The 288,358-nt window shown below is 37.3% G+C and overlaps 1 protein-coding gene across 3 annotated transcripts; it reads left to right on the top strand.

Annotated features, from left to right (window-relative positions):
* Positions 1-9,927: 9,927 nt before the first annotated feature.
* Gabrb2 (gamma-aminobutyric acid type A receptor subunit beta2) lies at positions 9,928-229,299 on the top strand. 3 transcript variants are annotated; one of them, XM_028864279.2, is made up of 11 exons: positions 9,928-10,266; positions 11,408-11,633; positions 11,764-11,855; positions 12,801-12,868; positions 88,911-89,131; positions 128,717-128,799; positions 189,917-190,054; positions 191,784-191,936; positions 195,808-196,052; positions 200,497-200,610; positions 224,391-229,299. In XM_028864279.2, exons 2-11 carry the CDS (start codon positions 11,557-11,559, stop codon positions 224,736-224,738), a joined length of 1,539 nt encoding a protein of 512 aa, XP_028720112.1. In that variant the 5' UTR covers positions 9,928-10,266; positions 11,408-11,556; the 3' UTR covers positions 224,739-229,299. The 3 variants fall into 3 exon arrangements, with proteins under 3 accessions (XP_028720112.1, XP_028720114.1, XP_028720113.1); XM_028864280.1 differs by lacking the exon at positions 9,928-10,266 and adding an exon at positions 10,547-10,719 and having other exon boundaries at positions 224,391-224,738; XM_028864281.2 differs by lacking the exon at positions 200,497-200,610 and having other exon boundaries at positions 9,931-10,266; positions 224,391-224,738.
* Positions 229,300-288,358: the final 59,059 nt, after the last annotated feature.

The following is a 288,358-nucleotide window of genomic DNA, read 5'->3' on the forward strand; positions in this document are numbered from 1 at the left end:
ATTAATAACTGCAACCATGTCTTGGCCATCCTTCAGGGTCCATTTCCAAATAGTTAAATGTCATTTTAATCTTTCACATTTGCTCCCAACAAATTCTGATTTCTTTTCTTATATCCAACTAAGATTACAATCCTTTTGATTAATGGTTTTCCTATTAAATTAATATCATTCATGGTGTCTATCTCTTTCTTGCTGCTACAATTAAGCTCCTTAAGGGAAGAAGCATGAATTCCTGTCCTTTTTCTCTGAAGAAAATTCACAGGTACATTGAAGCTCAGCATATTCATTAAGTTGCTGAACTAGACTTTTGGGCTCAGGTACGGAAAGATGTCATTGTTTTCAGAGAATGTTCAGGTTCACCTCGTATCTCACGTCTATTGATTACCTACACTGCTGATATTTTATAATCACGGATTCTACAGAGTTAGAAGAAATTCACTTCCGTTTAACTATAGGAATTTCTCTTATAGAGGCTCAGTTGTTAAACATTGCTGCTTTTTCAGAGGACTGGGTTCAGTTCCCAGCACTGATATCGTGGCTAACAACCACTTCTAACTACAGTTCCAGGGAACCTGCCATCTTACTCTGGCCTCTGTGGGAACAAAACACGCACATGGTATACATACACCTACACATATTCCTCATACACACTAATAAGAGCAAAAAGAAAGTTTTTTTTTTTTTAAATAAAAGATGGGAACTTTTGTTATAGAAATGACAGCAAGTTCTTGCCCAAATTTATGCAACAATTCATTTGTTTACATACAACCTACATTGCTTTTTGTCAAATCCGGTTATCATACACTCTGCTCCTTTATTAACTTTCCTAAATGTACTGATATTTAAGTTTTTTGTTTTTAAAGGAAAGCAGAATCTCTACATTTGAAGAATAAGAGTGGTAAGACCATTGCTTTATATTGGGACACCTAAAACCCTCAGTTAAAATGGGCAGACAAGTCTTAGAAAAATGTTGATGATATCTGAGCATCAAATGGAGACTTCTTTGGTGACATAATCAGAACCTAAAGGTAAAACAATTTTCTCAGTCTGTAGTATGATGCAATTTGAAGATATGACCATGTAAATATCCAAAACCATCTGGAAAACCAGCCACAGCCCACATTCTGAACAATCCATGTGCTGAAATGTGTCAGATCCCCAAAGTACTCATTTCTCACAGTGAATGCATACTAGCTCCAACAGTTAATCACATAGCTGAATTCTCATAAGAATAATTATATTTAAAGATATATACATTAATAGAAATTGGTTGTTGAGGGGGATTTCTGTTTAATATTAACTTGGTCTTTAAGAAAAAGCAATGGTGTTGTTCCACACTTTCACACAGCATAACTCGGAGAAAGGTTTCCTCTTGCTCCTCTAACTCTTTATCTGAACTAAGCCTGCATTAATCTTCTCAGGAACTAAGAATAAAGCACGGATTTGTGCCGTTTCTGTGATGCTGCTAAGGCAAATGGAAGAGAGCAGTGGCTAACACAACTCACTCATGATGTCCAGGTTTGAGTAAGCATTCACTTTCAAACCCTTCACCTATGACTTATTCCTTTTTGCTCTAAGGTTTTGCTTAATCTCAACACTTTGACACCTGTCAAATATTGTGAATTAGAGACAGTTTTGGAACCTGCCTCAGAGTGTGGAGGGAAAATTAAACAGAATACAGATCTACTAGAAAGTAAAGTGTCAGGAAAGAGTGGTTAGCATCAGCAGTGACTGTGTCCTGGGGGCTAATGATAAACATGAAAGACTAGTTTGTTGAGTTTTCAAGATATGGTCTCATTAGTACTCACTATGTAGACCAGGCTGGCCTCAGACCCTCAAGAGATCTACTGGACTCTGCCTTCCAAGTGCTGATTAAGGACATGTGCCACAATGCATGACATGAGGGAATATTTTTATTGTTAGAGAAAAGTCCATTGTTCCATGTGGTATATTTCATATAAATGATTAGACAACAAAAATGTTTGTTATAGAATTCATGCATTGGAAATTTTATTTAGGATCTGGGATGATGGTGCAGGAGGTAAAATGAATACTGCCAAACCTAATGACCTGAGTTTGGATTTCAACCACCCAAGTAAGATGTGGGGTTGCATTTCCATAATAACCAGAGGGCAATGAGTGTAAGACTCCAAATGTTCACCAAACAGCCAGGGCATCTGAATTGCTAATCTCTGGGTGAAGTCAAAAGTCCTGACTCAAAGAAATAATAATTATAATTATACAATTTTATAATTATAAAGTGGACAGTAAGTAGAAAAGATAACAAAATCGACCTTCACTCTCTACAGGCACTCATATGTGTGTGCACTTTGTACACCCATGTGCACACATCCCTGTATACTTAGTATCCCAACTTTTGGAATTGAAAAGCTGTTAATCTTCTCAGCTCTGTTGACCATGAACAGCTGGTGATCATTGTTAGACAAGACCCTGGCTGTGAATAAAGACAACAGTCACAAAACGGAATTGAAAAAAAAAATAATAATCAAGGTCTTGCATGCACCCTGACTTTTTAAATTGTACTTAATATTACTTTACTCTAGATATTTAGATTTAGCTTTTCATCACTTGTAACCCCAACAGCACTGAGTAGCAACCTACATATGCTTGGAAAATTATATGATTAACAAATTGTTGGTGGTCCTTATAGAAAAAGCAAGCAGAGTGAGCAAGAACTTGGAATGTACTCCTGATGAATCATAACTGCAGTTAAAACTGTTATGAACACCTGATACATGATAAGACAATTCACTGATCTTGGTGACTAACAAAATGAGAGGAAAACCACAATATGTTTAGCCAAGGAGCTACTTTGGTAAGGCACTTGATACATGAGTGGATATAAAAACACAGTCAGCTGTAGACATACGAAAGTATGAAGAGATGAAGTCTGTCTGAAGATAGAAATCCTTCCAGCTTTTTGTTTTCCAGGGCTGGGTTTCAAACCAATTGTCTTGTATGTGTTCATTAAGCACTTAATACTAAGCTACTTTCCCAACACTTCCATGGAGTTTGAAAGCCATTGTAAGCATAAAATCTTTAACATCTAATTTTTGTAGGTCCCTTGACATATGATAAAGTATATTGAACATATATTTTCAATATTAATTAAAACTGTATAATTGAAGACATAGTATTAGATGTTAAAAGATTTAACTAAGCAGTCACTAGTTCCAGCACAACGTGGATTGTTTTGGGACAGGTTTTCACTATGTAGCCCTGGCTAGCCTGAAACTATTATGTAGACAAGGCTGGATTCCAACTCAGAGACCCTGTCTCTGTCTCCCAAGTGTTGGAATTAAAGATGTGCCCCACAATACCCAGCATCATGGATTTCTTTTTATTTGCTTTGGTTTGTTTTGCTTGAATGAGATTGTTTGAGACAGCATCTTGCTATTTAGTCCAGAGTGGTTTGGAACTTGCAATCTCCTGTATCAATCTCCTGATTGCTTGACTGTAAATATGTACCACTGAGCTTAGGTCTGACAGTGTGCTATTAGCTTTTAATTTCTGAAAAATATACAAATTTTTTAGAATTCTAACATTTTCGTAGACTCTCCAAAGGCTTATAAACTCCAGGGTCATTAGCTATCATGGCCAAGTGGATACATGTGGTGAAAAAGGAACACTAGAAAAGCCAGAAGACAGTGACCAATGTTCCAGAAAAATCCACATTATACACCAGATCATCCATTTTTGGACATACCTTATTGATTAGAGACCTAAAATAGAATGTGAGAAATTACTCCATAGTTCTTCCATGATGCCACATGTCTGCCTATCCATCAGTTTGCATGTATATATTGATAAGGAGTTTCTGTTTATTCCCCCCATTCAGGTTTTGAAAAACAGTTGCAAAAACAAAAACAAAAACAAAAAAAAGCTTCCTTTCCTTTCCATCCATCTCTAGCACTGGGGATGTAGTGTTTTATTACTGCTGAGACTTATGTGAATATAATTAGCATCCCTGCGGTGTCAGACTCTAGGTAATTTCCTCATTGAACAATTTGCCTCCATTTGAAGCATCGCTAATTTCATTTCCAACTTTGAGGTGCACTTTGCTTTCTGTATTCTTGAAGATCGATTAATCCGAAGTGGCTCTGAAAGATGTCCTACTTCAAATGATGTTCAATAACTCAAGCCTCCACAGTGCCTAGGGGTCATTTGATTCACAAAATGCAGAGCACCTTTGTTTGAGCTGAGATTTTGTTTCAGTTATATCAACTTAGTCAATGAGAGAAGCTGAGAGCTTCAGAATACAAGAATTTTATTTATCAGGAAGGGCCTTAGCCCTTGAATATTGTCTCACAAACTGTGACCTTAAAGATACTAGTATTTTGTTTTCTCATAGTGTGATAAAGGGGAATTGCCTCATATAGGCATATTGTTAGCAATGAATATATTACCTTACATAAAGCATTTGAAATGTTTGATACAATGACCTATTTTATTATTTTTTACTAATATGTTTCTAGTTAAACATTTTAAGTGATTTATAGCTTACTGTGTCCAAATATTTTGCCACAACCAAAGTTCAGTGTTAATGTCATCTGTTGAAGGAGATAGAGAACACAGTAAACATGGAATTCACACTTATTTTTCTTTAGAGAAAAAACACTGTTTTCAGACATAAGCTTAATATAGAATACATGGCATTTCAGGAGAATTTTTTTTTCAGGTCCTGAGAAGGCAAGGTTAGTCAGAAAAATAAATCAGAGGTGATTATATAACCAACACAAAGGTGAACCATATCTTATAAACTCATTTAGTCACACCTATTAGCACAAAAAAATAAATACAAATGCATTTATGTGTGGGACATATGGGGTGATGTTTCAATGTGTGTATCGTGTCTTTGTGTACATGTGTGCATGAGTAAACACATTATTGTATTTTATTTAATTCAGGCATGTACATGTGCTAGGGCATACATGAGGAAGTCAGAGACATCTGAGGCTTTGGTGTTGACCTTTCACCCAGTTTGAGGGCCGACCTCTGGGTTGTTTTGCTGCCGCATATGCCAGGCTCTCTAGCCCATTGGCTTCTCCCATCTCCACCTCAAATTTCCTCAGAGAAGCACAGGGAGAACAGATACATATGACTGGATCCAGTTCTATGTGGGAACTGGGAGTTTGAACTCAGATCTTCATACTTCCACAGTGTCATCTTTCCAGACCTGAAAAGACTTTTGTGTGAGTGTGTGTATTATTATTATTATTACTACTACTACTACTACTACTATTATTATTATTATCAGTTCTTATTCTCACATCACAGTTGTCCAGGCAGCCATATACCTTTCAACACTTTACAAATAGATCCAAGTTTGTGCTGTAGCATGCCCTGAACTAATATAATATATGTGTGTGTTTTATAAATGCATATGTATACATATTACACACTATACTTTAAGTCTACATATTATTCGGGGCTGTCTCATTACTCTTGAACATTGTTTATTTTCCGGACACTATTTAAAAAGACTGATCAATATTCAAAGCTGAGAGTCATTATTCATTTAAAAAAAACATAAATTCAAATGTTTCAATGGTTCAGCGAAACAAGTAACTCACTACTGTGAGTCTTTCCTCCCAAATAATCAGGATGCTTCCCCAGTAACATGCCAAAAAGAGTGACTTCTAGAACATCCAGATTTCCTGCTCTGGTCATTCTTCATGGATTAGGCTCATGTGTCAATGATCTTTTGCAAACATGTTGTCTTCTGTGTCTTGGAAGGGTATTAGTTGGTTCTAGAATAGAATACCAACAAAACAAAAGGGAAAAAATACATTTAAAAATGCCTTATTCTGGTTCAGGAAGATGAAAGTGAAATTGATAAAATATGGTTATGATTACACTTCCTAAAATTAAAAAAAAAAGAGGATAAAAGGAAAGTCCACAGTGTCAAGAGGTGGATGGTGCTCTGGACTCAGCCTAGTCCTCAACCCCTCAATTCTAAGCATTAGGATGCAGAGAGCCAACTATCGGGGGTATTTCTGCTTGCAACGTGTACTGAACATGGCCAAACTGAGTGTATCATAACCAGTATTTCTTGCCTTTCACTACTACCAAGTAGCTCATACTGGGCATATAGGAGTCACCCCAAAATCTTTCTTAACCCCCCATTCTCCAGATCCCACCTGTAAGTTTGCTTCCAGGATGGTAGTGACATCTATTTGTTTTTATCACCACTATTGTAATTCAGAGCAACATCATCTCTCATCTGCATTCTCCCCTAGCTTCAGACAGATTCCCTTACAGCCATACCTGTCATTCTTCAGTGTGATTAAGATTCATCAGCCACACTTCTGCTTCCAAACATCCTCATTGTCCCTTCAGTGGCTACTCTCGCTCTCATCCTCTAGTCCTACTGTTCTTTCTTCTTCTCTGTATCAGGATAACTCATCTTTGTTATTATTAATTAAATTTGCTCTTCGATTATTTCATTCTTATATCCTACATTCTATTTACTCCTACTCCCCCTTCTTAACTTTCTTCCACTTCTATCATAGTCCTCCCCTTTTCAGGTCCCCTCCCCTCATTCATACCATATGTCTTTCTGTTTCATTTTGTGACCCACTGATTTTTAGCTAGGATCATCTATGTGGCTACAGGTTTGGTCTTATCCACTAAGCCTGGTAGGTTCACTGTTTGGTACTCACTGAAGGTGATGACTTTACCTGCTCCAGAATCTCTCAGTTGTCAATAGTTCAGCAGAGTAGTGTAGAGTCCCATAAGCCTCTATTAGGTTCAGGATTATCTAATGACATGTCCAGTCTTGTTCCAGCTCAGTGCAGCTGAGGCTGCTGTGAGAGCATGATTACAATGGCTGTGTCACAACCTGAAGATAGCGTTTTTTTGCTAGCTCCCTATCCTCTGGCTTTTATATCGCTTTAGTTACCTCTTCTTTACATGTTAAAAGTTGCAGTATAAGCCAGGCGGTGGTGGTGCACGTCTTTAATTCCAGCACTCGGGAGGCAGAGGCAGGCAGATCTCTGTGAGTTCGAGGCCAGCCTGGTCTTCAAAGCGAGTTCCAGGAAAGGCACAAAGCTACACAGAGAAACCCTGTATCGAAAAACAAACAAACAAACAAAAAAGTTGTAGTATAAATGTCCTGTTAAGAGCTGAACACTCCTCCTTCATTTAGTCTAGCAATCTTGAGCAGCCCTGACTCTGAATTCATTATCATTCATTGCAACGAGAAAGCTTCTTTAATTTAGGGAAAGAGTGGTGCATTCGTCTATGGGTCTAGACACAAACATTTAAACTTCTATATCAATATAGACTAACAATGGTGATGAGGACCCCCAAGGTCAATTATACCCCCAAGAAATAGGGCTTTAACCAAGTTTAGAGTACCAGGCATGCATTCCCTCCTGTGGAGTGGGCCTCAAATCCGATTCAAAGGCTTTTGGTTACTCTGTAACAATTGTGCACCCATTGCACCCGTGAGCACCTCTTGCCTGATAACTGGGCACTGTAGTGCACAGGATTCACAGCTGTTGAATTGCCTTATCCCCCATAGCATACATAGACTGCATAGCACTTTCAGGTGCTGTGGAAGCTAACTAACACTTTCAGTTTCATTTCAGCCCAAGGTTAGCTTACCTTTCCAATTTCATGCAATGAATCACTGACTCAGTTACAAGCTTTACCTACACCCTCAGACTGAGTAATCTCCCCAAATAATGTAGACTATTTCCCTTGTCACATATTCAATCTGCCATTAGCTCTATGATAGCCGTTTGCCCTACTAGAATATAAACTCCAAGAGGGTGAGAACCATATCTGTTTTCAAAACTTCATTGTCAATGCTTGTCAAATAACATGTGTCTATGATAGTGAATGAATACTATGCAAAAGAATAGTGACAGGGAGTTGATGCTTTGTTGTCACTTCCTGTTTATATGGCAGATACTCAAAGATGACTATGAAACCAATTATGAGTGCTGACATTTTGCCCAGTGATTTTACATTTTGGATGCTGGATCACACTATCCATGACTCAATCAACCTTCAGATTGCATGTGATTTTCTTTTCCTGTTTCATATTTTCCTAAGTAGGTATACCAGCAAATCTTTCAGAGTCTTGGGACTATAGTAAGATCTGTTCTAGGTATGCCCATCTTATACCTTATAACAATAAATGTATTATTATTATTCCCTGTAGTTATTGATAAGAGATATAAATGACAGCTACCACAAAGAGGACAAACAAGATTCCTTTCATCTTTTGACATTTTATTTTCTCATCTTTTACAATACTCTTTTGATTTTCTTCAAATGGCTGCTCCTTTATTCTCTTCAGGCAAATTGATAATAATTGCATCCAATTTCTGTTCTTTCCATCTTTAAAGATGAGTGCCACTCAACAGTGTTTGCTTTCTTGTCTATTCATTAAAGTTTGCTAATATGTGTTAATCACATGACAAATGCTACTCAAACAATTGCATCATTCATCAGTAATCCAGTGGAGAAACTAGTGTTAATATTTATTTAGATTAATGAAGGAGACCACAGTTTAGAGACATTAATGTCTTGCAAAGTTGTTTCTAACTGTTTGGGAAGATCTATCCATAACAGATCTTCAATATATGCTTGTCTAGTCACTCACTGGGTCACTGCTATTATTTTGGGTGGATGTGAGGGTAGCTTGGGATTTATTTTGTTTTTTTTTGAACTTCTTTCTTTCAACTCAAACCGAAGAGAACCTTCCTGAAGGTGATAGATGGACAAAAAGAGTAACTAACAGTAGGAAGGCTGGGTTTTGAGATTTGTTTTTAAGAAAGAAGGAAGCTTTCTAGGACTTCATCATTAGGTTACATTGTCTGCTAACTACTTTGCGAATCTTTTGGTTACTGAAACATATTTCTCTATCTTCATTAAATTTAGCTTGAGTAATAAGTTTTCCTGTAAGAGCAAAGATAAGGAAGAGAAATCAGCAATCCTTCTCTGGCCCCAACCCGTGTGTGTGTGTGTGTGTGTGTGTGTGTGTGTGTGTGTGTGTGTGTGTGTGTGTGTGTTTTCTTTGTATGGGCTCCTGTATGTCTCCCAGCCTAGCAGTTCGCCATGCAGTACATCTGTACTGTGTTTATGGCGCTCTTCCTTACCTGTCTGTAACCTAGAAACTTCCTGGGACTATGAAAGCAAACAGCTCTTTCCCTCTGGTTTTGTCCTCCATCCTAGGGAAGCTATCAGATTCCTGCTGACAACCATCCCTCCTCCAGGGTTCCCTTGGAGTCACCTCTCTGAACTGCACCAGGATGACTCTCATTGTCCCGGGGCGGTGGGGGGTGGGGGAGGCATGTAGTATGTGGGTCAGGAGGGAGGCTGGACCTGGCCACAGTAGGGCTTCAGCTGGGAATCTGCAATGCAATACCAGCTGTGGAGCCTATGAGACGTGGGTTCCTGCTCTCAGCGGAGACCTGCTGGACCACCAGCCGGGTGTGATCTGTGTGCTTTTCTCTCTGACGGGCGCCGCGGGCGCTTGGAGGTCCCCCGCGTGGCAGCAAGGAGCTAACAGAGCGTGAGGTCCTGGATTTAAGAGTTGAGGCTGTCTAGTCTAAGGGTTAGAAACACTGCGATAAAAGCGCAATTTGCTTTCACCCTTCACCTGAATGACCTTGGACATGTTCTTCAGATTCTATGTGCCAATTTCTAAACCCGTAAAATGGGGACATTAAGGTGTCAACTTTGAGCTAATATTGCAGTAAGCATGGCTTTCTGTGCATAGTAGGCGCTCTGGGTAAATGATAACAAAGCTCAGTAATAGATACAGGGGTCCAGGACCCAGGGTTGAGCTCCGCCTTTGCACCTATTCATTACCAGGGAGTGTTTCGGGTAGTTGGGAGTACCTGCCCTGTTCCCTCCCCCTCTCCAAAATAAGCCAGGGAACATGATTCCGGGGCACCCCAGTCTCGATGTTCTCTGCAACCTCTTCCACCACCCTACCCCTCCTCCCCGCTCCCGCGCCCTGAGCAGAGGAAATGATTTTTTCCGTGAACTGAGTCTCAGTCTGGTGTCGGTGGTGATGTGCCTGGGGCAGAAGGAAAGGGGGCTAAGAAAGGGAAGAAGGGAAGTGGTGGCGTGGGGAGAGGTGACTTGGTGGCTCAGGCGGTCTCGTGCCTGCTTTCTGTGAAGCACTGGGCTTGGACGCAGAGGTGCAGTTTCAGCTGGCCGGAACGGAGCGGCAGGGGTGCAGCTCTGTTGGGCCACAGTAGTGGGCGGCGAGCTCGGGCGGGTGAGGTAAGGAGTGGCGGGTGGCTGGGACCACGATCTTGTGTGTGTGTGTGTGTGTGTGTGTGTGTGTGTGTGTGTGTGTGTGTGTGTGTGTGCCTTGCGTGTGCGTCCGCGAGGCGTGGGGGACTGGAGGAGCGCATCCCACCCCTCCACCCGCCCTCGCACTTGGTGCCTCTTGGCCCCGCACCTGCGCTGGAGCGCCAGTCACCCTCTGTCCCTCACACCCCCACCTCCCTTGCCCCTCAGTCAAACCTCACCCTGCCCACTCAGAGTGCAGAGTCAGACCCAAAGCCGGTGAAGCCTTTGCCTGACTGCTCCCCTCGCCCCCTCCCCCCTCCTGCTATAAATAGCCAGGCTAGCGGGTCAGGAACATCACAACGTCAGAAACCAGGACCCCGAGGTTTTCTTCTTAGGGAACAGGGGGCAAAGGGTGAGCAGGAGGAGAGAGAGAAATCGCTCGTGAGTAGTGAAGAAAAAGCTTGTCCCTTGACTCCCAGGAAAGACTAGCGTCTTTGAATTCCTGTATCCTTCCTCTTGCTTCTCACCCTCTTTCTGATTCTTTCATATTCTCAATCCACTCCCACCCCCCCCCCCCCGCTCAAAATCCAACATTTGCTCAGCACTCCTCCCATTGGTTTCTCGTCTCCTCCTCGGACTCTGGTTCCCGCTGCTCCCCTCCCCACTCTTAGTGCTCCCACCCCACCCCCACCACCTCCACTTGTCCCAGGCAGGGGACTGGTATTAAGGAAATAAAGTTCAACTCCTCGTCCCTTTCAACCTGCTCAGACCAGGAGTGGGACTTCAGGCACCCATCTCCCCAGCTCCTTACACCCCATACCTCCTAATCTTTGTTTTTCATATTTAAGGACACACACACACACACACACACACACACACACACACACACACGCAAATACACATCTCCAAATCCCACCACCCGTAAGGTACAAAACTACCTTCTGCAACAAAAGAAACTTACCAGACGCTCTGGTTGCTTTTGTCTTAAAGAAAAAAAAAACAACAACAACAAAGATTCTACTTTGGATGCACTTCTGGGGTGACAGTTTAATATTATTCAAACATGTACATATTACATACATATATGCTTTTCTTCCCTTTTCCCCTTTAATTTTTTTTTTTTAACAAGGAAATCTCGGTCCCCGGCAGCCGCCGCTGCCCCTTTGATGTTTTGGTACGCCGTGCGCATGCGCTCCACATTAGAATTACTGCACTGGGCAGACTAAGTTGGATCTCCTCTCTTCAGTGAATCCCTCAATCCCATCAAAAACTAAAGGGATGTGCAGAGTCCGGAAAAGGGGCTACTTTGGGATTTGGTCGTTTCCCTTAATCATCGCAGCTGTCTGTGCTCAGAGGTAAGTGGCTTTTTCCTTTCTCACTTGTCAGGGCTCTGTCTGCATACCTCTCTGTGAGCACGGCTGTTGAAGATGCCGTGTGTGCTGGCTTCTTTATTCATTCCTGTTTATTGTCATTTTTTTTCTTTAGTGTCAATGACCCTAGTAATATGTCGCTGGTTAAAGAGACGGTGGACAGACTGTTGAAAGGCTATGACATTCGTCTGAGACCAGATTTTGGAGGTAATGGGATTGCCTTGCAAATAAGAAACAGCCCAGCTCCAGCTGAAGCTGTCTTTGGGGCTTTGTGTGCGCTCTCTTCCCTCTCCTTAGTTGTGGGTGCATGTGGTGTATGGAATGTTCCCCTATTTTACCATGCTGAGAAACGACCTAAACTTCAGCCAGTTTGTCACTGTCCAGCACTTGAGAGGTCTTTTAAAAATGACCCCCTTAGCGTGTAATCAGACTTGGTAACTGCTTTCCATCTCCTTCACCATGATAAATCTTTGTTGCCAGTCTGAGCTTTCCTGAGATACAAGCCCTTTAAGTTTACTTAACGGTGTGTCCAGGGCTGTCTTGTAATATGAGTATTTTTGAGGACAGGATGTGCGGGTAGTTGGCTGAGAGATGGCCTGAACTCCCTGTGCCCACCTACTTTGGAAGAGTTCTGGCCATGGTTTAAAGTGGCTCATGTCTGGGTACTCTCCAGTCCTCTAATGGCATAAGAGAGAATGGGGTCTGGGGCATGGAGAATAGAGATAGCAGAGGGAGAGGATATCTTGCTCTGCAGCCCCAGATAAGCTAGTGTGAAAATTTAATTTTGCTTCAGACTCTTAATGGGACTCAGAGAGTTAAAACCTACACACAGAAGTGTGTGGGTAAAAATGAGAAGGAGGGGTTTTCAATGCACACATTCCTAGGGCTACAACATTCTTCTGCTGCTGTGAGTTGTATGAATTCCCATGCTGAGGCATCGACATGTGTAGACACAGCTGGAATGACGGTCCCATCAACACGTGTACATATTCCTAGAAGAGTGTTCCCTCATTCTTTGTGCCAAGGAGTAGGAAAGTGACGAACATGAGGATTAACTTTAGAGAGGGGGTTTCGGTAGGGTTCCTAGTGACAACTCTTGTCTTGAATGACTAAGTTCTGAGAAGTCATGTGACTGTCCATCTTGGTTTGCAGGTCCCCCTGTGGCTGTAGGAATGAACATTGATATTGCCAGCATTGATATGGTCTCTGAAGTCAATATGGTGAGTATTAATGTTCATAGCTATGCCTCTGCAATCCTTCATTTGGGGATGGGGCAGTGTAGTCACTGGGGGTGTGGTATGCTTGAATATATGTATAGTATGGGGACAAGAGCATGGTATTATTTTGCCCTGGAATTCATGGTATATGTTCTTATAGAACAACTCATTCTGGTTCTTAGCACTTTTTTTTTTCCAATTTGGATCCAACACTGTGTCTCAATACAGAGTGAGTACTGTAGTGGGTAGCGACCTACCTATCACTTAATTTGTGAGTTATGCCATTAAATAAATATCCTTTTAATTACGTGGAGTGGCCAAAATAATTTCACCAATAGAGTACAATACAGCACACATTCACTTGTAAAAGGCAGCAGTATGCTGGAGGCCCGCTGCAGACTCTATGGTTCTGACAGCTTCTTGGAAGCCTCAGTTTGTCAAGGGACAATTCTGGGTTTGGAGATAAGTCATGGGAAAAGGGAGATTTGAATGTGACAGAAAATGTATCAGGGACTCTGTCTTATAAACTAAACTGTAACAAAGAGACTAAGTAATTGATCTTGGGACATTGATGCCCACTTGTTGCTTTGGGAAAAAGCCTCTTTATACTTAATGACATTCAGCATCCCCACCCCCCATTGCTCTCCATCTCCTTTAACCCCTTCTTGCTATCCCAATGAGATAAAATAAAAGCTGGCCACTATATTTCCAAAAGGTAAGCTTAATAGCAAGTGCACTCTCTTATTGAATCAGCAGTGTTATTCATCATGTGTACCATGCTCCTACAATTTACAGAGAGCCACACTCAGTACCTCTTTGGATAAAGAACAAGCACTAAGAAAGAGGAGTGTGGGAAGAACCTGTGTTCTCCAACAGGGAAGCACTTTTGGGGGGGTTTGCTTCATGCAGGAGCGCCCCCTGCTGTCCATGTTGGAGCACTACGGACATGCATGACAAGGACAAGTGTCCCAGATTCCCCCACTTAAGTCAGGGGCATTTCTCCAGTGAATCTCTCTCTCTCTCTCTCTCTCTCTCTCTCTCTCTCTCTCTCTCTCTCTCTCTCTCTCTCTCTCTCTCTCTCTCTCTCAGAAAGTCTGTCTATATATGCTGAACCTTAATGTAATATTCCAGTATTCCTTTCTGATCTGATAGCACACAGCACAGTTCAGATTGTTCTATGACGCCCTCCTATCCTCCTGTCTGCAAAGTGGACGAATAATTAAAGAAGGAGATGAAATGTGTAATCTTTTATACAAACACTTCTATGCCAGCCATTGGGACATGAAATTTAGGACATACTAATTAACTCAAGAGGTTTGAAATATTAACCTAGGTCTCATCTCAACTTGACAGAAGTTCCTACACTCCCAGAATTCAAAGAGGCAACTCATATAGCAATCACAAATGCTGGGCAGAAATGATCTAAAGGTGTCATAAGATTCTGACCATTTTACAGAAACTCAAGGAGGTTAATCAATTAATTCAGCAGTGGTTTAATAAGAAAAATCACATTGTAATAGTTGTTTTATTGTATGGTACATGAACACAGAAAAAATACAATATTGGATGACTAGGAAACACACAGGTGATTTCCTTTGCATGCATAGAGAATGTCTTTCTTAAGAAATTTATTTTCTCAGATATGCAAATATTGACTTTTGTGGGATTTGAGAAGTATATCAAAATAAAAATATAAAATGTCCTAATCTGGGTACCTCCATGATCCTAGGTACTTGACTCTAGATTGAACTGCTAACTGCTAACTTGAAAGTTATATAGAAATCAAGTAAGGTTTTGTGTTTTCTAAGTGTGATTGCATCAGGCTAATATCTCATCTATCTTCTTTTTGATTTATGCCCCTCTTCTATAATAAAATACTATTTTACCAACTCCGTTAAAACATCACAAAAGGATATTTTGTAGAAATATAAGAAAAGGCATCTATGAGATGAGGCAATGCTCACTAAATGACACCAGGTTATGACAATAGGTTAGATAAGAACTTAGGTGCACTATGACCTTACATGGGGTATAATGGTAAACTTTTTTTTCTTCATGAATTTCATTGATATTTTCCCCCTGCATGCACCATTTTGGAGAGGTATCAGAAGTGGACACAATGCCAAGACCTGCTAGTCAAAATATAGATCCAGCTGAGGCAGGGTGTCATCACTTTGAGCTATTTACTGTTGCAGAGAAGTCATGGGATGTCGAAAGTGCAAAAATAAATGTCAGCTTGTAAATGGGACAACATTGTAGCATTAATGATTTGAAGCAAGTGTGAAAAATTCCAAGCCAGATTCCTTTCTTAGCTTAATGCTGACACTCATGGATTTGTCCAGCCACACTTTGAGCTGTTGAAAAAGCTTATATTTACTTCAAGCTATCAGTCTTGTTGACCTAAAACTAAAAATATTTTTGTAACATATGTTGCTATTACCTTGTTTCTAAATATGGTTATTCTCTAGGAAGCAACAGATGAGTTAGACCCCCATTGGTAGCTCAATATAAGATGTTAATGCATATTGTATAAAGGCCTATAAGGGTTAGGATGTTTTAGTTATATTTAGTATCTAAAGAATGGTTGGTTATTTATTTAAGTGCAATCTCAACGTTGATTAACACACACATTTCTTCCTCAATATGGCTTGTGAACCAGTACCTGGTAGCTGTAACTTTTAGTATGGTGCATCTGCCTTTGAAGAATGAGAGTCCCTAGACCATTCACTCATTTGAACTGAAAGAATAAAAGTCTGTGTTGAAGTGATTTTTTTGTTTTGTTTTTGTTTTGTTTTTGTCTTGTTTTACAGATGACAATGGTATCTTGATCAAAGGTGTTAGATGCCGGCTCCATTTCTTAGTCACCCTGAGTTTATTCACAGTCAAAAAGGTCTTAATTTCCTTAAGTGTCAAAGGAGAGCTCTGTTCTACCATCCCAGATAACTACCAGAATTAGGAAAGTGGCATTGGCTGCACTTAACTTAATGATGAGTGAAAACCAGGCAAGCACTCAAGGTCCCCGATACCCACTCCTCCTGCTGGCCTGGGTTCCTGTGCAATGGTCTGCGCCTCATTAGGTTGCTGTTTCTTCATGGTTGAAATAAGAAGGACACGTTTAATTGATTTCCATCTCCAGGTTACATGTGTCTCTAGTTACACTTGTTTGTTATGGTAACTGTTGAATACATTCAGGTTTCAGAAAAACTTTAGAGAAATGTAGAAAAAACATTAAGGAAGTCGAAAATTTCTAAACAGTGTGTAATTTTGAGTTCCTAGGAGGGTGGTGACTGTGTGGCAGGCTCTTGACTTGGGTGACCATTACCCAGTGGAAGATCTTTGGAAAACATGATCTCAGTCAGAATGCTGTTAAGCAGGAAGCTTGGCTCTGGAATGAAATATTTTTAGATGTCTTGGTTAAATTGGCAGGAATCTTTTTGTTAAGATTCTTTGATGAAAAGTGCATTTTACGATTCAAATTTGGCTCTGAGAATTATGGACCAAAATAGCTTTTTTCTTCATTTGAGGCAGATTCTTCATTTTGAAATGGCACATTTGCCAACCAACTGAAGCAATATTTCACTTTTCAGGAAAGAGTTCTAGTAAACACATTCACAAAATTACCTTTTTATGGAATGGCAAATGAAGAGAAGTAATGCTTTAAAAATATACAGATGTTTCTTGTATCGCCAGCTGCACAGCTTAAAATTTCATTCAAGAAATAGTAATTTAGCAGTTACTATAAGCAAGATATGTGTAAGGCCTGATGGACAGAGCAACAAAGAAGATCACCACTCTCCTGACCTCATATAACTTTATATTTGAGGGTGCATTACTCGTCCATTCTGCCTCAGGTTCCTACATTTGCTTCCCTGAGGCTTATCTTTTCTTTCAGACCTTTGTGGAACAGCCAAGCAGGTGCCTAGTGTTCTTTGTCCACCATCAGTCTGTTGTCACTTCTTAATTTCAATGCTCGTTTAGTATTTGGCATGTCAAGTTGGCTTATTGGCTCTGTAGTTCACCTGTCCACTTCTATCTTGTTGATGAATTACATCGAAACAAATAATATTGTCTCGGCCAGCATGGGACATTTCCAGCATTGAATGAAGAATCCATTTTCAAAGCAGAAATTTGTTATCATTGACTACCACCCATAATGTATATATGTGGGGAAATAAAGCATAGAATCCCAGTGCTTGATTTGATGACATGCACCATTTAAAACAACAATGTCGAGTGAACCCCAATGTCAAGTGGTAAGTGTTTTGAAGGAGGACAGAGCATTGTAGAAATATAGAATAATGATGAGCTACATAGAGGTCCAAATGGAGGTTAGAGATCTGTGGATAGTTGCTCCAAGCAGAAAGTAAAGCTAGCATAGGAGAGAACATGGCAAAGGAGAAAGATATGGTGTCAGGGGTTTTCTGGGAGCTTTAAAAGGCTGGTGTGATTCTGGGGACCATGGTGAAGCGTTGGTGATGTAGTCATAGGCAGTGATCAGATTATGCAGAGAATGTGCATGCATGTGTGTGTGTGTGTGTGTGTGTGTGTGTGTGTCTGTCTGTCTGTCTGTCTGTCTGTCTGTCTCATGCAAGAGCTTGTTATTTTTTCCAAAGAGAGTGAGAGCCCATGGAAAAATCTTAACAGAATAGCATAGTCTGACTCAAACCTCTAGAAGATGGGTGTAAAGTGAAGGAAGCGAGTAGAAGTGGAGAAAGGTCTAAAGAAGATATGAAAACTAACTACAAAGGCTAGGAATCCTTGGTGAGTAATATGACTCTGTAATGGAGGAGATATAAAACCCATTCACTTACAGATAAGAAATGATAGGGTTTAGATGGATCCCAAGATTTTGTCTGTCGTTTATTCCTATGGAGAACGTAAAGGCAGTGGAGGCTAGAAGAATGAAGTGTGGGTGTATTCAGTTTGAGCAATGCTGAGTTTTCTGTGTGCATGTAGCATTCAAGTAGGGATAACTGGTAGGTGACTGAGAAATGGAAGCATACAGCAGAGAAAGAAGAATGGTTGCCCATGGACTGGAACACTATGGGAGGTAACTGGGACTTATGACTATGAAGGGAAAAAGCAGGGAAAGATAGGTAAAAATGGAGGTCTGTGAGCACTGCAGTTTCCATGGCAGAAAACTGAAAGAGCTCAGAAAAGAGACTGATCAACAGCTAAGATGCAGCCAAGAAGTGACTGGTGCAAGAACCATCAGTGAATGACCTGGAGGCTGATGCTCATGAGAGTTTGAATGAAAAACAAGCGGACAACTGGGTCAGGTGTTACCAAGATCAGTTTAGAGAAGTTGTGAGAATTGTCTCTCAGTCATGGTGACAGGAACATATTAACAAAGCACATCGAGAAGCATTTCAGTGATTGGAGGCCAACTGCACTTTTGAGGAGAGGAAAATGGCTAAAAAGAAAAAAAAAAAGAGCCATATGTATGTTAGAAAGAAATACCTTTCAGGAGGCAGTAGGTAGAAGAGCCAAAGCGTGCTTGACTGAAGACTTTCATGCTCTCTGTGTCACAGGAGACATTTTCCTAATGAGAAGAGGAGGCAGGACGACTATTGTGGAATAGGTAATGGGGGTCGCTAGGCTAACTGAAAAGGGGATGAAGCATGAATGGATACTCAGTGGCCGCAGTTTGGATTAACTGTAAACAAATTATGTGCAGAAGCTCTTCTCAATGTTGGCACATTACCCCCTTCCTCCTCCTCCTTTTCCTGCTCTTCTCCCCCATTTTGTCTCTACCTCCATTCCCACTTTCTTCCTTCCTCCCCACTTTCCTCTTCTTCATATTTGTTCTTCTTTTCCTCATCAACTTCCTTCCCTTCTTTCCCCTCAGGGTTTTCTTTTTCTATTCCCATTCCTCTTCCTGCTGTTCACCTTTGTTTGCATCCTTCTTCTCTCCATCTTTTTTCCTCTTCCTCCCTGCTGTCTTCCTCCTACTCCACCACCTGTGCAATGTTCAGCAATCACCATAGTCATCACCGTCTCATTAATATGATAAAATAATTATATCCACTGTTTACCGAGTTCTTATGCGGTCATTGTGTTATTTCTCATTATCTCATTATCCAACCTCCCAGAAAAACAGATCATTACAATCAACTTATTTAGGAAAAGAGAAACCAGAATTGCAGAGATGAGGAGTGACTTTTTCAAGGTCACACAGGCAGCAAATAATCACGCTCACATCTCTCAATATTAGCATCTCATTTCGATTGTCTTTTAATATGGAAAAGTCGAATTCTTTGGTCATTTTCGTTCCACCAGGACACTGTTTGGTTTTAATTCTTCTGAGGTGTGTGTGTGTGTGTGTGTGTGTGTGTGTGTGTGTGTGTGTGTGTGTGTATGTGTGTGTGTACGAAAACAGTGGATAGGTTAAATGAACCAGTCATTTATGAGATGTTACTGTTACTCCTTTCCCTGTGTTTGTAACACCTCAGTCTAACAAGTCATTCCTCTACTCAGGTTCCTTATTCAGTGTGTATTGAATATGGTCAAGTGACTAAAGGAAGATTTATCTAAGATCTCAAGCAGTTGAGGAAGCTGATTGTATAGGGTTAACTTCTTTCATTGTTAATAAATGTCAGTCATTGACATGTCTAATTGTATTTTAGTGCTTCAGTGATGTGAGTCTGGTGACCATAAAGGTTACTAATTTATGATAAATAATTGTCATCAGTGTTGCTGACTTGATTTTCAAAAGCTTTAAACTGTTTTAATGATTTCAAGCTGTGGGTAGGCACTGCATGAAAAGACAATACTCTTTCATTTTCTTTGTTCATTTTTAAGACCCCTGTTTCTTTCTGTTTTGTACTCTTCCATCTTTCCCACGTGACCTGAATGCAATTCCATCACAATTTCTCTTGCTGGGTATTTAGCAAGGCTTTGCTTGAATGGGAGGTGAATTAAAGATCTGACTATGGGCTTACACTGTAAAAAAGGCAGATGGAGGGATCTTTCTTCAATGTCATAATTTAGAAAGGCATCCTATATTTTATTTTTCTCCTAATCCATTACACAGTTACAGAATCCCTACAAGAATATAAATCAGAGGAAACACTTTTTGGAAGGATGGGTTCTTGTTTTTTATTCATTCAGAGCGTCTGAACTTTGGCACTCCTGGTATGGGGGATCAGCTAGCTCTCTTCTGGAGGGTTGTCCTGTGTACCATAACGTGTTCAGCAGCACCTTTTGCTTCTACTTATTAGATGCAAGTGGCAACTACTAAATTAGGAAAACCAAAAAATGGAGAATCTGTTGTGTTAAGAATAGCATGCTTTTGTCTTCAAGCAAAGAAGGAAAAGCATTCTTACTGAATGATGTTTTTTCTGTATTTAATGGCCATTCTCATTTATGTTCAGAAGTCTATTGTGGGTAAACTATTTAAAAACACCCAAAAAAATCTGCATCCTTGTTAGTTCTTTCAAATTGCTTTCATTTGTGTTCATTACATTTTAATTCTTGTTCTTATTCATATTTTGCAGAGTGCTCTTAGTTATTTTATGGTATTATAGAGTGCATTTTAATTTAATAGGACAGAAACATTTTTACAATTATGGTGATGAGAATACATAACATCATTATCACCAAGGCAAACTAGTGTTTGTATGCATTCTTTCTATAATTTTGTAGATGTGCAAACATATGAATATATTTATTGATCACTGACCTGTTATTCATTGACTGCTATTAGAAAAACAATCTGTTGTATCTATTTAATAGAGGTATACAATTATGGCAATTGATTCACTAAAAAATAAAAGAGCACATAATGTAATTTTATGCTTCATTAATAATGATAAACAAAATATGCAGAATGGAGAACTGTACTAATGCATCAGTATTAGCTTGACTCATATCTACACAGCTATGGCATTCTGTGTTTTTCTAAAATTACTGTGTTTTTGGATGTATACATGCACTGAAACTGATCATTAAAGAAGAAAGCAATGTTTATGAGATTTAAAAGATATAAAACCAAACTTCATATGTTTCTAGTCATGCATCTTATTTGCCAAACATATACTATATTATATTACTCTATCATATTGTATATTACTCAAGGAGATAAATGGGTTGTCACAATCTATATGGAGAAGTCTGGAGAGGTGTTTTGCCTGTTGGCTTTTGCTGGCAATTTTGTTAACATGCTCTAGGCATTTCTATTGCCAACTCTCATTTCCTTGCTCTGTAAGTTGGCACCTAGTGTCCATTTTCCTGCCAAGAGGTCTTCGCTAAAAAGTAATTCTCAGGCAATTGAAGGTGATATAAATTTCCTTCTAACACAACAGCAACAATTAAATTAATGAAGTTTTAAAGGTGGATTAATGTATATCTTAGGAAAGGGATATGTGAGTAAGCTGGGGAGGAAGACCAGAGCTTGGGAAGCCAGCCTTTGCAAGTACTTCTGATGCTCAGCACAGGCCTGACGATCTCAAGATGTGCAACCACCAAGGGCTGAAGTTTTTGACTGTTATTGGACAGCTTTTTGGAAAATTTTCATCAAGTGCTGACTAAACATGTCCCTTGTTGGTAAGGTTTTATCATAGTTATTGAGGTAGATTTTACATTAGAGTTAAGCCTCTCTTTGCAAAATAAAATTCGTCTTTATTGCAGAAGCTGAAAATGAGAGGAAGATAGAGACCATCTCAGATGATGAGACAGGAATGTGAACATGCAATGCACAATGAAATGCTGAGGATTAATTCATACTGTGACCCTCTAGTTTTTCTGTGTTAGCAGTCATGTCTTCTGAGTCTGTGCCCAAAACCTTATTTAGTAAGTGTGAGGCAGAACTTCACTTGTTTGAGAGCTCTCAGGAATCACAGAAGTAAACATTGTTAGAGTATGTCGTTCTTTTAGAAACACTAGTTTACAGTGAAATTAGAAGTGAATTTGGTATTTTCACCATCAAAGGCAATGAGAAACAATTGACGAGTCTCTAACTATGATGAAAGCTTTTGCAACAACAAAGTGTGCTGTTCTTGTCAGAAGACCTGATTTCAATCACCAGTGCACATATCAGGTAGCTCCCAATTGCCTGTAACTCCAAGTCCAGAGGATCCAATGTCTCTGGCTTCCTCTGGAACTTGCATTCACATTTGCATACCTACACATAGACACACATACCATGTGCATGCACATAATTAAAAATAAAATATTTTTGAAATGTAAGGTCTGGATGGTTAAGCACCTTAAAGATGAGTAATTTTTCAGCACCCAATTTGTTCAAATTTATTAATCAAAAATATTTAAAAATATTTATCTGTAGGTTTTTACATGGCAGTGATGTGACTCAGCATTGCATCGCTATGGTAGAACCCTGAATGAAGCACGAGACTTTTATCTTGGCTCATGGTTTTAGAGGAGATAGTCCATAGTCATTGGGCCTTGGTGCCTGGAGACTGTAGTGGCCCAGTAGCCCATAGAAAAAAGAGGCTTATTCACCCCATGGCAGCTGAGCAGATCACACTGCTGGTGACCAACCTTCCCCCCTCTAGACACCACTTCTTAAAGGCTCCACTCCCAGTTACTACTTTACCCTGGAGACCGAGGCTTCAACATGTAAACCTTTGTAGACATTTCAAATCCAAACCGTAACAAGACATTTTAATTAAATAAACAATTAATCAAATAAATAAATAAAACTCAGTATTCCCGCCATTATTTTCTTTTAAAATTTAGGTGGAACTATTTCTACTTTTATATAAATCCTATTATTTTAGTCTCCTATTAAGTATTTCAGATACACAAATCTGGCTCATAAATGTCTTCCTCATAATTATTAATATAGAAATACTCATGGTATTTCTATATCTGTTATAAATATATTTGTGAATAGCTTACATAACTTATTTTATATTGTTATCTGAGAGCATCATAAAATCACTGTAACATTATATATTGATATGCACAGTTTATATATTGACATACAACAAATTTTATCACTTTAAATCTGCTAATTAATAGATTTTGTTATTTTTGGTCCATCACTTCATTTTGACAGGAAGAATTTACTATTGATAATTATTAGAGCTTTTAATCTTTTATAATAAATACAAATTAAAAACTTCATTCCACAATGCCAGTTTCATGTTCATGTATTTTCTGTGAAAACTATTGCTAATATTTATTTTATAAAGGTGTTACAGTTTCATAAGGGGCTCATGGTTGTTTGTATGTAGATGAGCAATGACATTTGTATAAAAACATGTTATATATATACATATATATAAACATGTGCATACATAAATATACATATTTATGAATGCTAAGGTGCCTAAATACATTGTGTAAGTCCATAATTTAGTAACAAAAATTATATTTCATAATTTTGACTACATTTATGCCCATCATTTTACACGGCTCCTTTTTTCCTGGGATTTCTCTCAGTGCTTAATACTATATAGAAAATCATTTATTTTATTTTAGATAAATTACACAAACACAATTAATCTAATAACTGAAAGAATTAGCTGCTCATTTTTATAGATGCACAGACTAAATTTTGAGTAATTAACCTGTCCATAGTCACATGATAATAAAGGCCACCATCACTGCGGTTTAAAACCTTGGGCTGTTTGACTCTAACAATATATATATATATATATGCCAGTGTATTTATGCACTAATATATTATGAAACATACTCAAATGTTATATTTAAACAGGATTTTATTTTTTAAAGACCTGTAATATTTTGACTCTATTCTCATTTCAATACTGGTTTAGAATTTTTCAATTTCCATGAAGATAGGAATCTTGTTAATAATCATGTAAAATTCAGCTCACTTAGCCGGGCGGCGGTGGCGCACCTTTAATCCCAGCACTTGGGAGGCAGAGGCAGGCAGATCTCTGTGAGTTCGAGGCCAGCCTGGGCTACCAAGTGAGTTCCAGGAAAGGCGCAAAGCTGCACAGGGAAACCCTGTCTCGAAAAACAAAAACAAAAACAATCAAACAAACAAAAATCAGCTCACTCTTTTTTTCTGTATTTTCTTTTGTTAACAGCAACATGAGGTAGTGGAACTTCAAAAGAGAAAATTAAGTATTTAATGTTTTCTTTGACTATATCCACATTTTTCCTACCTTGAAGCGTCTAACATCTGAAAGAGAAAAAAATAGTATTTTTGAATGTTGTTTACTCTTCTTACAAAGCAGGGCTTGTTTATTTAAAACAAAGCTTTGCCTATTCCTGTTGTTTTGAGACTGTGGTAAATTAGATTGACAATGAACTGTACATTTGAGCACCTAGACATTCAGTCAATTACAAAAATGCTTTTTAAACATTGAGCTTTCTTTGTGAGCATGCTGAGTTCTCAAGAGTTGTACTTCAAATCTTTTATTTTCTTCTCTTTGTTTGGACTTCAAATCTTTTATTTTCTCCTCTTTTGTTCATTTGCTAAGGGAGGAGATGGCCAAAGTTCTGGTCTTGTGCTTTCTAGCTAGGCATGGTCTATGACTGCAATGTGTCTCAGGAAAACTCTTTTCACCATTAATCTTGAATGAAATGAACTATGGGTTCATTAAAGAAGCAACACAAGCAAACTTTCCTGCATGGCAAAGAGCTTTAAGTATGACTGAACAGCTGTGTATGAGTAGCTCATCCCCATTTCTGTACTCATTCTTCAGTTCTCGTTTGCTTGCTGATTTTATGCTCTTGTATTTTAAAGATGATACACAGAGAAGAGAGTAGGATAGATTGAGGGAATAATGAACACAGCAGGCTTGAGTCTGAAGCATGTCTTCACTACCTAGGATAAAGAAGGCTGTGGTTTACACTATCACTGACTCTTTCTTGGTATAAATGTATGAAGTATTCAATATGCACTACATAAGGATGTGTCCATAACCCAGAATTGGCTTTTGATTTTTCTCTTTCTCCCCACTCCCCTCCCTTTTTTCTAACTTTACCTAAGCACTTGCATATGTGAACCACACCCTCTACCAATGACTCCACGCCCAGAGTTTGCCCTTTTGAATTTAGGTAATATAGAATCAAATGTATTAAAGTATATGTAGATTTTCTTTGTTCTTTGAAGCTGTAATGCTTCATAAAAAACAGTTGAATTTGAAAGAAAATTAGAAACTTGGTAAATGCACTGTAATTTTGACCTGTAACTGGGAAATTATTATGACTAATTTTACAACTCATTTTATTGATTAATATCTATGATACAGTATAATTTTAAATTCATTTCTTATTTCAAAAAACTACGAAATAGGTTCTACAGTCACATTCTGTGGATGTGGATTGAGGATTTAGAAGATGAAACTAGGGCCTAATTACAACCAGGACAATACAGCTCTATGTGTGATGCTTCAGAAAGTGTTGGGAGCAGAGTTGAAGCCTGCCCCTGCCCCACCCTGAAAGTTTTTCTCACGTTAATAGAAAAAGAATTTGCTAAGAACTGAGTGGATGTGCCCTTGCCATAGTCTCCAAAGGTGATGATTATTGGTCTACACTTCAGCTTGGTAGGCAATCTTTGGGTAGTCCACAAAAATGACATGAGTAGAAGATTTAAAAAAAAGTTTGTTACACTGTGAAAGCATATAGGCTCAGTCAGTTAGCTATGAATTCTGCTAGTAATTATCACTTTCAGCCCCAGTAGGATTTGTGAGTAAATTGGAGATTATAATTTATATTTTTCTTAGCTGTTGTACATTAGCTTTCATTCCTGAGAAGTGAATTCAGTTCTTGCTCAAAACAAAAATGTGCTCAGAAGAAAGTATTTGCTAATCCTGGGAATTAAGAGCAAAATTAGATTTTGATTAAATTTTAGGAGAGACTCTTAGAGCCAAGAAAAATCATCCCTCCACATCACACTTGCCATTTTTATGGGATGACACCTCTCTTAGAATGCTCTGGTGATTAGCATTTCAGTTTCTGCAAAATAATAGCTACATGTGTGTCAACTCAACTCAAAAGACTTCAGTTTGAGCAGATGCATTACTAAGTTCTGGAAAGTATCTATTGTAGAAAAACACACATATGATATCTTTATCTTTAATATACTTTATCTAAATTCCACATGGATTGATAAGAAGAAAGTCAGAAAAAATGCCATGTATATTCATAATTCTCTTTACATACACATATATTTTACATAATTGCCAAGTTATATATTGTGTATATTTATTTAGAAAGCAGAATCCTTCAATTGAAGTATGCTATCAAATATTAACAGATTAATTCTACACTTATGAAATAGAATTTATACCAAAAGGAAGACACCAGAAGCCCCAACTTTATCCTTTATTTGTAGCTGATAAAATTTATATCATGGGACAGCTTTCCTGAGTTCTAGAGAGTAGTTTTTTTTTTTAATTTGCTAATGGAGGAATTGAAATGTGTATGATACCTTTCAGTTACATTTTATTTGTAAATTCTTGCTACATTTTATTTGTAAATCAAGTTCATTTCTCTGCCACACAATTTTCTCCATATTTTAGGACTTTTAAAAATCTGGATGCTTTTCTTTTCTTATTGCCATTAAAATATTTTTTTTCTGAAAAGCCATTTCATGCACTAGGATAAGTCCTGGTCCCTAAGAAGGTTTAGTTCAGTCCCATGCATATCCTCCCCTGAATCCTGACAGGTTAGCCTTCACACACAGAGGAGGGGCTTGGTCCTGCCTCACCTCAGTATGCTAGACTTTGTTGACTCCCCAAGGGAGGCCTTACCCTCTCTGAGGAGTGGATAGTGAGAAGTCAGGGGGAGGGAGAAGGGGAGGGAGGTGGAACTGGGATTGGTATGTAAAATAAAAAAAAAAAAACTTTTTTTAAAAATAAATAAATTAAAATATATTTTTCTGGCCAGAAAAAATGACATTTGCATATGATTGCAATTAGCAAAATTAATATAAAAATTTCAGACTTTGTAGAAATACATTTATACTGTTAATAGTAAATATATTGATCATAAGAAATAAAATAGGATAGTATTATTATGCTTTCAGGTATATTTATGGCTGTCAGCATTTTGTTAATATCTTTGGATGCTCTATATAGTCATTTTAATGATTGCATATAATTTTAATATATACATATACTATATTTATGAAATCAATCCTCCATGGATGAACCTCATTATTTGGAGTAATTTTTGCTTTGCTACCATGAAATAAACAATATAAAGTACTTATATATCTTTATATCAGGTATACTTGTAAAATTATTTTTTCTGCTTTTAGATCTGTAATCTTCACTCTGTAATTGATTCATTAATATTTACCTGTACTTTGTGCTCGTAGTAATTTTATGTTCAAAATAATGAATCATCCTCATTATGTTTATATTTATTTTAAACTTTCTTATACTACTCATTCTATATATATATATAAAACATATATGTATCACTATTTTATTTGAAATATTAAATTGTCCTGAAATTTCTTATAGATCAGATTAGGAAATTTGTTTCTCATGGGTCCCCCATATTGAAAAACATGACTTTTCCTCCCTACTGCCCCAGTTTACCTATATTCTTTAATGTGATTCATAAAAATCTATAGTTTTCTTTATGTGAATCTTGCAGATTTCTAAACTTATATTTCAGTACTTTAGATTTTTATGAACAGTCTCGATGGGAAATTTTACATTCAATTTTTCATTCTTAGCCAAACGAACAAATGTCAAACAGACATCTTAGGAAAAATCACTATTTAGTTTTACCATTCTTGCTACCATTTCTAGCTCAGTCTATGGTGAAATGCCCCTGATGCCACTAATGTAGTTGCACCCCCTCCCACCACACACATGTATGAAATTGTATGTGTCTTTTAAGGGAAGTCTATTATTAATCAACTTAGAGATATAAAAATATGACTGCTTACTTTTAATTTCAGTTTTCTAATCTGTCCCAAACAACCAGCATGCATTGCCACTGAGGACATTGTCTTAATGCCCCTTGATTGTCCTTTAACTTTATATACTAAAATATACTTTTGAATTAATTGTCCCATCGCTACCCCTCATGTTGTAAACTTACTAAAAATAAGAACTTCTATGAATATAGAAATCATGATTATCACTATCCATGTGCTGTGTCTACATATATTAGCAATGACTTGGAGTACAGTTGATTTATTTACAAATTATAAGGAGGTGATATCTTATGCTAAAACAGTTCTTATCAGAAAAATAAAATAGTGCATCTGACACTCTGTACACAAATATTACCTCATATAGTTCTTCCATAGTAAATGGCTTGGCAAGATTCAACATTAAATCAGAATTGGCTTGTGTCCTGTGAGCTGGTACCTTAAAAAAAAAAAAAAAAAAAAAAAAAAAAAAAAAAAAAAAACAAGGACCATAAAAACTCTCCCATCACAGTAGTCTAAGGCAATCATTGTCTGGCCACGTTTATTACCATGACTTGATAGTCTGATTTATTGATCTGTTTTGATGGCCATGATAACCCATTTAGCTCATGATTTCTAGAAAACGCCATGAAATATGTTACTGAAGAAAACACAGTACACATTTAGATTCTTAGATGGTGGGGTAACTTTTGTTTTAGTTAAGTCATATGCCTTTGAGAAAGGCACAAGAGATTAGAAGCTATAGAAAGGCATCACTGTTTCGTTTGTTTGTTTTGTTTTGTGTGTGTTTTCCTTTTAAATACACAAAATGCTTAGTTTCTTTTTAATAGAAATTTTACTAATTCTCTGTGAATTTCATAACATACCTTTTGATCTTATTTGTCCCCATTACTCCTCTCTGATCTATTCCAACTTCCTACATACCCCAACTTTGTGTCTTGTTTTTAAAAATAGCCTTTCAAGTAAAATTATGCTTCCATTATATTGCTGGTTTTGGGGCCATCCACTGGAGCATAGCCAACCTACCTCAACTATATCTTTAAAGAAAAATAATTCTTCTAGGTGAAGTCTGCAACTCTCAATAGCTCATCTTTCAGCAGTGGGGGCTCATGACCTCTTCCACTCTTCATGCGGGAGTGTTGACTGCCTTGATCCTTTGCAGGTTCTTACCCAGGCAACCACAGCTAATATTCAATAGCAGCTGTCTTGTTTTGGTCCAATTCTTTCCAGTCTTTGATTCTTAAAAATCTCCCTTCAACTTCTACAATAGTCTCTGAGCCTTGAGGTGAGGTGAAATATAGATGTCTTTTGTGTGGCTGAGCACTCCACTGACACTATTCTCTGCACCTTGACAGAAGTGCATTTCTGCACTAACCACTGTCCAATGCACAAAGAAACTCCTCTGATTATGGATAAGAGCCACAATAATCTATAGGTATAGAGAAACTAATTTAGACGGCAGTTTGGTACTTTTGATACTATGTTCATTTAGCAAGATATAATAATAATAATAATAATAATAATAATAATAATAATAATAATAATAATAATAAATAGGTTTGCCCTTGTACCAGTGAGTTCCCCAATTAGGAGTTCACAGCCATGTTTACAATAATATGCCTGTATTTCCTCTGTGGAGTGGGCTTTAAACCGGGTTCAGAAATTGGTTGGTAGCCTTCCTAACATTCCTGCCACTATTACACTCATAATCATATCTTGCCATGCAGGTTATTGTTCAAGTTCCTAAGGTTCACAGCTTGGTAAAACTTTTGAATGTGTGCATATACATTCATCCACTACACAAAAAAGAGATGAAAAAGCATTAAATGTATCTTGGAGTACATATGTTTTGCACTATTAATGGAGATGTTTAAGTATTTCTGTTAAAGCTTGCCTTTGTTTATACAGTTGGCTGAATACGTTTATTACTCCATTTCTAGAATTTGTTACACCTGAGATTTTGTGTTTATTCATTATTTCATCATAATAGTTAAGCCTAATTTTTTTTTGTACAATCCATCACTCATGTTCAGCTCTGTGCTTTGATTTAGTTTGCAATTTTGTCTACAATTTCAGTACATAAAGTTGAGAAGTTTGCCTACAGGTGGCAGGTTAGATACCATAACTATCAGTTGTTAATCAATTATTAAAGAATTCTGCATCATCTATCATCTCTAAAATACAGCCAAGGCAGTCTTTATTTTGTATTCCAATTTGCTTTGTACTTAATCATGAAGTTGTATGAGCTAATAGTGTATGGATGCTTTTAACACTGTTAATATTTTGATTACTACAGTAATTAAAATCAGGAAAATCTTAACTCATTGTCCATATACATTTTATCTTACTAAACAAATATCATCACAGTCTTTTAGCCATGCTTCAGAAGTCAGTACCATTTTGTTTCCTTGACTATTCTAACCATATGCAGGTTGAGCTCAAAAGAAATCTGACTCATGGTTACATAAGAAATGAATTAAATTAATGTTAGAATAACCTGTAATCTCTTTCATTAGTGCTTCTTGTGCTCAGGAAGTTATGGCACAACCAAATTATAGTTTTATTTAGAAGTTATTATCACTTGCATTCAACCAGCAATTTTTACTCTAGAATGTTTCAGTTCAATTTGGGAATTTGCTTTAGAAACCTTTGTGCTGTATTAACTCTGCATTCCTTTACTGATGTAAGACTCTGCATGTCAGTAAGGATGACAGTGGTGTATCAGGAGCCTTCAAGGGATGCTTCTTATATTTGGCCAGCAGATCCAACTCAGTGTTTTAGCCAGCAGCATTCCTTTCTGAAGCGTGTACGCTGAAATTATCACTAAGATTAAGAAAGAAACTAAAAACCAGAGCTAAACAGAAGCACCAAATTGTACATAAAATGTGGTTTAATAGGGCTTAACAGTGAATAAATATGCCTTAATATGTCAGATGTAAGAAAAATTAACTATTTTATCACAAAGGCTACAAGCCTTTGAAGTTTCTTTCTTTCTGTTTGTTATTGTTTTTTTTTTTTTAAATTTTGTTTTGAGATAGGGTCTCACTGTGTATCTCTAGCTGTTCTGGAACTCATTATGTAGACCAAGCTGGCCTCAAACTCACAGAGATCCACCTGCCTCTTCCTCCTGAGTGCTGGGATTAAAGGCATGCACCAACTACCAAGTTCCACTCCTTTAAAGTTTCTCTTTAAAATATTGAGTATTTTTGATATTGGTCAATTTCTTTTAAAGAATGGAATGCAACACAATCTATATTTTACTGCAGGACCAGAATAAAATACATTTTGTAGTTACTTCTACAACTATTAGATGTGCATTTTGTTTCTTAAAACTAATAGAGGCAAGTGAAATTTTGCAGTGTGGATGCTTTTTCTTGGATGTTTTTATAAACATGGTTAACAATGCATTGCCCATAAATAGTTTGGCTGTCGGATCTTGTCTCTTCATGCACTAGCTTTGCAACACTGTTTAAATTAATCGACTTATTAGACTATCAGTTTCCCCACCAGTTGTATGAGAACATGAATGATGTGAACTTCAAAAGATTATTCACCAAAGTAAATAATTTAATATACATACTTGACGTATTAAAATTTCTGTGCATTATAATATATCTACAAATAGTATCCACTAAAATATGGCACACAGCCAGGCTTGGTGGCATATGCCTTCAGAATTCCAGCCCTTGGAAGGCAGTGGCAGATGGTTCTCTGTGAATTCAAGACCACTCTGTCTACATAGTGAGTTCCAGGCCGGTCACAGGTACATATTGATACCCTGACTCAAACAAAACAAAGCAAAGCAAAAAACCCAAAATATGATATACGTTAAATTTGCATGGTTTCATAGGAATTTCAAAACACACCTAACCTCAGCTTTCATGTATGGGCAGCAAAAGAAGACAATCATACCCTGAGAAGCGCATTGACATTAAAGATCAGAGGAGCCATTCCATAGAGAGGTACTAGAGTTAGATCCAGCAAACCTACATTCTAAATTTATCCTACCTTCTCACTAGTGTGTGACCTTGAGTCAATCTTTTATTTTTCTTTCCCTGAGCCCTGGTTCTATTTCTGTGGATGCATTAAAGGATTAATATGCTATACCAGTTGAGAATTTTTTTTTTCAAAAAATGGATTAAAAATGCTAGATGGTTTTAAATTCTTAATTTAGCAATCATACAAGGGCAGAGCTAGGAAGACAAGAGCTTTTGTTATTCGTGATGAAAAGGGAGATAAGAAAAGGTGTTATGCTGTCCATTAGAAACTCAGCTCGTTCCTCCTGGATATTTTGTGATTGTTTTGTAGCAGGGCTTTGTTGATTCCACAAAGCCTCAGCTGGCTAATCCTCCCAAGGTGTTCCATCTGCAGGAGTCTGCAGGAGATTTGTTAGGTGCTAATATTTCCATATGCTAATATCTGTTCATATGTCTGAAAGAAATTCACTGAATAGCTAGCTGAAATTTGAAAGAGGACATGGACTCTTCTCTCAGCTCTTTGTAAGGCGCTTTTGTTCCCAAATCATATGTATCTAATCTTAAATGTGTGATAACACCTAAGGGGCTTTTAAATACACATCGGGCTAACAAGAGCTTCATCTTCAAAAGACATAGTTCCACAGTTCATGTACAGAAAATGACACCTTCTCTCCCCCTGAAAAAAGAGCAGGACTTGCCCAGGGACATGAAGGCACTCTGACATAGTGTTATGGCTTCTGACTTAGATGTTAGAGGAAAAATAAAAGAATTGAGTCCTCGGTGTACAGTGTAGCTGGGAAGGGAACACCATCCTCTCAGATTCACATGGAAATTGTTGCCAAGGTCATTTTCACAGCATGAAAAATAGTACAGTACAATCTAAAATTTCTTTAGACAGGGCCCTTTCTGACAAACATGTATGCTCTGACACTACCAAGTTTCTCAGATAACAATCTTAATAACATGATTTAAGTGTGGTCTTTCACCTACTGTCAGGATGTCCACTGCTTGAATGTTATTGTATTTCACCTTTCCTGTTTGATTATCTGCACATACAACAGGAATATTAACGCTACCATTTTTTACCACATTTGATCACTTTGAAGGTGACTTCTCATTATCTGTCTCGCCCACCATCTTTGAGAAGTGAACCCAAGTGTTTCTCCACCCTGATCCATTCCTTCTTCCCTCATCTTAAGAAGTAAATTTTATAGATATTAAGTGTCTTGTTATTGCATAAATCCTATAGTTACTGTTGCACAAAACTGTTCTCCAAGCCATACCATAGGAGTTCAGCTGGGCCTGCTCATGTGTGGTTATTATCACTGGGTAGATTGACTGTTGACATTCCTTCATGGAAGAAGGTACAGGGAGGGTCACAAACCCTTAACAGAGTATCTAACCATCTCTTCCAACAAGTTGTATGCACATAACATTCAGTGCTTGGGGAAGAGGTAGAATGTATAGATGGAAAAAGACTAGAGAAGGAAAGTTCATCAATTGGCCATGGTTAAGACTTTCCAGTGAGGCTTTTTAGGCAAAGAGCACTCACATTCCTGTAAGTAACACCTCACTTGTGTTCTGTAAATATTAATTCCTGCAATAAATTATGGCAAGATCAGACCTCAGTTTGTTGTTGTGACCTTTGGAAGTAGATTTGTTTACAGCTTGCTCAGGGAAGTCATTTTAGCAATAGTTACAAATTAGTTAAATTTGAACTACAGCTCTGGTTTTCCAAGCTCACGCCTGGTGCTAGACCTATTGATTCAAGAAGCAGATTATAAGAAGTATAGCTAACTTTGTTTATTAAGTATTAAGAAAGAGCGATTGATGAAGTTTTTGAGAGTGTTGATTAGTTAGTTGTGGTTAGTTTCAATTCATTATTTTAAAGAGCTGCTAAACCTGGTTACTCCTAAAGGGGTAAATTGATGAATATCATTTCACTTTATTGCCTTCGGTAACTTGGAGAACCCTGTAAAACCAATGCCCCTCCATCTTCTTTATCCATGTGAGATTTGTCTAGGTTCAAAGCACTGCCACATGTAATCAGGTATCATAAGTCTTAGATGTTCTTAGTCACAGCCAACAAAGTAGACCTCCTCAGACAAGCCTAAAAATCACTAAATATGATTTGTTATACCTGTTTTCTAAAGCAATGTATCACAGCAGCAATTGACTTCTTAGCAAGCTTTATTGATTATTGAGGTATAATGTGGCAAACTGTGATGAGAAGCTTAGCTGTGCTTCTTTCCCATTCAGGTCATGGAAACAAATATGCTTTACCCAGATTGTTGGAGTATACACATACACATATGCACACTCACACACTAACACACACACATGCACACACATGTACACATACCAATACACACACCTATCACATACACACATATGCACACATAGATGCACACACATTCACACACCAGCACACACATGCACACACCAACATACATACTTGCACAAACACATGTACACACATATACACACCAACACATACATATCACACACATGCACTTATGACCACACATACATGCACACACATACACACTTGTACAGACACACACCAACACACACATGCACAGAAACATGTACACGCAAACACACACGCACACAGCTGTTTGTGGTTAGGCAGGGTTCATACTGTCGTAGGATACATGAATGCTTGTAAACCACTTTTCACTTTAAGAATTGATGGTCTGAGCCCTGGTGGCAGTATTTATATACTGTCAAGGATTTGTGCATTTAAAAAGTTATATATCTCTTGGGTAGTGGTGGCACATGCTTTTAATCCCAGCACTTGGGAGGCAGAGGCAGGCGGTTCTCTGTGAGTTTGAGGCCAGACTGGTCTACAGAGTGAGATCCAGGATGGCACCAAAATTACATAGAGAAACCCTGTCTTGAAAAATATCCCACAAAAAGTTATATAATATCTGAATCTTAGTTTCCTCAATTGTGAAATGAGGAAATTGCTTGAAGATTAAATATTATATATGCAAAGCTCATATGTAGTGATATGTCGATCTACAGAAAACATTGAAAATCAGGCTAGGCACATACATGAATATTACTAGTCTGTGTGAAATGTGACTGTATTGTGTCAACATCACTCCTTAATGAAGGTTCAGAGGAAGAACATGATATGACCATCAAGTGTATCCAGCTGTCTTAAGAGTTGGATACACTCAAATAAGTAATAGGATCTTTTTCATTTTGTGACTAGCTTCATGAAGAGTTGTTAGTTAGTATGACATGGCAAAAAAAAAAATAGCAAAGAGAAAGACCTTTTCCAGTTTTTTAGGTGCTAATCCCTTTATGCCATAAAGACAGAGTTGAGAATCACATAGATAAATACTGAAGGTTATAGGTCACATAAGACAAGTCTGTTGAAATCCAACTCACACAGGCATGTTTCTCGAACTACCGTCAGAGGCAGGTGCAAAAATACTTTTGCATTCATGTAACTCATTCTCCTGGATAATTGGATGATGTACTTATTTCTACTTTAAGGCAAGGCCAATGTTTCCCACTTACCTTAAATGTCTTTGTGTTGCATTTGACAATAAATTATCCTAAAGGTAAATAGACATGGTTCATTCTATGTTCCATTTTAATGTAATATCAGCATTAGTTGAAAGAAGGAAACCCAACATGGGGGTGAACACTGCAAAAATAATACATTTGTGGTATTAGTGGTTAGATCCCATGAAAAATAAAATGTATTTTCTACTTCATATTGCCCTGGCTTTCCTTATTGCAGGATATTTTAGACTTAGTTGCTATATCATGAGACTCATGGACTAATAGCAAACTACAGAATAGCTTCATAAATTTTATCTTGCCTCACCTTTGATGTCCAGACCATTTGCGTCATCTTGAATGGGGATATTATTATTTTACTATATCACATTCCCATAAAATATCTCCCAGGTTTTTCAGGGTTTAGTTTTGTTCCTTTAATTTTTCCTTTCCTTTAAATTTTCTGAATCATTTGTTTGCAACCTTTGTGTCATATTTAAGGTTGATGAAACTTACATACAGCAAGATTCTTTAAAAGTAATGAACCTTTGAAAAATGAAAATTTTTTTCTTTGTAGTATCTTTGTTGCTTCCTAAAAACTTAAACACATCGCTGACTTCCCTCAGCAGATGGCATGGCCCTCTTAATGGGGAAGAATGCTCGAAAGATAATGTACCTAGAACTGAGCACCATAAAATCTCTATAAACTTATGGGTCTGTTTTTAGAAAGCACCTTCTTGTTCTGACAAGGGTGATGCATTGCCTGCTGTTGCTAAACAAAGCCAATTTGAATCACAAGATAAAGGACTGAACTTAACAAACAGGTGCTTGTTGAGTTCTGAGTCGCTATGTGTGTGTGGATTGATTTCTATTCTCTTCCCACACTGTTATCCCTTCAGCTGTGGCTCATGATACCCAGAAGGGTACCTCTGATCTGGCTATTTGTCTCTTTGCTGGTTCGTGCCAGCACACAGCGCTTTCCAGAGTGGAGCCATCCAAGCTTATCATTTCTCCACAGCTGCTGAGATGCTCTCTGGAGCATCTTCATTATTGCTTCATGAACTCTGCCCTGAAGCTTCTTTCTAGCCTTTGTTAACCTTATAAAACTCAGTGGACACTGCTATGGTGTTGATGTATAAGAAACAGCCGCCATTGCCTTCCACAGGAGTTTGTTTTGAGTTAATGAGTTTCACTTTGAACTAAAATCTAATGTTTCAGTGAAGGGTTGTAAAGTGTTACAGGCACGTATTTAGCTGCAGGTGTGATGACGGGTTTCTGATTCCATTCACGGATGGCCACAAGTAATACATCTTTTCCTGCATTAGCAAAGGATGTATGTGCTTTATGGTGTCTTCTCGATGTAACCACAGGCTTTATGATCCTTTTCAGGACTCTTTGTGAGTCAAACACCGCCTAGCTTAGTGGGTAGATAGAGTGAGAGGAACTCTCGGAAGGATTAGTGCATGCATGATACACTGTGCACAGATGCGCAGAAGCTGTCAGTAAAAGGCAACAGTGTGGCCAGACGGCATTGCCTCTTCTGAGCGGTTGATGACACACTCATGGATGGTGACATAGTCTTATATTTCCATTTAAACAGTGACATAATCCTTCTACTATGTCAGGGAAACTTGGAAGATTTTTAATCTGTCATTGGACATATTTGAGCTCAGTCTTGAAAACACTCCTTTCACATTAGTTATGGCAGCTTATTTAATATTGTATAGCTTATTATAAATAACTGTGAGGAAAATTTAACCAAATTATTTTCCTCAAAAAAAACAAGTCAATATTCTCTTGTGACAAAAATAGAATTTTCAGTTTTATTTTTGTCATCTGTGAGTTGTTTCTATTAAACTTCCTTTCTGTTTGTTTGTTTGTTTGGGGTGTGTGTGTGTGTGTGTGCTTCTGGATTTGGACAGCATGAGTTTGTTAGACACGGGCCCTTTAAAGTGAGTCAGTTTGCCAGTGTTTGAGCATCAAGAGTACAGAGCATGATACCCAGAGTGGACACTAATTGCCACATGCCCATCTATTTGCCACTGGCACTTTAAGGGTGCCTTAAGTGAATCATCCCTCAGTTTCCTTCCAGATCATAATGAGAATCATCTGCACAGGTGTGCACACCTGCATAACCTCAGTTAAATACAGCCAGATTCATTGATAAAAACAGTTGATACCCACATACTTACAAGCCAAGGTGAAGTTTATTTTCCTGTGTTGGGCTCAACATCCTTTGCTGCAATGGAATTATTTGTAGAGAAAATCTCCAACCTGAGCTCAGGACAACTCAAGCGCATCTTATCCAAGAAAGCCTTCCACGATGGCAATGGTGACAGTAATGCTTCTTCAAGGGGTGTATCTGAGGTGTTTCCTGAGGGCCACCAGCACAACCACCAAAAAGGAAGAAGAGATAGAAGTGGGAAGTGTAGTCCTCCAAACAAAAATATAATTAAGAATACATGATGTGATGCTATCTATCTTACAGCTTTAGAGGATGAGTCCATGATCATCATGGCAAGGAGCACGGTAGGAATCAGGTGGGCGTGGCACCAGAGCAGCAGCTAAGAGCTTATAACTCTTCCACAAGTCAGAAGGGGAGAAATGAGAGACTAGGTGAGGCAAGGACTTTTGAAACCCCAAAGCATATACTTCCCACCCACAAGGCCACACTCCCTAATCCTTCCTAAACAGTCCAGCAACTAGGGATCGAGCATTTAAATATGAGCTTTTGGGGGCCATTCTCATTCAAACCACCATACTTAACCTAAGAGCCAAGGTTCATTCATGTAGCTACCCCCAGCTGGTGAGCAAGTATGATACTAAAACCTAATGTCTGAGTTTGTTGTGACCACGAAATGAAAGAATCAAATGGAGCCTTTAGGACAGTTAGAGGAGTTGCTTTGAACAGTAGCTAACATATTGATGGTCATCATATATGGTCCAAGTACTTGACCTTCCTTAACAATGTAGAAGTCCTTAGCTAGGCATACAGCTCTGTGCATCAGAATACCTGTGGCTCAAGCACCCATGTAGAAAGCTGAGCACAGTTACATGTGTGCCTAATAATCCCAGCTTTGGGAGGGAGAAAGAACAGGATCTCAGGAGCTCACAGTCCAGTCTAGTTTAAACAGCTAGTGTCAAGGTCAGTGACAAGCTCCGTCTCAAGTATAAAATGCAAAAAGTGACAAATCAGCCCACCCAGTGTCCTCTTCTGACCTCCACATGTACAGGTAGGCATGTGCATTAGAATGCATGTGTGTATGGGGAGAGAGAGAGAGAGAGAGAGAGAGAGAGAGAGAGAGAGAGAGAGAGAGAAGAGAGAAGAAAGAAAGAAAGAAAGAAAGAAAGAAAGAGAGAAAGAGACAGAGAAAGGAAGGAAGGAAGAAAGAAAGAAAGAAAGGAAGAAAGGAAGAAAGAAAGAAAGAAAGAAAGAAAGAAAGAAAGAAAGAAAGAAAGAAAGAAAGAAAGAAAGAAAGTAAGTCTTCGTTGTGTCCTACTACATGTAAATTTACTGGGATATTTGAAGAACAGGGTGAGAGATGAAGTGGGAATATCCACGCTAACTCCACCAATTAATGTAAAAAAATCAAGACTTACAGGCTTGAAAGTAGCATTTCAAAAGCCTAGTCATTTCTACAGCAGCTGCCTTGTGGCAATGCCCCATGAAGCAGCAAAAGAAAAGCTGCTATGGAAGCTGGCTGACTTCAGCTCACCAGGTCAAAGGTACCCTTTCCTCATCCTCCTTTGTACCACTGTATGCTGGGCCAGTTTTGGTTCTACGTATATTCTCTGTTATCTGTTAGTTTGTTTTTGTGTTTTCAGAGAGGGTCTCTCTACAAAGCCCTGGAATCACACTGCAGACCAAGATGACATAGAACTTACCGAGATCCACCTGCCCCTGCCTCTAGGGTGCTAGGATTAAGGGTGTATGCTACCACACCCAGCAGTCTTTTTAATGTATGTTGCTGAGTCTATGGATTGAAACAAGTATGTTTTCTTACCCATTTGGTATCTTGTGTGTCTATTTGACAATTGCATTCTTGTTTTCTTTTCTTTCTTTCTTTCTTTCTTTCTTTCTTTCTTTCTTTCTTTCCTTTTCTTTTCTTTCTTTCTTTAAGTTTTTTAGAATAATTAATTGGTCAATTTATTAATTTTACATCCTTGGCCACACCTTCCTCTCCTCCCACTCTCTCCATCCCTATCCTCCCTCTACCCCCCCACCCCATACAATCCTCTTCCATTTCTGTTCAGGAAAGGGTAGACTTCCAATGAATGCCAACAAAACAAGGCATATCAAGTTGCTGTAAGATTAAGCACCTCTCTATATATTGAGACTGGGCTAAGCATTCCAATATGAGGCATAGTGTCCTGAAAGACAGCACAAGAGTCAGAGCCAGTCCCTGTTTCCACTGTTAGGAGTCCCACAAGAGGACCAAGCTATACAACTGTAACATATATGCAGAGTGGCTAGGTCAGTCCCATGCAGGCTCCCTAGTTGATGATTGAGTCTCAGTGAGCCCCTATGAGCCCACATTAGCTGACTCTGTGGTTTTTCTTGTGGTGTCCTTGACTTCTCTGGCTCCTACAGCCTCCCTCCCTCTCTTCTGCAGGATTCCCTGAGCTCCACCTAATGTTTGGCTGTGGGTTTGCATGTGTTTCTATCAGTTGCTGGATGAAGTCTCTCTGATGACTATTGGGCAGGGCACCAATTTATGAATATAACAGAATATCATTAGGCAACATTACACCGACTTTTTTTTTTCTCCAATCATATTTGGGTCTATTCTAGGTCTCCGGGTCATTCAGCCTGTAGGTCCTCATGCTGCAGCCAGTGTCCAAGGAGGGCTTACTCTCCTGCCATGGCTTTTAGTCTAGACCAGTCATTGATTGGCCAACCCTCAATCCTTAGGCCACCCTTACCTCAGCATATCCCACAGGCAGGACAGACTCTAGGTCAGGGGTCATGTGGCTATGTTGGTGTCATAATCTCTCCACTTGAAGCCTTGCCTGGTCACAGGAGATGGCCAGTTCAGGCTACATATCCATTACTGCTAGGAATCTTAGCTGGGGTCATCCTTGTAGATTCCTGGAAAATTCCCCTGCACCAGGTTTTTACCTCACCCTGAAATGCCCCCTGTTTCTAGTAGTCTCTTTCAGTACTCTCCCCCCCTCACACACGATCAATCATCTTCCCATCCCCACCCGCTAACTTGCCACTCATGAAATCTCTTCTATTTCCCCTTCCCACTGAGATCTGAGCACTACCCCCTTGAACCTTCCTCATTACCTAGAATCTCTGAGTCTGTGGATTGTAGCATAGTTATCCTTTATCTTACAGATATTATCCACTTATGAGTAAGTACATACTGTGTTTGTCTTTCTGGATCTGTATTACCTCACTCAGGATGATTTTTTTTTTTCTAGTTCTATCCATTTGCCTGCAAATTTCCTGATGTCATTGTTTTTAACAACTGAGTAATACTCCATTGTGTAAATGTACCACATTTTCCTTATCCATTCTTTGGTTGAGGGGCATCTAAGTTGTTTCCAGGTTCTGGCTATTACAAATACAGCTGCTATGAACATAGTTGAGCAAGTGTTTTATGGTATGATTGAACATCCTTTTGGTATATGCCCAAAAGTGGTATAGATGGGTCTTGTGGTAGATTGATTGCCAGTTTTCTGAGAAAACACCACATTGATTTCTTTTTTTCCCCATATATTTATTTTCTATTCATTTTATATATCAACCTCAGATTTCCCAGTACTCCCTCCTCCCACCCCTGTGCCTTCTCCCCAAACCCATCCCCATTCCCACCTCCTCTAAGGCAGGATCTCCCATGGGGAGTCAGCAGAGTTCCCAGAAAATCCACAAGGATGACTCTGCCACATTGATTTCTAAAGTACAAGTTTGCAATCCCACCAGCAATGGAGGAGTGTTCCACTTGCTCCATATCCACTCCAACATGAGCTATCACTTGTATTTTTGATCTTAGCCATACTAACAGGTGTAAGATGGCATTTCAGAGATGTTTTGATTTGCATTTCAAGGATGTTGAACATTTCTTTAAGCGTTTCTCTCCATTTGCGATTCTGTTCAGAATTCTGTTTAGATCTGTACCCCATTTTTTAATTGGAATATTATTATTATTATTTTGATGTCTAGTTTTTGACTTCTGTATATATTTTGGAGATCAGTCAGATATTGAGTTGGTGAAGATTTTTCCCCATTCTGTAGGCTGCCATTTTGTCCTATTGATGGCGTCCTTTGCCTTATAGAAGCTTTTCTGTTTCATGAGGTCCCATTTATTAATTGTCGATCTTAGTGTCTGTGCTACTGGTGTTCTATTCAGGAAGTAGTCTCCTGTGCCAATGCACTCAAGGCTATTTCCCACTTGCTCTTTTATCAAATTCAGTGTATCTGGATTTATGTTGAGGTCTTTGATCCACTTGGACTTGAGTTTTGTGCAGGATAATGGATGTAATGGATTTGTTTTATTCTTCTACATATAGACATCCAGTTATACCAACACCATTTACTGAAGATGCTTTCTTTTTTGTATTGCATAATTTTGGCTTCTTTATAGAAAATCAGGTATTCATATGTGTGTGGATTTACATCTGGGTCTTCAATTCGATCTCATTGATTCACCTGCCTGTTTTTATGCCTATACCATGCAATGTTTAGTACTATAGCTCTGCAGTAGAGCTTGAAATCAGGGTGATGATACTTCTGGCAGTTCTTTTATTGTATGCGATTGTTTTAGCTCTCTTGGTTTGTTCTTTCAAGATCTGTAAAGAGTTGTGTTGGGGCCAGGTGGTGGTGGCACATGCCTTTAATTCCAGCATTCAGGAGGCAGAGGCAGGCGGATCTCTGTGAGTTCAAGGCCATCCTGGTCTACAAAGTGAGTTTCTGGAAAGGCACAAAGCTACACAGAGAAACCCAGTCTCAAAAAAATAGTTGTGTTGGAATTTTAATGGAAATTGTGCTGAATCTTTTTCTTACTTTCCATATGGTAATAATTACTATGCAGTTCTGCCTGAACTGAACTCTCTTTGTGAACTAGGATGGCCTTGAACTCATAGAGATTTGACTGCCTCTGCCTCAGGAATACTGGGATTAAAGATGTACACTCTCATACTTAGCCCATCCTTATTATATAGGAAACAATCTTAAAGAATTTCAGCCATTGTAAGAATTCTTAAATTACTTTTTACTTAACCTAAAAAGGAGATATACTTTTTATTGGTATTTCCACACTGGCTCCTAACCTTTAACTCTAAGTAGCTTAGTTAATACATTTACATAGTAATTAAAAATCTGTGATGTTTAAAGAATCTTAAATCCATGGTAGAATTAATAGGATATGTGAAGCATATCAGAATGTAAACATTGTTTTTTTTTTCTCATGTCAACTAATGAATGTACTTAGGAAAAAATAAAACCAGAAGATATTCAGTAAACTTGAGTTTCTCAAAGTCATCCTTGTGTACAATAATACACTCATTCATTTTTTCAAATTAAAAAAATTACCTGTTTTGAAGTTTGTCTCCGGGTAAAAGAAGACTATTCTCCCTCACCTCCCAAATAGGCACATGTTGCTGACAACAAAAGAGCCTATTTTACTTTTGAATTTTAAAAGTGTTTTGCTTTTTTTTTTTTTAAATCTTATATTTAGTCAAAGTATTTAGAAAAACCAGAAAATTTTCACATGGAAATTATCAGGATAATGTTTAAATAAAAATGATTCTGCCACTAAAAGGAGAGATTGCCTTTAGAGGCTGAGCTTATTTTTCACAATATGGTCCCTTCCCTTCCTCTCTCTACATCATGTTTCTGATGAACTCCGTAGCAGTTTAAATTAACTGTACTATGTGAGTTGTCTGGCTCCATTGACAAATACTGATAAATGATACTGTTACTACTCCTTAATGAGTGCTTGCTCTGACACGGTCTTGAGATGCCATACATTTTCTCGTTGAAAAGTCATGAACAATTCTGATAGAAAACTCAAGATTAGAAGACAAATGCTGTCCTCTGAGTTAACACACATCATCAACATAGGAAGTTTGGCTCAAATGATAAGTTTTAAAATGACTGGAATTCAGAGTCATACAGAGACATTAAACATGGTTGAGATATCTGGGTAAACTGAGAGGACTACAGAGTGTAAAAGGCGGTTGGGTCTTCCAGGACTGTGTTTAGTGATCAGTACATTTCCCATAACTGTGTGTGTATGTGTGTGTGCATTTTTTTGTGACTGGAAAGCATATGTATTCTTGTTCAACAGATACACATGAGCCATTTGCTCTAGAAAAGACACTATGTTAGGAGATATAAACATGAACAAGTAAGACCAGATTCTTTTTCTCCTGATGTTTATCCTAGTGTGGGTCAATGACAATGATCAAGTCAACAGGCAAATAAGAATCTGACACAGTATTCTGTGAAGAAAACAGGGGAATGCATTAGAGTACAACTCAGAGACGGGGAAATACTTTCAAAACAGGGTTAGCGTTTCAAAGGTTGCATGTAACCTGGGCTGTAAAAGGTAGGAGTGGAGAATAGGGATGCCCTTTGGAAGAGGTGAGAAAAGAGTGTCAGCACACTGGTCAGAAACCAGCAAACACATTTGTAACCCTTGAGGCAAAAGTGTCAGCTGTTGAACACATCACTGAGCTCCCTGGAGCTGTAATTATGAAATCCTGGAATGAAATTGCACTTAGCTGAGATTTCTGGCAGGAGAAGAATACAACTCCACAGAAAACATCTGTTTCCTCACCTTAAATGAAATGTAGCCCCAAAATGCCTAACTCTGAAATGAATTTGGTTTGGGGAAAGCAACAAAATAATGCAAAAACCAATCTTTGCAACATTATAGGTCATATTCAGTCTTGTGGTACTTTTCTGTGGTGTGTGATTTCTGTACAATTCCTACTGATAGTCAGTTTTGAGTTTTAAAGATACTTGGGTGTAGAAGACCAGAGATGCAAGATAATGAATTGATAGAAATCAATGTTTACTCAAGTAAAACATATTAAGTTTGTTTTGAGATTCTAATATAATTACACAACTTTACCTTTCCTATCCTCCCTCCAAACCTTTGCATATATTCCTCTTTACTCTCTCAAACCCATGACCTCCTTTTCATTATTGTTGTTACATGAAGACACACACACACACACACACACACACACACACACACACACACAAAACACACTAAATATAACCCAATCAGTCTGCATAATGTTACTCATATGTATGTTTCAGGGTCAGCCAGTTAGTATTAGATAACTAATCGGTTTACTATTTGCTGGAGAAGATCATTTCGCTCTCTCTCAGCATTCCTTAGTTGCCTGTAGTTCTTTGTGTTGGGTTGAGGCCTTGCGGGGTTTCACTTACCCACTTTGGCATGTCTCTTGGTGTCATCCTATTCAGTTCACGATAAAAACCTTTTTTAAAACTTTAAAATTAAATTATCTTGTGTTGTCGATATCAACCATATATATGGATTGAATTGTGTCCTTCAAAATTCATAAGCTGAAGTTCTGATTCATACTACCTCAGTTGTGACCTTAATTAGAAAGAACTAATCTAGTTAAAGGGAGGGAAAGCCCATGATTGTGGTGATATTTTGTCCCCCAATATATTGTGCAACCTAATAAACTTATCTGGGATCAGAGAACAGAACTAGACAAACATAGAGGTCGGAAAATGGTGGCACACATGCCTTTAATCCTAGCATTCTGGAGGCAGAAATCCATCCTGATCTCTGTGAGTTCAGAGCCACACTGGAAACACCCAGGCATGGTGACACACTTTAGTCCCAGCAGAAAGGTAAACAAAGCATGAGGACCAGGAATTAGAGCTCTGATAAGCTTTTAGAATTTAGCAGCAGTTCAACTAAGAACCATTTGGATGAGGATTCAGAGGTTTCAGTCTGAGGAAACAAGATCAGCTGAGGCATTGGCAAGGTGAGGTTGGCTGTGGCTTGTTCTGTTTCTCTGATCTTTCAGCATTCACCCCAATACTTGTCTCTAGGTTTGTTTGTATCAATAAAACCTTTCAAGATTCGTGCTACACGTGATATCATACATCTTGAGTATAACTCCTAGAAGGAAGTGATGTGAAGAGAGAATTGAGAAATACTTAGAAGACAGAGTCAGAAGGGAATGCATTTAATAAATGTGTATGTAAATAAATGATGCAATTTGTACTACGAATGCAGTCATTGGGATGAATGTGTGTTAAGTACAGAGCTGATTCTAAAAGGAGAGCAATTCACTCACTGAGGATGTCAGGTAGGAATTTCTGAGACTGTGATGAGTGAGCTATTTTACCTCATGTAAAAAAGCTGTGCCAGCACTTTTGGGGTGCAGAATACATGTATCTGATGTGTCAGGTGTTAAAACTTAAGGTGATATTCATGGATATATATGTCAATTGAAATTGCAGTATGATGTACATAGAAAAAGTCATTGTAGCAATGTAACTGTCATGTGCTTTTGTGATGTAGGATTCTAAGTTGATTAAAATCAGCGCTTACTCAAGTTAATAGTATTTATTTATATTAAACCTCTATGAGTATATATATTTATTTATTTACTTATTGATTGATGCTGAGCTTAAAACACAGGGCTTGTTTATGATAGGTATGCAGTATGCTACTGAGCTAGAACCCTGGCTCTCATAGATAAAACAGGCTTTGAAGATGGTATTTTAATAATTAGTTTTTCAGGTACTTTAATCAGAGTAAATTTTATATGTAGCATAACATTTATTAGTTTGAAGGTAATTCAGGGTGAGCAAAATAAGGAAGATCTAGTGTTCCATTTATGCAGTGTTGCTTCATTTCCTTATATAGCTATCTGTAATGAAATTAAGTATTACTAGTTTAAAATTGAGAAGCAGAGCATCTTCAAAGAGAGGATAGCTTAGAGGAAATTAAGTTGTTCTAGCAAATTAACTCCACTTTACTCACACAGCATTGGAGGTACAGATTGTCATGGCATATTTTTCTAATATTAGCATTGCGCTTTGTGGTTCTGAAGTCATGGATGAAGATGACCATCTATGTGACATGTGTAACTAATTAATAATACACAGAGAGAGCACTTCAGCCTACACGTCTACGAAATGGTGTCAGGGCAAAATGCATGGTACATAGACCTTTGTCTAGCCAGCTGCAGGCTGCTTAATTGTATCTCCTTTGTGGCAACAATGGTATTTGCCTAATGTCTCTTCAGAAATTGCAGGACTTCATTTTCCTTGCTGTATATATAATTTGAAATGATTTCCAACAGTCTTTTGCAATTTCCCCCGAGTTGTTAAACTGAATATTTGATAGGAGGGCTTTGTGTGGAAGGACAGAAACTAAGTGATACTTTGGTGTCCTAAGGTGGTAAGGTAGTCAGACGTTGTATGCTGTGGGTCAGAGAAACTGGTCTCTAATTACAGTCCCTACCTCTCAAGCCTCATTGTAAAATGGGGTAATATTGCAATACCTGTTAATTTGTCTTCATATAATTACCATTTAGTTCTCCACCTGGACTGCAAGTTTGTATCAGCATGAAATCTGACATCTAATCTCCTATGTCTCATGTGCCTAAATGACTCCTTGGACATCCTAAGTTCTTAATAAATACTGTGCATAAATTATTTAATACACACATATATGATTCCATATGGTTTCAATGAAGTATAAATAGGCCTACCCCTAAAAAACCTTTACATCACACTAGCTACAGAATATGTACTTAATGATACAGAATATTTAAATTTTATTCCAAAACTGTTAGTTGAAATGATATTCACCTTAAGACACTTAAATATTCATTAGACTAAAATATTCATTCAATGTTTTGCTTCCATATGTTTTCATTTCATTTGGATAAATATCTTAAATGGATATTACTGGATTAAAAAATGGGCCTTATTATATATACTACCAAAGAACTCACTAAAATGGTCATATTGTTTTACCACTCTTCCAGAGTGTGTGGATATTTCTATTTCTCTCCATTTTTGCTGACATTTACTAACCTAGCCATCTTTTAGAGTTGGAGCACTATCTAAATGTTGATTAAATTTATTATCTGTGGTGACTAATGCCATCAAGCATTTCTAATGTTTAACTCAAAACTGGTAATACAAGAAATGTCTCACCTTTATTGTTCAGTGTTTTTTAGTTTTGTATTTTGAAAGCAAGCTGGGGACACAAGTCTCATGGGGAGTACAACCATTGTCATGTAGTTTAATCAAATAATAAAAATAATAGATGTGATTAAAAACTATCACTAGGGAATTTTTTTCCCAAATGAATGAAGATGTACTATATAAGGATGTTCATTGAAGTTATAAATATTTAGAAGATAAAATGAAAAAAATATTAAAAAGCACACAATCCAATAAGAGTACTGATAACCCCTTTAATTGAGTGCAATCCTCTGTAGATCAAAAATATCATTTGATGACATAGAAGATAGCTGAACTTTAAAACATAACAAAATCATATGTACAATATGGTCATAAATTATTCATATTTGTTTAATGGAAGGGTATATGACAGCTTTTTTTTTTTTTTGAGACAGGGTTTCTCTGTGTAGCTTTGTGCCTTTCCTGGAACTCACTTTGTAGACCAGGCTGGCCTCAAACTCACAGAGATTAAAGGCGTGTGCCACCACCGCCCGGCCCATATGACAGCTTTTGACAGCAATGATTGATCATTAATTCATAGAATATGGTTGAGTAATTTCTCTTTCATTCCCATTATCTATAGCTACTATAGGTAGTTTCTAAAGAAAATCAATAAATGCCTTTGAATTTTGAGAAAAATATTATTATAAACAAAATAAATTGAAAAATTAGTAAGTAATGAGATGCTACAATGCAACCTAAAACTGTTTGACTCTAACTGAGAAGACTCATTACTTTAATCTTCTTAATGTTCCTTTAGAGAAAGCATTGTGGTAACTATAGATAGGAAAAAGGACTCAGAGACAACACATAAGCTTCTCAAAGTTCAGTCACACAAATAAGAAAGAGTAGAATCAATGATCATGCTTACATTTCTACAGTTTGACTGCTGTGTTTACTTTCTCTTTCTAATAAACGAATCTTTTGTTTCCAAACAGGCCAGTGATCTGTTTTGATCCATAATTTGAGTTTTGCATTTGGTTGAAGCATTTGTCATGACTTTCATGATGTCTAGCAAGGGATGGAAATACAAAGCCCACTTGACTATAGACAATGTCATGGAAAAGTAGCACAACTGGATTAAGAAAGTATGCCAATTTATCTGCTTCAGCCTTGTACTTTCTCCAGCAGATTATATAAGGCACAAAGAAATGGCACTACAAAAATCCTTTACTCATGTATTGGAAACCCTTGACATCATACATATTGTTTTTGACTAGCATTCTTCCTTTTAGAGTTGACTTTGATTTAGTTTATAGTATGGCTCAAAACTTCACAGATATTTTCAAAGAAATCTCTCGTTTATGACTGTAATTTTATTCAGAGTCTTGAAAAACTGTTTAGCCCTTGGAGTACAGGATCCATTATTTTAAAATGTTGACATTTAATTTCTTGAGGGCCCCTTGCTAAAGGGAATATTCATCATCTTAGAGGAAAACCATCTTCAGATTTTTCTAAAAAGAAAGAAATCATAACAAATCCTTTTAAGCAAGTGAAACACAAAGCTCTTTTCAAATGGCATTAAAATGTTCATTTTTTCCAATTGTTTTACTGTGTTAATGTTTTTATTTCTTTCTGTGCTGTTATTATTACATTATTATACATGGAGACACCATGACCAAGGCACTTAAAACAGAAAACATGTGATTGTGTTCTTGCTTTACCGTTTTAGGGGGTTAGTCCATGATCATCTTAGTGGGAAGCATGGTTGTAGCAGGCAAGCACAGCACTGGAGCAGTAACTGAGAGTTCATATCCTGGGCCTCAGGCAGGAGTCAGAGAAAGAGTAATACTGGGCCTGGTGTGGGTTTTGAAACCTCAAAGCTCACCCCCCCCCATGACACACCTTCTCCAACAAGGCCACACCTCCTAATGCTTCCCAAACAGTCCAACAACGGTGAACCAAAACCTTCACCAATATGAGCCTATGGGGTCCATTTTCATTCAAACCACCACTAATAGAAATTGGTCTTCTTTCTGTATTTATACAAACTCTTAGGATTTTAATTCATATAGACATAAAGAACAATCAGTTTTCATAAGGTTATGATGCTGGTTTTAAAAAAGCTAACTTAATTTTCAAACAAACCATTTCCAATTTTAAATCTAAATGTACTAGAAAACTAAAACCAATAAAAAAGGAATTTTAGGTAGGATTTGTTTTTGTTTCACTTCCCATACACATACAAACTTTTTATTATTTAAAAATTTTATATGTACATATCTTGTCTTGCTCATATTAATTCTTCACTTTCTCCTGCCTACTCCACAGTCCTTGCTCATATTTTTCTTCCAACTTCAAGTCTTCTCTTTCATTTTTATAACCCACTGAGTCCAATTAGTGCTGCCCATATGTACATGGGTGTGGGGCCATTCACTGGAGAATGAAAAACCTACCTATGGCTGTGGCCTAAAGAAAAGTGACCTTCCCTCCCTGAGTGGCTATCAGTTGCCAATAGCATCTGAGTTGGGGGTGGAACAATAGGAGCCTCCACCTCTCTCTATGCTGGGATGTTTAATTGGATCGATTCTATGCAAGTAACCTCAGCTTATGAGAGATCCCCTGTGCAGCTGCTCTGTCCTGTCCAGAGGCTTTTAGAAGAGGCATTGTGATAAATGCCCATGGCATGTTTCCCTGCTGGCTTTTGATTTCTTTAAATAGTTCTTTTTAAGAAGTGAAGATAGCAAACAGAATTCAAAGCCTGAACATTGTGTACTGCCTAGAGAATTATCAAGTAGGTCATATAGATTAGGTTCACTAGAAAAACATCCACATTTACATTTACTTCTTATAGAAAGCTCAACTCATTCTTCATTGCTCATGCAATATTGCAGATGCCTTCATTCCTCTTGTGTGCACATACATACCAGCATACACACCAACAGGCATATCTCTGACATTAGATATGCAAGTCACCAAGGGAAACAAGAGTGCTATGGGAAAAGTTGAACAGATAGTCATAATTTTGCTTTTTCTGTAATATAATCTAGAGGCATTAGAAAATTTCACATCATCAAATATAGTGGTAGAGCAGCATGTAACAATTTATTAGTTTATATAATATGTTAATTATGTGTTCTTTTTGTCACCACAGTAGCACATGGAGTGCTTAGCTCCTATAAGCACTTGAGTGTCAGCTCTCATTCAGTATATCCTCTCCTATAAGGATAAGAGAATATTTAGTGTCCTCAGAGAAGGATTGATGCACCAAATGGAGTTTTATAAACCAATAATTTTCAATATTAGCAAGTGTCTTAAAGGCAAAATATATTACTATTTCAGGAGATACCTAACTTTTTTTTTCTGTTGAGGTGGTCAACTACCCCTGAAGTGTGCAAAAATGAAGTTTTCTATATCCAAACAATAACTGATTCAGATGATACTAAAAGACCTCCATTATTCTAAATTGATGTGAAAATACAACGCAATTTTTATTACATGCCCATGTTTGTAAAAGGTAACCTGGAACTTAAAAGGGTAACTCTTTTATGCAAAAGAGTAATATTAAAGCTAAGTATACAATTGAAATTTCAAAGAAAAGGGAGCAATTAGAATCAATGGGGGAAATTATTAACTATTTAAAGCAATGTCTGTATAGTAAAACAGATTGAAAAATTTAAAAGATTATTTTTCACATATTCTTTTGCAAAATTGGTAAATACCACTTTAAGCAAATTGTTATTATCTGTAACATAAATCAATATTTTACCAATGAAGAGAAAAAAGAAAACTTGAAAAAGGCTTTAAGGGAAAAATTAATAGAAAGTTTGAATTGAGAACCTCAACTATAGATAAAGTATCTCGTTAAACAGAAAAACAGAACTATCTAGTAGAAAGTCATGAGTCATTGACTTTATCTCATAGGAAAAGGCTTTATATCCTTAAGCATTCATCCAGCATCATTTAATTATATGTAACATCAAGTTTCTACTTATAGACAAGTTGTTAACATGCTCATATTATATACAATGAAATGGTGTCATTGTTATTAATATCATTATAATTTTCTTTACCATTTTTCCCATGAATTACAAAAATAACAATTACATTTATTTTGAGCAGTTTTGTTATCCTGGGTAAATTTTGAAATGATTCTTTCCATTTTATAATGGTGTCCCCTTTGAAGCATTTACATTTTATGTGGAAATGAGAAAGGAACTATGATCTGTGATTCTGTTAATGGCCATTTCAGAATGGGACAGATTTCTAGAGTCAGAAGGAAAAGTACTCAATAGGTAAGATGAGAATATATAATAAGGCTTGCAAATATATTAAAGAAAACGAACACTGGGAAGTAGAACTATGCTCTGTTTTGCTAACTGTACAAGAATGAACCAGGCACTCATTTAGGAACATGAACTGTATAAGACTTTGAGGACATGTCCACGTTACTAATTTTAGGCTCACATTCCTCATCTAGAAAATTGATAAATGCTTTAGCAGTATAAGGTTGGGAACTGGGCAGGCAATAGTAGAACTGGAAGCTTATCAAGCACTTAACACTTCTGGGGAGTGAAATGCTTAACAGAGTATATGTCTTCACACTTCACAAGGGTTCTCCAAGTTAGAGTAGTAATTTCTTTGGGAAGCACCCAAGTGACATGACCACTGTCACATTGCTGAACTCTCATGATATGTCTGATGTTAAACTAAAATGTTTTCAAAGATATTCCCCACCCCCAGTACAAGGGGTTGAAACTTGGCCCCATTATGATAGACAAGTGATCTACCAGGGAACCACACACCAAATTCCAAGGACAGTGTCCTTGAATATTTATCTTTATTTGGAAAACTTCTGTTAGTAGACTTCCCACAATATTGGTAATATGATTTTTAATTTTAAAAACTGCTAGTAGGCATGGAATCCATCATGATATGAGAGCATTTTATATGCAAAAGTGATAAAAGACTACAAGATAGACAGCATAGATAAATGACTTTTAGTCACTAGTTAATGGGATATATTTGAAACCTTGATAACACAGCTCCCTAAAAAAACTATTGAAAATATTGTTTTGGCATATTTTGTTATTTGTAAGTCTAGTGATCACCTTTTGTGCCTGTAGAACTAATATTGGATTACCTGATGTCTCACTAATGTTTTCTCTGTCTCTTGATCTATAACTGGAAACTCATTGGTTTGGTCTAATGCTACCTTTGATTTAACTTAGAATTTAAATCTATAAGAACAATACAAAGTCATAGAGAGGTGTAGCCTGTATTTCCCCTCTCTGTCTGTCTGTCTGTCTGTCTCTCTCTTTGTGCGTGTGTGTGTGTGTGTGTGTGTGTGTGTGTGTGTGTGTGTGTGTGTTTTGCCTGCATGTGTTTCTGTTCACCTCATATTACATGGTGCCCATGGAGGCCAGAATAGTGTGTTGAACCTCCTGGGGCTGGAATTACACACAGTTGTAAGCTCCCAGATGGGTTCTTGAATTTAAATCCAGGTCCTCTGGAGGAGCAGCCAGTGTTATTAACTACTGAGCCATCTCTCCGTTCCTGAGAGTAGATTCTTTTAATCATCAAGTGGTGATAACAAATAGACCTTTTCCCAAGCTTGTTACCCTTCATGTAAGTATTGAGTTGTAGTAAGCCTAATGTTAATTAAGCATTTGGGAGTGGCAGGTTTTATTCTCAGAGGATAGTGTCTTCACCGGATCATCTTTGTTTAAGTTGGTAAAAATGCATATATATATATATATATATATATGCTGAAATACTGTTCAAGCACATGGCCTGATGTACTTTCTCAGAATAGTCAGTAATGTGAGGTCCTGATTAGTCAGTACTTCAGATCATTACTCCCATGACTTGAATTTAAATTTAGACACTCTTATTTCCTATGTCTACAACCTCAACTAAGTTACTTGTTCTAGTTGATCTTTGATTTTCTCACCTATGAGAAAGCAAAGTTATGGCAATGTATAGCCATATTAATGAAAATTAAATTAAATTTTTTGATTTAAATTATAAATTGCCTGGAATAAATACATGCTTATGAAATATTTTATGTTCTTGTTTTCTTCATTTATATCATTTTTGTTTTGACGGTAAAATATTTTGAAAGACTTATACATAATTATGAGGATCATTCAATATTTTCACATTACTTCTTGATGGATAGTCTATGCCAAAACTGAGCCTATCCTCTCTGCAGGGAAGAAGTTGTGATTAGAAAGTCTATTACTTATAGCTTTGTCACCCAGCAGCCATTCATCCTTAACACTAATCATCTGTTTATTTGGATAAAAATGATTGTTTCATTAGAGTCCATGGCTCAGGCATCAAATGACGATCACCTTGAATGTCAGAATGTCCTGAATGTATTTAGAAGGCATCTCTGGTCTTTAATAATATGTTTATTTCTTGACATAAAATCAAAGTGTAGCCACTTAACATAATGAAACAAAATAATAACCTTTACAACACAACCATAAACAGGTTTCTGATCAATGGATAGCTAAGTGCTCTTTTACAAGCTGTAATGGCACCTATTCTTTTTATATACATGAATTATTTTGTAGAATTTATAAATACCTTGTTCTTGAATGAATTCTGTAAAGCTAGGAATGAAAACCAGATAAAAATGTTTTACTTGAAAGTGAACAAAGCTTTTATAGGTGCTATGATACTGAATGAATTAGAGAATAATTTAGAAGGAAAATTAATTTTTTCATTTGGGAGTAATAAAATGGTAATGTGAAAAACCCAGCCATTTTCCAACTGAGAGATTTCCTTAAAGTGTTCTGTGATCAAAAGCCAATAACCATAAAATAGATACAGGCGATAATCTTTTTCAAATCATAAAGTTTTCATAGGCATCCTTTTAGCCACAGAACATACTCATACAATGATTTCTTGACAAACCCACACAACTAAGGTGGCACAAGGATGATTGTAGGTGGAAAGGGATTCAGGCAACAGGGAGAGAAAGCAGTACACCCTTCCTGAAGAGAGGTTAAAGGACAAAGTTCATTGCATCTATAATCTACTTCTGGGGCACAAACTACATGTTCACATAAAGATGTGACTTACAAGGTCTCTTGAAGCTACTGGATCCTCAAAGTTCTATAGAATAAAGTGAAAGAAAAGAAAGAACTACCAGCAAAAATATAAATCAATGTATCGAGGCGTATATCCTGTGCCTTTACTGGAGCCCTCCACAATCCATCGCCATCATTGTGGCACTGGATGCAACGGTGTTAATTGCAGAGGGATAACGGTGAGCTTATTCTTTCAATTGCTCAGTTACTCACATTCATAACAACATGTGAGGAATCCATGTATTTAGTTGTGTAGGCATGCTCAGTGCTCTTCTAGTTCTTTCAACACTTCTAACCTGTGTCACATCATGGGGAATCTACACTCAGTAACTTTTCAGTAATAGTGATAGGCTTTTTTTTTTTTTTTAAATGACAAGCATTAATGTGAGAACATGAGAGTATTTGAAGACAGCAATTGGGGAATTCTCTTTAGCTATTTATAGTTTCCAGGTGTTTAGCGAACATTGATCAAGGGGCCTTTTATGTGTTATTTTGCTATATCTTCAGAGCTACTTTGTAAATTGGGCATCAAGGCTCCTATTTTACAGATAATAAATTTGAAAGCACAATGATCCCAAATTTAGGTCATTGAAATTGAGAAGCCTCAAGCCCATGCTCTAATCCAAACAGGTTCTGCTCTGCAGACCTTCCTGTGTTGGCTAGGAGTCAAGAGATACCATAAACTTTCCTCACATATAAAAACCTAAACCCAAACCTTTTTATTTAACTCCATATACTAAAAATGTGCTTGTTTATATCCTTTGAATTGAGTGCTTTTCAATCAAATACTACTCTTAATTTAACATGTATGGCATTTAAGGGGGGGCAAAAAAGTCAGTGAAAAAATGCAGTTACGCTTCCATGATTATTTATTATTATATGTTCTAGTCCAGTTTGCCGCATTTTATCATGTTAGGAAAATACATTGTGATATTTTGTCTAGGGATGCAGTGTGTGTGTATGTGCGTGTGCGTGTGCGTGTGCGTGTGTGTGTGTGTGTGTGTGTGTGTGTGTGTGTGTGTGTGCCTGTGTGTATGAGTGTGTGTGTGTGTTTACTCAATGCATTCAAGTTTCTAAATTTGATTGTCCCCTAATAGATGTTTTTACCTGCATGTAAGTCTGTGCATAGACTATTGCCTGGGACTGAAGAAGATTTTGGATCCTCTTGTGAGCCATCATATGGATACTGGGAATTGAACCTAGGTCCTCTGAAAAAATAGTTGGTGCCCTTAACCACTGAACCATTTATTCTGCCCTTGTCTCCCAATAGGAAAGCAAAGAGCAAATAATGAAAAAGGTTTATCAGGAAAATTGTAGGAGAAACATGTTCATAAAGTGCAGGACTGCTAAGGCAGGCAGTCCTAGCAGGGAAGTTACTTCCTTGGCATTTGAATAACATGACAAGAGAATACAGATCAGAAAGCCAGGAACTGACGTGATTTTTTTTTTTTTTGAGGGACAACCCAATCTTTTTGCTGAACTGAAAGAGCTAATTCCTGCTTTCTTCTTGAAAATTTTGACAAAAAATTCACTTGCACCAAAATTCAAAACAAACAGTGGCACTTGAGATGTGTTTGCTCTGTGCAATGATGTTCAAAATTATTCATATGAGGTAGTTTATCACAGTGACCTTTCTAGCATTTTGGAAGACAGTAGAGTGCCAGTGTCAAGCTGATGGTTTTCTGAAATGAATATTCATGATCCCCACATATGGAGGAGGAAACTTGGAAAGATAGGACTGAATGGGAGGGAAAGAATATCTGCCTATTTTAGGGTTGCATAATGAAAGCCACCAAGTTAATGTATAAATTCATGCATTACACAGCTGACTTCACATGTCACAAATGGGTGCTCTTCAATTGATATGCTGTCCTTCAAACTAACCTGCTGTATTCCTTGGCAAAGACATTGTGTTGTAGCCTCATGAATCAGGCTAGAGTGTATCATAGATGCTATCAAACTCTTTCAGTGATGTGTGTAAGGGATTAAAATGCAATCTATCACTATTGACAAAGTGCTTTCCAGTGTGTTTTCCAGGGATATGGATTTGCTGGGGGATATATTTGGTTCTGTAGACTGTTTAATTGTGATGGACACAACAAACTATGAGACTCTGGTGGTAGGAATGATGGCTTTTGTCTATGATGCCTCTTTCCAGATAAGGACTCTGGTTTTATTTTTATCTTTCTTATCTATGTATTCTTTAAAGTTTAGTGTGGATCTGTCTGGGACTGCCTTAAAGTGATCCAAATATTAGTTGCTTGCCATGTAAATAGACAATAGCAGAAACAAAGCATAAGCAGACTTCTTCAAAGGGGAAATGTATTGTCTCACTAACCAAAATGACAAGGCATTGATTTGGTGTCAGACATGGCTAATCTAGGCATTTGAACGCTATTGTCTGACAACAGAGCAATCAGGCTTCATCTCTTGACTCTATTTGCCTTCTCCCATTATTCCTAGGCAGTCATTTTTCAACTGTTGTGCTTCCCTTTAAAAGATAAAAGGTTCTAGTCTACCAAGGAAAGTATGTATTCCATATTCCTATACCAGAAATTGTGAAATAGAGTCATATTGCCCCACCTTGAGTGGTATGAACATCTCTGATCCTAGAGGATGAAATCATCTAGCTGTATCTATCTCACCTCAGTACTTAGCTGGGTTGTAATTTTCTCAAGAGATTCTTTGGGTTACTACCAGAAATGGAAGCAAAGTAAGCACCCACAAAAAAAAATGAACACTGGCTTCCTTTTAGATCCAAACCCCAACGCACATTGAGTATCAGACATCTGTAATTAGAATAACAGAACCTGAAGGCTTACAAAATCGAGAACTTTTGAGAACCCAAATCATGCCATGAATAGGAATTTTCACTGCTGATTGCAGATGACAAGTCACAGTTAAAACAAAGGTACACTAAAAATATTACATGCAGAGTTGAGGGTGCTGATGCACAGCTGAATCCCCAGAGCTCAGGAGAGTGAGGCAGGAAGATCATACTTTCTGTGAGAGATGGAAACAAATACAAATGGATCTTGTGCCTGAAATTCCAAACCCTTCTGGCCCCAAGTATTTTGGATTATTAATAATGAATTTGTATTGTCCATTTCATTTTGAACTTTAGGTTTATTTTTTATTTTTAAGCATGTGCATGTGCCTGTATGTGAGTTTGTGCACATGACTGCAGGTGCCTATAGAGGCCAGATGTGTCAGATTCTTTGGAGCTCGAATTACAAGTAGCTGTGAACTACCTGGCATGGATGCTGGGGACCAAGCTCAGACTTTTTGCAAGGGCAGTGTATACTCTTTATTTCAGAGTCATCTTTGTAGCCCCTCCTTCTGATCTCCATGTAGTTGGGGTAGGTTTGGCCAATGACAGTTCTGAGCTAGAATTCTGCTTAAATGACTATTTCCTTAAGTCTTACTTTCCTTTCCTTATTTTGTAACAACAATAGCAAAACAGCTAAATTATTTATCTTTGAATTTGTTATTGTGATTATATACAATACCTCAAACAAAACGAGTTCTGTACATAGCAGGGCTTCATGCTGAGTGCCAGTAAGGGATATTGTTGCTTATTACTCCAACTGTACTTTTAATGAACTGATGGTTTAGTTTAAAGCTTTCCTGTTGGTGTTTCTTCTGGTGTTGGTGTTCACTGATGATTAGTTTTTATGCCATATCCATACTCTGCCCTATATCTGCAAGGTTTTTCCTTTTCTTTTATAGCAGCTTTCTCTGTTTTGATAGCTGTAATCTTCAGAAACTTATGTCTTCAGTTGAGGGTGATTTTGCTCTGAAAACCACTGACATTAGCTATGGTGCTAAATATAGAGCCATTTAATATTTTTTATATGCAGCAATTTCTTTCCCTCAGGGTATCTTCTGTTTCCCCTCTCTATAGTTTACTTGTATCATTTTTGTATTATATTTAAAATTGCTGCATACATACTATGTATATTCAACAACTATTTAAGCATACATTCTATGCCAGTCACTAATGATACTAGCATATTTTATTGACCACTATAACTGAGATATTGATAATTTCTCACTCTTTTAGGAAAACATGCCCATATAAAAGGATATATCTTTCATAAAACTAAACTCCTCAATGGACCATGAGTGGCTTTGCAAGGGATGTAATATTATATAACTGAGGGGTGTATTTAGTCAGTGGAGTTCTCAGCAGATCTACCTGAAGTGAAATATATTCAAACAATTCTATGATCCTTTAAAAATAGATGTTCAACCAAGCAAAGGCAAGAGAACTGGACTCTTTCATTTACCCTGATATATTCCTAGACAATGTTATTAACTTCTTACTATGTGCTATTTCCTGGCAGTGGGAATATAGACTGAATATGTAAAAGCATGATCCAGTACAATTTATGATCTATTGGAGCAGAAAGCAAATAAGACATTGTGATATAATAAACACTGTTCCAGGAAAAATATACTGTTGTCACCACAGTGTGTTAGAGGATATTGAACTTAGATTGGAATACAGGCAAAGGAGAAAACACTGAAGGTGTTGAATAGGGATTACTCTATCAAGTGGCATATGCTTTATGACCAAAGAGTAAATAGGGGTCACTTGAAGGAAGAGGGTAAGAAAAGAGTGATAGAGACATGAGAAAATACTTGTGAAAAAGTCTAGGTACTAGGGAGTCTAGAAACTCAAAGGAATTAATGAAGTTTAATATTGAGGAAACATAAATTGGGGCACGGCATCCTAGTTTAATCTCAGTTGATGTAATAAAATAGACTAACAAAAAAATAACTTAGGTGAGAAAGGGTTTAGTTTAGCTTTCATTCCCATGCTATAGTTCACCTCTGCAGGGAACTTATGCCAGAGGAGCTCAAGAAAGCTAGTCACATCACAGCCACATTCGAGAGCAGGTGGAGGACGAATGAAAACCTGCCCCTTTGTTCATTTGTGCCTCCTCTGTTCTTAACACTGTCTAGGACACCCTGTCTAAGGAACGTTGCCACCTGGACGGTGATGGTTCTTCCCACATCCATTAACTTAACTAAGGCAACTCTCCACAGACAGTCCCACCATTCAGTATGATATAGAAAATTTCTCATTGAGAGTCTCTTCCCAGGTAATTCTAGGTTATGTCAAAATGACAATTAAAGCTATCACATAAACATCATTAAGATATTTTAAGCCTGTCTTGAACACTCTAGACCAGTAGTTCTCAACCTGTGGGTCATGACCCCTTTGGGGATCAAACAACCCTTTCACAGGGGGAACATATCAGATATTATGCACATCAGATATTTACATTATGATTCATAACAGGAGCAGAATTGCAACTATGAAGTAGCAACAAAATAATTTTACTGTTGAGCAGGGAGGAATCACCACAACTTGAGGAACTATATAAAAGGGTTGCAGCACTAGGAAGGTTGAGAACCACTGCTCTAGACCAATACTAGAAGAACTTTACAGAAGAAAATGAAACATGAGAAAATGTATTTTGAGAAAGTATTTTGGCAAAAGTGCAGTGAATGTTTGACAGAAACAAGGAAAGATGAGGTGTGATGAGTTCTAGCTCAGGTAAGACAAATGGTGGCTAGCACAGAGTTGGGGCTTTCATAAAATACATTTATATTGTATTATAATACATAATATACAATGAGTTACCTCAACTTCCTATTGTGAAATTTGCTAGATATTTTAAGATATTCAGTGTTATATACAGCCCACTATGTAGCTAGAGTTTTCCTGCCTGGCCCACAGTCAGGACAAATCTCTGTTAACCGCCAGTCCCACAGCCGCTCAGACCCAACCAAGTAAACACAGAGACTTATATTATTTAAACTGTTTGGCCTAATGGCTCAGGCTTCTAGCTATCTAGTTCTTACATCTTAATTTAATCCATTTCTATAAATCTATACCTTGCCACGTGGCTCGTGGCTTACCAGCATCTTCACATGCTGCTTGTCATGGCGTAGGCTGGCAGTGTCTCCCTCTGCCTCCCTGTTCTTTCTTTTCTCCTCTCTGTTAGTCCTGCCTATATTTCCTGCCTGGCCACTGGCCAATCAGTGTTTTATTTATTGACCAATCAGAGCAATTTGACATACAGACCATCCCACAGCACCAGTAGACCTATAAACCTAGTTGGATAAAAGACATTTTCATTGTTAGTTGTTTTAAGACAAACTCGTATGAAGAAAGAAATTTCTTGACCAACATTGATTCTTTTGTAAATCTTTTCTAAGCTGATCCCGTCTAGGATTCTAGCATTTTTTTCTCCTCTGTTGTGCCTCAGGTAGGGGTCCTTTCTCAGTGGAGGAGTGGTCCCTTACCACTGCATGTAGAAATATTCACAGGAAATCAAGTCTCATTTTGTTGCTGTTTTCATTCATTTTATCTTTGTGCCTTAATTGATGCAAACTGTCTCAAATCACACATCAACTCCTTTTCAAAGGGAGAGTCAACGTTGCGTAGACCAGAGGGTGGAAATCACAGGCAAACAGCAGCTTTCTTCCAGTCTTAGCCACCCAACGGTGCAATGTCGGCTTTGCCAGGTAGAGATTTCATTACTGGAAGTATCCAAGCAGAATTTGGGTTACCATCTGTCAGGGATTTGGGAGAAAGAATTCTTCCATTAAAGAGTCAGGCTGCAAAAAATACTTCTGTAACAGTTCCTTCAATTCAACATTTAACTGTATTTTCCATATACTTACAGACAAGTATATATTTCTGGGCTGTTTTATGCTGTGTGCTACAGGAGTAATGATTTCTGCCTTTCTATTAAAGTATATTTATTTTAATTACATGCTGCATTAACATTTTCCCAAAGTTTTCCTGTGTATAGGCTTTTTTTTCTAACCAGAATTCTGAATTCTGAGTTCTGGATTGCGGCATTCATTTAAGTCTTATTCATTGTGAAGGCATTTTTTGATTGTTTTGTCTTGTTTCTTCTAACACTGACCCTACATAACCATGCCTACAGGTCTTATAGAATATTTTGTTCATTGTTTTGCTCTGATTTCACCTACTTACTCTCTTAAATTTTCTTAAATTATTGAATCCTTTCCATTATCATTCAGGATGGTTGTTTGAAGGGTGATCCCATACTAGGTCCCTATTCAGCCTTGACATTAAAACAAAGGAAGTAAATAAATGAAGTGCAAAAATGAAAAATAAAATACAAAGACCTTTTCTTGGTAGACTTCACAAGCAAAGACTAATAAGAATCAATAGAATCTTGCTACATAGGTCAGGAACATCACTGTAAATTGGCAAAATGGGATCAAGCTTGCTTCAGTGTGCACCTTTGAGAAAAAAGTGTTCTTTGAAAATTCTAATTCTGCCAGAATAGAAACCACTTAACTTTGTTTAATTTGATCATGTAGTAAACCATTTTGCATCCCTAAGGAAACATAAAATTCATGTAGTGTTTCACTCACACACCTTGCATGTGATACAATTTTATTGAGAAACATGTTAATAGAACTATTGTGTGGAACACATGGTGTCCAGATTAATAAACATGTAGAAACTCAAAATAAAAGTCTTCTGAATTTTTTTTATTAGAGCACTGTCATTATTATCTTCAGCTGTCAACTTGGCACTAACCAATAGTCACCTGGGGAGGCAGAATCTTCACCAAAGAATTACCTCCACTAGGTTGTTCTGTGGCTATATCTATGAGGCATTTTTAAAACTGCAATTGACACGGGAGGGCCCAGAGACTGTAGGTGTTGCCATCCCTACACAAGTGGGACTAGGCTGTATAAAAAGTTAGTTAAGCATGAGCCAGGGAGCAAGCTAGCAAGTAGCATTCTTCCATGGTTTCTGCTCCAGGTTTTTGTTCACCTCCAGGGTCCTGCCTTGACCTCCTGCATGGCTTTCTTTAATGCTGGACTGTAACTTGTATGATGAAATAACTTTTTAATTGTTATGACAAAACACCATGAGAAAGGCAATTTATAAAACAAAGCATTTAATTGAGCTCACATTTTCAGAGGGTTAGAGGCCATGAGAGCATAACAAAAGCATGGTGACAGAACATCTGAGAGCTCACATCTTACTCCACAAGTAAGAGGCAGAGAAAGAGCACACTTGGAATGCTGCAAGTAAGTCTTTGAAACCTCAAAGCTCACCCACAGTGACTGGCACACCTTCTCCAGCAAGGCCACTCCTTCTGACTTGTCTCACAGTTTCATCAAGTGGAAACCAAGTATTCAAAAATAGGAGTCTTTGGGGTCCACTCTCATTCAAATCACCAACCTCCCCAAGTTGCTTTTGGTAAGGGCATTCATCACAACAACAGAAAGCAAATTAGAACCGACTTCATCAGTGAGTCTTATGAGTGTGTGTGTGTGTGTGTGTGTGTGTGTGTGTGTGTGTGTGTGTGTTTGGATATTCCTCACCTACAGAAAACTAAAGCATCTTTCTAAAGTGAAATCATGCCCATTCCTCTGGAGTATTTGCCCTGGCCAGCGGGGTGTCAACGGGGGCGACCCACCTGTGGGAGAGAATGAAAGGGACGGGGAAGACAAGAAGGAAGACAGCAAGACAGGGTTTTGATCAAGCTGCAAATTTTATTCTCCTCAGCAAGGCTTATATATCATGGGAGGGGGAGGGTGCAGGAAGGAGGGAAGGGGAGGTACAACTGAGGGGAGATGTGCAGATGAAGGGGGATGTGCAGATCGTGAGGCTGCAGGATGTTGTGCTAGGTGATAAGGTCCTTGGTCAGGGTCCATTGTTCTGTTGCTATGCTACCTGACCTATCTGACCGAGGGATGTTCTTTATCTTCGAGGGCATCTCGTTTAGGGCCTATAGCTTGTTCTCTGGCCTAGCTAGTACTTTTCCATGGTTCATGTTCGGTCCCTGACAAGTATTGGCTCGTTAAGATTGGGATTTGTAGATTTAACACAATACAGGAGAGGAAGCATTGCCGTATCCTCTGTAGACTTTATAATGGCCCCAAAGATCTCATTGTGTAGAGAAGGGAGGGTCTAAATAAATATATTGAAAAGTTAAAACATTCCTTCCTATCATGAGATAATCTTAAGAAAGAAAAAAGTATTTCATTACAATTATACATTTATTATTATTTATTGAATATTTATATTTATGCATGTGTATGTGTGTGTGTGCATACTTGCATATGTGTGTCCATGTGTACATGTGTAAGGAGGCAGATTTGCATACCTGCTATGATTAGCATGTGGAGGTCAGAGGACAACTTGAAGGAGTAAATTCTCTCCTTTTACCATGTGGATCCCCAAATTTCACTCCTATCCTCAGATATAGAGCATCAAGCAACTTTACCTGCTGAGTCATCTACAGGGTGCCTATTGCAACTGACTCTACTGTGGGAAAGAGACAACAACAACAACACAGAAAAGACAGTGTCACAAACAGAATTATTTTGACAGATGTTCATTTTCTAAGTTACTGAATCCAAAACACAAGGGCACATGTCATCTTGAGAGATGTGTTTCTGCTTCCAATAGACAACCTGAATTCCTGTAAGGAATTTTGATGCTGAATGTGCAAGTGTTACTGCTGGTGGGGTTACTGGTCATGAAGAACCTGACAATGAAGGATTCTGAGATCTGGAAATGAAACACCCTGAGAAGGAGGTTGTGTTCACTCAGCCTTCCAGTACCCACACAGTTTGGGGTAGAATTACATGTTTCAATTTTCCTGTTCCGTAAATTTGAAAGACTAGATCAGCGACCCCCCTACTGTAAGAATTGGTTTCTTATGAAGGTTCAAGAATTTGGGATCACTGCCTCCCTGAGCATTTGCTCTGGAGCCTGAAAATGACAGATTTATTTCAGCTCAGTCCTTGCTACCACTGTGAATTTCAGTGGCTTATTATAGACAGAGTGATCACAGACAGCTCTGGCCTCAGAACCCATCAGATCAGGTTGTGTCTAAACTTCTGATAAGACTTTTAAACCATATTTTTATTAATTTTTCTTGAATGGATTAAAGATACACATGGGTAATACCAGCTTTAGATAGAATAACTACGTTTTATTAGCATGTGTCTGGTTTGCCTGAGGATAAATAGTGTTCTACTTTGCAGAAAATATGAAACAGAGCACTGCTTCTCCAAGGAAAAGTTGTGTTATGGGTAGACGTGGGTGATATCTATATATCTATATATCTATATATCTATATCTATATCTATATCTATATCTATATCTATATCTATATCTATATCTATATCTATATGCCATGCATGCTAGTCTGAATATAAGTACTCTCCCATCCATCACTCAGTGCCCTGGACAGAATCACAAATGCATCCTACTCTTCCTCTTATTTTCTTCTTTTTTAAAATTTTGAGACAGAATCTTGAGAGGCTACAGAGCTAAGCCTTGAACTTGTGGTCTTCCTGCCTATGCCTCTTAAGTAGATGGGATTATAGGCCTGTGTTACCAGGCCCAGCTCCCTGCATTCATTGTCAGGAATCTTCTTCATTTGCATGGCCATATTTAATGTATGATTAAAATTTCCAAGTTACCTTTAAACTGTGTTTTCATGAAATGTCTGGCACACAAATTGTTGCACTTAAATTCAAGCTTGTATAATACATTTGACATAAAACTTGATACATAATATGTAACCCCATTTTTTGTTAAATTCATTTGTTTTTAAATATATACTTATGTTATTGAATGTTTATGTGATTTTTTTAAATGTCATACATACCTACTAAGAAATGAGGAATTATAAATTTACTGTTGCTTTGAAAACCCAATTGTTGACCTTGTAGTTTGGTAATGGATTTATTTTTTGTTTAATGAATTTCCTTTAAGGGGTACTACCCCTCTTCCAAAATAATCAATGCAAAAGGTACATTCCATTTTTCTACATATGTAAGAATACCTGTAGATTGTAGGAGCCAGAGGGGTCAAGGACATCACAGGAAAACCCACAGAATAAACTAATCTGGGCTCACAGAAACTCACAGACTGAACCAACAAACAGGGTGCCTGCATGGGACTGACCTAGGCTCTCTGCATGGAGCTGTGCAGTGTGGTCTTCTTATGGGACTCCTAACAGTGGAGCAGGGGCTGTCTCTGACTCTTTTACTGGCTTTTGGGACCCCATTCCTCATACTGGGTTGCCTTGACCAGCCTTAACACAAGGCAGAGTAATGAGTCATACTACAACTTGATGTGCCATGCTTTGTCGAAATCCATGGGAGCCCTGCCATTTTCTGAAAAGAAATGGAGGAGGAGTAGATGGTGGGGGCAGACAGGAGGTGGAGGGAGCACTGGGAAGAGAAGAGGTAGGGGAAACAGTGGTCGGAGTGTAAAACAAACAAACAAACAAACAAACAAATAAATAAATAAATAAATAAATAAATAAATAAAAAAAATTTTAAAAGAATACCTTGTATGCAGTCCTGCTTTAGGCAACAATAAAACAAAATTTGACTATAAAAAATTGTTTAAATGTGCTAAAATAGGAAGATATCACACAGAAGATCAAACTGTAACCAAGTCATCAGAAACTTAGTCCTATCATGACCTATGAATGTAATCAATAAATAACAAGTGGACTTTTTAAATTTTGCTGTATTAGGATAACATAAACTTATGTAATCAACTCCCAGATTTTGATGAGTTGTCACAATAGAATTTCTCACTATTGAGCAGATCCATTAAAGTTTTCAATTCTCTCTTCAAGACTAAAAGAGGCCATTTCCTTCATTTTTGAGCTCTGTCATCACACATTAAAAAGTTTCCCAAAATAATAGATCTGTTTTCAAGGTGTCTTGGTATTTCAAACCATTTAAATTTTCCTCACCAGATTCTTTTATTGGATTCTCTTTTCTCTAATGATTTCATCACAAAATATAGAACCCTGATGACAGCCATGTCTTTAGATGATAAAAGGGCTATAGCAAGGTGACCAGGGAATGTGATCTAAGGATTTTGCTGATGTTGAGCTTGAAATAAGGTTTACGATGATGGTGATCAGACACGTAAGGGATAGGATGCTACTGGAAGTCCCAAAAATCTTGGCCTCTTTCTACATCGGTGATTATGAAGAACATCTGATTCAGACAAAGAGAGTCCTGAAACAGTGTGCTCAATGTCACTTTGGTCTTAATAAAACAAACAAACAAACAAAAACCCAACAAGAACAACAACCAAAAATGCCCTTTCCTTCCAAGCCTAATCGTAGGCATTTGCATTTCATTTTGGCCCATCAGGTATTCTCTTGGAAGCACCGACTAAGCATGTTCTCTTTGCTCCAGCCTCACAGTGCAAATTGGCTGAGTTCTCAGCTTCAACAAGCTTGTCAAAAGTATGGAACCAGAGAAATGTCCTTATTTGAAAATGTCCTTTCCCTTTAGAACTGTCAGATAGCATCAGAAGCTGCTGTTTCAGAGAGAATGAGCCTGGCTCATGCTGAGTTGAACAAAAATAAGCACCTGAAATATTGAAAAGGGTCTACATGGCACTTCTTGTCTGTCGGATTTCTTAACACTGTTTTTCTTTTCATATGAAATCTGCTGAGAATCAAAGGGAGATATAAACTAGGCAATTAGGATTGGATGGGCTCTGCTAGTCACTGTAAGTGTAAATAAGGCGAGACCTTTATTAAAAATATAAAGCATATAAAAATGCATTGTCATCAGCCATAGCAAATGCTCATGAAAACCCAGGTGGGCTAGTCACTTGTCTCTGTAATGGCTTGTGTGAAGTTATTTGGTAACCAGCAGATTAATGAACCATTAGTAAACACCACAAGAAGCATATTGTAAGTTATTTAGTTTGATATGCTTAATAAAAATATCTACCTCTGGCCAGTGGGTGGTGAGCATAAAATGGAATCTTAAGTGTTGATGGTTTAGATTTCAAAGATTGCTTTTGAGGAAAACACCACATTTGGTCCAAGTGGCAATGTAAGACACTGGACACTGGATTTACTTAAAAAAAAAATGGATCTAACAGGTTGAACTCAATCCCCAGGGGAGTCTTTGCCCTGGAGGAGATGGGAATGGGGGTTGGGCTGGGAGTAAAGGGGGGGTGAGAGGGGAGAGAACAAGGGAATCCGTGGCTGATATGTAAAATTAAATTAAATTATAAAATAAAAAAATGGAATGGTGTTATGTATGCAAATATTTAAGGTAAGTTTTCAAATTACTTTAAACATGACACACAACGAAGCTATAAATGCCATTTCTTTGCATCTTTCTCTTTCTGGAGACTATATCCTACTTAACATTTTCTTAAGTGCCTTGATCAGTCTTGTCTCTCTGCACTTGTGGGAATACAAATGATGATATTAGTATTCAGGGGGCATCTGTTTGCTTGTTTTACATCACCCTCTTGTGCAAATGGAAGGAAAAATTGATCTTGGCTTCTCTCGTAGTTTTATTACAATATCTCCTGTTAAAAGCTATAACTTAGCTTGGCATGACTGTTCACCTCTGTAGTCCAAGAACTCAGAAAGCTAAGAGAGGCAATAACTAGTTCAAGGCTTGTTTGCACTACATAGAAGAGCCACTTGCCATCAAATATAGAAATACAAACTTATAAAGAAAGTGATGGTTGGTTCATGATGTAATTATAAACAGTGCCATAAATGATAACGGTGCCTCATATGCTCTTTTTAAAAAGGCCATCAGTTCAGTCACCTTATTACATCATCATTGCAGCACTAACAGAACTTGCCATCTGATAACATGAAAGTCTGAGTCTGTGAAACAATTTCTCACTCCCTCCTGTCCTTATCTATTCTACTTCCTGACTTCATTGAGTCATTAAATGACTCATTTACATGAAATCATACAGTATTTAAGTTGACATTGGATTATTTCAGTAAGCATGATATTCTCAAGAGCTCTCTGTGGTATACCCTGTATTAGAATTTCTTCCTCTCTTCTTAATACTGAATAACATCCCATGATGTTCAGGTATATTCATGTGTATGTTTGTGTCTGTGTTCATATATCTTATTTCCTATATCATTTTATCTTTGGTGAGTTTCTCTTTTGGTTGTTGTTATAATGTCGAGAACATGACTAAACAAATGTCTCTTGAATATCCTGTGCTTAATGGGTATAATTTCATGGTGCTAGGTTTATGTGCATGGTATGAAGCATTCTAGCACTGGATTAGATTATCAGATTCCTGCTTTCAGCTATTTCCACAAAAGATAATCCTGAATTACCTGGTTCTATAATCATTCATTCATTCATTCATTGAAACAAATATATTTTTGCCATAGCATCTATATTAGTTCACATTCTCATCAATAATAATACTGGAGTTCCATCCAGTATCTATAGATATTCTGTAACTTCTATTTTTTCTATGTCTTCTTGTTTTTTGTGTTTTAAATTTTGATTTTGTGTTTGGTAGATTGTTTATAATAGCTATCATATGGGTGAAGTAACACTTCATTGAGATTTTAATTCATAGTTTCATAAATTTCAGCATCTTCTATTGAAATTTTGTATATTACTTGGTAAAGTACGCTCAAGTAGTATTCTTCATTATGTCATGTTATCATGTTTTGGTTGTTGAGTTCATTATTATATTTTCAGTGTTAACATCTTATCAAATACACGACTGACAAATATTTTTCCATTCCATAGTTCCTATTCTTAATTTACAGAAATGAGTGGATGTTCATTTTGTACTTCATAACTTTTCTAAATTATTAGTTCTCGCAGTTTTTGTCAACTAGTCTTTTATATATAAAGAGCATGTCAGAGATATTATTTCTTTCTCTTTTCTAACTTGGGTGTCTTTTGTTTTTCTTGTGTAATTGCTCTGGTTATTTTCAGTTGACATCTTTGTTTTATTCCTATTGTAGTGAAAAATTTCCCAGCCTTTCTTTTTAAATTTTAATTTAGAGTTTATTATATACCAGACACTGAACTTGCTTCTACACAGGAATTATATCATTCAATATTTGAAACAGCTTTATGAAATAGGTATTTTTATATTTGGTTTATATATTTTATATATTTGATTTATATATAATTACACTGAGTTTTAGTGAGATTTGGGGGATTATCAAATAGTTCTTAAGTAAAGAAACTTAGGTGGGGTGGGAGGGGGAAGAACAAGGGAATCCGTGGCTGATATGTAAAATTAAATTTAATAAATAAATTTTAAAAAAAGAAGAAAAAAAGAAACTTAGAAAAAAATCCTGAAATGTAACTCAGAATTAAAAAGTTAAGTTTATTTTTTTCTGCTTTTGTGTTCCTTTTTTACACTAAATTCATATAATTTGTGCCCTCCTCATCCCCCCAACTCCTCCATTTTCCCTACCCTTCCACTCCCTGTCAAATCCATAACCACTTGTATAATTATTTTTATTCACCCTCTCCGTCTCTCTCTCACACACACACACCCATACTGAGTCCATTTAGTGTTGCTCCTGTGTACATGTGTTTAGGGATGACTACTTGGAATTGGAAATTGTTTCCGTGAGCTCATTCTTGGATGGAGAAAACTAATTTGCCCTCCCATAGTCTGTATTAAATGACTGTAGATTTTCATCTAGGGTGGGGTCTTGTGAAATGTCCTCCATCCATTTTGGCATGTTGACTGGTATGGTTATTATGCAGGTCTGGCTTAGACAACCATAGTGTTGAGTACATGTGTTGATGTCATGAGTACAACTTTTTTGTCATGACTAGAAAACACTATTTAGCCATAGGTATCTTGTTCTTCTGGCTCTTACAATCTTTCTGTTCCATCCACCCCCAATATGTTCTCTGAGCTTTAGGTTAGGGCATGTGTTGTAGACACAGTAACTGCGTCTACATGATCACTTAGTCTCTGTATTTTGACCTGTGTGGATCTCTGTAGTAACCCCCATCTTCTGGAAAAAAAAATTCCTTTGGTAAAGGGTTAGAGTTGCACTAACCAAGGTAGCATACAGTTAGAAACTATTGATTTAGGAAAATGGCAGTTGTAGGTTCTCCTTTCCCATCTATGCCCTGTCCAGGCACAGGTGCTTAGCTATATTTACAGTTACAGGCATTCATTCCATCCTATTGAGTGGGCCTTCAGTCCAGTTTACTGTTGGCTATTTCCTGAGATGTAGGTGCTGCAACTGCACCATGGGGATATCTTGAAAGCTGGTCATTATTGTGCTTTGAACGACTTACAGCTGGGTAGATCTAGCAATTGCTTCTCTCCACTGGCAGCTTGCATAGCATCTTCTAGTATTCTCAGGATTAGCGCTCAGAGAGGAGGCTACCAGGTCAGTACTAGCTTGATTCTTCAAAGTCCTATGTTTGAAATATGTGGTATCTCAGAAATAATGTCCAACCTTTCAGTTCTGGTATGCAACAAAGGCCAGTGGCAATGGCCTATACTGGAAGAGAGGTTTCCCTTTGACTGGTATTGGGGTTTTTGTTAAATAATCTGTGGTTAGTTCAATTTAAACTGTACCATCTATCCATCTGCCTTTCTGTTTCTCTTTCTATCATCTATCTATCTATCTATCTATCTATCTATCTATCTATCTATCTATGTATCCATATGTGTGTGTGTGTGTGTGTGTGTGTAAAGTATGTCTGCATTTTGAATTAGCTTATAAAATATGTTTCTCTGTTTTTTTTTCAAATAATCTTTTTTATCTATTTTTCATGTTTTGTTTGGACAGGGTTTCACTATGTAATTAATCAGCTCATGCTGGCTTGGAATTCACTATGTATCCCAGACTGGCCTTAAACTCATGGACATTTTCATCCTTTGGTCTCATAAGCCCCGGGACTTTGAGCCTGTGCCACCTGCCCTGCTTCTTCTTCTACTTTCTCTAACATCTCTCTTTTCTCTATACTTTGATCTTTATCTTAACATTTGTTGTATAAATTTTCATGTGCTTGCATATCTCATAGCTGACATTTTCATTTAATTATAGTCTATATCTCACTTTGAACTGAAGTCTTGTGAAAACAGAAACTCTGGTTTAAATAAAGATCTGTTCAGCCTTTGCATAATTCTGATTTGTAATAGATATGTAATAAATTATGCTTGTCTTTATGTATTAAAATATCAACAAATACTAAGGTGTCACTTGACAAGTCTCTTATGTATGGATTTTCTCCAAGGTCTTACAGTTGGTAATGCTCCATTCTGTTCCTCTATGGACATTTTAACAGAACATATGGAAGAGTAGCAAGGGAGACATAGATAGTATTATTCCTACCATAGGAACCCACCTAATTATGCAGCAAAGAATTAAATGTGGTAAAGTATGACCAGACTAAGTTAAATGTGTTTTTTACTTCAATTAAATATTCACTCCCAATCTAGAATCTTATGCCTCAAACAAGTTAAATTTTTGCTATTGTTCTTGTGGTCTTAAAGAATGAAGTTAAATTTGTTTTATCTTTATGAAATTTACCCTGCGTTCTTCATTTTTCATTAGTCTCTGATATTTTATAAGTAGGCTACATAAATGGCTATCATTATATTAATTCACCCATCCCTTAATGATGATAACTCACTTTGATATATATCTCGGTATACAATTTTTTAAATGCATGAATTCCATAGAATATATTTCCACAAACTAAGACAGCATCATGTGACTTCTCACAGGGAAATATGAACAGACATCTGCTTATTACAGATAGGGCATCACCAGACCCAGGAAATCATTCCCCCCAAGACTGGTTTGTGAATTTACTGGAGTTAATGATGAGGGTATGGGTAACTGAAAAGTAGCTCTTGTTTGCAAACTCATGAGAGCAGCATCCTTGGAGTTTACTACCCAGTGAGCGAACAGGCACCTGTACCAGTCTAGTCCTCTTCTCCTACAATTGTTTACCTTTTAATAGAATTAGAGAAGGCCCTTGTAACATTTCAAACTTCTTTAGCCTTTTACGTTTTGTTGGAATCCTGAGACTTACCAGGAGTGTGGAGAGAGAACATTTCAGTTTGAAGGAATAGCTACACAACAGACAGGCGACTGAGTTTAAAATATTCTGCTTAATTTCTTCTTAGGATAGTTATGTTCAAAGCTTTGAAAACGTTGATTTGTCATGGCCAGACTTTTTACTGAGTTTGACAAATTTCTTAAGTGTTGGAGTATAATGTGACCTTATTTTTATTCTGAACACAAATTATAGAGCCATGAAAAACTCACTTATAATATAAGCTTTTATTTTTAAAAGTTATGCTATATGAGTGAGTTAATTATTCATTCACTGAAATCATTCATTGTGGTTAAGTAAACTTAATTGCCTGTTGGTAGCTACTATATATACCTTGTCCTTTTGAATTTGAAACCAAATTTCAAATATTTTATTCTGAAAAGCCTCAGTTCTTCTTTGAGTGATGTGAATGGGAGTGAAGTGTGTGCTAATTTTTAAGGGACATTTTTCTAATTGAATTACTTCTGAGAAAGCTAATTACTATAGGTAGAACTCTACAATGTAGATGTTGCTGTATGCTTCCCAGTGGTACTCTTCACCAAAACCAGATTGTTTCCTTCATTCTCCACAATCAAAGTGAATTGATAGAGTCACAGTTTTGTGTAAATTTGGCCTCTGTGTATTTTCTGATACTCTGTCATACATGCAAAATTGCAGTTTTCAATTCATGAAGAATACCCAGAAACTAATAGTCATCCTTTGTCCTCCTCAACATCAACTGTAAAAGTGAGGCATTTAATGTGAAAATTCACATCTTCAATTTCAATGCCAATTCTGTCTGTAAATTCATTAAGCTGTCTGGTAATAAAACAGACAACTTATTTTATGTATGCTTGATGTATTTTAGTTTGTAATTGCTGTATAGAACTTTGTATATATACATTGGTTTGTTATTTTTATTTTTAAATTATTTTTTAATTTTTGCAGAAGGTGATAGAGGATAATGAAAACAATATGGGAAAAAATTGATCAAAGTCAAATTAACAATGTCATGGGTAATCCAGACTGATGAAGTTATAAGAAGATAGAGTATATGGTCAATGAAATCCATACACAAGGCATGATTTTGAAAATCCTTCTACTATTCTTTCTCAAAGGTATCACATGGAAAACTTAGAGATGGAAATAATAAGACTAATATAATAGGCAACACTCACAGAACACTAAATCTGAGCCAGGCCTTCTGCCAAACACTTTTCATGTGTGAACTGACTAATAGAAACATTGCTTCTCCTCCCTTAATAGATTACAATGTCTCAGAGTTTGGGTGCATACCCAAATGTCACAGCAGCTAGTAAGTGGTTAATCCAATGTTTCACTTCATAGTTGCTGTGATTAGTGAAAAAATGTATGTAAAAGTGTGAACCCATAGGCAATGTTGGGTCATGTTAAGCTTGATACAGGCTATTTATGATATAGAATATTCTAAGACAATGGGGGGGAACGTAGAGTAAGTGCATGCTGATAAGGAATAAATCATACATAGAAAGTATGATTTCAGTGCTTACTTTTTAAGGGGGATCCAGTCCATTGTTGTGTCTGCCACATATTAGATTAGGAACAGAGATGGCCAGTTATATTTGTCATTTTTTAAAAGTCTATCCTTTGAACTAGAATATCAATTAGAGGGTAAAGTATAATAAAATGCAAAATGAATCAAACAAAATAATAGAAACCCTTATTAGCATGACCATGTGCATTTTGGTTTTACAAACAAGACAATAATTAGTCTCTTCTGAACTTGACTGTTCTTGATGAGTGATCTTGGTTGCAGGTCCCTTGCCTCAAATATGTGTCTTACTGTTATTCAAGGCTATTACCATGTGCTTCTTCCAAAATGCTGCAATTGAACATCTGCTGTGACAGCTTCCATTAAGGGGGAGATGAACTTTCCTCCATTGCATTCTAGTTTAGAAGGCTGATAATGTGGAAATATTACTGTGACCTATAATTGGATCACAATTTGTGGGCTCAGCTGTGGAAGACAGAGCATTGTCTAAAGGTACAGATGCGGAAACAACTTGGAGGGATTATATATGTGCTTCTCAGAGGTCTACTTACTTTAAATAGATAGATTATGTCCTTTGCAGGCCCTTATCTCAATAAGACTGTTGGTAGTAGAATTCAAACAGCTATGAAAAATGGAAAAAAAAATGCCATTATCTCTGAAGGGTCTGAAAATCAAGAATGGGAGAAAAAAACACAAGCTAACTCTCCAATACATGGGAGGAAGAAGAATGAGTACTTTGAGAATTTGGGAATCATAATTAATAAAGTGATTTAAAATGTGACTTAAGAGCTGCAGCAAAGTCATACCACGCTTACTCCATATGCATAAAATTTAGGTCCATCTTTAGTACAGGCAAAAGTATTTGTTTTTACATTTACTTTTGCTTTACTGTGACCATTGAAGAAGTCATAAATATAAGTTACCTGAATCACTTTATCAAGAAATGATTAAGCCAGGCAATAATGATGCATCCCTTTAATTCCAGGAGTCAAGAAGCAGAAGCAGGCAGATTTCTGTGAGTTCAAGGCCAGCCTTACCTAAGGAGCTAGTTCCAGGACAGCCAAGGGCTATAGAAAGAAACTCTATCATGAAAAACAAAGAAACAAACAAACAAAAAATAACAAGAAAAGAACAGTGACATAATTTCTGAAAAAATGCAGATTAATTAAAGAATTGAAAACCAATTTGCTTAGCACTAAACCAAGATACTACCATTAATATATATAAACTCATTAGTTTTGTCTCAATATAATATACATATTTACACAATTGTGTCATATTGTTGTTCACTCTTATTTATCAATATTACACAATAAATATTATTAATACTTTAACAATATCTATTCATGTTAATAATTCTGCTTTATAATTTTTATACACTATATATACATATACATATACATATATACACATACATTTAACTACATAGTTTGTACTGTGTGTTGTTTAACTTAATTTTTTATCTGTGAAGGTTCTGGACTTAAGTTTATATGTATTTTGGACTAGTAAGTGTATATTTTCTTTTATTTACTTTTGTATCTTTCAATAGGTAGAGTTGTGTGTTTTTTAAAACTTGTATTGCAAGACAGTCGGTGGTGGTGCACGCCTTTAATCCCAGCACTCAGGAGCCAGAGGCAGGTGGATCTCTGTGAGTTCAAGGCCAGCCTGGGATACAGAGTGAATTCCAAGAAAGGTTCCAAAGCTATACAGGGAAACCCTGTCTCAAAAAAAACTTTAAAAAAGAAAGAAAAAAACAAAACTTGTATTGCTGACTGTCTCAGATACTTCAAAGTCAAACATCAAAAGATACAATGTTACAAAAGCCTGGGAAGCTAATTTTTTTAAATTTTAATTTTAACTTTTTTTGGTTTTTTTGAGACAGGGTTTCTCTGTATAGTTTTGATGCCTGTCCTGGATCTTTCTCTATAAGCCCGGCTGGCCTCAAACTCACAGAGATCCAGCTTGGCTCTGACTCCTGAGTGCTGGGATTAAAGGCATGTGCCACCATTGCCAGCCAGGGAAGCTCATTTTTATAAAACATACCTTCCAATTGTGAAGATGAAAATGCAAAATTACCCAAATAAATGAACATGATTTTGTAAAAAGTCAAGTTCTGTGACTACACTCAAATTTAAAGCTGGACTAGGGTCCATTGGGGTTGGGCTTGTGAGAAGGGCTCCTGCTGAGTAGGTTTGAACTTTGAGTTGAGTTCTAACTAGACACAGAAATGTAGCTTGCCAATGATCTCTTAAGATAGTGTTTGAAAAGTATGAAAGAGCTTGAAATATTTGCACAACAGGAAAAGCCAATATGAATGTGCTTAATGATTTGAAGTAAGGGAAGAAAGGAGTCACAAAGCTTCTCCAGTCACACCCAGCCCTGCAGTCCCATAGCCACTTATAAAATAATCACTCAGAGGCTTATATTAATGATCAACTGTATGGCCTATGGCAGGCTTCTTGCTAGCTAGATCTTTCATCTTAAATTAACCCATTTCATTTATCTATGTATTGCCACATGTTCTGCCGCTTTACCTGTGTCCCATTACATGTTGCTCCTTGGATGGCAGTTTGGCATCTTCCCCCACTTTCCTTTCTCCTCTCACTATCCCTCTTGGATTTTCCCACCTGGCTCCATCCTTCCCTGCCATAGGCCAATGAAACTTTATTTACTAACCAATAGGAACAGCATATATTCATAGCATACAGAAAGACATCCCACAGCATTTCCCCTTTTCTGTCTAAAAAAAAAGGATGGCTTTAATTTTAACATAGTAAAATTATATATAACAAAGCAGTTATCAAGAAAGAATTATAGTTAAATATCTGGTCTATTTATATTTGGCAAAATTAGAAAATATTCTACTATATATCCTACTTTGTGAGTCTAAAGGTTTATATCTAATTCATCTTTTATCATGACTAAGGAAAGCTATAATTATAACTATCTAATCTTCAACTCCATCAAAGACCCCAGAAAGATCTATTACCTAAGTAAACAGGAAGTGTATTATAAGCAACTTCCAAAAATCTAGAATGGCAGAGACATCTATCTGGCTGTCTGGACAGTCATCCAAAGTTCCTCTGCTTTGGGGCATCCATCTTCAGACTATAGGTCTAGAGTTTCTCAGTCACTTCTCTCTGTGTCCTGCAGAATATCTGGCAATTTCCTCTGTGAAGCAGGAACCTGAAAGACCATCTCGAATTATTTTGGCAGAATTCAGTGGTCATTTTCCTATGGATCCTAAATATCCAGTGTATACAACATCTTGTCAAGCAGTCCAGGCAAGGGCATTTGTTTTTACCCAGTAACTAACTTTTGCCACAAAAAAGCAAACTCCATAATGAGTTTCTTCAATGCCTATCATCCTCTTTGAAGTAATTGGTACAGCCAGGAGCAGACATGTCTCACTGTCCCAAAAGTCTAAGTTCTTAAAACATTTTAATTACCATATTCTTTAGGTCTTTGAAGAATTTGAAAATTACCTACCGAATTGAAATATATCTTTGTATATGTAAAAAACATAACTAACATGACTATAGATTTGACTATCATAGAAAACTAGTTATTAATCTGTATTTCTTAATTATACATTGCAATATGATGAGTTACATAAAAATAACACTTTAAATAAGAGTAGAAATATATATATATATATAATAACAAAATTAACTTTAAATTTGTATCAATAAACCAAAATCCATAGCAATGTAAAACATTTCAAACAAGTTGTTGCACTTTAAAAGTAGATTCCATAATATACCCTTTTATCTTATCATGTCTATATCATATCCCCCTTTCTGCCATCCAAGGAGCAACATGTAATGGGATGCAAGTAAAGCCATGGAACACGTGACAATACATAGATAAATAGAAATGGGTTAATTTAAGGTGAAAGAGCTGGCTAGCAAGAAGCCTGCCATAGGCCATACAGTTGATAATTAATATAAGCCTCTGAGTGATTATTTTAAAAAAGGCAACAGAACTGTGGGACAAAGTGGAACAAGAGAAACTTTTGCTACAGGGCAGTAAGAGATGGGTCCAAAGAAGTAGGGCTGTGAAAGTAGGCATTTTATTCTAAGAATGGCAGAAAGCTTTTGGACTATATTTACCAAGGAAGACACAGTTATATGTACATTTTCTTACTATCCTATGGAGGGCAAGGATATAACAGGGAGACAGTGACAATGATCTTGTAATAATTCACATGTAATAGTTATTTTTCCATTAATGGTTAAGACTGAAGACATATCAGATGTGTTACAACATTTGGGATGAAGACCTAGAATTTAACTTCTTTTTCTACAAATATTTCTAGGTTTGGATATGTTGTTCAGTGGTTAGAAGCATATGCTGCTCTTCCAAAGGACTTGAGTTGCATCCTCCAGTAACAACTTTTTGGACAGCTCACAATTGCCTGTAACTCCAACTCCAAGAGAGATTCAACATCTCTGACTGGCACAGTCACCTGTGCTCACATGCACACACCCTCACAACAACATATACACATATACAAAATTAAAAACAAAACAACAAAGTATTAAAATATATCACTAAGAAGACAATATTGAGAAGAAGGAATAATCTCATTTTAGAGACTTCTGTGAAAGTTACTCAGTGTTCACAAGAAATTAATGCCATATATCATGCAGTTGTACTCTCATTTACCTAAAAGTTTGCTAAATATTGTCTCTGCCCACATGAATAAGCTAGAGTTTCTATCAAGAAGATGACAGCCTGTGATATTAAAAAGTGTGTCCTGTAAAAAATTAAGTTTTATAGTTGTAATGTTTAGGAATAATTTACACATCACATGTAATATATTTGGCAAAAACATGAGGTTTTTAAACAGTGAAAACTATTTTGCATTTCAGTTTTTGGAATTCAGTAGGAATACAAGATGGAAACATGAAAGTGTCTTCCAAGCTCGCCTTCAAATTAATAAACTATTCCTAGCATGAGAGTAAAAGCTACAGTGTGCATGTTGAACAACTGTGGCATTTTATACACAGGAAACATGCATTACATTTAAATTAATCCTGTAATTTCTTGATAATGGAGTTTTACTGCCTTCTCAGTACTGGAACTGTCTTAGAGTCTTAGAAGAGGCAGAAGGTCAGACTCCCAGTTTATAACCTAAGCCTTGGTGTGCCATTAACTAAAGGAAAGTAATAAACAATGATTACTAGACACACTTGTTGTTTCTACAGGTGATATTTTTTTTTAAAAAAGTTCTTTTTTTTTTTTCAAAAAATCATAAAAGCTTTAGTTCTGACAACATCTAATTTCGGAGATAAAGCTATTAACTAGAAGGACATATAAGCAAGAGTAATCACTGAAGTTCAAGATTCTAGTGGAATAACAAGTCATTTTAAAAGCTTACAAAATGTTGTTACAGTAAATAAAGTAGATTAATCCTATATTTTATCATTGATGAGAACGTATTTTAAAGTCTGCCCATTAAAGAAGCTAACAGGTGCTCTTGTATACTCAAAGGACAGATCAGAATCCACATTAAACGCATTCATTACCCTGGTGACTTCTCCCTAGATACAGAAAAAATAAATTGGGAAATGAAAATATATTGGTGATGTTTTTCCAAATGAGTAATGGTGTCATGGAAAAACAAAGGAAATTATCCATAGAATAGAAATGCTGAGTTGCTTAGAGAAAAAAGGAAGAAATGGAAAGCCACAGGTAAAAGGGCAGTAAGAGGAAAGCAGATTTGAGATAAGTAGTGACTACAGGCACAGGAGGGGAACCTACAGGCTTGACCAGGAGAAAACTTCAGCACACACCAGAGTGAGGATCTGTGTCTAGCAGTGGTCAGAGCAGGGGCACAGCCTGAGATGTCAATAGGGAGAAGGAAAAAGACCCTTATGGGGAGTCATCTCATGCAGTGATCAGACTTACATTAGTGTCTACTGCTTTGAGTACTGATTAAGGTTCTAGTGAATAAAGAGAAATGAAGTTTCGAAAGGTATTAAAACAGTGTTCTCCAACTTCCTAATCCTGGGACCCTTCAGTACGGTCCCTTATATTGTGGTGACCCCCAAACATAAAATTATTTTTCTTGCTACTTAACTGTAGCTTTGCTATTGTTATGAATCATAATGTAAATATCTGTGATTTCTGATGGTCTTAGGTGACCCCTATGAAAGGGTTATTCCACACTCCCCCTAAAGAAGTCACAGCACACAGGTTGAGAACCACTGGATTAAAAGAAAACAATATTATCAATACTAGCCTAATAATAAGGTTATTGGTTTATGGTTTCCATGTTCCCAAAATACCTTGATTTTTTTAAGTACAAATGTAAATAGTAACAGTATAGTAGAGATGCCTGGCAGATACAAGATTCATTAACTATGCAAAATTAAGATCAAAAGAATGTGCAGAATGACACATATATCACTTCTGTGATAGATATCCCATAGCTTAAGTGACATACTGTCTGAAATCGTATAAACCCAGTCCACTAGGTATACATGTCACAAACTCCAGACTGAAATCAACAAAAGAACTGACCAGAAGTCTTCAAAAGCATTATCACAAAAATAATGAGACTATGGAACTATTCCAGACTAAAGGCATGTAAAAAGTCAAGGTGGCAGCTTGGATGAATCCTGGAACAACAACAAAAATGACTTTAATGAATAAGTGGGAGTTAGGACAATGGGTCAGTGGTTTATTAATGATAAATGGTAATATATGAGTGTTAATTTCCCAATTTGATAGTTTTATGGTCATGTGAACTCAATACTCATCTTAGAGGAAGATATGTAAAACGTACTATAGCAATACTGTGAAATTTTCATTTTAAATTATAAAATTAAAACAAATGGAAAGAATAGTATTCCATTGTGTATATGTACCACATTTTATTTATCCATTCTTCAGTTGAAGGGCATCTAGGTTGTTTCCAGGTTCTAGCTATTACAAACAATGCTGATATGAACATAGCTAAGCAAGTGCCCTTGTGGTATGATTGAGCATTCCTTAGGTATATGCCCAAGAGTAGTATAGCTGGATCTTGGGGGAGATTGATTCCCAATTTTCTAAGAAAGCGCCATATTGATTTCCAAAGTGGTTGTACAAGCTTGCATTCCCACCAGCAGTGGAGGAGAGTTCCCTTAGCTCCACATCCTCTCCAGCATAAGGAGTCTTCAGTGTTTTTGATCTTAGCCATTCTGACAGGCGTAAGGTGGTATCTCAGAGTCATTTTCATTTGCATTTCCATGATAATTAGGGATGTTGAGCAATTCCTTAAATGTCTTTCAGCCATTTGAGTTTCCTCTGTTGAGAATACTATTCAGCAGAGAAAAACAATGACATCATGAGGTTTGCAGGCAAATGGATGGATCTAGAAAAAAACATCCTGAGTGAGGTAACCCAGACTCAGAAAGACAAACATGGTATGTACTTACTCATAGGAGGATACCAGATGTAAAACAAAGATGACTAGACTGCTACTCACAACTCCAGGGAGGCTACCTAGAAAACAGGACCCCAAGAAAGACACAAGGATCGCCCAATGACAGAGAAATGATGAGATCTACATGAACAACCAGGACATGAGTGGTGGTAATGAAGGGCAAGGGTCTAGGGAAAGAGAGCTTAGGGGAGCAGGAGATCCCAGCTGGATCAAGAACAGAGAGGGTGAACAAGGAATAAAAGACCATGATAATTGAAGACCACATGAGAATAGGAAGAAGCAAAGTGCTAGAGAGGCCCACAGAAATCCACAAAGATACCTCCACAATAGACTACTGGCAATGGTCGAGAGACAGCCCAAACTGACCTACTCTGGTGATAGGATGACCAAACACCCTAATTGTCGTACTAATAACCCCATCCAATGACTGAGGGAACCGGATGCAGAGATCCACAGCCAGGCCCCATGTGGAGCTCCAGGAGTCCAATTGTTGTTGAGACCTGTAGCTGGAGAGCTTTTTCTCTGGTTCCCACCAAGTCCCACCAGTCCCAGAGTCCACTTACAGATTAACATACAGATGCTTACATTATTTAAACTGCTTGGCCATTAGCTCAGGCCTATCATTATCTAGCTCTTACTCTTATATTTAGCCCATTTTTATTAATCTATACTTTGCCACGTGACTCGTGGCTTATTGGTACTTTACATCTTGCTTGTCCTGGTGGCAGCTCCAGGCAGTTCTCCTCTCTGTTAGTTCCACCTATACTTCCTGTCTGGCTACCAGCCAATCAGTGTTTATTTATATAGAGCGATATCCACAACAGAGACTAAGGTTGGATAAAGCACAGGGACAAATAGCCAAACGAATGGAAACACATGAACTATGAACCAATACCTGAGGAGCCCCCAACTGGATCAGGCCCTCTGGATAAGTGAAATAGTTGATGAGCTTGATCTGTTTGGGAGGCATCCAGGCAGTGGGACTGGGTCCTGTATTCAGTGCATGACTTGGCTGTTTGAAACCTGGGGCTTATACAGGGACACTTGGCTCAGCCTGGGAGGAGGAGACTGGACCTCCGTGGACTGAATCTACCAGGTTGAACTCAATCCTCAGGGGAGTCTTTGCCTTGGAGGAGATGGGAGTGTGGGGTGGGCTGGGGGAAGTGTGGGGGGGCATGGGAGGGGGTAGAACAAGGGAATCCATGGCTGATATGTAAAATTAAATTAAATTATAAAATTAAAAAAAATGGAAAGGAAAATTTCAAAGCTGATTATAAGTTTATTATCAAATCTATGCATATGCAGGTTTATCTACCTAAATGTCTGGTTGAAAGAGAAATATATTCAAAGAGAAAACATGATAAAGGACTGGGAGATGACTTAGTGGATAAATAATGCTGTACAAGTGTAAAGACTGGAATTTGGATCTCCAGATTCATATGAAAACTGAGTAGGCAAGAGGTGGGACAATTGTCTGGCATCCCAGATCTCAGGTAGCAGAGAGGGTATTCCTCAGAAAATTAGCCAGCTGTACTATCTGGCATTGGTGAGCTCAAGCTTGAAGAGAGTCCCTAACTCAATAAACAAAAGGAGAAAGATCTAAGAAGATACTCAATATTGAGTTTGGATCTATATATACACACACGTGTTCACCCTACCAAACACACAGACACCTGCACATATACTAACATGCATACCCATGCATACACCACACACACACACACACACACACACACACACACACACACACACATCAGCCAGGAAAAGCCACAAAGAATATGAACAGACAACCCATAAAACAATAAAGTTTAAGAAAAGAAAGTATGTATTCCCAAGTTATTTCAGGCTATGTATTTTCTAGAACACTGAGAAAAAGAAACAACAAAAGTTTGAATTTTGATATAAGAAAACAAATGACAGCAAGGTCAAAATCTAAAAACAAAAAACAAAAAAACAAAAAAAAAACCCACTTATTTAAAAAAACAAAAACTAAGACATCTTAAAAGTAAATATTCATTTTTATCATTCCATCATTTCCAAAGTGGTATTTAAGATATTTGAATGTAAAGTCAGCAAAGCATTTCTGGAATCAAATTATTCTAGTTTTAGAAATGACCTTGAAAGCTGCCATTGATTACAATGGGACTACAGAACCTATAGCCATTTGAAGTGGTCTTGTCAGCCTCTCCTGCTGTGAGTAGATGATCCCTTACATGCATGGGTGAAACTTCCTTGTTGCAAATTATTTTGTCCCCATCATATATGGAGCCTGCCCTTGTATCTCCAAACTTCCATGTATTAGATTCTCCTAGTGACTTAAGAAGATGAATGTACCAGGAAACTACCTTGGTGTGAATGGCTACACACACACAGAAACAATATTCTTTACGAAATATTTATCTCAGTTCAATTGAATTACATCACTTCCTCCTACCCTTTTCTTCCTCCAGCCCTTTCCATGCCCCTACTCTCAAACTGATAGTCTCTTTTTCTTTATTATTTTTAATATATATATATGCATATGCTCATTAGTGGGAAAAAAGCTATTTTTCCTTCACCCAGCAGTCATATTACATTTTTTAAAAAAGTGTCAAAATACATTCTTATTTGCATACAAAGTAAGGCACTCATGTAAGGACAGAATTCTCAGTTTTCAAAAATTCCTAAAATCCTGTAACTAGCACAGTGAAGGAGATGCAGAGCTTTGCTGGCATTCAAAAACCACCAGTGCTACCTTTGGAGTCAAACCACCTCTCAGCCCATCCTGAATCCCCAAGTAACATCCTTCTCTTTAAATTTTTAATGTATAGCCCAGGCGGGCCTTGAACTTGTGATCCTCCTGCCTCTGCCTCCTTCAGCAAATCCTACCGGCATGCACCACCACCACCGGCAACACCTTCTCTTCTTTTTCCCCAAAGATCTACCTTTCCCAGGATGTCATATGAATGCAATTGTATAATATGAATCCTTTTGAGTCTTAAGTACTTTCATTTCATTTTTTGCATTCATTAACCAGTGATAATATTATATTAACAAGTTTATTCTTTTTATTATTTGGTTATATTCTATTACATGAATGCCACACAGCTTTTCTTTAATTTTTAAAATTACTCTATTAGGATAGCACCCAAATGATTGAATTTTATCTTAACAATTTCATATTTATATGTACATGTGTATGTAAAAACATACATAGTCATATTTTGTGCATTAGTTTTTATTGCTGTGATAATATATCATGACTGAGATAACTCATAAGAGAATGTGCTTATTTGGGCTTATGGTTCCAGAAGGATGAGTCTGTTAGTTTAATATGGATATTCCAGTTGCATTGGACAGGTGCCGAAAAGATTATGCATTCTCCAATTGATCGCCTCAGTTCCTTTGTTGAAAATCAAGTAAACATACAGGTGTATGTGGTTATTTTTAGGCTCTTAAGTTTTACTGATCTATGTATCTATAACTATCACCACATATCTGAATCTACTTTTATTCTAAGTCTTAAGACCCATTCTGTGTCCTTCAATATTGTTCTTTCTTTTCCAAATCATTTTGACTATTCTGTTTTTTGTTTGTTTGTTTGTTTGCTTGCTTGCTTTTTTCAAGACAATGTTTCTCTGTATAATAGCCCTGGCCATCTTGGAACTCACTCTGTACTAACTGGCCTCAAAAATCACAGAGATCTGCTGCCTCTACGACCAGAGTTCTGGCACTAAAGGCTCACACCATGACACCTAGCTATTTTTGACTATTCTCATTTGTTTTGAATATGAATTTTAGCATCATGTTACTATTAACAAAAATGACCCCCATAAGGGAAAGATATGATTAATGTTGCTGTTGAGTCACATCTATGGATTTCAATGAAAATGACAGCTTAATAACATTTACCCCTGCAGTCATGAATATAGCAAGTATCTTCAGTTATTTAGGGCTATGTGCTTCCAGCTTTGTGTGTGAGCATGTGTGCATATGCATGTGTTATAGTTAAATAACAAAGAAAGACAAAAAATTAAAATAATAATATCACTCTTGTAGTAGTCTTACTTCACATTTGATTCCTTTTCTCATCCATCTACTATGTTTAGCTTTATATAATCATCAGATAACTGCTTTCATATTCTTTCGAGATTTATGTTTTGTTTGCAGTTAGTGGAACAAACAGCCTACCGTGGACTTACTTCAGTGTGCACAGTACTGAAAAAGAATTGATTTTAGTTTCGATATTCTAAATCTGTCTTTTATGCTGATGATCTGGATTGTGGTCAGGTTGTTTCTAGTTTGAATAGAGCAACTTTGAGACAGCTCCCTGTGGTTAAATTCTAAAGGATACAACATCAATACAAAAGTTGAATGGGTTTATCTGAGATAAACAAGTGTATACAGGGAGGATAGACTATAGGAACATTCTTTCCTCATGTGTACAAATTCTTCCTTTCTTGACAGTGCCATGGTGTGTAATTTTGAGATAAATGAAATAAAGCTGATACTCTAGTCTACACAATGTCCAGGTTCTGTATGGGAGTACTTCTTAGCAGGAAATGCCTTGTTAGCATGTAACATAGGATTATAACATTACCATTTATTTGGACCAAAAGAGAATGCGATTTCATTATTCAAATATGTATCAGCTGACTGACAAAATCTATCTCTTTCAAATTGTGTTTAATATAAAGAAAGTTTATTATTAAAGGCAATGTAAGTAGCTTTGACTTTTAATAAGATCAGTAATCAAAGTTTTCATTTTATTTCAAGAATTACAAATCATTAAGTGTATTTCCTCATTCCTAATATTAATTACCTATTTATTTTTTATGTCCTGGTTTTCAGGTATTTGTAACACAGACTTAGGAAAACTATTCAGGGTCCTGTTCTTGTTTGCGGCATTGTGCTTCCTGATTTTCCAATGCTGTTTCTATCAAGCTGCTGAATTCTCTTAAGGACCTTCATATTAACTCTTTAATGAACTAGAAATTTGCAGAACAGTCCAGAGTGATGCTCAGAGCAAGCCATTGAACTGAATTTCATCTACAAATGTCTGAAATGCCTTTAGAATATTAGTTATATCTGCATTATTAAAATAGAAGTCTGATGCTAAATTTAGATGCTGTTTGATGAAGTAACTTCTTGATGAGGACAAAGTGAGCAGATCCAGAGACATATTTAAACTGTTTTTTTTTTAATACACGCTTTTACTTTTCTTATAAGTGTTTGTAGCATAGAATATCATGCGAGGCACTGAATTAGAATACATAACTCCCAACCATGTTTGGAAAAACTTGGGGCATTGTGAAGATTGAATGACATTCCTTATACACAGAATTATTCAGCTCTGGGCAGAGATCCCAGAGGCACAATTTACAGCACATTCACTCTTTGTGCCCTGGTGTTGATCGAGCCTCGCAGGCAGCTGGAATGATTAAGACATGATTCTCATTTTTTTAAAGCCCTCAAGTAGGTCATTGTGAATTAATTTTAAAATAGATTTGTAATTATCTTTTTTCAAATGAGTATTTGGTCCTCCAGTTAGTTATTCAGATGAAGGGGAGGGAGCAATTCCTTTGTACCCATAGGCTTCTAATGGATCAAGCATGTCACAATATATATGTAAATGCTTTATTCATAATATATTGGCTTTTGTGGTTTACAAATTGCATTTGCATTATTTATTTAATTTTCATAATAGTCCTGAGTAGATTGGGCATATATTAAAAGCTCTATTTATACTTAATCAACTCAGGCAAAAGAAATAATAAATGTGTACCTGATAACCAGCTCTCCTTTCTCTTCCTCTACTTCCATCTCCCATTCTCTTACCTTCTTTGGCTGGTCTCCTTCTTTCATATGGTCTCATTTCCAGTTTCATGACCCTTATGCACACATGCACTGGTGTGTGTGTGTGTGTGTGTGTGTGTGTGTGTGTGTGTGTGTGTGTGTGTGTGTGTGTCTAAGATCCATGTGTGAAAGAAAACATGAAGAATTTGTCTCTCAAAGTCTGGCTTCTTTCTCTTAACAATTTACAGTTTCATAATTTTTCCTGTTAGTATGACTTTTTCCTTCATGTGGTGATATTTTGCTTGTGATCTAACAAATGAAGCTTGCCTGAAGATCAGAATGAGGTGGAGCTAAGCCACTAGTTAACTATAAAGGCCACACACCTTTAATTTCAGCACTAGGGAGGCAGAGGAATCTCTGTGAGTTCAAGGCCATCCTGGGCTACACAAGAATGACCCAGTCTAAAAGAGAAACAGAGGCAGGCATTCGTGGCAGACACCTTTGATCCCAGCACTTGGGATCTTATAACTTTAATCTCAGCTCTAAAGAGGTTGAGACAGGAAGTAATATGGCTGGGCAGAAAAAAAGATATATAAGGCGGGAGGAGACAGGAGTTCAGTTCCTTCCTTTTGTTCTGAGGGTTTCGTAGAGGTGAGAACTAGCGGTTGGCTGCTCTGCTTCTCTGATCTTTTAGCTTTCACCCTGATATCTGACTCCAGGTTTTTATTAATAAGACCAATTAGGATTTTTGCTACACCTTCAAGCCTGTAAAATCTCACTGTTTATATGCGCTACATTTTTTCATTCATTAGCTTATGGTCATCTATGCTGGTTTGAATTCTTTGCTACAGTCCACAATGCCAAATCAATATCAATGTGCAGGTACCTCTGTGGAAGGACTGAGAACCCTTTTAGTATTATCACAAGTTGTAACCTGGGTCATATGTTAATTCTTTTTTTAGATTTTTGAAAAAATGTCTATAATGATTTCTACAGTGTCTGCACTAGTTCACATTTCTTCCAAAATTAATAGGGTTCCTCTCTTCCCATATCTTCACCAGCATTTGTTGTCATTTCATAGCTGGGTATTATAAATATCTATACTCTTCTGAATGGTAAATCTTATGAAGTTGTTCTATTCCCACTCTTCCTATGTGCCCCTGCTCTCTTCTGTGAATCTCTTTACTCTGATCACTAAACATGGCAATTCCACTCCAACATCAGGACCTTTGAAGATTCTCCTGTGCCAAAAATGTTCTTCTAAGAGCTAGTAGTTTAGGCTTACCTGGTCTCTACACCATCTCAGCTCCTTAGAGAGGCTTTTCTCCACACCATCCCAGATAAATGTCTTTAAATTTGCTTTATTTGCTTTGTGGACTATAGCATTATGTGATACTCTGTTCATTTATCTGTGCTCTGTTTATAAATTCCCCGAGATCAGGCTTTGACCTACCCCTCAGCACTGACAGCCACATACCAAGAAAGAATTTAATATTTGTTGAATGAATCAATGCATGAAATCTTAGACTTGATATGCTAGTTAATTGTTTCAGAACATAAAAAAACAAGTGCCTATCTAGTCTTTTAAAATTGTTTTTATATCTCACCTAAAACAATCCATGAACTCTACTTTGTAAAGGGAAGAAAAAGCAGTTCTGTAATTATTTGTTGATATCTATCTTCCTGTAACATATAACACATTTTGTGTAGACATGTTTTCTTCACCTTATATTCATAGTACCTACTGCTATGTTAGATGCATGTCGTATAGTAGGTGCTTCCAAAAAATGAGTTAAATGGATTAATACAGTCCACAAGTCTGTTATGATACAAAGTAACTGTATTTCTTCTCTCATCCACAGGACTATACCTTGACCATGTATTTTCAGCAAGCCTGGAGAGATAAGAGGCTGTCCTACAATGTAATACCCTTGAACTTGACTTTGGACAATCGAGTGGCAGACCAGCTCTGGGTGCCTGACACCTACTTCCTGAATGATAAGAAGTCTTTTGTACATGGAGTGACTGTCAAAAACCGTATGATCCGACTGCATCCAGATGGCACAGTCCTGTATGGCCTCAGGTCTGTAGTGTGGATCTTTAAAAGTTAAATTTTCCTGGAAAAAGAAAACCCAATTGCCTGTTGTCAGAGTAAAAAATGTACCATTTTCTGTATTCCTTCTGCAGTTCTGTGGAAAAAAGAGTTAAACCTTCTATCAGTGAGATATCTGAGAGCTTAGGAAAGCATGTGTACAAAGGACTTAGATCCAGCTAAGTCTAAGTTGTTGTTACTTTTTTTTTTCTTTTTCTGAATTATCTCCCAGTATCAGATGCTGATGCTAAAGCCGCTTTCTTTAAGGACTACGGATAAACAATATCAAAATAGCTAAAGCATAGAGTTTCTTTAAAATTGGAAAACAGAAAACCCTGAATGATGAATGATTGTTTAGACACGGCAGATGTTCCTGAGCTGCTGAACTGGGTCATGGTCCTCTGGTGGCAGAGAGGAGTATCATGCCCTCTTATCCCCCAAAGAGCAATCAACTTACATATAAATACCATCTCATGTTTATTAATGTTTAATTTATGCTCTTAAATGTACCTCCAGGAAAGCATTTCAGTACCAGGCTATTTGGATGGGAATAATTTGTAAAGAAAACTAGTTTAACTTCAATTAAAACCAATAGATGGTGTTCTCAAAAAAAAAAAAAAAAAAAGAAAATATATTTTTATTCTGAAATGATTTCAATGTAAACATTTTCTTTGCATGGTAGAAGGAAACCACTCTAAATGTCAGCATTTTCAATTGCCTCTGCTCTATTATTTAGCATGAAATATTTCTATGCTGAAAATATTACAGTGTAAACACTTTTGCATGAGAGAAGGAAATGATTCTAAATGCCAGCCTTTTCAATTGCCTCTGATCTGTTATTTTGCATAAACATGTGACTATCCTATGATAATAATGATGATAGTGTCAACAGTAATACCCAACCCTTCTTAGGGGTTACACACTGAGCTAAGTGCTTTCCACATATCAAACAGTCACCACCCGGCACCCTATCTGCATCTTACTTTTCTTGATGTTCATAATCCACAACAGTTGTGGTCTGAACACACTGAGTGGAAATGATCAGAAATGAAATGTAATGTTCGAGTTATGCATTATTATGACTAACATAATGAAATCGTACTTGCAGAACTATCCAGCCCTACCTGAGAAATATGACACTGTTTTCTCCACAAATTCATGCTACAGCTAATCATTAGTGCCTTTGTAGCCATCTTGGCTGTTAGGTCAACTGTCATGGAATTGCAGGTCCTGTGTTCAAGTAACCCCCTATTTTTTCTTAATAACAGCCCTGAAGCACAGGAATAGGGGACTGGCAAGTTAGATAGATCAGAAAGAAACTATAGAGATATCATTTTTAAGAAATAGGTAAATTTTATTCAATTTAAAAGGAAAGGAAATCCGGGCGGTGGTGGTGCACGCCTTTAATCCCAGCACTTGGGAGGCAGAGGCAGGCAGATCTCTGTGAGCTCCAGGCCAACCTGGGCTACCAAGTGAGTTCCAGGAAAGGCGCAAAGCTACACAGAGAAACCCTGTCTCGAAAAACCAAAAAAAAAAAAAAAAAAAAAAAGGAAAGGAAAACTAATATGCTCAGGTTGCTAATTCTAAAAGTAGAATAAATCTTTTGTTAATGAAATTGCAAAGTAGGAAAAATAACTTCTTATTAGTTTTGTTATTGCTCCTAAGACTGGAAAAGTTACAGCCACAATAAGTGACAAGTATTAGTTAAAATAAGAATGGCATCCTAGTTTTTCCCAGTTATGGATGGAAGACATAAACATGAAATACATCCCATCTTACAGGAATGTGATGTGTGAGACATATAGACCCTGTATGATGACATCATCAAAGGGTACCGAGAGGAGTGATACCAAGCCATGTACTGCAACTAATAGGGACTTAGAAAGGTTTATTGGTAGGTCTGACTGAGACACTAAGACAGTTGCTGGAGAGGATACACCTGTGTGTTTCAAGCCTGCTGTTCTGTTTCTAGAAAAATTGGAAATATTGATTAAAGAGGATAAATGTACTCCAAAACCAGTGTTCAGTTGCCGTGAAACCTTGTTCTTTGACAGGAAAGCACTCTGCAAAACACAAAGTCATGGAAGTGCAAAGGATATATTATCAGGACATAGGAATGAAAGATCAACCTTGGTACCGTGCAGCATCATGGAGGTGAATTTCATAATCAGGCCACGTGCCCAGAGTAAAGTATCTAAGTCTTTGAAAAGCACAGGGAGATCATATGCCATGTCCTGGCAACGTAATCAAAAGGCCAGGGTGGCAGCCAGTTTTTTCTGCAGAGGGTTTTCACTATTGCTTTATATCCAAAATGAAAACTTTCCTGCAGGAAGAAAAGCTAAAGTCCTATTAATAATGAGCAGTGCATCTGGCTTTCCTGCATGTTTCCTATATAGACAATTGTGTTCAAGCTCTACTTTTACCTTTACCACAAATTTTATATCTCATATTCTTGGTCACAGCATTGGTAAACTGCAAAAGGAATACACATTTACCAGGTGGTTGATAGAATTAATCTGAACACTGTCCAGACATGGAAATACTTCACTACTGTCGATGTATGAAATAACATACATTGAAGCTGCAATTGATGAGTTTCTGAAATACTTTACGCATGAAGCTGAAAATGGTTGTGGAAGCTTCATGTAGATTGATGAGAAAAATTAAGAGAATCATTAATGGAGCCCTGCAAGCTAGTAATATGGATTTTTCAATGTACTTGGTAGAAAGTTCGGACACATACTAGATGCAATCAAGAAGTGGTAACAAATAAGAAATCAGAAGAATTTGTGTTGACTTCATAGGAAGGAAAAAAGTGATGAATGGATCAGAAAGTAATATATTTGCCTACATACAAATGTCTAGAACCCAAACCTGGATATAGTATAATATTACAGTATCTGTCTGTAATATTATATTCAGGGCTTATGTAGTGAGATGAGATATAGAGACAGGAAAATGCCTGGAAAAGTTCAGTCCAAATAGCCTGGTGTATGAAGCAGTGAACAGCAAAGAGATGTAGATGAATTTGTAATCAGTCTTCTTAAATAAAGAACACAGAGCCAAATATAGGGGTGAAAGCCTTAGAGATCAGGGAGTCATAGCAAAGAGACCCTGTCTCAAATAAGGTAGAAAGTCACAACTGATACCCAAAGATGTCCTGTGACTGCCTATCCATGCTGTGGCACAATCATCTACCCCAGCACATACAAACACATGAGCACACATATCACACACACACACACACACACACACACACACACACACACACCATGCATTTACATGCACACATTTTTATTATTTTCCATTGTTCTGCATCCAAGAATGTTTATCATTCTCTTCTGTTTATTGGCATTAGGACAGATCATTTTCCTGGGATAGTAATATTCAAATCTTTCAGGACTTGAAGTGCATTTGTTGCTCCAAGTGCTTCTAGTGTTTAGTGTTTCCTTTGAGAAGTGAACTGTTATTCTGATGGAACTATTTTTATATATGACTTAAGCTTTATCTCTTGAAGTTTTCAGGATATTTTATTCGTTCTGTATGTTTTTCTAACAATATGACATGGAATGTTTATCTTCTAGTTCCATCCATTTGATGTTCTCTATGTCTCTTATACCTGGAAGGGCATCCCTTTCCAGAGCTTAGGAAATTTTCCTCTATGATTTTATTAAAAATACTATCTATGCTTTTTGATATAGGACTCTTCCTCTTCTTTTATGTCTATAATTAATGAATTTTGTCTTTTCATAGTGTCCTACTTATCTTTTGCATTCCATTCATATGTTTTTAAAAAGATGTCATTGACTTCAATTGAATGATCCTCTGTATTATCTGCTCTAATGTTTTGCCTGCTATAAGATCCATTCACTGTTGAAGCTTTCCACCAAGGCTTTTATTGACTTACTGAAATTTTCATTTCTGAAATCATTTCAGCTTGCATTTTATTCAGTATTTCTAGGTATTTGATGAATTCTATTTTCAATACTAAACTGATTTTCTTAATTCATTCAATTGATTGTGTTCTCTTGGAATTGCCTCCAGAGATTATTTGTATCCTCTTTTAATTCATTCATGAGTTTATTTGTGTTCCCTTTGAAATTTTTGAACATATTGATTATAATTTCTTTAAATTTTTGTCTAGGATTTTGTCTAAGTCACCATCATTGGCAGCCATCACTAAGTGACTGTTACTTGTTGGAGGAGATATTTTGTCTTGGCTTTTCTAGTCACTAGTGTTTGTACTTTGGGATTTGCCAACCTGGAGTGAGTTGAGACTTTTTGTCACAGCTGAGATGAGCGAGTGTGTGGTGCTAGCCTCACCTCTGCTTCATGAGTCTTGACTGGACTCAGTAGTGCTTAAAGTTCAGTTGTGGAGAAACTTGGCATTGACCATGAGTAGGGTAGGTGAGGGTGATCGTTGCTTTCTTGATAGTGCTACGGGTTCTGACTTCATAAACCAGAATCAGTACGGTGTATCAGTGGATTGTACCAAGGGCAGCAGTTTCACATGTCCACTAACCTTAGAACATAGCTTCATATGGGAAAGTAAAGCAATGTTCAAGATCCCATGACCTCTAAATTCACAAGCTAGGGTGTTTGAAGAGTGTTATGCCTATGTAACAGACACAAATGGATCATGTCCTCTGTCTCTGTGGTGCTCAGGGAAGAAGAGCACACTCAGGGAAGGGAAGAGGCTCCCGCTCCTATGGCTTTATTAGTCTCTCCCTTGCCTGGCTTCAGTGAACTTGTTGAGCAGTTAAAATAATCCCCAGAGGCAAGAGACTGTAGTTTTCTTACCTCTTTAAGCCTGGTGCTGTGTGACACTGGAAGAACACACAAGAGGCGAGGTGCAGAAGGACTACTCACCTATTAGGACCACGTGCAGGCAGGGTGAGGATGTGTACCTCTGAGGCCGAGGGTGTTGAAAACCCTTTACATATAGGTGACCAGTGCTATCAAGGAGGCAGATACACATGCCCGAGGCAGCGGTTCCTGGAACTCCTAATGTGTCTGTACTGATTGACAATGGAATGGCAGAAATGTGCACCTAGAGGCAAAGGGTTTGGGGGCCTCCACATCTCTGAGATGGATGTAGCAGAGAATTCTGAACTTCTGAGAGTAGAATATCATTATTTTTCCATTTCCACTTCCAACACAGGCTCTTGACACAATAAACAATTTCTTGAGCACCTGCAACTTTCATAAAACTAGCACTTCTGTGCAAAGCAGGCTCATTAATTGTGATTGTTCCCTCAGTTGCAATGTTGAAATTAATTGAAAGCAGATGAAATTAATTCAAAGATTTTAAAATGCATTTTTAAGCAGTCCTAGTAAATTTTATGGAAAAATAGGACAGTTTCCACTGAAAACCAGTACGTACCTGATACTCCTTTCTTGTCTCCGGGAGGCTTATTTGCAATAGATAAGAGAAATTTAGTTAAAATGACCACTGATGGTATTAATTGCAAATGCACAGCCCCTCTTCCTACTCTTCTATCACCAATCTTGTTATTTCCCATTGCTGATAGTCTAGACAGAATTTTATTTAGCGTCAATGCAAAATAGAAGAAACATTGAAACACTGCGTACAATTAGAATATTATTGAAAGCAGCAAGGACTCATTGAAAAATTTAGCGTGTAGTATGACAGACTATGCATATTTTCTTTGTTAACATTACTTTATTCTCACTATTTTCTCCATGTTATATGAAAAAAAAAATGAAGAAACCTATAGACATTTAAATAGCGACTGTACCCCAAGATTTCACTTATCTTAATGTAGAAATATTACGCTTCCACCATAACCTTTGTGTACTGAGTTATGTGGTGATAAATAATACTTAGAAAAGCCCCGAGAGAACCTCGAAAGAATGGACGAGCAGAAAAGCTAGGTGGAAACAGCTCTCAGTAGAGCTGTCGCTAGAGACTTTTCTCTTGAATGATAAAATAAAGCTCTGAGAAACAGAAGGCAAGAGGTTTCTATGGAAGTTCACCTTGAGATCCTAAGGTCTATAGGAGTTCTAGTTAAAAGGGTGAGGTGTGTGTGTGCGCGCGTGCATGTGTGTGTGTGTGTGTGTGTGTGTGTGTGTGTGATCCTTGGGCACCAAGTCATTGCAAAAAAGTCAGTAATCAGCCGGGCGGTGGTGGCGCACGCCTTTAATCCCAGCACTCGGGAGGCAGAGGCAGGCGGATCTCTGTGAGTTCGAGGCCAGCCTGGTCTACCAAGTGAGTTCCAGGAAAGGCGCAAAGCTACACAGAGAAACCCTGTCTCGAAAAAAAAAAAAAAAAAAAAAAAAAAAAAAAAAGTCAGTAATCATAAAGTCTATCAATGTGAGTAATGAAAACTGAAAGACAATCATTCAACCTCGATGTAGAAGGCTGAGAGCTAGACAGTTTCACACTCAAGACAATGACCAGTAATTTGCTAATCAAAGACTTTGAGCTGAATGTTTGTGGCATAAACAAATGCTGCATCCTACCGCTCTTGACAGCCGAGGAAGAAGAGACTAACATATACAGTATTTGAGTGAACTGTCATAAAGTACCACCGAGTGATCCTTTCAGGTATTAAAACATAACAATGATGAAGACACTGGTATGATAGAATACCATGCCTATTGAATTGGGCAGGTGTTCATGACGTTATTCTTTGAAGCTGCCAGCATGTTTGAAAACATCCATCATGAAATTTGAAAAACAAAACAGAAGAAACAATAACAACAACAAAAACCCCAATAACAATTAAAAAATATGTTCCAGAGGCTACAGCCCTGTTGTTTTACTATCTAAAAAAAATATGAGTACAAATTGAGGGAAGAAAGGGAAGGAGTTAATGATGTAGTAATTATATTATAATATTAAAAATTTTTAAGCATAATTAAAAAATAAAATAAATTATAAAGAGAAGAATTAAGAGCCTAGGGCCTGGAGAGTCTGCAGAGGGCTTGCTATGAAAGTAACAGGACCTGAATTTTGATTTCAGCATTAAAGAAAAAAGGCAGGTGTGAGCACTTGGGATCTACAGCACAAGTGCTGTGGGGGCAAAGCTAGGAGGCTTGTTGTGGCTTGCTAGCTTCCAGCCTAATTCTAGGTGGATTCAGGACCCTTTCTAGACTGAATAAGGCAGAGACTGATAGGGTGGGATGCTCCAGAACCTCCTTTGGCTTCTGCATTAATGCACACAGGTGTGCATACATGTGCACACACAATACACAGAAACACACATAGAGATTTAAGAGGTTTGTAGTCAAGGAATGATAGTTCTGACCTCCCAGAACTTTAGGATCCATATGTTTATATGAATAGCTTTTATTGGCCATTGTTGAAGACAGGGCATCTTCTCTCAGAGGCTGTGTGGCTCAGCAGGTAAAATTCATGACAAAGCTAGGGCATAATCCAGAGAATAGTGCTGAAAACACTTCAGCTAACACCTTGCTGACTTCCTTGTAAACTTTTCCATCTGTAGGAACATATCAATTGCTTCTAAGTGTACAAAGCCAAAGCTTTCAATCTATCCATGGTGATAGACTGTGTTTGATGAGCAATCATTGAGCATAGCATGTCTCCTGCTCAGCAGTAAGCTGAGGGTGCTTTTGACCTGCGGAGTTCAGAATATGAAGATAGACATGAAGACATATGGGGCCCATGTGAGGATGAGTTCTAACAGTTTCACCCTGAATCTCTGCCTGCCTAGTTTCAAAGACACCAGATCACAGTTCAGTCTCTTCTCATTGTTTTTCAGGTTAGTAATCTTGTAAAACTATGGGAACAGAGTTGGAATATTATGCAGACATCTAAATGGACAGAGTTTGGCAATACAACTAATTTTCTTCACAAGGGGTAGTGATAATACAACTTAGGGTTTGGGTCGTTTTTTTTTTTTTAATTTTGTCACTTGCTTCTTTTGAACAATCATTAAATTCTCTGAGGATGAGTTAAAAGATGCAAATTTTGTTACAGCCTAATCATCTCTCAATTAATGGCCAATGAATGTAAAATAATCTGTAATTGAACATTATACTAGAAAATGAAATTATGTGTTTAGAGTAACGCAGTAATAGTTGAGTGCTAAGTATTCAACATTACTTAATAGATATGTGGTGCATTGGATGGATGGAAATTTTTAGAACTTGACTCAGTATTATTTACATTATTCTGTGAAGTAAGATTCTAAGTCCTTTGTCTAGAACTAAGAATGGAGAGAATAACAAGTGAAATGAAGATAATGAGGAAAGATTAGGCAAAGCATATCTAAAATGAGAAGAGAAATTTTAATGAAAAATCAAAATGAAAAAAATTATTGTCAGTGTTGATAACAAATATATGATGGAGCCAGTTATCTGCAGCTAGTCCTATGTACTGAACAGTTGGATAAAGGGGATAACTGATTATCCTGACACCCATGTGGTCATGACAACCTTTAGAAGCTGCCCTGCAGCCCCAAATACAGTACAATATCTATGAAATTCAGTTATAATCCCTGATTTAATCAAATGTTGCTTAATTCTTCTTAAATAAAGGCATTTCTTTTCATCATGTTTATCAGTCTTATCATTGCAACTCTATAGAAAGAGGGTTATAGGAATAAGTAAGGTATGAATATTATTTTCCCCTTAAAAATTGCAACATGTGGCTGAAGAATAATGAAATCATCAGAGAGTGTTTCGCTGGTGTACTCAGTTCTGACTCTGTAACAAAACTGGACATTTTGGGTGGTTTATAAGCTACACATAGTTATGCACATAATTCTAGATACTGTAAAAGCTCAAGATATCAGCACAATAGATTCTATGCTGAGAGTCTCTTCCTGGCTCACAGAAGTCACCTTCTTGTTGTGTCTTCACATGTTAAAATAAGAATTCAACTGTCAACAGACTCTTTTACAAGGTCATCAATGCTATTCATAAGAGTTCTGCACTCATGGTTTAATCAAATATTGAAAGACCTCACCCAAGACCAAGACACTAAGACATGGGTTATTAGATTACACAAGTTAAACTTCAAGAAAACCAATGTTCAGACCATAACCTTCACCTTTACCTTGGGTTGTATTTTATATCTCAGTGGTTTCATTTTGATAAGATAAAATATTTCTTGTATTTTAGATTTACTCCTTAAGGATTTCTATTGAAAGAAGTGGCCAAATATGGGGAAGAGTGTTTTCAATGTTGGACTACAACTACAGAAGTGATGAGGAGAAAAAAATTCCCTGACTACACAAAAGTTTCCTTTTGTTAAATAAAGCAAAAAATTTCAAACAAAATCAACTAAGTTCTATTCCAAAATATCATTCCCTCAGTCAGATCATTTCAGACCCCTTCATGGAAAAAGGACATGAAATTTCTATTCCTTGGTCTTTAAAGTTTGAGCATGTAGGAATCAGATTTTACCTCTAGTTGTTATGGTCACAAAGAATGTTACCTACATATAACATATTCTTACTTTCTTAAAATAGCATACATAGTATATTTCAAAGGGCTAATGAAAAATTAAACTGGAAGCCTGTCTGCATTCTGAAAATTGATAATTCATTCAATCATTTTATTTAAATATTTTCTAAATGCTTATTCTAGCTCCCCAAAGCCTGTAGTACTGCAATTTTGCTTATGTGAGGCATCTGTCCTTGTAAATCCCACCTCATTTTCATGTAGCAATGTTCAATACACACACACACACACACACACACACACACACACACACACACACACATATATATATATTTGACATCATTTCTCTTAGAAAAATAAAACCTCATCTGATGAATTAGGAAAGCAGAAACAACAGCATCTCATTCTGGCTTACAAATCCAAGTTATCAACAGGTGACATCTTTAACAACTTACATTTTCGTTAAAACTCAGCATCAGCATTGAAATTATTTAATGCCAGTTCATTAGCATTACCTATAAGCATGTTGTCATATTAAATGCATGGCAGAAAGAAATCATTTTTAAATTATGAATTTTTTCTTTTTGAATATTTAGAAACTATAGTCTTAGTTAGGATTCAAATTTCTGTGAAGAGATACCATGACCATGGCAACTCTTCTAAAGGAAAATATTTAATTGGGTGTTGTAGATGTAACCAACCATCTTATTAAATAAGAAACAATGTAAAGAAGAAAGCCAAGAGGTCAGAGCTCAGAGCTAAAACCTTTCCCTTCCTCCTGCGGTGGTCCTACCTCTCTGAAAGAGAGCTACTTCCTGTGTGTTTGTCTTCATATAGTCTTTCTGTTCTGCCTTCTCATTGGTTGTAAACCCAAACACTTGACTGCCTTGTCACTGCCTGTAAGTACAGCCCTCCAGATCTTAAAGGCGTGTGTCTCCAATGCTGGCTGTATCCTTGAACACACAGAGATCTACTTAGCTCTGTCTACCAACTGCTGGGATTAAAGGTGTGCGCCACCACCACCACCACGCTCTTGCTATGGCTCTAATAGCTCTAACAGCCGGGAAACTTTATTTATTAACATACAATTAAAATCTCATTTCAGTACAAATAAAATACCACCATAGGGTGTCTCATAATTCAGAGATTTACTCCATTATCAGCATGGCTGGACATGGTGGCATACAGGCAGACATGGTGCTAGAGAAGGAGCTGAGAGTTAATACATCTTGATCCAGAGGCAACAGGAAGTGAACTGTGACACTGAGCATGGTTCGGGAATATACGAGACCTCAAATCCTACCTCCACAGTGACACACTTCCTCCAACAAGGCTACACCTTCTAATAATGCCACTCCCAATGAGCTTATAGGAACCAATTACATGCAAACTACCGCAAAGTGTTAAGGAAATAAAATTACTCCTTGCACTCTTGTTTTTTAACCTGTATTCAATTTAGAAAAGTACATACATAGTTTTCTGAAAAATATATTATTATTATAGACACAACTTGAAGATCTGTGTCTTAACAATTCATAATAATAAACATGATTGCATGTGAATAAAGTACTTCTGACATACATTTTTCAACCATTATAGGATATGCTTAAGATGTATTCCTTACCCATTATAAGATATGGTTTGTGGTTTTGATGGAGGGTGAAAAATGAAGTTGTTTCCATAAAACATAGAGATGTTCTTTAAAATCTGTTTAGTACTTTAATGAGAAACTGGGAAGAGTGCTTGTGGTATAATTTTCAATCATATAGCTGTGCTGTTCACATTTTCAGTCTCACTTGGAAAAGAAATGGCTCAGAATATATATTGAAGCCTGTTTTTGTTGTTGTTTTCAAGACAGTTTTACATTAAGAATGGCTCTCTTGTTTTTAGTAGTAGCTGACTCATCTAACAATGGCTCCTGTGCTGGCTTGGTCTGTGTTTGTGTGTGTGTAGAGGTGGGGGTCAGCTTGACCTCACATGTCTATACACCTCCCATATGTAACATTAGATGAGAAACTTGTCTCTCCTAATTAAAGTTTCACAACCTTAAATAAAGATACAGCAGGCAACAGAAACAGTAATTCAACCACCCCCTGATGGGTAGGTAGGCTCTGTCATTGGGAAAATGGCAAAGGATGATGTTAGCCTGTAATGAGCATAGGCAAGTGGGGTTTTAGTAAAACCATCTGCTCCCTCTACTATGCAAATTTTAGTACAAGATAGTCATCACACATAGAAATGTGGTCTATTAAACATTAATATATCAATTTTAGCTTGGATTTCCTAATTGGTTTAATTAATTTTCATACAGATATTGAGTAATTGTATTTTGTCAGGCTGAACAAAAGAGATTTTATTAAGAATATCAGTCTTGGCCAGAATGGGAGAACTCACCGCATAATCTCATTCCTCAAAGCAGGAAAAAAGTCTTGCCTGTGATTCATGGGGAGAAAATGCAGGGGAGGCCATGAGGCATTTTAGAGGCAGCTTTTTAAAGAGCTGCATCTAATTTTTAAAGTAAATTTCTTCTTTATCATTTTCATATAAGATAAAAATTACTTAAATTTAAAGTAAATATATTTGGAAGTAATTTATAGCATGTAAAAGTTAATTTTCTATGGTGGTTTGAATGAGAATGGCCCCCATAGGTTCATATATTTGAATATTTGAATACTTGGTTCTCAGATGGTAGAATTGTTTGGGGGAGAATTAAGAGGTATGGCTTTATTGGAGGAACTGTTACTGGGTGTGGGCTTTAATGTTTTAAAGTCTCATGGCAGGCTCAGTCTTCTCTCTCTCTCTCTCTCTCTCTCTCTCTCTCTCTCTCTCTCTCTCTCTCTCTCAACTACTTCTCCAACACCATAGCTTCCTGCTGCCATGCTCCCCACCATGATTATATTACTGACTCTCTAAGAAATTCAAGCAACCCCCATTTAAACACTTAATTTCAGAAGTTGCCTTGATCATGGTGTCTCATCATAGCGGTAGTACCCTAAGACACCTGCCTTTTAAAGGCAGATTTTAAAAAGAGAACAACTTACCTACCATTGTATGTGTAGGCATTTGTTAGTTTGGAAAACACAGTATTATTCCAAACACCTAACTTCCAATTCAAGGATTGTTCTCTGTTCTAATGAATTAGAACCATCATTATCTCACTAACATTACCAAATAATTTAAATCCGACCCAATACCAGTAGAGTCAGAATTACAGGACTCTGAGAACTGAGAAGTAGAGATGGTGTGTGGGCACACTTTTATTGCAACATTTTGCTGCAAGTTTTAAATAGAAAAACATTTTAACTGGTAAGGCAAGTCTAGCTACCTTGCTTTTTTTTTCTAAATATTTCTGGTTCATCTTACCCTTGTGGTTAGTAAGTCTCCTTTATTCCCACCTACATGTGTCCCTAGATACCATTATGTCCACTGTCTTCAGTGGAAAGAAAGCTGACTATGGCTTTTTACAGTGTTGAATGTTGGATCTGATACAAAGCAGAGGTGTGAAGGAAACTTGCAGGAAAGAGAAATGATCAGAGCCTGGGGAATTCCAAACCGCTGTTCCCAAAAGACAGGCCCAAGGATGAATGTGATAGAATCATTGACATGGTAAAGAGGAAAAGCATTGATATCCATTACCAACACGTTAATAAGTTTGTGAAAATATCTCCGGATAACATTGTATATGTATGTGCTACAGTGGAAAAACAGCATGCTTTAAAACAAATTCAGTGGCAGAACTTGCATGTTCTTCATTTTATCCTGTGTGAACCATCTGAGTCAATAGAATACGATATACATGAAAAGTTGTTAGGTGTTTATTGTATTCTATCCCATTTTAAGCACATTATTTCCCAGTGGACATTAAAGATTGTTGCTGCTACGTTAAAAAGTCCCTCTTCTTAATTTGTAGTTCAGGAAGAATTTACCTGAATTACTTGCAAAGTTTTATTTTGAAGATGTATAGAACTATTTTTTTTTTTTGTTTGTTTGTTTGAGATTCTCACCAGTAACTTTAGCATCAACATTTACAATGGTGGGGGAGGCAATGAGTTCAGAGTCTATGATCACCTCTAACTTTTGGGCAGCTAGGCAGATTCATTTATGGACCAGACTATCGAGCAAAACCGAAGACAGCACCGGGGTAATTGTTGATTTTATGGACGGAGTTGTGGTACTTGTTTCAGCCTTATTTCTCTTTCAAAGGGGAAAAAGAAAATTTAAAATTACCCAACCTTTGTAAATTACTCCCCTCACCAAAAAAATATTAGTTAAAGATTTTAAGAAAATATTTAACTCAGTCATTTTGCTAAATGGATAAGAGAAGGTCTCTAGCCGTTCTGTTCTTTATTTTGAAGGCCACAAAGCAAGCTTTCTCATTGGAAACTTAACCAATGTAATAAGTTAATGACTCAAATCTCATTCCCCATAACATGAAATGCTCAGGCTGTTTTGCTTCAAAGAAGGAGCTCGTTATCTGTACTCTTATGGAGAGAATAAAAAGAAGCACAATGCTAAATGGCAATTAAATCCTTTCAGGGAGACACTAATCCCATGTTGGATTGTTCCCACTAGCCATAATAGAAGAAAAAAATCAGGACTTTTTATTTTAGTGACTGTAATAGGCTGACAGTTAAAGGAAACCAAGTAAGACAAAGAATAAAGATTCTTCAGATGTCAAGATGCTAAGACACATCTGGGTGTTTACACAGATCCATTGCTGTAGCTGCATTGCAATGTGAAGAGCATGGGTTTGAACTCAACTGTCTTATTTCAAGACCACTCTGAGCCATAGATGTGCTGTGCTTCATCTATTGAATGTCAGTTTCCTTATCAGTAAAATATATTTAATTACACTTACATTGAAGGATTATTGAGGCAATTAAATGAATAAATAGTTGTAAAGCATTTAGCAAATTGCCTGGCACATAGTAAATTGATTTTAAAGATAATTGTTATTATTAGCATTGCTTCAAATATTTTCCTTTGACCTATTATTTTGTGACCCATGATGGTAAGTGGGGAATGAATTATGACGAGAGTGAAATATATGATCAAATACTTACTGTGTATCTACCCCATGCCAGTATTGGGCACACATGAAGAAAAATAACCCTTCAATGCCTGTGGCTTAAAAGGGGTGGAGGTAGCTACTAGGAGAAGAAAATAAATAACTAATATGAAGAGGAGTATAGTTAGAGCCAGGCTCTAGCTTCAAAGACAATGGTGGCAAAAAATCACATAACAGATCCTCATTGGAAATGATACAACTTACTAACAGGAGTGTTGTTGGAAACAATGAATAATTTTATTTTTAGAGAGAAGGATATTAAAGCAAATTCAGTGAGTTGTTCAAAGCAGCACTATACATGTCAAAACTACAAATAGCTTCAAAGACTGTTCGACTCTAAAGTCTGAATCCTTCATACTTTAGATGGATTTAGTAGAGAAAAAGAACTTGGTGCATGGACTGGAATATGGAAAAGCAGGTAAAGGGATACTGGGGATTTTCTTGAGAAGTTCAATGTACTTGTTGAGTTTGATAGGCTGAACTTTAGGAATGTGTATGAAGTGCTCAAAAGGGAAGCTGGAACAATAGAAAAACATGTTTATTTTTGATAAAACTTTAAGTCAATCATTGAACACCTCATTCATGTATTCCTCAATTTATCCAATCAGCTCCTAAGTTAGCAGTTCTGGTGGCTCTAGGTGCTTGTTGGTGGTGTAGGTAAGTCAGTGACAGTGCCTATTTCCAGGCACTTCTCATACTGAGGAAAATCTTATGACCATTGACCATAGGTATACTTAATAACAAATACAAAATTTTCAAGTTCTGATGAATTCAGTGAAGACAAACGACCAGAGGAATCTCATGAGGAGTGACTGGAAAAGAGATGTGGCATATTGCCTTAGAACATGGCAGTTGCTTAGAGAAGCTATTACTGAGAAAAAGGAAGAGTTCTGAGGATGAGCTCTGATTAGAAACAATCGATGCACATGGCCCTGAGGGCAGGAAAAGCCTCCTGTGCAGAAGGAAAAGTGAAACTAATGTCACCCTGTTCAAAATTTCCTCATCACTCTCTTTCATGTTGTTGTGTATTATGCTCTTGAAAAATAATGGACTACCTAAATATTATATTCATTGCACATTTCCTAATATCATGAGAGCAGAGACCGCTGCATGTATCCCATTGTTAAGTCAACACCCTGGCAACTAATGCATGTGTGTCCCACAGAAACCAACTACAAATGTTAAATTAATACATGTATAATTGATTTTCTCTCTACTAATTTTCCACAGAATATTGATCTCTGTCAGTCTTAAACTGCAGTTAAATGAGGTCTGTGGTCTCTACAGAGTTATTCTCAAATTGATTTCTCCCTGTATTTTCCAGTGCAGGTAACTCATAAAAAATAATGGCTAACAATGGATTTACTTCTTGAAGTAGAAAAAGAAATATAAAATTAAGTTGAGATCATTTATAACTCAATTATTAAAGATTATTATGTTGTAATGAGGTGAAAGATAATCTTATTGTCCTATCTATTTACAATGTTAGGCATTTCTCTTTATAAATAAGAAAACTACATTAGTAGTTACAGTATTCTTCATGTCATATGTATTCCAGAAGATTACAGAGATGTTTTAAAACAAAAACAGGATATGCGGTTGCCATTAGTTCAGCTTCCTAAACTGCAATTTACATGTGAATATGAACTGATTGTCAATGGATATTTCCATTGACAGGGTGCTCGTTTATGTCACATAATATTTTTGCTTAATGAAATACTTCAAATGATAGATGAAGATATCAAAGTAGAGAGATAGACAGGTAGAAATTAGCTAACCCATACTAGCCTCCACAATAAAGTAAGTCAATGACAGAACACTTTCTAATGAAATCTTTTTTAAAAAAAAAAAAGCTTCAGAAAATTCATTAGGGCTGAGTTTAAGTGTGGTGTGTGTTGCTGCATACTGTGCATAACAGTGAAAATGTCATTAAATTTTATGACCGATTAGCCATGATGTCATATATTTGCTGAGCATAGATAATGTCTGTGCCATCTAGACTCTCCTGTCTATACTACTGTGTGTGTGTGTGTGTGTGTGTGTGTGTGTGTGTGTGTGTGTAGCAACTCAGATGTTCTCTTCTCTACCTCTGACCCTGTGACAGGGGCAATGTTGGTAGTAGGGTTCATAAAGAGAAACTACTATGTGTGGAAAATTAAAAAAAAAAAATCCCAAACAGAATTTTCCCAAATCTTAGCTATTACAATCATCAGGGCTTGTAGTTTTGTTTTCAGTTTGGACAATTAGATATATAAATGTAAAAGAGGTTCATAATGTGACAACAAGTTTCAACTAGTTCTTTCCTTTGGCTGATATTGTAAAAGCATGTTGAATGTTTCAGTGCCCTTCTAATTCCATTTACTAAGGATTGATTTGTGGGTCTTTGTTAAGTTCCAGAATGTCTATGTAGCTAATATTTACCCCTCATAAAGAGATGAGATGAACCACATGCCTGGCTCTTATTAAAAGTTAAGTAGAGTTGCCTTGGAACAGTAACTGGAAGTGAGTGAGAGAGAGAGCAAAAGAAATAGTCAACAAAGGCACAGATGCCTACTAAATTTTAGCCAGAAGAAAAACAGATTTTACTTCAAGAGACCATGTTCCAAATAATATGAATTAAGGGACATTTGTATTCAAGTTCTGGAATCATCAAAGAAGCTGAATGAGTTTGGGTCCTGGGGTTGGTTTTAGTTTCCATGTTTATTCAGAGTGTCACAGACATCTCAGACAAGGAAGATGCTGGTGCTCTGATGTGCCTTGTCTTTCTGGCGATTCTACTGTGCTAATTTGATGCCCAGGCTTCTGGGCTTCCTCCCAGGATAATGAGCTGCTTGGCTCAACTTCATCCTTTGTAATGTTTGAAAATTCTGAAAAACCAGTGTACCATCATTCAGTGACAACCTTGTTTAATTACAGAAAGCAATTTCATCCTTGCAGCCTTTCATTTTCTGTAGGCATGGTTAGAACAGAGTTTAAATATGCCAAATTCACAATGGATCATTACTGTAGTTGCTGACTGCAAATACTTGATGGAGGGATGTGATGCCATACCACAGATGATGTCAGTAGCAGACAGTGTGGTATGAAGGGGAATGATAGGAATAGTTGGCTACATACAGCATTTGTTTCAATCCAGTTCCTTAGATTAAAATATTCTTTACAAAAATCATGATATCTACATGCTTCATGAGCTTGTGATTCATCATTTGTTTTTTTCTTACTGCTTAGGATCAACTGAATCAAAAAAGAATTGGGGACACGAGATTCTTTGACTTTTCTTGACAGCACCATGTGTGCAAACAGATGGCAAAGTGATATCACAGGGCTTGAGGGTTATACCAACATCAGAAAAGAGGAATCAAATGAGCAGGGAATACAAAAGCACAGGATGGCAGAATGAGTGTCAGATGTTGAACATTCTTTGCCTTACAGCCCAGGTCATGAACACTGAATAACTATTGACCATGGGACCTAGGCTGCTCCAATATCATGATGCTGTGTGTATAATGCAGACAGATTGCTCAGCACAAGGAAGGGACACTTACCTCCATCTTTCTTTGCTGATGAGTAGAGATCCCTTGTACTGTTGGCTTCAAGTCTTCATGGTAGATAACACAGTAGGATTATCATATGGTCACTGACCAGCAGAATAGATTCAACCCAAGAGAATCATTATAAATGTGCTCCCCAAATTTACTCACAACATGGACTTTTGCTCATGATATTTTATGTGTTGATTTTTTTTCCAATCATTTTCTTTTTAAGTCATTCATTTAATTCATAGTTACTAAATATCTTTTATGTGCTAGACATTGTTTTACATTATTTACTGCTGGGAGTGGATTTTTTTTATGCTGGGAAAAAAGTGAACCATAGAAAGTTAAGTAATGTTTCCAAGTCACTCAGCTGGTAATGATAGAATGGAATACTGGACACATGTCGATTTGATACATAGAATTGTAACTACTTCAGACTGCCTCCTTTATACTAATATTTCTGTAAAACCTTTGCTTACTATAATGAACAAATAGTAATTTTCATATTTGAAGATACATTGTTTGAATGAATTTTTCTTATATATAACTTAATGTTACACAAGCTATTTATGACTTTAAATTCAAGGCATTATTTTGCATACAAGAAATGTTGCTCATGTGTTCTCTGAGTTCAGAAGGTTTCCATACCATGTTTTCTGTACCTCAAGAATATGGGATAATAAAATTGGTAACTTAATTGTTGCTATCACTGTAAAACATGTTTTTAAGACTGCGAGGCACTGGGCATCTGAAAAATTATTTGTTGATTTTTAACCCTCTGTTGTTTAAATGTACCACATTTTCATTATTCACTTTTCAGATGATGGACATGTGAGATGTTTCCATTTCCAGGCTATTGTGAATAGAGTAGGAAATGAATATAGGTTGGCAAGTATTTCTGTTGTAGGATAATAGTCTTTTGCATATATGCCCAAGAGTGATGTAGTTAAATCATGTGATAAATATATCTCCAGCTTTTTGAAGAAACGTCTATGTTGATTTTCAAGTGGTTGTGCCAGTTTGCATTCTTATCAGCAGTAAATAAACATACCTATTTCCCCACACCCAAGCCAGTATCTGCTATCATTAGTTTCTTTGATATTGGCCATTCTGACTTGGGTAACATGAAACCTCAAAGTAGTGTTAATTTGCATTTCCCTGATGACTAATGTTGAACTTTTAAAAACTGTTTATTCCCCATTTCTGTTTCATCATACATATAATTGATATACATATATCAATGATAATCAAAGAATAAAAGCCATCAATTAGCAAGGGAGATGAAGAAATAGGAGAAGACATGGGAACATTTAGAGAGAGAAGAAGAAAGAGGGGATGAGGTAATTATATTTTAATTTAAAAAAACATGAAAATAATTTTCCCTTTTAATCTTTTCTTTCTTTTCTCTTCCCATCTTTCATCCCTTCTCTACCTTATTCTTTTCCTTCTTCATCCACTTTTCTTCCTCCCTTTCCTTCTCTCTATGCTTATCTTGATTTTTTCTTCCTCTATTTGATAGTACTGTATTGTTTTCTAGTTGCCAGTATATATGTAAACATCACAGGAAGTCAGAAAAGTAAAGAACTTAAATCTTTTAACTGCTGGGAGAAAATACACACTAATAATTACATCTTCAGAAGTCTGTCATGAATGTTAGTCAGGATTTCCTTCTAGATTCTTATGTGTGTTTCTTTTCATGGAAAACTTTGCTTATTTTTGTTACTCTGTAGTTTTCTTTCTCCAGTTGATATTATATGATAAGTAAGCCTCTGTTTTTTCTTTACTGCTGCGCCATTTTTAAGAGTGCATGGTCTGCATTATTTATCAGTAGTGATATATTTTGCCAACCTTTTCGCTTGGGATACTTATGTGGGTTTTGGCATTTTATTGTTTTATTACAGTCACTTGTATCTTCTGTGCTGATTTTCCATTTTAAGTGTAATCTCTGAATTTACTAGGTTCTCAAAAAATCCATACATTTTTATAGGGCACCTGTCTAAGGTCTGGCATATTTGACAGTCTCTAACAGTGAGCCAAATTTCCTACTTCATTGTTTTTACGAAGAAAGAAAACTATCTTAGACTAAACACCAGGTATTATTCACTAACAGTGGATATAAATATTCCAAGGTGGTTGTGGGTGGGCTTGTATTTGTTAGTAAACCAACTTCTGACCTAATTGACCAACAGACATGGCTGTTGATTAACCCAGAGAAGCCATATGGAGAGAGCTCTGTACGGCTCTGAATTTATTGACTTGATTACCTGGTACCTTAGTTTCCTTTCCCATCGCTGTGATAAAACACTCTGATAGAAGAAACTTAAGGAGAAAAAGATTGATTTGGCTCATAAACCTAAGTCACAGTCCACCAGTGTGGAAAAGAGGAGGCAACAGGAAACTGAAGTAGCAAGTCATGTTATATCCAGAGTCAGGATCAGAGAGCAATGCATTAATGCACGCACAGTAGTGCTCATCTCACTTTTTCCATTCTTATGCAGTTCAGAATCCTCTTCTTGCGTTATGGTGACACCTACAGTTTACAGATCACATCTCCATATGTCCATTGGTCAACCTAGTTAAATAATTCCTCGCTGAGCCACCCTTCACAAATGATTCTAGATCTTGTCTAGTTGACCATGGAAACTAACCAACAGAGATGCTGGAGAGTTGGCTCAGCAGTTAAGATCTTGTTCCTCTTGTGGAGGACCTGGGTTTGACTCCCAGCACCCACATGGTGGCTCACAAATGTGTGTATGTGACAATTTCGGGGGATTGTCAGCCTCTTTTGAACTCTTTAGTCACCAAGCATGTACCTGGTGCACATACATACATGTAGGCAAAACACTCATACATATAACTTAATAAAAATAAATTTAGAAACATATTTAAAAGAATAAATCACTATAACTGGTTTCTATTTCTCCCTATTTGGCCTCTTTTCACATCATCTGTATGGTTTCTCAGTTGTCTTTGGATATGACTACCTCAGATACCTACTCTCTATCTGATATGAAAATAGGCAACAGCATCTACTATGTAGTTAGCCTGGGGTGCATGCAGGTGTGCCTGTGTGTGTCTGCATGTTGGGGGCAACACTGGGGGTGAGCCCACTTAAGGGAAGACTTCGAGGTAGTCAAACAAAGCAGAGGTTGGGAATAACAGAGGAGGGAGACTCCCATAGAGGAGAGAGTGTGCATGCCAAATGAAGACTAAGTAGTTAGCGGCGATGGCTGTACAGTGGCTGAGCTACAGACTAGTAGAGTGAGCTATGAGAAATGGTGCAGGTTAGAGCAAGAAGACGAGTTTGTTCTGGACAATATTTAAGTGTTTGAAATTAATCTTTAGAGCAAGGGAAACCATGACGAACTTTAATCATTGAAATACATTATCAAATTTTCATTTACCATTTCTTTATGACTCAGAAAACATTTACAACCTTGGAGTTCTTAGACTGTAAATACAAATAGTATTTATCATTGCCTTGACATTTTCTGAAGCTTTCGTTCCAAGCTGTCAGTTGATAAGTGAAAATATTTTAAGTATTTGATGGTGTAATGTTATTTTTTTCACTTCATTAGCTGAATTTAGCCCTGAGAGTCACTAGAGGGATATCCAAGTGTGCTTCCTTGCCTTATTTCATAAGAAATTTCTTAATATTTAGAACGTTTTCTATGAGGCTTTAATAAATATTTATAATGTTAGTGCAGAGGAAGGGGTGCGGGGAGGATGGCTAACACTATGGATGTTTGAAAGTCAGACACACACACACACACACACACACACACACACACACACACATGAGAGCTTAGTTGAAGGTACCCTACACAGGGGTATTGATTTTCCTAGGGGCCATAGCTTACCAAACTAAAAACTCAGCATGGGGTGTATGAGATACCTGCCCTTGAGATATTGTTCATAGTTATCCTGGAGACCCCTAAAACAATATGGAATATTATTACTCTTGGTTGTCCATCAGATCTTGGTATTTAGACCATTTATCGTGAACTGAGTGCAAGTATCTGGATGCAGGTTACCCCCAAATAGCATGTCCCAGTGTGGTTACATGAACTTCTAAGTCACAGAATAAAAGAAAGTCATAAATTAAGGCATTTTTCAAATACACTAATAAGTGCATCTGGTAGGGGGTTACCACAAAGAAAGGGTAAGTCTGCTATCAGTTTGGATGTTATTTGATGAAATTCTTCACTATTTTGCTGGTGGAAGCTAGTTATCCGGTCAATTGGTGAGTTCTAATGATTTTAACTGTTAGTTTAAAGGATGTCAAGTTAGATGCAGAAGTGAGAAAGAATTTCTGTTCAGGGGGCTAAAGATAGCTGAAGATACTTGCCTCTTTTTCTATAATATTCTAACAATCAACATCATGAAATTCTCATCAGTTAATTAGTCTTCAGAATTTTTGTGCATGCTTTTTTCCTTAGGATTTCAGTTCAGAAGGGGGTTAGTTAGCTGAGATAGTCTAGTAAACATTGTATGATAGTAACTTACTCATTTTGCCTTTATATTGACTCAGCATGTATATTAAGGAACTGTAATTTTTTTCCCATGAAATTCAGCTGTTTTAGTAAAAACTTGACAAATTTACCTATGATACTTATGTGTAAATATATACAAAGACAAGTAACTGTGTAATATACGTGCTTTTAAAATTGGTATTCACTTGGATTCATCTTCCGGAGGTTGGCAGTTAATAGATAGTTAATAAATGGTCTTGGAAATACTTGAATAATGTGAAAGAAATGCCTAATTGAAAAGTAATCAGAAATTGATAATAATGAGAAAATTATTATCAGAAATCTCATTGTTTCCTATGTTAATGGGTGGTATCTATCAAAGAATTATTACAAATTGCAAACTAATTAGTAAAAGTGACTTTGCTATATCACCCTGAGTATTATACTCTCATTTGTTAATGCATGTATTTGTGTTAGTTTTCAGTCATTTTGATAAAATATCTGAGGCAGTCAACTTAAAATGTAGTAATATTTATTGAGACTCATTGTGAACAGTCTCCATTTTGGCCCATGGAGTACATCTCTGCCGTGTAAGAGGCCTACATTCTAGAAGCCTGAGATTTCCTGAAGACATTTCTATTTTCTGAAATTGTGCAACGTGCCAATAATTCATAGACCTATTCATTTAACTAAAATGGAAAAATGTAATATAAATCATGTTAGTTTTATCCTAACTTACTTGTATGTTCTGTGAACCAAAGGAATTATTATGCCAACATATTCTAGTTTTAATTTCTTCTTAATTTTTTAAAAAACAGGTTTTCTTTCTATAATTTTATATAGGTAAATGCAATACATAGTGAACACTTTCACCACCCCCCATACCATCCCTGTCCACCTTCTCCAACCCACACAAATGTCTGTCTCCCTTATGTTCATTTCTGTTCATTTCATGTTGTGTTGTGTTTCCCTGCTTTTTACCAGTGCCATCGGAGGGAACATGGGTTTAGAGCTATCCGTTGGAGTCTGGAGAGCTCAGCAGTGTATACACAAGTAGAGAGAGTGATTACCCTTCTCCAAGAATCTATGTATAACTGGAAGTTCAGGGGTAAATGAGCCTCTCCTTCCTCCTTTTCTGATGTTGATAGGGCTGGTTTTGTGTAAGTAACTACAGTTATCATAAGTTGATGATTACAATGGTTTCACTGAGTCTAGAGAATTGCATTTTTCAGCTTTTTGCCCTATTTTCCAGCTCTTATTCATTTCCTAACCCTTCTTCCTCAGTGGAAATTGGGCCTTGTAGGGAGTATATAAATTAGCTGTTTCAAAATCATTGCTTAGTCTCCGCATCTTGGGTGGCCACGAGTCTCTGAATTCACTACTACATGCTTTGGAAACTATTATTATTTTTATTTTTTTACATTTCATTTACTCCACTGCTTACTTTAGGGATATAATAAAGTGCAATTAAAAATTTGAGGACATTAATTAGTAAAATTAAGGTTGTTTTGAAAGCTCACTGATGTCCTGTTTCTTGCTTCATGCTGCCACACACTGTCCAGGATTAACTCTTCACCTGGAAAGAGATTTAAATTGGTCTTCAGTCACCTCCAACTGACTGCCAGTTAGGGTTAATCACTTTGACTTCCAGAGTGATTATAAACTTTCAGATTATATCAAAGGCTTACTTAGCATCAGCCCTCAGAGCCAACTTAATTTATAAAAGTTATTTTTTCTGGCCAATGTAACACCTTTAAATATTATAATATAATATGTTCTTCTATTTTCTAAAAAAAATTCTTAGTTATTTCATATATATATATACATACATATACATATATACATACATACATACATATATATACATACACAGCATGTTTAGGTCATATCTATCCCACCATTATCCCACAACTCCTCCCAGGTACCACAACATTGTAGCATGAACCTTAAAAGTTCTTATTAATAAAGTCAAACCCGAGGCGAGTTATTGGGGTCCATGCTGGTAGATCAGAGAGACAGAACAAGCCACAGCTATCTCACCTCGCCGGATCCTCAGCTGGTCTTGTCTCCTCAGACTGGAGGCCTTCTGTGTCCTCATCCCAATGGCTCTCAGCTGAACTGCTGCTGGAAAGCCTGAAGCTTAACCAGCCACATGCTTAACCAGCCAAATCTTCTAGTTTCTGGCCCTCACGCCTTATATATCTTTCTGCTTTCTACCACCACTCCCTGGGATTAAAGGTTGGCTTTCTAGGATTAAAGGTGTGAGTCACCATGCTTGGCTATTTCCAATGTGGCCTTGAACTCACAGAGATCCAGAGGGATTTCTATCTCTGGAATGCTAGGATTAAAGGTGTGAGTGCCACCATTTCCTAGCCTTTGTATCTAGTGGCTGTCTGTTCTCTGACCCCAGATAAATTTATTAGAGTACACAATATTTTGGGGAACACAATACCACCACACAACATCTTCCCAAGTTCATGTTTTTATTTATTTTTTATTATTTAGAATCCACTGAGTCCAAATAGTGCTACCCATAAGCATAAGAGTGTAGAGAATCATAACCTGTAGCATGGCCAACCTACAGTGGGCTACATCACTGGAGAAAATGAATTTCCCCTCTCCCAATAGCTATCAACAAACAAGCACTCCTCAGCTAGCTACACAGGGAGCAGGGGGTGGGAGGGGACGTTTTCTTTTTTCATTCTGAAGTGTTGAGACTGGCTTGATCTTATTCAGGCCTTATACAAGTACTGCTGCTGTAAGATTGTGAGAATAATGGCCAGTTCATGTCCAGAAGACATCAAGTTGCAGCCATCTTCCTCACCTCTGACTCTTACAATCATTTCATCAACTTTTTCACATTGTGGCTTGAGCGGTGGTGGAAGATATGTGAAACAGATGTCCTTTTTAGGGCTGAGTACTGCATACACACTTATTCCCTGACATTTGGTGAGTTGTGAACCTCTGTATTAATGACTAGCCAATGCATAGGTAAGCTTCTGTGATGAGGGGTGAAAGCTGCACCAATCTACGGATAGTATTTAGAAGGCAGTTTGATACTAGGACCCTTTATCAAAATAATAAATAATAGGATCTATGACTTTACCACTAAGGAATCTTGGTCAGGCATGGGTTTCTTTCCTCCTATACCATAATATAGGTCTTAAGGCCAATTGAAAAACTATTGGTTTTCCCCATAAAGTTCATATTTTTAAATTATTTCTAGGAAGAAAAATACAAATACCAGGAACATTGTGTTCTGTGTCCTGTGTAGAAATAGTTTTCAAATGCTGTGGTCTTAGTATCATATATCACTGTTTTTTTCTGTCGACATCAGAATAGCACATCTCATGTTGCTTGGTGTTTCTCTCAAGGATGTTAAGCATTAGGTAATTATTAGTCTTCCTTATTTGTCTCAGGTAAAGTCATCTGATCTACAGAGAAAACAAATGTGAAATCAGTTGTGCCACAGTGATACAATGCATCTAATTACTTGCACATAATTAATCCAATAACAATTGTTCATTAGCAGCATTGTAGTGTTCTACTACAATTGTCATAACTAATCAGAAACTCCAAGAAGATTATTGAGATACACATGAAATACTGAATCCAGTTCTTACAGAATGACCCTAAGCTATTGTTGTCAGGAACATCTTTCTTTAGCCCTTGCTGTATTGACCATGTGTTAAAATACTTTAATAGTTTGGAGCCATATTAAACCTGCAGATAAGCAGTTGCATTGATCAGTCTCAGTAGTACTGACCAAATTAAGACCAAATTATCCAATCTATGCTGCTGCTTCAAATAATTTACACATTTGTTCCAGTTGCTAGAAATTAACATGTAGAGAGGCTGTGTACGTGAACCAGAAAATATAGATCATCCTTGTACCACCGTCCCATCATCTTAACAAATAAGCCTGTTATTTACACTTCATCTCCAGGAAAAGAAGCCTGCTCATCCACCCTGGAGAGCCATCTCATCATTTACAGCTCTGCTATCAGCAGAGTCATCTTTCTCTTTAACTTAAATCCTCAGTGCCCTTCATGGTAAAATTTATGAGCAAACTTCTCTGTTTGGTCCACAGTGGATCATAAGAACAACTAATCATTGCTCTACTGAGCCCTCCACATGAATGGTGGTTGCTATCATTCATCAGTCTTCCCTGTCTCCAGTTAGAACCACAGAGCTTCTCCTGCCCCAGCAGGAATCCACAGTGTATCAGGATGTAACGTCCAGTGACGCTTCACAAAATCATGAAATCATCTATCTTTTCTTCTCTTTTGAAAGAAAGAAAAGAAAACAGACAGAATTATAGCAAACACAGAGACAGGGTGGAGAGTGAGGAAGGATTAATCTGGACAATTGTTCTTTAGCATTGTAGTCTTCCCTTTTCCTTCAACCCTCTTCCTATCTCACAATGGGGTGAAACAGAACTGACTTTTGAAAATCTTATCCCATAACTTTTCTCTTCTGATACCATCTGTTTTTAATTCTCCCTTCTTCTGGGAATAAAATAAGGAATGTCTTTATCATAATGTTTTAAAATATCTTAGTGACTTTACCATATATTTTAATTTTTGCAACATATATATATATATGTTAATCAATACTTTTTTACTTGGGAGGGTTATTTTCTCAGATTGTAATATAATTACATCATTTTTCTCTTCCCTTTCTTCCCTTCAAATACCCCTACTTGTTCTCTTTCAAATTTATGGCCTCTTTTTTCATTAATTGTTGTTACAGATAGATAGATAGGTAGATAGATAGATAGATAGATAGATAGATAGATAGATAGATCGATGATAAATATAGACAGACAGACAGACAGACAGACAGATATTCCTAAGTACTACCTGCTCAGTATGTATAATGGTGCCTATATGTATGTTTGCAGGACTGATCATTTGTTATTGGATAACCAATGGGTGTGATCTTTTCTGGGGAAGACTTTTTATCCCATTCTCAGTATTTCCTAGTTGACTGTAGTTTTTGTAGGCTTGAGACCTCATGGGCTTCCCTGGTCTATTTTGGCATGTCTATTGTTGTCTTTGTTCAGCTCATGTTTGAACAGTCATAGTGAGGCTTTAAGGTTATAGTTTCTCACGTTACTAGGAAACAGTCTCTCAGCAAACTCCTTTATCTTCTGGTTCTTACAGTCTCACTCTGTGGCCCAGGATGGACCGTGACTAAGTACTATGTAGCACAAGCTAGCTTCAAACTCATGGTAATCATCCTGCCTCAGCCATCCATGTAGTAGGAACACAGGTGTCTGACATTTTTTTTAAAATCTCTATTTGTAAACCTTTTATGTTTCTTTGAAATCCTTCCTAACATTGAGTCCCACGTCTCTCTTTTTTTGCATGCTTCATTTTATTTTGCTTTAATTAACTGTTTACTGTAAATTAAATGTTTATTGCAAATTGAGTCATCATTTGAACACATGGCAACTTTTCCCTTCTTTTTCACTTGTTTTTTAACACCCTCATATTAGACTTTTTTTTTTTTTGAGAAACTATCAGCACTGGATTTCTTCCATTATGAAACTTAGCACATGCTGTTGTTTTTCTTGATCAGAAGCTGTAAGGGGCTTTCTTAATTCTAGTTGCTTTGATGCACGTACCTCCCCACTTCTCAGTTTAAAACCTTTCTATGTAGCTGAAACTTTTGAAGAAATTGTTTCTGCACATCAGAAGCAAGTGTCCTTACTGCTTTACGTTGTGGTTCTCACCCACAGGATGATGAAGTATTGGGGTGGCAGGACCATTTTTCACACGAGTAGAGTTTCTTCTTAGACTGTTCAAGGTCACACAGCAAGAGGCAAAATCATGATAGAAGCCAAGGAACACTCAGTTGCAAAGCTTCTAAAGTTCCATTTCTGTTGTCTGCTTCTGTGTCGGTGTATATGAGAATGTTACACTAGTGTCTCAGGCACCAATCTCTACATTACCAAGAGTGATGATGCAAGGGTGAATATTTTGTCCATGCTTCTTTGTACTCATTTCTGATCACTTTCCTTATACAAAATGTTCTTTAAAAATTACAAAAAAAAAAAAAACCTCTTGCCCTAATATGTGAAATTTGCTTAGCAAGAAGAACTTGTGTATCCCAGGTTGGCCTTGAATTTCCTACTTTGTTAAGGATGACTTTGCACTTGGGATCCTCCTGTCTCTATCTGCTAAGTGCTAGGATTACAGGAGGGCACCCAATACCTTGTGTATACAGTTCTGGGGTGCAACCTAGGGCTTTGTGTATGCTGAGAAAGCATTTTAAGAAATGAAACTACACTCTCCACTCTATCCTTACATTATTTATATACAAAGTATATATTATATCTTTATTAGCAATGATGAGAATCTCAATTTATCTATGCCTTCACAACTTCTTACCTTGGAAAGAAATGATAGTTTGTCAAGAAAATAATGGCACCACATTTTTTTTTTCATGAACAAAAAAATATAGTCTGTGTTCTAAGCATAAATAGTGCATTTAATACAAAATTTTGATGGGCTTAAAAGGTAAGAATAAAATTTGAAAGCATGAATCAAATAAAGTGAAATTTTTATTCATTTGGCAACAGATAAAAACATTTTACACATAATGGCAGAATAAGAAACGAACATGCAAGTGAGTGATAGCTCCCATAAGAATAAATCTCATAAACTGTCGAGAATCTCTATGAAAAAAATAAGAACACTTCCTAGACCAAAAAAATGCAAAGCACATGAATAAATAATTTACAATTAAAGAAATTCAAACTGATATTAAAATTAAAAAAAAAATTTCTGATAACCACAGCTTTCTGAAGACAAAATGGTTTCCTTTCAGAGAGTTTGAGTTCCAAGTACCTGGAGATTTATTAAAACAATAATTATAGAGATCAAAGAGAGGACTCAGTCATCAAAATAGCATTTGCATTGTTATCACTTAAACCCCTTATCTGCTTTAAGAACCCATAAATACATGATGGTTTTCCCATAAACATTTTAATAATGTGCAGTCTATTGAAGTGCCTACATGCATCACAGTTTTAATAACCACCATCTCGAACCCATGGGATATGTTAAGTGTTCCATGCATAAGCAAATGTCATCACTTGAAGAACAAAAGCTAGTCGGATAATTCAGTTCAGAGTCAGGAACAGTGTTGTCTGAGCCCAAACAGACAGAGAAAATTGTCTGTATAACATTTATCAAAAAGAAAAATGATGCCTATTCATTCTAGAAACAAGAAAATTGCCGAACATAAGAAAATACCAATCAACTACATCTTCACTTTTTCTTTTATTTGATTTCTTGATACAAGGTTTCATGTAGTCCAGGGAGGTCTGGAACTCACTATGTATCCGAAAATTGTTTTCACTTCTAATCTTCCTACTTCCACCTCTCCATTGTGAGAACAATAGGTGTTCACCACGAACCATTGTGTTATGCAATGATGAGGACAGAGCTCACAGATTTGTATACCCTAAGCAAGCACTCTGTTCATTGTGGTGATATTGTGTACTCCGATATATTGTGCACTTTAATAAACTTATCTGGGGTCAGAGAACAGAACAACCACTAGATAGACTTAGAGGCCAGAAAATAGTGGCACACACACCTTTAATCCTAGCATTCTGGAGGCAGAGATCCATCCGGATCTCTGTAAGTTCAAAGCCACACTGGAAACAGCCAGGCATGGTGACACACGCCTTTAATCCCAGGAAGTGATAGCAGGAAGCAGAAAGGTATATAAGGCGTGAAAACCAGTAACTAGAGTCTGGTTAAGCTTTTAGGCTTTGAGCAGTAGTTTAGCTGAGATTCATTCCAGTTGAGGACTCAGAGGCTTCCAGTCTGAGGAAACAGGATCAGCTGAGAAGTTGGTGATGTGAGGTTAGCTGTGGCCTGTTCTGTCTCTCTGATCTTTCAGAATTTACCCCAATAGCTGGCACTGAGTTTGTTTTTATTAATAAGACCTTTTAAGATTGGTGCTGCAGTCCATTAAGCAACACACCAACCCTCTTTTAGGAGGGTTTTCACTACTTCAGTACATACTGATGTAACTTTTTAGATGCATGCAACTTATACTGCCCTCATTACTTTCTAATTGCTGTCTATTCTATTCTCTTATAAGGAAAACTTTCTTGTGTTTTCTATTCTCCAGTGTTTTGCCATATCATGTGTCTAGATCCAGAATCATCTCAATAACCTTATTTAAGTACACAAGGCTTTCTGTTGGGCCAAATCACAAATTTTCTTCAGCATCTCTGTATATCAGTGTGCTTTCTCACTGACTCACTAGTGGAATTTTAGGAGCAAAGGTTAATATACTTGGTAGGTTTTTCTTGCTGTTGTCAAACAGTCCTTCAGAAACATCATACCAGTTTGTAGTCCAACCCACAGTCTACAGAGAAGAATCTATTTCTATGCAGCATCTGAAGTACTGGGTATCATTCCTTCAAGTTTTGTTCTGATTACACAAGCAATAATCATAATGGCTTAACTTGTACTTATAATACACATGTGTGGTTATGACCAGTATTAAGCAGCACCCCCAATACATCTTTATACCTATTCTATGTAAAACATGTCACTCTGAAATAGGTGGCAGAGAGCCCTGAGATGGTGTCATATGCAGATTTTGTTGGAATCAGAAATGAATCACCAGTATATTGTATATGATAGCTCATCACAGATGCAGATGCGGTGCATGGAAACTGTGTATGATGATATGTTAATAATAAGATCACTTAGAATCTTCAGCCTTATGAATTCAGCAAGCTATCTAAAGAAAGTTGGAGAGAGTGAGAGAAGGAGAAAAATTAGCCACACATGCTTTCCTTTGTACTGCCGTGCTTGCCTGGCATAGTCTATGGGTGCATGGTAGGCTGTGAGAGGCTGGTTAAGGGCCACTTCAGTCTGACTAAAGAAAACCTTGCAGTTTTCCTGGTAGAGTAGCCATGCTGGGATTGCTGCCATCTGCAGAGAATACAATTTGAAGTCTTCTTTTGTCCAAACCCTCATCTAGCTTCCCTGTATAGTTGATGATCACAAATAAATACCTCTTAGGGTCAGCTTCTAGAGAACCCAACCTTAATTAGACAATGCCCAAATCTGCTAAGGAGAAAGCAAAACTCACTGTGAATGAACACACAGAATCCCAGTAGTGGTAGACATTATTACGATAATAAGCATAGGAGATGAGCAGCGGGCAGGAAGGAGGACCATGTTAGCTGGGCAGTGGGAGAAGGCATCTTACAGGGGCTATGATGAAGAGACAGCAGAATGACAGGGAGGAGGTGTCTCATTTAAGGAGTGAAGGGAATATTCATAATCTTATCTCCAAATTCTCAAGGCGGAGAACTCCAGAAAGAAATTGTTCGAATTTTTGACAGCATAACTGTTAGCGCCTCTGATTTTAAATACATTTCTATAATGTATTCTATCAGTCAAGAATCCAACAGGAAACAGATGGCTCGCCGAAAATGGGATCTTTTGAGGAGGCAATAAAAGGGCTATTTACAAAGAGACAAAAAACACCCCTCCCTAACAACATAGGATCAGCAGGTTGCCATCAGCTCCCCAGAAGTCACTTTTCAAAGCAGTAGGGAGGACTGGATGGGCCAAGGGTCCTGCCAAAATTGAGCTTAACTTCCCCCTGATCTCAGTTTCATGTCCTGCCTTCCATTCCCTATGCCAGACAGCCAAGCCCAGAATAGGTTGGGAAGTCCAAACAGACTGATTTTCAAGAACACAAAATTTGGGGACTAAGGTTAGGGGGTGCAATCAGAGAAGCAAATGAAGGCTCCCATGTGTGGAGTCTGCATTTTAAGATATACTTGGGAGGGACCAGAAAGATGTGAAGAGACCAAGCTGAAGTTGTAGTTTGGTCTGTCACAGGCAAGTCCTCATACAACATCTGTGAGCTATTAAAAACATTAAATGAGCTAGCTGTGGTGGCCCAAAGCTTTTAGCCTTCAAATCTTGCACTCCAGAGGTAAAGACAGCCCTCTGTGACTTTTTGGACAGCCTGGTCTACATAGCAATTTCTAGACTAGCTAGGATTACATAGGAAGACACTGTCTTTAAAAAAATGAATGAATGAATGAACGAATGAATGAATGAATGAAAGAAATCTGGGGATGAAACTGATTAATTGTACTAAAATGGTAGGTTTCTGATACATTACACAGGAAAAAAAGATTAGTCGATTAGTTTAATAGATACCATGTCAAAAGTACCCAGTATAGTGAACATTATTTTAAATTGTGAATAAAGTGCAATTTTAAAAATAATTCAGAGTTCCCATCCTTATTGTATATCTCCCCAATTTCTAAAGAAATCATAGTTCCATTTGATCTCTTTCTGTGATATAAAGTCAGATTTTAGTTAGTCAATGATCTCAAATATGGGATGATTACTTTTCCTTATGCCTCTTAATTCTCTTGATGAAAATTTTAGGAAGAAAAAAGATGCCTCTGAGATAAGCATAGAATTTGCAAGAGAGACCACCAAGAACCTAGTACAGGAAAGATGGGGTAAAACAGAGACAGCAAAGAGAAGGCAAATAACAACCTACGCTGAGACATTTATATTAATGTTTGTGATGAACGGGGGTTTACGTGCTCACAAAATGAGATCTTTCTACAGACTTCTGGTTGCTTTGCAGAAGCAGGCTATTTCAAGAAATGTCTTTCATAATAGTGTCTGTGTCTGTGGCAGAGACCTGGGTAGCCTTTTAATGGTCACAGTATCTTTGCAGAGCATAAGATTCCAGAAAATGAAAGAGTCACAGAAGGCCAAACATCTGCAGAAGAGTACAAATAGCTCTAATCTGAAATGCATGATTTATCAAATGGAAACATGATTGCCAGCAATCTTACTTTTTTTGGGTGATTGCAAAGTTGAGCGTAGTAGTGCATGTGACTCTATATGAGGACTTCTAAAGAGCTTTTAAAAACAATTATGCAAGAGTCTTGGAGATTTTAATGTAAGCACAAGGCCACTCAAGAGGCTGGAAAGGCACACAAAAAAATGGGGAGGGGCTGAGGAGGCCCTTCAATCAAGGGGGAGAGAGTATTAGCTGGGACTCCTTAAGGGGAGGCTTGTATTTACTTGTCTGCGGTGGGCTAATCTACATAATTGAGTAAAACAGAATAAACATCTGTGAAATACAGCATTTGCATGTGTGGGTAAAACAAAATTACACCATCTCCAAGGTCACATCATGAATGTATGAATACAGGATCACAAAACTCAAAAGCTCATTCTGGGTCTGTGCAGAGGAACCAACACCACACTGTCAAGGTCATCTATCAAATCATTTATGTCACCATTCTTAAATACGAGGACTATAGACTCAAATGTTCCACATAAAAATTCCTGCTCTGTCACTTACAGTGTAACTCAAAAAATACTCCACTGTCTTGTGTCTGTGTATGAGAATAATAATTAGTCTTAGATGAGATGCAATGTTTCCTTAGTACTAATAGAATATATAACTTATTAGTAAGTGATCAATTAATATATGTGGTGTTTAACATTAGAATTGTACTTAAGAAATTACCCACCTCCTTTATCTATATTATTTCTACCTAACAAAATGTGAGACCCTATTGCATATGAGTTATGTAAAAGATTAATTTTGTTTTTCAATGAAAGTAGCTATAAGATACAGAATGATGTCAAGTATGGTAGTACAGTAACAAAGTAGTTTTTAAATATCTTTTAAGGAAAGAGAACCAAATGAGTTCTTTGGAACATTTGATAATTTGCGTTAATATCCTAATGCCTAAATTTAGAATTTCCTCAGGTTGAAATTTTCTTTGTTTGAAAATCTCAAAATTCACACTGATACATGTTTGGGATAACTGATCATGTTAAAGATTTTATTTTCAATTTAACTGCATGCGCGCGCGCGCGCGCGTGTGTGTGTGTGTGTGTGTGTGTGTGTGTGTGTGTGTGTAGGTTTGTGCCCATGAGTACAATGCCTACTGAGGCCAGAGGAGGGTATTGGAACCCCTGGAGCTATAGCTACAAGCAGCTGTCAGCTGCTAGATATGCCTGCTAGGAACTGAACTCAGGTCCCCTGCAAGAGCAGCATACGTTTTAACTTCTGTGCCATCTCTCCATTTCCCTATTTTAAAATTCTTCTTTTTCCTCTGCTTATTTGGCCTGCTGATGCTAGGAAGTCTTCTTTTTCCCTTGCAGTTATAATTGGTTGTGGGTTTTGAGTATATGTATTTGTTGAGCAAATAAACCCACACTGTTCATAGAATATTGTATAAAATGTAGTTCAGGATAAGACACTTGATATTTTTAACCATACAATGGTATGAATAAAAGGCAATTTTTGTTGGGGAATAAATAAGTATAACAATCTATTAAAGAAATCAAAGTCATTAAAAAAATCACTTCATTCATATTCTCACAATTTCTGTTTGAAATCCCACCCAGACTCTCACAGGCTGTACATATGTGACCATGTTTTCAGTTCCCATATCTCCTAAAGAATCTACTGGAAGGTTTAAGATGTGTCACATTGATTGTGATTCCAGGTGTTTCATCTTGCATAAGGGGCATCCATTTCTGCTTAGTAACCATCTTTAGCTATATCCATACTTTGAATGATACATGTGCATTCTGAAATTATAAAAATATCAACTAGGGCTTTGATACAAAGGTTTTATTAGGTTGGATTAGCTTGCATTTCTTGATGTATAAATGACTTTAGTGAATCCTTAGGATATGCTAGATATTTGGTTTTCTTGCTCTATGTTAATATTTTATAGTACAAGGAATTACGGGAAGATAGTTGCTGATGAATTGTGAAAATTTTATCAGAGATCTCTTGGTCCAAATAAAATACAGGCATTTCCAAGGAAAATATTCGTTCTTCAAAAGAGTTCAACTCTTTAGAAGTTGTTTACAATTGCACCATTGAAGGCTCTCTACAAGTAAGGTACATTCAGGAGGTGGACTCTTTGCTTTGATTTAAAACCAAGGCTGTTTCCATTTTGTTAAGTCTTAAAACTTAACTAGTCTGCATAATATTATTTGTATGTATATATTTCAGGACTGACCATTTGATTTTAGATAATGAAATGATGTGCTGTTTTTTGGGGGAAGACTATTTCTTTTGCTTTCAGAATTCCTTTATTGTTGGTAGGCCTTTTTCTAGGATTCAGGTGTCATGGGCTTTTCAAAGTCCAATTTAACATGTCTATTAGTGGAGTTTTTGTTTAGCTCAGAATTGGATAATTATGTTGATGAGAATTTATGGATGTAGCTTCTGTGGTTACTAGGAGATATAATCTCACAAAAAATTCCTTAATCTTCTGGATCACGTAATCTTATACTTTTGGTTGTGAGCCTAGCCTTTAACGGCTGAGCCATCTCTTCAGCTCAAGGATCATGTAATCTTTAACCAGGATATTTTTATAACAGGTTGTAAGTCTCTCTTCAAAGATATCTAGTAGTACTGTTGAGTGATTTAAGGTTTGTTAATGTTGCTGAGGATATTTATTAGGACTGAGATTATGTCTGTTGCACTTACCACAGTTGAATCTCAGCTGGATTATGAATAAAAAATAGACTTAGATGTTTGTGTCTGATGTTTTCTGAATGGGATTCATTGCACAGTAGTTCCTTCAGTAAAAAAAAATGACCTTAATTCTCAAATTTATTTAAGAATTCTTAGATGAGTTATATTTGACCCATAACAAGCATCACTTCAAAATTCTTAATTTGTGCACCAATGTTTACCTTGGAGTGTCTTTCTCTATTTTGTTTGGTCATTTATTAATATTTAAATAAGTTAGTGACATGTGTCGGGCACATGTGTTTGAGCTCCTTGAGCTTTAGGGACAGATCCAGGTTTATGATATATAAGTGTATAGAGTAGCAATGTTCCATATCTTTGTGGTGTTACTGTCATATTCATATATATAGTTCTGCCTTGCTGGTAATGGACACATGAGGTATTATACATGTCTTCATTTTGGGCAAAAATTCCTGCTTCGTGTTGGAATGAGTTGTCTTGGCATCTATTCATTGGCAGATTAATAACAAATGTTGCAGCAAACCTTATAAATTATGTTTAACTTCCTTTTATCATCCTACAGCCAACTTGATTGACAAGTCTTTCCATTTGGTAGAGGATGCCAGTGACTTGTCTGAGGCCACTAGTCCTTGATGACATGATCAAAATTTAAAATGGATAGTTTTGGTCCCAGAATTTTGACTTAACTCCAATAGAAGATACAAATATTTTGAAAACACTAAGTAGCTTTCTGAGTTATAATGTTTAAAAAATAGTAAAATAAAACAAGTAACTAATAAAAAGGAATAAATAATATGAATATTGTAAGAAAAACACCTTCTACTTCTGGTTATTGTTGTTTAGACTGTCTGGCCTCAACTCAGCACTCTTGTTCTTACACTTCTGATTCTTTTTTCCAAGCCATAACTCCTGCTTTTTTATGGCACTGGGAGTTGAACCTAGGACTTCATGCATGCTAGGTAAACGCTCTACTAACAGGCTACAGCTACAGCCATACCTCCTTCTACTTTATTTTTAAAACATGAGAAAACTCATTCCTTCTGTGACAGCCTTAGTAGCTTTGTTTTTCTTGTTGCATATAGCATAGTTCATGGGTGTTAATTGCCATGAATATGTATCAGCAGAGTTGTGAACCACAACCTACAGCGTCAATTACAGACATCACCTTAGTTACATACCTGGATTTCTGTACTTGTTTCTCTCATTTTTGAAGTTGTAGTTATGCCTCTGTAACATTTGTGTCTTTTGAATTAGATTTATCAAAGGAAGTAATAATCCCCTAGTTTCTGAGAAAAGGAATCTATTCAACCATTTTACATCACAGCATTAAGATATGGTATGCCCATCATTTCCTAAATTTCATTTCCTGTCATAATCTTTGGTTATTGGCAATTCACAGTGTATTAATCTATAAATTCACACAAAATTATAAATGAAAATAGTGGGTCAAGAAAAAAATCCATTCAAGTATCATGTAGCCAGACTAAATTAAAATTTAAATGTGAATATTAATTTTAATATAATTCCTAGAAATTAAATATAGCATAAATCTCATTGAAAGCTGAAACAGCCAAATTGATAAGATAACCTTAGTACAATTTTTGTCCTGTAATTTAAATTAATTAAATTTCATTTATTGTAAAAACCATAAGAGGAACATCTCTAACCACAGACACAATACCATTTTAAGTTAAAAAAAAAGAACTAATGTAATAAAATAATCTTCCAAATGCAAAGACCAATAATGAGCAATTCCAACTGTTTGCTTCATTGTAAATTAATGTGTTTTCTCATTCAGCCGATATTTATTGAGTGCCTTTGCAGTGAATTGAGCAGAGTCTATGCCCATAAGGAGCTTAAATTTTATTGAAAGAAAAAGACTGTTCTGAGAGAACAATTAGCAAACCAATTCCAGATTGTGGTAATTGCTTGAAGTTAGTGAACAGAAAGCTAAAATGGAGCATGAGTTAAGGCAATCATCCTGGGTAAGCTGTTCAAGCTCCCAGGACCATGGCTTTGAGTGACAGATGGGGAAAGATGTGAAGACTGGGGTGGGACATGGGACAGAGCATGTTGTAAGCATGTTGTAAGAGAACAAAGGTGATGGCTGGCAGACATTGCACGAAGACATAGTAGGGCATGATGATGGGAAGGAAGAAGAGGAACAGAATGTGTGGGGCACAGTGGGAAAAGTTTGAGCTTTGGATTCCCATGGAAGAGCCACTAAATTTTTAAAACAGAGGCATGATGAAATCTACTTTATGTTTTGTGTGTATGATGGAAGCATGGAGATAGATAGAGGTCCCGCTCCTGCATTAACTTGTAGATGAAACATTGAAGACAGACTCATAGGAGACAGTGGGGTGATAGAGAATTGGGAAAGAGTGACCAACAGGACACTAAGTAACGGAAGAAACCAACAAGAAATCTGCTCTGTGGATCATTTTTTGTCATAAACAACAACAGAACTAAAATTAAGAAACATAATTATGAATAACAAATTACATCTTCCTGGTCTACACTGTGGGTTAATTCTCAGATTAACCTGAGTGTGTCCCCTGAGTCAGGCTACGTCGATGACTGGTTTAGTGCCACGCAATATGAATTCAGTTTAGAAAGTTTAGTCAAGGCTCTTTCTTCCAGGACAGCATTCCATCCCATTTTTCCATTCCTAGCAGAGGTCAGAGCTCCTTACAATAGAGCAAACCTGGGTTGGTCAAATCCAGTATTAATTTCTATTCTTAGTTTCCCTCAGCCAATACTCTTATTTAAAGAGCCTACTACACGTTGAGCACTCGGTTAGCTTCTGTGCATAAAACTGGAGTTCATACTGGAGTCTAGGGCTTTATGTTCTTTCATGATATTGTGTTGAAACATTGTAAATCATTTAGAACTATAATCTTTGTGGCTCCTGGTAAGCCGTCAATGCAAATATCAATGTAAAACAATGACCAAGAAATTAAATGCCAAAGGAGCATATTGGTTCCTCAGAAATGTAAGATCAAAGAAGACACTCTTTCTAAGCAGCCAAGAGAATATCAGATTACTTAGGACTGAATAATCAGGTCTAGGAGAAGGCTGATGTGTATTGTATATTAATGGTGATGCTTATAAAGTACAATTTGATTTAGGAAAGCATGAAAAATGATAGATCCATTCTAAGATTGGCAGAAGATTTTCTTTTAAAGTGTTAAGGAAGGATGGAATAAAACAAATGTGAGACTCAGTGAAAAACTTTATTTTGTCACTATCGTTAGTCATCTTAGATATAGCTAGAACCATTTCACCCCCAAGGCATTCTGGAGATGTGTGAGAATTGCCTTAGAAACACATGTAGATGATTTGGGTTCAATCAGATACTTACATCACCCAATCTCTTCGGAAGCAGGCAGAAGATCTGTAAAGGAAAATAGTCTTCAAAATATGCATCACTCCCTTTTGTGGAAGCTTAGGCTAGGAATCAGTCTCTGAGAGTGCTAATTTTTGTTTGTTTTATTTTGCCTTTTCCTTTTCTGCTCTTGGCTTTAAGCACTGACAACACATATTGGCGTTTCTCTTTTAGAATCACAACTACAGCTGCCTGCATGATGGACCTGAGGCGGTATCCACTGGATGAACAAAACTGCACCTTGGAGATTGAAAGCTGTAAGTCTCTGAGGATCCAGCTCGGCTGGACTCCTGCTTGGAGGATCACCTTAGACACAGACCCTCTGTGTCTAAATCAGTGGTCTTGCCAAGTTGTTAGAGGCGTACTTGAAATTTGATCCGGGCAGACACTGACACCCTCTCCCCTCCATAATGTGGCCGCTTTCTTACATCTATCTCTAAATCCTATGGAACATATTTAGGAAAAAGTGTGATTTGTCACTAAAAAGAGAGATAGAGACACGAATACCCTGGAAGGATATCAGAAGATGGTGAGGAATTTAAAGTATGAAAAAAAAAATGCCACAAAGAGTTAAGACAAGCTTGAGAAAATATGTGGTTACAGCATGTCATAAAATATCCCGTTTTGTCCTTGAAACTCATAAATATTATCCCTTACAGTTATTAAGTGAATGTAGAATGTGGCTATGAAGACTGATTGCATTCTGAAGATTGAACTGTGGATTTTGTTTGTTTGTTTTTGCTTTGAAACCATATTTTCAGTGTTGGAAGCTTATCATCTTGCGGAAGGTCAAAGGTCATAGAATGGGCAAGACTGGTTTGTGTGCCTGTGCATGTGTGCTCCTGTGTGTGCCTGTGCTTGTGCGTCAGTGTGCGTGTGCCTCGGTGTATGCATTTGTTTATTTTATTTATGATGCTGACTTGCTTTGTAATGTGTTTGCTTTTCTGCACCATGGATTTCACGATAAGTCAGTCATCTGCCCCCCTGGGTGGGCTAAAATGTTGATTCTGTTATCTTTCTGTAATCCAGACATCACAAAGAGCTAGTTTAAGGGAAAAGAAGTTTTCATTTATCTTTCTCCACCAATGCTTTGGAACAGTTTTGTAGTTTATCCCAGTCCATAGTTCGAAGAGAAAAAATGTTTGAGAAAAATGTTAGCTATGGCAAGCAGCATGAATCCAAATCACTGCTCTGAGTAGACACAGAGCATTTATGAAACTTTGTGCATATTTTTACTCATTTATAAAAGATAGCTTCTGGGTATAATTAAATTTACACACACTTGTAAAGAAACTAATTGCATGCTTATATTCTAACTCATCATTATTTCCAAATTTGTTTTTTGCATTAAAATACTAGTTAATGAAATTGGCCTATAGGATTTCAATGATTAATTTTATGTGAATATCTTGGGGATAGCATTGCATGTTACATGTGTTTAACTTATGGTACGATATTTCTCAAAGACCAAATTCTTAGGCAATTTCAGAAGCTCAATGGGAGGATTTCTTGTAAAAAAAAAAATGCTTCTGGGTACCACTTATTTTTTTATTATGATTGTATTTTTGGAGGTAAAATTTTACTGGGCTCATAAAGAATTGTAGTTATGCACAGATGGAATACTTTTACTGATCTACTTCATTCAAGTCTTCTATACTCCTTTCAAAAAAAATTGGTTTCTTTTATCTTAAAGAAGGAATGCCAACTACAGTGATACAGGCAGCACTCAGGGGTTATATTACAACTTGAAAATGACTATTTTTAAATTAACATTATATATCATTTCAATTTCCATTCTTCATTTCTATTTCTAGTTGCCCTGTGAAATGAAGTAGCTAGTAATATTTATGTCTTTATAACCAGGGCAACAGACTCAAAGAGGTAAAAATGATATTTCTCCAGTATCATTTAGCCCCCCTAAGAGGCAGAATAACTTGGACGATGTGATCATTGATCATTAGTGTGTCTTAGTAAAAACACTGATACTGGATGGACTAGATTAAGTCATCTCTTTTCTCAGTGTCCCAGTCAACAGGTAATTGGTGCTTACAGATGCATTCAGATAGTTAATCATCACTGTAGAAAATGAAATATGTTGCTGTATTGACAATACGTGTGATATGTAGGCCTTTGTTATATTTTGCTGAATGTATTCAAGTTCTATCCCTTAAACAAGACGTTTCTATATGATTCCTGACATCTAGGTGATATCCCCCTTAGGCAATTGTTTTCTTTGGTAGCCCAGGGAATCATTAGACTCTTCTCTTTCTTCTCTTTTCCTCCCTCCATCCCTGTTTCCTTCTCTCTCTTCCTTGACTTTCTTTCTCTCCTCTCATTTCTTTTCCTAGCTCTTAACTTGCAATGGCCCCAGTAGTATTGTTAAATAATTATTATTAACATGTTAACAGTAAGTATATTGGCTCACGTTCAATAAGGATGGTGTAACCTATGTCTAGAAAGCTTGGAGTAAGGAGCATGAGAAATGAATTCACTGTTAATTCATTCAATAATTACTATCTTTATTAACCATTCATTGGACACTAATTACTTACTAGGCATTATAGTAAGCTTAGAGATATAATGGAAAGAAAAAATAATACAATGTTCTTATAAATTAAATAATATTGGCAGGATAAATTATTTAATACTTTAAGTTAAAGATTATTTAGAACAATCCTTGAAATCCATCTTGAGAAGTCTAGATGGTCAGTATGGACTACCTTGGTCAGGACTACTATAATGTCAATATCACCTCATAATAATGTCAGCCATTCTTGAACAGAGGAGGTAGTGAGTAGATAGGTCTCTGGGCTAACTGATACAGTGAAGGGGGTTATGTTAGAATATAGTTAGTTAATATAGCTTCTTCAGTGAAATAAGCAAGTATCAGTGGCTGTTCTTCAAACTATTGTTTTTCAGTCACACACTATTATTAGGTTTAGAGACAGTTAGTTGAATATGGTAACATTTCTGTGCCATGCTTGGACTAGTGACTTTCTAGGCAACAGCTCTGATCCTGATAATATCACTATTGATATTATCAAATTACTCTGAGAACATTGGACCCAATTAAGCATACAACACTCTAAGAGATAGATCTGGCAATCAGAACAACTGAAGCCAGACAAATAATACGTGAAACAGACAGCTTGAAGAGCCAGTAGAAGAAACTGGAATTGGAGCTTATAGACTCATTTACCTTGAGGAAGGAACATTGATTCTGGGAGGGAGGGATGCAATATTCAAATAATAACTGTGCCATTTCCTCTTAAGGAAGTTGCCTGTATCTGACCTAAAGGGAAAAATAGACCACTGCTAAAGATGCCAGAAAGCAATTTAGGTCAGAAGAGTGAATGAAATACTCTTAGCAATTATGACCGGTAAAAATCAAATGGGTAGCTGTATTCTGCAAAACCATTTACTGGGCATGAAGAAGTTAGTTTATTAGGAAAGCGATGAGATTAGAAGGTTTCTAAGTAGCTGTAGGTTGAGGGTGACTTGGCACCAGCAAAAGCTGAAAGAATTTAATTAAAGGATGATAAGGCAACACTGGTTTATGTAAGGCTGCAGAGCCCATCTGCATATACCTCTGGGAGCAGTACTGTTTAGGAAAAGATAAAAATTGTATCTCTGCTAAGTTTCTCTCTCTCTTTCTCTCTCGTTTCTGCTTGTCTACTGTTATTTACCTACCTTTCTTTACTCAAATTTTCCTCATTGGATTGCATTTTACAGTTCTGTCTGTGAAGAATTAGACTAAGATACTAACAAGAGCCTCTGTATATACACTATTTCCTAAATAATCTATACCCCTTTGAGTTTTTTCTTCCCCATAAGACTCAGTAGAAAACAGTGTGTTTGTGACTATTTATATCTGTACTGGACAGGGGGTAGTGGAGATGTGTTAAGTAATAAAGCTAGACAGAATTTTAAATAATCCTTGAATTATTTTCAATTAAAAATATTCCTATGCAACTCCAGTGAAGCCTAGTTATAATTATTTACCAAAGAGAAGGCCAAGAGCATTGCAAATGATCACTGAGTCACTGTATAATATTCAGTTTCTATTGCTGTTGGAATTTGATAGTTTCTAGAACTTTATCTAGGCTTGCAGAAGGCAAGGTTGTATCTTCCCACCCTTGCTATGTTTGACATTTTGTTGGACTATGATCAAGGCTAATAGTTATCAGTCCCCAAGACAAGTCCTACAGGAGTGTTTAGAATTTTATTACCTGGGGCAGTTGTTATTTCTAACTCTGATGTCTAGACTAGAATTCTTCTGCTATTCAGTTCTCCCATCATTTGAAAGCACCACCTTGAATGTGAAAGGTGTCTCTTAAGTGAGGCTATTAACCCTTTCACTCAATAATGTCTTTATCTCCAGTAACAACAACAACAACAACAACAACAACAAAACCCTTCATTTTCTTCACTGTAATTAGTCACCTCTTTACATATCCTCTTTACTCTTTCTGCAATTCCCACTGAATACATATTGGCTCTCCTGTATCTGTCTACCATGTATTTGAACCAAAATTCATCAGCTTTTGTCTTCCACATTAATAGTTACTACCAAGAAATTATTAGTAGTGAATTGTTTCCATTGGAAGCTATGCATTTAATTTCTAAATTATTTTTTTCTAAAATCTCTAGTGTTGATCACTCAGTTGCCATACTAACCTGCTTTTCTATGAAATGTCCTTTTATTTAACCAGTCATCTACTGCTGGGAATTGAACCTGGGTCCTCTGGAAGAGCAGTCTGTGCTCTTAACCGCTGAGCCATCACTCTGACACCCAAAAGTTAAATTTATATTTGGCGAAATAAAATAAAATTAGACATTCATTTCCTTTGTTACACTGTTTATGTTCCTGTGACAGGACAGATAAGATAGTCATCATCCCAGAGAAGTCTGTTGAAAGACACTAAAATATAAGATGGATTCATTTCAGTTTAACATCCCCATCATAGAAAACATAAAATTTAAAGTATTCTTTGACACTATGTTGAGTCTACACATCCTTCCAGGCTGAGAATTTTACATTGTCACTTCTTCACACTATTTTTGCATGGATGATGTTAGGTTCTGTGGGCAACACTTTTCCAATATGAAACACAGGATGAAAGAAGAAAGAATATAATTCTAAAAGGGAATTAAGTTTCTTATAGCACTATAATGTTGAGCAGATATGGAGCAAGGCAGAAAATTTGTTTGATCAGGTGGCATCACCTGTCAAATATCTTCCACTCGTAAATTCTATCCCTTGCTGTATTCACCAACACACAGATAAGAATAATAAGATCCTACATTCATTGTATGAATATCTTCTAGGTGTCTGTAACATTCATTATATTAAGATCTTCTGGAGTCTATATTTGATTTTAAAATCACAAAAATGGAAAGGAATCTGAAGCACATTAGAACTCAAATCAGGATTCTTATATTTGCAAAGGAAAACAAGATTTTATTAGTTTTAATTGGGAAAACCAAAACAAAGCATAACTCCGATATTAAATGAGTATTTTAATTTGTACTTCTTCAATTCATTCTCCTCAACACATCATTTGGCTCTTTCTACTAGGGTGTGCAAATGAAAGGTTTATGGCGATTCTAGTGTAGCAGAGTAATCGCCTGCTACCAGGTCACACCGTAGGTATGTGGTCTACTTTTGGCATCAGTCAAGACTTTCGTGCAAATGAGAGAAGCATTTTGGCTTAGAGACTGGAGATACATCTTCCAGTGATAGACTTAATTCCCTATTAGATTTTTATCCTGTAACATTGCAGGAAAAAGAACGTAAATGTTATTATATAAAACATAAGCATCATGAACTCAATGGCTTCCAACTTAGCTGTATGAACTACTTCTTATAAGGCTAAAGGATCCCAGAGTAATACTCCTCTGACCATGCAAACAGCTGTTCTGGTTAGGAAGGGGGAGAGTGGCAAGGCTACAGATTCCCAGTTGAAGCATTTTCTTAAAAACGAAATGAGCCCCCGAGTCTCTCAGGACACTGGATATTTAGTGATGCTCTGCTCAGAAATTGGCACTGAGCATCTGTACCTTTCAGAATCTGATGCCTACCCCCTTTTAAAGCTCCTGCTACTAAATTGATTCCTGCCCTGAATCTGTCCACTTCTTCTAAAAATGCAGTGTAGGCTTCAGTGCTCAAGCTTCATAGGGGAAGGGGGGGTGACAGCAAGCCCATTTGTTTAGTTTTTCCTTAGGCTGAGTAATGCTGTCAATAATGCTATCATCCTGTGGGTAGTTTCTCTTCCTGGCTAGCCTTCAGTTGATACTCCATCTGGATTAGGGGAAACTGCCACAGCTGTGGATTGCTTAGTGTTTATGTTGAAAACTTGAGAGTCCTTGAGAAGCATGGCATGAGCCTCATAATGGAGTGCCCTAAGCACACCCACAGACCTTCCCTGTAGCACTTTCAGACAGCGTGTTTTGTTTTCATTTAACAGTTGCAGCCCACTGAGCTCTGACACATCTGAAATTTGACTCACAGCATTACTTCTGGAAGGTTTCTCACTTTTCATGGGCCTTAAATAATGCTAGGTGTGTTTTTGTTTGTTTGGTTTTGGGTTTTTTTTTTTTTTTTTTTGAAATTCAAATCTCTTTCTTCATGATGGCTTGCAAGTCTACTCCCTACCCCTGTGCCAATCTCTGTGACAGTCAACCCAGTTGTTATCATTTAATTACATCATGATTGTTTTTGCCATAAGCAATAAGAATCACTATATAGCAAATAGTGCTTTTGTGCATGGTTCCATGCTGTTTCAAAACTGACTTGACCTCCAATCTCCTGAGGCAGCTATCATCTGTACATATGAGGCTATGAAACATTTAGGAAATGTATACACACACACACACACACACACACACACACACACACACACACGGCCACATAGACCAGTAAGTGAACGTATTGCTTAAGATTTAATTGCAGCAAATATAGAACTCAGTGTAGCTAGGTTTTAAGCAGGGGGATTAATTTGACTTAAAGAATTCTTGAGAGGACTAAAGAAATAGAAACTAGGTTGAGCCTTCTGATGTGACTCCCAGAATTGCAACCCAGCTTTCTGTTGCCAATGTAGCAGCTGCTCATGGGATAGTGTGGCCATCTGAGGAATACGGAGGCTACTACTCAGCCACTGGACCAGAACTACCCTACTTGTTATGTAACCTATGCTAATACCCTAGAATCTGTAAGCTGTACTTGTTAGGCCACTCCGTTCAGCCATGAACTTAAGTCTCAGCAAGCACATCTTATTCAAAGATCTCATACATGGCTCAAAACTGTAAAGAAAAGTGAAACAGAAAAAATGCAGTTTTCAGTGAGTCACCTGCCAGTCTCAAGCAGTATCTAAGCTGAGATGTTAGCCCAGTTAGTCTGTTGTTAGAGTTCATCATACCTTCAAGCATTTATATTTATTATTATGAGCTTCCTTATTAAGGTCTTTAGCACAATTAACACACTTCACTTTGTACTGTAGGCATTTTATTCAAAACAACCATACCTTCATTAAATTCCATCTACTCATTCATATGATTTTAGAAGACATTAGATATTTTCATCTTTTTATACATGAATAATCCTGTTTTATAAGGTAGAGTTTACTTCCCATAAGTGACACTTGAAAAACCAGACATTCAATATTTGCCTGCTTTACAACTAAAAGTGCAGACTGAACATCACCAGTCATATTAACTTTGAGTTGTAGGCATGAGAGCCGACACCCAGAAACACCTAGTCTATGGAGGACAGCAGTGACAGTGTGTGTGCTTCTGACTGTGATCAGTAGTACCACATGCCCATTGCATCTACAGTGAACCTCAGGTCTCAGCCCATTGGCAGTGGTGTTAATGAAGAGTTTGAACATTGGTTCTGACCTCATAGCTTACACCATTGGTCTCCTGTTGTCTGCTACTGATAATTTTCTGTTTGATAAATAGTTTTCTATTTAATTTAGCTCAAGACAATCCCTATTATTTGTAACTAAGGACCAGTGGGCTTTTAAAGGGAGGGATTCTGTCCTGTATCATCTTCTATCACCCATGGTGTTTTGTGGGTGACTGACAATCAGCAAATTTATTTATGTTATAGTTTCATTTCTATAAAGCATACTGTATCAAGAGACCTTATCAAAACAAAATGCAAAATAATAAAATTAAGAATAGTCTCATATATATATGTCTCTCTATTGGATCTATTTATCCTGCTCACATTATATTTGATAAGTGATTTGGGGTTACTTAAATAAAATTATTAGATACTTAATGTGAATGCTCCCATGGATACACACACACACATAAAATTGATAACATCTCTGAGTATATATAATTTATTGGACATTTGTTACATACTAAAAGTCTGCACTAGTTGCCTCATTTTAACCTGCCAGGCATGTGAGAATGATTAAGTAGAGGTCGTAGAGCTAATGAGGAGTAGTTTTGTGATGCAATCTCAGAAAGCTTCTTCACACATATCCTGTCCTCAGTTTCTGTACCTCTAAATCATATCTGCAATAAACGTTTCTCTAGCCCCTCAGGCTCAGTTATTAAGGAAAGAGCTTTTAATTTGTCACTATTGGCATCCTGGTATCAATATATCTTCAGATCGCTTAAACCATTGCTAGTCAGTAGTTCTCTAATTTTTTTCTAACAATTAGGAAATAAAGCCTTATTTCTTACCAAAATAAAGGCACTCCACCAAATAATTGATTTCAAATGCCCCTTGTAAAAAATCATGTTTAAAGAGAAACATTTACTATAGTTATAAATTCTGAATCTGTTTATATGTATAATAAAGTACTACTTAAGTACACATTTAATCAAATTCACTACCGAATAGTAAAACGGACAAACAGAATCAGGAAACACACGTAAGGGATGACCTGCTCTTGAATAATGATCTGTGTTTTCAATTATAATTGTATTATAATAACAAATAAACATAAGACAGTATATAAATTGCTGCTATATGCAGGAAAGCTATGATGTGAATGTATCTTTCAGTTCTGCTTAGCTTTGAACTTTAAGAAAAGGTCATGCTATACTAACTAGATATTTTTATTCTCTCCTTGTCCTCCTCCTTGTCCTCGAGACTGTCTTACTTTATATCTCAGGCTTGTCCGAATTCCACTATGTAGTCCAGGTTGACCTCAAATTCATGGTAATCTTCTGCTTCAACTTTTAGCTATGGGTATTATAGACACCCAATACTACAGTTTGTTCAATGGTTTGAATTGTGAAGACACATTAACAAACTATTCCTTTTAGTTTGGTATATAGGAACTAGCAGTTGCCACCTGGAATGTCTCCCTCTGCTATGTATTTTGACTAATTCCCTTACCTAGGCTATCTCACAGATTTCTCGTAATAGCCTCTTGGGAAGGGAGCATGTCACACCTATTTTAAAAACGAGAAGACAAAGGTTAATGAACTTAACCAGAAAAAAATGTTGGAACTGGAATTAACTTCATTCCCAAAGTGCAGCAATTTTTAAAGTGCCTTCTCCATTTTATTTAAGTATAAAAGGCAAACCAAAATTGAATATCCATACTGTATAAAATAAGAGGTTTTAATATCTGTATAATTATACAACATCTTAAAATTAAGAGTCTGGTACTTTCATCATACTGTGGGTATTTATTTACTTAGATAATAAAATCCTAAAACTGAAATTCACACTCAATTTAGGACATGTTGATACCTTATCATCTGGGGAAATGGGGGGGGTATTCAAAGACAATTTGTTTACAATGAGAGGAGAGAGAGTCAGGAAGAAGGGGAAGGGCAAGCCAAGGAAGGGATCTATGACAAACAAAAGGGACTTGAGAAGTTCATTTTATGATTTTTAAATTTTTTTATTTTATAATTAATTTAATTTTATATATCAGCCACAGATTACCCTTTTCTCCCTCCTCCCACCCCCAGCCTTCCCCCCCAATCCTCCCCTCATTCCCACCCCCTCCAAGGCAAGGTCTCCCCTGGGGATTCAGCTCAGCCTGGTAGATTCAGTTGAAGCAGGTCCAGTCCCTCCTCCCTACATCAAGGCTGAGCAAAGTGTCCCTGCATAGACCCCAGGTTCCAAATGGCCAGCTCATGCACTAAGGACAGGTCCCACTGCCTGGGGGCCTCCTAAGTAGTTCAAGCTAATCAACTTATCCAGAGAGCCTGATCCATTTCCATAGGGGCTCCTCAGCTATTGGTTCGTAGTTCATGTGTTTCCACAAGTTTGGCTATTTGTCCCTGTGCTTTTTCCAATTATAGTCTCTATATCTCTTGCTCATATAATCCCTCTTCTCTCTCACCAATTGGACTCCTGGAGTTCTACTTGGGGCTTGGCTGTGGATCTCTGCATCTGCTTCCATCAGTCACTGGATGAGAGTTCTATCATGACAGTTAAGGTGTTTGGCCATCAGATCACCAGAGTAGGTCAGCTCAGGTATCTCTTTCCTTGTTTTCCCACTCTGTTCCTGATCCAGCTGGGACCTCCTACACCCCTAACGTCTCTTTCCCTTGAACTTTGCCCTCCATTACCCCCCTTTCCCATGTCCAGGTTGCTCATGTAGATCTCGTCCATTTCTCTGTTATTAGGCGATCCCTGTGTCTTTCTTAGTGTCCTCTTTACTAGGTAGTCTCCCTGGAGTTGTGAGTTGCAGTCTGGTTATCATTTGCTTTACATCTAGTATCCACTTATGAGTGAGTACATACCATGTTTGTCTTTCTGAGTCTGGGTTACCTCACTCAGGATGATTTTTTTTCTAGTTCCATGTATTTGCCTGCAAACCTCATGATGTCATTGTTTTTCTCTGCTGAGTAGTAGAATTGCTCAACATCCTTAATCACCAGGGAAATGCAAATCAAAATGACTTGAGATACCATCTTACACCCATCAGAATGGCTAAGATCAAAAACACTGAAGACAGCTTGTGCTAGAGAGGATGTGGAGCAAGGGGAACACTCCTACATTGATGGTGGGAATGCAAACTTGTACAACCACTTTGGAAATCAATATGGTGCTTTCTTAGAAAACTGGGAATCAATCTCCCTCAAAACCCAGCTATACCACTCTTGGGCATATACCCAAGGAATGCTCAAACATACCACAAGGACATATGCTCAACTATGTTCATAGCAGCATTATTTGTAATAGCCAGAACCTGTAATAGCCAGAACAACCTAAATGCCCTTCAACTGAATAATGGATAAATAAAATGTGGTACATATACATTTTATAATTTTAATCACCTTTCTCCTCTGTAAAATCTGAGACAATGTGAATGCTTCATCAGAAATAACACAACAGAACATCTGCCCAATTCTTTGCTCCCAAGTAGGAAATGAGCGACCAGTCTGTATTCTGAGTTTTCTGCTACTCCAATAAGTCTGAGATGCAGCATCTCTCAGAAGTCTTGATTTGATGTCACTTTAGCTGCCATTGAGTGTGATGTTCTGCTATTTTACTAGTTCTTTTTTGTACTAGGAAGGGCGTTAGATTATAGCTTTCTCCATTTTGGATGACTTTTTTGTTAAGATTTGGCATTCTAACAATGATAACCTTGCTGGCCTTGATAAATGCCCTGGCTCTCTGTCTTCTAAAAAGGTTCCAGTGAGCCTGTTTCTAGTTCCTGGCTCAAATGGATGCTAAAATTCACATGTAAAATCTCCGATTCCAAAATTTGCTTTTCAGGAAGTTTTTGGTAAACTTACAATTTAATAACTATTTTTTTAAAAAAGATTAGGTTCTCCTTTTTTCTTGTACAGTTTTGATAAAGTTGTATATTTCAATAGACTTTCTTTTTTCTTAAGAATCAAATTTGCATTAAGTTTCTAATTGTATTTTCTTATCACACACTAACCAGAGTCATAGGATCTGTGACAACAGTCCCTTTTGAGTCTTTGATATTGGTGACCTGTGTTGTCTTTTTGTTCATAAGTAGCTGGCTGTTTTTCATTCTATTAAGTATTATAAAAGATTCTCTTTGGCTCTAGTCATTTTCTCTGTTTTCCATTTTTTTTCATCCATTTATGCCCTTTGGATTTTTCTTTCAATATACCATTTGTATTTTCTTTCTTCATATTTTCCTAGGCCTTTTTTAAATTGATGAAACCTTGTGCCACTGATTGAATCTTCAAATATATAACCTTAAAATTTCAATTTTTTTCATTATTTTATCATGAATTATTTGGGATTATGTTGCTTTAAGTTAGAGTTTTGATATATGCAATATTATGATAAACTAATTCAATTATGCTTTCATTAGTCAATATATTCTTATGGCTTATTTTCCTTTAAGTCTTATGGAGACATTATAATCTTTGATATTATATCATACGCATATTATGCATCATATTGTGTTTAACATTAAAAGGGAGTATTATATAATTAAGGCAATAGTCTTACTAATCATGACCATTGCATATGAAGGTACAAGGTCTAAGTCAGAGCTATTACTATGGCTACACATGCATTAACTTCTTTACAGAATGGAGGAATTAGACCAAGGAGTCAACTAGCTTTCTTCTGGTTACAATATTATCATTATTATTTTTCATTTAAATATCATTTCTCTATGAAACTGAGACAAGGAGCTCATAATACTGTTACATAGATTTTTTGTTAATATCCCAGAGAAACATTTTTATATCTGAATAAGAGAGATAAATGCTGAACCTGTCTCTATCTGATAAGCCCTGTCAGACCCAGCTTGGGTGAGGCCTGGGCTATCTGTCACACAGGGCTCCACATTTGGAAGAGTTTCCACACTCACTTTGAACACTTTTCTGCAGTAATAGAGATCAAAGGCACTGGCGTGCACATGAAAGGCAAGGGCTCAACCACTGAATTTCATTCCTAGACTGTTGTGAAGGTATTTTTTTCTTCATTCTTCTCATTGATTTATTATTTATTTATTTTTCCTTTCATTGAAAATAGATTATTTTCTATTTCGATCCTGATTATGTTTTTTCCCATTTCTTCCCTACCACTCCTCCAATGTAGATCTACTCCCATTCTGTCTATCACACTGAAGTTGGACCAGACAAAACAACAGAATGAAAAGAGTCCAGGAGTAGGACACAAGAATTAGAGACTTACTCCTTCACACACTCAGGAATCCCATACATCTCTAAACTGAAAACTAATATAGGTGCAGAGAACCTGGTACAGACCTACCCATGCAGGTCCTGTGCTTGCTGGTTCAGTCCCTGTGAGTTTATATGAGTTCTGCTCATGGTGATTCAGAGGGCCTTGTTTTCTTGCTGTGCTCTGTCCCTTCTAGATATTACACTTTTTCGGCCTCCTCTTCTGGGTGGGGTGGGGGGCTGCACTCTGAGGGGAGGGATGAATCCCATTTAGGGCTGAGTGTTCCAAGACTAAAAATTTATAAGCAAGGCACCCCACAGTTCAGTTTTGTAGCCCACAGATACCACTCCTGCCCCTGAACATTCTGCAGTCCTTACAATGTGCTACCCAGAGGATACATTTAGCCCTAGGAGTCATTGCTACAAGGTGCTACTTTAAGACATAGTATGATCCATTCCTGTCTCAGACAACTGATGGGCTGCCAAGAAGTGCTTTGTCATGATTTTATAGTTTGGATACCTTTGTTGCTTGCCTTTATACTCCAAAAGTGAAACTATCCCATCCCATATTGCTGATATCTCTCACCACATTCTGTGGATCAGAACCTGTTAGTTTTCCAACTATGGAAAAGATAAGACATTTTTACTTAGGTCTTGCATATACTGAGGAAGAGCCGTCTCTTAATTCAGCAATCCTGTTTGCTCTTTGGCATACTTCCTCATGCTAATCTTCCATTTCATTGCTGGTAATGATGTTATATTTTGTATCCTTAAAAGAATACAGAATTGGTATCTGAAGTTGAACAAAACCTGATTTGACCCCGTGAAGATAATTCACATTGAGCTTACTCTTACCTGACCTTACAGGCCAGGAGACCATCCCCATCATTAAAGAAAACAAATGGGTGGGCTGTGGTAGTGCATGCCTTCAATCTCAACACTGGAGAGGCAGAGTTTGGGAATAGCCTGATCTACAAAATGAATTCCAGGACTTGCAGGGCTGAACAGAGAAACCCTATGTCAAAAAGAAAAGAAAGAAGGAAGGAAGGAAGGAAGAGAAGAAAGAGAGAGAGGGAGGGAGGGAGAAAGGAATGAAGAAAGAAAAGAAAGAAGGAAGGAAGGAAGGAAGGAAGGAAGGAAGGAAGGAAAAGAAAGCAAATAGAAGCTGTTTGGCAGAGCATAGTTTACAAACACCCTTTGATATCATAGACTTTAAAAAACCTGGTACCAGTTAAAATGGCCCATGAGTCTAACAAAAAGGAAGATGCGTTCATTGGGCATAGTTTGCCATTTTAAAACAGATGCTCCTGCTTGACAAAGTTAGTTGAAGCAAACCTGTCAAATGCCAAAGTGTAGATTATTAAAATTTCAATGAAATGTCAGGATAGATGGGGAAACCAGTGAATTTAAGAAAATCTGTCATGAAGATGGCATTACATGTTTCTTTATGCCTGAGTTCGGGTGGCATATGGAAGTTTAAAAATATACCCTAATGATGTGTCTTTATGGTTATAAGTTTATGTAACCTAATTGCCATACCACTGTCACTGCCGGCTCATTTGTTAGGCTAATGAGATATGCGCTCCTTGAACTTAGCAGGGATAAGTTCTCTCCAACACTACTGACAATTCCTGAACCATGCATTTTCTATTATTGACTCTTATTTGAAACCTACAGAGATGCATGTGGCTGGAAATAAGTATAACAGTTTGAACCACTTTCCTAATGTGTACAAGAACCAAAGTAGATTTGCGGCAAGGCTGAAGGCTCACTGGTAAAGGAAAAGCATAAAGAGCAAGGACTGAGAGGAAAGAGTTGGAGAAGGGGGTGGAAGGCCTGACTGCTTATTAGAAATATCATTTCCAAATGTAAACACTTGGAAGTTTTTATTTTGAAATAATATTAGTTTTGCAAAATGTTACAAAGAGACTATAAGCCTTCACACCAGCTTTCCTTAGGTCAACGTGTCCTACAGCCATGTCACATAAGTAAATAACAGTGGTAAAAATCCCCTTAGCTATGACAGTCTTTGTGTTCCACGAGCTTCTCTACGAATATACTTTTTCCTATGTGAGGGTCCAACCCAGACTCTTGTACTTAGTTATAGTCACTTCTTAGTCTCAGACACCCTGAGTTCCTAACTCTGGCTCACAAGCTTAACACTTTAGAAGACTGATAACTGGTCCAGTACTTGATAGAGAGATCCCTCAGTCTTAATTGGACTGATATATTATTTTCCTAAAACTTGCCTACTCAGATGTATGATAGAGTTCTTTAAGAAGCCATATAAAATCCAGCAGAATGGATTTAAGGGCAGTAGAGTAGGAGACCTGTGCTCACATGTCTACACAGAACTGTGTAAAGCCCAGCACAAGCTCTTTGGATTATCTACTATTTTAAGTAAGGCTATAAAATTTGATCATATGCAAAATTTATTTCATGTTTTATTGAAAGGAAAACAACTAGATACTATGCTTTAAATACATTACCTATTGTCACTGCCAAATAACCTTATGGAGTAGGAATTATTATCATTCTGTTGTTGTTGAGGAAACTCTAGCTCAAGGAGAGTATAGGGAGGTTCCCAGTTTCCCAGTTCTCAGCTGTGAGCAGCATGCTTAAGCCAAAAACTTTCTGCTCCAAGGCCCATGCTAATTATTCACTGAAAAATAAAGTTAGTGCCTGTGTGCTTAGTTGATCTGTCTTTCTTTGAGAGAAACCCATGGATCATGTTTTTATAAAGGTATATTCCAGAAGTCTTTGAGCTATCATAAATATTTATATTTGTGAAAACATTTATAAAATGAATTTTTTCACTATTGTTATAAATAAATACTCCCATTCTTTAATCCTGTCTTCTCTTTTTACCTGTTTCTCCACTTTCCTGAGCTCATCTTTCTCCTCCTTCTTTTTCTTCTTCTCCACCTCTTCCCTTTCTCTTTTCTTCTTCTCTAACACACAATGATATATGTACACATTCTCTATTTTATATATCTGCAAATGCAGTAATAAACAAAAAGACCACACTTATAAATCACATCTTACTAATCACTGAAATTTCTTGAGCTTGAATACCAAAGTGATATTTGTCAGAGTTTCAAGGATTTATTTATCACACTTCTAACAGTACAGCAGGAGAAGGACTCAGCAAGTATATTTTGGAAGTTTAATTATGAACAGTTTTGACATGCTAAATAACCTAAGACCAGTTTTGCTGCACCTACTAATTTGGACCATCTGGATGATTCTAACCATTAAAATTACAATTCCTGTTAGCTTAAAACTCAGCTTGGATGTTTCAATTTCTGGAGAGGCCCTCATTGTTTGTTGTTACAAATGCACTGAATTGAGAGAATCATATCCTCTAGTTCAACTACCAAATTTACAGATAAGGAATGAATGCTTTGCAGATCATTGGTCTGGTTAATGACAGATTGGAGACTGGAGCTTCTGTATTATACATTATTTTCTCCTTCAAGTCCCGTGCTTCTAAAAAAAAAAAAAAAAAAAAAAAAAAAAAGCAGCACATTACTCACTAAAATGGAGCTTTTAATTATTCTTATTTTCTACATATATATTATATGAGTTTTGTACGTAATTTTATTTGCATGTTTCTCCAATGATGAAGTGAGGTCATTATATTTTAGAGTATAGCAATTAATCATCAACTTGTCATTAAAGGTAAATTGGAATGTTATGATGCCATACTCTAGTACAGAAGGTAAGGGTTTGATAATAAAATAAATTCTTTGCTATTTTATTAGCTACACAAACATTAATTATAAAGCCTGAAACATCTGCTTTACATGGAATTTTGAATAGCATACTAATTATTAAATTCGCAATCCCTTTATCTCCACATCTACCTTTATCTGTCTTCTAGGGGCAAAATTAATCAAGGATACTGCATATCAGAAGACAACTTTTGTGCTCATAAAATGTATTTGCATAATAAAGAGTCAGCATCCTAACCAAATTATACCTCTAAGTTTGAAAAATGTGGATCACTTAGAAGTAATAAATTAATAAAACAATATATCTTTAAATTAGGATTCAAATATATTGGTACACTCATTTCAAAAACCTTATTATGTTGACAGCTTTAGTGTATGTTTCTTTGACTATCTTTTCCACTGAATCTTTCAGAAATATTTACACAATTAGGAACAACAGGAAAGACAGTTCATTTATGGTTTTTTGTGTATGGAGAACATTTATTTGTCATTCATTAAAAGGCCTTTCCTTTGGGCACAGCTTCCCATGCATGTGTTCTATGACGAATTCTATCATAGACCAGTTGTGTTTTTATGTACTTTAATTATCTAGTCCTTTTTAGTTTTAAGTTTTTGTATTTTCTTGTATTTAATTAAAATTATATATACATATATATATAGATGGATATATATTCATGCTTCTTGTATAACTCAGTGTTTTCTAACAAGTCAAACTCCTCAACCTCCTTGACAGTCTAAATTTAACAGAGAGTAGAATGTCTGAGTATCAACCTAATTTCAGTGTTTTAGCTTCTAGATTGGTTTATAAAACAGGGACAATTGAATAACATTGAAATTATTTAAATGATTTCTGTGGCATTAAATCACTATAAGGGTTCTCTAGTCTAGTTGGTTTTGTGAGAGAATTTGTCACTGTTTTAAATGTTGACAGAGACTCAGGCTGGGCTATATGTAGGAGAGCCACCTAGGTAAAATGCAAACTTTGCATGTGTGGAAATGATGATTGAGCCTACTTCATCAAACCACAAAATTAAGGAGGTCTTCTTGTGGTCATGTTAGTGGAGTGATTTGGGCATGAAAATAGAGCAGCAGGAAAGAATCTACTTGAATTGGGAATGAAATCCTGAGGACCACTTGTATTTGAATATGTATGTGCACAAATTGCATTCCACACCTCTCATATACAAAGACACATGCAGAGCCACACATAAATTCAGAATGTATAATAGGTAACTACAAATCAAAAGTATGAAGTAGAGGACATTGCTCTAAATTTTTAAGTATTTGATTTATCTCACTTCATTCTTATGATAACCACATGATCTATCTATGGTCTGTTATATTCCTTGGGACATTACAGAAGGGGAATTAAGTACAGACAATGTCAATGGCTTACTTAGGGTAGCATAGATAGTAGGTAGAAAGGCAACTTGGACACTGGTAATTTGATTCCAGATTCAAGTTACAAGCCCTAGCACTGACTACTGCTTACTCCCTAACAACCACACTTCAAAAGACAATATATGCAACCATTCAGAGTTTTAAAGATAACTTTATAATCCTGATTAATGATCTCAGGTACCTGGTACATTTCCTATGCCTAAATTTTGCACCTTGGTATCAAAATTGGCGATGGAGGCACAGAATTTTTAAACAAGTTGTTCAAGGCCACACAGAATGTAGACTTTTGGATGATTGCTAGGGTGGGTAATTCCACTCTCTGCTTTCCCAATAACAACAGAGAACATGTTGAAATAGGACATGGGGTCTCACAGTATCTGAAAGTGTCCAACTAAAATATCAACAGAATAATAGACATACACTTTAAGTATGAGTTGCACATAGATATTCGTAAATCCTAAAACTGCCCTCTTATCATTTCTTCGTTTTTGTTAGAAAATATTATTGAAGGACAGGGCTTATGGATGCATTTTCATAACCATTTATTTGATGACTTTATACTATAATTAAATATCACCATATAAAGCACCCTTTTAAAATATCATCCAACATTAGGTATCTGTTGGTTAATATAGGTCATGACACAGAATGGATGACCATTTAGTGATTATTAACTTAAATTTTGCTTTTTGACTTTGAGAATTGTAGTTCTTAAGACAATGAATGCTAAAACCTAAGAACATTTTCTCTATCTAAAATCTTACTATCCAGAACCTTCTACCTTACTTAACAGAAACAAACCAGTAAGCAATAAATAAAATGTTTCCAAGTATCAATACTGATTCAGTTTGTTCTATTTCAGTGAAAGAAAGAAATGAAGTAGAAATTTGCTAGAAAAGTGGTTTACAGAGTGATATTAATGAGGGATTTTGTATAAGATGCTTTAGAAATGATTGCTGTGGTAGAGTGCAATTGGAAATGTGTGTAGAAGAGGTAGACATGGAGATATTCTTGGCAGATATTTGCATTTGAAGTAGAATGGAACACTCACTCCAGCCTTAATGGTGGGAACACTTATTTTAAGAAAGACCAGGGAAAACCAGTGATTTTGAACCTTCTGAAAGAAATAATGGATGCCCAACACAAATATTCCAGTGCAGCTGTGGATTTATTACTCAATAGTTCATTTCATGGATGTCAGGGATCTCCTGGGAAGAGGTAAGTAAATAAGCAATAAGTAAATGGCAACTTCGATAGGTTGGCTTAGATGGCAACAGAAGGGTCACAGCCAAGATAAAGCAGTGATCTCATACTCCCATTTTTCACCACTCCAAATACTAGACATTCATAGACACTTGTCTGCCCCCCCCACCCGCCGCAACTGGAAGTATGAGGGCATTTGCCTAAATAGCGTGGGAACATGTACTCTGTGTGAGCAAAAGGCTAACCTGTCTCAGTCACCTCATACAGGCCTGCTCACAGTAAGTACAGGACAAATAGTTGTGCATGAGTGCATGTGTCCATCTGTGTTGGTGTGTGTATATTTTAACAGTTTTTGCATACAACCTCTGAATTAATTTGAAACCTATAAAGGCTTCTCACAGACCTCATCTTATGCAATAAGATTATGGTAAGGAGATTTTAATGCCAGCTGTATATTTAGTATTAGTATACAATTTCTTGTTGTAATGATATTAACAATATTGCTGGATGTTGCTTCAACATAACCTGTACTACATGAGAGGGCTAGCGTGCTCTCCTGCAACATTCTCCAATGATGGATTTTTAACTGGTGTATTGACTTTCACAATATAAGTAGCCACTCACATATGGCTTCTGAATTACTACAAGTAAGAAACTCAATTTTTTGTTACTTAATTTTAATTTTAGCTTATTTTCCTTAATCTAATTCAACAAATGACAAGCAGCTGCTGTAATAAACAACCTAAGAACAGATAAATCATCAGTGAAACACCATGACTTGGAGCTGAATAATGAAAACAGGGCTCATGAACAGTGTCTTAATTATTTATTTAGACTAGTCTTAGCAAGAAAAATATAGGAAGACCAAAAAAAAAGCATGATGCCCTTACTATGCTGAAGCTAGAATAATGTAGAAACAGATGGCAAAATGAACATTGCAGTGCAGAAGGAGGAGAAGAAAATCGAAAAACTTTGTCCAAGACCTTTGACTCTAAGGTCAAAGATGAACAAGCTTCAGGAATCTGACTTAAAATGTTAACTTATTGTGATAATTCTTAAACAGTTTTTGTGTGTATTGGATAATTGTAGTTCCTGAATGCATAAAATCTTTGTCAATTAAATCTTTGAAAAAGGGGAGTAAAAAAGTCTTTACAGCCCTGTTCTTTCGATGTCTGCCAAGACTTCTTTGCTAACTGAGTCAAGTTGTTTGAATTTTGGCAGTCTTTTTTTTTCAGATGTCAAGAGACTAGGCCAAGGGTGTAGGAGATAGGACCGAAGGGTATTGAGATTCCACAGGGTTGCTTGATGAAAATGTAGAAACTTGGTTTCTCAATGTGAAGAATAGGTCTGTAAAAGCATCCTTTGGAATGAGTATATAGCACCACCAAGTTAGCATACAGCCAAATGTTTATGACTTCAGGTATGAGACAAAATTATGACACGCATTATTATCCAGAAATTTCCAAACCGAGAGGGATTCTTGTGTCTCAGAATATTCTCTTATTATTATTTTTTAATTTAATTTATTCATTTATTTTACATCCTGACTGAAGCCTCCCCTCCTTCCTCTCCTCTCACTCCCTCCCTTCTCCCCTTCTCCCAATCCACCCCTCCTCTGTATTCAGAAGACATCGAAAAGGTAAGGAGGGACAGGAAAAATAGAGTGGTACCTACTTAACTCAGACAGAAAGAGAATACCATGGAATGAATATAATTCTGTTTAACAGCAACATTGGTGATACAGTATTGTCTGCTTACGTGACAAAAGACCAGAACTCAGGGACAGAATTGTAAAACTGCAAACTAACATAGGCCAAAAGCAATGAAGATAAATGGATTTGTGCTTCAACTAGGATCCAGGGACCTTCAACTATGTACAACCCCACAGGCTTTTGAGTATCCAAACAGCATTGGAAGTATCTTTTAATAAACATTTCCTTATTATACAAAAATATGCTCTATTTTTTCACCTCTTCAACTTGACTCTAGAGAACAGAACATTCCTAGGAACTGCAAGGAGCTACAGCACACAGTCTGCCACTGGTCCTTCTCTACCATTGGGAGGTTTTTCTCCCGTTCTTCCATCCTCTTCATTTGTTCTATTTTTATTGCATTTTATTTATTTATCATATGCATGAGAGCATCTCTCTCTCTCTCTCTCTCTCTCTCTCTCTCTCTCTCTCTCTCTCTCTCTCTCTCTCTCTCTCCCTTTCTTGTGTGTGCTTGCCATGGTCCAAGGGTGAATGAGGGACAGAGAACACCTTGAGCGATTTGATTCTTTCCTCTCACCTTATGGGTACAGTGATCAAACTTGGGTTTAGGGGCTTGGTCAAAAGTGTCTTTACCCACTGAGTCACCTATTGTCTCCTTTCCATATTTGCCCCCACTTTCCTAAAATATTCTGGACTGTATGGGAAATGTTACATACTCTCTATTCAATAAAGTGGAAGCTAAACTGAGTGATTCAAGAGCACTTAACTAAGATGTCATGAGATGGAAATAGAAACAAGCAGAAAGCATGACATGCAACCAGATCATATAAATTCAGTCATATCAATGGATTAGAGTGAGCATTGAAAATTCTCTGTATACACAATTCTGTACTTTGTATACAAATATTACCTTAATATAACTGCATATCAGAACCATGACATAGATAATGCATAACGTTATATATCCATTTAGTAGACAAAAACTGAGTTAAGAGAGGTTAATAGTTTGATCCAAATTTCAAAACTAAAAATCACTAGAAGGCATATATTAAATGATATTTTCCCACTCTAAAACTCACTCTCCTTAGCATAGTTTCTATTTAATTTTTAGCTTAGGATCTCATTGAGAATATTGTTCTACTTGACTCTTGGCCCCAAGAGGCACAAGATACTTTTTCTTTTGCAATGACTATCTTGAATACCTACCGAATATCCATTAACCCATTTCCACACAGTCTTTCCCATCCCAAAAGGACATGACCTCATCCTAAAGTGTCAGCCAACCATGGTGAGAACACAACTTTGCACAGGACAGATGAAGTAGCCAGAGACATAATCTGTGAACTTTCAGTAGTATCTGTACTTTCAGTAGTATCACTGGGGAAAAAAAAAAAAAAAAACCTTTTCCTCATCTTAAATCACCATGGTGATAATGCTGTTGTTGTCATGCTGCTGTTGTTGTTGTTGATGAACTGGCCTTAATTGAATAATGTTATATCTGAGGATTACACACAGAGCTCTCTACATTTATTATAGTCTTAGGGGCAGCCATCCTAATACTCATCTTGCAAGTTTAGAAACTGAATCCCAGAAGGTTTAAATGGCTTCCCCTTTTCTGAAGGGAAACTGAGGAGAACTGGATCTGGGAGAGAGGCTAGGTGGTAGTGGGTGGGTCATGCATGGAGTGTTGGAAGGAGGAGAAACTGTGGTCAGGATGTAAAGTATAAGAGAAGAATAAATAAATAAATAGATAGATAGATAAATAAATAAATAAATAGAGTGATTGATTAATTAAACAAACAAACAAACACATCACCACTTTCCCCAGGTGACACAAATGCTAGTTTTTGATATTGATGCTACATGACCCCCCTAATCCCATGCTTTTTCTACTGCAAAGATTTAAATGAAAAGTACGTACATGCATGTGGAAGATTGACATTGCTTTCAATCTGGCAATTTGCATTACCTTCAGTCTTTCTAAATTGTTTCTTATGCAGAAGCTTTGTGATAGGGCTTGTGAAGTCAGGCAAACATCTGATTGTTTTAGTGCCCATGATATTTCTATGTCTTTCCTGTAACTCTACCTGCCCACCTCAACAGTCAGTAAATCCCATTTCTTTATCCTCTTGTAAAATCTTGGAAACAACTGACCTCTTGTCATATGCACCTTGGCATAGGCATTGCCTTTACACTGCACTGCCCCAACTATCATTCTGCTCCGAGAGGTTTGTGTTCACCATGAAGCCAGCAGCATTCATGCTGTCAGAAGTTACATTGCTTAAACCTGATTAAACTCAGCTCTTAAAACCTCTTTGCAATGCAGACTCAAACCTAAAATCACATGCACACCAGGCAAGTCTCTACCACTGAACTATGCCTATATCCTGAACATTACTTTCTGATTTTCCACATTATTTTTCCACAAAAGCATTGCATGTCTGGAAGAGAATTTTAAGTGAGTCAGCATTACTCCAGAAACAACATAGGAAGCTAATTCCCCTTGGCAGTCGCAAAGAAGCTCAAGTCTCAACTCTTGTGGTCATATTTGTTGCTATTTGCAAACACATTTGGGTATGGAGTTGGTGTCATTGGCTTCAAAACAGAGATTTCAACATATTAAAGAGAAAAAAAAAAGGAGAAAATGGCTTAATAAATTCCAGAATTTTGGTTAGTTATTGTGTTGACTTGGTTTACATAAAATAGTGAAGATGTTATCTGATGTTCTGGTGACGGCACACAGTTCTGATGCTAAATTAAGTTACTGAAGAATTAAAGTTTTGTGAAAGAACATTTTATCATTGTACAGTTGTGGAATAAAGCCAACCTGATTCTAACAATAACAGATTCTAGTTGAGAAGACATGTTTATTAATGAACGATCCCCTTGGACCACACACACATTCCCTGGAGCAGTAATATGTGTTTAAAATGAAAAGCTATAGACCATAATTCAACCATAATAAAACAGACTCCAGGGAAATAAAACTACCAGCAAAGCATTTAAGTATAGGTAGAAAAGTCATTTGTAAGGGAATTGTAAGATAAACTCTACAAAGCAATAAAATATTAAACACTCAAGTATATTACTATAGCTCAGTGTGCTCCTTTCTTCTCTCTCTGCATCTCCTCACTTTCCACAATTAAGATTCTCTTCTTAGTTTATCTTACTTTCTCTCTAGGCAGAATGTAGATATCTCTTTCAGGTTGTGACACAAATCACTGACAAATTCCAAGTACTACCCACTCTAGAAGTTGCAGGTAAAAGTCCAAGTGCATTCAACCCTAAGCCACATTTCAACCAAAGGAGTGGAGGTGGAACGGAGCAACCTGAGTTAAATTAGTGAGAGGGCATGGTTTGAGATGGTTAGCAGTGAAGTTTATTGTAAGACCTCATGATGCCATATCTACTCTGTGACTAACAAATACCAGTTCCTCATTCAGAATTCTTGAGCACTTGGAATAGAACCAGTGAAACAAATTTTGAGGTCCCGATATTGAAAATATCTTAATAGATAGTATCTTGTGAACACTGTTCTGTTTTTGTGGTGAGACTTTTAGAAATTTTCCTTAAATATTTGAAGTGTTTACTGGTAGAAATGTACTTCTCCATTAGGGAAATAAATTCTTACAAATCAGGAGTAGAATATTGTGGAGGTTTTTTTATTTTTTATAGGCATATGAGTTCCGTATCAGGAAAGGACTTTCAAGGCCTCTTTGACCACCGTTTTGTTTTGTTTTGACTTTTATTCATGGTACTCAAATATGCTTTGTGTTGTTTGAACAACTAACTATAATTGGATTATGGTTTAAAGAATGCCCTTTCACTGTGTAATGACTCCTCAAGTCCTCGCCCCTCTGGAATAGAAACTCTGTTTCCCTATCACCTGTATGGGTTAGTGGACAGGGCCAGGAACATGTTTTATGGAAGACTGAAGAGTGTTTCATGTGTTTCAGTGCAATGACAAACAATGTCATTTCTATGACAATATAAAGCAGAAACTAAGAGGGCATGATCTCATGAAAAGTAGTGAAAATGTGAACATATATCCCATCAAGTTGGATTGCTTCAGAAAAACCACTTTTCTGGATAACTTCAAGCTAAGTCTCTTTGACCAGATCCCCTATGACCCATTTATGTATATTCTTTTGAACTCAATGAAATTCTCAAAAAGCTCTACAGCTTGAATTAACCTATAACTGATTCCAGTTTAATTGCTCTCATTTTAGCCTTGGAATTTTAATATATGTTATTCAAAGGGACCAGTGTAGATGTAACCAATTGTCTTATTAAAATAAGAAACACAGAGCCAATGTAAAAGAGAAAGCCAAGAGGTCAGAGCTCAGAGATAAAATCTTACCTCCTGCAGTGCTCCTAACTTCCCCGCGAGAGAGCTACTTCCTGTTTGTCTGTGTTTAAATAGTCTTTCTGTTCTGCCTTCTCATTGGTTGTAAACCCAACCACATGACTGCCTCATCACTGCCTGTAAGTACCGCCCTCCAGGTCTTAAAGGCGTATGTCTCCAATACTGGCTGTATCCCTGAACACACAGAAATCTACCTCCTCTTCTAACCATCACGCTCTTGCTATGGCTCTAATAGCTCTGACCCCATGGCAACTTTATTTATTAACATAAAATTAAAATCACATTTCAGTACAAATAAAATATCACCATAGACCAGTGTAGGTTGAGCATTTTTATTAAAATTTTATTTTTATTTTGTGCATATTGGTGTTTTTTCTGTATGTTTGAATGTTTACCATATGCATGTCCAGTGCCTGTGGAGGCCAGATCACCTGGAACTGGGGTTATAGGTTATTGTGAGCCACCAGGTTTGTGCTGGGAACCAAACCAGGGGCCTCTACAAGGGCAGGAAGTACCCTTAAACAGTGAACCATCTCTCCAGGCCCCTTTTTCTTATCACTTTTTAATACTCTAAATAGATACACCTTTCAAGTCCTTTCAAGCCAGAGTAATTAGAATCTACTTATATCAAGTACATTTTTTTTAAGCAAAATAAGATTCATTTATGGAAATAGCTATAAATTAATCTAAGAAATTCTTACAACTGTTTTTCATCTACTTATCATAATAAACACACATTATGACAGCTGCTACTTCAAAACACAAATAACCACTCAGCCAAAAGATATATTTTCCTTAAAAAAAAAAAAAACTAGCTCCCTTGGTTACCTCCTTTTTTGGGATACATCATGTTCACTGGGAGTATTTGAATATAGGCATTTCAGTGATAAAGACTGGTAGGATATTAATGGCTTGTCTCCCACAAGTATTTCACCTTTCATCATACTTAAGAGTGAACATGTCTTACAACATTTGCTTGAACATCTTGTCAATCAGCAACCAGTCAGTTGATTAATCAGGCTTACTGGGGCCACACAACAATGTTGTCTTTGCTCTGATTAGCCCTTCAATTTGTGGTGGACAAAGCACAGTTTCTGAAGAGCTTAAATAATACTTAAAAATACATAAATCTAGGGTTGAGCACTCCTTAATTTCTTATTGTCTAGATGATGATCAGTTGAGTCTCTGTTTTAAATGCCATCTACAGCAAGCAGCTTCTTGGATGAGGACTGAGAAATGCGTTGACATATGGGTTTAATAATAAGTTATTGGCAGTTATCTTAATATTGTGTGTATTTAAGAGAATAATAATCTATATCACACCTCTTACTCCAGAGCCTAGGGAACTCTGAGGAAGAGGAAATTAAAAGATTATAAGAACCAGAGATGAGAGTAAAATTCAAGGACACAAAGGAACAGGTGCATATATGATCTCATGGGGATTGTGTCAGCATGGTAATCTCTAGCCAGACAAAATACCAACATGGAAGGGAAGAGTTTCTCATAAAATTTTACCATTAGCTGAGGAGCTGTTGGCATTTGATAGCTGCTAGGAGAAGAAGAGTCAGTTTTCTTTAATGGTGTGACCTCTAGGTGGTCAACGAAATGCTAGGCCAGATCCTACTCTCTAAGCAGTTGGGCATCATAATTGGATTGGATGAGCTTTAGAAGAGATGGAGAAAACTGAAGGTGGGTGAGTAGAGACATGAGAGTGTAGAGGGTGGATCTGAGAGAAATTGAGAGGATGAATACATTCAAAATGCACTGTATAAATTTCTCAGGGAATAAGTAAATTGTTGTTCTTTTTAAAAGCATAAAGTTAATAATCCCATTATCTTAAATATTTAGTGTCACAGTTTCCAGGCTTCTCATCTTGTCCTGTAAAATAGAATGTAATGAAAGAAGAAACTATCTAATAACAAAAAGAAAAATTCTGACTTGGTTTCCAACCTAAAGATACACAGACAAATTATTAGAAAGGATTATGTGAATTGATCTGCCACCATAATCTTTAGTCTGTGTAGGAAGATAATTTTTACCTTCAAATAACAAGTTCCATTTAACAAAAAGCCTTTTGCATGAAGAAAAATATGTGACAGGTTCTCTAGACTCCCACACCATAAAAGACGTAGCCCAAACAATAATTCAATAATGTATTGAGTACTTATACTGGAACATTTTCTAAATTATTTGCCAAAGTACAGTAGCCCCTGCTTCTAAGGACATTGTATAGATCACACATTCATTTCCTTTCAGTAGGCATTAACAGCCCCATTTAATTTTATTTTTTAAAAAGACTTCAAACAGCTAAATAGAAGGGAAAGCTCTTACCAGGTATAATGATTTCACTTGCATTTAGTCCTAAGGATGCCATGTTCTCCACACTAGGAAAATTAAGGAGGCTTAATTCTCAGCATTGGCAGAATACATTATATCCCTCCAAAAAAAAGTACTCAACACATATGGAAAGCTTATAACAGGGATACATAACGAACTCCTAAAAATGAGCAATGGATATTACATTTAGGAGTGATACAAAGTCCTTGTTCTTTCTTTTTGTTAAAAGAGTGAGTGTTACCCCAAAAACACAGTGACTCTTTAGTCACTCAAACTCATCAAGTGGTTTATTCTTGTTAGTAACTCTAGAAATCACTTACCAAAATATTAGACTTGCCAATCATGACTTAAATGTTGTTTAATTTTGTTTGTTTGTTTATTTGGGTGGGTGGGTAGTTTTTTTTTTTACAAGACAAAGATACTCAGTGTAGCCTTGGCTGTCCTGTAATTCACTCTGTAAACCAGGCCAGCCTTAAACTCAGAGGCCCACCTGCCTCTGCCTTCCGAGTGCTGGGATTAAAGACATGCACTACCATGCTTGGTTGTGATTTTATTTTTGAAAACACTTCATTTCAAATAAAGAAAGAAGTAGCAAAAATAAAATTTCTCTTAAGATAAAATTTCTCTTAATTTTGAATCTTATTACTCAGGCAACACATTCCAATGACCCATCTTAGCTTTTCTCAGATACATGCCTGCTTTCTAGTCCTCACTTCTCTTTCTTCACTGCCCTCCCTCTCCAGTTACCATGTTTATAAATAAAGGTTTTCCTGATATAAATATCAAGGCCACCTTTTAAACATTTGGAGATAGAATACTCTTTACTTCACTCAAATTTATCCCAACTCTCCTATATTTGTACCTGTGGTGGAGCTCACTGTGGTTATTGCAGTAATTAGAATGTATTGGAGACAAAAAAAACATAAAGCTGTTGATCCTGTTTTATGAACATTGAAGATATATATATATATATATATATATGTGTGTGTGTGTGTATATATGTGTGTATATATATAGTATATATGTATAATATTGTTCTTGACATTAGTCACACTTAAGATTGGAGATATTATAACTTTCTGAATATAATTTATATTTATATAAATTTATATTGTTATCCAATAATATTATAATAGCAAATGAAACCAAAACTTGAACAATTCTTACAATGCTTATTCACCCCCCCAAATATTCATGAATACTTTCTTTTATTCCAGTAAACTATGTTTAGGTGTAAACTATATAAACTAAATTTAGGGAAGGTTATTTTTTATCATTTTTTTTTTTGTGTGTGTGAATGTTATCCTTCACATGTACCTCCATTGGGCCTTTTTAGGCAGACATCAGATCATGCCTTACAAAGTTTGATTCTTCTACATCCTAGAAATTTATTAATACATGGTTGATTCTAGTATATTAAGTTCCAGTAACATCAAGTCTGCTATTAGCATAAATGAAGGCCAGTAGGTGTTCTGTCCATCAACTTATCCTTTATAACTAAGATAAACTGCTTCTTTCCTCCCTCCTTTTTATGTCATTTTTAGCTCTGTCTTTATAACAAATGCCCGTGTGATACCAAAAAAAAAAATGGCATTAGAATTTTAGATTTTTTTATTTTTTATTTTTTTGGTTTTTGAGACAGGGTTTCTCTGTGTGGCTTTGTGCCTTTCCTGGAACTCACTCTGCTCACTTTGTAGTCTAGGCCGAACTCACAGAGATCTGCCTGGCTCTGCCTCCTGAGTGCTGGGATTAAAGGCTAGGCTCACAACCAAAAATAGACTTAATTTTTTTAATGATTGTGGATGAGAATATAGTGCTAGTCTGGTTCTTACATAGCATGCCTGAGACCCTGGGTTCTAGCTCCACACTACAAAATAAGTAAGTGACCAATCAATGCGCACCCTTTCATTTTCATCTTTATATAATGTTTCAGAATACGTGGTTAATTTGTGTGGATTTGATGGAAGAAATAGTTAAAGAAAAGAAAATTAACAACACACATGACTCTTGCCTGGGAGATTTTTCTTCCTGACTATAGAATAAATAAAACCAGCAACAGAAGATTAGCATGAATAATGATATTTGCACATGATTAGAAAATGTTAGGTCTACTTTTCCAAATGCAAGTCAACCTAATACTTATAAATAAGGGACCTCGTTTTTGTCATCAACTGTTACTGACATCAGAGCTACCAATTTGTGAACGCTTAAGTTCCAGGCTGTTTAGCTAAATTATTTTATTTAAGCCTCATGATGTTTTTGTGTTGCTTATGTTTTCTCTGTAAGGGAAAACTGAAGTTTATAGTCAAAACTGTTCTATTTATCTGACTACAAATGATGAGTCTGATACTGGAAACCAAGTCTATTTGGCTCAAAATCTTACACACTTATGCCTGTAAGAATCTGGGGTTTTTTCCTGAATTTTTTTTATGTTTTTTTAGTGATGAGATGATGGGAATTGCCATTTGTACAAAGGCAGAATCACAATGTCACAAGCAGCCTAGGGGTCAGGAAGGACATATCAATAAGAGAAGCAGCAAATACAGAGACAGTATCCTAAGCTGCCTCTGAAGATGACACCTTCTTCTATTGTACCTCTTGCTTCCCAAAAGAGGATATGAAGTCATTGTTGTTAAGATCCTCTGGCTTCTCAAGAAAAAAAAAATGGATACCTAATTTTCATATGAAATTGTTATTTAAGAAACATTCATCTAATCTCAAATTTATCCCCTGGTCACAGGTGTGTCCTTTAATGTAAGCACTCATACTGGAGTTCTTCTAATGGGTGTGTTGAAGCCATTCTTCTGATGAATAGCCATTGAATAGTTCCTGTGGACTGTAGCTTATGTTATTATCTGAGAATTAGGGAATGACTAGCATGGCCACTTGTGCATTTAATTAGCTTCCTGAATAGTGAACAGCTTGAAAAGCAAATAGTTTGTGTCTAAACTTCCTTCCAATTTCTTACAACTCAGGCAGATATTATAAGAAATAGTAAAACAAAGAAAGGATTTTTTTCCTACCAGAAGTATTTACTCATTCAATTATCCAACAAACTTCTATGAGGTCCCTACTGCATGATAATCACTATTCTCAAAGGTGGAGCAAAGAAATAAAAAAGAGATTATTGAGCTAATTATAGTGTATATAAGAACACAGACAAATAAATCAACAAATATGTAATGTGGACAGTAATTATTTACACATGAAGATTGGAAAGGCATGGTAGGGAAAAAAGAGCAACAAAGAAAATGTTGCTAACTTACACATTTATGCATGGTAATTATGGAAGAGAAGAGAAATTTTAATATAGACCTAAATAAACTTGGCCATGTGGTTGAAAAGAATATTTCTAAGAAGAAAGGAAATTCATACAAGATCCTCCTACCCCAGCCAAAGAATTCAATTTAAAGCATTTTGCTGATAATCTAGAATTGAACTTTGTTTATAATAAAACTGAGTTTATGTAAAATTATTGGCTCATGGGTTTATCTAGAAGGAAATGGCAGTAGTTTATGTTAGTTGGATATCTTGAAAGAAGAAATCAGTCAGAGTGAGCAGGTGAAAGCAGTTTCATTTATAGAGGTGGAAGCCTCCATGAGAACTGGGCTGTCTAGAAATGAAGGTTTCCCATTTTGAACCTGTTGAGTTTCAGGTGCTTCTAGACATCCCATTATGGAGATACTTGTATACAGAAGGATGGTAAAGAAGACTGAGCTAGATATGATATATGAAAGGAGACCAAAAAAGTGAGTAGCATGTACTTGAAGGGCATGATCTAAAGAATGTGCATTGTAGTGAAAAAGTAAATGACATTTGCACATATTTAATTGAAAGATGGGTCATTGAGGAAGAAGGGCATCTAGAAAAAAGGAAGGTTAAGGCAACAAGGCCCTGGCCTGCCGGAAGTGTTGAGATAGAAATAAATAGCAAGGAAAGAATAGATTTTACTCTAGAATATGCTTTGCCTGGAGTGATAATACACAGGATTCTCTCTCTCTCTCTCTCTCTCTCTCTCTCTCTCTCTCTCTCTCTCTCTCTCTCTGTCTCTCTCTCTCTCTCTCTCTCTCTCTCTCTCTGTGTGTGTCTCTGTGTGTGTGTGTGCGTGTGTGTGTGTGTGTGTGTGTCTTGTCTTCATCACATATTTTAGAAGTGGCCTAAGTTAGATGATAGATGGATAGATAGATAGATAGATAGATAGATAGATAGATAGATATAGGTATAGATAGATGATACATGGATAGGATGATAGGTATACATAGGTGCATATAGATCTCATAAATAAGATAGAATTTTTATGGTTTAATAGATATGCCTTGGTTCATCATTTTTTTCTTTGCCCTTTACCTTCTAGATTTTTCTAAAGGTGTTCTTTCAAGAGAATTTCTTCTCAAGATCACGACTTAGAAATAAAGCATTGTAAATAAATGTGATGTTAATATTACCAAAGCTTGGTTCTTGTTAGAGGTGGTTGGAGACAAGCCTATCTTAACACTCCCTTAATGTCCAAGCCAGACCGGCTGTCAGAACTAAGTGGAGGAAGAGCCGAGGGAAAGTGTAGGAAAATAACCATAGAACTCTTAGATCTCAATGTACTGCAATACTGTTTTTTTGGAAAGAGACAAGAAACATTGCTTTTTGTACTCTGGAATCTACAACAAACTGGGGCTGACTCCAACACTTGAAGTCTCAGGACGTTGTGCTCAACAGTGGCTCTTTCACCACACTGGGTACTAAGTGCTCACTAGTGATCATATTTAGATCCCCTTCTGGTTTGATTTTGTAGCAAGTAACAGAGTTGACTGTTCCTCATTAACTTTAGCTTCATTGCCAGTCCATGGCTGGAGGATACTGGAAGTGTGCTGAGTGATGAATTAATATAGATAAATAGTAGAAGTTGTAATTCTCTGCTTAGATGATACTGAGTGCCTGATCTTGCCAAACACCTCATTGACAGGTGGGAAAAATAGAGAACAGGTATTTTTAATGAATGATAGCCAGTAAAATTATAGAGTGTAGTTTCTCTGGGTATAATGACAGATTTACAGTGTGTGGTCACAGAGTTTCTGACACATATTAGTGAATGAAAAAGATAGATTTTTCTACATTCCTCCTTCTAGGTAAACCATTCCAAGTCACATAGCTTTCTTGAGATTATTTTCATTCTATTTGACATGGTCCAGGTACTCCAAACTAGGCATAATTTAGGTTTTGTAAACACCATGATAAATAGATCAAGCTGCACTTAAGGACTGTTGGGGGAGAAAGGCCATGGAGATCGAATGACATTTTATTCACCTTATTTCTCTTTTGTAGTTAGTTATGACATCTCACCTGTGTGAAATCCTTGTTCATTTTTACTTTTCATTTTTAAGGAAGAAAGGGAAATGTGATTCTGAAAAGGACAGCTTCCAATGCCATGTGGCACAATCTAAGCCTTGTCTTTGTTTTTTATCCTTAGAAATTTCCCTTAAAATGTTTTGTCTTGATCAAAATTTTTATCACATTGAACTTTAGCTACTACTGAGATGTTCAGGAAAATTGCCTGAAAATCCTGGTCATAATCTGGTCTTTCAAAGGGGAGGAAGAGGCTGATGAGCCAACACCCAACTTTAACTTTAACAAAGGTAAAGATCTGACCAGTGGAGAGGACCTTCATGGTTATCACCCATTCCCTTGACAAGTTCACACTAAGAATTCCAAATATACATTTGTTTATATGTATACATCTGATTGTGCGTATGTCATATACATATCTGTACCTGCAGAGACCAAAAATGGGTGACAGGTAGTTGTGAGCCAGTGGACATAGGTACTGGGAACCAAACTCAGATCCTCTGCAAGAGCAGCAAGTGCTGTTAACTACTGAGTCATCTCTCCAGTCCAGCATTAAAGACTTGAAATCAGTACTAACATACTTCAGTTATAGATATGCCAAATGTAACAAAATTGTAATGAAGATTACCTATACAATTTGGCCAATCCATTTCTCAGAACAGAAAGTTCTTTATCCTAAAGATATCACCTCTTATCAAACAACAGCCATCTGATGAATTGATTTAACTCACTTCAATGGGCAGTTTCTAGTCTCTTTCTTTGTCTCTGTCTCTCCCCTCTGTGTGTGTCTATCTGCATATCTCTGTCTCTGAGATATCATTCATCCCTTATAAATTTATAGAGAATTCTAAGCCTCTCTCTCAAATTTCTTTATAATGAAGAGATGGTTGTCACTCATGTGTATGAGAAATCCACATGATACATGCACCGCTAATGCATATTCTTATCCAAGGAGTCAAAAATAGAGCTGCCATTTAAAGTATTATTTTAAAAAAAATATTTCCTTTTAAAACTCCTTAATTGATAACAAGTCAATGGTCCCACAGCAGGAGCTGCCTGCGTTCCTGCAGGAAATCTACTTAACAGGATAGATTTGGCATGATGATGTGTTCACAACTGTACAGGAGAAATGAGGAACTTACTAGAATTTATAAATCAAGTTTTTCTAATAATAGGACCTAAAGAATTCAAAGGCAGAAAGCCTTGGGGTAGACATTGCCAAATGCAGACCTATCTACAGATTAGGTGAGACCCCTAAACATCAGCAGGTATAATCAAATCAATTCTAGATCTGATGATAATGAGGCCATCCATAATATCTTACTTTGCTTTGCTGAACCCTACATTATACTATCAGGCATCATTTTTAAATATGAAAAGATTATCTCAAGTGGGCTGAATAACCACAATCTGTTGATCAGATACACAGAAGATAATTAACAGATGTTATACCACTTTCTGCCCGTTTTTTTTCAACAGCAGTGTTTTCCTCCAGGGTCTATGAGCCCTTCTGCATTGTCTTTTATCCATGTTTAAAGATGCAGATATGAATCCTTTCCATAGAGCAAAACTCAGATCCCACCAGAAAGCATTGGTTACCCTGGGGATTTGAATGGAAAGTGTCTGCTGTACACATTGGTGTTTGAATACTTTGTTTTCAGTTGTTGGTGGTGTTGTGGAGGAGGTAGAGTGTTCCAGCCTTGCTGGAGGAAGCACATCACTGGAGATGATGGGCTTTGAGGTTATACAGCCTCCCTTTACTTTCAGATTGCTCTCTCTGCTTCATGCTTGCTGTTAAATTGTGATCTCTACTCTTACCTTCCTGCTCCGTTTACCATGTCTGCCACTTGTTGCCAGGCCTCTGCTCCTCCATGATGGGTTTTTAATCCCTCTACAACTACAAACCAAAATAAATGCTCTAATCCTTACATTGTTTCTGCTAATGGTATTCTGGACAGCAATAAAAAAGTAACTAATACGGTTATTCTCATAGCATACTTGACACTATCATACGAGTGAGCACGCCTTACCTGGCCAGTCAATAGTGTAGCATGGCCCTTAGCTGAGTTAAGGTGCTAAGGACAGTTCTCAGCAGTATGTATGCCACCTTTCAGTACAGAGAGCCAGCAGGAGGAAGTGTACAGCGGAGTTCCCCCTTAAGGTCTATAACTAAAGCATATTCCACCTTATCCTCTTTTGGAAAGTTCCCTAGCTTCTGCTCTAATGCAACCCTACAAACACTTCTCTTGTCTAAGGTTTAACATCTCTTGTGGGCCATTAGGCTTCTTGGTACTAAGAAATAACATGCCCTCAAATACCAGCCTGGCTGTGCAATGTGGACCGTAAGTGTGCTCCACATCAGGAAATCCCTCCTCAATTTAAGGCAATGATGCAGTGAAGTCGAAACTTTATTCTAAAGTAACTGGAAATCCTCTACTCCTAAGTGTTGATGATGTCACATCTTTGGGTCATGCCGAACCTGTATAGCCAGGTTTGTCTACTTCTAACTTGGCAGCCTTCTTGCCTTCCTTTAGGCTTATCTCTTTTCCATAATAATCCCTAAAGCTTTGCTCAACCCATTTCTCTAAAATCTTACTTTCTGTTCCATGTTACAATTTCAAACCTTATTTTCACCCAAATGCAGGCCTGAATTAGCAGGTTATCATCCCACTAACTGAGTAGTTTTTCAGTATTCAAATTTAAAATAGTATTGATAGCTTGTAGGTATTTTTTGTTTTGATTAAGAGACTTGTTTTGTTTCTTGATTTTTTTTCTTTTTGCTCATACTTTGTCTTAAAAATATTTTTAGTGGGGCTGAAGGAATGGCTCAGCAGTTAAAAGTACTATCTGCTCTTTCAGAGAACCCAGACTTGATTGCCAGCACCCACATGGTAGCTTACAACATCTGTAACTAGAACCCTGGGCTATATGATGCCTTTTTCTAGCCTTCAGAGGGATCAGGCATATATGTATTGCACAGACATACATGCAGTCAATACAGCCATATACATAAAATAAAAAATTTTAAATGAAATAAAAATATTCTGGAAGATAAATGAGAGGGGAGAGAAGAACAAAGTGGGAGAGGGAGAGAGAGGGAGGGGAGAGAACAAATTGGATTGTGGGAAATGAGATTACAAAGTTAAATCACAAATGTGGAAGAAGCTTACATTTACCTGTGTGTGTCAGACACTAGATTTGGGGTGTTTGCCCTGGGGGTACTATGCAGAGTGAAGTTGCCTGACTGAGTGGATTCTGGAGATGCTTTTCCAAAACAATCTTTAAATTCTTCTATGCAATGCAGTCTTGTGAGACAGTGAAACAGCTTAGTGGATAAAGGCCCAATACCCTGGATTTGATCTCCTGAATTCACTTGGTGGAAGGCAAGAACTCCCCCATTACCCTCTGACCTCCACACCCATATCCTGGTGCAAGTATGTACAGTTATATAATGACTCACAATATAAAATAAATAAATACTTGTAAGAAATGTTTTTTTAAGTGTCTCCTTATCTCAAAAGGGGACATTTAACACTAAGAAGTGCTGTTGTCTATTTCCTGGTGTTAATGTTTTTAAGCCATATTTAATCTTTAAATGTGTATGTGATTTCCCCTGAACTTTGAAGCATGTGGTAGCTTTTTCTGACACTTGAAATGACATTTCTTAGGGTATTTTGATGATAAAGTTAGACTTCAAATAATTCAGTTGCTGAAATGTAACCTATGCTAAATATATATTATAAAATGAGAAGAAATTTTGAATTGAATATGACAAAAAGTAATTTTCAGACATAGTGAAGCTGTTGCATACATGGATACACAGTGGCTGTGACTTCATGTATAAGATCTGCAAAAGATCAATCCATCCAAAATTTAGGCATAGATGAGAGAAGAGCTACTGGCAATTGATGACTGTGGAGTAGTGTAACTGAAAGTTTTCCTGTGTTCCCGCCTGGTGGCCCCATGGTACTACAGCCATTCAGACCCAAGTAAACACACAGAGGTTTATTAAATTAAAACTGCTTAGCCACTAGCTCAGGCCTACCACTGACTTGCTCTTACACTTAAACTCAGTGCATTTCTGTTAATCTATGTCACCACGTGTTCCATGACTTTACCTGTGTGCCATTACATGCTGCTCCCTGGACGCTGGACTGGCATCTCCTCAGCCTTCCACTTTCCAGAATTCTCCTTGTCTGCTTATCCAGCTTATACTTCCTGCTTGGCTACTGGCCAATCAGAGTTTTATTTATCAGCCAATCAGAGCAACATTCACAGCATGCAGAGCTATATCCCCAGCATAGCAGCTAGAGTCAGGTTTTCTTCAGACATGCAATCCCCAAGAAGCTGCCTGTGCTCCCATGGTCTTATATTCATGTACACACAGGCAACACTGACTGGACTATGAGTGTTTAAAGAGACATGAAGCTGGAAAGAAAAAGTGATAGGAGTACACAGGAGAGGAATTGGAGAGAAAGCAATGGAGGATGGACTCAAAACTCATTAAAACTCATTAAAAGCAAGTATAAAATTCACAAACCCTAAAAGAAATGATCAAAATAGCAGAATTTCTAATTTATATATTGGATAGTAATTCCTACTCGATACATTCAGAGAGAAACACAATGTTGACTTGTAATAATTAACAAACTCAAATCATGCAATTACTTATTTTAGCATTTTATTTGTGTTTTCCATAAGAATAATATTTAACTTTGATTAATCTCTTAGTATGTAACAAGCCTCATGGTGAGCATTTTGTTATTTATCTTTACAGGGGACATATGTTTTGAAAAAAATTCAATGTTTTGATATTTTGTTTTTATTTTAATTATATACAGAAACATCCCTTTATATGTATAAATAAAAGTTTTATGAAGATCAATTTTTTATTTAAATAAATATAAAAATTGGAATTTGGAGTTTAACAAACTAGAGCTGTCCAGATAAGTCTAATCTAAGTATAATCTAAGGAATAATTAATAAGTCAAGATTAATTAATGTCTTAATCTTGAAAGATTAATAAATCTAAAAAGGTTTTATTGTATCTCAAAGAATTATTTTTCTCTTATTGTAATATGCCTTAGAGCAATATCTAATTTTCTGAAGGGTTGAATTTTTAGGTGATATTTTGTAAGTTGTTATCAACAAGTTATATTAAGACTGATTCATCATTGTTACCAAGCCCTGACTTTCCTGTTAAAAACAGAGCACCATTTATTCATTCTTGAATGCACACTTTGAGTGAAGAGTTAATTAAGCATTTCTCACATCTTAAATAGGACAATGATGACTTTTATCCCTGCTCTCAAGGTGTCCAGATGACTAGCATTAGGATAGGAAGAATAAATGCGGTTAAATTAGATCTCCGCTGTTTTTCTTCAGATGATGTCAAATGATTGGTTCTAAATTTGTAGTTCTTTGTGCACATTTACTTGAATGAGATTCAAGTATCCAAATGTGGAGAACAATCACTTTCCTATTTCATAGCTAGAAGCAAGAGAACAGAAGCTGTTGGATGGCTCAGGGATAATAGGAATTCTTCGGCCATTGCTTCATCAGCATGATTCTGTCTTGGGACTCACTGCCAGTCAGTCATACTTTTCATTTTAGTTGCAGTTTTAAAGAGGTTCCCTTTCTGTGACTGTCATTTCCTTTCGAAATGGTTTATTGTATTCTTAGGAATCTAGGTTGCTTTTTATAACATCGAGTCTCTGGGGAACTTGGCAGAATGAAACGCTCCCTAACTTAAAAGTGCCAACTTCCTGGTTTGCAGATTCCTCAATTAAGGAGTTGAGAACTTACTATACATGCTCACTGGACACTTAAAGTATATAAAACCTACTCAATGTAGGTGAGTGACCTGGGAAAGCCCTAATATTATCCATAAAAGTATCTCAAATGGCATAACATAAGCAGATTCAAAACAAAAAGAAAATTAAAATGTCTGTGTCAGAAATTGCCAGCAACTCCATTACTATGAAAGACTTTTATGGTAATCGTTCTTAAATACGGTTCTAAAACAGTTATATGTTTATGAATATGTGTATATATGTGTTTGTATACATATATATGTATATGAAATGACAATTAGAGAAATAGAATGTGGGTGTAGGTGCATGGGGAGGATTAGAGGGAGGAAAGGGAAGAAATTATATAATAGGTTTTAATTTCAAAATAAAGACGAGAATGGAGAGAGGGGGAGAGAGAGGAGAAAGAGAGGAGAGAGAGAGAGAGAGAGAGAGAGAGAGAGAGAGAGAGAGAGAGAGAGAGAGAGAGAGGGAAGCTCTAAAGCACAGGGAATATAGCTCGTTTTGGAAGTGAAAAGACACGCAAAAGTAGCACTGTGTGCTGTGGCTGGTTGATTGGAGTTGGTATCGTTGTTTTTAAAATGTACTTTCACTTTTTATTATTTAGGGAATGGTGACATAAGAAAGAATGTACATGTTTATTGTCAATGAGATTCTCTACTTGCATTCATTTTTCTGCAACTGTCATAATGTACTTCTTATTTATGGCTTAAAAAACATCACTGTGTATGTATAACATATTTCCATCATCCATTCCTCTATTGAGAGACACCTTAGATTGGCTCCATCACTTAGCTATTGTGTCTAGCTCTGCAATAAAGATTGATACTCAAACATCTTTGAATGATTTGGACTTGGAGTACTTTGAGTAAATACACAGCTGTGATAGAGTTAGGTCATGTGGTAGATCTATTTTCAGGTTTTGGAGGAATTGTCATTATGATTTCTATAGTGATTAGACTAGATAACAGTCCCATCAGCAGTGTATAAGGGTTCCATTTTGTGTATTTTCTCACTAATATTTGTTGTTTTGTTTTATATTTTTAAATTATATAAAATAATTTACATATTTATCTTGTATAATGTAGCATTTCAATGTGTATAAACAGTAGTGAACAGTTTAGGGTATTTGTCCTATCCATACCTCAAGCATACATATTTTAATTACTTGGAATACCTATGAATTAGTAGAACCAATGGACATATGAAAGTACTTTTTCTGGTTTTGGGAGGAACCACTATACTTCATACCCTCTAAAAAACAACTCCCCTGTTTCAACTCCTCCATTTCCTGACCATGCCATTCCGACCTCTGGTTCTCAGTTGATTTTAACAACTTTATGTAATGGAATCACACCGCCTTTGTCATTCTGTGCCTTGTTCATGCTACTAAGCACAATGTCCAATAGGTTCATCAATGCTCTTGCATGAGGCAGCATGTTCTACTTTTTATGGCCAAATAATATCTCATTGCTGGGTATACTGTGTCTCCTTTACTTCTTTTCAATCAGTGAACATTTACATCATTTTCATGTCTTGGATATTATGGAAAATGCTGAAATGAACATAACATGCAGATAACTCTTCAAGAACTGACTTCAGTTATGTACACACACACACACACACACACACACAAACACACACACACACACATAGTGAATCATATTATATCCATATTAATTTTTAAATTTTCTATTATGTTAAACTGATGAGGTAGTTCAGGACAGAGGCTTCTCCATCAAGCTTGCTTCCTTGAGTTTGATCTCCAGAACCTACTTAGTGAAAAAAGCGAATTGACTCTTGCAAACTGTCTTCTGACCTCCACATAGGCACAATTACACACACACACACACACACACACACACACACACACACACACACACACTGAATAAAGAAATAAACATATAGAATTTTAAAATTAAAACAAAACAGGAAAAGATTTTCTACACAAGTCATATTATTACATAGTTGAAGAGCTCTTTTAAAGAATATAAAATACTGATCCCCTTCAAATTCAGATGCAATTTAAATAAATTTGCTTTATGATATGTAATAAAATGACTATGATCATACTTTTTGTAGAAGCACTATATCTTTATCTTCAAAGTAGGTCATTTTAAACCAGGAAGAAACAAAAAGTAGTCTGATTTTTCTAAGATTTGCAGATAAATACCTTACTAAAATGTTAGCTGGTGATATATAATGTAAATGCTCGAGTAAAAATAATATCATAAACACTTTTCCTTTTCTTACCTAAGATATAGAGAAGTACAAGAAAATATAAAATTAATCTATAGAATAGCCTTGAACTCATTGGAACAGAAGACAACTTTCTGAACAAAACACCCACAGCACAGGCACTGACTCAACAATTCACAAATGGGAGCTCCTAAAACTGAAATCTTCTGTAAGACAAAGGGCACCGTTAATAGGACAGAGTAGAAGCCTGCAGAATGGGGAAAGGGTTTTAGCAACTCCACATCTGATAGAGGGCTAACATCCAAAATATATAAAGAATGCAAGAAGCTAGATATTTAAAAAAGCAAATAATTCAATTTGAAAATGGGATACAGATCTAAACAGAGAATTCTCAATAGAGGAATCTCAATTGACTGAGAAAAACTTAAGGAAATGTTTCGTATCCTCAGCCATTAGAGAAATGCAAATCAAAATTACTTTGGGATTCCATATTACACTGTCAAAATGGCAAAGATCAGTAAGACAAGTGACAGCTCATGCTGGTGAGGATATGTAGCAAGGGGAACCTTCATTCATTGCTGGTAGAAGTACCAAATTGTGCAGTCACTATGGAAATCAATATGGCTGTTTTTCAAAAAATTGAGAATTGATCTACCTCAAGACCCAGCTATACCACTCAGGCATATACCCAAAGGTATATACTCCATCCTACCACAAGGACACTTGCTCAACTATGCTCACTGTAGCTTTATTCATAATATCCAGAAAATGAAAACAACTTAGATGTCCCTGAAAACTGACAGCGGGCCCCCATCGACACAGCTCATTAAAGATAAGAGTTTGAGCTGGTGGCTGCATGGAGTCTTTACCCCCACATTCTAATCTCTTAAGCATGGGAAAGAAGGTACTCTTGAGGTTATGGAAAGAGAAATCTTGACACCAACCCTCAACCTACAATCTGTCTGTAAGATGTTCTGGGGCAATGGTAGGGCAGAACTTGTGGGAGTGGCCAATTAATGTCTGGTTTAATTTGAGACCTATTCCAGGAGAAGGAGCACATGCCCCATAGTGCTTGGATGGCCAGGATTAGGAGACTATATAGCCCAGAGACCTAGGATAAAAACAGAAACCCCATCCAATTATTGAGGGAACTGAATGCAGAGATCCATGGCTAGGCCCTGGGTGGAGCTCCGGGAGTCCAATTAGCCAGAAAGAGGAGGGTTTATATGAGCAAGTATTGTTGAGACCAAGGTTGGATAAAGCACAGGGACAAATAGCCAAACGAATAGAAACACAGGAACTATGAACCAAAGGCTGAGGGGCCCCCAACTGGATCAGGCCCTTTGAATAGGTTAGACAGTTGATTGGCTTGATATGTTTGGGAGGCATCTAGGCAGTGGGACCAGGTCCTGTGCTCATTGCATGAGTTGGCTGTTTGAAACCTGGGGCTTATGCAGGGACGCTTGGCTCGGCCTGGGAGGAGGGGACTGGACCTGCCTGGACTGAGTCTACCAGGTTGATCTCAGTCCTTGGGGGAGGCTTTGCCCTGGAGGAGGTAGGAATAGGGGGTGGGCTGGGGGAAGGAAAGGGGGGCGGGAGGGGGGAGAACAAGGGAATCTGTGGCTGATATGTAGAACTGAATTGTATTGTAAAATAAAATAAAATTAAATTAAAAAACAACAACAAAAAAAAAACACAACTGGCCAAAAAAAGGAAAAAAAAAAACCTATGGAATTATTCCTAATGATATTGTGCTATATTCATGGATCATAGCCCACAGTGCCTAGCCCAAATGTCATCAGAGAGGCTTATGGCAGCAGCAGATGGAAGCAAGGGCAGAGACCCACAGTCAAACATTATACAGAGAAAGAATCTAAATTGGAGGTCTCCATTGGTTCCCCTAGAAGATCAGGGAGCCCTACGGAAGAGGGGGAGGAAAGATTGTAGGGTTCAGAAGGGATGGCGCATACCAGGAGAACACAGCCCACCCAATCAATTAAGCTGGGCTCTCATGGGCTCACAGAGACTAAAGCAGCAAGCCTCCATGGATCTGCACCAGGTCCTCTGTGTATATGTTATGGCTGTTTGCTTGGTGTTTTTGTGGGACTCCTAAGAGTGGGAGAGGGTGTGTCTCTGAATCTTTTGTTTGCTCTCAGTATTCCTTTTCTCCTATTGGAGTGCCTTGTTCAGCCGCGATATGGGGGCTTTTGCTTTGTCTTATTGTATCCTGTTGTTGTCTCATGAAGGCCTGTTCTTTTCTGAGGAGGAAGTGAAAGGAGAGTGGATCTGAAGAAGAGGGGAAATTGGGGGGAGCTGGGAGGAGTGGAGGAATAGATTGTATGAGAGAAGAATGTGTTTTCAATACAAATAAATAAAATAAAATGAATGGATAGAGTAGTAGACATATTTTAGAATTTTTCAGAATCCAGTCATTTATAATTGCATTGCCATTGTACATGTTAGAATGTCACCACTTTTAAGTTTAGCATAGAAAAGTTTTTATCCATTCAGTTTATTTTTTGGGAAAACTTACTATATACCAGATAATGTTGCAGGCACACAGAAAAGGGAGAAAAACCTAAACACCATGTCATAAAGTTTCACTATTTCATTATCAAAAGACTAGATAAGTTTAATATATGATCCATGAGGAAAACTCTACTATTAATTACTATCAAATAATACAAACATTTTTCCAAGAAATGGAGATTATCATAAACAAATACATAGACACATAAGCATAAAGAATGAAGTTTGAATTATTTTCCAACCAGTATACACTGATGAAAATTGTAGTAGTGTAGAATGTAAAATAAATCATTCAAACTGAATAAATGATATTCTAAGAAATGTTTAAAGACTGATGTTTTATGCATTATAACTTGAAGAAAGACTATGTAGTCTTTAATCACTTCATAACACTGAGTAATATGAGAAAAAGAGAAAAATGAATTTCCAAAACCAGTATAAATTGAGGCTGTGCTGTGCTCAGTATAAGAGCACTTGGCTAGCATCTCTGCCTGGCACTGGGTTCAATCCTCAGCACTGAAATACCAGTATTTCCATCCCTTCCCTTCAGCCTGTTAAAATTTTTAACAAAACACTGAATATTTAAAATCCATTTCCTTTAGAATTGTCTTTGATTAAAATTACATTATGATAGGAACAGCACAAACCTTCAGAATTATTCAAAAAACAGCACGTCTCTGTCTTTAAGAGCATAACTCTTGCTAACATTCCCTCCAGCCTATATTTGGCACAAGTAAGCCTGGATTCATAAATAAAGCTGATAGCTCCCAGATAAAGAATGAAGGATTATTTTACCCCAGCTGCTTCGTAAGCCCCCGAAAGAAGATAACGAACACGTTTACAAAACAAGCCAGGGACCTGGGATGAAATCACAGTGGTGTTCTCTGCTTGTTCCCCTGTCCATGAGCAGGAAAAACTTAAACTTTGTCTTTCTTTTCCTCACTTTTAAAACGGAAAATCTCAGACATGCACCAAAATATAGTGCACAACATGATGAACTCATAAGCTCCCTACCCGGAAGTCTACACCCCTGGCTTGCCATATCACAGATCAGATCAGAAGATTTTTGCAGTCATGTCCTTAAGTATTTCAGTTATATCATCAGATTAAAAGCTACTTTTAGAGTATGGATAAGGATGATCATTCAACATCAAATTTTGAAATCATTTCTCAAAATAATCAAATTTTAGCCAGTGCTCATTTATATTAGATCAACTTATTTTCAAAGCAATTGCACTGTTCAAGTTCAGATCCAAATAAAGCCCATGCAATTGCAATTCTTTCAAATAATTTTGATGTATAATTTTGCCTCCCTCCTTTTTCCCTCTAATTATTATATTGAAAACTACTCTCGTGTTTTCCTTTAAGGCTTCCATGAAGTATGAAGGAAGGCTGATAATTTTAGTGTGGTATCTTATACGATATCTGCATCTCTTAATATCATCTGTCTTCCTGGATGTTTTATTGGGAGACTTTCCTTCCTTAGGCTTCTTTGCAGGAATAAATCTTAAGCATTTCTAGAAATTGTGTGGTTTTTACTTCTGTCAGATGCACTACCTAGTGAGAATCATTTTTTAATATCAGGACACATATGGCACTAGGCTGTCTTGTGGCACCGCACCAACTTAGATTTAGTACATCATCACAGTTTGTAAAATGATTGATCATATAATTATTATGATTATTTTTGTTTTTTAAACTTATTAACTAGAATATTACTATGAGAAATGATTCCCTCATATCAGATTATTTTTATACTCTTAGTAATAGATAGAACTTCATATGCTTTTTTATATGAATTTTCAAAATAATGATTTCACAATATCATTCATTGTTGACCATGGAAGGGTATGAGTTGAGGGATATATTTAAAGATTGTTTTTATGCATCACATATTCTGTATTTATTGCTGTAGAAACTGTTCTTTAATTCTTGCCTATGACCTGTTGACAACTGAGCCTTTTTGATTCAAATCTAGTATATTTTGCTTTCTTTTCATTTTACAGTATTCTAGGTTTAGCTCACACTTTCACTTCCCCAGATGGAAATCTGCCCTTTTTCTAAGCAGCCATGTTTTTTTTTCTTTTTCTTTTTATTGAGAACAATAACTAACAACCACAGACAACAAGGCTGATCACTTCTGAGGCTTTTCAGTAGATTGCTGGAAGAGATGACTTACCCTTTTTTCATTTTTTAAAGATGAAAAATAGTGTGACTTCTTAGAAACTGACTTTTTTATCTTTTATCAGTGATTCTTTTTCATAATAAAGGCCCAGTTAATATTTTTGGCATTGCATAAATCTAAATGAGGATTAGGAAAACTTATCCAAAGAATTGCTCTACTAAGAGATTATTCAAAGCATGCCATACTGTTTTGCTGCATCACAGTGCAACATACTAAAAATTCAAAATCTTGTTGTTAACATGATCATCATCATCATCATCAACATCATCATCTTTTAGTAAGATATACCTATGCCCTTGTCAACTTTATACTCTGAGGGAAAAAAAATCATGTCTTTTGGCCCTATATATACATGGATGAAGTGAAAAGACATTCAGGTCTGTGCTTTCGGACATATTTCAGTTCAAATGTATCTACAGGTTGTTAAAGACCAAGAAACATATTTGACATGTGGAGAAATTTAACAATGTTAAGCAGAGATCATAAAAGTATAAATTTTACTATCAATGTCACATGATAATGAAGATTTATAAAGCAACATAGATATATCAAAACATCAAATATTTCCTGAATATTTTGTGTGTGTGTGTGTGTGTGTGTGTGTGTGTGTGTGTGTGTGTGTGTAAGTGTGTATATGCAGTATAGTATACACATCTATAACCATTGGATTAAGTATGCTTAGATGTATTTGGATATGTTAGGATGCAATTTAGATTTTCTTTCTGTCTTCCAGGGTAAAAAAAAGACACTCACATATAATCATGTCCTAGATTTTCATCATTAAAACATCAAAATAAAAAGTTGCCACCCACAGATTTCCCAAGAGACAAAGCTGTTTCCATGTAATTCTATATTCTGGTCTAAATGTTTTGGATCAGAGAAAAAGCCTCATTAAAGTAGGTGAAGCAAAGCATGGTGACTGGTCTATTTTGTGTTTCTGATCACAGCTTCCATCTATGTCACTGATTTTGCTAGACAATTATGTTATACATGCTTGATCCATTTATTCTCCCTCTCTCTTAAACCTGTACCTTCTCAATACCTCATTCAGTCTTCTCCTAGCTAATGACTTTGCTTTCCACCCCAGTAGGAAAACGGAATCATCATGAGAGGACTTAGAATCCTCCCACTCTGCACCTACCCAGCCACCAGCCTCCTCACCCACATGTCACCTTCTCCTGGCTGTTGTCATGATTCCTGTAAATAGAATTCCTTTATCTTGCCCACTCAAGGGAATGGCTCCAGCCATCCACCCTCTTTCCTATACCAGTTCTTATTGCTCCACTGACAGGGTTAAAAGGAGATTCTCTTTCTTCTTACTTCAAAACAAATGTCTTTCTTTACTTAACAAACATTCCTAGCTGCAAGGCTAGCTTTCCCGTTTATAGCAAACTTCCTTTCTATGTCTATTCTATATTTTATTTTCAAATTCCTCCAGTATGTTTTGCCCCTCCACCATGACTCAAGCTGAGATTCCCATTGCTGTTAATGACCTCAACTGAACACCACAGTTCTCCTCTTAAGTGATTTATTTGAGGCAAATATTTTAACAGCATTGATGGCATACTCTCTAATTTTCTCTACTACCATATGTACCTTTTTTCTTATACTTCTTGGTCTTATTTTTTTTAATCTTGCATCCTTTCACATCACAGTTGAGGATGTGAATTCATACACGAACCACTCAACTTAAATTGCACTTAGAGTTTGTCCCAGTTTGAATTCATGTCTTTGCACTATCTCACAGAGTTGTCCAACATTCAATATCATTAGTGTGTTGAATACATTCAAATGTTTATCTCTAACCTGAACACTTTCCCAGTGTTCAGTCTATGTACCAAAGTTTACGTATACAGATCTGCATGTCTAAAACTGGCCTTGTTATAAATTCACATAAATCTAAAATGCATTAAGCCTTCCCTGTCTCAGTGCTCATCCATTTGTCTAGGCAGAACACTTTGGTGTCATAATGCCCATGCTCTATTTCATATGCCACGATTTGATTGTTTCATCTATATTTTTCAGTTCTCAATTTTTTTATCTCCTTAATGAGACTTGTTAAGTTTTGAATCTTTTATAACTGTGGTTGTTTTCTGCACTTCATTTTCAGGTAGTTTATTATTCATTTGAAGAAGTGCCAGTTATTTCTTAAAACATAGACTTTGTACCTTGTATCCTTTATGAATTTATTAGCTTGAAGTGCTTTCATGTGGACATGTGAATGTAGCTGGAGTTTTCCTGTGCCCCCCACCCCTACCCCCGGCTTCTGCAGCCACTCAGACCCAAGTAAACACACAGAGATGTATATTACTTATAAACTGTATGGCCGTGGCAGGCTTCTTGTTATCTAGTTCTTATATTTTAAATTAACCTATTTCTGCCAGGCGGTGGTGGCACAAACCTTTAATCCCAGCACTCGGGAGGTAGAGCCAGGTGGATCTCTGTGAGTTCGAGGCTAGTCTGGGCTACCAAGTGAGTTCCAGGAAAAGCGCAAAGCTACACAGAGAAACCCTGTCTTGAAAAACCAAAACAACAACAAAAAATTAACCCATTTCTATTAATCTATAAGTTGCCACGTGGCTTGTGGCTTACAGGTACTTTTACATCTTGCTTCCTCTGTGTCTGGCTGGTGACTCCTGACTCAGCCTTCCTGTTTCCAGAATTCTCCTCTCTCTCTGTCCCGCCTATACTTCCTGCCTGGCTACTGGCCAATCAGCACTTTATTTATTAACCAATCAGAGCAACACATTCACAGCATACAGAGCAATATCCACACCATGTGGACTTGAGTCTGTTTCTCTGTTTGTGCATATGTGTGTGCACATATATGTGCCTGCAAACAAATGCAACTTAAACTCCTCCTATCCAATTTGGTGTATTTCTTTCTTTCTCTTGTCCAGTTGCTCTGACAATGATTCTTTAAGTACTGTGATGAATGGGAGCAGCTAGAGTGAGCATCAGTCTCTTCAAATCTCAGTGAAAAAGTTGTTGACTCTTTATCATTGACTACTACAATGTTAATTGTGGTTTTATTGTAAATTTGTTGTATTAAAGTATATTCTTTTATACTCAGTCTGAATTTTAGTGTTTATTTCATAAATTGATTGTGAATTTATTTCTGACTCACCAATTTCTCATAAGCCTAAAGGGTTCTAATAGCAGACATTTCTTCTTTCAGAATTTGTGATGTTCAGGAATAAAGAAGGTCTTTATTCCTGACTTGGGTTGAGAGTCTCTCATTAGGTTGTGGTCAAGCTGGCATCTGTACCTGTGGTCTCCTCTGAAGGTTGAACTAGAGAAGAGTGTTTGTAGACTCACTTACAGGGTTGTAGCAGGCCTCAGCTGATTGAAGCTGCTGAACTGGGATGCTCAGACCTCTGATTTTTGGTCAACAACTCACTTTCTGCCTCACATTTGAGTCTACCATCATGGAAGAGCAAAGAATCTACATGGTGAAAAGGGGTATAAGCATCCTAAAGCAATGTTCAATCTTTCAGTAACCCACAATCACATACACAGTTTCCAACAGGTTGAGAACCATATATGGATGGATGTAGCTTCAGTTGTATACCAATATATTCATTTACTTTCTCAGATACACATGCCCCTCTTCATCAAGGGAAATAGCAAATGATGATGTGAGGTCTTGTGCCTGGTCTTATTGTATCATATTGTACCTTGTTTTGTTGCTGTCCCTGGGAGGCCTCCTCTTTTCTAGGGGAGACAGAGTGGATCTGGGGGAGAGGGGAGGTGTGGGGAACTAAGAGGAGTGGAGGGATAGAAAGCTGTAGTTTTTATGTGGAGTATTGCTTAAGAGAAGAACAAATAAATATATTTAAAAATTAAGAGCTATGGATATATATTATTACTAAATTAGCTAAAAGCTAAAAATAACCTCTAAATTCCTAGCTTTTCAAAGGTTATTTATTTTTATTTCTTTGTCATAAGACAACAAAATTATTAGTTATGGGTAGTTTTAATCATTTCAAATGAAACAATTTGGGACTGGAGAGATGGTTCAGTGGTTAGGAGCACTCATTGTTCTTGTAGAGAACGCTGGTTTGGTCTCCAGAACCCACATTGTGGTTCACAATAATCCATAGCTTCATTTCCAGGAGATCTAACACCATCTTCCGAACTCCATGGTGCACATAAATACATACAACAAACACTCATACACATTAAATAAACTAAATATATCTTTTTAAAAAGGCAGAATTTTTCATAGTTTTACCTAAATCATAAACTCTTATATTGCTAATTCCCAGAGACAGTGATTCCCAATGTATGGTCTGAAATGCCCAGATTTTCCTGAGAACAAATCTAGAGAACTTTCTAGAATGTGCTCGGATATACAGTTCCATTCATGGGAGTATCAAGAATTTATTTCCCTCATTGCCCTTTCTTTTACATCATGAGAACACATTTCCTAGAGTCGTTAAGTAATGTGTGACTGCAGTGACAATGTGAAAGTATACTTGGGGATCCATCTAATTTCTGTCAACATTGAAGAGATGCACAGATTCAAACACCCTATTCCATACAGTTTTTGTTTTGAAAAGTGTAATTTATTGTCATAGAAATGTTCTTTATATTAGCAAGTGACAGGTCCACCACAGTTGGTCTCAAATAGTTAATGACTAGTAAAAATAAATGTTTTTAAATGCATTCTAATTTATATCATGGTAAATATCAATAAATTTAACCCACACAAATATCTTTTTAGTGTCTTCAGTGGTTTTTCAGAATATAGGAATTCAGAAGCTGAAACTTGAGGACTGCTGTTTTTCAGATGTAGAAAATAAGCTCTGAAGGGCATATATTCTGTTTTCACAGTTCTATGGTTTCTGTGTAGCAAAATTGGGACAGCAATCTAGGTAGGTGTTCTGATTGGTGTTCTGGTTGGTCCAGTTTCTAAGATTCATAAAAGGAGTTGGCAATTCCCTGAAGCAATGTTTAGATATGACTGCGAATACTATCCTCTAAAGGAAAGTATATATTCCATATATCTCCATAAAGTGAGGAAAGTTTGTTTTCACTTTTAAATAGGATTTGTTGTTCTCTCTTAGTTTCTGCTACTTAAAAGCTAGCCTAAAACTCAGTGAATTAAAACAAAAGCAATCTTTCTTATTCCTTAAAAGACTACAAATTAGCTGGGTGGTTCAAGTTGAGCTCATTTTAGCTGTGGCCATGCATGCTATTGTCCTGGGGACTTGCTGTCTGATGTACATGATAAGGAAAAGTGTCTCTCATGCCCCATATCCAGCAGGCTGTCCAAGGCCTGTTTCCATGGTGGCAGCAGGAAACTCAAAGGGTAATTATAATTACAAATTTCCTGAGGCCCAATCTGGGGCTGTGTCAGCAATACAGCTCATTAAAACGTGAGCCAGCACAGATTTGGGGTTCAGAGAAATAGTCTACCTCTTCATGGCGGGAGCTGTGAATTCACATTGCAAAGATGAGTGGATACAATGAAAACAGTTAAATATGAATGTCCCCAGCTGACCCTGCATTCCAGTAAAGATAAACCAAACTGTGCTCTAAGACGTAAAAATGGAGCCCAGTGGAGTATCTCTATAATGTTACATAATAGCTCAGACATACTGTTTTGTATTATAATGTTGCATGATAATTACAGTGACTAAGAGGTCCTTTACCAATATTAAAGAGGACTGAGTTTAATTCTCATTTCTGACACTAGGGCAGGTAACTTAACCTTTTAAAAACTGTAGGCTCTTTATCTATAAAATAAGGAAAAGAGCTTCTGTGTCAGGCTTTATTAAAGGCTGGGTGAGGCAATGCTTAGGAAGCACTGGGAATGCTGTAATCACATAAGTCAGTGGCTGTTTTATAAAGCCCCTGCTCTATCTCATTTCAGTGAAGTCCCTCTGACAAAACAACAATGCCATATTTAACTTCACATATCTGTCAACATGAGTGGCATATGAGCCATCAGTTCTAAGTCCTTCCTCCTGCTATGTATATAAACTCTCTTACAGAACATAAATCCAGTCCATCTCAATAAATATATACTAAATATCTGATGTTTGTGATCTTCCATGCCACTTTGTGGATGGAAGGAGTGTATTTTCTGTTTAAGTAAGATCTCACAGTTGAGTAAAGAAGATAGTGCCAGATAACTCATATTAAATATATTGAATACCATTAAAATAATATGCAGGTTCAACTAGGGGCTCATATACTGTTTGTAGGAAGAGCATTATTAGTCAAACTCTATCCTCACAGCATAGATGAAGAGCTTTTCTAGACCAAGCATCCTTCACTAGGAGTTTCCTGCCTGCCACCATTTGTATAAGTGATCCTCAGCTCACCTTGTGTCTCAGTAAGGATATGCAAAAGAGTGGGTTAAGATGGAAAGACCCATATCAGTCTCTGAATCAGTCAGCCAAGCCTTTCCTTCCTTTGTCACCTCTTATTAGGAAGCAGATGGGTTGGTGTCACAGTTGACGGCATTTTATTGCACAGCTGTGCAAATCTCCTTGGCCATTCAATTGGCCTTGTTAATTTAAACATCTTCCATTATCACTCTTGAGTTAGCATGCTCTTCTGGGTGACTATTTCTACCTTTCACAAGGGAGCATTATTGTATTTGAGCTGCAGGTATCGGATCCCTCTGGAGACTAGTGTGGCAGATTGCTTCCCAAATCTATCAGCCCAGAGGAAATCATTACTAGAGATCTGAAGCCCTTCAAAGGATACTTGAGCTCAATCTAGGAATGACAATACCTATTAAAAAAACCCAGAGCATCTGGAAGTTTGACTCAACACAGGGACATTGGCTACAACTTGATAAACTACTTCTTTGGACTGGTACTAGCAGTATTGGCATTCTTTTAATGACTTTGAGCTTGTGGGATGGAACTTGTACATCTCAAGCCACTGATGGTGCTCAGACTTGTAATTTTGCCACTTTGTCACTCATCAAATGGCTGCTTTGCTTCACTGTGCTCACAGAGGAGATTTCATGTGTCACAGGTGGAGGGGTTAGTACCACACTGAAAATTCAGTTCACCCGAGTAGAGCAAGTGCTGGCTTAAGACCTGCACAAAAGAGAAAAAAGCTGCAGAGCCAGACATGCCTTTTGATAATCTCGACACTAAGACCAGCACATCCACAAATCCTCTAATACAGACTTGGCTGTGGAAAGTATAGTGGCAGACACTCAACTAGGTGCTCTGAAAGGAAGATGCAGGGATGGAAAGAGACAAGGATCTCAACTAAAGGAAAATGAATGAATGGGAAAAGAGGGACATTGCAATGGGCCCTTCCAGAGTGCTGATCATAGGACACTAGATGTGAAAGCAGAAATACTTCAAATAACTAAGATCACTTGGACAAGGACCTGAAGGTCAAAGAGTTCTTCAAAATTCACAAAGAGTATAAGCCAATGATAAGAAATTTGTAAGAGACAGACATATATGATGAGGCAGCAGGTAGAAGCCATAGAATGTCCATTGTCAATATGTGACTGATGGGTTTTCATTCAGTTTTGGACCATCTGGAAAGATGACCCAAATATTTTCTCTATTTTTGCCTTTTCATGTTATTTTGTTAAAGCACCATCAACTTAGCTGGGTGGTGGTGGTGCATGCCTTTAATCCCAGCACTCAGGAGGCACAGGCAGGTGGATCTCTATGAGTTCAAGGTCAGCCTGCTCTACATAGAACAACCCTGTCTTGAAAAAACAACAACAAAAGCACCAACAACTTGTCTTTATTCGATATTTTCCTTACTACTCTTTTACATTTTATTTTCATTTGTCCTGTTTGTGTTATTTTTGAAATGGAGGGTCATTATATATCCCAGGCTAGCCTCCAACACCAAGTCCTCCAGCGTTGACCTCCAAAGTGCTGAAATTACATAACTGTATTACTATGCCTGGCTCTCAAGCAGTTTTAAACAAAGAAATAGTAATAATTTGTGTGTCATAAATTGGAGGAAGGGGGAATACTTGAAAAGTTGCTGATTTGTTTGGTGTTGAATTTAGATAAAGATGTTTTCAACTAGTGTGAGGATGGAGTGTTCTTGAACTTAATGAGGCTAAACATAGAAATAAAATTGGCATGGGTACCAACTTGTGCTAGAATTTTTGGGCCCAGAACCATTTCTGCTCTCTGCAGTATTACTTATTGATAAGTTGTAGTTGGTTAAATGAAATCAGGTCCCCAGATAGTATATGATAATTATTTTCTAGTATCTCTCATGAAACAGAAAATTTTATTTTAAGTTTGGATCCAATAAAACTTTTGTTTTCAAGAGATCTTCTTCCTTATCCTGTCATGCTAGATCCAAGGCATTCCTTACCTGACTTTATGGCAGAGGAGAGAGATTTCACTCGGCAAAATCCTTTAATCCCTTGCTATATTAAGGATGATATTTGGACAAACAGCATCAACTCCCCAAGGGCTTTGATAGAATGGCAGAATCTTAGGCTTCATAACTAAATCAAGTCTGCATTTTAACAAGCTTTCTGTGGGATTTCTATACACATGAAGTTTGAAAAGCACTGTCCTATTTTTTTAAGCCAAAACTTTTCAGAATCTTCTGTATTGAGACTACAAATTCATGCATTTGGACAAACATTCTTCTCTATTACAGAAAGAATCCTGATATCTAGAACCAATCTCCCAACCTACATGTATGCCATGACCATAATAAAAGCTTCAGGCTGTATCTTGTCCATAGGCTTCCAAACTCACAGCTAATATTATTGATGGCTGAAGCTATTTTTGTTTATTATTTTTAATGGTTTTAGATCTGGACCATTGCATTAATGACTCCCCACCCCATCCAAACACAAAACAAACATCCAAGAAATGCACTATAGTTAAATTTCCATAAATTATCATAAGACTACTCTGCACCCATAAGGAGATTTTAAAAAATTACTGTTTTGTCAGGGGAAATAGATTTTAAATTTCACCATTTGAAACTTTATTTGACTGTGATAGATTTTAGAGTCTCATATTACATAAGACTTTAATTTTATGAATGGTAATCTCTCTCCCTGTCCCTGTCCCTGTCCCTGTCCTCCCTTCCTCCCTTCCTCTCTCTCTCTCTCTCTCTCTCTCTCTCTCTCTCTCTCTCTCTCTCTCTCTCTCACACACACACACACACACACACACACACACACACACACACACACACACACACACACACTTTGATGCAGGAATGAATGTTGGGCCACGACCTTACGGTAAGCTTTCCAAGAGAGCACTACACCCTCAAACCTGACCTTCTCTTGTACAATTATTTTGAACTGCTTGTGGTCTAGAAATGGCTTTATAGCAGAATACTCATGTCTAACAGTTCATCTAAAAAGCAGAGTGAAGAACGTGATAGAAAGAGTCAAAGAAATCATTCAGAGTGTATCAATAATATGTGCTGCTGAATTTAAAAAGCCACTGTTGTGTCTTAAAAATCCTCATGAATATGGCATTGATACTACACAGTCTTGTACTTTTGCATGACTTTCAGACCTGCATATATATTGGAGTCCATTCAAACTGTAGGCTTCTAATCATGGTCACTTGATGTAAACATCATAATGATGCTTGCTTTCGTGCAACCATTTCCCCATGCTACCTCCCTGAAATGTCTGTCTGCTTTGCTTCACAAAAGGCAGTTCCATCTCTTTTATTGCAAATATTTTCTCTGTCTTGGAAACTTATTTGGATTAAAATGATGTTTAATCTACTAAAGAATGTTTACTCTTAAGGATTCCTAAGTCTTCTCATGTGCTTCTCTGCAGGCTTGGTGGGAATTACTAAGAGAACCATGTATGATTTTCCTGCATTGTGTGAACTATTCCCATCAAACATTTAATGTGATGATTGCATTTGGATGGGTGTTTTTAAATAGTTATTTTTTCTAGAATAAATAGAATTAAATGGATTATGTATTTCATGGTTTCTTTTCCTTTATTGTGTCAAATGTTTTGCGACTATAACAAGTGGCCCAAATGTGCTGTTATTCTCGAATGCATCGATTATGGAACCCTTTTCTATACAAAGCTAATTATAAGAGTAATGTTTCTTAGAAAAGAAATAAAGAATTGCTAACAGTTCCTCAGAGACTCATAGTGACCACCTGAAAATGTTATGAGGGAGTTACATGCTAAATTTTTAGAAATTAAGAGATTGAATCGAAAAGCTTTCAAAGCACTATTGTATATGCCTGAAAGGCATTGAATTTGAGTTCAAATGGTTCCTATATGATTCTCTAACAAATGAACTCATATCTACTGTGAATTTCCCAGTCTTGTTGATCTATGATTTTCATGCACTGCCAATTGGTTGGAACAAGATATTACTAGTAGGTTAAAACAACTGCTAAGTGTTGATAATGATGATAGTGACAGGTAAACGCAGATAAAAACTGCAAAACATTTCCAATCTCACTGGGAAACAAATCTTGGATAAGTTATCGGAGGACCAAGCCACTTTAATATTCCACTATCAAAAATAAATTGTGGAGTCAGCAATTAGTCCTTATCAGTGTTCTCATTGGTCTCCACAGTTTAATGCCTTGGTATAGTACATATTATTTGCAAAGTAAAATTATAAAATTGAACATTGACTTAATGAATAATAATATATTTGTAGACTGACAGTAAAGAGAGGTAAAACTTTTTAAAATACCATGTCGCATAATAAAATAATGTCACACTTGTAAGGATATGTTCAGTTATTATGTATCTGTGTTTCAAAGTGTCATTCCTACTCCTTAGATCTCTGATAATACATTTACTTACTGATATTTGGAAGCAAAAAATGTTTTCAATTCATGCTTCCTGTATACTCATTTGTAAATGTACATACCTGTGATTCCTGATCAGAAGTGATGTCATGGTGTGAGTTCTTGTCACTCTTACTCTTCCAGGTGAATTGCAATTCACTTGTGCTTTATGCATTCATAGTCCATCTAAATCCAGTATGTAGGTTGTAGTTTTGATGACACAACCCAAAACAACATAATGGATCAGATTTAGGGGTTCTATGATTGAAGTATAAAAGGTAAGTTTGATTTGTGAGATATTAATGAAGCGCTTCAGTGCATGGCTACCGTCTGATGTGTTCTAAAGGAAATCTAATTATTTTGATTATGAATGTTATGAAAGTCAGGTCATACACATTTGCATATATTTTCTCCTAGTTTTTAATCACTCTGAGAGACTGCTAAGCATTTCTCTAGAGAAAATTCAGAGTTAGGAGAAAACTAGGTCTGTTTTAAGCCAATCCTACACGGTATATGGAACTGTCTTTTTAACTTCCCTGCGCTCACTCAGTGAGGGGTGATTGTTCTTTCATCTGGAGAAACACAGGGTATGTGAGAATGCATTTGATTTCCACTCGGAATATTTTAGCCTGAGCTAACCAAAATGATACGGTTTGGCTTTTGAAGACTAGCAGTAGCTAATAAATGTGTGTAATGTGCTGCATCATTGTGTTAGCAAAATCTTGGGCATCAAAGTGACCTTAAATGTTTCATTCTCAATTTCCAAGCTTTTAGGACAGTTCTACAAATGTGGTCAAATCACTAATTTTCTCATCATGTGGTCCCTTGTTCTGCTCATGAATAAAATGGAATGCAGCTAAATGCTATTCATCTTAATGATTAGTATCCAAAACTTATAAAAAATTAATAGTATCCCTCCTGTACCGTTATGAGAATTTATATGAATTATGAGAGGAGAGTCTCATTTTCTTTAATGTGGTATAGCTCCTAGAAGGTCAGTCTCAATCCAATAGCTGACCTCACATCCAGGAATATAGAGATAGCACAGTTGGAGTTGATGGGTTATCAAGTTTAAAATAAAACAAGAAAACAGAACTTTCCAGAGGTGGGGAGGGAGGAGCTTAGGGGAGTAACTGAGGTAAAAGTGATCAAAATATGTTGTGTGAAATTTGAAAAGAATTTTAAAAAATTAAACAATAAAAAATTATGTGATTCACTTGTATATTCACTTCTATAAAGTAGCTGTTATTTCTATTATTGTCCCAATTTATATAAGAGAAAATAGAGAATAAATAAAGGTAAAATCGTTTTGCAAGACAGGAGGAAATATACGATAAAGAACTTCTGGATAACCCTCAAATGTTCTTATGAAGCTTTTAAAATCCATTTTGAAAGTATTTATTTAGTACTTAGACACATATATAGTCAGGGTGTTGTGGGTGTGGGTGGGTGTCTCCATAGTATATAAATACCTGGATAAATCATTATAAATAACTGTCCACTCAAATCAACATGTGCATTAAATCATTATTGTCTTAACATAATGATTTTCCTGAGTGCCTTTTCCCTAGCCAACATCACCTAGCAAACACTGTCAAACAAGTCAATGTTGTTCTTAATAATGCTTCCACTAGGTGAACAAATCACAAGCATAGCCTATGCTAGCTTACTAAAATGCCTCCTGTTTTCTAATTCCTCAGTCTGTGGATGTGTAATATTCACAGTGGTGAATGAGAAGGCGGTCAGTACTGAGGAAGGCAGGGAGGAGGAGAGGGGGTTGGGAGGGTAGAAATGGTCTTTATATGGAAAATATTTGGGGACTCATTTCTTCTCTTTTACTTCGAAGTTCTTTACCCTTTGTGTGCATTACAAAACGGGCACTTTGCCTCTTTTTTTTTTTTTTTAACATATTGCTTGTTTTATGTTCCCTAGCAGGGTTGTATAGTGGGAGAATGCTGTCTTTGGACCAAAATGGCAACAGTTCCTTACTCAGTCACATGCCAGATAGGTGACTTAAAGCACATTATGTAATCTTTCATAGTCTCAGTTATTTTCTGCCATCAAGCTAAGATAAAAAATATTCATTCACAATATGTGCAGTCAAAACTTAAAACATTTATAAATATTCCTCCCCTATAAAATAATTGTAAATATTGATATAAGAAATTATTTTATTTTAGATTTCATAGTGAAAAAGGCCATATTTAATATATTTGTTATTTCTTAGTTGTTATCATCATCATCTTCAGATACTAGACAGGTGGTTCTCAAGGTTTTCAAGTTCCTCCCAAATATAGTTATCCAAGATGCTTATTTAACAGCAAAAGATAGTCCCTATGTCAAGCATTTTGATTATTATGCTCATGAGATGATAAACCCAGATTCATTGTTTCTGAGGCTTCGGCTCTCCGTAAAAAGATGGTGTCTAGTATCTGCTTAACAGCCCTTGACTAGATCCATAAGTGGTAATGACTATTTCCTAAACTCTTCCCATGGGAACTGATAGTGCCTTCTTGTTTTACAAATACCCCTTTTTATGACAAATCCAATTTTAGGATGCATTTCCAAGGAACTAGTTGGATTGCTTCTAGGAACTATTGCCCTTTCTCTTATTGTAAATTGTGTTATCAAAGACAGAACTATCTCATAACTGAGATATTTTTATTAAAAAAAAAAAACAAAATAAACTAGGTTGCATTTGAGATTCCAGTCTGGACCATGAAAGCCTAATATCAGGAAAAGTGCAAACTTCAAAAAATATCCTTGTCCTTTGAGAGAGAGAGCTCTTTCCTTCGGATTAGGATGAGAATTTTAATGGGGTATGGATTCTATGCTGAGAAGTTGTTTATTGTGCCATTGACTTATCACTAGAATGTACATAAAATCTTGAAATTTACTTTCAAATCAAAGTTTTATATGAAAGCAGATAATCCACCAAAAAAGATCTCTAGATTAGCTCATACTAATAAAACATAATTAAAACTCCACAATTGTGTTTCAATATAGTTTACGGTGTTTGAAAGTAAATAAACATTTTAAAAAGTTCACCAAAATCTGACACTGTGAACCCGGCCATATTAATGCTTACTACGTTCTTTTTAAAGCCTGAATTTGTGCATCGAATAGAGACGGATATGCTATTATGAATGGATGGAATTTCAGATGTCCTTAGGATTACCATCATCTGAACTGAACTGTAATCTCTGCAGAAAATGGAAAACATCCTACTGCTATCACCATTTTCCCCCTGGCATGGAGAAATAGCTCAGTGGTAAAACTTGTAGTACAAGCATGAGAATGCCAGTTCAAATCTCAGCACTCCTGTGGAACTGAGAAATCTGACACAGGAGAATCCCCAGATGCTCGTGAGACAGCTGGTCTGGCAATGCAGGAGCAAAACAAGAGAAGCTGTCTCAGACAAGGTGGAAGGCAAGGGCCAATATGAGAGTTTGTCCTCTGACCTTCACATGTGCACAGAGAATGCCTTAAATGACAGCTTTTTACTTTGTTTACTTTGGATGTTTAGAGATTTAACTCCTTTGTCATCAGGAAAGAGAAGTGGGTTATTGATCATGATCTATGTGCAGCTAAGTGTTTAAAGACTGGTCTTCTGGTTATCCATACCACATTATTTAATAACAAGTCAAAAGCAAGGAACCTCTAGAGTCTCTAATTTATTTTGCTACTTTTGCAATTAGGGGACCAGTTCCCAGACTTGTAACATTCATCTATCCAGATAAAAAATATTTTTAAAGACAGAATATGACATCATATGTAAAGATATGATGCATGCTTTTGCTTGAGGGATATATTTGGGGCCACATTAGCTGAATCTATTAATTATTAATGTGCATTGGGTTCTGTTGCATGTATCTCTGAAAATATGGTTTATAGTCTAATACATGCTATTCCCTGCACTCATGGTTTCTGTGCTCAAATGTTAAGATTCAGGGATTGAAAGTATCATAATTATACAGAATCTTTTCACCTGAGAATATCCAATGATGAGCATCATATGGGTCCCACAAATTATTGTTAAATGAATGGTAGAACACTTCCTGAATGTAGTATGCTTTTCAATGGGCACTATACATTCAGATCTCTAGAAATTATTAGAACAAGTAGCATTTTGAAGGTTCAAAACCTTCAATGAGGAAAAAAGAGATGTTTCGGAGATGTAGTACACGGATATTGAAAACCCAATTATTCATTTCTTCATGATGACTTCTTTTCTTACATGAAACCAAATATGTTACAATTCAAATATTCTATATTAGAGGGGGATAGTTTGATGGCATTCATCACTACACTAACCACTTGAATACTTTATTTTTCTTCTTTTATCATCTCTTACGCATGATCTAGGATCATGTGATAATGTGATCATGTTTCATAGACAGGGGAAGACTCACAACCAGATAGATCTACATCTGAACCCCATGTGTACCACTTTCTACGTCTAAAAGGAAGATGCTGTTCCTTTCCCTCAGCCTTTGACACCTTGTATGTGTGAGTCTAATGATACCTCCCTTATGACAAGGTTGTATGAGGTTGAAATGGCTCAGTAGACTTGAAAAATGCTTAGATTGCTAGTTCACACATCAAGCTACCACTGTAGGTTGTGATACATGCAGAGAGCAGCTGCTACATAAAGTTCTTTCTATGAGTTTGTTTCTGTTTGTGAACTCATGTGTGTTTCCTCTTACAGATGGATACACAACTGACGACATTGAGTTTTACTGGCGTGGCGATGATAACGCAGTCACAGGGGTGACGAAGATTGAGCTTCCTCAGTTCTCCATCGTAGATTATAAACTTATCACCAAGAAGGTGGTTTTCTCCACAGGTTTGTAGTAGAGGGGAGGGCTTCTGCAAAAGAAACTTCAGCACATTTTTTCAGGATTCCTTTTCTTGAGGATGTTTCCTAAGAACCAACAATATAGAAGCCATGCTACAACTCCTGTTTCCCAGGAGGCCCCATTGCACCTTTCAGAAACACAGGTATTTTTCCAGAATGCAATCTCCAGCGAAGCCAAGCCCTTCTCTTCACTTCTCATTCACCAGAGACGAGATGGAGTATAGAGAGAGGGAGGAAGGAAGAGCTGGGACAGACTTAGGTGTATTTTTTTTAATCACTTTTTTTTTCAATCATTATGGTTTGCTGAGGACAGCTCATTCAGCATCGAGGACAGTTCATTTGGCATCTAGCACTGTAGCATGGCATCCTTTACGATCAGTAGCCTAGAAGGCCACATTTCCCTTAGAGCTTGGGATTTTCATTAGCTCCCCCTTCTCTTTAGGCTAAGGCCTCCCAAATGTTGAGATGACATGGGCCCTTTTATCCCTTTATCTCATACATCTGTGATGTTGTGGGTAGCCATACGAGCTCATCTACAAAGGACACAGGAAGGCACGCATTTGCTAGAAACTACTTTAGTGGAAGTAATAGGCTCGCTAGAATATTCCTCTTGGTGTTTTTCTTGTTGGAATGAATCCAACAGGAGCATAAGTAACAAGCTCTATCACTGCAGATTTGGAGAATTGACTTTCTGCGAAGGATCCAGAAACTTGTCGAGCTGTAAACCACTTCCAGCAAAGGCTGTTGTGACTTAGTGAAAATGCAAAGTTGTCTCTAGCTTAAGAGGGTGGAAAAAAAAAAAAAAAAAACAGTCCAGAAGCTTCCCATAAGTCCGAGCGGTTTCTAAAAATCTATAACTGGGTGGGAAAGTCTTCCTTGTCTCTCCTGCTGCCTTTTACAATTTGAACCTTTTACACTCCACGACTGGACACTCCTATATGTATTCTCTGTAATGTTAACTCCCCACAGCTCCACAATCAAAGGACTCGGGTTTAGGAAACTTGTTTTGTTTGCTCTTTGGGGTGGGTGTGTTTTGTTGGATGGGTTTTTTTGGTAGCCTCATACATAGTGAGAGCTATGTCCTTAGGATGACATTGAATTCCTTATATCACATGAATCTTATTTAAAACTTGTAATTCTCGAGTGATTTCTTTGCTCTCAATCAGTGATTCTCCACCTTCCTAATGCTGAGACCTTTTAATACAGTTCCTCATATAGTGACCCCCAACCATCACATTATATTTGTGAAAACCCACGCAGACACCTGGGTGCTGATCACAGACTGAAGATACATCCTATGGTTTCTGAAGGTGATTTTTACTTCCATTAGAGCCTACAGCCTTATTCTTATAATTAAAAAAAAAAATTACAGGGTAAATGTAGGAAGAAAGAGTTGAAAGAGGGAACAGGGTGACTGTTCCAAATTGCATTGTCCTCACAGTTTCAGAGAATGAATGTCTTTGGTGTAATATATGAGGGTGAGCAGGAAGAACAAGGATTATTTAGTTGCTGGTAAGAACAGGATGTATTCCACACTTGAGTCCTACGTCTCATTAAAACACCTGGGCTCTCAGACTAGATTTACAGGAAAAAATGCTCCTCACCAGTAGCTAAAATTAAATTTAGGGAAGAAGTAGAAACTTTTTATAGGCCTTTAATGGCAAATACCCTATAAATATTGATTGATAATGATGATGTTCTCAAATTGTCTTTCTAGGTTCTTATCCGAGATTGTCCCTCAGCTTTAAGCTGAAGAGAAACATTGGCTACTTCATTTTGCAGACATACATGCCATCCATTCTGATCACCATCCTCTCGTGGGTCTCCTTCTGGATTAACTATGATGCTTCTGCTGCACGAGTTGCATTAGGTAGGCCATTTGCAAATTGTGGAGTCCTCTCTTTCCTCCACTCCCTTTCTCTCTCCCCCCTCTCTCCCTCTCTCTCCATCTTCCTCTCTTCTTCTCCTCCTCTTTCTCTTCGTGCTCCTTTCCTTTCGCATGCGTGCACGTGTGTGTGTGTGTGTGTGTGTGTGTGTGTGTGTGTGTGTGTGTGTGTGTGTGTGTGTGTGTGTGTAAGCACATGAACTTTCGCAGAATTTTGTGGTATATGGTAAGACTGGACATTTCCCATTACAAGAGTTCAGCCGTGAGACTTTGATGATCATCTGATTCAGCGTTAAATCAATTAAACACAAATTAAAGTTCTTACATGTCAAAATTAGTTAATGGTAGAGCAGTTAGTAATGAAATTGGTTTCATCAGTTTGATAGTCTTATCAAAACATATTTCATGTAATAATGCTTGCATAATTGCTCAATTTGTCTCCATGCTCCTTTACCTGTGAAATGTTTCCTTTAATCCCACACCCCAGCATGGAGATGTGCTATATAACAAGTGTATAAGCAACATTTTTCCTAGGGTTTATTCCTGCTTCAAGGCAGCATGTAGAAGGCAGGAGACAAAAGAGTCAAAATGCTGGGACATCCTTTGTAGTATTGTTCACCATATGCCTGACTGTGTTTTTCTCTCCTAACACCAGATGTGAATAAATTACATTTCATAAACATTTTTATGAGATTCAAGTAAAGTAAACTGAATGACCTTTTGCACAGATTTTTACTATTTACATTTTCTGACTATTCCCTTTAAAATAAGGGATTGTTTGACTTCATCATAAGATCCTGATTCAGTCATTACACTCACAGGAAAACCATTCATTTTGCATTGACAAAACATTTGCTTAGCGTCTATCATGTGCTGACATAATGAGGTACTGAAGATGCACTTCTCCTTTTGTGAAAGTTAGTATCTTAGCAGTAAAAGATAGAGAAGAGTCCTAACAGCAAGGAGATAGAAGCAGCCTCAGTGACTACTAACAAAAGAATGGATAATGAAAGTGTCATCCATATACACAAGGGAACTTTATTCAACTGTAAAAACCAAAATTACAAAATCTGAGGAAAAGTAGATTCATCTGGAAATTATACTAAGTGATATTCTCACAAAGGAAAATGTCACATCTTTTAATCATATGGAAACACTAACTTTTGATGTTTATATGTATAAGTATGTGCATGAGTGTGAATGAAACTGGAAACAAAGTAATGAGGGGAGAGGAGAAAAAAAGGTGTTGAGGGAAGGGAAGAGCATAACAGTACAGAGAAAACAGAAAGTTGGGTACTAGAGTGAAAGGTAAAAGTGGAACAGAGAGCTGGAGTAGAAGATGGACAATGTAGAATAAAAATAATGTTTGAAGCTGGGCAGTGGTGGCACACGGCTTTAATCCCAGCACTCAGGAGGCAGAGGCAGGTGGATCTTTGTGAGTTCGAGGCCAGCCTGGTCTAGAGAGCAAGATCCAGGAAAGGCACAAAGCTACACAGAGAAACCCTGTCTCAAAAATCCAAAAAAATAAAATAAAATAATGTTTGAACATGTCACAATGAAATCTAAAATTTTGCATGATGATTTTTAAAAAAGTAGAAAACTAGAAACTGAAAAGCCACAAAACGTAACAGTGGTGAGTCTTTGTAGCTATGCCTGGAGTGTTACCATGATCAGGGCTGACCTCACCCAGAAGTTGTTACAGGAGAAAAGACTTCAAGAAAATAAAAGATGCAGAAAAGCATTTGAGTGGTGACAGTCCAAGCCTCTGACAAAAGCTCAGGGCTTGGAACAAACTGGGAATGTGAGTGGAAACATGCAGAAGATAGTATGAAGAGAAGTCATAAGAAAAGATAGTAGGAGGTGGGAGATGAGGGGGTCGTGAAGGGATTCAGAGGTGTGGTTGAAGGCTTTGCTGTTATTCAATGTGGAATAGACAATGAATATGTAAGTGCCAGGATATACTTTCAGTTTTATGGGGATAGTGTTGAATGCTGTTAGGTTAGACTGAGGTAGATCAAGGGTGAAGGTGGGAGAGAGGAGCAGTGACCTCCAGGAATAAATTCTCTGTCATATGTGTTCTTAGAATGACATAAATACCTATATAAACTAACCATAAATACAATTCTATTTAGTGGTTTTGTGATTATCTCCCATAATCATTGAAAGATCTACTGGAGAAAGGTTTGTATGTAGTCACATTTCTGTGCTGTTTTATGCAAAGATTAGTGTACATAAAATGCTAATAAAGAAATGGAAACAATATACCCTGTTTTCATAAAGTAAATTTCTAGTATCTATTGTACAAATAAATAACTTATTGGTGCTTTAAAAGAAATGCTTAAATTATTTTCATATTTGAATCATTTATTGTTAGGTACACAACTATTTTCAAGAGACATTCAGATTAATGTTAAAGTCAGCAATGTAAATGTAGTAAGTGTATAATATAGTATAATGCGAAGTAGAAATGTCAAGGAGTAAAATAAAATTGAAAGTATTTCAAAATGACTAAAGAACATCTTATCTAAAGTAAAACCAGCATCCAGACTTATGTTCATGTAGCTACTCATTAGGTTCTACTGAAAACAAAATAAAAATCATTAAGGAGACAGAATTAAATGAGAAAACTTCACCAGAGAAGTCTTTGGAAAATGACATTAAAGTTTTGAGGCATGATTAGGGGTGGCTTGGAAGGCGAAGGTTCGTGACATCTAAGTTCGGATGGTGGCAGCGCCTTCCCACCTGGGTGACCATGGCCTCTGTCGGCCTGTGCTTTGTCTGTTTTCTCAGCACTATTTTGCCACAAAGCTGAACTGTAATGTATGGAGGACTCTGAATCCCAGTGACTTTACTTTCCTGTGGCAGCTCTGAGACTAACTGCTCTCCACTATTAGAGACACCTGCTGACTGGACACGAGATTATAACCTGACCCAGAGTGACAGTTCCAATAAGGACTCCTATAGCTTCTGTGTCTCATATCTGTGTGTTCTATGTTCAGCTGTCCAACTCAAAAACATGAGTACTCTGGTCCCTGTTTCTTTAACCCTCTGCTTCCAGCTTCCAAATGTTCACACCCATTTGTGTATCATCTATATAATGTATTCATAGATCTCAGAACTATTCCTGCCATTTTAATTTCATGTTTCCATTATTTATATGGATTATCAGGGGAACCATTTAACTGGTATTCTTTGTTCCTGTTTTATACTGTGTTCCTCCATTCTCCACATTGTTACCAGAGCAGTTTTCCTAAATTCAATGTGTTCCTATATACGCTTGCCTGTCTGCATCTGGCCAGCATTTGGTATTCTCTTTCATTTGACCTCCATTCTTCTTTAATATATCTATGAAAATCTTGAAATCTTGTTAAAGAGCTGTGAACTCTCTTGAATGAAGTTTTCCCACCCATGATGCCCTGGAGCCCGCTGTAACCTTTAATCTCCAGTCTCCGGTTGCCTGGGAAACACCCACTCATTCGGCAGGAAGCACCCCACAAATCCACAGTGTTGCTCCTGACACAGCAGGAATCGGAACTAGCGTCTTCTCTATGCTAATTTCCCCCAAACATACATGTCTATCATAATATTTAATTTGTATTTCCAATCCCCTACTTCATAAATAACTACAAATAGAAAAATACAAGTTAAAGGAAATTTCCCATAACAATTCATGTTCACTGTAAGTTAACTTATGCATATTTCCAGGGATGGTATATGATAGGCTGGTATATGATAAACTTCCATCAAATACATCAGTATATATAAATAAATAATACTAGCTTTTCCAGCTTTTATGAGAACAGTAGGGAACAGGAATGTTATGACTCTAATTTTTCCTTTCTTTTCTTTTCTTTAGGAATCACAACTGTCCTAACAATGACCACAATTAACACCCACCTCAGGGAGACCCTCCCTAAAATCCCCTATGTAAAAGCCATTGACATGTACCTGATGGGGTGCTTTGTCTTCGTCTTCATGGCTCTTCTGGAATATGCTTTGGTCAACTACATCTTCTTTGGGAGAGGACCCCAGCGCCAAAAGAAAGCAGCCGAGAAAGCTGCTAATGCCAACAATGAGAAGATGCGCCTGGATGTCAACAAGGTACATTTACAGGGAAAGTGTTCTCCTTGCTTACTCTCATAGGGTGATGCTATAGAGCTCTATGGACTTCTTAACACATAGAGAAACATGGCCTGGAGAAGGGAATGGTAATATCTTCCCAAAATTACATAGATAATAACTGAGAGGCAAAATTGACTCCCTAAATGTATCACCCAATGTTTGAATGGCCTTTCTGTTAGCAGTAGAGATGTTCAAACTTAAATACCTGATAACCATACAAGCTGTTTCTCCATATATGAGAATCATATTTTATAATTAATTTACATTTCTCTAAATTTAGTTACTTCATTTAAATTTATTTAAAAAGAAAAATTCATTTCGTCTTACTCAATAGCACTTGCTAGTACATGACCTTAAATATAAAATAAAACTGCATTATTAAGCTATTGCTTATATTAAATGAAGGCTCTGGACCTAAGATCCACATTCTCTTTGATTTAAAATAGAAATAAACAACTTTAGAAGCATGTTAATTACCTACCAACAACAACTTGAGATGTTTTTCCCCTCCAAGTAATGAAAATGATAGGAAGAAGTAGGGAAAAGAGGAGTAATTTTCTCAAGTGACACGGATTACTTAATGCCTTGCCTGTGTACCACTTACCCCGGAGCACTTCCCTGCATGAGGTGCCCCCATCTTCATTAAATCAAGTGGGATCACAGACTTCCTACACAAGTTTACACACTGTCTCTTCTTCAGAGTTTCATCTCAGTGGAATGTCCAGAAAAGAGTTTTTGAAAGACTGAATCCTGGATTTCTCCTAAGCCTGGGCATCATACATTTCAAAGGATCACTGGGTTATTCTAGTTTGCAGCCCAGTTTAGGAATCCTCACTTCAGGACTTTAGTGCCAGACTCAGTGGAGTTGGGTTCTCTGGTTCAAATGTAACTTCCCCCGGCTTGCTATTGTAAAGCTTTCTGCCCTAAAAAGAATAATTATGAACCCATTTCTTCATTTTCCATGTTTGAACTTTTTGAGATAAATAAAATCATATTTTTATTTAACATCTGCCCAAGTGTTTATGAAATAGTCTATAATACAGGACCCATTAAATAGTTCATACTGATATCATGGGGGAGGGGGAAGAAGAATGTGCTTAAACCATCTGTAATTATTAGCAATAACAATAGTTAACTAGGTCACTGGCATCTTAATGTCTTCACCTTCAGTTTAATTCCAAGGATAGAACACAAGTGAGCTCCATCATTGGAATTAACTTGTGGCCAACTCCGTGGAAGCTCCTGAGTCATGATCCCAATTTAACCATAGGTCTGATATTTGTTTGTAGACTATTTTTAAAATAAAGACTCTTCTTTCTCAGATTATGATTTCTATAATGATAGATTTTATATGCAATCTCTGAAAGCCAATAAGCAGGAAGTCTAGGAACTGTCAATGTATTGTCAGTGCTCAGGTATTCCATAGCTGGAATCTTTAGGCTGGTAGACAGCAAACAGCCAGCCTATTGGTATGGCTTTCTCAGTTTAACAAATGAGAATACAGATAAATCCCTTTCATGATTTACTAGATATTGTATCCTAAGTAAAAAAAAAAGCAGAAAGAATAATAAATAAAATTGTCTCCTAGGACTAAGGTTTAAAACGAGTTTAAATGATTGCCTAATGCAAGACTGGCTTAATAAGATAACATCTAATCCCATTTCACCTTCATCTACCTGATCTTTTCATACTAATTTGCATTTAAATGATAAATTTAAGATTGAAGCAGTGGAGATTTCAAATAAATGGAACCTGAAGGAGCCTTACAGAGTTTTAAATTCAATTGTTTCCAGATGGAAGCAGAGAAAAACTCATGGGATAGGTACTTTTTGATGATGAAAAGTCCCTCCTTCTGTCTGAAGGTGGGCACAGTACAGACCACAAGTAGCAAAATAGAGAACACAGAAGGATGCCAAGGCAGCTCCTAGTACAGTGGTTCTCAAAACAGGATAGTTCGTCCCTCAGAGAAGTTTTGACAATGTCTAGAGACGTGTGTGTTGTGTTGTGTGTGTGTGTGTGTGTGTGTGTGTGTGTGTGTGTGTGTGTGTGTGTGTGTAGCTGGAAGGTGGCTGTTGCTACTGGTATTCCATGTGTGGCAGCCAAGGATGTCAGTAAACATTCCATAGTACCCAAAATAGCTTCCCATGCTGAAGAATCTTCTGGCCCAAAGCACCCAAACTTCCTACTTCAGACCTGAGAAACAGTGCCCTTTCCCCTCACCCAAATAATATATTTGAGTTGGTTTCATTAGTCTTTGACCACATGGTTTGACCATTTTATTTGATCACAACCCCAGTAAAGATATCCAGCACAATAATTCCACATCAAATTTTCAATCAATCTGGTTTAATATTTGGCCATTTGTGACAATAGAAAGAGTCAACATGTCTGGCCTTCAATTCCTTATCTGTAAAGTAGGGTCAATTCTTTTGTCATAATATTATTATGAAGAGATTATTTGAAGATTCTTATGAGAATGTGAAAAGTGGGTAAGAGAGTCCTCATTACCTAGTAGCCATTCATTAAGTAGTATGTATCAATAAAAATGATATTTTAACCACTACTGCTTTTATATTAAATAGACGATCTACATTCTGATTGGTATTGATTTCTTTGGTTTTACATGGTCCAGCATCCCCAAAGTAGAGTACTACCTAAAAAGGAGTGTATGTGTGTCAGAAATTACTATTACAGCAAGGGGATCCCCTTTTCAATAGTTGTTAGCTATAAAATTTACAGCAAACTTACTGTGTCAAATTCTGTCAGACATTTCATAGGGCAACACATCATTTTGATTAGATTAAGACAAAAAGATGCCCATGTAGCATTTCAGATACTGACTTTCTTTTCAACCCAGCATGAAAGGTCAGAGGAGATCCATATTGAGTTCTGATTATGCAATCTTTCTTTTGTGTCAGTATCATGCATAATGCCACTATTTCTTATCAGAAATGTCCCTTCTTTTCAAGCATAATTCTAAGGTTATTTTCCCCCAAGATTGGACATATAATCAGCTAAGTATTGTTATCTCCTGTCGCAAAGAAAAGAATCAGCTGCTAGGAGAGGGATTAGGTTTTTTGGTTTTTTTTTTTTTTTTTTTTCTTTTCTTTTCCTGTTTTGATGGCTTCCTAGAGATGGAAGGACTGTGTGTGTTCAGCTGTGGTGATTTTAAACTGCACAGTCCCAAGGTCAGGGTGGGATGAGATGGGGAATGTCAAAAAGAGAACGATGTGCTTGCTTCTGTACTTTCCTTTCTTCTCTTTATTAGTAGCTGTTATTTTTTTGAAAATATTTTTCAGCTTTTGAAGCACTTCCCATCCTGTCACTTAAGTAACTCGGAAACCAAAGCTAATAAGGAAAACATGCAATAGCCAGAATTGTGTAGGAAAGTTTACCAGACCCTAGTACCTGCTCTGGGTCTCCCCAACCATAATTAGTGTGCATTCCATGGTACTGAGAAAAACAAAGGGAAATTACAACTCTCATTTCATATTAGTCCATCTGTGCCATCAGCTTACTTGACCTAAACCCCAGCATCCTGCACATGAAAATCCATAACTCAGCATCTCTTTTACCTCTACTTATGGAACAATCTAAATTGTAAAACATTAAGAATTTTAAATCAACTTCAAACCAACATAAGACCTACTGATGTTTTCCCTAATTGTCCTCTGCAGTAATTCAACACATATAATACTTTCCCCAAAAAATAATGAGAAAAATATGCAAAATCTATCTTGATGTAAGCAAAGCCTATCTGTTGTTTTTGCAGGTGTGTGTGTGTGTGTGTGTGTGTGTGTGTGGTGTGTGTGTGTGTGTGCGCGCGCGCGCACCAGCGTTATTTCCTGATAGAATTTGCTTTAGGTTGATTTGCTCTAATGGCTAAAGTTTTCAACTGCACCCCACCCGTTGCCACAACACATACCTTTCCTTGCTGTAAGCTTTATGTGGTCTCGTGAGTTCTTTTTCTGCAAGTTGCTAAGTATTTGCATAGTTGAGAATCTAGTTATTCTTGCTTTTTCAGCCTTAGTTACTGCACACTTGAAATCGCTCCAATGTGCTTTTTGTATTGTTAAACCTACAGCCACCAGTTTTCTAAATAAAACTCTTCCAAAAAGAATTCCTACTTGAGGTTTCTTAGTCTACATTAGGGTGTTGTGACTCTCTATTGTCCTTATGACTTTGCTGAGGCCTTCATAATGCAAAGCCACTAAGACCTTTTCAGTGTATTCCTACTACTTAGAATGAACTCTGAAAATTCTTTTTGAAAACCAGCTAATCAGCATTCTCCCATTCTCCATTAGTATTGGTCTTTTCCCTTTATGCTTCCTGAAGACCAATAGCATTTATATATATCAAGCTCACCTTAATTACTGGTGCCATCAGTCAACTTAATTAGCACATTCTCTACTTTGTCTTCCAGATCTTTTATAAAGATATTAAACAAAATGGGACCCAGTATCGATCCTTGTGGGACCCTACTGGAAACCTCTCCCCAACTAGACGGACTACCAATTACGATTTCTCTCTGTATACGGTTAGATAGCCAGTTTTTAATCCATTTATTTCTATTTCTGTTTGGGAAAAATTTGTTTAGCTGTTCCCTTTAAAATAATTTTGGCATCTTTGAAGATAATCTATAAGCATGTGTCCACAGATTTGAGTCTAACAGAAGTATCCTTTGAAGACCTACTTGAGTCTTCAATATAATACAGCTGTGTGGACAACAACCTTAAGAAATTATTGCAATGCTAGAGAACAAAGCAAGTAGATTGTATTTGGACAAGCCTATTGTTTATATGGAGAGACTGCAGTATCATGATATAGCTTGGCTTTCCTTGGTTTTGGTGTTGAGTGTTTTGAACAGTTGAGTGAGTATTCTGTAGTTTGGAATATTGGAATTCAGAACCTTTATGTTCTACCCTAGATTATTTATTTGTGACTAAGATTGCTATGTTTGCATCAAGTCCTTGCTTTATTGTTATTTATTTTATCAATAAGCATTGTTTTGGCAGGACTGGCTCTGTTATCATGAGAGATAAAGACAGTAATTGAAAGTATTCTGTGATTAATCAAGTCTCAGTTTATTTTTACTAATACTTAGAGTTGGGGTTCTGAATCCCCATGTGTCTGTGACTTTAATTGACAAACTGTCCATCATATTACCTTTGGAGTAAGAGGAAGAGAATGAACACAATAATCTCAGCCTTCCACCACTAGCCCTTTGGGACATTTTGGTTTTGAGTTTTAATGTCCATTTCCTGATGGAGATGAAGTGATACTGAGTGCTTTTCAACCCTTCCTGTGAGGACTTGATGCCTAAGGAATTCCCTATTGTGTCTCTGAACTATCTCACTTTTCTTTAATTTTGATACTTGGACTTCAAGAGCATTGACACTTCATTCTTTGGTGTTGGTGCAGAGACACAGATGTGAGTGCTATATCAGATGACTTCTTTGTTTTGGTTCTTCATTGCTTTTATAATTTTTATTGCTTGTTAGGAATTTACCCAAAAAATGGCCATAGGTTCTGGGATCAGAGACATTTGAGAGTTTGTTAATCATGGTTTTCGTCTTACTCTCTTCAAAAATTCTGGAAGCTAAGGTGTCTGTGCTTTCAGGCTATCATGACTATGCTGTTTCTGCTCTGATTTTTAAACTTCAAATACTCTTGTTGAAATGAAGGTAGAAAGTAGACTGGTTTGATCCAGCACCACTCTGGGAAGAATGATAATCATTTTGAATGCAATCCTGTGGAAGCTGGTTTTAGACTATTATTGAAGAATGTTGCATTTAAAAATAAAAAATCAAATGATTATGATTGGTCTGATGATTGGATAAAACACCAAGAAAATTCAGAACATCCTCTCACCATGAGAATATTTTGAAGAAATGCTGCTTCTTATATGTCAAGTTGTTTTTAAGTGATAGTTCAAAGAGTTAATACTGTATGGCCCAAAGATCAAGACCCTTGTTTTTCAAGATCTTGTTTCATATAACTGGTTAAAAAGAATGTTCAACAATATACAATGAAGTATGAAATTTAATGTTTTCTGATTTTGTGCTTTTTTCCAGATATGTCTTTGTTCTCTCCTTTGAGTCTTTAAGTTTGTGTTCAGAATTTGAAATATAAATTAACACCGAGGATTTTAAATAATGTTTTTTTTAATTAGAGCTGTAATATGCTAAATAATCAAGATGTTCCTGGCAATCATGAGATGCAAGAAGGCGGCTGTATTTTAGAGTCAGACTGAAAAGGGTCCACATTGTGTTATTGTTTTTATGAGCTGTGCAACATTGGATATTTTAATGTTTTAAGTCCTTTGGCTGAAAACTGGAGTCACTAATTTCTGCCTTATGGAGCTGCTAAGATGATTGGGATAATTATGCTAAAAACATATACAGTACCAGCTAAGAACACTTGGTTAAAATTGGCTAGAAATATTGGGGTGGTGACAGAGTTTTAAACAAGGGAAAACACCTGTATCCCTACACATAGGTATAACCATCATTAATACTGCCTTTGGTTCAAGCTTAGGAATACTCTTTTATATAGATAATCATGTTCTGCCATTGGATATATTGCTAGTTTTCTCATTTCCAAGTATAAATCAAATTAATGGTGGCGATATTTTACTGAGTGCCAAATCATCAGGGATGTCTACTACAAACAACTATAAAATGAGCCTCATTTTGCTGACATACTTTGTGTGCTGTTAACTCCTGTTATAGAAAATGGAATACTTTTGGTTCCATAATGAAATGATACCTATTTACTTATCACTCCCTATGTTGTTCTGTATGTAGTTTGCTCAGATATTGGCACCATAGAGGAGTGTGCCATATGTACATTTTGCCTCTAAAATGAGAGGGGAAAAAAAGAAACAACAGAAAGCACATATTTTACTCTGCCCAATTAAGTATTAGAGAGATGGGAGGATAAAATAAGTCTAGGTCTGTTTTTCTGTCTAAAAAGTTATAAAGTAAAACCAAAAATTGAAAAGTAAAACAAATCAAAGCAACACTCCCTCCAACTGAAGCACTGCCCAGCAAAATACAAGTAAATGAAGCCAGGGCTAATGCAAGCAAAGTTCAGACAAATCTACCCAAACTGTAGATAAGGAAAGAGGAAAACCTAACAGCAAAGTTTGAGTCAAGATGAAGGATGCAAACCAAAGAAGAACATAGAAACCCTGGAAGAGGTCAATGAAGTCAGGAGCAGAAGGGGCCAATAAGCAACAGACAAAAATGGGGGGTGGGGAGAATCAATGGAGAAAAGTTACATCTCAAGATCCATTTTATGATAAAGTTTTCTATGAAGACTAAAATGGAGAAGAAACAAATTATTAGAAATGGGAATGAGAGGGGATTAAAAGGTGGAACTAGGCAGATCGAGTCACTGTAGCCAAGGCTCATGACCTGGGTTTAGTTCCAAGACCCACATGGCATAACAAGAGAAATGATTTCTACAAGTTGTCTTCTAGTCACCTCTCACAAGCATGCACCCATACATATGCACATATACAAATACAGAGAGAGAGAGGGGCGGGGGAGAGAGGCATAGATCCAAAGGCAAAGTTGTCTTTCTAGAGGCTAGAAAATGTGTGTGGAAAGAATGTTACATTTGCATCAACTAAAACTAATAGGATCACTATAGAAAGGTAGCTCCTATCTTCGAAAAGAATGTCTAGTTCAGATAGTTTCCACAATAAATTCTTTCAAATATTAAAATGTAGTCACCTTCAGCAGTACTAAAGTTCTTGTAGGACATAGCCGGAAGGAAAACTTACAACTGATCTAGAAGTTCACCACAGTTAAATGATGCCAAACCCCTATCAAACCTCTATAAAGTAAACTATAGGTCTATAGATCTATAGGTTTACTTCAATAATGATTATCAACGGGAGGAAAAAATCATTAGATAGATATATCCAGAGAAGACCTGGGCTAACTTTAAGATGTGTGTTATCTTGAAGTACAAGGATAATAAGCATAAAAGTTGAAAGAGTGAAAATTTTCTCCCCCTGTAGACACCATTAAGACTGTTCATAAAACTTCAGCATCTCCTCTTGGCTATAAATGAAAAATAACTTGATAAACTGGACAGTCAAATCTCCAAAAAAAAAGTAGACTAACATTGTCCAATAGTGTTCAATTTTAAAACAAATGATCCACCTCTTAAAGCTCCTGAACTTAGGGTGGGGCACACATAATATGGATATTCATCTTCTCATTCTGTCTTATGCCTGCATTTATCCATGCCTGAATTATCTTACAGTATTTATTTTACACTGACAGAGTCTCAGATTCTAGAAAATGAGGTAAAGTTTCTATTATCAGGAAACACATTTTTCCTGAGAAAACTCTGTAAGGCTTATGAAATGTTTATTAAAGAAAGAAGAGAAAGTGTGTGTTCCATGAGCAGTTCTGGGAACCAAGAGCTGGCATCAAATTTTTATTAACCACCTTCCTATTAATATTGAATTATTTCACAACAAGAAAAAATATAATACCTCCGGCAAGTTCCTTTTTGTGTTACTAAGGAAATTCAGGATTGTTATGGCCTCTGCTGTGATGAGCTTTGCAAGATAGCTTGGTGCTTATTTAATTTTGGCAAAGGGTACGTAGGGAGACATAACAAAAATGGACCCTGACATGACTTTTGAAATCCCCCTCTACAGTTTCCTCACTTCTATCAGCTCTGACTACAGATTTCTGGAAGCTGGAGGAGCTGTATCAGGACACCTGTGGTGCTTCCTTAAAGAGGACTAGGGGCTGAACATCTGAGTCAGGAGAGGGAAAGGCAGCCAGTCTCAGCAGCTGCCTTGAGAGCATACTGTAATATCAAGTACCCACATATGAATACTGCTTCATGGAGCATTTCACATTTCTGCAGGCTGGGAACAAGGACTATTATTGTTATTGGACACATTCATGAAGTACACTATGATAACCCAATACATGTATCCAGTATGCTCTATTTAAATTGGGATAATTAATGTTTTAATACTTTTTTCATTATTTAATTCTAGGAACATTCTGGTTCTTCTCTTCTAGTTCTTCCTATGATATGCAAGGTGACCATGAACTGTCACATCCCTGTGGTGTAGGATATTAGATCCTCCTCCTTCTGTCTATGTTTGTTACCTATTATCTAACTTCCATCTATAGCCCCCTATACCTCACATCTTCATAATCTCTAGTTGTCACAGTTCACATTCAGATGGACTATTTTAAGGCCCAGGAATTATTTGAGAATGCTGGCCTTCTGAAACCAAACACACGAGTTTTGTCCCTGTAACAGTCTCCCAGCTACACTCTGTTCTGCTTCTAATTGCCTTTGGCAGGGTAGCATGGAACTTCTCACAAGAGTACAGATTTGGAGAGAACATCATGAATGTGATGATAGTTCACTAAATATTTACCAAAGGATTACTCCTAGAGAACAGCAATCTCTATATTGATGGTTTAAGGGAACAGAGAGTTCTAGCTTGAAGAATCCAGCTTCACCTTGGATTGGAGACAGCCTGTAACTTAAGCCCCAAGACTCAGTTTTTAGCAGTGTCTGCTTGGGATGGAAGGTTGGTGATTCACAAAATCTCCTTTTGCACAGCAGAACCTTCAGCTCTGCCCTGAAATGGTGGTCTTAAGAACTATCCCAAAAGGCAGGCAGAAAGTTCTTGAAAGAGCAGCTGGCAGTTGCAAATGGTAACTCTGACTTTGAACAGTTAGAATGGGAGGACAGAGTTGAGAGTACTTTCTGGGTTTTAAAATGCACTTCTAAATTTGGTGCTCTAATTTCACTGGGTCTGCTGAGCCTTGCCATGACCTCTGTAAGATGATTCTAACAGTATTAGTACTCAGAATGAACTGGACACTAGTTTATTCAGTACACAGATAATATGTGCTACTCAATTTCACAGGAGGGAGATGTTGCATTCAGATGTATGCTCAGTAAAAAAATCACAGAGTAAAATGTTAATTTTAATTCTAAAATGAAAATTTTAAATGGAAAAATGTCACTCTTTCATCTACTTTGTTGAATGTACAAAGAATGTAAGAACAACATTTCACTCTAAGGGGACATTTGAAGGATCTTCCCATTATGAACAAAGAGACTAATCCATAAACAGAAGAAATGACTAGTCCAAGGTCACACAACAATTAGATAACAAAGGCTAGTGCTCTGATACACCATGCCCCATTACAGCACTGTCATCTATCCCAAGAGTTAAAAGTTTATAATAATTTGATCTGCAGGTCACCTCAATCTCTTTATTCAAACAAAAAATGTCTCTGAGAGATGTGAATATACAGGATAGCACTTTGGTAGAATGAAAACCATTTTATCCCCAGCTTGGACAACTCTGTAGCAATGAGCAAATTATTCAAGTCTCAAATATTGATATCTCTCAAAAGCTAATACTTTCTAATGCTATGTAAAGTCAGAAGTCAATGAAGTCATCTGCTTGAAATATCTCCTATTATCCACTACCCCAAAACACAATTACATAGAGGGTCATCTTTAGGCCAAAACATTTGAATCACCGATATTCTAAATAACCCTTAGCTCTATTTCTGGCTTACTAGTAGGTCAGAATTTCTGATTGCTCAAGAAGATAAAATATAACAAAGCATCCAATGAATGCACATGACCACATTTTTTTTCCTTTATAAAGTACCAGGGCAGCAGGACAGGGGTGGTGCATGCCCTAATCCCAGCACTTGGGAGGCAGAGCCAGGTGGATCACTGTGAATTTGAGGCCAGTCTAGTTTACAGAGTGAGATCCAGGACAGGCACCAAAGCTACACAGAGAAACTGTGTCTTGGAAAAACCAAAAATATATGTACATAACGTAACAGGGCATCAATTGAACACAGTGTGCTGCCACATCTTCTAAATTTGTAATTTTTTTTTTCATTTCTTTGCTTAAAGTGTAGCCTCTGAGTTCCAGAGTTTAGAAACATGTGCTGTCTGCCATCATCTTCCAACTTCCTAGCTAGGGGAAATTGGCTGTTAGAATAGGGTACAGGGATGTTGGACAAGACTGTGTCAGATTAACAGCAGTTCTCCTAAGGAGAGAGTTGAGGAGGCAGAGTACTGGGTGCATTTGACAAGGGCTCACTAGGGTAATTCACCGTGTAATTGGCCAAATGCATAGAAGCCATCAGACCACAGCTGAGTAAGAAATCCTTGGCTACTGTGGAGTTTATAGCTCCCTTGGCAGCCCCAGCTCTCTCCTGGAGGGTTTATATGTCGCCTTGCTTGTGATTAATCCAGATGCTTGAGTGAGGAACATCATATGTATGCACATTTCCAAAGCCTCATTTTTTTCTTTTAAATCAGATATCATTGACTTTTAGAATGTCAAGTGGCATGGTAGGGCTGGATGATTTATCACAGTTCCTCTCAGTCTTCACTATGCGTACAGGTAACCTAAGACCCTGGTAGGGCACAAACTCTGAGTCTGGATTGTATAGGTCAAGGCTTCAGATTCTATCATCTCCACACACTTTCCAGTGATGCCACAGCAACTGATCTATAGTTCATAGGAAATAGCAAAGATCCAGCTGAGGGAATGCAAATCAGACTCCTTGAGTACCAACTCTGGATGACTCATGGCTTCTGCCTTCAGATCTACATTGAGGATGCTACAATTGAGTCCAGGCCCAGCTGGTCCATTAGCATTGCCTATCGTGAACTCAAGAATAGGTATCACCTCCAAAAATCCTCTCATGTAACATACAGAAGCCGAAACCCAGAGATTTCGGTAATATATTGAGGATCCCATGCAAGCCAGTAAGTTACTGGGCTGGGCTATATAAAGCTAGAATGCATGCCTAGATCTTTTTTTCACTCTCTCAGAGTTGCACATTTTAATCACAGATTGCATGTGAAGCTATTTTAAAATAACTTTCCTCTCGCTTCTATAATTGTCAGAACCAGTCACAGAATCTAATTTGGATTCATAAAGCCAGGGTACTCAACGAAGCTGAGTCTCTGGAAAAACTTGGTGACTTTCACTAAAGAATGTCCCTGATCTTCAGTTTTCTTGTTTGTGAGATTAACAGATAATACACCTAATCGTTCATCTTTGCTCTGATGTTGTAGAGAACAGCAGCCTAAAAGATCTGAAAACACATTGAAGAATTTAGGTGACTTCAATAAATTCAGGAAGATTGTATTTAAAATGTTGTAAAATATCATTAAACTTTCTTCAAGTGATTACTACTTTTAGCCCTATAGTGTACAATCCCAGCACTCAGGAAGCTAAGGCAGAAGGATAGGTGGAAGTTTGAAACTAGTCCAGGTTATATAGCCTAAGCTACAGCGTAAGTACTTGCCTCAAACACACACATACACACACACACACACACACATACATAGTTGTACACTCATGCTCACAAACACACATACACACTATGGAATCTTAGGTTAGATTTTATCAGAAGAGATGGCTAATTATTATAATGAGATTCTTCTGAGTTTTCTACCACTGCTTAATGATGATAAAACTAGAGAGAGGGAAGGACCAACCCAAGTAATTACAAATCTTTCTTAGAACCCTTTGTTCTTATAGAATACTTCTATATCAACAAAAAGAATTCCTGCTTCCTCTTTCTTGGGCATTTTCTTTGTATGCAGGAGCCCACTAAGAAGCAGTCCTCCTTGTTTTAGGATGTTTCATCTTTCCTTGCAGCACCAATCACTGCTAAGGAGAAAGGAGGCACCAGGCTCATACTTGGGACAGGAAGTCACTGCTACTCTATCACAGTGCAAGTGTAGATTTGTCTGCAAACTAAAACACTAGAGAAAAAAAAACACAAAAAATGGTGTTGTCTGCCTAAATGAGCCTGTAAATGTGTACCGTTTCTATGAGCTATAGACTTTGCAAATTACCAGCACCTTAGAAATGGTGACATTTTGTTATTTGACCAATGGGGTTATTGCTTAATCACATGCCAGACATGCTGTGTGATCTACTGAGTTAGTTAGCTCTCAGTTGCTGGAAAGTATAATCTGAAACAAATCAACTTGTAAGGACAAAGATTTATTCGTCTTAGAGTTTTGGGGGTTTTGTTCCACACCTCATCACTCTCATTGCTAATAGGAGCATATCCACATCATGCTAAAAGTGATTTGGCATAGTCAGGATTTTTAAAAATTAAGAATAGGTAAAAAATAAAAATAAAAGGCACTAAGGTATCAATATCCCCTTCATGAACATGCCCACAATGACCTCCTAGTATGCCCACTTCCTAACCATTCCATTGTCTCCCAATAGCACCACAGGCTTCATTCTAAGCCTTTTAACACGTGGGCCTTTGGAGGACCATAAATGCTATATGTCCATCCTAAAATAACCTCAAAATAACACTCCTTCATTTTATATGTATTTGTTCTCCTGAAGTTAGCATACAAAGCAATGGTGTTCATTATGATGCATTAGTAGATGCTTCAGTCTTGTTGGTACTCCTTCCCCACTTCCTTCCCCATCCTTTACTCCCATCGAATGGTTCCCTGACTCTCTTAACATTCCTACTTCTGCTTTTGTGGCTTATATGAATTCTGTTACTTTTTTTTTCATTCCTGTATTTTAACAATTAGGAAACTGAGGTTCAGTGGAGCTGTGGAAGTAAGCCAAGATCATACAGCAAATTGGTAGATGAGCAAGAATTCAAAGTTGTCTCTACAGCTCATATCTGCAAATTTAGTTAACTACATAAATGTTCTTGTCTCTACTCAAATTTTAAATGTGACTATACAAAGAGCACGCACAGAATGTGAATTGCATATTATCATTATCATCATAATGAAGCTGTCTTTATTGACGCATTTCATTTGCAAAAAGAGATATTTATTTTCCATATATAAATGGAAGTAAGAACTAGTCTGAAAATTTAATTTTGTTGATGAGTGCAGGCTGAGCCTTCCAAAACTTAGACTGATCTTGTTGGCAGATAATGAGATGGAATGTTTCTAGTTCTTTCTTGCCATTATAAGGATAAAGAAGCAAATCAGGTCCCCAAATCAAGCACCAGGAAGACAAATGATTGACAGTCTTTTTGCTTCCTGCAAACACTGAAGTTTTAACTTTAGACACTTCATAGTATATTGAAACTAGAAAATTCCCATAGCTTCATGCCTAGAAGCAGCTCCCTGAGAGGGCCATAGCAAGGAGAGGCACTCCTGGACTGATACATTTGTTTTGTGAGAAGTGATGGAGGTGGTACTGCATCTGTGTGCCTCTACATTCCACTGATGTTGTACACTGGGAGCTGTTTTACCAGAAAAAAACAAACAAACAAACAAAATACTTTCTTGATTAAGGCATGAGTGCAACTCCTGACTTCTGCATGATAAGGTTTAATATTCATTGAGTTCATAATATTTGAAGGTATTTGAGTCATGTCATTTAATCCAATAGGATGATATTATTTATTTGACAACTGAGTAACCTCAAAGAGGTTAAATAAACCTAGGATTATAGTGTGATGAGCCTGCCTTTACACAGCCTGATTTTAGCCTGAGCATCAAATGTTCACACTCCTAAACATAGTAGTCCTGTTTCTGCCCTAATGAACTTGAACTTTGTTTTTTTATTTAATATTTTTATTTATTCTTTAAGAATTATGTGTATGTGCATAATATATTTTGATTTTATTCATCCCCATTACTCTCTCTTCCCACTCCCCTTCAACTTCTTCCTCCTAACAATCTAATTAGGGATGCTTGTATAAGCTTCATCTGGGGTTATTTGCTGGAACATGAGGAACTTAGCAGTGGCCGCACCACTGAAGAAAAATGACATCTCCTCCTGTCTCAGCAGCAATGTAGTTCTTGCTAATAGGTTCTCAGCTAGAAAAGAAGCTTCATGAGACCCTCCCTGGTATAGGCTAGAACGTTGGTGCAGCTCAGTCTTCTGCCAATCTTGCTTGAGTAATTACATTCATTTGCTGGGAGCTTAGGAGTCAACACCTATAAGTTGACTTTTGACCCTACAGGTATGCTACATACACACACACACACAAAAAAAAACCCACAAAATAAATACTAAATTTTAAAAATACAAGATAGAGTAAAATATTTGTGTCCTGACTGAAAGTGACAGGAACCAAACTTTGGACTCTTTGCTTTTGAATAAAAGCTATAAATGGGTTACAATTTCCCTATATCCTGGAAAGGAAGCAGTGGGTAGATTTCTGTGTCTAAACTCATCCTCACTTACTTATGAGACAATATCTATTATGGCCAGTTTCAAAACCCAAGTGCAAAAAAAAAAAAAACAATTACAAGTTCCTCCCTCAATGACCTGGTTTGATTTAAACCACAACCTTGAAGCTAATTATGACCTTTAAATAAACTTGAAATTTGACCCAATGAACTTATTATTCATCACTGTAGATTGACGATTATGAGAGGGATGGGAACATGGCTGGAGACACTGTTTATCCCTCTTACTGATGTACCCTATTACCATACTTGACATGATGTGTGTATCCCATAAGAAACACACACCTCCTCTTCTGGTGTAGCAGGATATATATATACACATATATTGTGTAGGGCATTGCAGAAGCAAATCCTCTAGGACCCCTCACCCTAGAAATTCTTAAGTAATTTTCTTGATTTTTGGTAGCTTCAAGACTTTATCAATCCTTTCATTCTCGCAGAAACTCATACCTTCTGAAGCATGATGTCATGTTCTACATAAAGAATGACATATTAGTTATAGATTGGTGGTCATGCTGAGAATACATTATTTAGATGTAATCGAGGTAAGGTAACTGAGGTTAAGCATGCCTTCCTTACTTCTGTACACTAAAAGAACATTGATTAGAATATTTCTAGCCTTGGGAAAGAAACAAAAAACAAGTTTCTTCTGTGATCTTTTTTATGTTATTTAAATTGAGAAGTTGTGAATTACAAGCTATATAGGATAGGTAAGAATCCTTAGGAATTTACCACCCATGATGCTTTGGGGTAGATGAACCAGTTAATGGAAAGATTAGATCAATTTCCTGATTCTAGCTTGGGGCTTGTGTCAGTACAACAAATGAAAACTGAAGCAGGAGAAGCTTTCATGCCATTCTTCCGTGAAATATTTTGTTTGGATGTATAAATTCTCACATCCACTTCCTAGAAAATTGCCCAAATCTGGTCTTTAAATGATGCAAAGCTTCAAATCTGTAGTCTCAGCTCCTCCACAGGCTGGAAAGCAGGAAGAGCTCTTGAGCCTAGAAATTTAAGGTCAGTTAGGAGCAACATCATTATACCCAGAGAAAATGGTTTTGAACCCAGGAAAGTTCATTGTAAAAGTAGACTCCATTACCTACCTCATCGGGAACTGTGATAATTGAAACCTCTTGTGATTGCAAGAATTGATGGTGGTTAATATGTATAGTTTCAATTTTCCTTTCTCTAGAAATTTTCAAACTGATCCCTATTTCTTTTCCCCACTGTACAACGAAGATGACATCTTACTTTCAAATTTAATATACACTTTACTAAATCAAGAAGAGGTAACAAGAAAGAATTTGACTTACCTGCAAAAAAAGATTGATTCAGAGGCTGCTTTGTTGATTACTCTTTAATAATATGGACTATAGCAGTTTGAATGTGTCCTCCTCCCTTTCAACTTAAACATCTACCCTTCTATCTCAATCCAAATGTTCTACAGAAACATGAACCACCTATCTATAACTAATATGTCATTCTTTATGTAGAGCATGGCATCATGCTTCAGAAGATAAGAGTTTCTGTGAGACTGAAAGGATCAATAAAGTCTTGAAGCTACCAAAAATCAAGGAAATTACTTAGGAATTTCTAGGGTGAGGGATCCTACAGGATTTGCTTCTGCAGTGCCCTATACAGGGTCTCCATATTCTACATCATATCTGCTTCAGATTTGCCTGGCAACCCTCATAAGCCAGATTTAAATGAGTGATCCATGATTTAGTATAACATTGCCTGAGATTCAAGTTAGTTTTACTTTGAATGCTCATTGGTACCTTCTGTAGCTGTCAGCATAGTGGATCCATAACATCAAGCGACAGACCTTCCACACATCCTCTCTTGAAGGATACACAGATTTGGGAAGCTTACCAAACAGGTTTGAACCCAGTCGACAGAGCTAGCAAAGGCTTCATGCGTCCACCTAGATTTTCTGGCTAAAGTGTATTAAAGGATTAGGCATCATGACCCTTCTCTATAATTTCAGGGAGCCCTGGCAGAAGATAGGGAGTCCTGAGGCCAAGAAGTGAATCATAGTGTTGAAGAGCAACATAAAGGAGGAAGGTCGGGCAGAGGAGAAGGAAGTGGAGGAGGAGAGGGAGGAGGAGAAAGCAAGACAGAATTAGAAAAAGGAAGCAAAGGAGGAGGAGGGGGAGGAGGATGTGGGAAGGAGGAGGAGGAGAGAAAGTCAGACTTGGAATCTGCTGTCATTGCACAGGCCAGAGTTCTTGTCAATGCTTGTAACTTTGCAAAGGGCAGGAACTCTAGGAGAAGGATCTAAAGGGTAAGGGTGTCAATTCAATAGAAGCCATGCGTAACAGGGGGTTGGCAGTGCTGAATCTGCACTAATTGAAAGTATTATGAGGTCTGTCACCAAGGAATTTTGAAGAGAAGAATCTTAATCTAATCTGTTCTGCTTCCATTTCCTGGGAGAAGATCCTTATCCCTCAAAACAGCCCATCCCCCAGCTTATTTGATTTGTCTGCTGGCCTGATGGAATCGTTTGTGAGAGGAACAGAAACTTTTCACCCGATAATGACATTGGGACCACACAGGCTGATCCATAAGAAATGATTGCACTGACTGATGATGCTCTAACATAAAAGCAGTTTCCTAAGGAAACTTCAAGATGTACACCCATGTCCAGTTTAAAAATAGGAATTATCAGAACTATACTAATTGTCACCATGTTTCAAAGATGCTGAAATCTACTTCATACTTTTTTTAGTCTATACTGAAAATAATTAATACAGTACATTCTCTACTAATTATTTATAAAGATGAGAAAAGGTTTTAAACATGTGATTATGCCTGAAGTGATCATAAACTCATTTCTGATGCAAAGAGTGGCTCTAGAACAATGGTAGTGCTAGTCAACTTAATAAAAAGAAAGCAGATCTTATATTCATCCTGGTTTTTGTTAAAAATGACATCTTTTGTTGATGGTGGTGTGTGTCACAGAGTGCTATTGACTCCATAAATGAGTAAGGTTGTGCAGTTTTTTTTTTTTCTATCAGTACCTGGCTGGTTCCATGCCATAGGTCTCCATAGCCTAGCTTAGATAAAGCTTCCAGACTTATCTAACTCTGCCAGAGATTCAATTTAGCATGCTGTGGCTTTTGGTTTCTTTCTTTGTTTGTTTGTTTGTTTTGTTTTGTTTTGTTTAAGCACATAATTATGGCAATTTTTTTCGACAGCATTAGGGAGCTATCACCACCAGCACACAGATATTCTCATTTTTTTCTGTCTTGAAGACACACTGGTTTGACAAGCTTAGGGGAAAAAAATTGAACTTAGGGTTCAATATTTCTCCTAGCCTGCCTATGCTTTCTGGACAACACATGTGCAGTTTGCACAGTAACTGAATTCCAATTAATTTAAAAAAATAAATAAAGGAAAAGATAGGCAGAGAAGGAGAGGGAAGAAGCCAAAGAAGGGAAGAGGAAGGAATAAAGGGAGGATGTCCATAAAAACAGTGAAACCAAAGCTACCCGGATATTCTGAAGTATTCTCCTACGTCATAACAGTCGCTAATTCTAAATGTCCAACTTTGAGTGCTGTTTTGCCACTCACTTTGATTCATTGACTTGAAGAGTCAAGAGTGCTGGCCTTTGTTTGCACTCTTAGAATCTCTATCACATGTTCTGCTCTATTGAACGTTCCTTCACTTCATAGAGTACTGAGTGTATGCTCCGTGTTTTGAGAGAAGATCCCCCCTCCAGAAAGAGTGCTTTGGATATCCCAGGTGCTTAATGGTTCATTGCCTTTGCATGCATTTTAATCTCACAGGCCACAGTGCCATTTCATGGAAGATAAAACAAGATCTCCTACTCATAGTAGTCACAGTGATGGGAAATTGCGTAGTTAGAACTTGTTTTTATTTTACTTGCAATTTCTCATTTGGTGGATAATGTCAGTGGTGAACTGATTTTTTAAAATAGCCCCTATTTCCTTTTCTTAGGTAAGCTACTCTGCCAGAGATCTGTGAGAGATGCGATTTGTTTTTCTGTGTATGACCTTAGACATAGGGTGTCCCTGTAGATCATATGTCAATCATAGAAAGGGTAGAGACAAAGAAGCAGTGAATCTGAAGCCAAACTTGGAGCTAACTGATTATTTTATAAAACTAAGGCACACTTTTCAGAGTTTAATGTATTATTTTTAAAAAACAGCAAAATAGAATTCCTTAGCCAGCCCTTTTTTTTTTTTTTTCCAAAAAAATGTTGGCATAGTGACAATAAGAAGGCAAAACTAGGCTGTTTTGTTTTCCAAATGTCCTGGGTTAATTTGCTGGTGTCAGAGCCAGCATTCCCTGGATCAGTCTCTAAGGTAAGACACATCAGCAGAGGTGTCTCTGCAGCCAAGTCAATGCTATGCAAGCTGTCTTCATTCTCAGGGGACCCTTGCAGGAGTCTTTTGTCTGCCTCTCAAAATTCAGCTCTTGGTTCTTGATTGATAAATGCAACTCCAAGTGCATCTTAATGTACGGGGAGTGGTGTTGAATTGGAAACAACAGATTTGATTGATAATGGTAATTTTGTAAAACCTCTCCAAACCAAGCGGCTTTTAGAAATGGACAGGTGAATAAGAACCTGAGCCTGGAATAAGAGTACCACGCAAAACCAGCAACAAGGCTCCCTGCAAAGACAGCTAACCTGCAAGTGTGCAGGTTTACTCACCCATCTCTCCCGCTCCTCCCTTTACCTTTGTTTGTTTTTGCTTCCCTCCATCTTGTTTAAACTGCTACCAACAAAACACCTGTGGCTATTCGAATAAGTAGAAATACCAGGAGAGAATGATTTCATACCAACATGGGTATGTTTTCTAGGGCAATGGAGATTGTTGCATGGCTCTGATGGTTAGTTAAAGGAAAATGGTATCTTATTCATGTCCTCAGCATAAAGCTGATTAGATGAGTAGTGTTTCATGTCTCTTCACTGCTTTTGTGAAGAGGGTCAATCAGAGAAGTTTAGAGTGAAAAAAAAAAATATTTTCAAAATGAGGCAAATCGACATGACAATGGCAGTACCTTTGAATTTTCAAAAAATTGTCACCTAAGTGTAGTATGCAAAGAAGGCATTCTGTGACAAAATTCAGGACTTATAGTTGAGTAACTAGGAACAGGTCTTGGCCCAGATTACATACCATCTATGTATTTACCAAGCACACACCTAGGCATATCTCTAGCCATTCTTCTTTAGCTTCTCATATTTAAGATGGGGATATTGATAATTTCTCTTTCATAGAGTTTCTGCCAAGTTCCATAGAAGTGATAATTGTATAAAACTTGTAATATGATGTTTTCTATGAAAGCTACTCTACAGCTCAGCGATAGCCTCTGGCCAGAACCTTGCCTTTTCAACATTTTTCTGAGCCCTGCTGCTTCATTATTTGAAGTCGCATTGTGTCCTTCAGCTATTGTCCAATGGACTCAATTTCTAAGTATAGACCCTAGACCAGAAGTCCAGTGTCACCTGGGAACTTATTAGAAATGCAGATTATTGAAATGCATTCCAAATTTGCTGATTCAGGTGTCCTAAGAGTGGAAGCCAAAGATCTGTTTTAACAAGGCCTCCAGGGGATTCTGATGCACAGTTGAGTTTGGGAACCAGAGACACAGCCTCTCACCCTCTATAACACCACCCGAGTCAGGTTTCCCTTGTAGATTTAAGACAGGCTGAAAGTAGCATTGACATAATGCATTTAGACCCACAGCCCAACAATACTATACTATATGACTTATGAATAGTAAAACTTTTAGTAACTGTCTTCATTTTTCTTGGTCTTCTGTTCCCTACACTCTCAAAGGGAAAAATGCCTATTCTAAAGTACCTTATGAATCTTTTTCTAAAAACTTCATAGCAAACATCATCTTACAACAACAGACATCTCCACATGAAACAAAAGATAATCACTATTGAATTTAAAATCCATATGTCAAAGTGATTTTTCTAAGAAAATATTTATTGTTAATTTTGCTTCTATACAAACAATGGAGAATTAAAATAAACTTAGAGGTAATGTGTCTCAAGTTTTATCCCTTTACCATTTTAAAGGTGTAAAAGAGCCTATCTGTCTCCTCTATTATATTCAGCCATGACCCAGTAAGTCAGTTCCTTACATGATTTACACCTTTTGAGTGAACAATACATACAAGGAAACATAGTGCCATCAATGTAACAGGCTGGCCCTCAAATCTTTCAGGTCCTGGGCTCTTTTGATTTCAGTCCAAATACAAAAACTCAATACTGTTTTGCATGCAAAGATTATACTCCTCTACTGGATTTGAATTGTGAGTAACTCTTATGTGATTTGAATTATGAGGAACTCTTATGACATAAGAATGTCTCTAATTCCTTTCCTGCTCTGCCTGTACTATGGATTTCTTGAGATGATTAAATGAAATGAATCATAACATAATATTCTTTGAGTCTGCGATAACATAAAACCTAATTCATACTTACTGAAGGGAACAATGAGATAGGAGAGTAAAGACAGTGAGAGAGGTGGAAAGTAGAGAGGAAGTAAAGGAAAAACAGAAGATAGAGGAAGAAAGGGAAAGATGAAGGAAGGGTAGAGAAGGGTTGTCTTTCTTAGCATCAGGCATGTCACCATACAAAGGCATGGTGATATAGACTCCTTGTCTGTGTAAGCTACTTTGTAGGCTGTGAATGCCTTTTACACTTTAAATATCTCAACAGAATCTACAGACTGAGGTCCACCTGCTCCTAGGCGTAAATTCACTGGCATTGGTTGAGTATATTTATTTTGTTCTGTCTGTCTGAAGACTCAAAACCTGCCCACTGGTTTCTAAATGTTCATATGTCCATTACTCAGCCTACCATAACATCAGGAAGCCATGTGTTCAAGTACACTTGTACCAGGGACACAGAAACAGAATAGAGATGTGCATAGTGCATTCCCAAACAGAAATTAGAATGAGTAGACTGGATATGATAGGCAACCAGAACACAGATGCCTTCTCATCTTACCTGAAGGTGTTGGAATTAACACAAGTCTACCTCAGCTCTTAAAGTTTAGTAGTAACACATTTCATTGCAAACACTCTTATCCAAAACTTCCTATAGAGAATTGTACAAGCCTCCAGATGATGGCCATATTGAGGTAGAGTGGTACCATGCTTCAGTAGGGCAAAGGGGAACAGATCTAAATCTAATTCATGCTCTGCTGCCTCTTCACTATTTTCCAACTGTGGGATTATGGGATAACTGAAAGGGGTCTGTAAAAAAAATGCTTAATGCTAACTTCAAGCTGCTAGTTGCCAAGTGTACTTCTCTGTGTAAGAATGAAGACTCTGTCCTGGAAGTGACACTGGAGACCATGGGAGTATAGTTTTTTTCTGTTTTAGAAAGAGATGTGCACCTAGAAAAAGACACTTTAGGGCAAAGAGGGAGTTCCAGAGGTGCTCCTGTGATCTTCTGATCCTTAGGATGATGTGAAATAACTGACTCCAACTTGCTGATGACTTGCAAAGAAATGAAGTAGGTTCCATAATATCACAACATTAATTTCATTCAACTGCTCTTTATTGAACATTTGCTTTGTGCAGGAAGCACAAAGATGCAGGATGCTTGAAGATACAATAGTGAGATGCAAAGGCCTTTTTGTGCCCTCAAGAAATATTGTCTGATAGAATGACAAATACATAGAAAATAAGTATAATTTACTGTAATCAGTATTTCAGTGAAACTGACATATCAGGGAAAGCCAAGCCAGGTCATCTGTCCCTACTCTCTGCCCCGTACCACTGACAATGTTTTTCTTCGACTGTGGTCTCTAGCTCCTATTTTTCTTGTCATCAGAAGAATGCTGCTGGTTCTGTACATGTGGTGTCCTACTTTCATTTCTGTTACTGTGATAAAATATCCTGACCCAAAGAAACTTCTGAGAGAAAGGTGTTATCTCAGTTTATAATTCCAAATTACAGTTTAGCACTCGAGGGAAGTCAAGGCAGGAACTTGAACAGCTATTACATCATATCCACGTCAAGCACAGAGAATGATTGGCATGGCTTCTTGATTGCTTGCTTGTTTGCTTGCTTGTACTCTGCTTGCTTTCTCCTATCCCTTCCTGATGCCTCTTTCTTTCTCTTTGTTGCTTTTGTTTTTCAAGACAAGGTTTCTCTGTGTATCCCCGGCTATCCTGGGACTTGCTCTGTAGACCAGGCTGGCCTTGAACTCATAGATATCTGCTTGCCTCTGCCTCCTGAGAGTGCTTGGATTAAAGGCATGCACCACCATGTCTAGCTACTTTTTTCTCACTTAACACTGTTCAGGATCCTTTGTCTAGGGGATGGTGCTGGGTCTTCCTATAACAATCAAGATAATACCCCACAGACATGCCCATAGGCAAATTTCTTCTTTCATAAGATTGTCCTCTCAGGCAATTCTAGGTAGATTAAAATGAAAGTGAATACATGGTTATGTAGTAATGTCTATCAGACAGCCAAGAAATGAAATGCAACTTCTGCTCATCTCATAATTAAATATAATATGTCTAGACTGAATTGTTTCCAAATGTAACTCAGTCTAGACATATTATATTTAATAAAATTGTGTTTTATAATTAAACATGTAGTATTTACTAGTTACTATGTCTTGCTCTCAGAACTTTTAAGAAAAGTAATTTTAAAGTAATAATATTGGAGGTTTAGCTACTGTGGCATTTTTCAGTGGCAGCTACAGATCAAACCTATCCATTCACTGAGTAACTATCAAGATATATATTGTTTGATAATTTCATACACACATGTACATGAATTGTGATCAAATCTACTACCATTCCCTCTGCACTCAGATTCTCTCTTATTCTTCTACCATATTTGTTTTCAATTTTATATGCTCTTAAAAAAATCCTACTAATTCCACTTAATGCTACCTGCATGTGTATGGGTATAGGGCCATCTACTAGAGCCCAGATAGCCATTTATAGGCCACATCTCTGAAGAAAACTCTCTCCTTCTGTCAGCAGCCATCAACAGCCAATAGGTCCCCAACAAGGGATGGAACTTATCCATGCTGGTTTTCACTGGTGTGATCTTGTAGGGCTCTTGTGCCCTACACAGCTGCTATGAGTTCATATCTGGAAAATAATTTCACTACAGGCATCCACTGCCTCTGGCTTCTATAGTCTTTCTGTTCACTCTTCCTCATCCTACAGATGTTCCATTTACAGTGAAGGCATGCAGAGAATAAGAGATTCTGGGGTACTCAGCTGTATTGAGTTTTTAATAAACTTAGCTATGGTTTTTTTTTTTTTTTTTTTTTTTTTTTTTTTTTTTTTTTTTTTTTTTTTTTTTTTTAACAAAGAGCAGTTCAATCCTCTCAAATAATCCGAGAAGGCTGATGTTACTACTTTACCCCAGTTGACAATAAAGCTGAAGTCAGAGAGGTTCAGATTTAGTCTCAAAGGTAGCACCTGGACCAGCTTAGATTGTTCCAATAGAGTCAGAAGCAGGACACTGTACAATAGTCTGCCTTAAGACAGAATAGAGAATGGATTCCAAGTGCTGATTGAGCCCCCATGCAGACCTGAAGAGTATTCTCCTTCTTTGCGATCCCAAGAGTGGGACAAATGGGCACTGAGGAGTGCTTTTCAGCAAGGAATTCAACTACTTTTAAGAGAAAAGTGAAGATAATTGCTAAACGTAGACAGCTTTGCACAAAATGGGAACAGATGAAGAAGGAAAAAAAATGGTCCTTCAAAGGACTGGCTGGGAAAACCAGAGCAATGTCTCCGGACTTTACTAAGCATATCACAGTAAACTACAACTGGCCTGAGTCTCCTTCCTGTCTGTTAATTGAGATGTAAATTATAAATGAAGATGGTTACTTCTTATTCCTCCCTACTTCGTATTTCTATGGTCCTAGGTAAGAATCTTCTGGGAAAAAAATAGTGATTTAGATAAATTTATTCTTTCCTATTATTGGTCAGGTAATTGAGTCTAGAAAAACAATCATAAGAATTATGTATTCTTTAGCTAGGTACATACCGTTAATCCCAGCACTCAATATGCAGAGGCAGGCAGATCTTTAAGTTTGAGGCTACCCTGTTTTACAAACCAAGTTCCAGCATAGCCAGGGCTACACAGAGAAACCCTGTCTTGAAAACCAACAACAACAACAAAGTATTCTAATGAGGAGACCGATACAAAAGAGTAGCAACTCGTCATTTGTCTGCACAGGTGCTCCATACACTTCATCCATCTCCACAACTAACTCCTGCTTCAGCCTGTCAGGATCTCCAATAAGACAGAGGTGATTGGCTTTACCTGGAGAAAGATCATCATCTGAGTCTGTTCTAGAAGATCAGATTTGATCATCTAGTGAACGGTGATTTTGCCTTTATGAGAACAGTTATCAATTTTGGAGTGCTTCTTGGGTTATTTATTCTTGTTATTTTCTATGTTCCTGGAACTTGCATGCCTTTCACTACAATTATCACATGCCATGACAATCAGCTTGGATAGTGCTTTAGTGTCTACCTATTTCATTTCAGTCAATTTCCCCAAATCCTATCTCAGCTCTCAATACAGATAAAGGAATGTGTAACCTTCTTTTCTTTTCTTTTTTTTTTTTTTTTTTTTTTTTTTTTTGGTTTTTCGAGACAGGGTTTCTCTGTGTAGCTTTGCACCTTTCCTGGAACTCACTTGGTAGCCCAGGCTGGCCTCGAACTCACAGAGATCCGCCTGGCTCTGCCTCCCGAGTGCTGGGATTAAAGGCGTGAGCCACCACCGCCTGGCTTCTAATGTCAAAAATAACAAATGTAAAAATACAATGTAACTTGCATCCAGTGTAGTTTCTGCTGAAGGTCCTTGTGTTGAGGACTCTACACCACTGTGGTCTTCCTCAGTACTGTATCTAGAGTCTATAAAACTCACTCTGCTAATCACACAGAGAATATCTTTTGAATTTGTAAGTGAAAAACAAATAATAATAAGCCTCCAGAGATCATCTAATTCAACTCTTGAATTCCATACATAATAAGATAGAAACTGATTTAAGTTAAATCAATTGTCCAAGGATAATTTGTTTAAAACCTTAAAAAGGTTACTTTTGATAGTTGCCAAAACTTTTATTGTGGTTGTTACTATTGTTTTACAAAATTAACAGCCAAATCTAGCATTGATTTGTAATCTCTCTTACTACAGTAACACTCTCTAATAAAGCAAACATCCTGGTGTTGGGATGAGGAAAGCTCTGGAAATTCTTGAAAAAAATTGCATGCTAAAAGTTATTTCCCTTATGGATATAAGGACAGCAAATACAGCAACAGAGTAGACACATTGTTGGAGCTTCAGGGAGTGGTAAAAAGCCCTATCCTCCCACATGCAAATTTGAATTCTTAGAAGAGCAAGCTTTAAATTATAGTTCTGTTTAGTGACCATGTGTTTGGGGTGGGGAACTTTTGGTGAATGCCCCTACCTGGGCAACAGTTATTTAGTTGCGACAGTTGGTAGAATGGAACATAACGAAAGCATTTTGATGGCCCTTTCCTTCTTTATGCAAAGGGAACCAACCAATGGTCACAAAAACTGTGGTGGCAATACTCATTCATCATATATTTATTTGTAGTTTCACATCTTTTAAACTTCCCAAATTAATTCTAATAGTACTTTTGGTTAGTTTGTCCAATAAGTGAAATTATACCATCAACAAACATAAAGAATTTTGAATAAGGGAGCAATAACTGATCAACTATTATGCTCCTGCATGTTTTGTATTTTAAAGCATTTATCTCTCAAATGATCTTTGCTTTGAAATTATAGTATAGGACCCTCAAATTACATTAAAAAAAAAGCTTGTTACTAATATGTCATACTTGTAACATTTTGCTTTCTGCAACATCCATGTTCACACTAAAATATAATGTCACTCGCTAATTGGTCACATCTCCTGACTCTGTGTGTCATCGGTGCCTTTCATTAGCCACATTTTCCTTATTTCATTTACTTGTTATTTTTATTAAGCTTTACTTTATACATAGCATTTTATTTTAAATGCCAATAACACTACAATAGAATAGTTTTGAATTTTTAAAGATTTTTTTTTGTTTTTAATTATGTGTGCAAGTGTTCTCCCTGTATGTTATATATGTGTAACACGTGTATGCAATGCCCATGGAAGCCAGGAGAAGGCATTGAATCCCCTGGGACTAGTAAACTTCCATGTGTGTGCTGGGACCTGAATCCAGGGGAAATTTTCAGGTTACAAAAATCTTGCCCCGCCGAATAATTTTCTTTTAAAAATATTTTTTTTTTCTGAGTGGTTCAGTGCAACAACTATATTCAGTAACCCATCATGTTTAGTTTGTATTGTAGTAAGGGCCAATGAAACAAAGTAGAAAGCCCAACTTGTATAACCAATGCCTCAAAGAAATTGTATATGTTGGATTCTTGTAAGACATACAAAAATGTTTTACTTCTCGATGAACAGAAAATTTAATTTACTTGTTCTTATCGTATAATTAAAAAAAATGGTGAGGGGCATGTGACTCAGTGGTAGGACACTTACCTATGATGGTGAAGGCTCCAGGTGCAGTTCCACAACACTACCAGAACGGAAGAAAAAAAATGACAATTGATATAATTGATTCTAAAAATAAATATACTCAGTAAATATATAATTTACATAAATATATGAATATAATTGTGCAGCTAATTCCCTACTATTATGCCATACATAATAAAGTTGATTCTGCATTTGTTCATATCAATAGTATAAATTATGTAAAGGGATGTTTCTTACCTTCTATTTCTCTGCATGAGGTAAGTAGAAATTATGAAACGAGTGCTAGCTTATCTGTTATAAAAATTGCTTTATAGGAATCCTCTGGGGTTGAGTCTATACTATCTAATAAACAGGAAAACTGAAACTCAAATAGCTCATAGTTGCAGAGCTGCAATTAAAAGGCAAACATTGCAATAGCAAAACTATCTCTTTTTGTCACTATGATAGACACATATTTAAGTATCTAGTACCTTGTAATAATTCCTTGTAGTACCAAGCATCAACAAAGGTTTATGGTTTCAGATATACCTTTTCTGATTCTTCCTTCTTGCAGATGGACCCCCATGAGAACATCCTACTCAGCACTCTCGAGATAAAAAATGAGATGGCCACATCAGAAGCAGTAATGGGACTTGGAGACCCCAGGAGCACAATGCTTGCCTATGATGCCTCCAGCATCCAATATCGGAAAGCCGGGTTGCCTAGGCATAGTTTTGGCCGCAATGCTCTGGAGCGACATGTGGCACAAAAGAAGAGTCGCCTGAGGAGACGTGCCTCTCAACTAAAAATCACCATCCCTGACTTGACTGACGTGAATGCCATAGATCGGTGGTCCCGCATTTTCTTCCCAGTGGTGTTTTCCTTCTTCAACATTGTCTATTGGCTTTATTATGTGAACTAAACTATAGCCTCCCATGGGAAGCAAGGACTAGATTACTCCTCAAACTGTTGTACAGCCTGATGTAGGACTTGGAAAACACATCAATCCAGGACAAAAGTGATCTTAAAATACCTTAGTTGCTGGCCTATCCTGTGGTCCATTTCATACCATTTGGGTTGCTTCTACTAAGTAATGAATACACTAAGGTCCTTGTGGTTTTCCAGCTACAGAGCAAGTGATACATACACATGCTGGAAAGATTGAGTGTGAAGTATTCCACTTTATGAGTTTAGTGCACAGCCTACTCAGAGGGTTATCATCTAGATTCTAGAAGATGTTAGAAAGCTGAATAGCATTGGCAGTCAATTCTCTGAGACATGATCATTTCGCTCTCCATCATTGTTCCTAAGAATGGCATGCTGTTGGGACAGCACTGTGCTTATGAAACATTATCTGCAATAATGGAAACATGTTACATCAACATGGTCCGTGAGGTCTGTGCCAGATGATAATGATGTCATGGAGAGGTGATTCTCAAGGTTCTAATAGACGCACATGTATTTGGAACACAGTCAAAGTAGGGAGATGGGGCAAAGCTTCAAAGAAGAAACTCAGGAAGCCAATTTATCTGCTCTGTTCACTTGCCTACAAAGAACCAGCAGCAACGTCTTTCAATTTGGCATTGAAACAGAGGAAGACTTCGGAGGAGACCATGCATAGCAGCAAAGATGTATGTTTTGCCAGAAAACTACTTCCGAGGTGGTTAAAATATAAGTTAACAGCACGGATCAGGCAGGGTTAAAAATCCAGAAATGACTTGTAGTTAAGAGAAAGCAAGACACGCCAGTGCAGCCCTTAATCTGTGCCACATTGCATTGGGTCTGCACTCAGTGCTGATCATAAAAGAGTAGAATGAGAGAGATGGCTTTGCCAACCTCATAAGCATAAGCTGAGCATATATAAGGAAGGTATTTTTCAATCATTTATCTCACCAACAGGTAGCTATCAAATAGCTAGTGAAGAGAATTAAAAGTATCTTGATAGGTTAGATTGAGAATCATTCTAATAGTCAAACACAGAGCACAGGTCATTTTTCTCAGTGTCAGCTGCCCCTACATCGTCTCCCTATCAGTTCATTTCTGAATTGAATACAGTATTCCAAAAAGAGAACTTTTTCTTTGCTCTAAATGATTAATCGTCATCTTTAGCTTTTCTTGCTTTCAAAATTCTCTTTTTACACTTAGGAGACAGACACAGCAAGGCATTTCAGAGACTGCAAGAGCTGGGTTTTCTTAAGGGCCATGAACTCCATCTTTGTATTTTCCTAGGCAGGTGTATGTGCAAAGGGAATCTGTGTGTCAGTTGAGTCTGGTGACTTAAAGGGTGCTCACATTGTATATATTGCAACCTACTTAGTCAAGCAAACCATAAGAACTGGTGGACAATAGGATTGGAACAAAGTCATGGTAAGTGTTGAGCTCTCGGTTGATGCTGCAGAAGTGTAGACAACTGACAAACAGGATGGTGAGATGTGTTGTTTTTATTCTACCTTTCCAATCATATCATTCTACATCTTTCTATATTGGGCTTACACATTCATATACTGGACAGAAAAGAGAACAGGCTGATACATTTTATTTTTTGTCAATAGGGGTCTCCTATCTGGCTTTCACCTACTGAAAATACTGAATTACTAAGTTTTCTATAATTTTGACTCTGATTGACCTTTCCCTCAGAGGATGCCTGCTATTTCTCTTTTTAAAATAACCCAAAAACAATTCTGTCCTCAGAGTAAGGTCCCCAGTAAGTGCATAGGACTCAAGGCTAGTATCATTCTGCAGATAAAGTATCCATTTTCTTCCCCTCATGATTCAGAAACTTGGGATGTTAAGCATTATTGTGCATTTTCATTCCAACAATTAGAGAGAAACAAGAAAAAGGGAAAAATAGTTTATCACTAATTTTCTCAATTTTCACAAAGTCAGGATAGTAGGGTGGTTTGGTATAGTTTGGTTTGGTTTGGTTTGGTTTGGTTTCAGTCAGTGCTGGGAAGTCTGGCTCCTGTGTTTTGGTTATGTACTTGAACACCACTAGGTTACTGGACCACAGATCTGACAGAGGATCTCTGCATGCGCTCAGAGTAGAGATTCTTCAAGTTTCTCCATACTTTCTCCTACGCACTCATTTCTGGGGATCACAGTAATAAAAGTGCCTATCCCTTGTCACCAAGGGGTGAAGTTCGAATCGAAAATAACATGAAAGAAGCATAACAATAAACTCAGGGGCACACCTGTGACACACCATTCTGAAAAGATTTTTCTAAAGACAATTCAGAGCCTAAGTCTAGGCTGCCATTTGCAATTTCCGTAAAAGCCATAAAGAATCCTAGATATTGTCATTTGTGATTATAACAAAATCTTAGATGTCCATGGAAGTCAAGCAAACTATTTAGATCAAAATGGAGGGAAGCAGCCTCACAGCATGGGCCTCACATACATATGTCTATGAAACACATTTCTGCATTTCACTAATGCAGAGAGAAGATGGAACCTTGGAACCAATGTTCTAGAGTGAAACCATATGTTGGCATTCAATAACCATGTAGGAAGAAAACAATGACTCATCCTGTCCAGGAATAGTGATCCATGTAGAATTTATTTTTAAGCTACATATTTAGTTGAATTAGAAATGCAGGAAAGGGTGCTAGGTCTGATGAATCTGGGAAAACCAATTCGTTTGCTACCCAGTAATTAAACTAAAGGACCACCAAGGTGTGTTTTGGCAATCTTAAAATGGTAGTACAATCAGTTTATATATATATATGTATAGTTTTTTCCTTTTGATTTTACAGTAACCAGATAGCCAGCAATTAAGGTGTTTTTTTTCATCTCTGAGAAATTAATAAGCAAATTCCGACTCTCAAATGCACAGTCTAAACAAAATCTGTGATCTCAATCTGTATATATATATATTGTACATGACTGCTTGTAGGTATGAAATGCATTTCTGAACTGAAATCTCATGCAACATACCCATGTGTTTGCATAGGAATGTTACAATTATTTCTACTGCAATTTAACAACAGGGGATAGGACTCAAGCAGTGTCATCTAGTCCTTCTGTCTCTTCATTTCAACAAGAGCAGTGCTAAGTAAAATAATAACAACGATAATAATAATGATTGTTTTTATTAAACCAAAAGACTCTACATTCTAGCATTAGGACCACACAGAAATGATCTATCAGCTTACAAAAGCACAAGACATCACAAAAGTGCAGTGGAATAGTTAATGGAGAAATGAATCATGGTTATTTTAAGCAAGACCTGCTTTAAATTGGCAACTATGACCACTTCTATTTTCTGTAGGTCACTGTGTTTCAGTCTTACGGCTAATTTCATGTTAAAAAACAAAAACTGAAAAACATCAACATAGACAGGTCTTATAGCATATCTACACGTGTATATGTGTATATAGAGATCCGTGTAAACACACATGCATATGTATGCATTCATATGTCAGAAACAAAAGGAATAAGCTAATGAGTTGTTCCCTTCATTGAGCCTGTATATGAGTATTTTTTTTTTTCTAATTTGGCAACCAACAGTCACCATCCTGACATAAGTAATACAGGGTACTGAACATCTCTCTCAGCAAATCAATGCCTACAGTTCCTAAGAACATTGCACAGTTTGACACTACACTAGTACTGTACCTCAGAATAGCAGATGTTAACTAGTTTCTGCATTGCTTGTCAAATGTCCATTTGCTCCCTTTCCAAGGACACATAACGTTGTTCATTGGTGATTTAAAATTTAAAAAAAAAAAAATAAGAAAATGGAAAAAAAATCCTCCTGGGAGGAGAAAAAAGAAAAAAAAAAAAAAAGAAACTAACCCTCACCCTGTTGGTCAGGGAAAATGACAACTGTAGCAATCACGCCATTTTGCCAAGTGTACAGAGTCTGCTATGTAAGCAACCATGACTTTCACTGAGTGTGTGTAAATATTTAAACAGATTTCTTAAATATTTTTAACTTCTCATTTGTATTTTATGGTAAGGCAATGTACTAATTCTGTTTATGGCTTACATTGATGTGTTACAATATGTATATAATTAAAGATGCTGTAAATTAATAGTCAATAGATACAAATAACTGTTTAGGGTTTTTGTCTTAATTTTATCTATTTATTTTTTACTGAGTATGTTTACTGGAGTGCCCCAGCAGAGTAATTTAAACACCCTTTTGCATAAATGATTTGGGAATCCCAGACAGAAGGATTTCCATTGCTGTCTCTCACATAGAGGTAGGAATATGCACATGCACACACACACACACACACACACACACACACACACACACACACACACACCCTGTCTTCCACTCCCTTCTTTTCACTCCTATTTTCTCACTCTTAGTGGGAAATGTAGCATTGTTTTGGTGTCATATTAACAACCAAGAGATGCTTTGGAAATGGCAACTGGAAAAAAAGGAAAAATGGTTAGAGTTAACTTAGTCGTTTTTCTAAGCTAGAGTAAAAAAAAAAAGCCAAAGTTTGCCAATGATAGCTTTTCCCCAAAACTAGAGGTTTGTAGCCGTACTGCAGAAAACAAAATGTTTATTCATTCCAGCTCCAGAAATTTGTTACATACAATGCATGCTAGATGAGTTTTTTTAATGTATAGTAGCATTCTGTCTTTAGATAGTATTATTCCTTTCAACCAAAGACTCCAGAATTATTTTTTCAAAAGGAAAGAAAAAAAAAAGGAAATGGGGGGAAAAGACACTGCTTTACACCAAAGTTTAAATATTTTTTCCAAATGCAGTAGGAAGATGGTTTTAAAAAAATAGTAAGGAGTCAATAGAGGGTAAATTCAGATGCTGCCCTAAATAAATTATTGTTTGTGTGTTTGTTATTTTTAAGTTGGAAAAAAATTGTACCCTTAAATATCTTTAGTTTTTGGAAATTCAATGAGAACATTTCTCTAGATATGTGCAAGATTTTGACATCAATTTTTAATTTGATTTAAGAAGTACTTTTTGTGATAAACATCCAAAACAATGAAAAAAATTACTTTGAGTTCTAAGGCAAAATGCCATTCCCGGTCACTCCACCTTACATCTGATGCCACACCTCTGTCATTGCACCATTTGAATCAAGTCAACATTTCCATCAGCTTGTATTCTTTCTCATTTTATGTTTTGGTTCAATGCTTAAGAGTCCAACCATGTTTATTTTAAACACAATTCACACAAACCAAGTTGCCTATAATTTAAATTCCATGCCACTTACAATTTTTCTTTGCACGGGTGTTTAAATAGTTCTGTTATGGAATTGTTTCTGCATAGCTCTGAACTGTCCTTTTCTGAGGAGTGATGTTCTAGTTTCTTCACAATGTAGTGATTATCAGCCTTACAATGACCTTGTAGCCTTTCTGAACACACACTTCATGCTCACCCCCAACAGCTAGACAATGCAAAGCACTAGCAGGATACATTGCATCCGTTTTCACGTCTTTCTAAAAACAGGACTTCTAAAATCTCTGGGATACATGCAGTAGTAAAAATCAAAGGAAGATTATCAATGAATAGCACATAAGAATTATTTTCATGAATTTCAACTTATTGCAGCCAGTTTCCGCATGTAAATATATAATAATGTTGGCTAGTGTGTAATTCTTGAGCTAAGAAATATAAATAAAAATTAAAAGTTCTATGTGTGGTTTTATTGTGCATGAATGTTTGAATCTGTGTCTGTGGCTTACACTGTAATTATTTTGTGAGAAGCACGGGAGTTTAGAAGCTTGGAACCCATTGTCTTGCAGACTTCAACTTGAGTTCTTATATGATGCCTACTAAGCAATAATTATGCACATACTTAATTGTAATCTTGAGGCATAAATTTTTCTTACTCTTAATGTAATTTTTAAAAGGAAATGACAGCGCTCTTAACATAGTACAAGGTGCAGTAAGTGCTCTGTGAATAATATACGCTACTGCTCTTACTTATTATCCTTGACCATTCAGCAGGTATTTGGCAAATGCTTTCTCCATCTCTAAAATGTCTAAGAAATTACTACGTTCCCTTAGTTAACTCTCAATGCTGTATGGTAGAGATAACTAATTAAGAACTTGGTGGGTGGTGGGTGGCAGTAGTGCACGCCTTTAATCCCAGCACTCAGGAGACAGAGCCAGGCAGATCTCTGTGAGTTCAAGGCCAGCCTGGTCTACAGAGCAAGACCCAGGACAGGCACCAAAACTACATGGAGAAACCCTGTCTCGAAACCCTGACCCCTGCCAAAAAAAAAAAAAAAAAGAACTTGGCGGGCTTTCTTCATGAAAACATGATATGCATAAGACTTTCATGTACTTAACCTTCAACATGTAACTGAAGACAAATAACCAGATGGAAAGGATCCCTGAATCTTTACTATAATTCTAATAGAAAAAGGGAACTCGTGTTCAACAAAAATGAATATCTTGTCTATATGTTTAGAAGGACAACCTGGACTCACTCCCAAATTCTTATAAATTATTTCTCCTTTATCACTGTACTGGCTGGTTTTGTGTGCCAACTTGACACAAGCTAGAGTCATCAGAGAGGAAGGAGCCTCAGCTGAGGAGATGCCTTCATGAGATCCAGCTGTAGAGCATATTCTCCGTGATCAATGAGGGAGGGCCCAGCCCATGGTAGGTAGGGTCATCCCTGGGCTGGTGGTTGTGGGTTCTATAAGAAAGTTGGCTGAGAAAACCAGGAAGCAGCCTCCCGCTATGACCTCTGCAACAGCTCTTGCTTCCAGGTTCCAGTCACACTTGAGTTCCTGTTCTGACTTCCTCCAGTGATAAGCTAGGATTTGGAAGTGTATGCCAAATAAAGCCTTTCCTCCCCACTTGCTTTTTGATCTCGGTGTTTTGTTGTAGCAATAGAAACATTAAATAAACAATCACAAAAACGGGTGAACAGGTTTGTCTGATCTTCACTCATTTGGTTACTTTCAAGAGATGTTTGTGTCCAGCATAGCCACAGTTTGTCTGGCATGGGGAAAGCAGATGTGAACATGTATGGTCCTTGACCATTGCACACAGATGAATTCTTTTTTTTTTTATTAAGAAATGTCTTTTATTCATTTTACATACCAACAACTGATCCTCCTCTCTTCCCTCCTCCCGCCCCAGCCTCCCCCCCCCCCCCCCCCCGCAAACCCCTCTGAAATTCTTAAGTCCAATGGACACTCCAGGGACAAACTCATTATCCTTCACCCTTAGTTATTTTAAAATTCCAAACATCATTTTGGTGGAAGATGCTAGCCTAAAGGAGGTATCCTTCCAGCACACAATTTTCCAATAAAGTCACAGATTTAAAGGAGTCATAGATCTCAAGGAGTGAATGCTATGGAAAAAGACACTTTATAGGATATGTGAGGTCTCTGCTCCTTATTGCCTATATTAAAAATTAAAATCTAAGCACATGAAACACAGTTACACTAGATCTCGTGTGTGTGTGTGTGTGTGTGTGTTTGTGTTACATCAGAGATTTTAATGGGAAACATTAAAGTTGCTAAGACGAGCTCAGAGACACTCTATTCTGTTTCAGAATTATTGAGGCAAATAAAGGTACATTTTAGAGTAAAATGAGACAATTTTTCAGACTTGGAAGAAGAGGAATAGGTTACCTGTCAAGCAAAAACTTTACGCTTTACTTGCTGGTTATGACCCGGGGAAATGGCACAACACAAAGCAGATGGCACAGTGACATTAGAAGGCCAGGTTCAGAGCCCTGCCTTGGGCATGCTGCTAAAGCAAGAGAGGCCTGCAACCACAAGCAAAGGAGGAATCAGAATGAGCTATCTCAACAGACATTGGGCATTGTCTGTACAGCTTCATTAAAGAAGGAAGACTCATTGCTGCGTTCCTAGTTGGAACCTAGTTAGTCTGTAATCAGTCCAGAGCCCCAAAGTGATGTGCAAAGTAAGAGGACGAAATTAATGTGATAATTTCATATTCCCAGAAAGTTGGGTGTTGTCACCTGTTCTGAAAATTCTAATAGCACTGTGAAACAAAATTTGAACAGAGGATTAGTGTAGCCCATACCCCTGTGTGTTTAGACTATAAGACTTACAAAAAGCTTAGTCAGATTGTAAGCAAGTAGTGTGGGCTGTCATCTTATTAGAGGAAGTGAACTTCTGGGAAGACATGCTTCTTCTGAGAAGTATCATACAACCATTTGAAGGATTGCATGCCCAGTGTTGCTAGATTAATCTTAGACTGCAAGAAACCCAACTCTCACCTCGACTGAACTGAGTTTTTGCTATTGAAGACAATAGTGGGCTGATTATAAAGATTCAGTCTTCTTTTCATGTGCTCAAGTGGGTACACCAAGTTTCTGTCACTGCAGGGCTCAAATTGAGTTGAAGAATAGAGTATTAGGACCTTCAGGGGACTGTGTAGATAAGATTAGATGCCATTATAACTGTGACAGGGTCACTCTTCTCTTTTGTGGAGGCTGAAATTTCTCAAATTTAAGAAAATTTGTTCAAGAATGTGTGTGTGTGTGTGTGTGTGTGTGTGTGTGTGTGTGTGTTCAGGCAAAGAAGTTGCCCAGTTTTCACTATGTAAACTGGTATACAGTTTTGTTGAAGGCCTATATATCTCTGTCCTGTCACCTGGATCAGAGTCCCTTGACCCTCTGCACCAATTCGCAGAGCTATCCAGCAGTGATATAGGCCTGACTGAGAAATGAACAAAATCCCTGGTGTGGCAGAGGTTGTGAAATGGAGGGGCAGAAGTGCAGAGTTGGAGAGCGCACTGCATCCATTTAAGGTTTAAGGATGCCTGTGATGAACATAAGGGCAGAAATCAAATGGATAGTGGAAGCTACTGAGAAAAACCCACTGCCCACCCCCGCCAGCAGCAGCACCACCACCACAGAATGAAAAAAACTGGAGTACCTAACCAAAAGTTTATCTGTGGTCTGGGGAGACGAGCCAATAGGATAGAACACTTGAGAGTTTAAATCCCCAGAAGACAAACAGACACACACACACACACACACACACACACACACACACACACACACATCGGGCATGGCTACATGCACTTGGGAGATGGAAAGGATCATGCTGTGAGCACACTGGTCAGCTGAACTGGGGAGTTTCAGATTCAGGGAAAGTTTCTGTCTCAAACAAACAAATCAAGGTAGTAAAATACAGAAAGACTCCTGCATTTCTCCTCTGGCCTCCACCTCAGTGCGCATGGATATGCATAACTGCACATGTAAGCATATCTCTCTCTCTCTCTCTCTCTCTCTCTCTCTCTCTCTCTCTCTCACTCACTCACACACACACACACACAGAGACTCTCTCTCTCTCTCTCTCTCTCTCTCTCTCTCTCTCTCACTCACACACACACACTTAATCCAACATTTCTGTAATAAAAAAGTGAATGATGGAAGGAGAGTAAATATGAAGGAGAAATTTGGTCTTAACTGCAATAAAACTACAGTTGATAAAACAGATTGAAAATCAATTCAAGGCAGTGAGCTGAAGGATCCAGTCCCATCCTTCATGCCCCAGGAGAAGACCAGGGAGAGAGGAAGAATAAAGGAAAGAGGTAAACGGAAAAAAGAAAGATCGAGTTTGGAAATGAATCCAGGCACTGACATCCCCAACCATGCTGCACACAATAGGGTGTGGGGAAACTCATATTTGTCATAGTCTGCTGCATAGCATGTAATAGGGCCACAGACTGCACTGCACCCTCAGCTGGCTGACTCCCAACCTTAAGTACTCAGCCCCTTTGTTTTGCTGCTTCCAACACAACTCATTATCATACCTTTGGGGGCTACACATTCTGCAAGAGGAAAGTCAGAAACCAGGCCAAAACTTTTAAGAAAAAAAAAATTGAAAGAAATTTTTATTCCCAAGTTTCCTTTCTAACTGTAGTTGTCCATGTGTAGAATTCAGAAGATGACTTTGTGGGGCTGGTCCTCTCCGTCCACCTTTAAGTAGTGTGTTGGGATTGAACTAGGATTGCTTGGCTTGCGCAGCAAATGCCTTTACCACCTGATTGATTTCCCCTGCTCTAGGTTTGTATATTTTTCTTGGTATTTTGAAAACCCAAGAACTCCCAAATTCTAAATTCTAGATATTTTGATTGCCATCCCCAATTTATTGAACAGGAGAGGGGCGTGGAAATAAATGAAATGAAAACCTTAAATGTATCATCCAAGGAATCTAAAAGCCCAGCTTTCTCACTCTATAAAAGTCCCTCTTTTCTCTGTCTTCATTAAAAACAATTTTGAGTTGTAAAAGTAATATATCACAATGTGATTTTGTTGGCTTCCTTCTCTCTTTTCTTCCTTTCTCTCTTTCTTTCTTTACATCTCGAAGTTAAAGGGCAGGACAGGAAGAGAAGACACCTATTGACATCTGGCCACTGAGACCTGAGGAGGTTGAAGCCCCCCAGGAGGTCAGAGGAGGTTTTTCACACAAAAGTGAACAAATGCCCCTCCTGGGATCCATAGTGGGGAAATCCACAGCTCCAAGAACACCAGCACAAGAGTGGATCCTACGAGAAGAAAATGGGAAAGGTCGGCTGTGACCGTTAGTGTTGTCCATCTGACAGAACCGAGAGCTATCTGGGGAATCGGCCTCAGCTGTAGGGGACTGTCTTCATTATACTAGGTGATGTGAAAAGATCCATCTTAACTGTGGGCTGGACCATTCCCTGGGCTTTATCAATGGGAAAAGAGGGCAAGCAGCAGAATGGAAGCAGTTCCTGCTCCTTTCTGACAGCCAGCGGGATGTGATCAGCTGCTTCTCACCCCTGCTTCCTTGACTTCCAGCCATGATGGACCTTCAACTGTGAGCTTCATAAACCTTTCCAGTTTTAGTCATGGGAAGGGAAAGGAAATGAAGAATAAGAAGAGAATAGGAGGGTGTGAGGTAGGGAACAGAGTAAGGAGGGGAGGAGAGGGGGAAAGAGAAGAAGAAATAATGGGTAAAGGGAAGAGGGGAAGGCAAGGGAAGGCAGGGGAAATGGAGGCAGAGGGGAAAAGGCTAAGAACAACCATGAAGGAACCAGAGACTCTGCTCAGAGCTGGCAACCTTTCAGAAGTGGTTTGCCAAACCTTTATTTATTCATTTTGATTTCTCATTCCACTTGCCAGGAATTCGTTTGAACATTTTTGAGAATCTTACGAAATATATAAAATGAAACTATTGATGCATATGAAGTACAAAATGATTAATAAGTAAAAACTTTTAAAATGTTTACAATGTTTCTGCTAAAATTAAGTGGGGGGGGATTTTGCTTGTGTGAAGTGAGGTTTTTTGCATCCGGGGCTGGCAGATAGGAGGAAGCTGGCATCTGTCTTTGGCTCCTCTCCCAGGAGCAGTCCGGAGCACCCAGGATGACCTCTTTGGAACCAGAGTTAGGAGTGGGCAAAGAAAAGCAAATGCGTGTGGGGCTTTTTCACAGTTCTAGGAGAGCCTGGGCCCGGGGCTTGCTATCTCCCTTCCCAGCTGTATTCAGCTTCTCAAGAGAACACAAGCAGCAGGGTGTATGTCAATATTTGGAGATACTGGGTATGAGAGATTTTTTTCAAATCATTACAGAAAGATGTGTTCAAACCCTCTAGTGTGCACCAGTAGGCTGAGGTTCAGAGGAACTGCCAATGTTTTGGTTCAAGTTCAATGACCCTCTACTGGTAGAGTTCCTTCCTGATAGAGGATGGTTGGTCTTCGGTCAGTTGATGCACCCACCACAATATGGGTATAGTATTCATTTTTAAAAGAATGTATTTAAAACTTTTAGAGCCAGGCAGTGGTGGTGCATGCCTTTAATCCCAGTAGTCAGGAGGCAAAGCCAGTAGATCTCTGTGAGTTTGAGGCCAGTCTGGGCTACAGAGTGAGTTGAGGAAAGGTGCCAAAGTTACACAGAGAAACTCTGTCTGAAAAAAACAAAAACAAACAAAAAACAACTTTGAGAATTTTTTACTTGAGTACTATGTGTACTATATTTATTTACATCATTTCCTCCTCCCTTTTTCTCCCCAATTCCTCCAGTGTCTTCCCTTGACTCCCTTTCAAAATTATGACTTCTTTAATTTTATGTGTATGTGCATGTATGCATGTGTGTATGTGTGTATGTATGTGTGTCCTACAGGGTCTGTTTAGTATTGTTTAAATGTAAATTCATTTGGGGCTGAGAATTTGGGATTAGATAACCTATCCACGAACTCATCCACAAAGAAAACTGATTCTCCCTCTCTTTGTAGTCATTGATTGACCTAGCTCTTCATCTAGAGATGGAAACCTTGTGGAATTAACCACATTCAAAATGGCATGTCAACTGGTATCATCATTATGCAGGTCTTATTTAGTAAACCGTATTATTGAGATTTTAAGTGTGCAATCTCCTCTCTGTCATTAAAAATGTTATCTAGCAGCAGGTGTCCTGGATCTTGAGCTCTTATGATCTTTCTACTCCTTCTTCTGAAATTTCCCCTGATCCTTATTGCTGACTTTGTATTGTAGATATATCAGTTGGGACTGAATAGCCCATAGTCATTTATTCTCTGCATTTTCAGCAGTTATGAATCTCTATCATAATCTCCATCTATTGTAAAAGTAAGTTTTATAATGAGGTGTAAGCTACACTTACTTTTCTGTGTATATGGACATTATATTGATTTAGGAAAAAGGGAGTACTAGGTTCTTCTAAATAATCTCTGACCCCGCCCCCGCCCCACCCCCAGCCATGGGTAATTGTTTTGGTTTGCAGGAGCAGGCATGAATTGCCTCCCATTTAGTGGGGCATAGGCCCAAGTAGACAGCGGTTGGTTGCACCCAAACTAACTTTTCTCCCTCAGGCGCTATGTAAGTTGCTAAGGGAGAAAGTCATCAACAGTCCTACTCAGCTATAAGGCCAGTGAACCACAGAAACCACTGGCCTGGAAAGATATCCTCAGTGATGCCATGATGGTACTTCTATCTTCCCCTAGGGAAGACTATTTCTTGTACTTTCAACATTTTTAAGTTCCTTTTGTTCTTTGTCTAGGGTTGAGGCCTCCTGAGATTATACCCTAACACATTAGAGTGCCTACTGTTCCCATCCTTGTTCACGTCACAATTAGGCAACCATGTTAGAGAGACTTCCTGTGTGCAAATTCTCTGGTATTTCTAGGAGAATTGATCTCACAATGAACTCCTTGTTCCTCTGACTAGATACATCATGGTGTTTTACAACTGGTTTATTGTTCAGTTTGAGAGCTGCTTCTACCTTTCTGCCCTTGAACTCAGGCTCCCTGAGGATTGAGTTTCAATCAGTTTCCCAGAGAAACTATAACACTCAGGTCTCTAGTCCTTTGTGACATTTGTTGTTCCTGAACAAATATGGTCCTCTGGACAGTGAGACCCACGGATGCCAGAGATTCCCAAGAGAGCAAGTGAGTTTTTATAAAAGCAGGCCAGCACCCATTTTCATATTTGATCTCAGATCCCTGGTAAGTAAAGACCTGGCTCCAGGAGCATCTGTCTAAGAGTAGGCCACACTCAAGTTCACTACTGTTATGTGAAGAATAGTAATTTCTCTGTGTATTTTTTCTGGTAAGAAGTGGTGGGTGATTTTGTCATTTGGTAAAGCTTTCCTGATTCCTAACATCAATTCATTCCTGGCTTCCTCATTTGCACAGAGCAAATGTGTCATAACCCTTTCATAAGTAACTGGGGAAATTACGGATGTTCTAGAGAATACAGAGTGACATGGGTATTTACCAGATGACACTTTGATCACAGAAGTAAACTTCTCAGCTCTAACTTTTCCTATGACTGTACTAATTGTCTCTTTTCAGACTCCTTTGTTGGTTTTTAGTCTACTCTGAACTCTTCATGTTACAGTGCATTAAATTATGCCTTAAAAAGCTGGGGAGTGGTGGTGCATGCCTTTAATCCCAGGACTCGGAAGGCAGAGGCAGGTGGATCTCTTTGAGTTCAAGGCCAGCCTGGGCTACAGAATGAGTTCCAGGAAAGGTGCAAAGCTACACAGAGAAACCCTGTCTTGAAAAACCAAAATAAATAAATAAATAAATAAATAAATAAATAAATAAATAAATAAAATTATGTCTTATATGTATAACACTCTTCCAGAATCCAAGCAACTTTTCATATTTATTTATATATTTAATGCACATCATAAACAAAATATCCAAACTGATTTTTCTTCCTAACTTATGGGAATTTCATTTACTGTTGTCAGGAACTCTATGATAGTATCTTTTTATATAATAATTTTATTAATTCCTTGATAATTTCATATATATATACCCATATACATATAATGTGCTTAGATCATATATACCTCTTCCAATCTTTCCCTACCTTCTCCTAGATTCACACCCACCTGCCCACCAACTTCCAAAGTCTCACGTTTTTGTTGTTGTTGTTATAATCCATTGAATCTAATTTAGTTACCCATATTTTCATGGATGTGGGATCAACACCATTATGGAAAACAGAATCACCCTCCTCCAAAAGGCATCACTTGCCTCTAGCCCCTTCATTGGGGGTAGGAGCTCATGAGCCCCACCTCTGTACCATGCAAGAATGTAGACAAGATTTATCTTGTGCAGATCATATGCAGGCAGCCACAGCTGCTATGTGTTCATGAGGGCAATGGTTCTCTCATGGCCAAAAGACATTGTGTGGTCTGGTCTTCCTAAGACCTCTGCCTCTTATAATCTTTCCACCCCCTTATCCACAGTGATCCCTGAGCCTTCACAGAAAGAAAGTGATACGGATATAACATTTGTGGCTCAGCACTCCACAGATATTTTTTCCTTCACCAGTTATGAGTTATTGCATTAACCAGCATCCATTACACAATGAAACTTTGAAACTTTTCAGATGAACAGTGAAAGTTTCACTAATCTGTGAATATAGAGATAAAAATTTAAGTTGCGGTTTGATACTATGTTCATTTAGTAGACACACTGCTGGGACCTGTGAGTTCCCTAATCGTGGGATTTTGGACAGATTTACAGTACCAGACATGTATTTCCTCCTTTGTAATGGATATTAAATCCAATCAGAAAGTGGTTGGTTTCCCAGATAACATTCATGCCATTATTTCACCCATGGATACACCTTTCCACTCTAGTATTATGTAGTTCATAAGGTTCACCACTGAATAAGCTATTGATATGTACTCATATTTATTCTTCTGTTTCCTTACTTAACATCTAAAATATTAGGAAACTGGTATCTACCAATTTAAAATCTCTCTATTATATTATCACTACTCACTTCCTTCGGTATAGCTACTTGACTGAGTTACCACAATATCATACCTGAATTATTTCAACAGAGTCTAGCTGGGCTTCCTTCTGTCCTTCATGCTTGTATCTACACAGTAAAGATTAACCTTCTTTCTTCACTTGACTGGATTAGGAACCAATTAGGAGACATACCTGTGAAAATGTCTATAAGGCTGTACTAGCATGATGAATAAAAATGGAAAAAGGAGAAAGCAAGCTGAACACCAGTACTCAGCTCTCTCTGATTCAGAAATATGGATGTAATGAGACCAGCTGCCTCAAGTTCCTACTGCCATGCCTTCCCCAACATGGTGAATTGTAGCCCCTCTTAGACCATGAAGCAAAATAAAACCTCCCTTCTTTAAACTGGCTTGTCAGGTAGCCTGTCACAGAAGGGAGACAAGTAACTAACCCCACCCCCCACCCCCCCACACACACTATTTTCATAGCATCAGGAGTGAGCCCTTTAAGAGACAAGTCAAATCATGCAATCGCTTTGCTCAAGATACCTCAGTGGCTCCTAATTTCGAACAGAATAAAAGAGAAGTTTTAAAAAGTGATTCAGAAGGCTGAATATACTGTGATCTTATTGCATACCTACCTGGTGCCACGTTCTCACTTCTCTAGGCTCCAGCTAAACTGATGTCATTGTTCAACCTCAATGATCAGGACATGCTTCTTTCCAGAGTTTCCTCTCTCTTCCCTTTGTCTGGTACTGTCTCTTCTGAACCCACTTAATTCTATTAGCTCCTTTAGGTCTTTGAATGAGGCCTGTCCTTGCACATCATCACCTTCCTTTAACTCTCTAAAGTCTGCACCTACCTATTATCCTTCTGATTCTATTCTTTTCTCTACATTGTTTTTTCTCCATCCATGGTATTATATGCTAAACTTATTGATTATATTTATTTCCTTTGCTAAAATTCATTTTCATAAATGAAAAGATTCTGTCTACTTTATTCACTGATGTTACCTGGAATAGAATATGTGCTATTTTTCAAATGCAAAGTCTTTTATAGAATATTTATTGAATGAATGTCTTTAATAATCAATTTAGCAAGTTTGGAGTAAATAAGCAGCTTAGGTGTTTATAAATTATCTCTATATTGTCATGATTATCAAAGTTTGCAAGCATGGATAAAAATTTCTCAGCATCCTAATCTTCCCTGCTAGTGTCAGTGTCTTTTAAAACTTTCTGTGTTTCCACATTAGGGCTCTGGATAGTGATTTTATTCTATCTTTAAACCATCAGCTAAGCCAGAGTACTGCCCTAGATAGAGGGAAAAAATGTTGACCTGTTCTCATTTTAGATAATAATAATAAAATCTATGCCTGGGAAGGTACAAGCTGAATGGAGAAAAAAATAGGTATGCTTTTATCAGAGTAAAGATGTTCCTAATACCTCTGCAAAATGGAATCTGTTATCCTGACACTTATCAACCCATCACCTCACATTTCCATGCATCATACTTATTTTTAACTCATGCTTTTCTGTTTACTTTTCTACAAATTGTGTTAGAAAAAAAGTACTGATTATGCAAACCAGACTCTGATGTTTTATTTGGTTTATGAATAATAAAGCCTCAGACTAGGGTAAATTAGCTTTTGGCTTTGATTTGTTCTATGACCTCATTAGCTTCATTTTGACTCAAGGAAACTTAGTTTCCTTTTCAATAAAACAAAAGGGGCAGTCTTTTGGAATCTTCATGACAATTCCCAGTGTGGTTTGGAATGAGACGCTATCAATATTGCTAATCACCTTCAATTTCTGGATTAACATTCATAATGAACATTTTCTATATTGTCTATATTCTTAAGAAGACAGTTGATTACCAAACATAAGAGGACTAAATATGCAAGCTACTCTCTGTGTATGGACAAGAAGAGATGCATTGTTGGAAAACTGTTTATCAAAAGTTCAAAGTTCTTCTGTTTAATTCTTATCACCATAATATGCCCTTCATGCTAAGCCATGTCAGACCTTGAGCCAGGCACCTCAGTTGTTCTTCCCTATCTTAGTAGATTCCCACCCTCCAGTACTCATATCCCCATGAACTCCAGAGTGGACATGCAACCAAGGCCTGACCAGTTACCTAACTCTGGCAACTTAATGCTTTACTGGAATACAAATCAATGACCAAGTCAATCTAAGAATGACAGACAATGTAGGGGTTTGTGTATGTGGTGCTTGGAATACATCTTTATTTCATTTAGATTTGAAGAAAGACAGGCCATGATTGTGACAGTTTGGGCAGCCATACCGCCAACACTTAGAGACAGTCTGGTGTTGAAGAAACACAAAGGAAAGCAGAGTGGCGAGATAAGAAAGGAGAGACTGTGTCTATATGACATCATTATATTATGTACAGACATAATACAGCCTGGATTTTCTGCAATGTGAAAGCTCCAAGCTGGCTTGAATTTTGGTTTTGCTACATTCGTTCAGAAAATTTCTTAAAAAAAAAAAAAAAAAACAAAAACAAAAACAAAAACAAAAACAAAAAACAAAACTCTATGAAAAGACCGGTCAGGTTTAGGCTTGGAGGCATGCTAGCAGAGGTAAAATACCCAGTGTACCTCTGCCAATGACAGAAGCCCAGGTTCTACTGTCAGCTCACTGCTACATCTGTTTTACCACCTGCAAATAAGGGAATGGAAGGCCAATAGATGACTAATGGATTGTTCAAACTGTTCTTCCAAATGTAAAAGTTTCCAAGCATCTCTCATGTAGGCTTTGGTACAGAAAAGAAACATTGGAACCTTGCCCAGGATGGAATGTAGGAGGACCTTCAATCACCTGCAGAAGCACAAATTTATGACATAATGTTTGTAACACCTTGTGACACAGGACTGGAAATCTTAAGGCAATTAACGTGGCATTGGCTGCCACAACAGCAAGGTGATTTTATTTCTTTTACAACTACATTTTGGTGTCAGAAGCAAATGGGACTTCTGTATTTATAGTTTTTCTGCTAATGCATTATAATTACAGATGTAATCAAAAAGAGAAGTTTGATTTTTTTAAACCTAAATGACAATTTTAATGACTTCTGAATAAGGCATGACTCCAATTAGAGATGCCTCAAAAATCATACCTAATAGCGTCATTTATTAGAATACTAAACAGGAACTCTTTATTCCAATTCCACATCCCTTTAAATATGCTTTCCAAAAGAAGGGTTTGATTTCTCACACCTTACAACAGAGAGTGAGACTTTTGTGACTAGAATTCAGCTGAGTTAATATTACACCAGAATAATTATTGCTCTTGATTAAAATAAATTTATTTTTTTTTACTAACTACAAAAATACCAAACAGTATAGGTAATATACAAGTGAACAAACCTCCAAAACCTGCAGTATAATGAAGGACACAAATATGTGAGTCAGGACATTAAGGGTCAGTAGCCAATGACAGACAGAAGTGTATTTCATGAAATAGACTACATGGCTGTAATCTGGGCAAAGAGGGGAAAGATATTATAAGTATAACTATATTAGAATAAAGTTATAAGATAGACCCAAATCCAATGACAGCATCCCAGGAAAAAGAGGATATTTGACCATGCTGCCACAGGAAAACTGGCTTTTTTTAAACATGAAGCCAGATTGGAGCTATGCTAGTATAAACTGACAAAACCCCAGCAACCATGTGAAGGAATGAGGGAGGATTCTACTTTAAACTCTTCAAGACAGTTGTTTCTGGCCCTGCCATTCATCTGCCTGATCATGAGCTGTCTCAAGGAGCCAATGAGTGAAGGACATGTATTTACTCTTTTAAGGTATAAGGATTGGAAGTTGTTTGAAGGACATCATTATCACATTCTAAAACAGCTATTTCAGTAAGCTTTGATTTTATCTTCTTTTCCAAACCTCAATCATCCTTTTTCAGTTTTTCTCTGAATCTTCTCCCTCCATGAAAAGCTGCTTTACCCGTGAGCCAGCATTTCCTTATCCAGTGACAGAGCACTGTCTTAAATGGCGCGTGACCCAATGCTTATAAACACTAGAATGGAAAGAACTTTTCCTGAAGTTATATGACAACTTGCCTTTGCAGATATTTTGCTATAAGATACATGACTTTTGTTCATGGAAATGCATATCTGCAAAAGCATTTGAACTTTGACTGAAGCAACAAAGAATCCTCCGTGCCTTGTATTATGCCTTGTATGAGACAGAAACACAACCAGTATTCAATAAATAGGAATGATTGAATGAGCAGTGTGATTTTGTTTCAGGCAAAATGCATAAAAATAACCCAAGTGTCCCTTTATAAATATATTCGAAAAGTCTTTTGAGGGTAGCTATTCAAGTAGAATGAATGAGGTGAGATCTATATAATTGTCACAATTCAATGGCAAATGTAGGCAGAGAATATAAAATGCTCTCCACAAAATAAAAAAGTACTCTGGTTAGAAGCATGGACTTCAGTGCTGTAAACCCCAGAATTGAACTTTTAGCCCTCATACCATGAACCTCTGGGGAGGTTGTCTAAACTCTCGGCTTTCTTTTTCTCACTAATAAACGAGAGAAGAACATCATCACCAATAGATTCATAATTTATTTGTGAAAATCATATGATACAATTAGATATTGAATGCTCAGCATATAAATCAGGAACTAAATAAGTACACAAAAATATTGTTACTGTTCACATCATTTATGGATTAATCATGACTCACCATAGTGCAGATCATGTTCGAGAGTGATTGCTATGAGACCCACATGTGAACAGTTCCTCTCTGATATCATTTGAATATGGGATCTTTGGAGAGCAATTAGGTCTCAAATTTTTGTAACATGGGACTTTTAAAATTGGTTTATTATTTTATAATAGTAGAATCGGAATTTCTTCTTCCAGGCACATATCAAGAAAAGTCGATCTGAGGCACAGTTAGCAAGAAATCTTCTGTGAGCCAAGAGAGGCAGCCCCCAAAAGAGCCAGCCCCCATTATGGAATGACTCTTCAGTCATCATAGAGATCCCAAACTCTAGAACTGAGAAAATAAATTTCTTTTCGTGAGACATCTAGGCTATGTTATTTCTCATGTTAGCTCTATGATATCAACAATGTTTCCTGTCTTTATTTATTCTCCTATGTAGTTCCTTATTTATAATAATTAATTCTCAAATTTATTCATCTTAGAGTTTGTTTTCTTAGTCACTTATCCTAAAGCTTCTTATAAACTCTACATCAGTTACAGATTTTCAAAGTGTACATGACAGAAATCTAACTCAAAGTAGTTTAAGCCAGAGAAGAGAACACATTTGCTTATAGTGTACATCCAGCCCACTGAGCACCAAAACCAAGCAACACAATACACTGTAGAGTGCGGCTCATTGAAAGTCATAGCTCAAGGCTGCTGCCAAGCATCACAAGGGAGTATAATGCCTTATGTGGCTATCCCAGCAAGAAGTCAAAATTCTCAATGTGGTGTACAATTCCTAATGAAAATATGTCATCTTAATATTATCAGGTCAATAACAACACCAGTCAAAAGATCTTAAGTTGAGGATCATAAGTACAGTTAATGGAAAGCTATCATTTTAGTTTCTCTCCTCTGTTTACTGTGTTTTTAACTCGGCTTTCATTCACTCAAGAGAGACAGAGAGACAGAGGTACAAGATTAATTAGTCAGATTGCTAAATAGTAAAGAACTCTGCTTATTGGTATCACAAAGTGACTATAGTGCAACATTCCATATAATGTAGGACCTCCATTTCTGATGAGAGCAAAAAGTTAGATTAACATGTTATAAAGAGAATGGAAATGATAGTGTCAAAGAATGTAGGAAAATTATAAGCCAAGAATGAAGCTATAAGAACATGTCATAAGTAGTAATTGATTTGGATAGGTTCAGTTTTGACCTTTCATAGATGACTATGTAGCATATATTTCATTGCTATGGAAATGTTAACCACTAGTTTGAGAGATCAAAGTAAACAACAATAATTGTTATTTATTTATTTTTTGTTTTGAAGAGACGAGGTCTCTTAGCCTCAACTAGCCTAGAACCTACGGTGTATCTCATGCTAATACACAAATCTTAATCCGCTTAATTTCTTCACTTGAGTGCTGAAATTACAGGCCATACCCTACTATGGCAAGTATGGCAATAAATTTAAGGGAGGAAAGAGTAAAACTAGACAAGGGTAGTGTGCTTTGTGTCTTCATAAAGGCAGTAGTGATTTATGACTAATAGCAAGTGTGGAATTTATGGCATTGTTACATCAATGGTATCATCAGCATTTGTGTTACAAGCAATACGTGCCAACAACCTCCTAGAACCATAAATTGAAATGTGAATTGCTTCTGTGCTTCTCTCTGCTCAAGGGGAGTTAGCTCATGATCTAAAATGTGATATACACTTCTTATATTCTAGTCAAAAATCCTCCCTAAAATATCTGCAATGTAGAATTGGTTCTGTTGCAGCTGTTCAATGCAGCAACTAGCATAACAGCACTTACTGTAGTTTTTGTCTTGGAAGCTGGTTCCTTAGGTTGTACTGATTCCCAACCATGAAATTATTTGGTTGCTACATCATAACCGCAATATTGCTACTGTTAAGAATAACAATGTAACTATCTGATGTGTGACCCTAAAGGAGTTGCAACCCACAGGTTGAAAGCCCTTACTTTTGATTACACTTTAATCTTTGGAAATCAGCTGTAGAGAAGTTAATATTTTCTCCCATTTGTAATGTTTTATTATAGAGGACAATGAAAAGTCAAATGAATACATTTGATGAATGCCATGCACGCCACCATACTGTGCTGTTTGTCACCTCTAAATGAGAAAAAAAAATCTCATTGAGGTCTTCTCAACGCAGTTAGAATTTTGTACATATTCAAATATTTTCCAATGTATTATTCATAGAAAGACAATCATTTTAAATTGAATTTATTTATCTGATTGGCTGGTCAGATAATGTCTTTGTTTATTGCCCTTTTTTTTCTTTTCTGAGTTGCCTTTTGGAAACGACAAATTTGAAAATAAATATATTTCTGAGATACCAAGTTTATCAGAGTTGATCTCAATGAAAGACATGCAGTTTATTCCCAAATTATCCTCTTTATTGTTTTTACTGGCCCCTGGTTAAGTCTGTTACATTTCTCCTTCAGCTAACAGATTATCAAGAAGGACCTGCCTATTTTTCCTACTCAGTGTAATTTACAGTTTGCTTCCCAATGATTACGTGCATATTATAGACTTACATCTAAGGACAATGGAATCCACATCTTGGAATGTGGATTGTCTAGAATATTGGAAGAAGTGGGGAAAACAGACTAAGCTTACTATTAAAATTCTATCAAGAAAAAAAATCCGCCGGGCGGTGGTGGTGCACGCCTTTAATCCCAGCACTTGGGAGGCAGAGGCAGGCGGATCTCTGTGAGTTCGAGGCCAGCCTGGGCTACCAAGTGAGTTCCAGGAAAGGCGCAAAGCTACATAGAGAAACCCTGTCTCGAAAAACCTAAAAAAAAAAAAAAAAGAAAAGAAAAAAAATCCATGATTATACAAGCCTGAGAAGTGTCTTTGTTCTTGACTCTGGATTCCAGTCCACTATCAGTCTATTTTTTTTCCAAAATAGTCTAGCAAATATAAGCTGTATTTCTCATCTTCAGTCTGCCTATGAGAAAACACACATAGCAAGAATCAAGGTAACCCCTGATTCCTAGGTAGAATTATTTCAAAGTGATGACTCCTGCTGGTCTCTTATACTTGTGTCACCTGGGTTTGTCCTAGTCCTCACATACCAGACGATAGCCCCAGGAATCAGAACTTAACCACTAAGGAGATGCTCTGTTGCATACAATCCTGTGAGCTATTTCTTTATTGCCTGGTTTTTTGTTTGTTTGGTTTGGGCTTGGGTTTTTTATTTTTGCAAAGGAGAAGGCTGGGTTCAAGTGGCTCAATTTTGATTTCAGCCTCTTAAGACTTTTCTGTGATGTTCTTGCACCGATCATGTTAATTCACCTGCTAATTTATCTAGAATTAAAGAGCAAAACAATGATATGAGAAATTCAGGTTGCAGGCCAAAAGATTTAAATGAACACTGCTCTCCAATCTTGCCAAAAAATACAGAACATTCCTTATTTAATAGGACCTTCACTTAACTGTTTGATAAAACCTATTCAAGTGAAAGCCATCATTGCAGAAATGACAAAAAACACATTAATGTGGTGTCCTGAAAGATGGCCTAAATGAACAGAGAGCAAGACAGGTCTGGTATGAATCCCAGCTCATTTTCTCATTAGTTCCAAGTCATTGGTTGAACAACTTAAACTTTCTAATTTTCAGTTTGGGGGCCAATAAAATATGCCTAACACATTTTCTTCTTGGTAAATTTGTAAATAGTTTAAATGTCCAAATATTCCATAGAGATTTAGTGAAGCATAACACTGAAAGTTATTAATAAAAAATAGAGGCCATGGACAATGTCTAAGAAAATGTAATGATGTAATTTAAGGTGTTAAATCTGATGATTATTGCTTATAGTTTGTTATGGTTCTATTGGACTAAAAGATGTACTAACTAGATGTATTGGGCTGGACTATAGTAACACAAGTACAGTTATCAAGTTTCTTTTATTAAGCAAAGGGTGATTAGCTCTTTACTCCAAAATAATTGCTTGGTTACTAAAATCTTCTTGTGCTGGAAAAGATAAATCAGTTGATCCAGTGAGGAGAAAAATCACTGTCTCTCATCAGTGTATCTAGGAGTAAGCACACAAATAAGGAGGTGAATAAGCTCTGTCTGATAGAACCACCATAGGACATGATGTGATTTTGTTGTTGTTTGGTTGGTTGGTTGGTTTTGGTTTTTTTGAAACAAGGTCTATCTGTGTAGCCCTAGTTGTCTTGGAACTTGCTCTATAGACCAGGCTGGCCTCAAACTCAGATATCAGCTTGCCTCTGACTCCTGAGTGCTGGGATTAAAGGTGGGCACCACTACCACAAGGCAGGAGATGATGACAAGGGCAAGCCTCTAGCCTTGGGAACAAAAATGGGAGAAAATGCTGGGAAAGGAATAATTCTCCAAGGAAGTACCATATTCCACTTCCTTTTCTCATGGAGCTATGAAACCCAGTTCAATTGCCAGGCTTCCCACTGGGAAAGCAACTGAATTTCAGAGTCTTCCTGTATAAGTTTAAGTTTGACTGTCAATCAAGATCCCCTGTACTCTAGAGTCTATACTACCCCTAGAGTGTGCTTTATGCAACAATCCACCAATCTTGCTAGCCTAAGTGTACTGCTTGATCATACATAGGATACTGGGATTTTTCTGTGGGGACATTAGTATGGAATTTGAGAAAGAAGAGAGAAGGAGAGATCTTTATCAGAAGCCATGAAGAGATTCCTGGCATTATTTCATGCCCAGATCCAACTATTAGAAAACCTAAGCACTTTTTAGTTTTGTGAGTCAATAAATTCCTTCTCTGTCCCTGAGCTAATTTAACTGGACCCATTAGCAGTCTAATTTCATTGATCTGAGTAATCAGGAAAAAAAATTAGAATCAACAACATCTTCCCACATCCTTTAATTCTGTCAGCTAATGCAGTGGTCTTCAGCTAGGCAATGGTTTCCTATGTTTATGCAACTTCAAAATGTAGTACAAAGTACTGCTGTTGCTTTATCCAGTGTTAGTTTGTTAACATGAAATGATGAATATCATAAATATGCATTTAACTCACAAATTTTGACTTGACCCAGGAAGATTCATACCTACAGGCATCTGTGTTCTTTTGATTCTGAAGCTCGGGTGAGCTTTAGAGCATGCAGTCAGCTGGAAAGGGCATAAACAAGACTGGCTGTGAGAAAGTGCCTGCCAGGAATATGCCACCAGCATATCGTGTGAGCAGCTGGCTTCAGCAGCAGTGAGAATCCATCAGAAACTATGATGGGGAAAAAAGTTCTCAAGCAACAGTTTGAGGTCAAGTGGATACAAAAGGTAGAGCCATTGCCTGAATCCTAGGGAGAGGTCCTTGACCCTTCCAGACATGGGCATGGAGTCATAGGTTTGCTAGAAAGCAATCTGTAGTATGAATCAAATCCATCTTATTCCAAAGGCAATGGATGATTCACTCTGCATTTGGATCTCCTCCACTGACAGGCAGTGCAGTCTCTCCTTGACTGCCAAGTGTGGATGGCATCCAGGTGTAGCAGGAATCTTATAAGTTCTTATTAATAAAATCAAACCCGAGGCCAGTTATTGGGGTCCATGCTGGTAGATCAGAGAGACAGAACAAGCCACAGCCATCTCACCTCGCCGGATCCTCAGCTGGTCTTGTCTCCTCAGACTGGAGGCCTCTGAGTCCTCATCCGGAATAGGTCTCAGCTGAATTACTGCTCAAAAACCTGAATGCTTAACCAGCCAAAATCTTCTAGTTTCTGGTTCTCACGCCTTATATATATCTTTCTGCTTTCTACCACCACTCCCTGGGATTAAAGGCTGGCTTTCTGGGATTAAAGGCGTGTCACCATGCTTGGCTATTTCCAATGTGGCCTTGAACTCACAGAGATCCAGAGGGATTTCTATCTCTGGAATGCTAGGATTAAAGGTGTGAGTGCCACCATTTTCTAGCCTTTGTACCTAGTGGCTGTCTGTTCTCTGACCCCAGATAAATTTATTAAGGTACACAATATTTTGGGGAACACAATACCACCACATCCAGGTTGCTTCTTTTCTCATACCTCTGCCTCCTTCCATGTTGAACCTTCTTCCATGTTGAAACTTCTTCCATGTTGAGCCTTCTTCAGTCGTAAGTGACTGCCTGAGTCCCTGAGACCTAGTTAGGCAGCCTCAGGGAAAATGGAGATGTAGAGCACAATGGCAAGGAAAAGGAGGATGAAATTTCAAGTCAGACAAGTCTGGATCTGAGTTTGATATTTCTTTCTTACCTCTGCTTTCTTGAAATATATAAAAAAAAAAACCTCAATGAATGAACACCTTTACAGATTCTTGTGTGTTTCCATTTGTTTTCTCTGTATTACTCTTGTTTTCCTCATTCATAAAATGGGAAGGAGAATTATGGGTTTTGCACAATTGAATTATAGTACTTCAGTGATATTAGACATGAAAACAAAAAGTAAAGAAGCCCAGAGTGAAAAGACACAATTCTTAAGAATGTTAAAGCTACTGAATGTGATCTGTCAACCAAATTGTAAAAGTCCCAGAATTTATCTTCATGGTTATAGGACCTATGCAGAAAAAAAAAATCTATGAATTTATGGGTCAGATGATCTAATGTATTATTCATCTCAAGAAACTTTTCAGGAAAATAATAGTGTAATTTCTTTCAACATTGTCAAATAATAGTAAATTAGTAATAAACCTATAAACTTCTTAAAGAAAGAATATTTAAAGTAGTGGTTTTATTGAGATAAATTCCCCCCCCACACACACACACACATACACATACCTTTAAACTCATTGGCAGGTGTTTTGGCTACTATAATTGGTAGAGTGAGGTGTTCCCAGTGTCCTTGAGTAAGTAAATCCCTGACTGCTTCTAAACATCTTAGAATGCAAAGGATAGCCTAACAGCTTTCCTCCACAAATACCAAAGGGTAACAGGGACTTCTGAATTGAGAACACATACCATGGAACACCACAGAAATGAAAACTAATATTCCTCCACTTTGCCAGAGGTTTGCAGTTAAATGTAGTGGATCAGGAGAATAGAAAGCAACAGGCAGAGTACAGAAAACAACACTCTATTCAAATATATGCAAACATTGTGCAGAGAAAAGACTCACACTAGAAAACAGTGTGTGGGCCAGAACATCTCATACTCAAGTATGATATATACTTGAAATATATATGAAATACAGATGAAAACTCTTCCAGATAGACTGCAGACTGTGGGGATGATATTTATTCTCTACTGGTTACTATTTGCCATTGGAAATGGACTACATGGTTCTCTGGGCAAAGTTCGACATTTTTACCATTTCATTCTCCATTATTACAATTGATAGTTTGCGAAAAGTATAGTAAAATGAGCACAGATTTTTAAATTCAGTCAGATTCAAAATGGTCTCCCTGTGAGATGAGAAAATGCAGATAAACCATGCGAATTCTCTGAGCATAAAATTTAATTTTAGTTACCAGAAGAAACTGTAGATACATTTCAGCAAGTATTCTGGCACATTGTATATATTATTTATAGTTACATAGATTATGGGCTGTGAGAGTTCTGCGTGTATTGGTTTGTGAACTTGCTTCCACAGTATAAAAGTATGTCCCACAAGTTCTTCTAATTTAGTGTTATGAACAAGTTATTTTCTTTGGAAAACATGCTCATTTCATTATTAGGCACAATAATCATTGGCCTAAAACTATTGGGAGTTACCCATGTCCCTCTTCCCTAGTGTTCCTACCCATCTTCAGTATAGCTTCTCTTTCTCCATCTCTAGGCCTAAAGAAGAACCAGTCTCATCATTAAAATCAGCACCAGGACAATGCGTTACTTCTGCCAGTTTTAGGAAAATACTTGAAAAGTAATTAAAGAAATCTAGAATCAAAACTATTTGACCTAAGGATGAAAAAAGCATAGCAGACAGGTTTTGAGACTGAGAAAGCTAACAATTTGGGAGAAATATGTATAGTAGAAAAACATGTGTGGGCAGGATGGTGCATGTAGCACCATGAATACACAGGATAAAAAAATAAGCTTTAATAAGTATTAATCTTTACCAATGAAATCAGTATGTTAAATAGATTTCTACTTTCCTAGGTACATAGTAGCACTGTGAATAGTAGCCATCATCTGGAATCAACACAAGTACATACCACAGCTAAATGGATAAAGGAAATGTGATGAATGTGTGTATGTGTAAATGTGTATGTATGTACGTATGTATGTGTATATGTTATACATATATGAATATGTATGTATACTAGAATATCAAACAGCAAAATGAAACTCTGCCATTTATACCAACATTGATGCATTGGGAGGGTATTATGCCAAGTGAAATAAGCTAGTCACAGAAAGATAAATACCAAATAGTTTAATTTGCTTGCGATCTAAAATTGTTGAACTCACAGACAGATTGTGGAAAGGTGGGGACAGGTGAACAGTTAGTCAGAGCATTCCAGTTGCCAAGGCAGTAAGTCCAACTGATACAATGTAGAACATGGACATATTGAGTTATTATATCTAGTTAATACTAATCTATCATAGACTTAAAAATTGCTAAGATTTTTGATATTTGTTGAAAGGAAACAATGTAAATGTTATAGGAAGGAAACCGTTTAGATCAATGCTAACAATTAGATATATAGATTAGTACAAGTCAGATATATTATGAATGAAGAGATACTTGGTGTAATGAAAGCTAGCTTCATGACTGTAAATTTTTCTTTGTTTCTGGATGAATATAAATAGGAAATAATATGTACCAACAGCAATGTTGCTTAAGAATGTACATTTCACCCATATCAATGTGGGAGTGGGAAAATTCTGATTCCATCAGTTATCTCACACATTAAGTCCATTAAGTCCCAGTTATTTTGCGTTCTCAAAGATTCATTCATACTGTATTCATTCTTTCCTTGGGCCCTGAAGAAATGAAGCTATCCCACTAATTCTTTAGCTGTAGAGCCTACTCAATCTGTTTATAATTGGCAAATTTAATTGTTTTTAAATGCAACTGAAAAATATGAATGATAACTTACTTTTGAAGAATATAAAAAGGAAGCTCATTACCAAACCAAATTGATCACTAATTACTAAAATTACCTCAAATTTCCTTACAACTGGAAGTATCTCTTGATAAGTTAATGTCTGGAATTGTTTTCTGTTATGCATACATATTTCTCAGAAATCAAATATTCTGGGTGTTGACATCTCTCTGTGAATTTTTAAGGAGTTAAATGAGATGTTTGCATCTAGATTTCCCAAAAGAGTCCTCCTGGATTCATTCCAGGTCAAACTTAGAATGGAATCTTCCAGAATGTTGCAGGGTACATTCTGTCTCATTCAAAGATGTTCTAGAGAATGTCAGTAAAGCCAGTTGTGAAACATTGGATGGCCATATTGCTGTAGTTATTTTCTTGTTATGAAAAAATACTTGGATGAAATCAACTTAAGGGGGAAGGGATCTATTTGAGCTTCCAATTCCAGAGGGATCCAGTCTACCATGGAGAGGAAGACCCAGCAGCAGAAGCAGGAAGAGGGCAAGTTTTCCTGTAGTCATGCTTAGGGAGCAAAGAGTGAACAGGAAGTAGGCCCAGGCAATAACATCGCAAGGCCCGCCCTCAGTGTCTCACTTCCTCCAGCAAGGCTTCATCTCCTAAAGGTTCCTCAACCCTCCCAACCATGTGAGTTTATGAAGGACATTTTACATTTAAGCCATAGCACACATTAACGGTTATTCTCAGTCCTTCAGAAGTATATTTAAACAGATAGAAAGTGGTTTTCTTTTACCCCGGCTACTTGATCTATAGGGCACTGGCCCTCTGGTAAGGAATGTTGCACAATCTACTCTGGGAAGACTGTTGATGCCATTCAGCTACTTCATGAATGAAAAGGCAGATCTGGCGTATCCCTAAGGCCTCGTAACACTGTCTCAAGAGTTTAGAGAAGTCTGGGACAAGTGCCAAGTCACATTAAGTATGAATTGGTAACAAATAACACGTTTCAGTCGCATAAAGTAATTGATACCATGTTAACATTCTAATACATTTTAATTATGTCATTGATGTTGTCATAACTATGCTATTTCTTGAAAGCACTAAAATCTTTCAAAGGTTGTTATTGAGATATAGCTTACTTGCCATAAAATTTGCCCATTTGAAGTAAAAAAAAAAATTCAGTGGGTTTTTGAAAATTCACACTTGTACAACCATCATCATCACTTTAAATTTTAAAAGATTTGTACCAATTCCCATCTTTCTAGATGTAAAAACATATCCATTGAAAATCATGTTTCATTTCCAATCCCTAATGCTCAAATATACCTCAAAATCATTTAATCTATTTGTTCTTGCTATGGACTTATTTATTTTGAATATTTAGGTATTTCATATAAACTCATAAATTAAATCTTTGTGATTACTGCTGAATAGTATTTTGATGTATAGATATTTTGTTCACCCACTGAACAGTTGATAGACATTTGAATTGTTTGCACGGGGACTATGGGTGGTATGAATGCCTTTTACTGATTTTAGTTACCAGGAGAAACTATAGATAAAAAAATAGATAAATTATATATATATATATATATATATATATATATATATATATATATATATATATATAAAATCATATAATACTGATTTTTGAGATAGTTTCTCTGTGTAACAGTCCTGGATGTGTTGGAACTCACTTTGTAGACCAGGCTGGCCATGAACTCACAGAGATCCACCTGCCTCTACCTCCCAAGTGAAGTAAAGGGTGTGTACCACCACCTTCCGGATCTTTTACATCTTTTTATGTGAACATGTTACAGATTTTCAAAGTACATACATACCTAGGGAGCTCTATTTGATATACTGAAGACTGAGCACATGACTTTCCAGTATGGCTACACTACTTAAAAATCTTATTTGAACAAAGATTTAAATCCCCCTGTATATGTGTCTACACTTCTCTTGTCTGCTGTGAGCAGCATATCCATTTAGCAAAGGAGATGTAGTATTTCACTGAAAATTTTTTTGTTTGTTTGTTTGTTTTTCGAGACAGGGTTTCTCTGTGTAGCTTTGCGCCTTTCCTGAAACTCACTTGGTAGCCCAGGCTGGCCTTGAACTCACAGAGATCCGCCTGGCTCTGCCTCCCGAGTGCTGGGATTAAAGGCGTGCACCACCACCACCACCACCACCGCCCGGCTTATTTCACTGAAATTTTAATCTACATTTCCTTAAATCTACTTTTGTGATTATTTGCTGCTGGAAGTCTATCTCCAGACAGGGTCAATGACCTAGGATAGATGCGTGAAGTCGGCACAACATAGAAACTGTGACTACCTGCTGTTCAAACAAGTGGCCCCGGAGAAACTGGGTTGTTTTTATTTATATAATTTCAATGGTTTGCATGAACAGTTTTACAATCAGATTTGTTCCTTTAAGCTTCTAAAAATGGTTACCATAATCACCAGTTTGTTGCTTCTTTCCCCTCCCATCCCCCAGCTTTCCCACGGGTAACCATTGCCTATTTGACCCACAGCTCTACTGTCAGAAGCCTAAGCAGTGTTGCAAATGACAAAGGAAGTTTTCTAACCAGGCACACCTACAGGCAGAACAGTGTGCCTGGTTGGCAGCATTTGCAGTTACAGCAGCATAGAGAGAGAAGGACAGTTTTGTCTCCAGTGGTTAATATTTATATGTGGCAGGGTCTGGTTTCTCACAATCAACTCACTAGCCAAAGCTGGATCAATCCATCCTATATTCTGTACTGCTCCAGCTCCTCTGGGGATATACCAGGTTTTTTTTCCCACTTATTCTATAGGCAACGTAACTTGGAAACTTACTCTTAGCAGTTGGCACTGTTTATCTCTTGTTCTCGTGGCCTTTTCTCTTTAACTTCTAGGGTACTGGCACAGCTATGAGAGAACTGTGGGCTTCTATGATTCTACTTCATCCCCTGTCTCTAGACTGTTCCCATTAACTCCTAATATCATCTATTTAATAACATTTCTCAAGGACTCTTGTGGTTAAAATCATTCTTTCCAGAACACTTATGTAAATATGCAATATTAAACTTCATGAACTAGTGTGGATTTTTCAGGCTAGTCACAGGGTGTATTGGAAAGGCAATACCCTGTTCTTAAAAAGCCGGAATTCATGGTCACATTTGAAACATCAAAGGTTTAGGGGCTAAATCAGGTCCATTGTATATTTTTAACAACATTCCCTCTAGCTAACTCAGAGGAGAGTCATCCGGGGAACGTTTTCCTTGTGTAATAGCAATTTTATCCTTAACTGAGAAAGGGAAGGTAAATGTAGCCAGCCATATGGTTAGCAGAGGGAAAGCAGAGGGAGCAGGTAGCACATACGCTCCCGGGGTCATGCTTAGAATTATGCAGTCAACTGTCCACAGGCTTTGCCAAATTGGTTAGGGTCTTCAGGGACTTGCCACAAAAAGAACTGTTCATGCTATCCTCGGGTCTTGTTCCCCAAAGAAGCCACATGGCTCTCACCAATTTGCTACTTCTTTCAATTTTTGAGAATATTATTTCAGGTTTCTCACCTGTTTTCTAACTGGGCTAATTATCTTACCATTGTTAAATTATAAAAATGTTTTATATATTATGGCTACAAGTCCCTCATTAGATACAAAATTATTACTTTTTCTTGAGAAATCGTGATTTTATCACTGTAAAGTTCAAAACATAGCCTAAACTAATCTATGATATCCTCTTAGGAATTACCTACTGGATTTGTGGATGTTGGTAAAATGTTGATGATTCCCTTTCTTGATCTGGATACTGATGACACAAGAGTCCTCCTTTTGGTAGGTGTTTCAATCCCTGTCCCCGACCCATACAGTCAAATCAGTATATTGTCAAGAAAAGTTCTAGCACAAAGGAAATAATAACTGATAAGGAGTTTAAAATCTATTCTGCTTTGTTATGTATGTTTCTTATATCATATCTAACAAAAAATGCTTAGTCCCATGGCAATGAGGAGTTTTTCCTATTTCTTCTGTAGTTTTAACTATAATGTCTCCAGTCTGTATTTACTTAGTACCTACCTACATGTGATATGAGCTAGGGGTCCAACTTCATTTATTTGTAAATAGGTGTACAATTGCTTCTTTTGTCCTCACAGAGCTTTGCTATGTAATAATCCTAGCTAGCACCATACTTCTTAAGCAGAACAGACTGATGTCAATTTCATAGCAACTCCTATGCCTTAATGTTCTGAGTGCTGGAATATCAAGCGTGTACCACCATGCCTACCTTGTCGTTTTGCCATAAATATTACATTTATGTGTTGAAAAGATTACTCTTTAACAATTTAATTGAAGCCAGGCATAGTGGTGCATGCCTTTAATCCCAACACTCAGGGAAACAGAGGAAGTTGGATCTCTGTGAGTTCGAGGCCAACCTGGTCTACAAAACAAGATCCAGAACATCCAGGGCTATTACACAGAATAATAGTCTCAAAACAAAACAAAACAATTTAATTGAATTAAAACTCCTATCAAAAATTATTCAACCAGAATTGGTGGAATATTTTTCTTGGCATATACAAAGCCCCAGATTCCATCCCTGTCAATAAAACAAAAATCTGTAGACTGTAAGTGTAAGGTTTATTTCTGAAATCAGTTCTATTCTACTGATCCATGTCAAATTTTCAAAGTAACACAAAATACTGTCCTTTCGTTACAGAAAACATAAGTTTTAGGAAATGTTAGAATCAGGAAATCTTAATCATCCAACCTTGTTTTCAGTGTTCAATATTATTTTGAATATTCTATGTCCCTTGCATTCCAGTATGACTTTTCAATGTATATTTTTATTAATTCCTTGAAAATTTTATACACTTTATTTTCACATGTTTACCCCCTTCTCTCAATTCCTCCTAGATCTAACTTTCATTTTATACCCATCCAATTTTGTATCCTCATTTTCTTTCAAGTCTTATTAGTGTTGATGATATACATGTGGGGGTGTTTATATATATTCCTGGTCCTCCACTGGAGAGTGTTTGGCCACACCTTTAAACAAAACTATGTCTCCCAGTAGCTATGTATTGCCAGTAACTCCTGGTTTTATCCCTACTGTCTAGCTTTCATAGGGCTGAAAGATGCCTTGCACATTACCAGAGGAGAAAAGTAATCATCAGTATCAACTAGTACAACTTCTAAAACAAGGTTGACTTCTTCACCAAAGCCATTGGAATTTCAATAGGAATTGTGCTTGAATGTATGCGTCATTTTGAAGATAATGCTCACATTGATAACACTCTGCTCTCCTAATAAATATGGAATATGTTCCATTTATTTAATCTTAATTCATTTTTTTTTTTTGGTTTAACTTCAACAACTTTTAGAATTATCAGCACACTAATCTTGTACTTCTTTCAGGAAACTTTTTAAGAATTCCATTATTTTGAGCGACATTTTAAATGTAATTATTCTCTAACTTCTTTTTTGAATTATTTATTACCAGTACACAGCAATAAAATTGATCCTTATACAGAGTTGTTATTGGATGTTTTGCTTTCTGAAATTCAGTTGAACTTACTTGCTGCCTGTAATATTCATCCATTTTAGAATACTCTGTGTATTAGTCACCTGCAATAAGGATAGATATACATTGGCTTCAAAAAACTAGTGTCTGTTATTTATTTTCTGTGACTAATCACCTAAGACTTCAAGTCAGCAACATTAGATACCTCTCTCTCTCTCTCTCTCTCTCTCTCTCTCTCTCTCTCTCTCTCTCTCTCACACACACACACACACACACACACACACACACACAAATTGGAAAGATTTATATTACTTTTATAAATGTATTTAATTGTTTTTATGTGTCTGATATAAGTAGTAAGCACAGATGTTCTGGATGCATTTTTGATTATCAAAGAAAATATCCTCTGTAAAGTATGATTTTTGTTTAGCTGTAGGTTGTGTGTACATGTTCCTTAGCAGCTTGAGGAGGCTCCAGTCTGTTCCTAAGTTCTTGGGTATGTTTATATTATGAAAGAACATTTAATGTTTTTAATGCTTACTGGCTTTTGTTCGATGCTTTACAAAAAAACCTTTGGCATCTATGGAGCTGGTCATATGTTCCATTGTTATTTTTATTTTATTTTTTCCTACATTCTATCAATATAGTGTATTGCACTGATCTATTTTTTATACATGTTGAGTTTGTATTTTTAACAGACTACAAGTTCCTAACAAGTAGTAAGTCTCACTCGTTCATAGTATATAATCCTGCATATATGTCATTGATTATACCTGGTCAGAAATTTTATGAAAAAATTTCACCAATATTCTTAAGAAATATGGCTTATAAATTTTATAATTTGATTATTTTACCACATGGATATCTGTGCAGCACTTGCCTGTAGGGCTCACGGAGACCAGAAGAGGGTGGCATCTTTGGGAACTGGTGTTACAGAGGGTTGTGAGCCCCCTTCTAGGTTCTAGGAGTTGAACCTACGTCTTCTGGAAGAGCAACTATTGCTTTTACCTGCCCCTGTATTTTCTTCAAAAGTTTGGCAAAATGCACCAGTGAAGCTACTGGTTTTCAACTTTCCTTACAGAAAGATTTTGGTTAGTAATTCAACCTCTTTACCTTTTATAGGTTTACTCCAAAATTCTATTACTTCTGGAATTTGTTTTGTTGTTTTAATGTTTAATGAAATATTGCCACATGATCAATAGCACGAGAGGTTACTGGCATGCAATCATTTTATGATTTTTTAAATGTATGTAAGGGTGGCAATAATGTACCTCTTCCTTTGTCAATTTTAGTAATTGAAGTATTTTTCTCTTGTTTGCATAATCATCTTGAAGAGATGGCTAATCCTTAATTCAAGTTTATATTTTCCAGCATTTAGAATTTTCTGTCTCCCTTCTAAACTGCACAAGGCTTATCATACAGAACAAAGCAAATTTGATTTTATCTTAGAAACTACCTGCTGAGGAAGGACAACCTATGAGTACAACTTGGAACCAAACTCCAGATCAACTGAATCAAGTCTTTACTGTCCACAGGATAATAATCATGGACACTAAAAATAAAGAATTATGATTTAAATGAGAGAAAATTATCAAAATGGATCTTTCTGCATTTTATTTTGTCTGTACTACAACATTATCATCTTTTCTCTTGTACCATTTACCCAAAAAACAAAACAATAACACAACACAACAAACCAGTGAGAGGGTAGCCCTGATAAACCTACAGGGTACCAGTATCAGGAACGTCTCCCCTGATCATTATTCTTTCCATTTTGAAGCACCCCACTTCTACTGCCTCCTGAAAGAGGAGACCCAGTGTGGAGATTTATATAAGAATGTCCTACATAGGCTCATATATTTGAATGCTTAGTCATCAGGGAGTGGCAGTACTTGAGAAGGAATTAGGAGGTGTGGCCTTGTTGGGGGAAGTGTATCACCAGGGAAAGGTGTAGCTAGAGTTTTCCTGCCTTGCCCACAGTCAGGACAAATCTTTGTCACCCACCAGTCCCACAGCCGCTCAGACCCAACCAAGTAAACACAGAGACTTATATTGCTTACAAACTGTATGGCCGTGGCAGGCTTCTTGTTAACTGTTCTTATAGCTTAAATTAATCCATTTCCATAAATCTATACCTTGCCACATGGCTCGTGGCTTACCGGCATCTTCACATGCTGCTTGTCCTGGTGGCGGCTGGCAGTGACTCCTTCTGCCTTCCTGTTCTTTCTTTTCTCCTCTCTGTTAGTCCCACCTGTACTTCCTGCCTAGCCACTGGCCAATCAGTGTTTTATTTATTGACCAATCAGAGCAACACATTTGCCATACAGAACATCCTACAGCAGAGAGGCTTTGAAGTTTCAAAAGCCCAAGCCAGGTCCAGTGTCTCTCTTTCTTCCTGCTGCCTGCAGATCCAGATGTAGAACTCTCAGCTACTTCTCCAACTTGTCTCCTAGCCATGATGATAATGATTAAACTTCTGAAAATTTAAGCAAGATCCAATTAAATGTTTTCTTTTATAAGAGTTGTAATGGTCATGGTATCTCTTCATGGCAATAAAGCACTGACCAAAACACCTAACGCTATAACTCTGGTAGTTGGCCTCATGGTTCTTATTTCAAAGTCTCACAGAGCTTCAGGCTTTACTGAGGCCTTCATGAAGTTCTCTGCTTCTTGTGGAAGGTTTCCAGGTGTCATTAATAGTAAATGTAGTTCCCAGGACATCTGAGACTCAGCTTCACCAGTGTTGCTGCTGTCTACTAACGACTGCTGAAGAAGACAAATATGGCTTCTCCTTGGAGACAGGAGAAACTGACTGGATACTGAAGAATCACTTGTACAACTTCTAAATGATTTTGAGCCAGTCCCTAAAAGGTAGAACTGATAACCAACCAGAAACAAACCCAACAACATTTCCCAATGTTATCTCTCCTCCAGTTCACTGCTGAGAAGCTGTTTGGCAAAATTATCATACCTGAAATTTGATTGTACATGAAAAATCAATAGTTCTTCTATTTTTGTCTTAAGAGAAATGATTGCATCTTCTGTGTGTCTTCTCTAATACATACACTCTCCATTTTTGCCTCTTCTCCTTATACAGTAGTTCTGTTTGGCATGGTAGTACCTATTACAGAAAAGTAGGCAATCAAACCTATAATCCAGAGAAAGTCACCTACTATGTGGAATACAAACTCTCCCAGTACTGTGCTGCCACCGTTATGAATTTGGCCTCTATTATGGGACAGTTTAGAATAGTGTGGCTTTCAAAGGTTGTCAAGAAAAAGATACTCATTTTGAAAAGTTTATTTTCATGGGAGCTTAATAATTTATTAACCTAAATAATTTCCTAACTGAATTGTGTTAGGAAAGAAAACTCAAGGAATAGTTTCATCAGGCTTTCTGTTTTCTGAAAGAGAAATGTTTGAGCTTTGTCATTTAAAACAAAAACCGGGAAACATGTATTAAAATTTTGACACCTCACAAAAGATCTCTTCAACCAACACCTTTAGGGCCACATTCTTTTACCATTGCTCTTGGCCCTCAAACTCCCCTTCATTCTGCTGCTCTTTGAATATAACTAAACAAAAACACCCCTCCTACAAGTTTTCCAGACTGATCACTGACTTTACACACACACACACACACACACACACACACACACACACACACACACACCACTACCACCACCACCACCACCAACAACAACAACAACACACACCACACACCCTCACAAGTTTAAATGCCTTCTTAGTTAAAATACATGAGAAACTAAGTACCTGTAAGCTTGCTCAGGAGAGAATATCAGCCCTACATTATTTGGACCTCCTCTTCATCCTTGATCTGGGAATAACTTCCAGAAACTAATAGAAAAACATGGGTTGGGTTGTTGCCCCCAAAAGTGTCTAATTATGTATTTCATGAGAATTTCTCACCTTTGCCTTTTCTTTTTACAGTAGTTGCCCATACTTTTTCTTTTTTCCTTTAACACTTGAAAGGATCAATTTCATCAGTCTCAACCCTCTTAAGGATAAACAGAACCAACAATTCTGTCAAAGAAGCTGTGAGCTGGATAAGAATGTGGCAGGTTTGTGGTATGAAGAGCCTGGAAATCATAATGAGATTTACACACAGGGCAACTGAAGGAGGTCTGCTACCCTGTGGAGTTGTTGATGAACAGATATTCTGTTCTGTGGCTTCTGCGCCAGGCAGTTCACACATAATGTTACTGCTATTAGTCTCTCTCAGAGCGATGTCTAAATAATGTAATAACATTTCACAGTTATTAGCCTTTTCTAAGTTATTGCACTTTGCTCGTTCCTGGCAAGAGGCCCATGGCCTGGAGCAGAACTCAACTTTTAAACACTGTAGTGAATGTCGTATTTTAAATAATGGACTTGCCAATGGAGACAAAGGAATTTTATGCTCCTTCAAGAATCATTTACTTATCTATTTTAAGTGTTAGGGTTTAATGCTCTGAGGTGATTAAATCAAAGCTTGGCAGTATGTTCTTTCTCTACAAGTGTCAGAAGAAATGGCAAAGCTACATTTCTGCCTTGAAGTTCATGATCTGTGGGGTTCTAGCACCCCAAAAGGTATATTTTCAGAATCAGTGAGGATTAAAGTTATGGAAATTATTGAAGGGGATATATTTATAAGACATGGAGGGAACTGCATAGTAAAAAAAGATAACATCTGCTATCTTAAATTTCTTATTATGACCTCTAATGACATGAGCTCTCTTCTCCGGGTATAATTACATACAGTTTTTTCCTGGGTAACATTAGAAAAAGCCCCTTACTGCTGTAGGATGTCTTTCTGTATGCTGTGAATATGTGTTTCTCTGATTGGTTGATAAATAAAATAAAGTCAGTGATCAGTCTGTAAATAGAGGCAGGTGGGAAATCTAAGCACATAAAAGGGGAGAGGAAAGGAAAAGAGGGGGGAGCTGCCAGCACCTCCAGGAGAAGCAAGATGTGAAAGGGGTAAGCTTCAGCCTCATGGCAACCTATAGAGTAATAGAAATGGGTTAAGTTATAAGAGTTAATTAGCAAGAAGCCTGAGCCATTAGGCTATCCAGTTTGTAAGTAATATAAGCCTCTGTGTGTTTACTTGGGTCCAAGTGGCTACAGGACCAGGTGGGACACAGGAAAACTGGCTACACCATACCATTCCATATTCCTTATGCCTGACATGTCAAAGGAGTATTTTAATGAACACCATTACACCTAAATGATTCTGAGTTTCTCTTAACACATACTGTGCCTATCTAAAGTTGTCAACACTCTCTTCCCTACCTGTGCTTCTCATTTATGAAATATTCTATCACAGTATAGAAAAGATGAGTTCATTTATCCCTGTCCCAGAGTATCTTCCTACAGCCAACTGAACATTGGAGTATATAGCCCCCTTAAACATGCCATCTTGACAACTAAGAATTTAAACAGAAACCAATGTTGCCAATGGAGAGAAAGGACTCAGAGTATTTGGTCATATAGACTTTGAAGACCTCAAATGCCACAATATACCCTGTGAATTCTAGAAGAATGGGCAGAGATGCTGAAAAAACGAATTAACCATATGTCTAAAAGAGACAAATTTTATGAAAAATGAGAAATGGAAAGCAAACATCTAGGAACTTGATGGTTGTCCATATAAAATATGGGGTGGTACTTTATAAGTTTGATGAAATATCTAGGCTTTACAATAGATATTACTTGAGTAAGTTTTCATTTTAGTTACTCTCCTCATGGCTGTGATCAAACACCTAACAAACGAACTTAAGAAAGATAAGGTTTAGTTGGTGCACAGATAGACAGTACAATACATCATGTCTGGGAATGCCTGGCTACAGGAACTTGAGGGAGCTGGACACATTGTATCACAAGTCAGGAGCCAGAGAAAGATAAATGCTGGTGCTGAACTCATTTTCTGCTCTGGCCCACTGGACAGTGTTGACCATAGATTTTTAACATAAATCGTCTCACCTCAACCCAATTTAGCAACTTACTCAGACATACTCACAGGTTTGCCTCCAGGGTGGCTCTAGAGCCCATCATGTTGGTTATATTAATATTTAGCTTAAGTCAACTTCTAATTCTTGGGAATTCCCTATTTCTTACAGATTAGAGCACATTAGCTAGAACGGAAAAGAAGGAGAACATCCTTGTGACCAAATAAGGCACATTTCTTCAAAAATAATGTGGTCAAATGGCTTTCATTGACACTGAGAAACTTAATCCCACATAATTCTATATAAACAAACTCATGTATGGCAAAGGGAAGGAGGCCTGGAAAGGACAAACAATGATTCTGAACCTTCATAAACCATGTATCAGAAACAGAAGTTGGCTGAGGTCTTTTTCTGTCCTCATTTCTATGCTTTCCATGGTGTCTTCTGTAAAGCAGAGATAAGCTGTGTGAGTAATGCCAGCTGCATACATGGGATTCCTAGTTTATCATCAGACAATATATGAAGCATTTCCTCCAACACTGTTCTCTGCACTAATCCCTATATGTAGGCATCTGAATCTTCATACTTGTTTTAAAAACATGTTTTAAAAATGTTTCAGACATTGAGATTGGAGATAATAAATGGAGGAGCTTGAGATTGTGCCTGACATTTAGTCGAGTGGCACCAATGCATTACAATCAGGGCCCAGAAGCTTTTTGTTCTCCCTTGGTTTTCTTAGTTGTTTGCTGGTATCAGAAAAACCTATGGACCAGAGGAGTGTTAGGCTTCAGAAGGGCTGCTTTTCTGTCTAGAGTGTGGACTTTTTACTGTCTTGAGCACTGGAATTAGTTGACTTATCCAAGCAGGCACTCTGCTCTTCACCTTCACACTCTTCCCATTGGTTATTTTTAGTAACTCTACTCTTCAATGAATTCACTTTCAGAAAGATGCGTGTATCCCCTTTTCCCCCCTCTTACTACCTTTACCCATACCAGCTATTAATTCCATTTTGAGATGTCATATACTAAATATCTTCAGAATCATCATTACCACACAGCTATTGCAAGTAATTTGGACATTTGCACAATTCCTTCTTTGTCTCCTCTAAAGAGCATACGAGCAAGACTCATACAAAGAGACCATATCAAGTGGAAAAGAGCATGTGAGCTGAGCACAATCGTTCACCTTCTCTGCTTCCTGACTATGGACACCATGTGACCAGCTGCCACCATGACTTCCCTGCCATTATGGACTCTACCCTGAACTGAGGTCCAACAATAAGCCTTTGTTCCCTTATGTTGTTTTGACTAGGATATTTTATCACAGTAACAGGAAACTAATAACTAACACAGTCCAAACAGCAAAACTGCGACTGGCCAGAGCAGAGGGATCCCTAAGCACAAATGAATTCAGTAGACCTAGATCCCGGGAGGAGTGAAATCTGAAACCCAGATAAAAAAGGTTGAAGCTTCACGTTACTGCATTTACATTCCTGTATGCTACACTTATATTTTCAGTAAATGTTGGTTAAATACTGCAACCAGCCTTAGCTATGCTTACCAATATGGGATATGTCCAGTTCATAAATGCAATTAGGCAGCTAGAATAACATTTTCAGGAAGAGGCAATGACCAGAGGAAGAGAGAACAAAAGGAGCAGAAATTGGACACGACAGAACAGATACATGGCGGTTCTCAGAGGATCCACACAACTTGCAAGACTATGGGGACACAGGGCTGGACCCTCTGCATCTGGATGGCGGAGCCCAAGACCTGTTTAGAGATGGTAGTTAATGCTACAGGAGTAAATATATGCAGGCTGCTGGCACACAGGCACTGTGTTTCTTCAGCTGTCATTAACTTAGAGCAAGACTCATACAAAGAGACCATATCAAGTGGAAAAGAGCATGTGAGCTGAGCACAATTGTTCACCTTCTCTGCTTCCTGACTATGGACACCATGTGACCAGCTGCCACCATGACTTCCCTGCCATTATGGACTCTACCCTGAACTGAGGTATCTGTTGACATGTCCCTCTTGCCGATTGATTCCTTTGATATGTTATGTGTCTGCTTTCCTCTCTCACAGACAGCTAGAAGATGAATTTCCACATTTCTGTATTACATGCTTAGACTCAAAATGAAGTTGGTCAAAGTCAAATCACTTTAGGTGAAAGATACAGGACAAAAGGAGGCTGGGGTGGAGAAGGGACAGGAGGAGAATCAGGACAATTAAAGGAACGTGGAAAATGAAAGGACCAAGCAGATAACATAACAGGCTGCTCAGTCTTCTCTCAGAGATCAGGCCTCAATTTCAGTTTCCTGAGACTTGAGCAGCAGTTTCTGGGAGGGCCATGAACAAAAGACATAGTCCTTGCAGTAGCTCCCTTTCTGCACGTACTCTGACTGCTCAAAGTTCAGTCAGATGTTTACTGTCTGGAACCCCTCACTAACTTAGATTTATGTGCAAGCATCAAGGACAGAGCCTGGACCATTGAGCCAGCCCCCACAGTCAGTACGTGCTAGGCTAGCCAGCCCCCATGACAGCTCAAGGACAAAGCCTGGGATTTGTCCCGGACAGCCCCCAAAATGATAATTGTAACCCCCAGCCAGTAAAATCAAAGGTTACATACCCTCACCCAATTAAAAGAGAACAGAGATAAAAATAAACTAATCCTAGTTGCACCCCCACCCCCCACCCCGGCAACTGCCCTGAAGGGCTTGTGGTTTTTGCCTTTAAAAAGCTAACCTCACAAAGAAAGAGCAACTTCTCCCTGCCTCACTGTATTGGATGTAGGAATGAGTTCCCTGACTAGACTTGTATCTACAGAATAAACCTTGCTGTTGCATTCTGGACATCCAAGGTCTTCAGTGGTCTCTTTGGGGTCACAATCTGGGCATAACAGAAAATGGGAGAGAGGTGCGGTAGGGTGAACTTCTACTCAGGCTACACTTTGCAGTGTTCATTTTCTTAGAACTGACTGGAGTTATGACAACATATCACTATCGTCTAATTTAATTAATTGTCACCAACTGCCACATAGCAGTGAAGTGAACCTGAAAGGTAATATTTGCATTATATTGCATCATAATTCAGGAAGCAGAAAGAACTGATGCAAACATTTTTAAGAGGAGCATCCTAGGTGAAGCAGGGCAGTTGGGTACAGTTGTATGTGTCTTTATTCTCCGTGTCTAAGAGAAGCTGCTAGTGCATGCACACCAACATGCTCCCACCCTGCTGTCTAAGGATTTGCTCACATTTACTGAGAACAGAATGAGCACCCAGGCTCAGGCTAAATGTTTCCACTGTATCTTCTCACTCCCACCAATGATCACAGAGAGGCGAGGGCATGCTATTACCATTCGTGTTTAAATAAGAAACAAGGTTCGGAGAGATTCAAGAGTGGATTCAACGTCACAGAATACAGTGAATGCTGAAGGCAGGACATAGTCTGCATTCTCCAAGCTGTATGTCAGTCCCCTACACTGCGTGCTTTCTCCTGCCAGGTTTGCAGCCATTTCTTTCTGGCTGCTCATCTCTCTCACTTTCCTTCTAGCAAGTGAAAGTCACTTAGCTCAGGTGAATATATTTTTTAACTACCTCCTCCCACCTCAAATAGCTAAGGCTGGAAACAGTACAGTCCTTATCCATACCTGAATTACTCTCTCCTGAAGATACTTTTCAGTCTAAAGAGCCCAGGGCAGGTTGGGAAACTAAGGGGTGAGCACTCAGCTCTTTTAGTATTGTCTTTTAATTCTTATTTAGGATAATGTGACCAGGACCCAACAATCAGGTAAAGTTTGAAGAGCTGAGCATGATGTTAATATGTTTAATCAAAAATGGGTATTGTGACCTAAAGTTGCTTGGCAAAAGATACAGCTGTGCTGAGTATACTATAAAGGGTGATTGGAAGTCTGAGGTTTGTAGAGAGATTATAACATAGGTTCCAAGTTTAAGTACAAATAATCTCAGGCTGCCTTGAACTCTTAAAGAATCATTGTTGTTGTTCTCTGTGTGTGACGTTAACATTTTTGTGACTACTGGAGAAGTCTCTGAGAAGGAATAAACATACCACCTAGTTTTTAACCACCCCAAAAGTGTGGTGGTATTGTGTTCCCCAAAAGACTGTGCACTGTAATAAACTTATCTGGGGTCAGAGAACAGAACAGCCACTAGATATAGAGGCCAGAAAATGGTGGCACACATGCCTTTAATCCTAGCATTCCAGAGGCAGAGATCCATCCGGCTGGATTCTCTGTGAGTTCAAGGCCACACTGGAAACAGCAAGGCATGGTGACTCATGCCTTTAATCCCAGGAAGTGGTAGCAGAAAGGTATATAAGGCGTGTGGACCAGGAACTAGCCTGGTTAAGCTTTTAGGCTTTTGAGCAGCACAGTTCAGCTGAGATCCATTTGGATGAGGACTCAGAGGCATCCAGTCTGAGGAAACAGGAATTGGTGAGGTGAGGATGTTGTGGCTTGTTCTGTTTCTCTGATCTTTCAGCATTCACCCCAATACCTGGTTCCAGTTTGTTTTTATTAATAAGAACTTTTAAGATTCGTCCTACACAAAAGTTAAGAATGGCATCTGAGGCCTATGATGGAAGTTGTTCTTTTGCTGTAAATCACCTGCATGATATTTCCACCACCATATTTGAAAGGTGCCTTGATGGCTGACATTCTTTGTTCTGTTACTATAAAACAACCTTACAAAAACTATTGCATGTTGGAAGCTGGAAGCTGAGGTAACATGTGTTCCCAGGTCAGAGTTTTTTTGTTTTTTGTTGTTTTTGTTTGTGTTTTTTTGTTTTTTTATTTTCCCATGGATATTATCCAGTGTGCCAAATTACTTAAACCCTACTGACATCTATCTGTTTCCCCACCTAAAATGGAGCCTCAAAGGTGTTGTGGGGAACAAAACAGAGGCAGTAAGAGACGTTCATAGTCCTAGGCCTGAGGTAACATGTCTATTTAAGCTGTTGTCATTCACTGATAATAGTAATTAGAGGAAACTTCTTGTTTGGTGGGGGAAGAAAATGAAATGTAGCAATGAGTTTTCTTATTTCACATTGGACAAGTAGCCTATGACAGAGGCAAAAGCAAATCTTTTAATAAGCATAAACTAAACACCTCTAGTGTTACCAGGCCCTGTGGTCCATGCTCAGGACACTCAAATTAATATGCACTGTGTCCTGCAGGGTAGATTTCCCTAAATATTTATGACTATTCCCAGAGGGGGGAAATGAAAGCTAAGGCTCCTTGAGAAATGAATTGTCTTTTCAAGGTCAAATATCATAGACCTTTGTGTGCAAAATAATAAATCAGACCTAACACCTGGGCTCCTGCATGCTGCCATGCTGCCTCAACCAGACATAATTAGAAATGAAGAACTTGAGAAAACTAACACCCGGTATACAATGGATTCTAGCCTCAGCTGTAAATTATTCTCTCCACCGGTGCAGGAAATTGGGTATTAACTGTGTTTAAATGGGGGGGGGAGAAAAGAAAAGAGTTGATTTAAATTCTACACAAGAATATCATTTAGAAGTTGAAAACTCAGTAACAAGGAGTCATAGACAGATTTTCAAGCACTCGGTTCAGGCCCAGCCTGTCCCATGCTGGTTGCTCTTCTGTAAGTATTTCTGATGCCAAGAGAGTGTGTGTTGGGGGGCGGGAGCGAGGGCAGGGGCAGTGGTCAGGAAAAGGAATCAGCTGTGGGGAGGGGATATTTGACACTTGTCTTTACTACTGATACTGTCTTTTTATTCATTTCATTTTGTTTATATTAGTCTCAAACTCCCAAAGGGTCGGCACTTAACAGCAAGTCCTTATACACACAGACCAGAAGAGAATGCAGCCACATTCAATGGGAGATCTTTCACAGACTTCCCGGGTGGGAATTTCAGAGCTAAGTCCCAAAGAAAGGAGCAGGGTGAGAAGGGAGTAGCCAGTGTTTTCCTGGCCTCAGAAGGAAACCAGTCTACAGCAGATTTCCTCACTTCCCTTCCTACCTCAAATGTGAAGCCTGAAGGCCTTTTCCGGGCCAGAGCCAGAAGGAGGCCATAAGCAGAGATAAGCAGCCTGGGTAATGTGATGCTATGAAAGAAGAACAGAAGAAATGGAAATGTAAAAGACTGGTGTGTTAGAAGTAAGAAATTATAATTAATACTAATGTCTCTTGTTATGAATGACTGCAGTGTGCTAAGCATTGTTCATAAATTGTCACTAACATGTAAATTGAGTACTCCATCTGCATGTTAAGGGATGACAACATAAAGAGTCTGGCAGTTCTAATAGCTTACTTGAGGCTCAACAGTAGTTGTCAGCTTAAAGAAAACTCCTGTCTGTTTCCAAAACCTACTCATTTTCTACATGGTATGATACTTGGCTATTAAAGAAATAGAAAAAGAAAAAAAGTAGAAAAAAAACTGAGAATGTCCCAACTACTCCCTGAATTCAAAACTCAAAGTATTTATTTTCCTCCTCTGTAAAACTAAGAAATTAAAACCTCATCCAGAGGCATCTTTAGATAAACAGAAGCTTAATGCCCTCTGAAATCTGCTTTGGCAAAGCATACCTTATGATATTGCCAAGGTTACCTCATCTAATTCTCAGTATATAAAATCACTTTGGTTTAACAGGATAAATACTATGAGCACCATAATGATGTGAGATTCTACAAGTGGAAATAACTATGTGCATGAACAAATAATTTGCAGTTTCATGGGACCCAAAATAGAGAGAGATCTTTGAGTCTAGTGTCCTGACACTAAGTCATGGAAGAATGATTAGAAGGGATTATTTTAATGTCACATTTGTTATATGCATCTTCTTGATCTTCATGCCCTCATGTACTCTAGTTTAAACATGTTCATAGATGTGAGACTCAACTCAACCTCTTTTGAACATTTTTGCACTGAGTTCAACTCACTACCATTATAAATCATAAAGAATATAATGCTTAAAATTTCAGTTTTAAGGACCATTGCTCCCTTGGCAACATCCCTGACTTTCTCAAGAGCAAGTTAGAGAAAAGGACAAGTAAAGACTGGAATAATGTGGTGAAGGTATTCAAGATAACATGTAATCAGAATAATGTGAATGCAAGTGTAGTATTGGTTTCTGGAAATATTTGTCTTATGAAATGAATCATAATCACAGTGCAATGGCTTGGAATGAATAGGAAAAAAAATGTAAGTTCTCTTTACAAATCCCGCCCCCATAAGATCTAGCTGAATGACTTGTTGGTAGCTATTTCCTGAAATGTGTCATCAAAAGTATTCTTTCTAGGCTCCAGCTTTTTTCTGTGGTTCCATGTGTTTAGATGAGTTGGTTTGGTAGACAGACAATGTTGATTTCAGTTGGCTGATTTGGGGAAACGTACAAAGAACAAGTGCCTGAGCACTGCAGTTGAGTGTGGGTCACGCATACTCGCTACGCTATGCCACTTACCTCCACCTCACCCCTTTCAGCCCCAATATCTAAACTTCCAATCAGATGGAATCATATTCAATTCCTCCAATCTGAGATGTTGCCTTCACTGCACCAAACCAATCTACCCTGCCCACTACACTAGCCGATACAATCTTAGAAAGGCAAGGCGAACATTTCACTTTCCTGTGTTCCCTCAGTGGAGTCCAATTGCACTTAGGTCCAGACCAAAGCATTTAGTCTGACTTGCGGATCTTTGCATGACCCAGTGCTAGCCACTGCCTCCATCATCTTGTATCACGCTCCCCAAAGATCTTCTTCCACCTGCATTGGACCCCCTGAGTGTTTTTCCTGCCTCAATCTTTCCCCCTAAAAATATGTCTAACCTCCCTTAACTAGGTTCTCTTCTTTCCTAGAAATTTAGTGGGTATGTTCATTTTTCTTGGGCTGCCTCATTATACATTATAACCACATAGACTCAGTGGATTATTTGCCATTGTGCCCCATGTATAGTACAAATCATGGCAGGGAAGTACTTGTTTAATGAATGTATTTCCTCGATCAGTTGCTTTTACCTCCGTTACTTTTTTGGCTTCAACCTGACAAACACTCTTCAGAAATCCTCCTAGAAAACGTTCTTACAAATCAAGGATGGAAGCTCATCTCATGCATCTTAGTAACCTACTTAGTTAATGCTCCCTTCTGCTAAGCTATGTTCTCTCTAAGCATATAGGCCACAATTTCCCACTCTTGCACTATCAAGCAGAATACAGGGTCTAGCATTAACAAAGCCTTAGACATTATTAACATAAAAGTATAGAATACAAATTGCATGTTGACTGCTTCTAAAAGCAAAGTTCTGTTTCTTCATAAATGAATCTGCGAATGTGAGCATGCATGTGTGTATGTGTGTGTGTGTCGGAGGTGCTGATGGGTGACATTGACTGCAATATGTCCTTGACATTGTCCATGGCAACAGCCTACATGGTTGAACAAGCAAAAATAAAGTACAAGCTTCTCAGCAGATCTATAAGGCTGGGTGGAACTGTTGTAATGAAATTGATTCATTTCTTGGGTATCATCTACCTACCTGTGCAAAATGCCTCCAAGGGCTCAGCTATGGCATCTTCATTTGCTTTTGAAATATGAATAGGCTTGGCATTGCTTGGCAAGAATTATCCTTTTTGCATTCTCCCTGAGGTAATAAAAATGGAGAAAAAATCTTTTAAGGGAAAAATATGGATTTGAAATGATCTTTTCAAAATGAAGAACTGAATTAAAATGCAAACACACTCAGAAAACTGTACTCTATACCCTGGCAGTGAGAAGGAAGGAGAAGGAAGGTGCCAGCATTGTATTTGTGTGATGTAATCCCCTCACATAGAAAGAAGTACCTCGCAGATGATGGATTTAAGTAGGTTAATTCCAAGTCCTCCTTCAGGGGTCTTAAATTGACATTTCAGAATTCTGGCCATCTTTTACTTTTCTTGAGTTGGGAAGATAAATGCCGAGGAATTAAAAGAGAAAGAACAGAAAGCCCATCTACCAAGAGAAAGAATGAAAAAGCATAGGTGTCAAGCAGAAGGAAAGGATGACATGGGCACCATAGACAGACAGGTTAGGTGAGTGCCTGATGCCTTGGAGCCTGGCTGGTACCGGTATACATTTGGCCTTCTTCACACAGGGCAGCCCAGACATCTTAGGATATATGTGTGATTCCTTGTGAGTTGCTATGTAGACTCTATGTAGTTTGAACACATCCGCCGTTCTGGAAATGGAAGAATTTTATGCTGAATGTTTGTACTAGTTTGCTTTCTTTTCTACAATTTTTTAAGAAAAAATTTTCATTCATTTTACACACCAATCAAAGATTCCCCTCTTCTGTCCCCCAGTCCCCCCAGCCTCCCCCTCCCACCAGTAGGCAAGGCCTCCTATGGGGAGGCACATCTAGGAGAGGGAAGTCTAAGCCTCTCCCCCTGCCTCAAGGCTGCACAAGGTGTCCCATCACAGGTAGTAGGTTCCAAAAAGTCTGCTCATGCACCAGAGATGGATTCTGATCCTACCTCCAGGAGGCCCCCAAGCAGATTAAACTACACAACTGTCTCGCCATGTGGAGGGCCTAGTTTGGGGTTTTTAATACTATAGTTTACCTGAAAAGTAAGAGTTTCTTTAAAATGTGGGAAAATGAGCTGAGACCAAAAGGAAGTAAAGAGAGACCTAGAGGGAAGTGAAACATAAAGTTGAAATCTGGGATCCCTCTGTCCAAGTAAGTGGCTTGGGGCTGGGGGGTACGCAGGGGGAGGCACCTATTCTAGGCAAGAGGAGGCATCAATGTGGACTGACTGAACTGGTATTCGTTCTCTACGTTATCAGACAAAAGAAAGCAGTAAGTAGAAGGCAGGCTTCAAGTTATATAGAAAATGGAATACTTTACTAATTATGTATTGATTAAATAATGAAGGGAAGTGGTTGTCTCCCAGGCTCAGCCACTGCTTTCATTGTTAATCCACAATATTTTATATCCATGAGCAAATTATTTTAGACTCTACAGTCAACCTAGCACACAATGGTTCCTGGTGAATGATATATAAAGATGCATGTGCCCCAGGACTAAATCCTTATATCCCATTTAAAAAAGCAATAATGGCAGGTGATCAGTGAGATGGCTTTAGCCTGGTGTCAACACATGCTACCTCTTAATAGAGGAAGTATTTCCCTAAGTGTAGAACTAAAGTGAGTAATTTGCAAAGTTGCCCTTGAAATGTGTCCATGGGGATGTGATGCAGTTACAGGACTTTTTGAGGCAGACAGGTCCCTGTGTGGTTCTGAAGGTCCCACTTGGTAATGACATGAGTCGAAAATGACATGAGTAGCAAGTACCACCCGAGAAGAGATTACAGGAGGCTAGGCATTGTACAGAGCACTTCCTGCAATATTCATTAGCACCTTTCTACAGGTCTCTACAGTTATTTTAATTATTAAAATTTATTTTAATTTTTGAACAATACACACACACACACACATATATATACATATACATATATATATATATATATATATATATATATCAGAGAAGGGAAACTTTTTAAAAAGAAAATCTACATTTTCACATAGATTTGAAATAGGACTTATTCTATAAATGACTGCAATTTGTACAAGTGTGTGGAGGACAGAACCCAGACCATTTAAATAAGTTTCACATACACCGCCTGTGGCAAGCCTTAGTGTAAATGTCATTAAAGGAAAAGTTAGATGACTCAAATCCTTAACTCTCACTTCCCAATATTGAAAACAAGTGAAGTTTCAAGTTTTCCATTTCTAAAGGGTCTATTCTGTCATGGAGTCTTTCTAGCTGATCTTTTTTCCCAATTAAAATGAAAGCAGTGGGTGGAGATTGCTCTGTGGTAAAGAACTTGTCTCAGTGTGATGGCCTGAGTTCAGATCCCTAGATCCCACATAAAGCCAAGTCAGGAGTGGGTCTCTATAATTTGAATTCCAACAGTAAGTTGAGACACAGAGATAGGGCATTTGTGAACCAGGAAGGCTGTCTTGTGCAGCTGTGGACAAGAGACTCCGTCTCAAACAAGGTAGACAGCAACAGCTGACACCTGAGTTTTTCCTCCGTCTTCATGTGTACACTGTAGCAGTCACAGGCCATCATTTAGTCCCATATACACATACACACAACATACGCAGAGTCCTCAAAGCTCATGACTCAAAGTCGTTTGTATACTATAAATAGGAAAAGATATATGATAAACACTTAAAGGAATTCAATTACCGTCCTACTGTGGGTTGTATACACTAAGATTAAAATAGGGCTTTCATATACTACATCTCACAGCTCTAAAGTAGACATTATGATGTAGATAGTCTTTTTTTTTTTAATACAAGCTACTGGTTACAACATAGTTCTTTTCATCCCATGTGGAAGCTAATCTTCACTGACTATGGTGACCGTCCTATTGGAGCTCTCTCCAAAGTACATTTTTTTGTTTGTTTGTTTCGCCCCCTCTTTTGTCTTAGGACTTTTGTAAGCATTATTTGGTGGGAGAACTGCACTGTCTTAGAATGGTTAATGGGAACCCTTTTGTAGCATAAAATCATACAATTGAAACAAATGGAGCATTGAAATCAATAACAACAAATCATTAAAGCAGTGGTGATTAGCCTTTCATTTCTGTGAAGGATTCTGTAGCTAGAAAGGCATGGAAGCATCTTGTATACAAGTGCCCTGTTAGTGAAAACCTGCTGGTCCAAATGCTGTTTTAATTGTTAGTTAGGAATAGAAAATGGGGCATAAGTCATTTTGAAACCTGATGTTTCTCAGATGCAAAACTTCCCATAGTGACTGGAGATAACAGGACAGGCTTCTCCATCTCCACAGCAGCACTCGTTGGTAGATTAGAGTATATTTTTATAAACACAATTTATTTAGACTCTGCATGACTAGAATAAGGAATAGCTTTTGAAAAATGAGACATATATCATATGGAATGATAAAAATACCATTCTAAGCAAGAGACAGGACAGACATTACCCTTTCTTCAAGTGAGATAATCATCAAACCATTTTAGATAACCCTTGCTGTTTTAGACTAATGTATCTGTTACCTTTGAACAGATCTCCAAAGAGTTCAAGGTTGGTTTGAAATGAGCCAAACAAAATGAGCAATAGATCTGGTGCATACCTTACTTTTAGCAAGACAACAAAACAGAGACTCCCTACTAAGGCTCCTGTACAAAAGATAATATTCATTATTATTCATTTACTGTACAAAAGGTAATAGTCATTTGTTACTCATTTACTGTGTGCATAGCCTTTTAAAGAATTCTGGGAGGATACAATGACAAGCTTACTTCTCTAAATTTAAGGAATATATTATATAATAAATGATAAAGGGAAACTACTATAATAAAGCTAATTACTAGATAAAATAGGGCCTCATGGAAACCCTCCTGAAAGCCTAGAAAATGTCAAGACATTTAATTCAATACCACAGGCATGAACAGGAGTTGACTAAGGGAGAAAGGAGGTCCTGAGGATATGCTTAGAGAAATATCAAAAAATAAAAGTGGCAGAAAATTGTACAACCATGCATCTAACAGGCATGAGGTTAGAGTTCACTGGAGGGAAAGGAGAAAGGTGTGGGTGAAAAGCAGCATATATATTGGACAGTACCACCTCATCCCATCAAACTTTTAGGGCTGGGTTCACTAATGTGCTTCTGCCCATTCAAGTCTTTACCCTCCAGTCTAGTTTTTGGTTATTTGACCTTAGTTTTTTTTTTTTTCTTTTTAAATCTTTGTTGTTTTGAGATGTTCTCATCACATACTCCATAGCAACCTAGAACTCACTATGTAACCCAAGCTGGACTCAAATTTTCTAGCCTTCTGCCTCAGAGTCCCAAGTTCTGGGATTTCAGGTATTTGCTACTTGCCATTTTTGACCAGAGGTTTTAAGTTGCAATTAGATTATCCAAGGTCATCTTGCATGCCTTTCAGGGCCTTACTATTAGCCTTCTCAAGCAGCATCAGTTGTCTTAGAATAGAAGATTCTAAAAAGAAGAAAAAAAGATTCTAACCATTGGGAAACTTGGTGTTTCACAACGATCCATGACTCTGCCCCCGAACCTGGGTTGCTAAGGCTGCCTTGGATTAGCCTGTTCTCTGCAAAAGTCACACTTCCCTAAGTCTCTGGGGACAGAGTTGGAAGATAATTCAACCTGCTTAGAAGGATGATGTAAAAGTTGGGTTTCAAAAGGCTTTGTCTAGAGTTTAACCTACAGAGCATCCTGGTGCAACCCAGTACACTTTCAAAATAGAAGGTCCATTTGCTACCCAGAGCTCATAGTAAGTCTCCAACAACCTTGGCATCAGATGGGGACCTCTGGGCTTGTATAGCAGATGACTTTCAACCTCCCTAATTTGGAGCCTGTGAGGAGGGTACCTGCCATTCTTCAGAGGCCATGAGACAAGATTCTTCAACTCTGAGTCAGCTTTAGTGTTCAGGGGACAGTCTCCATAGATTACCCTTAAATAATGAGAGAAAAGCTGTTTCCTTGTCAAAGCCTGTGTAAATGAGGCTCTAGAATAACTGAGCCCAAGCAGAAACCCATACCTCAGTAGAAGAGTCTCTTGATCTGTATCACTGTCAGAGGAAGTGTGGTCCTTATTGCATCCTGAGGATTATGCAGGTTCTTGTAGATGTGAACCCAGAGACAGCTTAGGTGGCAAAGGTGCTGCTTTTTCCAACACCACTACAAACTTCAAACAGCATATCACAGTATATTTCCTGGGGATATACAAAATAGTAAGCACAAGATTTGAGAATATTCTCTTCAGAAAATTAATCATTTATAAAGCTAAAGAAGACATCACTAGACTAAAGCTGGACAAACAACTTCTACCAGATCTAGTCTATAAGAAGTGCTGAAGGAAGATCTTCAGACATAAACAGAACAGAGGAGGTTAGGTTAAAAATCACCACCAAGAGTAAGTATGCACAAGAGTTTCCCAACTGCCCTAATATTTCAAATGTGAGATGTAAATTACTCATATTAACTGTATTTGTAACATGAATCTTAAAAGGTCTTATTAATAAAATCAAACCTGAAGCCAGGTATTGGGGTGAATGCTGAAAGATCAGAGAAGCAGAACAAGCCACAGCCACCTCACCTTGCCAGTTCCTCAGCTGATCCTGTTTCCTCAGACTGGAAGCCAAATGAATCTCAAGTGAACTGCTGCTCAAAATCCTAAAAGCTTAACAGCTTCTAGTTCCTGGTTTTCATGCCTTATATACCTTTCTGCTTCCTGCCATTACTTCCTGGAAATAAAGGCGTGTGTCACCATGCCTGGCTGTTTCCAGTGTGGCTTTGAACTCACAGAGATCCCGATGGATCTCTGCCTCCCAAGTGATAGGATTAAAGGCGTCTGTGCCACCATTTTCTGGCCTCTATGTCTGTCTAGTGGCTGTTCTGTTCTCTGACCCCAGATAAGTTTATTAGGGTGCATTATATATATATTCGAGACAGGGTTTCTCTGTGTTGTTCTGGTGCCTGTCCTGGATCTCGCTCTGTAGACCAGGCTGGCCTTAAACTCACAGAGATCTGCCTGCCTCTGCCTCCTGAGTGCTGGGATTAAAGGCATGTGCCACCACCGCCCAGTGGATACACAATATTTTGGGGAATACAATATCACCACATGCATTAATATATTATCTTTCACTCACATAAAACTTACTTCTTGTCTAAGGTCTCAAAAATGAGACTGGGAGGACAGGATAACATGTTCCCTGATAAGAGGACTATAAGAGAAAATAGAAAAAAAAACATGTAAATCAAATAAAATAAATGTTTTATCAAAAGCAGTAAAAATCACAGAGAAAATAATTACAGAATGATAGAGGGTTAGTGAAGTAAGATAAAATAAATATGCTCAATATGTGTGTACCCAACAGAGGGACACTCAAATATGTAAAGCAAATGTTAACAGACTCAAAGGGAAAAATAGCTTCCGGTAATAATGGTTGTGAGCTTTAACCCCACTTTCAGCAAGAGACCGATGATTTGGGCATTCAGACAGAAATCACAAGTAGAAGAGTTAAGCTGTGTCCTTGACCTTGTGGACCTAGCAGACATTACAGAACATCCCAACCAGCAGTCACCAGCTGATTATTTTTCTCATCAGCACATGGAGTACTCTCAGCGGTCCATCATGTGACAAAGCACAAGTCCCATGACCTTTCTAAGAAAGTGAAACAGTTTAAAGTGTCTTTTCTGACCTACATGAAATGCAACTAGAAATGAATAGTCACAAGAACGGAGGGGAACTGTGGTCGGATGTTTTGTATGAAAGAAGAATCTATTTTCAATAAAAATTTAAAAAGGAAACTATATCAATATATGGATAGTTAATAATTTGCTTTGGACAGTTGGATCAAAGAAGAAATCAAGAAGGAAACTTTTTTAAACACCCTTGAAACAGAAGACTATAGAAGCCCAACATACCCAAACTAGTGGAAGAGACATCAAAAGCAGTACCAGAGGGAAGTTAATGGCAAACAATGCTTGCTCAAAGCATTAGCTCCTCCTCACAAAGTTCTCACTCTACCACTGTACCTCAAGGAAATACGAAAATAAGAACAAACAGAACTCTAAAGTAGTAGAAAGAAAAAATAAAGATCACAGTAGTAATAAACAAAATGGGAAAGATCAATACAGAGTTTAGTGAAACAAAATACCAGTTCCTTGACAAGATACCCAAAACAGAAAAAACTCTTAGCTAAGGTAAGTAAAAAAGAGATAAAACTCAAATAAATAAAACTAAAAGGATTGTTTAGGACTGGGATGTCTTCATAAAACTCCTCCCCTCAGGGATCAGGGACCTATGCAGAAGAAAAGGCAGAAAGATTATAATAGAGATACTAAATAATAGGAAGGAAATGGTATCTTTCAAACCCAACAGGACTGGTGTACATATGAACCTACAGAGACTGTGGCAGTATTCACAGTGTCTACACATATACATGAAGTCAAGAAGGGATGTGTGAGGCAGCATCTTGGAGGATCGGGAGACAGGGAGTTGGAGTGGATATGTGAAATTCTCAAAAAAATTAATATATAGTATTATAATTTAAACAATTACATGAAAAAAAGAGAAATAAGAAAATCTAGGAAAAACTATAATTTACTCTAAGCAATATCTTCACAATGTCTATTGTAATCAGGTAACAGAAAATTCCTACAAAGTTATTCATGGCATCTTCATCCTTAACATGATACTTTTTGCTGCTCTTTTCTGTTGCATTTTATTTAAGCATATGTAGTTTAAATATTCTTTGTAATTTTACCATTTTCAGATTCCCTGAGTTTTAAAATCCAGCTAGGGTTGGGAAGAAGAGTCACTCATTCTAATTCCACACTTTGAATTGAGAATAAGAACTTCTTGTTGAATAGGAATGGAGGTGGTTAATCAAAACCTTTCTTACTATAGAGGAAATGTCATTGAAATATTGTTGGTTACAATAGTTGTCAATGCTATATGACCAGCAAGGAAATAAGTGTTCCCAAACCATCCAGAAGGACCAGGTGTTTTAAATTTTATGCAAGAAGAAAACATGACAGAGCAGAAGTATTTTTTAAGTCACACAGTGTGGAGGAACCTGTCTACTTTGTTACTCAATCCATTTTGTCTTTTTTTTTTTCCTTCTGGAAACACACTCAAATAAAATTTCTCAGCTTTTTCATTCAGCTGACTGTTAGCAAGCTCTAGCCAAAGAATCAGAGAGGAGTGAAGAGTTGTACCTTCAGACTTGATCCCCAATAAATCCCTGTACCTGCTGTTTCTTCCTCTTACTTTGGAAAGCATCTGCAATGTTTTTAATTTTACATGGGCCTCAAAGTTTGTGTTCATGTATTAATTTAGGCTTGGTCTTCAGAGTCCTCTGTGCAAGAAGGTGGTGAGAACTTCAAATATGGGGCTTATTGGAGGATGCTCTAAGTTATTGGGGGTGTTTACTTTAAGGGACTGTGAATCCTTTGTCTCTTTCCTCACTCTTTCTTTTGCTTTCTAGCCATGAGGTGAACTCTTGGAGTCTTCAGTGTGCTCACACCTTGACATGCTACTACAGACAGAAAGCAATAGAGCCAACCAACTATGGACTGGAATCTCCAAAACGGTGAGCCAAAACAACCCCTTTTCTCTCTGTAAGGTGACTGATTATGTTGGATATTTGTTATAGAAGTAGAAAACTGAATATTATGCTTCCTTTGAAAGTCACAGAGCAAATTCAGCCTGTGTTCTGAAAGCATAAACTTGAAGAAGAGCTATGAGAAGTCAAAGGTATTTGTCTTGTACCTCAGAGAAGTAGAATGTTTTTTGTTTAAATTATTGAGATTTATTACAACACCCAGTGTTATCCAAACAAGTATATAGTTAGAATTGGAGGAGATAGGATTTAACAACCCTGACTCATGTCAGCTCACAATGTGTCAGGTGTATTCCAGGCTTCCCACAGTGAACACCATATCCCTGGAAGCATTATAAAATTGTTCCCCAATCTGAAGCACAGAGCTGATGCCATTCAGAAGGTGGTTTAATGGGAGAAATCCATGGAGTCTATTTAATGAGCAAAGAATTTATTTGAGGGTTAACTCACTACCCTGGGAATTTATCGTGTGAAGAGAGGGCCACGCATGTGTGCATCCCAGGTCTTAAGGGTCTTCGGCGGCCACACCTCAGAGGCAGGTATTTCAAGGTCATAGGCAGGTGTAGCAGTTGCCTGCTGCCTCACTAGGGGTGATACTTCAAGGTCATAGCTGGAACAGCTACCCACTACAATAGCTTTCTTCTGTAGAAAATTGGAGCCATAAAAATTATGGCCTCCCTAACTGGTAACAGAAGGGTATTAGCAATAGTTGTTTGCATAAAAGACATAAACATTGGAGCTTTACTGAGTAAACCAACCCAGACAGTCATTTGTCAGCTAGCAGTATGAGATTTAGAAACTCAACTGGGCAGTGGTATTTTATAAACTATAGGGGAAATAATTTCCTCTTTCTGGGTATATTTGTGATATGAGTTCAGTGAAAATATCCTCCAGATGAGATTGTACAAATCTGCTGTTCTTCACTTAGGAATGAAAATTCTTTTATAGAAATTGATCTTGTTCACATCAAGGAAATAAGCTGTACTCAGAGACTTCATGATGCTCTCTGATGTCACATTTGGCATCCCCCAGCCATTCAGTTCCCCATCTCAAATCAAACAGCTTGTCATAGGTGTTCAGGAAGAAAGGCTAGATTGACAAGATCACTGGAAGAACCACTTTTATGTTCAATCCATTTCCCGCCACAAACTGGGAAGATGTTTCTCTGAAGAAATGTGCTGTTTTATGCTACATGGAGCTTTTATTGAGGCATAATCTACATATTTATTGGGTACACCATGGCAATTCAGTGGCTGTATACTTGTGTAATAATCAAGTCAGGGTAGTGGGTGATTCTGTTGCCTCAAACATTAATCACTTTGTTGGAAATTTCATATTTGTATATTCATTTTGAAGTGCATCATAAAATTTCAACCAATAGTTACCCTGCTGTGTAATGAAAATTGAGAAGAAATAATTCAATTCTGTGCTTTGGTGTTTTTTCAATAAGTTCTATCCACTCCTTTCTCTCTCACCCATTATCCTATTGACCAATATTCTATTCTTCTTCTTCAAGAGTGACTCTGTAGTTTCCAAAAATTAAGTGTAGTATGGTATTTCTTTTTGTATGAATGATTTCACATGACATAATTACCTCTACTTCCATCTGTGATGCCGCAAATGGCAGTGTTTTGCTTTTATGACTAAATAACAGTCTATTGTGTATATACCACACTTTCCTCATCCATTTTTTCAGTGATGAGCATCTGGATTAATTCCCAACAGTGACTATAGTCGATAATATAGAATCTTTAACCCCCAAGCAACAGAGGAACAGCCACAATTTCATTTTGAAGATGGAGGCCTTTGGGTCACTATGGGTTGATTTTTCTGTTTAGTGAGAGGGAGGGATATTACTTCATCCTATTGAATGCATCAATCTTGTCAGCATCATTTCTGAAGAGACTGTCTTTTCTCTGCTATCTGTTCTTGGTACCTCTTTCAAAAGCCATTTAATATATGAATGGGATTCACTGCTGCCTCTATTTGATTCCTTTGGTCCATGTGTCAGTTTTTATGTCATTACAATGTTGTTTTATTTACTATAGATCTGCATGTAATATGTTTCAAAGTCAGAGATTACATTGCTTCCAATTAGATCCAGCCCAGAAATTCCTTGATTGTTCAATGGGACTAATATTATTTGAAGTACACATTTCCTAGTTTTTATTGAAACATCTTGGAAAGTAGGACAATTATTCTACCTAAGAAAAAGTAACCCTCAGCTCCTTTGTGGTGTGTAAAATGGTTTATAAAACTATGATGCTAGAATCTCAAAACCCCACTTAGGCAGGAAATATGGGAATCAAAATAAATATTTATGGGAATCAAAATAATATTTCCTGAAAAATAACTTTATTTCATGTTTTTCAATTGAAATCAGCACTAAGAAGGTAATATTGATAGTTCAATGTCACAAGGACAGTAAAATAATGAGACAAAAGAAACAGTAACTCCCATAAACATTGCTCTTCCCTTCTGTACTAATATCTGGGCCACACTAAGAAGCAAAATTTATCTCTGTGAATGTATTCATAAAGTAGAAAAAAAAGTTGAAAAGATCCTTTGGTCATGGCCATGTTGCATGAGCAGGTTTTTCCCTCACTGATAAACTATTTAACACCAAGAAACCTTGAAATAGAAGCTTAAAAAAGCTTCACATTGGTGATTATAATTCATTTGCAGACTTATTCAGTGGTAACTATCACATTTAAAACTCATTTCCATGTTGTATGTGTAGGCCTGGGCTTTAGTATTTAAAGCACTTTGTTTGAATTTCCTTATGCTTATTAATCAAATACAATATTAGGAACAGAATCTCAAAATACCATTGCTTCCCAGAGAGTAGCCTTGTCACAGATTCTAAGAATACATTAAGTATTAAAGTACAACATGAGAAACTATTCTTGCATGCTTACCTATTATCTAAAACATTTGAAAGAGTACCACCATTCTGTCTAATGCATTTTGCAATAGCTGTGTTCTCACCAACCCAATTCCCTTCTCATGGGCAAGATGGTGCTGGAAAAGTCAGATGATGAATATAAGTTAAGTTCAGGTGGTTTTATTTTAGGTCCCATGTGTGCAACCTAAATCTTTAGGGTTTCAAGGACCTGTCCTTGAGTCTCTTGAAATCAAGTATAAAAGCAATATTATCATCTGCATGTTTTCAGAGAAAAACTATAGCTTCCTCAAATTTGGTAAGGATCTTTGTCATGAAAATGTTGAGTTGCTGATCCTAAATTGTTTTGCAGACTACTGACTGAATTTCCACTTCTGCCCAGTAATTCCAATACATTTTTCAAGTTTAATACAAGTTTACATCTTGCAAGTGCTTTGAATCCAGTTTAAAGAGAGTTGGAAGTTGAAGGAAGCCTATGTTTCTTGATACCAAAAACTGCAGGAATATTGCAGGTGTTTATACAAGATCACTAGGACTAATAGTTTTCTCTCTTTCTCTATCTACTGACAATAACCTTCAGTTTCAGGAGTAGCCTTGCCAGCTGGTGACAAGAAATCCATTGTAATTCTAGCCTAACAACTACCAAGCTGGGTTGAGACAGTGAAATTTCACATCTCCTAACCATTAATTCCAATAATTGATTGGAACCACCTGAGTCACATCTCCAGTCCTTATGCCAATCACTCTTGTCCAATAGATGTCAACAAGGTACAGTTTTGCACGTTTGGCAATGTCCCAACTTGAGGGTGCTACTGGCATCTAGTGAGGCAGAGGACAGGAGAAAACTCATCATTCTACAATGCACAGGTCAGTCTCACACAACAAAGAATTATCCAGCCCCAAATTCAGCAGTGTGGAGGCTGTGAAACCCTGTTGTAGCCAAGATAATGAAAGACTAGTCAGTCCTGTAACTTGTGTATCTTTCTGTAATGGGAGAATATATCTAGACACAAAGAATACAGAGTGAGATGACACCTAAAGGAAAATAAAAACATGTAGGCAGAGGAAGGATTTGTTCCAAGCAAGCAGAATCATAGAATTTGTCTTTGAATGATATCTTAAACAGAGATGTGTTCCCAGTCATGGAAGGCTGATGAGTTAAGCATTGTAGTAAATATATTCTGTAATTGTTTACTAATCACCACAAAACAATGGAGCACCTTTTATTATACATGTTTTATAGATTTAGTACTTAAGGCATACTTAACCAAGAGACAATAAAATCTATCAAGCTTGATTTCTAAGTTTGCAGCCTGAACAGTCTCCATGTATTCTGTGTCTCACAATACTCACTTTGGGGAATAGTAATCTTCCATTACTCAAAAAAAAAATGATTTGCTCAAAGTAGATTTATCTACTTTGCAAGAAAAAGGATGCCTGCCTCCCAAGGACGTTACCTATGTTCTGCTACTCTGTGTATGAATGCATGTACTTACTGGTTTTCATTTATGTATTTTGGATTATTGAATAATTCCCTTTCATTTTACTTGCATAAACTGAGTTTGGGGAAAAATCAAAAGTCTTTCAGCATATATATTCTGACTTTTCGTCTATTTTTCATCACCAAATGTCAAGTTGCAAACTGCTTGCCACAGGGCAACTGTGATTTATTCTCCCCCTGAACTACTGTTAAATGGTAAAGATGTGAGTGACAAATTCATCCAAACAGGAACGCAGATCTGAATTAATGTATGTTTGTATTGTTTTGGGAGTTGTGCATGAGGAATTAATGGCTTTATCAGTACACTATTAGGTACTGACTTATAGTCTGTCAATTACTAGGGTATGTTTTAAATTGTACTAGATTTTACAGTGGTTATTGTGTAGAGGTCATTATAGAAATTATTAATTGTATCCCAAATAGAATGGTAAAACCACCCCTACCTATCAGTTCCCCAATTACACAACCAGCAATATTTTGTAATTCCTAATTTAATGTAATTCTTTGAGTTTTTCTGAAATGTTTTATTGCGAATGTTAGATGTAGAATTATTTACCTGTAAGATATTTGAATGTACATCTCAAAAATGACTTTGTATAACCACAATGCTGTGTCATACAAGATAAAGTCAGCACAAATTTCTTAATGTCTAATTTCAAAACCAGATCAAAATTTCTGTATTTACTTAGAGACATATCTCCCCTCCCCACGTAGTTTATTCAAGTTAGTATTTTTTTTTTTTTTGGCTTTTTTGAGACACAGTAAGTGGGGTCTACTGATGGCATGAAGGGATTCAGACTGTCAGTAAATAATTCTCTTCATTTCCTGTCTTTGTAATGCTACTTTTTGCTTAAAATAAATCCAGATAATGTTTGCTCCTACACATTCTAAATTTTCCAGGTTGTTACCTTACATTGTTCTTGAATTTATATTTAACAACTGTTTTTTTTTTTTTTCCTGGAAAATAGATTACAGTGCTCAAACTCTTAATAAGAGAAGAATTTTAATGTTTAGGAATCCACCATGGAATTATATTCCTCTTTTGCAAGGTATGCAATATAAACATCTCTGTTTTAGTAATACTAATTTATCAGCAATTATATGTAGAGAGAGTGAGAGTTTTTTCATTATAAGTACATCATTAATCTCTTACTTAATAGTTTTCATTATTTGAGGACCTTTTATTTAAGCCAACTGTTTTATTTTGGGTTATAGAACAGTGACTATTCTAATTATGCAATTACTTTTATAATTGCTAGCTGGAATACATCAAAAAATAGTTGTCCTTATTCATCTGGGTTGCTTAATCTCTGAGGTCATGTTCACATGGCAAAAATGAGATTTTTATTTATTACCTCTTAGTGACTATCGTTCTAAGTAATGGTTAGTATTTTAGCAATCTTCTGTGCTTACCAAGAATGTGAGCTTTGTCTCTACAACTTATTTCTAGGGTGATAAATTCTGTTTTATTATTAATCTGTAGATTTCTTACGTATTTAATCTTTGTGTATGTGTTTACACATGTGTGTAATATATGTATGTGTATACAGGTATGGATGCACCTGTATATGTATGTGTGTAAAGGCCAGACATCAACCTTAGGTATATTCCTCTATCACTTGCCACTTTTTTTCTTGATAAAGGGTCTTTTACTGAACCTAGATGTTGTTAGGTTTTGCTAGAGTGGGTGACCAGGGAGC

This window comes from Peromyscus leucopus, chromosome 8b (assembly GCF_004664715.2).
Source record: "Peromyscus leucopus breed LL Stock chromosome 8b, UCI_PerLeu_2.1, whole genome shotgun sequence".
Classification (NCBI taxonomy): Eukaryota; Metazoa; Chordata; class Mammalia; order Rodentia; family Cricetidae; genus Peromyscus; species Peromyscus leucopus.

What these genes read in the sequence shown, in the direction of transcription:
- Gabrb2 (XM_028864279.2), top strand. Translation starts at nt 11,557, where the DNA reads ATGTGCAGAGTCCGGAAAAGGGGCTACTTTGGGATTTGGTCGTTTCCC. An exon ending in TCTGAGACCAGATTTTGGAG is followed by an intron (nt 11,856 to 12,800) that starts GTAATGGGATTG and finishes CTTGGTTTGCAG; the next exon opens with GTCCCCCTGTGGCTGTAGGA. An exon ending in ACGATTTCTCTCTGTATACG is followed by an intron (nt 200,611 to 224,390) that starts GTTAGATAGCCA and finishes TCCTTCTTGCAG; the next exon opens with ATGGACCCCCATGAGAACAT.